Source organism: Macaca mulatta, chromosome 4 (assembly GCF_049350105.2).
Source record: "Macaca mulatta isolate MMU2019108-1 chromosome 4, T2T-MMU8v2.0, whole genome shotgun sequence".
Lineage (NCBI taxonomy): Eukaryota > Metazoa > Chordata > Mammalia > Primates > Cercopithecidae > Macaca > Macaca mulatta.
The window spans coordinates 106,699,105-106,987,462 of NC_133409.1; the positions used below are offsets into that span (position 1 = coordinate 106,699,105).

The 288,358-nt window shown below is 36.0% G+C and overlaps 2 protein-coding genes, 1 long non-coding RNA gene and 1 other non-coding gene across 7 annotated transcripts in view; 3 read left to right on the plus strand and 1 right to left on the minus strand.

The window, feature by feature from the left end:
- Positions 1-6,891: 6,891 nt before the first annotated feature.
- PHIP (pleckstrin homology domain interacting protein) lies at positions 6,892-143,039 on the plus strand. 4 transcript variants are annotated; one of them, XM_077999713.1, is made up of 41 exons: positions 6,892-7,075; positions 7,191-7,249; positions 7,375-7,404; positions 7,598-7,657; positions 24,269-24,419; positions 24,511-24,609; positions 42,117-42,277; positions 58,959-59,180; positions 59,490-59,590; positions 65,838-65,908; positions 67,413-67,513; positions 67,606-67,646; positions 68,353-68,451; positions 69,213-69,366; positions 69,789-69,923; positions 81,196-81,324; positions 82,936-83,161; positions 86,630-86,767; positions 87,424-87,607; positions 93,756-93,873; positions 96,373-96,513; positions 99,313-99,389; positions 101,603-101,834; positions 106,018-106,137; positions 108,020-108,127; positions 108,704-108,828; positions 108,960-109,042; positions 110,454-110,501; positions 112,488-112,599; positions 112,780-112,841; positions 115,282-115,437; positions 116,725-116,845; positions 119,923-120,048; positions 122,910-122,979; positions 123,300-123,350; positions 123,616-123,765; positions 131,136-131,288; positions 132,050-132,213; positions 132,665-132,924; positions 133,418-133,615; positions 137,580-143,039. In XM_077999713.1, exons 1-41 carry the CDS (start codon positions 7,036-7,038, stop codon positions 138,215-138,217), a joined length of 5,514 nt encoding a protein of 1,837 aa, XP_077855839.1. In that variant the 5' UTR covers positions 6,892-7,035; the 3' UTR covers positions 138,218-143,039. The 4 variants fall into 4 exon arrangements, with proteins under 4 accessions (XP_077855839.1, XP_077855840.1, XP_014992298.2 ...); XM_077999714.1 differs by having other exon boundaries at positions 93,759-93,873; XM_015136812.3 differs by lacking the exon at positions 110,454-110,501.
- Positions 120,158-120,230, plus strand: TRNAF-GAA (transfer RNA phenylalanine (anticodon GAA)). Its single transcript has one exon. It is a non-coding gene; the product is annotated as a tRNA-Phe (tRNA).
- A 33,366-nt stretch (positions 143,040-176,405) lies between the features above and the next one.
- On the minus strand, positions 176,406-211,478 carry IRAK1BP1 (interleukin 1 receptor associated kinase 1 binding protein 1). The gene is given in 4 exon segments (NM_001194610.2): positions 176,406-177,126; positions 177,231-177,361; positions 189,649-189,714; positions 211,140-211,478. Coding segments are annotated over 4 exon segments (783 nt in total). The 5' UTR covers positions 211,455-211,478; the 3' UTR covers positions 176,406-176,855.
- A 53-nt stretch (positions 211,479-211,531) lies between these two features.
- LOC106998005 (uncharacterized) overlaps positions 211,532-288,358 on the plus strand; it is an 80,251-nt gene continuing 3,424 nt past the window's right edge. Inside the window, exons 1-2 of the long non-coding RNA XR_001444333.3 lie at positions 211,532-211,638; positions 288,256-288,358. The exon at positions 288,256-288,358 is cut by the window's right edge and continues 83 nt beyond it. This is a non-coding gene — a long non-coding RNA (uncharacterized LOC106998005). The remainder of the gene's footprint in view (positions 211,639-288,255) is intronic.

Sequence of the window (288,358 nt, forward strand, 5' to 3'; positions counted from 1 at the left end):
AATTCTTTGTAGTTCAATTTGAATGGTTTTTTTAATATATATATATATAGATTCATATCTCTCACAATCCATTCAATAAATTGAGTTATTGCTGTTAAACAAAGTCAGATTTTAATAACTGATAATTTCTGGAGACGAGCCAGATTATGAAACCTTTGTTTTCCAGATGTTTCGGTTAGAGGGGTCACTGCTGCTTCAGATTATGGGCCTCTAGTAAGCTGGGCATCTCCATGTGTTGAAACAAAGTACATAATGAGGATCAAATTGTAAGTGTTTAAATGATGGTTCTTCAGCTGACTCACAGACAGAAAGGAAAAATGATGCAATAAGGATACTATAGTAGTAGGAATGACATATGAGGGCAAGGGACAGATGTTAGAGGTTGACTTTGGGTTTTTATGTCAACTCAAATAATTTTGCCCAGGAAAAAAGAAACACAGCTTCAGAGCAATGCAGAACACCAGAACTTGTGACAGAAGTTCTTATTTTTTTCATCTTTTCTAACATTAAAAAATTTTCTATTAAAACATTATGAGTAGTAAAAAGGGAAAAGATGATAAAATAATAACAGGAAAAAAGTTGGGTGATTAATAGAGGAAATTACCTTTGTAATTATTATTCTAATAGAAGAACGCTTGTTAATAGGCTTTAGGGAAAAATATCTTCACTATTGTGCCACGGAAATTTGACATCGTGTGTTCAACACAAACTGATTTAAATTTTTTTAAGGTATGATAGGATCTGTACCTAAAAATGAAAATGAAACAAGATATCTAAATATCCCAAAGAAGTGAAGTTAAGCAATATTAACCATAGAGAGGTTTAAGTTTATGTAAGTCCTGAAAACTTTATAAATTAGACTGTGAAAAATGCAAAAACTTTTTTAAAAATTTAGTAATTCCTCTAACTCAGTAAAATCTGACATCTGAATGAAAAGGCCACATTTACCTGGACTTTGGCAAAAATGTTGAAATAAGAAAAGTTTGGCAACACAAAAATGCAAATATATACTGCATAAAGAGCAAATGTTTGCTACTTAGCACTTCATTTCTTTCTTTATGGAAAAACAGAGGAAAGAAAGCAGGAAGCAGGGGGAAGCAGGGAAGCAAAGTAGGAAGAAAGGAAGGAAGGCAGAGAGGCAGGCTACATGTTTTATCCTCCTTTTGACGCCAATTATTTAAATTGTTTTAGTCTTTTGCATAATAACCAGGACAGCTGAAAATAAGAGATGTTGAAGATTTTAATGTGTGACAGTCCCAACTATAAGAGGAAATAATAGATTCATCTTTATATTTTTAGAGTTCTTAGAATATATCCAAACTGAAAATAAAACATGGGAATTATTTCTCCAAATAATTACATATCTTATCTTCCATATTTGATTTACCATTGGAAACTAACATTTCACTGATGGAAAAGAAGGAAACTTTTATAGAGACACGGAAAAAACTGAAAATGCAGGAATATCAGGGAAAGATGGAATTCTTACACATGTACTTACCAAAAAGCCCAAAACACTGAATGACAAAAACGAGTGTAAAGTGTAACATGTACAAACTATAATAAGACAAAAAGACAATATATTTCTTCCTTCTTACATGATGCCACTTACTCAACATTTTTAAGAAAGATTTTCCCTAATGATGTCTTAGAGGCATTACTTCTGATACCTGTTAAGGGGAAATACCACATATATTCTTACGAAAATATTCTATTTAAAGGCTATCGTAGTTTGTCTATAAATCATTATCAGTTGGTAAATTTTGATAAGCATTTAAAAATCCACTCCAGTCATTTCATCTGCACCTGTATTTTTAGGCACTCAAGTGTAAACATGAAAATTGTTAGTTGTTAGTGCAACAAGAATTGTAGGTGTAATCTCAAAATCAAATTATAAGCTTTTCTTAAATTTTAGCACACACATCTTGGTTGAAAGATCTACTTGGTATCAATATTATTTTAAATGTTTAACTATGATAGAACTAATTTTTTTTGTAATAGCTAGTCATTGTTTCAATAAACAAGTACAAGAATATCTGTGAAAGAATAAAGCAACAGAAGCATAAGTCAGGGAGACCTTTGCCAAGTACACACACATCCCCATATATGAAGAAAAACAAAAATAATATACAAATTAGATTGTATAATTAGGTTTCTTATAGGAATTCAGAAAATAGAGTATTTTGGTTACAGTCAGTTAAATCGAAGTTGGCTTTATTCTTAATTTTGAATTAGAACTTATATATGAGTCTCAAGTCAGACTTATGGGTGCTCTGACTGTTCAGTCCTTACTCTTTCAAACACCTGTTCTTCTTCATCATCAGTAGTGTCTACTTTGGTGTCCTTGATATCCATTATTTTTATTCGGTAGAGATTCCTCACTACTTGTCAAATAAAACTTTCCCTTCCTTTTCTATAACTAAAATCCCTTTTCTTTGGGATTCCTGAAGTTTATGGTTTTAGGCACATATAAAGGCAAGTAACCATGTAACTGCTTTTCTCAAATGCCATCTTAACATCGCATAGATAATCGTGTACTACCAGAGCCTCTGCACCCATTCTCTCCTCCCCTCCCCCAACTTTACCTTCTCTTCTTTCACTGTTCTCTGTTCAACCCAGCCCACTCCCAGTCCATCAGACATCTTCCTATGATAGAACATGCCTACAGACTTCTCCTTTATGTTTCCTGCCATCTGGAACAGCTTTTTCTGCTTCATCCACTGTGTTGCTCCAAATCTTAGGGGAATATGTTCTAAAATTGTTTTTCTCCTTTAATCTTTGTAATTGTACTGTTAAACTCATGAAGTGATCATTTAAAAAAAAACTATATAAATAAACCCATGAAGATGCGTGTTTCTCGTGCAAATTAAGACTTATAAAAATATAAACTACTAGAATTATTTAACTTGGAGAAAAAAGATTGAGTGAATTACTAACATTTAAATACATAAGGGATAACATGATTGTCGAGGACTAGCTAATACTTGTTACACATTAAAAGGAAACGTGCTCTAATTTAAGTAAAAAGATTCCTCAGTGAGATGTAAGGGAGAATTGTTAATGTTAAATAACAAAAACATTGTTAAATAATGAAATGACTCACTTAAGTTGGTTATCTCTATTCTTTTTGTAGCAGCCAAATAGTATATCTGTTCATGTGCTTTAAATCTGATAAATATTCATGCTTTATGAAGGAAAAAGGGTGTGTGTGTGTGTGTGTGTGTGTGTGTGTGTGTGTAAGGGAGAGAGAAAGTTAGACAAGCATGGACAGAAACATACAATATTGGGGAGCAAGCTACAAGGAGGAGTGTGGCTTGTTAAATAAGATCCTTGAGAGTTGTATTCTGTTCTTGGGGCTGATGAGTATTTTTTTAAAGTATTTATGAGAGAACAGTGTTTTCTACTTTTACATTTCTATATTTCACAGGATAAAGCTTCTGCTATAGAAGAAACATAACATCGAAACAAAAACAAGATTTAACATGAAATTTAAAAGTTGTATTCGTAGAGATTTTTTGAGTTATGTATTATTCACCATACTACTGGAGAGTAAATTTCATAAATGTATAATTTTTGTACTTATAAATACCATCCCATTTTGTTCCCGAAAGAACTGAAATGATAGCATTTGATTATTTTATTGGAATAATAGCTTACAAGATCAAGACAAAATTTTTGTTAAATGTTTATTTTGTTTCACGTGTTGCCAAGTAAAAAGTGATGAATTTCACATAAACTTTTATATTTCAAGAAAAGTTTCTATTTCTCCTAGAGAGACTATATTATGTAAAAATGTTGGCTCTTGGCTTTTCAAACTTTTACTATTATTTGTTTATCTTGTTATTTAAACTGCATGGAGATCTTTTTAAAGGGATATTTTATTTTTGGAACTCATAAAAATGTTAAAATAAACAAACAGGAAAGGATATAGATGGAATCTGAACTATCCTTATATGCAAAAGAGTTGGCTGAACAAAAAATTGCAAGGGTCATTGCTTTGGGAACTAAAATCTAGAACTTCCAAATAAGACTTTTCTTTCTATTTGCTATGTACAGACTTTGTGCATAAATAAGTAAAATAAACAACTTAATAAATCTTATAGTTAACTGTCAATGCTAGAATTCAGAATTTTTTTTATGTTTAAGGAAATTAAAAGGGCTATTTGGAGTATTTGTTACATTTAAAGGACTTGGTAAAATTCAATTTAATATCCACTGTTAAATACAAATAGTTTATTTGGCTGAAGAGAAGTTTTAATTTTTAGCAGGTAATGTATATTTTCTTATAACAGACAATAGTTCAAAGGGAAGGTTACTACTATCCATATTGGACATTTGAAAAAGAAATATAAACACTGTCAAAAGTCAATCAAAATGACAAGAACATCATGTTTGGAAAACTTGGAGGGGGATTTTCTCAAAATTTTTTAAGGAGTTAAGTACTAGTAGCATACTTAGGTGAAAGCTTTGTGGCTTTTAAATGAAAAGAATATATGAGATAATCATGCAGGTAGTTTTCTGTGTTTACATAACACACACAAGATATATATGGCAAACTTTACCCAGAGTATTATTATATTCCATGTCATAATTTGGTTTATTTTCAATCACAAGGATAAAACATCTATTAGTAAGAATCACACATTTCAAGCCTTCAAAACCAGAAAATCCCACTATAATTTGTAGTTTCTAAAATCTGTTTATTTGAAGAAATTCATGATCATGTAAAATATTACAATTATTTGAAGAACACTTTTTTAAAAGTTAAGCTAAAACAGCATCGGTCTTAAAAGTAAATACAATTGCAAAAAGGCATACAAAATGTCCTATCTTTTCAGTCTATCTTTTCAAGCTTAACCACCTAGAAACAGTCTACTTTACCTATAATAGAAGAGAATTAAGTGTCTTTAAATATGCAAATATTTTCAGTATTTGAGAATAGCCATATTAAAAAAAAAAAAATAAGTTATTTTGATAACCAGGTTGCAATGGGACAAGTCATGGTAACCTTCCATTTTTAAGATTCAGTTACAAAAGGCAATTTTATATCCTATTATTCCAAAGGGTTTGATGCTTTATTTCTTCTTCCTCACATGTATGATGATTTCTGGATGTTTTAGTGTGGGGCATCACACCGGTGCAGCACACTTGGGCTTGCAGTGCAGCCCAAGGCATTTGCAGCAACTATTTCCCACTAGGAATGTAAGGAGCTAGGAGGTTACAAGGCTTGAGGAAACAATCTAGAAAACCACAACACAGCTTGTTGGTCTTTTCCCCGCAAATAACCTTTTTAAACCAGATCCATAAAATGCAGTTTATTATCTAACATTTTTAAGGATAATCTTTTGTTAAATGTTAACAAAAGAACGACTATCCAAATTCCCTTTAAAATGCAATCCTTAAAAAATATTGAACTCTCAAGTCTTTTTGGAAAGTGCTTAAATCATCTGGAGATAAATATCATTTGGTGTCCTTGTTTTCTAACAAATGGCTTTTTCCATTGTTTCCATTAATTTCACCCATATTCGTTTTTTAAAAAACAAGGCCCTTATCCTCATCAGCAAAACACAGATGTATGATTTAGCATATAAAACCAGTAATTACATAGTAATTTATGAAAGATTTTTTTTTTCTCTTTTCGTCAGTTTTCAAGAAGTCTTCCCGTGATTAACTGTAAACAGGAATGGTTTACATCTCAAATTAGAAGCCATTAATTAGCATGACGAAGTCAACTGCAAGATACAGATTATTTAAATTATTTAATCACTATTCACCTTGGCTAAACTGTAGTATACTCTTTCAACATCCTTCGGTAGGTTATCGATCTGTCACTAAATTACCTCCAGATTAGTTAGAGATAAATATTAGCGTCCTCTCCTTTCCCTCAGGTTTACATTCTCCCTTCTCGTAAACACTTAAAAAAGCTTTAAGGTTCTTTAATTCCAAATACCTAATTAGCCATCACTAGCCTTTTTGTAATAAGGAAAAAGAGTATCTGAAGTACAAATCAAGAGTTCGCTTTGCCCGTTTAACAATAAAAAACATTTAAAAAACGTACGCCAAAGGCAATGGCAGTAATAAAAGAAATATGCAGAGGTGGCTTCAGCAAATAACGGGTCTGCAAAACGCAAGTGCTTAACAAAAAGCAGCCCAAACCTCTATTGCAATATACAGCACTCCAATAAATTACACAACACTTGCACAGGCTGCAGAAATAACGCAGGACAAGACTTACACAGATGCCAATCCGCAGCATTTATACACATGCACATGGCAAGAGACAGAAACCAAACACTATCATTCAACTCGGGCAGGGTAGCGCGATCCCGAGCTTGCCCAGCGTGAGTGCTCTCTGCGTGTGTGTCTGTGTACGCGCGTGAGTGAGACCCATCCTTGGGGCATTTCCCCTCTTTGGGCAGTTTTGCTTCATTTGTTTCCTATTTCTGCTACATAGAAACTAACTTCCATCTCAGCTCCAGCCAGCGCCGCTGAATAGAGCCTGTGCTGCGGCTCCGTGTGCGTCAGATCCCTCCGCGGAGCCGTCCCCGGCCCCCTCCCTGCCACTATCGGCCTCCACAGAGAAAGCGCCTTCCAGCCAACCGGCGGCTTGGGCTCCGACATCTTCTCCGGCTGGAAATAAATAAATAAATCGCACGCCCTGCGGGGAGGAGCGGGTGGGGGTCGCGCCGCGCCGGGTGCGGAGCGCTGGGGACGAAGGGTCGGAGGCACTCCTTTTTTAGCGACGGGGGGCGAGTGCGCGGGCCAGGGCCGGGGCCGAGCCCGGGGCCGCGAAGGCGGCGGACTCCTTTCTGCGGCGGAGGGATCCGCGGCGGAGGCGGCCACAGCCGTAGCCGCTGCCTGAGAGTTGTTGTTTCCTCCTCCTCCTCCTCCGCCTCCGCCGCCGTTGCTTGAATGGTGGAGCCGAGGCTCGGCTCGTGAACACACACTGACAGCTATAGGGCAGGCGGCGGCACCGTCCCCGCTTCCCCTCGGCGGCGGGGTGTCCCGTCGGTGGCCCTGAAGTGACCCATAAACATGTCTTGTGAGAGGAAAGGCCTCTCGGAGCTGCGATCGGGTAAGTCGGGGGGCTGCCGGGGCCGCTGGCACCGGGCGATTCCGCCCGCGGTCCCCCGCCCCCCGCCGCCCGGCCGCTCAGCCTGTGTGTCTCCCCGTCCCTCTCTCCCGCGCAGAGCTCTACTTCCTCATCGCCCGGTTCCTGGAAGATGGACCCTGTCAGCAGGCGGCTCAGGTACGGCGGCGCGCGGCGCGGGCCGGGCCGGCGCTCGCTGCTCGCGGGCGTGGGGGAGGGAGGCGGCGGCTGCGGGGCCGCGGCCCGGGGCGCGGGGCTCAGCTCTCCCCGCTTTGTTGTTGCAGGTGCTGATCCGGGAGGTGGCCGAGAAGGAGGTAAGGGCGGCGGCGGCCCGGCGCGTCCCGCCGCCGCGCGGCCGCCCCTGGGCCGCTGCGCCGTCGCTGCCGCCGCCGCCAGGGCGCGGGGCGCGGGGCTCGGGGGTCCCCGCCGGGGCGCGGGGCGGGCGGGGGAGGGGAGCGGGCGGGCAGGGGCCGGGGGCCGAGCTCACGGGGTGTCCTCTCCCCGCAGCTGCTGCCCCGGCGTACAGACTGGACCGGGAAGGAGCATCCCAGGACCTACCAGAATCTGGTGAGACATTCACGTCGCAGAGCAAAGAAACTTTTCCCTGAGTCGAATAAAAATTGAATTTCCCGCAATTTTTTACAGAGACAAAAACTTGGCCCTAGAACGTGAAAGCTCCAAAGGCCACGGGGAGGGTTGGGAGGCCGGCGAGGGGTCTGCGGGGGCCAGTGGCCGGGGGTACTCGTACTCCGGGGCCGCAGGGGCTGCGGACAATTTATTTGTGATATTTTGTTAATGTGCTAGAAATAAAGATACGTCATGAGTGTTGTGCAGTGCAAGGCCGGAGGAGGAGGGGCCGGCGCGCGCGTCCGTGCGGGCGCGGGGGCGCGCGAGAGTCGGCGGCGGCGGGAGCGGCGCGAAGGGAGAGAGCGCGCTCGCTCGTTCGCTTGCTTGCTCTGCACGCGCGGCCGGCTCGGCTTTCTCCTGCCCTACACAATAGCTGGTGACTAACTGCTCCGAAGTGGCATTAGCATTTCACAAGCAGGCTATCGAGCGGCTGCGGTACCGTGGCAAGACATTATTTTTTTTCCTCCTCTATCGTTTATTTTGTTTTCCCTAAATTCAGTCCTAGGTTTTTTGTTGGAAGGGTTCTGATGTGTGATGATAGTTGGTCAGTGATTCGTCTTGCATTTACTAAAACACATCTTTGCAGAAATGTAAAGCCTCTAATTCCCTAAAACCAGAAGTTTAGTAGGCTTTTTCTAATTCTTATGGTATGCCTCTCGTTTAATTAAAAACTATTATTGGAGTACACTGAAGAGTTTTGATTTTTGTCCACATATTTACTGTGGGATGGAACTCGGCCAGTAAAAGTTGTGCTTACATTGGGACATATTTTGTTTAGTAGCTTAAAAAAGACCTTTTTCTTAATTTTGTGGGTTGTCAAAATGAGTATGTTAGGAATCTTTAAAAACTGCTTTTCAGAAGTGGACCTATCACTTCAGTAATGTGATTGGAAGTTACCTTAAAGGAGCTATGTTATCTATAACATTTTCTCCTAAACTGATAGAGATTCGTTGTGTGAATATGTGTGTGTGGGGCAGTTAAAGCAGTCGCACCGGGCACACTAAGCCTTTGAAATTTATGTAGTGCGTTGATTTTTATGAGGCTTTTGTAACTGTTTTGAGATAGTCATAATTACTAATGTTACTTCATCAGAACTTCTCTAATGACTAGGAAGTTTCAGCGAGCTTAGAATGAGTGTCTTTTGTGAGGTGAGGGCAGGACATGATTATAATGGCCTTTTTTTTAATGTAGTATATTTCTTAACTTTTGTGTATAAATCTCTTGTGATTTAATCTAAGTTGTTGATAACCGCTCATGGCTGTTGAAATAAGCAAGGGTACTGAGGTTTAATACATCTAATGGAGATTTAACAGTGTAATTTTCACACTGAACGTGTGTTAGTTTTCAAGGAGTGATTTGGGATACTTTCATTGAATTCTTGGCCAAAGTGAATGGAACTGGAAGTAAACTCCAAGATTTACTAATTTGAAATTAATTTTTAGGTTTACAAATATTTGATAGAAGTCTTCAGTGAATTTACATATCTTCCTTGCTATTTGAAAAAATTATCACAAAGGTTATAATACTCCATTTTTAAGATGGGGCAGGTTTTACAAAACTCATCTTTGCATCTGCTTTTACATCTGTGCATCTCTTAAAAACCCACAAACCTTCAGTCACGGAGGATTGCTGCGTTTTCTTGAAATCTTTTGGTAATGTTATATTTTTTAAATGAAGCAGCTTAATGGTATCTGGCTAAATTATGGTAATGGCTAATCCTCGTAGGAATATCTTTTTTTTTTTTTTCCAGTAAAAATGAGCTATCAATTTTGATTGTGAGTTAATTTAATTTTGGGGGGGAGTGTGGGGGGGAGGAAATATTGGTAAAGTGAATTTCTATCCCTAGTCTGCATCTCAGAGTTAAGATACAATAAGCATTCTTTTTATCTGTGTATTATTCTCAAAATCCACCTATTTTGAATGGAAGTGGTTTTTTTTGCTTGGAGTTTTCTCTTTACTGGAACAGTCATGTTGGCATACTCATCAATCAGTTTAGAAATCTTATTAGAACTTGGTGTTCTTTGACTCTTTTCATTCATTCAGCATATTGCTTACTCTCTACTGGATGCAAGGTACCATTTGAGGTGCTTTCTCATCCATCAAACTGTGTATCTAGGTGTGTGAATTAACTTTATTTCACCTTTTTAGTTGAGATTTAGGTCTAAAAACATTAGGAACACTGGATTTTTTTGTTCAATAGTAGATCTTGCTGTTTTATATCTAAGTCAGCACATGTAAAGTATCTTGTACAGTATTTTCTATTATTTTAATTCTTATGACTTAAAAAGTTTTATGTTGTTGTGTATCGAATTGAATTTAACATTGGTTTGAAAATTACTTGGTGAGTGAAACTGTAGTTTCTTTAGTTTCTACTCTTCCTGGAAATGATTTGTTATATTAAATAATAAACTGAGCAATATTTTAAATGAGAAAACTCATATATCACATCACATTGAAATTTCTAGAAAACCTCAAATTATAGCTGTTTAAAATGGGGTGTAATATTTGTACATGTGAATTTAAAAATAGGCACTGATCATCTGTAGTCAGTCTAGTTATAATCTCAATGGTTGAATTTTACTCAGGAGGAAAGTAGAATTTTAAGAGCAGTTTTAAAAGTTTACGGGTTATAATTGATGCATTCATTTCAAGTGTGATTGAGAAAGGAAATGCTCATATCTTATGGTTGTTTCTGTCTCTGGTTTAAAACATGACTGTAATTATCACCATCTACCTTAAGATTTAAAACATTTTTAACAAAGTAAATGGATAGGAAGCTAAAAATGGTTTTTGGTGCTATGGTATACGTTTAATTAGATTTTACATTTTTAAAAATATGAGATATGTTTTAAAGAACAGGAGCACTTTTTCCAAATATCAGAATTCTTAAACTGTAGAATAAAAAAACTTTTTTTGGACAGAAGGAAAGCTTTGTCATTTGTTTATTTCTTAGTTTGAGTAGTGAATCTAGTTAGTTTATTAAGTCTGCTTTTAGTTGTCACTTAATGATGATTGCATATATATGAGATATAGAGGCAGAGTTTTCAAGCATTTTACCGGATTTGGGACTCTCTTGATTGCATTTTTTCTTAGAAGACTTCTCTTTTTTCCCACCAAGAACTAGTTCATGTTTTGCCAGGCTGTTAAAATGATTTATTTTTTGCCTTGTGAAATAGTGATTTTGCCTTTCTTAAAATTATTCCACTTTATTAGAAATCTTTTTTCTTTTTTTTCATTTTTTAGTGAAAGGATTGGGAGTCAGGAGATATGGATTGTGGTTTTAAGCTCTGCTGACAGTTAACCTGTAGGTAATCTTGGGCAAGTCATGGAATTTCTCTTTGTCCCAGTTATCTCATTTGAAAAATAAGTGGATTGAAATTTTTTCAATCTGAAAATCTGTGATTTTGAACTAGAAATAGCAGTACATTGTATTTAAGAACTAAGTTTATTTCATTTGTAGAGCTTAATTTTCTAAAACACAGAAAAGTAGAAATCACGTAGGTTACAAAATTATATAAATGCTTTTCATAGCGCCATTCTTTGGTGGTAAATTCATTTCTTGTTGCAAAGATGATTTGAGACACTATGTTGTAAAATGCCCCAAAATTACTATGATTTCCATCATAATTTAAGCACTAGTTTTCATTATTGGTGGTCTCAAATTCAGAGATGAATAGGAACCGTGGATAGGATTTAATTATGTATGTATCTTAGGTATACATTTATTTAGTGTATGCTGATTAATGTGAAAGTTAAGGTATAAAACCTAGAGACAACTTTCAGGGGAAAAAAGATACCATATTAAATGCTTTAGAATTAGGGATTCCCATTCTATATTGAAGATAGCATAGTTCTTTCAACACTTATTATAATTTTTTGGGGTTGGGGGAACATGTAATAAAGTAAATGTGTGTAGTAGAGTTACTATTTCCTTTTTTAGTAGAGTGTCAATGAAATAGAAGCTTTGCATGGTAGTCTCTAAAACAGCTTTAATCTCTCAAGGTTGTTATAGTGATGAATAAAATATGTTAGTTGTGAAGGGTTATATGATGAATAAAATGTTCGGTGTGAATATGTTGCTGAGAGGCTGAAGGAGCATTCTTCGTTCTTTCTTACAAATAGAATTATTCTGTTGATACTTATACCGTTTTTTAAAATTTGAGGCATTACAAACATTTTTAATTGCAGTGCTTACTGTATTGTTAATATTCTTCACTGTAAAGCGGTGTGAACATAAAGCGGGAGCTGGAGTGTGCCTTTCACAAATTATAATGGTTTTTATTTGTTGTGAGGCAGAATCGTATTGAGGGAGTCTGTTTTCCATTCGGTAAAATGGGCTAATAATAGCTTCTACTTTGTGTGATCTGTGAGTAATAACTGGCATAAATCAAGTACTATGTAAGGGTTTGGGTTTGCTATTATCAGAACTTTAGTAGTGCTATTATCAGAACTTTAGTAGTGTTCCACTTAGATCTTTATAATATTTTAAAAGAAGAACATTTACATTTTTATTTCAGAAACAAGTATGTATGTACTTTCTAAATATAGAATCTGCAGTATAAAAAGACTGCATTAAAACTTCAGAAGAGTCCGGGTGTGGTGGCTCACACCTGTAATCCCAGTACTTTGGGAGGCCATGAGTTGGAGAACAGCCTGTATAAAATGGAAAACGCCATCTCTACAAAAACTAAAAAAAAATTAGCTAGTAGTAGTGTCACATGCCTGTAATCCCAATTAACCGAAAGGCTGAGGTGAGAGGATCGCCTGAGCCTGGGGAAGTTGAAGCTGCAGTAAGCTCTGTCCCATTCCGCTGCCCTCCAGCCTGGGCGACACAGTGATACCCTGTCTCAAGAAAAGAAAACAAACAAAAAAAACTTTGGAAGATACTATTAATATAATTACTTTATAGACTCAAGGATGAAACAGGCCTAAAAAATAAAGGAAAAATGTTTAGTAAATACCAAAAATAAATCATGGTTAAGGCATTGTGCATAGACCTCTGGAAAAATATTGCTACTGATTTCTACTGTGACTTGTTTTTATGGAACACTGAACATTAAGAAATAATTTGGGTGGTTGACGTAATCCTGAATTGATTAGAGAATATGCAAAGCTTTTTCTCTTTGGGTAATCATCAAATGACATTTAGGAATATATGAAGAGAACTTGGCTATTGCATCTGCCTCCTATACAGTTATTTTCGAGATTTACAACCATCACAACAGTTTATATTCTTTTTGGAAACTGTCGGAGAAGAGATGTCATGACTTCTATTTTGTCAATCTGTTTATATATATTTTAAACAGAATTTAAGAAAAACTTTAGGTTAAATAAATCCTAATCAATTTCAGTTTTTTAGTTGATTTAGAATTTCTTTGTTAGTTTTTGGATTTCTTTTTTTTTTCATAATCTGGAAACGTGGATGAATAATAAGAAAATAATAATAACAGTCTAATGCAGCTTCTACTAAAGTTAAAGCCAATTGACATTCTTCCCTTTCGCAAATTTTGTGGGTATTTACCATGTCACTACAGAATTGTAACAAAATTGTATCTTGTACAACTACTCTGAACAAGTAATACTAAACAGATTAGTTTCATTCTTACTAGTAGTTTCCTTGTGTAAATTTCAGAATTCATAGAAAAATATCTGTAATACTAAGCTTTAGTTGGCAGAGAATACCAAACATACTTATTTAAAATAACTTTCTATTTTAATGCACTTTTACTTAGAAAAAAATTTGTAACAGCTAATTTTAGGATATTTAAGTTGCTTTTGTGGTTATATCTAAAAGTGGCAAAGGCTATTATAGGAATCAAATTTAAAGTTTGCGAAAGGCATTTTAAATGTGAACATTCTCAGTTTCTATTATTTTGTTTTTGAGAAGCTATGTCGATGAAATTATGAGGAAATTGTGAGTGTTAATAAATTACTTTGCAATGAATAATGTTATTGGACCTATGGAATATAGAGGAGTGTAAGTATTTTATAACAAATTGGTGAAAATGATAACATGTTTTTTCTTGGTGGAATTTGATAAAGCAGGGTACTGAAAAATCACAAACTTGTTATCGTATTGAATAGTGATGAATTTAAGTTGAGAAGTTACCACAGAGAAGGCAATCATCAGTTGTGAGACAGGTCCTCCTTTAGTTATTTACCTTACACACTCAAAAACAGCCATATTTGAGCTTAGGCATCACAGGTAAGGAAAGGATGGTTGAATGAGAAGTTTTTGATAAGAAAATTTAGGTGGCAACATAGTCAAATGCAACTTCTGCTTATGTTAAAACTAAATTGTAAGGAGAATGAGATGTGTGGTATAGGTAACTCTTAGGTTATCCATGGCAGTACAGATGGGTATGGCAGGTTTTTTTGCAGCAGAGACACAGGAAGAATTCATGTACAGCAGGCCTGCCTTATCTGCAGGTGTCACATCTGTGAATTCAACTGTAGATCAAAATAGTTTAGAAAACAAAATACAAAAAATTTTAAAAATACAGTGTAACAATTATTTACATAACATTTACATTGTATTAAGTATTGTAAGTAATCTAGAGATGATTTAAAGTGTGCAGGAGGAGTGTATAGGTTATATGAAAACACTGTGCCATTTTATATGAGGAATTTGAGCATCCTGGATTTTGATTTTGGTGTGGGGGTTTCCTGGAACCATTCCCCCATGAATGTTGGAGGATGACTGTGTTCTGGACTGCAGCTGACCTGTGGTCATATGTCATGGTCTATTTGGTCTCTGTCATGAATGGAAAAAGGCATGTAACTTGTCTTGGCAAAGGTTATAGTATAATGCAAGAAATATGTATCTCGTGTTTGACTCTGATTTAGTTTTTGGGTGTAGAGACACTACATTCTAGGCAACTTAGTGAAACATCCGTTGTCTGAAACAACTTTGCTGTCGTTGCATAAGAATTATGTTATTTTGAGTACTGTGCTTGAAACTGAAACATTAAAAATGAAACTGATCTTTGAAGATTATTTACGTTGGCGTTAGTATAAGCAGTTAAAGGATTTTTCATCTTTAAATTAATACACAGTAACTTTTCAGCAGATTCCTAGATTTGAATTTAATATTTTGCTAGTAATGTTTTAAAGGAATTTTAAAAGTATGCAAATTAGCACATATGACGACTTAAAAATCAAAACTTGAAAATTTGTTATTTTAAGCAATTAAATGTTGTCATTTTGTTTTTTAAATTATTTTTTATGAAGCATCCCTGCTTTGGTTTATGGAAACCTCAATTCTGAATAGAGTCTCTTTTTTTTTTTTTTAGGAAGATTTGATTGGTTTATGATGAATAAAATTTGGAAGAGTAGTATTGCATTTTCTTTGTTTTTCTTTTAGTATTGTATTTTCTTTAAATGACAAATTTGTATTGGTAATTGTATTGATAATGTAAACTGAACTATTATCTAAATGAATTCTTAACAGTTGACTAAATTCTGAATATGACACATTCTTTGAAGCTTGTTTATTCACAATTCCTTGAGCAAATAGACCACCAAGATTAATTTTGACACTTAATAAGGTTCTATATTTTATTATAATTACAAAGAAATAATAGGCATCTAAGGGGCCTTCTAAGAATAGTTACCCAGCTTAGAGGACTTAACTTGAACTGACTTATATGGGTTCTGTTAAGTTTTTAGTCAAATCTGTGTGTCAGTGGGGAGAAAACTAAAGTTCTAATAAGGAAGCTGTAACATGATAAAAATAACAGTAAACTTGGAATCAAGAGACCTGGGTTTGATTACTATTTCTCCTGTTCTCCAAATGTGTGCCCTCAGACAAACTGCTGCCTTCGAACTTCAGTTTTCTTTATGTATGAAATAGGGAGAATACTTAAGTTTATGTGCTTATGAAGATAAATAAATTTTTAGAACACTCAGCACAAAGTAAGTACTCTGTTTTTCTGTGGAGAAGCTATTACAGTTAACAAATCAGAAAATGCATTCTTGCTTTAAAGAAGATAATTTAACTCACACTGTTAGTAACAGATTTGTCATTATAAGATTGGATGTTTTTAGAATTTTAGAGGCTGGGATTTTAATAACAGGCCTTACACAGTAATTAATTATCACGTAATGTTTCTATAAATTTATATTTATATATTGTATATTATATATGTTTTATATAATAAATAATATATACAATATATTGTATTTCTATAATTTTGTTTATATGCTACAATAGTATACAAATAACTGTATTCCAATAAACTCGCCTTTTAGAACTCAAAAACATAATAGCAGAAGTGTAACTAGCCTCTTATATCTGACAAAACTGTGAGAGAATAGATGTGAGAAGATCTGAAAAAGTGACTTTTTAGAACCAATTAGATGTTCAGAACCTAAAGATGAAGTGAAAGCCTAGTTAGACAGATGATACTGGTGCCAAACAGCAGGGTCTTATTTTCATAATAATTATATGCTACAGGAGAGAAAGGCACTTCTAGGTCTTCACAGCTAAATCAAATAATTGGAATGAATATATTGATCTAACATCACTTTGAAAAGGTTGTTAAAAAGATGCTCAAGTTTTTTTCCTATTTAGGTTTACAAAGATTTTGTTTAAGATGAAAAGTCATTATGTAGATGTAATATGTAATATAGAATGTAATTAAAGTAACAGCCAACTTTTAGGTACAGTATTAACTGCCTTATATGGTTTAATTTAGTAATTTATGACTACTTTCCAGGGTGGTGACTGTTGTGATACCAGTCATACAGATGAGGACACTGAGGCTTAGAAAGAGTAAATGTTTTTCTCATCCTCAGCCTTAGCAACTTTAAACCCAGGCTGTGTGACTTGAGATTTCTTGGGGATTTTTTTTTGTTGTTGTTGTTGTTTTTTTGAGACAGAGTCTTGCTCTGTCACTCAGACTGGAGTGCAGTGGCGTGATCTCGGCTCACTGCAACCTCTGTCTCCAGGATTCAAACAATTCTCATGCTTCAGCCTCCCAAGTATCTGGGACTAAAGGTGTGTGCCACCATGTCTGGCTAATTTTTGTATTTTTGGTAGAGGGTTTCACCATGCTGGCAGGGCTGCTCTTGAACTCCTGACCTCAAGTGATCCACCTACCTCAGCCTCCCAAAGTGCTGGGATTACAGGCATGAGCTACCATGACCGGTAAGATTTCGCATTTTAAATTCCTGACCGTTTCTTTACAAACTGAGTAGAGTTCTTAGTGACAGTATGTCTGGTAGAATGCAGCGGCTCCTAGATCCGTTATATTTTCTTCCCACTAATGACACTTGCCTTTTAACAATACCTTTCACTGAGATAATGGCAAATTTTTTTTGGCTGGGAAGGATGTCTGTTTATATGAAGGAGCATACTGTCAGAAAATGTTGGTTTAGCCAAAAATGCAGGATAATAAACCTCTCAAATAGCTCAGTTTCTTTTCTTGTTTCTTCAATATTATAATTCACATTCTCAGAAGATGACCCTTTTGTTCAAATTGCAATGGATAATTTAAGAAACATTTTATATATATGATCTGAAAAATGGATGATACAGATTTATAACTTGGGCCAAGATGGACAAGTAATGAACAGAGTTGCTGCTGTTTCACAGAATTCTTTTGTTCTTGCTGATGGAAACGTTTAGAACCATGAATCATTCTTTTAATCAGGGAGTGGTAAACTAATGGCTGCTGTGGGTAAATTGTGCAGGAGATCTGTTTTTGGAAGGCCATCAAGCTAAGCATGGTTATTGCATTTTTAAAGAATTGTTTTTTAAAAAATAAGAACATGCAATGGAGGTACTATGTTATTCTTAAAGCCTCACATATTTACCATATGATGTTTACAAATGTTCGCTGACTTCTACTCTAAATAGTATAACATATTTTACCAAAAGGATACCTTTGGCTAATTCAGATTTTAACCATGAAAAAGGATTAAAATGGACGGACGGTTAACCAAAGATTGTTGTTCCCATAGCAAGCAACTCAATTGAGAATGGAGGTGGAAGGGACATAAGTTTGAAAAAGCTCTGACTAGCCCCCTGGTTTAGACAGTAGAAGTGTGAATCTCAGTGGAATGGCATCAGGATTTACATCCATAAGGCCCATTCTTGCATCTTATTGGAGGAGAGAAAATGTTTTGTTCATCAAAAAGGGATGAGAGCTAGGCATGGTGGCTCATACCTGTAATCCTAGCTACTTGAGAGGCTGAGGCAGGAGGATCACTTGAAGCCGGGAGTTCCAGACCAGTCTGGGCAACATAGAGAGATGCTGTCTCTAAAAAAATAAAACAAAAATTAGAAGTGATGTAATGCACCTGTAGTCTCAGCTGCTCTGGAGACTGAGGTGGGAGGATCGTTTGAACCCAGGTATTTGAGGCTGCAGTGAGCTTTGACTGTGTCACTGTCCCCTAGCCTTGGTGACAGAGCGAGACCCCCCCCCGCCCCCTTAAAAAACAAATGAAAACAAAATGGGGGTGGATGAGTTTAAAAAGTTTTGAGCACTACTGATACATGGGCATTCTTGGGGGAATTTTAAAAATAGTAATAATAAATTTGTTATTAACTCTTTAATCTGTTTTTACTTTCTAATTTTAAATTAAGGGTATAGCAGCATAATCTTATAAATATTTTAGTTTTATCTTCTACTTTTACCCTTAGAATTTTTTAAAGTGTTCCCTTTTACCTATAGAAATTTATGCTTTTATGTTAGTTTCCTTAGTAGTGAAAGTGAACCGTGAAATGTTTCTCTTTTTCTGGTTCCCTTTAATGTCTGTGTTGAAAACTATTCAAAATGTCTGTTGTATGACTTGCTTATATCTTGCACATTGATATATACACATATTTGAGGTAATAGGTCATTTGTGTGATAGTATGAATTGTAGAGTCCAGTGTTAGATTGCGATGGTTTGACTCATCTGCTCACTGTGTGTGAACTTGGGAAGGTTGCAATATCTTTTTAAATAAATTCTATAATTTTTTTATAGAATGGGAATAACGATAGTGTATACCTCTCAGAGTTGTGAGTAGTTCCATGTAAAACTTATACACTTACCATAGGGCCTGGCATTCAGTGTGCAGCCAATATGTGTTAGCTATATTAGTATTATTTATCACATTGACTTTATAATCTGGTCATACTTTTTATGTGTTGAATGTTAAGAATTTGAAAGCACCTAGGGTCACAGAAAGTAACTCGTATATCAGAATTTGGGATTATTGAGGGGTTATTTTTCCCCTGAAATAATATCGTATGATAGATTGCTGAGAAACTACATACAATATAGATCAGAGATTTTATTATTATATTATTTTAAATGTTTCTTTTAATTATTTACTAGTGAAATAAAAGCTAATTTAAATTAAAAGCTTAAGTTTATATTAAAGATATGGGGTTCTTACTAGAAAATTGAAAATCACATATGTGTATCTGTAAATAATGTATTAATATTTATGAGTAGGAATGTGATTAATATGTTTATAAAGAATGTTTAGAAAAAGGTAATAGAAAAGATTGTTTTATTTTAAAAAATATTTTTGTTCTGTGTGTTTGTGTGTGTGTGTGTGTGAGAGAGAGAGAGACAGATAGTTGAGAGCAAAAAAGATTCACGGCCCCTGCTCTTTTGTATTTAATGGTGAAATAGAAAAACATTAAATTATACTTTTAAATGTGTAATCGCAAGCTGATATATGAGTTAATAAAGGAAAGTCACAGGAAGTGTGCAACTAAGAAAACAGACTTAGATTGTGTAGAGGATAGAAAAACAAAGGAAGTTACATTAGAGGGAACATCTGAGACACATAGAAGAGTTGTCTGGGCAAGGAAGTGTGGGGAAATGCAGAGTGTATGCTATATGATAAAGTCTGACAGGAGAGAGAGATTGTGCGTAAATAACCTGGAAGAAGGCCATGTGGTTGAAATGTGAAAACTGAGAGTTGGGGAAAGGGACTGGGAATGTGCCAGGTGAAGCTAGAAAATTAAGAAGTGACCATACATGCATTTCTGGACTGGTAGACCAAGTTAAGGATTTGGATCTTTATCCAAAGAGGGAGGAAAGCCTCAGAAGTGTTTTAAATAGGGGTGACTTGATCCGATAGGTATTTTGGAAAGAACATTCTAATTGCAGTATAGAGAATAGATGGGGTGTGAATGCATTTGGGAAAGGTAGGCGTTTATTGCAAAGATTATTTGAACTTGGACTATTATGGAGATACAGGTAGATGGATTTAAAAATAGGAAGGAAAAATTAAGTTGAACTTGGTGACTGTTTGGATATTGGGAATATGATGGGAAGGAAGAAGGAATAGGCTGTGTAAAAAATGCAGCTTCTTGGTTTCTGTCTTCTAAGATTGGAAAAGATGGGGTTGACATCCACCAAGGTAGGGAACACTTTAGTGGGGAATGTTTTCATGAGGATCCATCAATTCAGTTTTGCATATGTTGAGTGTCAGATGCTTTGGGGCTCTAGAGAGCTGTTTTAAGAAACTTTGATATGCAAGTCCTTGCTATAAATAGAAGTTTGGAAGTTATTGTTACAACAGTTGTCCAAGGAGAGAGTATATAGTGAGAAGAAAAGAGGATCGGCACTGGACTCTGGTACCCAGGATCTTAAGGAACTTCACTATTTAATGGCTATATAGAGGAGGATAAACCTAAAAGAAAAATGAGAAGGAATGGTTGGAGAGGAAGAAAGCAAGCCAAGGAGTGTCACAAAAGTTAAGAGAAGATAGTTTGCAAATGAGGAAGTGTTCAACACTTAGGTGAAATATTATGGGACATTAAATAAGATACAGATTTTAAAATGCTTATTGGAGTTATTGATAATTGAAGGTGATCTTTTGATAAGAGCTATTTTTTGTAAATTCATGAATGTGGGAGCTAGTATGGAGTAGGTTGAGGAGAGGACTGGATATGAAATGAGATGGACTATGGACCATTATTTTAAAAACATGTTTCCGGAGAGGAAGAGAATGGGAAAGGGGTAGCCAGGATATTTGGGCATGGGTAGGTGTTGGATAAGAGCAGTTAGGCAGGGTTTTTGTTTTTTCCTAAAGTGAATGCAAAATGAGCATGTTTACACGTAGGTGTAGATGGGAAGGAGTTGGTTGAGAGGAAGTTAGTGTACATACTAGAATGTGGAGGTCTAATTTATAGTGTAGGATTTCCATGCAGTCAGAGAAGTTAGGATTCAAAGCATAGGTAGAGGGACTGGATCTTAAATATTAAGAGGGACAGTTGTGTTACTAAGAGACAGAATTGGTACAGGTGTAGCTAGGTTTACAGGTTTGATAGGGAAGAAACAGAAAGTTTCAGCTTTAAAGGTTCTCCTGTAAAGTAGGTTAGGTCATCTGCTGAGAAAATGAGGGGTGGGGAAGAGGACTCTTGGGAAAGAGAGGATAATAGCATTGTTTGTTAGTCTGTTTCCACTGTTCTTTCCAGAGACCCTTTCATGGTGGTACCTCAGGGACTGCTAAGAGGAAGCAAGTAGAGAGTCAAGCATTGACATATGTGTTCCCTGATGCCACTTAAGTAAGAATACTTTCTGAGTACCTTTAATCTGTTTTGTCTAAAATTTTGTTTGAAGACATGTTCTATGGCTTTCTTTAAAAAGTGTTTTAAAACTATTAGAATTGCTGTTAGATAATTGCAATTAGATAAGAGCTATTATCTAATAGCTGTGGCCCATGCCTGTAATCCCAGCACTTGGGAGGCCTGGGGGGGCACGAATTACTTGAGGTCAGGAGTTTGAGACCAGCCTGGTCAACGTGGCGAAACCCCGTCTTTACTAAAAATACAAAAATTAGCCAGGTTAGGTGGTGGGCGCCTGTAATTCCAGCTACTTGGGAGGCTGAGGCGGGAAAATCACTTGAACCTGGGAGGCGGAGGTTGCAGTGAGCTGAGATCCCACCATTGCACTCCGTCCTGGGCGACAAAGGGCGACTCTGTCTCAAACAAACAAACAAAAAACAACAGCCCCAAAACTATTAGAATAAAGAATTATACCATGTAAAGAAATTTTACTGCATCTATTTTTATGTGCTGGGATAGGCGCTAACAAAATGTTTTGAGGTTTTTGAGAATGGGGAAGTCAGTAGTTTCTGCATATTCTTAAATCTTCGTTTATCCAACTAGAACTTTATTAAGCACTTAACTGTAAGTACTGCATTAGGTATTGGGTAGACAGAGGTAAACATGGCCTAATCTCTCCTTATGCAGGACACAGACAAGTAAACTGGCAATTTTAGTATAGTGCATGAGTCTTATGAACCCCCCAAACAGGGCAGATAATGGTAGGGCTTATATATTTTTGGGGTGAAGAAGATCATAACTCTCATTAGATTCTTAAAAGTCTAAGTATCAAAATATATTAAAAACAATTAATGTGGTAAGTACCACACAGTGCTAGAGGGATGAAGGGACATTTGAGGAGTATAATGTGCTGTGGACACAAAGTGTCCAAAAAGGGGCACAGGTGGTGTAAATAGGTCATGGAAGGCAGTGAGTGAGACATAGACTGAGACATGAAAGAGAATGAGGTGTAAAGGTGAGCAGGTAAGACAAGATTGCCAGCAGAGGGATCAGCTTGTATAAAGTCTCAAAAGCCAGAGAAAGCACAAGGAATTTAAGAACTGGAAGTATCTCTTCTAACTTTAAAATAAAAGTTGATTTTGAAAAATTCAAACATTCTAAATCACTGAAGAAAGCTTGAGTCAGAGTGGATTCATAATTTATTGAAAGATAGAATATTACAGTAAGGATGTTCAGTTTCACGACCTGAAAATATATTTTGCCAGAGGATACTAAAACAGCATCATCACACATCTGAAGTTAATAAGTAATGAACTTCTATCTTCTTTAAAGTAAAGTTTTTAAAAGGAATTTTGATCAATTAAGTCACATTAAAATAATCATTTGCAATCTTAGAACTGGAAGCAACCTTACAAGTATTCTAGACTTCTAAATTTTATTTTTAAATAAATTATTTTGGGGACGATTAAAGAAAAGTATAAATATGATTTTAAAAACTCATTTTGGTAAGTTTTCTTCTAAATGCTTTTTTATTTAGCTAATCATACTAGTGTTTCCTAAACTATGTTCTGGATGAATATGATAGATATTATTAGGGAAAAAAGGGATTCTGTAGCTAAATGAGTTTGGGAAATTATCTTAGGATTTCTCAGAGACGTCAATGTCAGTGTGCTTTTTGACTGTAAAACAAGGAGGTAGTATGTATAATTCATATGATACATACTCTATTAGAACTCCTTTTTACAAAAATACTCATTTTACTGACTTATCACCTACTGTATGCCAAACTCTGGTGTTTTAAATAATCTTACCAAAGTGTGGCAGTATGGCTCCACGTTATCTTTGTGAAAGGAGGAGTGTATTTTGATAAAGAGCAAGGTAGGTTTCTCCTATTGGCTTCAGTTTAGATGGATGAGTATTAGCTACCTTTAAAAACATATCGTTCATGGATTTCTGCAGTTAGAGTATAGCAGATATTGCAAGATGGAATGAAATGATTTAAATCTCACCTCTCCCCACATCAGTCTTATCTAAAGGAATTCATGTTAAAGTTGCCATTACTTGGTAAACTTGAGGAACAGTTTTCAAATTTCTTGGTCTTAGGACCCCTTTATGCTTACTAAAATGTATTGAAGTTCCTTTATTTGTGTAGGTTATAATCTATTGGTATTTACCACATTAGAAACTTAGCATATAATATGTTAGAGACCTATTAAATAATACTAATAAACTAATTTCATGTTAATATAAGTAACATTTTTATAATAATTATTCCCAAACGAAACAAATCTGTGAGGAGCATGGCATTGTTTTACATTTCTGTGAATCTTTAATATCTGGCTTGATAGAAGAGACATTTTCCTATCTGCTTCTGCATTCAGTCTGTTAAGACATCACATGTTATGTGTCCTGTGGAAACCTCCACCATGCATTCATGAGAAAAAGTGAAAAACAACTAATAGAGTATTATTCATAAGTTTTATCTGAGGGACCTCCAGGGGTGCCCAAAACATACTTTGAGAACAGCTGAACTAGATACTACTGTGGACTTTTTTTTCTAACTTGATAGCTAATTATAAAGTAATACAATAATATTTTTTCCAATATAATTTTATTTAGATTGTGAATATTGTTTATTTACTGAAAGACTAATAAAAATATTAGCACTTCATATCATGGTTTCAAATGCCGGTATAAATTAAGTAGTATTTTGAAGTTGTTCCAAAAGCGCTCACACTTTTTATAGTGGGTAGCTTTATTTTATGGTTGAAAGGTATTTAAAGCAGCAGTTGGAATTTTGTCTTTCTCTCTGTAAGATTTTTAGTAAATTATGAAATTCAGCATGGGTGTTAAGTGTTCTTAAATTTTTTAATAACCAACTATCAGTTGTTTTTAATTCTTAATTATTCTGGAGATTTGCTTTACATCAAATATGCAAAACATTTTATACTTGGATGAATTTTTTTATTGTTGCTCAAAGATTTTGAAAATTAAAATGATAAACTGAAACATACTATATTTGTCTTTTACATAATAGGTGAAGTATTACAGACACTTAGCACCTGATCACTTGCTGCAAATATGTCATCGACTAGGACCTCTTCTTGAACAAGAAATTCCTCAAAGTGTTCCTGGAGTACAAACTTTATTAGGAGCTGGAAGACAGTCTTTACTACGCACAAATAAAAGTATGAAAATTTTCTCATAGGATTCAGACATTCTTTATCTCACTTTTGTTTTTGTGTTCTTTGTATGCATAAAAATACATGTGTTTAATAGGCTGCAAGCATGTTGTATGGAAAGGATCTGCTCTGGCTGCGTTGCACTGTGGAAGACCACCTGAGTCACCAGTTAATTATGGTAGCCCACCCAGCATTGGTGAGTTGTTTGAGTTCACTGCTAGTAAATAGCATCTTGGTAAAGAGCTTTTGAAAATAAAAAAGTTTTTGGGTTACTGTGGTATTAGAGAACTTCATATTATGTACATCTGCATTCAAAAAGGAAAAAAATAGATTATTTTTCTTATTAGTAGTTTTAATAGTGAAAAAGTCATGTGTAATTAGGGATTGTGCACATTGCACCTTATGTAGGCCAGTTAGCTCATTGGTATTTTATTTTTACAAAAGTTCCATATTAAGGTATATATTATTAGGTCGAGTTAGTAGAATCAATATATAATTCAGATTAGTTATAATGGTAGGAGACAAAAATAGTTATCTTTTTAAAAGCACAGTACTTTTTTTTTGGCTAAAGTTTCAAAGAGGGAGTACTGATGTAAATATGTCTTCTTGAGATGCCTCCTAGGTTCATCCCTTTCCCATCTGCTACTACCAGGCCCTTGCCTTACCTGGATTAATACAGCATCATCCAAACTAATCTTGCCTGGGGTGTCATCTCTCTCTCTCTCCCTTCCAGTATAGTGTGTAACACTGTAATAGTAACCTTATTCAGGTCTGCCTTTGTTGTGTCACTCTTCTGCTCAAGATAGTATAAAGAGGTCAAGATATTTTAATAGTGTTGTACTTTCTCTAAGTGTACTCCTAATTTTCAGAGACCTTCAAAGTTCAATCATAGCTTCTTTTCCACTCTCATGTTCCTACCTAGCGAGGAATGTTATTCTTTTTTCTTCCACCTGCTCAAATCTTACTTCATTCTTTCTTTTCTGGATACTTCTTATACAGATAGTAAGTTTTATATGACTTTGATTTTTCATTTATATATATATGTGTATCTCTTTTTCTATCATTTTACTTGCAACTTTCTGTTTCCTTTTATTTCTTTTAAAAATATAAAAGGGGCTTTTAAAAATACAATATGACAATCTTTGTGTTTTATCTAGAACATTTAGTTATTTACATATAATCATGGATGTACTTGGGTTTAAATCTACTATCTAACTTGCTGCTTTGAAGGCAATTCCTTTTTCTCTAATTGCTTCTAAGATTTTTTCTCTTTCTGATTTTCTGCAGTTTGAGTATGATATGTCTTGACGTTAACTTTTTAAAAATTTGACTTGTTTAGGTTCTGGAAATGTCTTTTATTGACATTGAAAAAATATCAATCATTATCTTTTACAATAACCTCTCTGTTCCATTCTCTCTCCTTTCCTATGAGACTTAAACACTTTATCTGCTTTGTTATCCTTTCTTCTATGTTTTACATGTTTTTGACTCTCTGATGTATTCTGGATTGCTTCCTCTAACTTACTTTTTGGAGATAACCTATGTGATATCTGCATGGTGGGTAATCATGTATTTTTTTTAAAAAACAAAAGATTGTCTTGTTTAAATAATTTTAATATGTAATCTTGCTGTAATGAACAAACATTAACAAAAGATTTTGAGAGACGAGGGTATATTTGTACTTAGAAAATTATTCTAAGGTGGTATAATAGGTTTCCTGAAAGAAGGGAAAAATAAAATATTATAGGAGTTTTCCCATTTAGGAAAAGTTTATTCTGTCTTTGAAAAACTATAGATCCATATAATAAGGAGAACATGTTATGCTTGTTCTTTCAATACATTATCAGATCTGTGGTAGGTAATGAAAGTGTAAGAATGATTGATGGTAAATAACATTTGCTCTGTGTGTAATTCCTATATGCCAGACACTGTTCTAAGAGTTTTCTATTTATTTACTCTTTTAAAACCTTAAATGTTCTATAGGTAGGAACTATTATGCTTATTTTACAGAGGAGACTGAAGCATGGAAAGATTTTGGTAACTTGACCAAGTTCACACATGCAGTGAGAAGTGAAGCCAGGATTCAACCCAGACTGTTTGACTCCATTATGCTATGCTTTATTCCCAGTAAACTAAATTTATTAATAATAATGCTTAACTACTCAAGAAAATTGGTGTTAGTCATTTTTTGGAAAAGGGTATCAAATATTTATAAAAGTCAAATAAAATATTTTAGGTCACATTATTGATGGTCAGATTAGTAAATACTGCTGACAGGGAGAGAGGAACATTTGTCTTCCCTTATTCACAGGAGATACATTCTGAGATGCGTAGTGGATGCCGGAAACAACAGATGGTACAGAACCCTATATATACGTATGGCAAAAATACCTTGGGTTTTGCATCCAAGCATAGAAATGTAATTGATTCATTTAGGTAACAGAATTAATTGCCAAGCAGGTAATTGATGTACCTTTCTGAAAGACTATTTTATTTTTAGGGTTTAAGATAAATTTTTTTCTCTCCTGTTGTGATTTTCAGGAAGATCTTTGCTTTATGTTAAGAAACACCTGTAATGAATTGCCCATTTTGCCTACTTTAAAAAAGTGTATTTACATATATGTTTTGAAAGCACTACAGAGAAGCTAGACTGATCAAAATGGTTCAACTTGCTTAGTCATAGTTTAGTGTCTGTGTTTTGCTAGAGTTCACCATGGTATATATTTTGTTTTATTGTCGCTATAAAGTTATGAACAGGATGGTGATGGGAAGAAATAATTCATCAGTCTTCTTGCCAGAATAGTTGCCTGCATAGTGGTACAATATATTATTTCAAGCTGTTACAGTATGGTTCAGAAGATTTAAAAAAATACATACGAATGTTTGTAGTACTGACTTATTTCTTCTTTTGTTGAGTCTTTGCCATTTTCTGTCTGGCTACCTTTAAAAGTTTTCTTTGCTCTTTCCTTGGTCGGTGTGGTATTACCAAGTATCAGTGGAGGTAAGAAAAAATTCTTGACATTTTAGCTTTTCTTAAGATACGTATATAGATTTAAACGTTTAATATAGATCCCAAATATTGAAATTTTGACACATTTGGGGTAGTAGTTGTTTTTCTTTAAATAAACTTTTAATTTTGGAGTAAGAAATTATTTACTGAGAAGTTACACAGATGGTTTAAAGAGCTCCTGTATACCCGTCATGCAGTATCCCCAAATGTTACACTTTTGCATTACCTGGTCTGTTCCTCAGAACTACTAAACCAACGGTGCCCTCCTGTTAACTATACAGCAGACCTTATTCATATCTCACTAAGTTTTCATACTAATTACATTTTCTTATTCCAGGATCTAGTCCAGGATACCATACTGGACATAGGGTTTGTTAATTTTTTATTGGACTTCTTACTGTAGTTCAGAGGATAATTTTAGGTTAAGCTGGTGGCAAAATTGTATTTTCTTAGATATTTCAAACTGTGTGGAAACTATTGGACCTCTTGAATATCTCACATTCATCTCAAACTTAAAAATACCTAAAATGTAATTTTTGACGCTCTCTGAACCTTGTTATTCCAAGCCAGAAGCTTGGAGATAATTTTATTTTAGATTTACTGTTCATTTCTTACGTCTATTTAATAAATAATACCTGTTTATTCTACTTTCTTGAACCTGTTCTCCATTATCATTGCCACAGCCACATTTCAGGCCTTGGTACTTCTTGCCTGGAGTCCTACATTATTCATTCACTCGCTAAGTAAATATTGTATATCCCTAATTATAGCTGGCACTGGGCTAGGGTCTGGAGTTGCAGATAAGCAAGAACAAGGCCTCTGCTATCTCAGAACTTAAGCGCTGCTTAAGCCCTTGCCCCTAGTCTATTCCTGTATCCCAGGAGTCAGGTTCTAACGAGAGTTTCTTAACCTTGGCACTGTTGAGACATTTTGGGCCGGATAATTCCTGGGTGTAGGCAGCTTCCCTATGCATTGTTGGATGTTTATTAGCATTCCTGGCTTCTGCTAGCTAATTGCCAGTAGCATCCCCACTACCCCCTTGTCACGATTTAACAAGTCTCCGGACATTGCCAGATACCTCCTGGGCAAAATTATCACTGCTCTAAACTTTTTGAAATGCACATATCATCATGTCATGCCTTCTCCTTTCCCCCATTGAGAGTGACTGAATGATAGTGTCAACCATTTTAATGTGACATTATCACACAAGGCTGACCTTTTCACACTTTTCCTGCCGTGTCCTCACCTGCACTTTGTGCTCTAGCTTAGTACAACTCTTTGGCAGTTCTTAGAATCAGCTATGTTGGTTTTCATTCTTTTGTCTCCTCACATGTTTTATTTCTCTCTGGAATGCCCCTCTGTTTTCTGTACATTCTGCAAGTATCTGTTTATTCTTTAAAACTCAGATGTTAAACTGGGCAGAATTAAGTGATTTTACTTATTTCTACTATTGATTTTATCACATGATTATGGCTATTTACCTTTGTTTCCTCTAATATACTTTAGGTCCTGGAGGACAGGCATTATGTTTTATCGCTCTTTAGAGACCCAACTCTTCAGCATTAGTAAATATTAAATGAAAAGTAGTAGGTAGTTGATGAAATTGATACACTGGGATGTGACAAGTAAAGTTCAAAGGTGGGTAAGGCATTACAAAAATGGAATGAAGGTTGGTAGAAAGAAGAAGAGAAACTTGATCCAAGAATGGTAAGAGAAGATAAAATCACCAAACCAGAAACTGATTTTTAAGAATTAAGGTTTATGAGTAGACTGGGTTATCAGTTCATTACACTTGGAATGTAAAATACATACCTGTACAATTTGAGAACCCACTTGAACCTGCCTCAGTGTTTTCTTATCCTGTTTTATTTTATTACGTGCTTATAATTCCCAACTACTTTGAACCTTTTAGTCTTTGATGTAAGTTGTGAAAATTGAACTAGAACTCAGTCTCAGCAAGAGACCCAAAGTGGTCCGCTGCCTTCCAGTGCTCTAGAACCTCCTTTAATACTGTTTTCAAAAGCAAAGACCAAAGATCCCACTGATCTGTTATTATTACTAGCTTGTGATTCTTTTATTGTGGTAGAGAGATGTGAGTGTGTACTTGGCATAGCAGCATTTACTTCCAAAGGTATTAGTGAATCTTTGGTATTGTCCTTTCTCTTACCTCCATACCCACATTATGCCTGTTTTCAGATATAGTTTATTCTATATTTGCTTATACTTCAGTAATAAATGTGCATGGGTAAGGGGAGATAGGAAAGAAGAGACCTAAATACATTAAAGGGATTTTTAAGGTTAAATTTAGAAATTGTTTTAATACATGTTTATCTTGTGAAAAAGATTGTAATACATTAAATTAAAGCAGTTTTTGCTGATTACTTTGTTTGCATTTTTCTTACATTTGACATGTTAGCAAAGTAAACTTCCTACCTCTAGGTCTTTCATTTGTCATCTTTTTTTGGTGTTTTGCCTAGGTATTTCCATTATTTTATTTTACTTGTTTGTGGAGGGTTGCTATTAAGTTCTGCAGTTTTGGGTGAGGATAAGGAGTTTTGAGAATCCTGATTCTTAGACATATTTGAGTGTAAGGAAAAAACTTTGACTTGAAAAATAGCTTTACTACCCAGACATCCAATTAATGCTAAGAAGCCTTGCATTAAAAAAAAAAAAAGTCTTAAATCTTGTCTACATTTACAATTTGTGATTCTCTGAGAAAACTAGTTTGAAAACAGTCACTTAAAGCTAGATGCAAATCTTTGTAGAGAAGACTCTTCTTTCTCACCTTGTGCTGTATTTTGCCATATTTCCAATATTGTGTTTGAATTACTCTGTAGCTGGTAATTTCTTAAATTTATTCAATCAAGGTTTTTTTTTTTCTTAGACTCTTAGGTTTATATTTTTCCTCCTATTTCTTACATAATTATTACAATGATTTTTATATTACAAATATGTGAGATTGCATAATTTTAATATATGTTAACAGTTACATATAATTCAGCAAATTATAGGATATAATATGTGGGGTTTTTTTCCTGTTCATTTATCTTTTTCTAATATGTTGTATTCAGTTATTCAGTGTTTTTTCTTTCCATTTTCTTACTCAATCCATACTTTATTCCTAGTTAGGTATCTACTCATCACTTATTTAAATATGTTTATTTTAACCTATTGTTTCTCAGTAACCATTTTTACTTTTAGAGCTCATTTTCTTATGTTTTTCTAGTCATAATTTTAGTCTTATAAAGGTTTTATACTTTTTTTTTTGTTTAATGATTGTTGACTCAGTTATATTCTTTTTTGTCTTGGTCTTTGTTTTTTAGTGTTTTCCCTGAATGATCTTCATATTTCTATTTGACACAGTTTTTGTTGTTTTATTAACTATTTTCTCCCTAGCCCCCTCCCTTGCTTTTCTATTTCCTCCCTTTTTTTGCCTCTTAAAAACAGGTTAGCTGTGAGAGACTGTCAAGGTGTATTGGCTTTTTTTTTTTTAGGGAAATAATGTTCATTATGCCAAAGTATCAAATGTATAAAATATATATTTATTTTTTTTCTTCTGCTTAAATTTCTTTTCAAATTAATGGTTGACAAAAAAAGGGGGCGGAACTTTGAAGAAATGAAACTCCCTTAGGTGAGTTTAAATTGTTGCTTTTGTAGCTAGCTGTGTTTTAATTTCTTCTGTAACTAATAGGATAACATTTGGTTTTAGGTTATAGATGTGATGAGGGATATCCCCTCCACTTTGTATAAAACATCTGGCAAGCAATTCCAGTAGTAATTAGGAATCACTAGCCATTTTCCCTTTTAGTTTGTATCACCTATTTTTCCAGAGTGATTATTGGGTTTGATTTTGTTAAATATTCATATCTGTGTATGTGAAGCAAATTTTGATATTATTTTCTCATAAGGTCATGACTATTTTGAATTTCTTCAGGGATCCTTTGAAGTTACATATTTCAGTGTTTTCCCAGACATCTTTTGGACCTGGGAAGTCCATGATCAGATTGGGCTGAATAGATATTTTTATAAACAAAGGAATAATTTGTTCAGCTCTATAAAGAAGCCTCAGAGGGAAAATTGGTCTCCAACAAAAGTCTTTTAAAAAGTAAACAAAAACTGTTGAGTTAAATTAACTTTTATGACACATGAAGATTTGATTATTTAGGGACAGTCCATATCGATGTTAGTATAAAATACCTTTGAGTTTGCAAAACATTTTGTCTCATCTGCTTTGTATAGCAACTCTTTAAGATAACCCTACATTTTTAATTTAATTTAATTTAATTTTTTTGGAGATTGAGTCTTGCTCTGTCGCCTAAGCTGAAGTGCAGTGGCGCAATCTCGGCTCACTCCATCCTCCTCCTCCCAGGTTCAAGCCATTCTCCTGCCTCAACCTCTCAAGTAACTGGGACTGCAGGCATGCGCCAGCACACCCGGCTAATTTTTGTATTTTTAATAGAGACGGTGTTTCACCATGTTGGCTAGGCTGGTCTTGAACTCCTGACCTCAAGTAATCCACCTACCTCGGTCTCTCAAAGTACTGGGATTACAGGTGTGAGCCACCATACTCAGCTGATCCTGCTTTATTAATGAGGAAACTGAAGCTTAGGAAAGCAGTAACCAATGACATTATATCTCTGTTTTTGTGTGTGTATGTATGCATGTACCTCAGATCTTATGCTTTTAACTTTATGTCACATTTATATAGCACCTTTTTGCCTTCTCTGAAATTATGTGTTAATGTGTCAGCTCTGTCCATTTGTTGATTTGGGAATAGCAGTTGTTTGAATTTTGCCTCGGTATTTGAACTCTAGACCCAATGAAACGTGGTGTGTTCTTTCAATTTTTATGTAGTGTCAGATAGATACTTATGAGATCAGGTATTTACTTCTTTGAGAAAGTGTTGATAATTTTGGTGTCAAGCTGGTTAATTTTTTTCTAAAATGAAATTTTGTTTTCAGAGCCCTTTGATTTCTTTTGCAAAGTTAGCTTTTGCTTTTAGTTATATCCTTTCCAATTCATTCTCATTGCGGTTAAGAGAAAACTGCAGTGAATTATCCCAAAATAAATCTTACTATGTATGTTACTGCACTCTTTTCTCCCTTAAAACTTCAACTCATAATTGCTGGAATTTAGTCCAAAATACCTAACATAGCTTAGAAAGCGTTCTATATAGTCCGCCCCCCTACCTTCTCGTCTCTTCTCTTGACACTTGCCCTTTCTGTGCTCTGTGTGCAAGTCAATCCTGACTTCTTTATGTTGCTTGAATGCTATGCTTTTTCCAGCCTCAGACTATTGCACATGCTGTTTCCTCAACCTGGAATATGCTCCGCTCCCATCAGCATTCTGTGGCTGTTCATTTTTCAGGTCTTAATTTAAATGTCAGTTTTTCAGAGAAGTTTTCCCAGACTCCCAGATATCCACTCCCCACCCCCAATGTGATTAGAACCCTTTGCTATAGATTTCAAGATTCCCCTATACCTTCTATTTGATAACACTTAACATTGTTGTAAGTCCTTGTTTCATGTCTTTCTTCCTTGCTAGACTGCAATCTCCATGAGGGTAAGTACCATGTCTTCTCTTTTTCCCTCTTATATCCTCTAGCTCATATTTGGCTCATATAGGTGCTCTATAAATGTTTGTTGACTCAAAATTGAGTGATTAAAATGTTTGACATTAGGACCCACCTAACTTAAAAAATGTTTATTTAAAAGAAAAATTGTTATTAAAATAACTATAAACATTTAAAAATATTTAAAACTGAAAACATTAGGTCATTGTGTGTTTTCTACTTGAAGTAGCATCAGACTGGTTTCCAGGAAATAAAATAGGAGGAAGATTAAATACTATTCCTAATAATTATCATATCTACCTTTTTATTAGTGCTCTTTATGTCCTTGGTTCATGAAATTTTTTGTTTAACTCTTGGAATCATCTTTTCATTTTCTGTATTTTATTTTAGTTTAGTATTTGGGTTTTCCTTTTCAGACATTATTCATCTTTATGGTGTCTGCTAAATATTAAAAACATAATATGTTTCAAACAGGAGGTGCAGCTAAACACCAAAATTGAATATCTAGAGATCTGGAAAGTAGCTGCTGTGCATACTGATTATTTTAGTTATAGTATTAAAGCAAAGAGAGAAGCTCTCGTGGGTGCTATGTTGCTCAGGTGACTATTTCCCCTTACTCTTCTATTCCCAGTTACCTGTCCTCCTTTTTTTGTAGACAAAAAGGTGACTACAGAATTACCTTTTTATGTTGTAACCTGGTTCTTTGTACTTTAACTGAAATTGGGACTGTCATTCATTATAGTTACCATTATGATGATTTATTTGTCCTGTTTTGATGTTGGTTGGTTGCTACTTGCTGGTACAGTGTGATGTAGAGACCAGATGGTACTGTAGAAGTAAACCAACGTGTATTGAATAATTTCCCAGAATTATCTCTGGCCCTCGATTTATGAGTATTTGGTTGTCATTACTTCCTTGATACCTGTGTTAGTAACGGGTCTTTACGTTGTGGCTCTATAGTGAATTAAACATTCTTCCTTATACGATTCCCTCCTAAATAAAATGGAACCTAAACTATCTTTGACATGTTTCTCTTTTAGTTTAAAAATTCAATGGAAAAGATTACACAAACAAAACTTACAAACAAAATTGATGGCCTGCTTTGTAATATTATCTTACAACTTGCAAATCAAAACTGATGTGAATTCTTCCTTTATAGCATACCGTTTTTTCAGTCCATTTTCAAATACGCAATTGTCATTCTCTGTAGCATAATATGCATTCATATACTGTAATATGCTTAGGCATTAGTGTTTCTTTTTTATGATTAAATAAATTTAAATTCCTTGCATCTTTATCTCTAGGTTTATTTTTGTCAGTCTTTGAATTTAAGCTAATCTCTTTAGATATTTTAGAGTTTTCATATTGCTTTTTTGAATTCCTTGAGGTAGATTGAGTTATAAAAAATTAGAATGAACGTATGCTCAATGGAGAAAGTTTAGAAAACAGAACAGCTCAAAAATTAATCAGTCTCACTCCTTATCTGCTATACATACTTTGGCATGTTTTCTTTCAGTCTTTCTTTTCTAATATTGCTCTACATAGGCAGCATGTAATAGGTAAGGGTATAGTCTTTGGTACCAGACTGCCTGAGTTTAAACCTGGGCTCCACCTCTAGTAAATTACATTTTATCCTTTGGTTTCCTTATTGGTAAGGAATATCTGCTTATTGGGGATAATGGAAGTACCCACTTCAAAGGATTGGTGAGGATTAAATGAGAATATATGTAAAATACTTTGAATAGTGCCTGGTATGTAGTAAAACACTCAGTAAATACTAGCTGTTATTCTCTAAACTTGCTACATAAGAGTGTTCTGTAGCGTTTTTCCTCTCCTTGTTGTGTACTGTATTGTGACATTTATACCCACATTATTAATTGCAGCAGATAAGACTTTTTTTTATCATCAGATTCTTGAAGTCCTAGTAAAAACCTCTCATAACTCTAAACCTTCGTTGCTTTCCTCTTCCTTTGTAGCCATTTTCTCAAGTGTTTCATGCCTGGCTTTAGCATAACTTCTGTTAGAAAGTTATGATTAGCAATTTTTTTTTGTGACCCTCACTCATATTTCCTTTTCATTAGAACATTTTCGTGGATCTCTAAAATGAATAACATTTCAAGTAATTTTATGCCTTATTACTTTATGCCACACGATACATTTATCTGATAGAAATTCTGAAATCACCAACACCATATATAAACAACTATTTGGACTTTTAATGGACTGATGAACTTGGAAGGTCACTTTTATAGACATTGCTCTCTGATGTCTAGTCATGAATATAGCATTATTTTCTTGGAAAATCTAATTATCATCTAAAATTGGAGATGGCATGTATGAGGGGTAAATCAGCTTGGAATTTGTTTTCATGTACTCTTAAGTTTTTATCAACATTTTTATAGTTCACTCAAGTTTAGTGTCAGAGTTCCAAACTCTTGTTTTACGGTGATAGTTATTAATTGTATATGTAGAAAGCCAAAGCCTTTATTAATACAGGTTGTGGAGATTAAAATGAAACCTGGTACTGATTATTTAGAATTTACTCCCTTTTATTAATTTAGGAATCATTTCTGTAGATGTTAATTAGAAATTTTAATTACTTTTGCATTTTATTTACAGAAAACCTGGGAGCTTTCCTTCCAAGTGTCTTCTTTAATTAGAATCACAGTATAAAACTAGTCAAGACCAGCCATGGTGGCTTATGCCTGTAATGCCAACACTTTGGGAAGTTAAGGTGGGCAGATCACTTGAGGCTGGGAGGTCGAGATCAGCCTGACCAACACGGCAAAACCCTGTCTCTACTAAAAATAGAAAAAATACTAGGCATAGTGGTGCACACCTGTGCACCCAGCTACTCAGGAGGCTGAGGCATGAGAATTGCTTGAACCAAGGAGGTAGAGGCTGCAGAGATTGCGCTGGTGTACTCCAGCCTATGTGACAGAGTCAGACTCTGTCTCAAAAAAAAAAAAAGTAAAACTAGTCAACGGAGGATAACAAAATGAATTAAGTAAAATTAATGAAAACCTTCTCTTAAAATACTGATGCTTCTTGTCTGAGTACCCCCCGATTCTGCTTCAGAAAAGGCCCAAATTTTACTAAGATACCTTCCAAGTTACATATTCTTGTGCTTCCTCACTTAATTCTTCTACTGTACAAAAATTGGTTCTCCAGGTTTTAGAATCTACAGCTACATGCTTTTCCTTGCATTTCATTAGGCTGCCAGCAGGGCTCTGCTTTCATGAGTTGGCAGAAGTTGTAAGCACTGTTTTTGTGGTCCTCCATTTCTGATTAGGAGGGAACAGCTTTCCTGCACTGGAGTAGGTATTATATAGCATGTTATATTGTTATTAACGGTTAGAAAACAATAACAACAAAAAACACTAACCTTTGTATTTTGTTAATTCATAGTCATTTTCATTTTTTTCCAAGTCATCTTTTTTAACCATGGCTAATTTTGATCTTGGGTAATTTATTGCAGCTTTATCATGTGTACGTGTTCATTTTACAAAGATCTTTGCAAAAGGAGAAAAAAGCCTAAACGTTTTGTAGGGAGCTAATGGTATTTTTGCTATAGTACTTATTTGCAGGGATTTTTTTTTTTTTTATCGTGTATTTTTCTAGTGCCCTCAAAAATGTAGTTATTAAGGTTATTGCAGATACTCTTTTATGGCAGCTACCTTTTTCTTTCTTTGTGAACTTGGTTCAAATGATACAGTGAGAGAAAATGAGGTAACTTCATTATGTTTATCTTTTTAAAAAATCATCTGCATTGAAAACTTGGGCCCAACAACAGGAAGAAAGCACCACGTTTTAGATAGAAAGGTATCAGTTTGGTAGTAAAGTTAAATTTACATTTCCAACAAAAATTTTTTAACTTTCTGTTTAATTTCAAAATTAACAAATAATCAATATACAACATTTTTAAGTGGACTTATGAGAGGAATACACAAATATTAAAACATAATTGAATGTAATATTAAAATTTTGGTATTGGCATATAAATAGACTGTCAGTTATGTCAGTGGCCCAGCACAGAAAAAAAGATATATATATATATATAACATATATATGTATATATATACACATATATATACACACATATATATACATATATATACACACACATATATACATATATATATACACACACATATATATACATATATATATATAACATATAACCGTATATATGATAATGTAATCAGAATTTAATAGAAAAGAATTATTTAGTAAATGGAAAGACTGGAACAAATGGTCAATTAATTGAGGAAGAAAAACATAATCTTATGGACCTCATAATGAGTATTATAATTGTAGATGGATTAAAGAGTTAAGTGAGAAATCTAAACCACAAAAAAGTAGAAGAAAAGTAAGTAGATGTTTATTGTTCTGTTGGGCTGAGTAGGAGGACTTCATATTAAAGCAGTAGAAGATATTAATAGAATTGACTATGTAAAATTTGTGAAATTGTGGGATGTCAAAGAACAGCATAATATGAAAGCCAGGTATATTGTGGTATATGGAAATGTTTCTCTAATAATGTAACTGGAGAAATTAAAATTTAGAAAGAGTAACTTGCTTAAAGTCTCCATAGTGACAAATTTGAACACAGGTCTGTCAGACTTAAAACCTCTTATTTCATTAAGGAATACAACATAGCTGTTAAAATGCTGTTTATGAGATAAACCTTTGCAAAATTTTAAAATTGATTGCTATAGGCAATAGAATTATGGGTTTTTCTTCTCTCATTTATGTTCTTAAATTGAATATGCATTAGTATTATGATTGGATAAGTAAATCAATTCTTGAAAAATAGGTGTGAAGTAAGAAATGACTCGTGGGGGAATTTGACTTGTTATCCTAGCACATAAAGAAGTAATGGATGAGAACCCAAGGGCTGAATATGCACATAGTTACAGCTGATGTTCAAGAAGTTGTGGGCCTTTTGTTGATCTCTACTAATTAGTTTTGTAGACTTGAGCACCTATACTTTATTTCAAAGACTGTTCTGAATGATTTGCTGTAAATGACACTTTTCAGTATTTGCTCCTTTTTAACTTCAGACTTTATTCAAATGGATAACAGTGATTTCTGGAATTTTTATTTCATTTATGCTCTATATTCAGAAAGTTAAGTGAATACATTCCCCCCTTATTTCCCAATTAAATTCATTTAGCAGGCAGTTAAAATGAAGCACTATTTAGAGATATTTCAAATCCTTTAAATCTGTGAGCTAAATCTTCCTTTTTTTTTTTTTTAATTCTTAAACCTAATTTGTTGTTGTTATTTTTGTTGTTTTGAGACAGAGTCTTGCTCTGTTGCCCAGGCTGGAGTGCAGTGGCATGATCTCACCTCACAGTAACCTCTGTCTCCTGGGTTCAAGCTATTCTGCTGCCTCAGCCTCCCATGTAGCTGGGATTACAGGCGCCTACCACCTTGGCAGCTAATTTTTGTATTTTTAGTAGAGATGAGGTTTCACCATGTTAGCCAGGCTGGTCTGGAACTCCTGACCTCCAGTAATCTGCCCACCTCAGCCTCCCAAAGTGCTGGGATTACAGGTGTGGGTCACTGTACCCACCAAACTAATTATTTTTATTAATATGTAATTTATTTGTTAATTCACCAACCTGTGTCAGTCATCTACTAATTGCTAGCCATCATTGTCAGCTCTTAGGCTAATCAGATAACAAAATAAAATCCTGCCCATGTGAAGTTTATTATGTTGTAGTAGGAGGAAGCAGGAAATAAGCAATGAATATAGTAAATAATTAAATATGTCTGGTAATAAGTGATAGATGAAGAGCAAATATAAAGCTGAATAAAAGGGGATCAGGAGTTATGGGTGATGGCAGGGGCTGTATTGCTATTTTCAGTGGTCTGGTTAGGTTAGGCTTTATTCAGAAGGTAGCAGACATCTGAGAAAAGACTTGAAAAGGGATAAGGGAATTAGCCATATGTGGAGAAAGACTGCATGAAGAGGGAACAGCCAGTGCAAACCTAAGTTTGGAGCATGTCTGGTGTGTTGGAAGAACAGGAGATTGGGGTGGCTGAAGCAGGTCAAGGCGAGAAGTAGCAGGTAAGGTCAGAGATAATAGGAGACAAGTTTCTGCAGGGCTGTCTTAGGCTGTTGTATCAGGAAGTTGGTGTTTATTCTGAATGAAATGAAGAACATTGCAGTTTTGAACAGAGGAGCAATGTTGTAGGGCAACCAGTTAGGATGCTTTTGAAATCTTCCTAGAAGAAGAGGTTGCATTTGAACTGATCCTAGAGGATAAAAAAGAATTTGCCAAGTGAAAAAAGAGTAGAGATTTGCTTCGGTAAGCTTTATTTAAGAGTAATTTCTATCACTATACTTACAAAAATAAATGTGCTTTAAAATGAAAGTCATATATGCTTCTTGATTTTAGGTTAAATTATAATGTCCTATAAAGAATTTATCCCTTTGTGTCCCCTTATCTGTTTAACCATGCTCATTTTAAAAATTTGATGTTCTAGTTTAATAAAATTTAAGGACTTCCAATAATCGAAGAGTCATTTCCTTTTTACTCAGAAATTTAGTTGGTCTCTTACTAATTTCTTTAGAAAGTGAATAATTGCCATTTGCTATTCTGCCATAAAACTATAAATTAAATTGAACCATCTTGTATATCTTATTATTAAGGAAGATTTATTTACATACTTTTTAAATTTAAAAGGCTCTATACTCAGGTTTGAGAAACATAAGAGAGTTTTTGTCTTTAAGGTACTTAAGATCTGATAGGAGAGATAGACATTTTCCAAATGGTATTATAAAAGAAAATGTGAGTTCATCGAATGTGAGTCCTAGCTCATCCTTCTCTCTTTATAAAAATTATCTACCGATTTGATATGGTCACGCCTTCCTCAAATTCAACCTCTTCAGTTGTGCAACTACTGAACTATACTTATATTTTCTCCTCTAAATCCTATGGTTAGAAACTTTGAACCACCACCTTATTACCTGGGAATCTACATATGTTCTTTCTGTATGTCACATCTTTTAGTGCTGTTACACAAGTTTGTAAATGTTTGAGAGCCAGGACTCTGTTAAGTACCTTTTCCTTCAGAATATAGTCATAGTATAGATAGCCAATAGTTAATTGGTAGCTAAGCATTACAAATGATACTGTGGAATATAGTGTTAGCTATAAATATATTTCACCTAATTCTGGAAAATGTTGCTTGAAAATTTGACTGTAAAGTAACTTTGAAAAGGTTATTCTTATTTTTTTTTTCAATTGGCTTCCAAAATGAAAATGGATTTAATCCCAGTCTAGGTCAAGGATTCAGTAAAACCTGTGTTTAAGAAGCAGTAACATTTTCTTTTAAGAGAAGTAGTTTTTGCTTATAAATACTTCATCATCTCTGATTTTTAGATGGTCTTTATAACAAATTTATCTTAAAAATTCTGACCTATATACTAATGCTCAATCATCATTAAGAAACGTGTCTTGATATATTATTTCCAACAGTCATATTTTCACACCTGAACACTGTTAGTTTCCTAAAATTCGACATTTTGATTTGGTTAGAGTTAAAGTACATCTTGGTAATACTGTCAATGTTTATGTGTTATGTCATCACTTATTTTCTTACAACGGACAGGTGAATCTGAGATGTGAGTGATCCTTGGTGTTTGGATAAGATGATTTTAGTTCTTATTTGGCAGGAAAATTGATGTCTGTTGTTTTTGTGTGATTCTTGCATTAAATACATTTGGAGCCAAAGCATTGGAGGATGTCTTTTACCAGGCCATTCATGGGCATGAAGAAAATGTATCAGGGGGCGAGGCTATGATTGAAACTTACTGAGTGTCTGTTAAATTGTTATATAACCAACTTAAGCCTAAATATGCTAATTCACGACTGTCCTACCTTGTCTTAGAAATTCCCAAGTGTTGTGGTAGATTGTTGCATAGAACTTACATGCTAACAGCAAGAGAAATACTGTATCAGAATATAAAATTATTGCTGTGATAAAAGAACATACAAGCATAGTGTAATTATTCTTTGAAATATTATTGCTTAGGAACCTGTAAAGGCTATATATCTCCTACCAGGCCCAGAGATTCTTTGGGGGTTTGGGGTGGGGAAGTGGGGTGCACAGTGGCTGGAAATATAGTATGAGCCAAACATTTATTGGATGTGAATAATATAAGCAATACTGAGATTCTTTATAATACAACCAATATATTTATGTTTTACCAACTTTAGGGCATAATTACTGGGCTCTGAACCTTGGTTAAGTAGTAGTTTGTATATATATTTAGTTTTCTTTAAGGCTAAATTCAAGTGAGAAACCTAGTGCTAATTACCCAATGTAGATGGCAGTCACTGTTAGAAAAAAAAAAAAGCCTGTATTAGAAGATCATCTGTAGGTTAATAATGTGCCTGCAGATCAGTCAACATCTATTTATTGAGCACCTTCTTTGTCCATAAGTTACCAGTATAGAAAATAAGTATAGTAGTAATTTAGATGGAAGAGGACATTTTCGGCTGGAGTCAATGTATCAAGCTTTGGGACAGAAGATAAACTTCAGTCAAATCTTGAATGATGATTAGAACGAATGAGTTGAAAGGGAAAGCTAATGGATTCTAAATAAGGAATCATTATACAGGTGTTTGGCAAGATTCCAGGTTTAATTATTATTTTTTAATAATGCAAATGATGTATTCCTTTGTCTTCACTTCTTACAAAGATATTTTTAAATATCATTCTGCCTGTCAGATTCAGAGTGTTCAAGTGTTATTGGTTAACGAAAAGTACACTGGGTTCCAGTTTTAAGTGCCTTTGAAGAGCGCTAGCCAGAGAGTAAAGAAATCTGAGCTTTAATCCTAGCTTCATGCCTTACTTTGTGATTTTTGGACAGGTCATTTAACTCCATTTGCCTACTTACAAAGTGAGAATGATAGTGCCTGACTTATTTTAGGTGAAACAATGTTTTTATTCAGTACTTTAAAGACTTTTAACTAGAAGCCATGTATATCAGAAAGCATCTTTATTTTTACCAGCACATGACAAATTGGAATATATGAATTCTTAAAAGGTGATAATTTAAGAAAATTAATTTCCAGATTACATTTATTTTCCTTTTTCTTGGTAGCGGATACTCTGTTTTCAAGGAAGCTGAATGGGAAATACAGACTTGAGCGACTTGTTCCAACTGCAGTATATCAGCACATGAAAATGCATAAACGAATTCTTGGACACTTGTCATCTGTGTACTGTGTAACTTTTGATCGAACTGGCAGACGGATATTTACTGTAAGTAATTTTTAAAGTATTATTTATATTCATATATGTAATTGAGGAAATTTTGCTTATAGGTGAACTTGAAGTAAAATCTTGGTTTTTTCTTTTAATAGGAAACTGGAAATTCAGGTGGTTTCACTTACTCTAACAGAAGAGTTTAGTTAAATTTGGACTTTATCCAAATTCAGAAAGTTTCTAAATGACATGTTGCAGCACAGTCAAAGTTATAATATGCTTGTGCATCGTGAATAAGTATAGTTCTCAACATATATCAAATACGCAGTTTGACATTTTGCAAAATGTCATAAAATAATTTTAATTTTAAACCAAGGACATTTCCTAAGTATGTTGAGAGATTATTAAATGTGCCTTTTTATAATTGTATGAGATTATTAAATATACCTTTTTATATTATCTGTAAAAAACCACTTGCTTGTCTAAGAAATTTCCCTTAAAATAGTGATTTAAAAAAAGCTAAAAAATTCTGAGCATATCTAATACTCTTATTACCTGTTATTCTTAACACTTCATTCTTCAAAATATCTGATGTTGTGTTTAAAGAACCTCTTTAGGTTTATTTATTTGTTATCGTTTGTTGTAACCTGTAGAATGGAGAAAAGCAAAGCTTTCGAGCTTTATTGTAAGTGAGAAAATTACTTTTGGAAATATTTTATTTTCAGGTGCCTTAACATCTACATTCATTAAGCATAATACTACACTATTGTGATGATATTTATTATTAAACACTACCCTGTGGGCTGAAGGTATGCATTTGTTCAGAAGGTTTTTAATTTCTTTTGAAATAAGAAAATTTGAAATGGAAGTTAAATGGAAATTTTCCTATCTGTCTTTGAAGAGAACAGCTGTGAATTTTACGTAGTTATGACAATTATAGATTCCTCTTTTTAGTGAATTTGCTTGTAAACTGAGACCTATTTATACCTACTACTTCTCCTCTATCCATACACCCAGTCATCTGTAAAACAGCTAAATAGCAGGATGTAGCAATGCATTTTTATACTTTTCTTTTCCCTTGACTCTAATCTACCTCAGGCGTTTGCAGATCACTTCTTACATCAGTATTTTCCCCCTTTACCTTCTCTTGTATCAAGTATTATTTTCAGAGTGGAAAATAGGCATCTCTATATTTGCTGAAGTGCCTACCAACAGTAGTAATTTGCTCTCAAATAGTAATTGAAAATTAATTTAGCCATTCAAGTTTAATATGGTTATATTCAAATTCACCTCTAAAAACCTAAAGTAAATTTGGTTTTTCTTATGTTTGAAAGAATTCTTTCAAAAACAATAATAAATTAAAATAATGAAAAAGGAGCATTACATTGTGTTTTTGTATTACATTTTGGTCAATATAAAGTTATGCCATTGTAAAGAACCTTGCAGGAAGTCTTTCTTTAAAAATGATAGGGATTGTAAGCATTTGTTTGTCATATTTTATGAAGCATTTTACATGTTTTGATATTAATTAGACATATAATCTCCTGAAATTTCTTTAGGGAGAATACAGTGAAATAGTGTGCTTTTTGCTCTCTGATGAGTCTGGTAGGTACGGACTGGAAGAGCTTTTTGAACCAGGGTTCAGCATGCTACTGCCTGTGTGTCAAACCCAGTTTATTTGTTCTTATAAATGCAATTTTATTGAAACACAGGCATATTCAGTTGTTTATATATTGTCTATGGTTGCCTGTGCACTACAACGGCAGAGTTGAGTAGTTTTGACTGAGAACATATGGCCTGCAAAGCCTAAAATATTTATTCGGCTCTGTACAGAAAAAAAAATGCTATCGTTTTCTAGACATTTGATTATTTCTTTTAAGGGCATGTGATTTAGAGAACAGGAATAATATGTGAAGAGGAAGCTGTTTTTTGGTTATTTCTTTAGTTGAAAGCACATCAATTAAGGGAAGAAAAGTAGTGCTGTGCTATTTTATATGGTCTTACCAAAAGTCTAAAGATGTTTATTTTTTAAGAATGTGATAGAATTTGTTAATTGTGCCAAATTCAGTCTCATTTGTAATTTTTTACTGGTGATTTGTAGTTGCAGATTTCAGAATGTTACCTTATAATAAGAGATACAAAGATATGAGGGCACTGTGTTTTAAAAAAATTCTTGTATTTTTATTATTTTCACTTCAAGTGGTGGTAGGTTACACATATGTCCACTATTCATATTATTCTTTAATAAAATGGGCACTGAGTGTTTTTTTCATTTCACTAGGCACACACTAGACACTAGTCCTTTGGAAATCAGTCTTGGAAATACATAGAATCAGCCTTTAAGATAGTAGATCATGATTGACCAGTGAAACACTCCTGTGAGAGAACATACTGTTACTATTTTTGGAGATAACAATTTGGTAATGGACCAATCAATATTTCCTTTTTATATAATTGGTATTTTAAGACCTTGCAGATTTATTTCTAAGATATTTGTATATATATATTTGAAAACTTTTTCCAAGGGATTAATTCTCTTGAGTCCTTTCTGAACAGGACAGCTGGAGGCATAGAGTACTGTGGTTAAAAGCATCAACTTTGACATCAGAGCTTTTAGTCACAGCTTTACGACTTCTGCTAGTGAAACTGACAGATTACGTCACCTCTTTAATCTCCAGTTTTCTCATCTCCTAAAGAGAGAGGGGAGTAGATAATAATAGAACCAACCACATAGGATTTTTGTGGGATTACGTGAATTAATGCATATAATTAGTACTGAACAAAATACACAGTAAGCAGTCATTAGATTTTCCCTGCTGCTACTTACAGATTTTAGTAAATTTTATCTTTGATTTTTTATCCAAATAAAATCTTATTTATAAATAGTATACAAGAATTAAAAAGGAAATCATTGTAATTGATAATTGATATTCTGTATTAGGAAAATGTATCATTATTTTGTACTATAGTATTTTAAGAATGGGTGCTTTCCCAATTATATTAATGAGAAAAACCCAAGGAGGGAAATAGCATAATTGCCAAGTCAGATTTTGTTCCCTAATTCTCTCTTAGCCTTTTAATGTTTTTTTACTTGGTTTTAAAATCATTTCCTTAAGTAACATTTACCAGAGAAAAGCAGAGTTAATGAATTTTCACAACTAAGGCACTCAAAAGTACATGGAACACGTTATAAAAAGCAGAGTTTTCCCCCCTTTTCAGAAACATAAAATGTCTCTCTGATTCTAATTAATATTGTATAATAAAGAAAATGAGTTTATGCATTCCTTTAATGAACTTCAGAGTTTTATGAACCAGCTACTGTTCTAAGCCGTTGGGATATAGAATTGAAAGTAGTATTTGTTCTTCGAGAGTTCAAGGATGGTAAACAAACAATATTGATATAATGTGATAAAACCTTGACAGGAGGTATACGAGGTGCTGAGATAGCATAGGAGATAGGTATCTAATCCAACCTTGTAGTAGGAGATGGTAAGGGAAATTGACTAGAGTAGTAACAGCTTGGTAAATTTAGGAGTTGAATTGGATATTGCACACTTAGGGAAAGGCATTTACAGACTTGGGGAGAATGTAACATGCAATTGTGTATTAATGGATATGGCATAGAATAAATATGGCTCATCATAAAGAGCTAGAGATATTGGTGTGGTACAAAATCAAGATACTTTTGTGACCTGCTAAATAGTGGATTTCTTTTCTGAAGGCAGTGGAGAGCTAATGATTGATTTGGTTAGAAGAGTGAGTAGAATTTCTCTTTTCATTGAACCCTTTGGCATTATTGTAGAAGATGGATTCAAACTAACTCTATATACAGAGAAATTGGCAAAAAGATTCTGGCAGTGATCTATAAAAGAAGTCAGGGATTAAACAGTCACAGTGGGATGGAATTGACAGATTAAAAATAGGATTTGTAAGACTCGAGAGATTGATTTGTATGTTGGGAGAGAGATGGAAGAGTATAGGATGACATATTTTTAACTTCTGTGATTTAGAAAGTCCTGTAATTTACTGTGGTAGGAATTTAAGGGGAGAAGTTTGTGAAGGTGAAACATGTTGACTTGGAGATATCTATGTGGAAAGCCAAATAGAAATGCCCAGTAGGCAGTGGGAACTCAGAGATTTAGGTTAGAAGATTTAGCTTAGGAATCATTCAGCTTGGAAAATGGAATACATTATCTCGTATGTATCTAACATGAGAAGGCTGAAACTTCAGCTTTTAAAGCAGATAAAAGAAGAGTCAATAATTGAGACCGCGAAGCTGCCTGAGAGGCTAGGGAAAAAAAAAAAAAAGTGTGATATCTTAGAAGCCAGGAGATGATAATTTCATGAAAGGCAGAAACCTAAAGTGAGATTAGTACTCTAAAACATCCTTTGGGTTTGTCAAGGTAATTGATGACTGCTATGGTCTGAATGTTTCTGTCGCCTCAAAATTATTGTGTTGAAACCTAATCCCCAATGTGGTAGTATTAAGAGGTGAGGGCTTTAGGAGATGAGGTCTCAAAAATGGAGCCCTAGGGTGGGTGGGGCGGTGGCTCAAGCCTGTAATCCCAGCACTTTGGGAGGCTGAGATGGGTGGATTACAAGATCAGGAGATCGAGACCATCCTGGCTAACCCGGTGAAACCCCGTCTCTACTAAAAAATACAAAAAACTAGCCGGGCGAGGTGGCAGACACCTGTAGTCCCAGCTACTCGGGATGCTGAGGTGGGAGAATGGTGTGAACCCAGGGAGGCGGAGCCTGCAGTAAGCTGAGATCCGGCCACTGCACTCCAGTCTGGGCGACAGAGCGAGACTCCGTCTCAAAAAAAAAAAAAAAAAAAAAAAAGATATGATAGTCTGTCTTCTGAATGTGGAGTACTGCCACTTAACTTTGTGCTTCTATTACATTGTATTTTCCTATTACATTCCAATGACAGATTTCTGTTTTCCTATTAAGTTGTGAGCTTTGTCATTGTCTTTGTTATTGTTATTTTTTAGATCTGTTGTGCCTTGCAGAGTATCTGATGTATACAGGAGGCATACGACAAATGTTGAATGAATCAAGCAATTTGAGATATAAAAATGACTAATGTCCATTCTTGCAAAACATTTACCATATGATAGGGGAAATACATACAAATATCTGTAAGATAAGTTCCTCTCTGCTACTGTACTTCAGGTACACTGATCCCTTGTACTTTAGACTTGCGAAGCCCATTTGTGACTTAAAGTCTTACATTGGGACGTTGCCTGGGATTCCCTTCTCCAAAGTATTCATTCATGTGGCTGACTTTTTTTTTTTTTTTAAATTAGCGGGTAGAGACTAGTAGAAGATCTTAGTTTGAAGATCTTGCAATATGTCCCCAAAAGATGCTAATCAGTTAAAGAGCAAACATTGCAAATTTACAGGAGAAAAACCTTGGAAATACTAATGTAACCATGTTAACTTCACTAGCGCTGGGATGCGTTGACATTGCGTGTTCTCTGAAGTGGTGCACTGAGAAAAACACAGCTTCTTGTTTGTGGAATTACTGCAAAAGATAATATGACCTGGATCTGGTCATGAAGAAACATTGACAGACCTAGGTTTTGGGTCATCCTGCAGATTGTAAGGCCTGTATTCTTTATAACCTGCTGAGGACATGAAAGAGAAAGCTTGAGAAAGTATTCCAAATTGAAGGAGCCTGATGAGACATGCCAATTAAATATAATGTATATGGATTTGTGGACCAAAAAGGAAAAGAGAGCATTGTTGACAAAATTTGAATGGGGCCTGTAGGTTTGGTTGTTACCAGTATTGTTATTGGTAGTGTTATTAGTATTGATTTCCCAACTTACGTAGGGAAATATGTTTTAGAAAAATACACACTGTGATATTTAGAGGTAATAGGGTATCAAGTCAGCAGCCTTGCTTTTAAATGGTTCAGAATAAAGATTAATGGTGATAGAGTTATGTGTGTATGTTATATGGAGAGAGGGAGGGAAGAAAAGTGGTGATGGAGATATGGGAAACATTTGTACTGTTCTTGAAACTTTTGTACGTTTGAAATTCACAGTTATTTTAAGTGCATAGGAGGTGGTATAGAAGCAATAGTGAGCATTTAGCGTGTTTAATAATGGAAAAGAGGCAGAGTATGGTAATTTAGAGGACAACAAAGTGTAGGAAAACTGAGTTGAGAGGAAGAAACTCCTAAGATAGCAAATTTGAAGATACGAGAGGAGATTATTGATATGTAATGATTTTTAAGGAGGTGGGTTGTATAAAATTGCAGTGTGGACTTTTTAGAAAGGTAGTTATTAGGTCCGCAATTAACAGGTTCTACTTTTCAATATGAAATATTCTATCTGATGAGAGTCTTGATTATGAAATGGAACTGGATTCTAGAAATTAGTGATAAAGCTTGGCAATAGAAGAGTATTGAAAAGAGACAGAAAAAATGATTGCTGATTATGCTTAGCCTACCAAGTAAATAGGAGATTCATGAATTTGTAGTGTTGTGGAATTAGTATGCTTATATTCCTTACCGTAATGCTCCTTGGCATCCTGATAGCAGTATCAGAGCAAGTGATGGTTAGATTGGTGCCAGATTGGTCATTGGTGGTATAGATGAATAAGGGTCAAGAATGAAATAAGGCATGTGTTGAAATGTTTGACCCTGAGGTCTAGGCTGATTTGTAAGAGAAATGAAACACAGGTCTGATACATTGGTAAGAAAGAAAATAAATGACCTAGAAAAGAATTGAACTAAATTTAAATTGTACGCAATTTTTAGTTTTACTAGAAAAGCAGGTTACTTTTTAGCTTGAATAGGTAAATGAAATTGTAGTAAATATGACAATATAGACATTTTTGGCATTCATTTCTGCTGCTTATTCTAATGGCAATAAGAGATGAGATCTCTGACTCATAAAGCTGTAAAGTAGCCTCAAGAGAAATTAAAATTCTCCTTGTTGACTCTGCCAGATAATAGTAGATTTTCAAGGAATGCCAAATTCTCTAAGATATTTTTAGTTAAAAAATCACATAATTTCTTTTATTTTCATGTCAAAGTAGTCATCTTTGTATGATTGATGCCTCTCTTTTAGGTACACAGGTAAATATTTTAATTTTAAGATTTCTCAGGTTATCTGAACCAGAAGTAAACTGTTTCCCAATGTATACGGTTTTCTGCTTGTGTTACTGAGCAAAGGGGGCTTGCTGCCCAGTGTGCTAGAAGCCAATACTATGACGCTGGGTTTTTGAGAAAAGAAAAGCTTTATATTGAAAGTCAACTCCCAAGAAGACTCAGGGGTCAAGCTCAAATCTGTCTCCTCATGCTGGTTTCAAGGCAGTATTTTTATTAGAGGTTCAGTAGGGGTGAATTCTGAGATTAGTAGGTGTTTGTGGAAGGAAAGGGGAGGTCTGGAATGTCCTTGGATATGCACAGTTATCTCATCATGCTACCTCATGGGTCACATGAGCAAATTCTAGGGTAGTTAGTATGAAAAGTGGTAGATAGTCAGGCTCTGATGTCAGCAAGCTGGTTCTGTGTAGATTCCATTGGCCATCTTGGTTCCAGCTGATTTCAGCCAGTTCTTCTATCTCTTAAGTAGAGGGAGTTTCAGTGTTTGGACAAGTTGTTTCTTAGTTGCCATCCTGCACACTCAAGAATGTTAGTCATTCAGTTAATCAATGTTAGTCATTGATTTCTTTAACTCTTTGGGGCATGATTTCACTTAGAGAAAATTCAACCATTCCTTGTCATTTATGCTGCTTCCTGCAAATGACTTTATTACTGAACAGAATTGTCCTAATTGTCTGCCTCATAGTTTTGCAACATCTGGGCCTAAATTGACTTCTTGGCCTTGCATAGAAAGGCCTGTAGTTCATTTATATAGTCAGAGTATCTGTAAATAAGCCATATCAAAAAGAGCTCTATGAAGTTGTTCTGAAACTTAGCTTTTCTTTAAATAAATAAGTAGTTCAATTAGGCCTTTTGAAGCTTAACCTCTGGAAACTCATTAAATTATTAAAATTTGGGGGCATGGACTTTAGGTGCTGTTTGGTTTCTGCATCGAATTGAAATGATTCATGGCCCTCTGTCTGAAGTTGTTTGAAGTTTTCATGGCAGTACGTAGGCCATTTTTTTCTGGATTTTGAGGAGAATTTTGATACCAAAGTGCATAACAGTAGAAAACCACGTCACAAAGACCTGTGGAACTTTTCTTCATGAGAACATTAAAGTCAAATGTGTTACTAGACATTGCCTAGGCTTTATGAAAAATGCCAATACAGACATACCCTGTTTCATTGTCCCTTTCTTTATTGCATTTTGCAAATACTTTATTTTTTACAAATTGTATGTTTGTGATAACCCTGAGTAAAGCAAGTCTGTCAGCACTGTTTTTCTAACAACATATGCTCAAGTCTTGTCTCTTTCACATTTCGGTACTTCTCACAATATTTCAAGCCTTTTCATTATTATTATAACTGTTATGGTGATCTGTGATCTCTGATGTTCCTATTGTAAGTCTTTTAGGGTGCCATGAACTGTGCCCTTATAAGATGGTGAACTTAAAATCAATGAATGTTGCATGTGTTCTGATTGCTCCAGCAACTGGCCCTTCCCCATTTTTCTCTCCTTGGGCCTACCTGTTGAAATTAATCCAATTAATAACCCTACAATGGCCTCTTAGTGTTCAAGCGAGAGGAAGAGTCTCAGGTCTCTCACTTTAATTCAAAAGCTAGAAAAGCTAGAAAAGATTAAGGCAAGTGAGGAATGCATGTTCAAAGAGTTAGCCCAAGTTGTGGAATGTAAAAGAAAAGTTCTTGAAGGAAATTAAATGTGCTACTCCAGCGAGCACACAAATCATGAGGAAGTTAAAAAGAGCTCATTGTTGATAGAGAGAAAGTTTAAGTGGTCTGTATAGGAGATCAAAACTAGCCACAATACTCTTTTAAGCCAAAGGCTAATACAGAGCAAGACCCTAACTAATTCTGTGAAGGCTGAGAGATGAGGAAGCTACAGAAGAAAAGTTGGAGCTAGTAGAGGTTGGCTCATGAGGTTTAAGGAAAGAAGCTGTCTCCGTAACATAAAAGTGCAAGGTGAAGCAGCAAGTGCTGATGAAGTAGTTGCCACAAATTATCCAAAAGATCTAGATAAGATCATTGAAGGAAGTTGCTCCACTAAACAATAGATTCTCAATTACAGGTGAAACAGCTGTATATTGGAAAAATATGTCATCTGGACTTTCATAATTAGAGAGAAGTCAATGTCTGGCTTCAAAGCTTCAAAAAGCAGGCTGACTCTTTTGTTCCAGGCTAATGCAGCTAGTGACTTGAAGTTAAAACCAGTGTCCATTTAGTATTTTGTAAATTCTAGGGCCATAAGAATTATTCTAAATCTGCTTTGCTTGTGCTCTGTAAAGGGAACAACAAAGCCTGGATGACAGCATATCTTTTTATATGGTTTACTGAATATTTTAAGCCCACTGTTGATACCTACTGCTCAGAAAAAAAAAAAAAGATTCCTTTCTAGATGTTACTGATCATTAACAAGATGCCTGATCACCCAAGAACTCTGATGGAAATGTACAAGGTGATTAGAGTTGTTTTTATGCTTACTGACAATACATTTATTTTGCAGCCTGTGGATCAAGGAGTAATTCTGATTTTCAAGTCTTATTTAAGAAATACATTTCATGTGGCTGTAGCTGTCATGGATAGTAATTCATTTGATGGATCTGGGCAAAGTACATCAAAAACCTCCTGTTTACCTGTAATTGAGAATCAATTATTATCGCCATTCTAGATGCCATTAAGAACATTCGTGATTCTTGGGAGGAGGTCAAAATGTCAGCATTAACAGGAGTTTGGAAGAAGTTGATTGCATCCCCCGTGGATGACTTTGAGAGGTTCAAGACTTGAGTAGAGGAAGTAACTGCAATAGCTAGAGAACTAAAATTAGTATTGGAGCCTAAAGGTCTGACTGAATTGCTGCAATCTCGTGATTAAACTTAAATGGGGGAGGAGTTACTGCTTATGGATGAGCAAAGAAAGTAATTTCTTAGGATGGAATTTACTCCTGGTCAAGATGCTGTGAACACTGTTGAAATGAAAACAAAGGATGTGGAATATTACATGAACTCAGTTGGTAAACCAGTGGCTTGATTTGAGAGGGCTGAGTCCAATTTTGAAATAAGTTCTACTGTGGGTAAAATGCTGTCAGATAGCATTCCATGCTGCAGAGAAATCTCTTGTGAAAGGAAGAGTCCAATGGATGCAGCAGACTTCATTGTTGTCTTATTTTAAGAAGTTGTCACAGCTTCCCCAACCTTCAGCAACTCCACCTTGATCAGCCAACAGCTGTCAACATCAAGGCAAAGCCCTCCACCAGCAAAAATATTACTACTCGCTGAAGTTTCAGTTAATTAGCATTTTTTAAGCAATAAAGTATTTTTAAATTAATGTGTGCCCCTTTTTTAAGACATAATGACATTGCACACTTAATACACTGCAGCATAATGTAAATGTAACTCTTACAACTCTTGGAAACCAAAAAATTTGTGTGATTTGCTTTGTTGGAATACTTGCTTAATTGCGGTGGTCTGGAACTGAGCCTGCAGTATCTAGGAGGTACGACTATATTTGTTTTTATTTGAGTCTTGCCTCTCAAACTTTTTATTTTGAAGAATGTTGAAGTTTTTAAAGGTATTTACAAAATCAGAACTGGTTTTGGATATACAGAAAAAAATACTAATTGCTTATAGTAAGAAATGCAGCTGCATGCTGAAGGGAAAAGTGATAGGTACCATTACCTCCATACTGTAAAAGTACTGGAAGAAATAACAGTGGTTACAGAGTAAATGTCTGATGCTGTTTTCTTCCTTCGTCCTAAAGTGCAGAAGCATGTTGACTGTTTTTTAGGCACATTTCTTTATCATAATATGTGTGGTTTTTTCAGGTGTGGCAGTAGGCTAAGCTAATTTTTAGAGTACTTGAAGCCAAATTCTTAGGATTGGAAAAATGTAAATTTTGTTTTAATTCCCACCCTTTCTCAACACACGTTCGCATAAATAATATCTATGCTGTTGTGTTTTCTTTTTTTTTTTTTTACTTGATGAATATTTATTGGGTTTCAAACACATAAAATTAAAAAAACACAGTATTTATTGAGTACTTATTATAAAGCAGAACTCTGCTAAGCTTTCATGCATTATCTCATTTAATCTCACATCATTTTTTTTTTAATTATTATTATACTTTAAGTTCTAGGGTGCATGTGCATAATGTGCAGGTTTGTTACATATGTATACTTGTGCCATGTTGCTGTGCTGCACCCATCAACTCGTCAGCACCCATCAACTGGTCATTTACATCAGGTATAACTCCCAAGGCAATCCCTCCCCCCTCCCGCCTCCCCATGATAGGCCCCAGTGTGTGATGTTCCCCTTCCCGAGTCCAAGTGATCTCATTGTTCAGTTCCCACCTATGAGTGAGAACATGCGGTGTTTGGTTTTCTGTTCTTGTGATAGTTTGCTAAGAATGATGGTTTCCAGCTGCATCCATGTCCCTACAAAGGACACAAACTCATCCTTTTTTTCAAGTATAGAGATGTATTCTTTTAGCTTCCTTGGCTTCATCCTTTGATGACAAGATTGTCTTGACTTAAAAAAAAAAAACCTGTAAATTTGGTGTCTCATTGTTTTGGGATTTAAATAAGCTAAAGGCTATACAGATTTTCTTGAGATTTTTCCAGCTTATGCTAAGTTTGATATAAACAAATGATAATATTAATGAGCACTCTTTCACAGTAATTATGACCATTTTACATTATTGAAAAATGAGGCTGGGTGTGGTGGCTTATGACTATAATTCCAGCAATTTGGGAGGCTGAGACAGACAGATCACTTGAGGTCAGAAGTTTGAGACCAGCCTGACCAACATGGCAAAACCCTGTCTCTACTAAAAATATAAAAATTAGCTGGTTGTGGTGGCGGGCACCTGTAATTCCAGCTATTCGGGAGGCTGAAGCAGGAGAATCTCTTGAACCTGGGATACAGAGGTTGCAGTGAGGCGAGATTGCACTACAGTATTCCAGCCTGGGCGACAGAGCAAGACTTCGTCTCAAAAAAAAAAAAAAAAACAAGAAAAATGAAACAAGTGATTTACTACTCTCTTATCTTTGTGATTAAACACTAGCTTAATAATTTGATTTTAAAATGAATTATAAAAAAGAATTTTAAATTTTGTGCCCACCCCATGGATTTCTTAAAACCTGTTCATAGTTTTTCAGATAAAAATCTACACTAAGTGGTCTCTCTTGACAATTTCGTCTGCTATCATTGTTTTGACTACTGTGGTATAAACTGATAACACCCAGATCTCTTATCGCTAATCTAAACCTCTTCTTGTAGCTTCAGATCTATTACTTACATAGACACTAGCAGGATCTGGCTAAAATACTATAGTGACCATGTCTTGCCTGCTAACAAATTGCCTAGTGACTACCTGAGCAGGTTAAATACAAACTCTTAAACAGGCATTTAAAACTCAATTGCCATTCTTAGGTAAAACATTTCCAGCTTAATCACTTATTTTCACTTATACTTTGGACTTTTAAGTTTTCTTAATTTGCCAATTCCCAGCCCGAGCAGCAATCCCCAGCAGCATTGAGATGTTACTGAAAAGAAATGACTACTTTGTTTTCCCCTGGGTGTTGGAGCTTTGCTGAAAAAAAACTATGTCAGTTGAGGTATTTCTAACATCATACTGTTTCAATTTAGCAGATCTTTAATTGTTGCTTGCAGAATTTTTCCAGCTTTCTTACTGCTTTTATTTCACTGCATTTCCAAACTTTCTTCACTTTTTTAGTTCATTCTATTGTTCTCTCCCGCTCACTTTTAATCGTCTGATTTTTTTTGTTTTGTTTTTGCTGAGGTTACATGATCTCTCGCTACTTCTTTTTCCTTCATACACCTTAGAAGAGGTGTATCTTATGTCATGGCCCCTTTTCACCGTTTACATACTGTTGTTTTTAATATCCGTAACTTGGCTTTAACATTTTATTTTTCTTTGGCTGAAAGACTATAATATCTTACTTTTTGGCTTGTTGATCTTAGTGACATTTGTGGAACTAGAGGTAGGCTTATGGAAGAGAGAGTGTATCGTTCAAATTATGTTAGACGTTTTGGTCTTTTTAAAAATAATGATATTTATCAATTTTTAATTCATTCTTCCTCATTTACTTAAAACACATTTATAGCCTGTAATCCCAGCCCTTTGGGAGGCCAAGGTGGGTGGATTACTTGAGGCCAGGAGTTCGAGACCAGCTTGGTCACCAGGGCGAAACCCCATCTCTAGTAAAGATATAGAAATTAACTGGGTATAGTGGTGCACATCTGTAATCCCAGCTACTCAGAAGGCTGAGGCATGAGAACCACTTGAACCTGGGAGGTGGAGGTTACAGTGAGCCATGATCATGCCACTGTACTCCAGCCAGGGTAACAGAGTAAGACTGTCTCAAACTAAACAAAGAAGTGTATAAATAATAAAATAAAACACATTTATAGTACTTTAAACATTTTTTCCCAATACATTTAATTTTTCCTCTGCAGTTCTTTTAGTCAATTATTTTTGAGTACTTGTATATTGTATAGTCATCTTAAGAGAGCTTTATTGAATTTGTGCTCAGATTATCTTTTGTTTCAAATTTCCATAAAGGTGAATTAGTAATCACAAGTGATGATACATAAGATAGAAATTGCTTAAGAATGCTGAGAATTCTGTTTGAAAATCTTCCAGCAGTCCTGGGGGGTGGAATTAGGGGTAGGGGCAGCAAACTTCTGTGGGTCATGGAAGAGGATAATGGAGAGAGATTTTTGTGAAAGGATGATCAAAAATTTCTCTCTGGCAATTTGATGGAAGAAAAGAAAGGTTAATTGAGATAATACACACTCAGAGGGAAGAATATGCATTTTTATTTGTTTCAGCACTTGTCTAAAAAGAGTAAATTTAATCAAGCAATACTAAATTGGTAAGATAACTAAATGATAAACCCAGTAGGAATATAGTGGGACTTCTTGTTACATTTTAATTGATGAAAGTCACTGGAGGTTAATTTTAGGTCACAGATTGCCATTGTTCCTTTTATTAAAACTGACATTTTGGTCAAAAGACTGGTGTTTTTATTTGTTAACACGAAAAATACGTGAAGCACCTTTATAGTGGAATGTAAAACACATTCAAAGATTCATAAGAATGATATGAATTGTATCGGTATTTGAAGATAACATGATGTCATGATTTTACTTTTGTTATATAGTCTACCTACTGTAGTGTACTTAAAATTCTTTCTGTACTGAATGCAGTTGAGAACCAAATATTGCTTCAGTTTTGGGAAGATAATCAAACGTAGTGAACACATTGATTCAGTTTGTGAAATTTAGAGAATTTAATTTGAATGAGTGCCCTAAAGCATTTTTTTACTCAGCACATCCCTAATGTGTTTCCCATGTGCCAGGTGGTGGTATAGACCAGCTTTCTGGGAGTCATAGTCTGCTGCAGCTCTTCCTTCACTTCCAACAGATAATCAGTGATATGCTCCTTATCCCTTTTATTCCCCAAACAGCTGTTATAATCATGTCTTTGATTATTCTTTTTTGCTATAATAATTTGTGTTGCCACTCATTCTCTCCTGACCATGCTCTTTTAACAACTTTCAACTGGTCTCCTACTTTCTAGCCTAATTCACACTGATGCCAGGATGATTTTTAGAAAACACAAATATGACGGATACTCACCTGTTTGATATCTTCAGTGACCCTCATTACACACAACTTTTCTTAGTAAGCCGTAAAAGGCCTTTCACAAATTTTTCTTACTTTTTCATCCGTATGCCTTCACCTCACACTGTAAATAACCTTGCAGGCTGCTTGCAATTCTATGAACTACTCACATTGTTTCACATTTTCATGCTTTTGACCATAGTTTATAGTCGCATTATGGAATGCTCTTTTTAAAGTAATAAGAATATGAATACTGTCAGCAGCAAAGGTAGTGTTAGAAGATAAAGCTGTAACCATGTGTCAGACACTGTCTTATCTCTTCACTCTCATTTAGTTTTGTGACAATCCTATGAGGTAGGCATAGATGAGAAATCTGAGGCACAAGAAGTATATGTAACATGTCCAAAGTCATACATTTGACCCTGGAGGCTGTCCTCTAAGCCGCTACATTACATTGCCTCTTCTTGCGTGAGACTATTCAAGCATCACCGCTTCTGGGTTCCTTTCCACACCGTACCTCTCCATCTTCTCAGGAAAAGTAGACTGTTTCCTTGTTTGAATCTTTGCTGATTAACAGTGGTTAAACACTTAGGACATGTAAGTGTTTATATGTCCTATATAATATATAGTACGTTATTACATTTACATTCTTCTGTCTTGCTTCACAAGGACAAGAATACTGTGTCTTTATATCTCATTCTTATATCTTTAGTGATTGTCACATAATCACAAGGCAAAGGGATAAATGAATGCATGAATCACTTAATTTTAGCGGTATAGGGAACTTTAAAGACAATTCAATTTAGCCTCCTTATTTAGTAGATGAAGAACTCAGTCAGAAGAACTGGTTTTATAGTTAATTGGGGGGTGTTTTAGGTAGCATTGGCTGATTTAAGTCTGATTTAAGATACAGCATTTAACATATTCTGTTGATACAGTGTTTGGAAACATTTATATGTTATATTTATTGTCAGTATGATGCAGAAAGTTGTCTGAATTATATGCCTCTGTAGGTCCTTTTGAGTTCTTTCTAATGTCAGATATGAAGGTGTTTCTTTAAGAATTAGATTGGAAGGTCGTTAAGCATTCTAACATGAACCCTTAGTAAAACTATATCCTGTAAAATATTCAGTAATTTTGCAAGAGTGTGTGTTTTCTCTTTTAACCTTGTGTTAAAGACTAGAAAATGTGGCAAAAAATTAAGTTTTGAATCTGGGAAGTAGATATATGGTGATTAATGACGCTATTCTTTCTACTTTCTTATATATTTAAAATTTTTATAATAAAAAATAAAGTCTCAATGTTCTATCTCTATTTTGGCTATATAAAATCGGAAATGTTCATTTGTCAATATAGGTATTCATAGGAAACTCCATATCCTTTACAATTTCTTTCTGGACTTACACTACTATGGCAGAATAAATAAGTAATTTATGTATTTTTATTGACTTCATACAGATAAGGTTAATTTTTTTTCTGATAGATGATGTCATGTTTTCAGCTGAAGATCAGTGATAGGAAACTCCTAGCTTCCTGAGAGAAAAAGCCCCAAACAAGCTTACTTTTAGTTTTGTATTACAAAACAAAATAGATAATATTAGTCACCATTGTATCTTGCATTTGTTTTGCAACTATAATTTTTTTTTTTTTTTTTACTTCAGAATTTCAAATTCTTTTACAGAAATCCACATTGAGGGTACTTTGACAGTAGATAGGGAACCAAAGGTAAATATTAATTATCATCAGTATTCTACTTCTCTTATTTGCTGGTGAGTACACAAGTGCTCTTTTTCAGTGATTTAATTTAATAAAGAGCTTTGTGTAGAGGAAGATTCCTAACACAAATATTTAACACTTTTTGGTATTTAAAAATATACTTGTTCAGAAGTGGATATAACAGATACGATTTATTAGTGTTAAGATTTTGAATTAAAATATATAGGGTTAATTCTATTAATATCCGTTCTTACTTTAAGGGTTCTGATGACTGTCTTGTGAAAATATGGGCAACAGATGATGGGAGGTTATTAGCTACCTTAAGAGGACATGCTGCTGAAATATCAGACATGGCTGTAAACTATGAGAATACCATGATAGCAGCTGGAAGTTGTGATAAAATGATCCGAGTCTGGTGTCTTCGAACCTGTGCACCTTTGGCTGTTCTTCAGGGCCATAGTGCATCTATTACATCACTACAGGTAATTGTCTTAATCCCTATACATTTTTTTTGTTGTTGTTATAATGTAGAGTAAATTTAATGAAGTCGCTTTTGGTTATTAAATTTTAAGAAGTTACTTTTATAATCACTTTTATAATCCAGTATATAAGGCCAACTAAAATGAAGACTGCTTTCTTTATAAATATATGTACTTTAAATAACATAACCTTGGTAAATTCTTGCCATTTTCTAACTGTTACTGTTAGTTGCTATTTGAATGGCAAAAAGTAGATTTTATTTGGACTATGTCACTCTTGTAAAGATATTTTTTCTGTGATTGTCTTTTCAGTTCTCACCATTGTGCAGTGGCTCAAAGAGATATCTATCTTCTACTGGGGCAGATGGCACTATTTGTTTTTGGCTCTGGGATGCTGGAACCCTTAAAATAAAGTCAGTTTCTATTTTATTTCATAGAATAAATATGTTTAATTTAATGAGTGGAATTGCGAAAGTATGAAGTAGTCGACAATGGGAATGCATTTACTTTTTCTCCTTGAGTAAATAATAGAAATCCTCTTTTGGCTGTTTACTAACCTGTTTTGTTTTTATACCTCCCTCTTTTTCTATGTTTCAAATAAAGTTTTCTCATGTTCACATTTTTTTTTCTCTTTATCCTAATCATAGCTCTTTCCTTCAGAATTTACCTATTTTATTACCACTCCTTTCTATGTGCTGCATATTTTAATAGCTGCTTTTGATGCTGAGAACATAATCTTAAGAATTGCTAATGCTGTTCTTTAAAATAATTTTAATAATTGATGCTACTGAATCTATAAACTTGAGATTTTATTTTAGATCTAGGAAAACAAAGGGAGACAGAATCATTGAGGTTTCACTAAACTGCATCAAGGTAGATAGCTGTATTCCCCTCCCTCCCCATAATAGCATTTTGTGTTTGTGCAGTCTCCCATGTTAATACTTTGGTTTATCAAAACAAGTTGGTTGGATAGTATTATCTTTTGATTAAGGGCACTGAAAAGGTTGAAAGACTTTCCCATAGTTAAAACAATGCTTAAAAACTGGCAAGGCCAGGCCTAGAGCACTTTTCTGCCCTTTGATACTTTCTATACCATATCTTTTGTTTATTTGTTTGTTTATTTATTTATTTTTGAGGTGGAGTCTCACTCTGTGTCTCAGCCCACTGCAAGCTCCGCCTCCCGGGTTCACACCATTCTCCTGCCTTAGCCTCCCAAGTAGGTGGGACTACAGGCGCCCGCCACCACGCCCGGCTAAGTTTTTTGTATTTTTAGTAGAGATGGGCTTTCGTGAGCCACCGTGCCTGGCCTCTATACCATATCTTTTAAGTGGATGTAGTGGGGAGAGCAAATAGTGTATTTGCTCCATGGGTAGTCTTTGAACAAGGAAGTAGTGTATTCAGTTGATTTCACAGTGTTGAAATGGCCATTTCTGACACTCGAGGTAGAAAGTCATTCAGATTAGAAAGTATATCTCAATAATTATCTCTGACTTCTGTGTATAAATTGCCAACCCAAGTTATTTAATAAAATATGCATGCCTTTATTATTTTAAAAACAGTAGCGTTTAGATGATTGTAATGCAATGCCTGCTTCTTTAATTTCATGTGTATGAACATTCTTGTAGAGTGGTTTTTATGGCAGCTTGGGGGCCATGGTAGCTCAAGTAACATAATAAAACTACTTCGTTTGAAAAAAGATTGTGATTTAAAACATGGTTCTTTGGACAAAGCAAGTTGACTTCACTTCAGTTGCATCCCTCGTATTTAAAGTCTTTATCGATAGATAAAAGATGAAATATTTTACTGATGTATATGGACAATAGCAATAGTTAATTGTTAATTGTTGTTTTCTTGCATATATTTTTAACCTCCTTGTGGACCTGATTGGGATACCTTTCTCTCTTTCTATCTTATTTTAGAGAAGAAAAAGTGATTAGCAATGTTCAAATTGGGATAGGAACAGAAAATGTTTTACAGAATTAAGCTCACACCTTATTTATGCTTCTTGAGGATTATATTGCTAAGTACAATAACATTTCATGTTTCTGGATGCTTGAGAAGTGAGCTTTTCCATATAAGTGATTTTTTTCAGAACCTTTATGTAGAATCACATATAAACCACTACCCTAATACAGTATTTTTTCTCCATGAATGTTTTTATATAGATACAATTAGGAAAATATATATAATTTTGTTTTTTTCTTAATATTTTACCATAGATATTTACATTTATTTTAATAGCTTGCATTGTGTTCCATAGAGCTGTTGTATACAGCTTAACAATTTTTTTTATTTTTGGACTTTGAAGTTTTTTCTGGTTATTTATAAGTAATATTCTTTCCTACTTGGTATTAAAATTGTCCCTTAAAATTTTTAAATTCAGAGTTCAGGCGTAAGAATGAGTAATGTGGCTGGGCACGGTGGCTCATACCTGTAATTCCAGGACTTTGGAAGGTCAAGGAAGGAGGATCACTTGAGTTCAGAACTTTGAGACCAGCCTAAGTAACAGAGCAAGATCTTGTCTCTACAAAAATTCAAACAAACAAACAAACAACAGCAACAACAAACACCAGACATGGTGGTGCACACTTACAGTCCCAGCTACTCAGGGGACTGAGGTGAGAGGCTTGCTTGAGCCCAGGAGTTGGAGGCTGAAATGAGCTGTGATCACACCACTATACTGTAGCCTTGGCGACAGGGCCAAGATCCTGTCTCATTAAAAATATAAAAATAAGAACAATCCATTGCTCTTTAGATATAAGCCTTGAAACACCTATTCTCTTTATGTATTTACACATAGTTGAAAACTGCCAAAAATTTGACAGGATATAGATTTCTACTGTGTTTATGTCACATAGGATTTAATTAATAAAGGCAAAAACTGTATTTAGCTATAATGCTTTTGTATAATCTGCTGGGGGAAATGACTTTAGAAACCCAGCATCTGCATTAGTTGAATGAATCAGTTCAACTTTGGGAACTCAAATATCTTCATACATTCACTTGTATGTGTATATTACCAACTCTCCAGTAAAGATGCTGTTTCTTAAATGGGTAGTTGAAGTGGCTAATTGAACCATAAGCTAGCCCCAGAGGTCTCTGGGTAGGAGGAAGCTGTCCAAGTATATTTAGACTTAGGTGTAAAGAGACTAGGAATCCTAAAATAGGCGTATAATATGATAATTACGAATTTTTATTGGTGATTATTAGGCACTTAGTTTGCCAAGCTAGTACTAAGCATTTCATATTTGTTATCTCAATCCCTATAAATAACCCTTTGAGAAAGGTACAGTTATTATCTCTGGGGCAGATAAGGGAAAAAACTGGGGCACAGCAGGTTACATTGTTAGCAGGTGGTACTGGAGCCAGGATTTAAATACTACTAGAGGTATAATATGAGAAACCCCTTTTAACCACTGTGCCAAACTAAATGGCAGTTAGTCATTGAAGGATTGGCTAGAACTTGTTGAACCTAATAAAAATACTAATATTTATTGAGCATATTGGACACTGTACTAAGCACTTTACATGAATCACACTTATTTAATTCTCCCAGCAACTCTGAGATAGGTTCTGTTAATTACCCCTGTTTTACAGATGAGGAGACTGAGGTACAGAAATGATAACTTGGCCTAAGGTCACACACTTGATAAGTGATAGACCTAGAAACTGAACTCGGCCCAAGGCCCTTTTAAAAAATGTTTCCTCAAATAATGCATCTAAAAACAAATTATGGGTACCCACTTGTTTTTTCTCTTTAAAAATATAAAATCTTTATTTTTCAATTTTAGTTTTTGTGGGTACATAGGTGTATATATTTATGGGGTACATGAGATCTTTTGATACAGACATGCAATGCATAATAATCACATGGTGTTAAAGAGGGTATCCATCCCTTCAAGCATTTATCCTTTGTTTTACAGACTATCCAATTATACTCCTTTAGTCATTTAAAAATGTATAACTATTGTTGATTATAGTCACCTGCTGTGCTATCAAATACTAGGCCTTATTCATTCATTCTATTAGTTTTGTACTCATTAACCATCCCCACCTCCCTCCCCTTCTTCCCACTACCTTTCCCAGCCTATAATAGCCATCCTCTACTATCTCATGAATTCAACTGTTTTGATTTGTAGATCCCAAAAATAAGTGAGAACATGTGATGTTTGTCTTTCTGTGCCTGCCTTATTTCACTTAGCATAATAACCTTCAGTTCCATCTGTGTTGTTACAAATGATAGGATTTCATTCTTTTTTATGGCTGAATAGTACCCCATTGTGTGTAAGTACCACATTTTCTTTATCCATTCATCTGTTGTTGGACCCTGTGGTTGCTCCAAATCTTCACTCTTGTGGCTGGGAGTGTTGGCTTATGCCTGTAATCCCAGCACTTTGGGAGGCCAAGGCGGGCAGATGACCTGAGGTCAGGAGTTTGAGACCAGCCTGGCCAACATGGTAAAACTCCTGTCTCTACTGAAAATATAAGAATTAGCCAGGCATGGTGGTGCATACCTGTAATCCTAGCTACTTGAGAGGCTGAGGCATGAGAATCACTTGAACCTGGGAGGCAGAGGTTGTAGTGAGTTGAGATAGTGTCTCTGCACTTCGTCCTGGGTGACAGAATGAGACTCTGTCTCCAATAACAAAGTAACTTGTAGTGCTTTATTAAATTTATTGGTTAATCAAAATAATTCACCAGTGTGTAAAGAGAAGTGTCTAAAAAAAGTATCTAAAAATAAGTAACATTAACAATGACAAAGACTCAAATGGTGGTCCATCGGGTTCCAAAGCGTCTATGTGTGCATATTTTCCATTAAACTAACATTACTGATTAGCTTTAAACCTAAACAAGTAAACAAATTAAACACATAATTACTTACATTGTCACACTAATTTAATATTTTAAAATATAATTTCATTGCTGTTGTCATTTGGCTGTAATTTAACTTAAAAAATTTTAAGTTGAGGCAGGAGAATCGTTTGAACCCGGGAGGCAGAGGTTGCAATGAGCTGAGATTGCGCCACTGCACTCCAGCCTGAGCCACAGACTGAGACTCTACCTAACAAAACAAAAAAAACACAAATCTTCTCTATTGTGAACAGTGTTACAGCAAACATGGGAGTGCAGATATCTCTTCGATATACTGATTTCCTTTCTAAAATAAAAATCTTTTAAAAAAATGGTAATCTCTAAGACTATTTGCATATTTTTGTAATGAGTTTCAGGTAAATGGTTGCTTGGAGCTTATGTGAGCAGATGTACCAAAAATTAGCAAAAATCTAGAGCTACAATCCTTAAGATAGTAATGAAAGCAATGTATTTAGTTGCCTTCATAATTCAGATTAATTTACTTAAATTACAATTAATTTTGCTCTGAATAAACGTTTAGTTTTAAGAATGTTCTAATATCTGTCTCTCTAAATGATATTTGTTTTGCTCAGCTGTTAGAGCCTGTGAATATTAATAGAATTTGTTGTAAATACTAATGTAAAACTATTTACAAACTTACTTTTTAAATTCTTAACATTTTGTTGCATTCTGTGTCAGTAAAAAAAGGTAATTCTCATTGCTCAGAATATATATTAGATTGGTACAAAAATAATTGCAGTTTTTGCCATTATTTTCATGGTAAAAAACTTTTTTAAACATGACAAAAATTGCAGTTATTTTTGCACCAACCTATAGCTCAGAAATGTTTCATGTATATACTTTTTTCCAGTAAATGATCACAAAACTAAAACTGCTAAATTTGTTGTAGATTCTGAAAGTTATATAGGCTTAAGGCTCTAATTATTTTTGCATTTCCTCAAATAGTGTAGAAGAACTATGCCAAAATGAACAGTAAGTAGGGCTTCAAATATAATCAGTATATTGGAACATTACATACACATTGTTAAATGTATTAGAGCTGGTAGTATGATAAAAATCTTCATTTTCTCTAGTTGGTTGGCTGTAACATTAAACATTTAATATCAGTAGTACTGATATAAAATGTAATCTGTAGTACAGTTATGTAATTTATATACATACAGTTGAGTGTAACTTATTTTCTGTAGACTGCTATTTTGAATGAGTATTCATTATAGTTGATGTAAGAGTCACATTATCTTCAGATTTTCACTAGGATAAATGTAATATTCCTACTTTTTGGGGTCCTAAAGGACATGTTTTATCACATTAGTAGGTCAAAGAAGGGAGAAATTTAATTAAAAATGTAAAATACTTAAAAAGTTTAGTTATTGATGATATACATAAGGCACAGACAGCACCTATTTTGCTACGGTATTCATGTTTGCGAATAGCTTTATTCCTTACATGTTTGTACGTTGCTATTCTGTATGAAAAACTGAGAACATGTTAAATTTGATTAGAAGTAAGTGTAACTAGTAACTGCATGTCTGGTATGACAGTGACTTTGGGATTGTTCCATGTACGTATTGTTGTATAATCAGGAGGTCCTACAAAATCTGTAACTCGAATTTCTACAAGATCTGCTGATTTATGACACATAATGATTTCTAAGTTGTTTTTAGGAAGGGAACCATCTGTTGCTTCTTACTTAATTTTGCCCTTCTGGGATTATTTTTTGAAACAGATTATTTCTGGTGCTACTGGTTCCTTTAGGACTTTTTTAATTGTTTATTTTTTGTATTACAGCCCAAGACCTGCAAAATTTACAGAGCGCCCTCGGCCTGGAGTTCAAATGATCTGCTCTTCTTTTAGTGCTGGTAAGTTTCCCCCATTCTAATTTTCCACTTAAAGTTGTTCATTTAGAAACCTTCTAGTGGAGCGCATAATATTTAGGAAAATATTTACTGTTGTATTATAAATCATGTTCTTATACATATGCCAGAGCTAGTGAGTAACCAAGAATCATATAAACTAGCTTAGAAGTATTTCAGTTATGTAAGAGTTTAGTTTATAGAATCACATGACTAATGTTTTTCTTTAAGAAGACTATAATGTTCTAGTAGGAGAGAATAAATAGTTTCAAAATCGACCCTGTTAAAGAATGAATGTTTAAATACTTGTTTCATTGTAAGAACAGTATTTTAAATCAGGTTTATGTTTTCATGGATTTTGAAGGTATTCTATAGTTAGGTAAAATACATTTGATTCATATTTACATCTTTATCAGTTCATTCGCTGCATATTGTTCTTATTTGCACTTTAAAAAATGATTGTATAGCAGTGCTAAGATTCCAATTCAGATTTGTGTTTATGCAGCAGCATTTTGAATGGATGTTAGGGTGTTTTTAAACAAGTTATTTAAAAAAAACCTGGTTATTTGTAGTAAATTGACAAGAAAATTAAATGAAACATGATTAGATCCAAATTGTGTCTAATACCTGTTCCTCCTACCTTTATTTTCAGTTTTACTTTTTCTGCTTATTTTATAATTGTAGATAGGAGTATTACCTGAGATAAGGGATAGCAAACTGGTGAAGTGAGTCTGTTTTTGCCATACTAATATCCCAAACATGTTCATTTTCTAATTTCTAGATGTCCAGTGCCACTGCCATGGATTCAGTGTTCCGTGTAGTAATCACACAAATATAGGCATCATACATGCATCCAGAATACTCTGAATTTTTACTCCTTTTTCAAAGACAATTTGATGTTTTTAAGGAGTTAGTGGGTAGATCATTTAGCAAAAGTACTTAAATATTTTATTATATACAAGTATTATTTTCAATACTGTGGAAGAGTATTACTCTTGAGTACAGTGCACATACAAGTAACTGTAATGCAAGATAGAATGAATATGCTACAAAACAAAGTCCTAGGGGAGTTCTAAAGAGACCAGCCTCCTTTGATTGCAAACTTTGTAAAGAAAAGTTACTGAGGGAGTTGACCTTGAAAGTTTGGTAAGATTTTGACACATGGGAAATAAGACAAGAGAAAAATTTCAGCGGAATTGCAAGAGAAATATTTTCTAGTGAAGATGACAGATAATTTTAACATGGTATGGTTATATAATCACTTAGTGAAATTATTTTTTGAGCAAAGCTTCTGGAAATATTGAAAAATTCATTCTAGTCAAAGATATATTCATAAACTTCTTTCTTAAATTCCAGTTAGATGTGTTATATATTTAGGATAAATGTGAATGGTTTTGGAGTAAAATATTAATTCAGTATATATTGTAATTTTGCTTACATTTTATTTTCTAATTTTCAGAGATTTTGAAGTTATGTTTTACTTCTAAATAATTGCTGTTATTCTTCATAGGTGGAATGTTTCTGGCGACGGGAAGCACAGATCATATTATTCGGGTTTATTTTTTTGGATCAGGTCAGCCAGAGAAAATATCAGAATTGGAGTTTCATACTGTAAGTATTGGTGAAAAGAATTAGATGAGTATAATTTATGTGAGTCTAAGAGTTTATATTCAGCACCCACTTTTTTATTTGTTTATATATAGGACAAAGTTGACAGTATCCAGTTTTCCAACACTAGTAACAGGTAAAATATTTGTCTAATTTAATTCTAATTTTAAAATTATGAAATAAAGACAATTTTAGTCATCAGATTTTATTTGAAGTTATATAGGAAATGATCACCTACCTAAAATAAAGATCTTGACCAGTTATACTTAAAAGTGAATAAAGCCTTCATGTGCATAGGCACAAGTCTTTATCTTATTTGTAATAATGTTAGTATCCTTGGACACTTTTAGTAATAACTGCTTTTTAAATTACCCTGTATATTCCATATATGTTTCAAAATGTAGAGAAGCTTTTGGTATAGATTGAAAATATGTCACAGTATAATATTTGAGGCAGACCTGTTTATTGATGATATATAAATTTTCCCATGTTCTTGTTATAAAAGGAAATAAAGCTACTTCTAATACCTTGAGTAGAATAAGTCAGATTCTTTAATATTGAGAAGAAAATCGTTGTTTTTTCCTTGGAAAATGTCGATTTTATTTCTAGGGTAGTACATAGTGACCTTGAATCACTTTGGAAAATGTTATTTTTGTGACCTAGCCATGAAAATTGGAACGTTTGCATATAAAATTCTAAAAAGCCCATAAAGTTTCAGAAGTTACTAGAATGCTGCATAAGTAAAGATGAATGCTATCTTTTTAAATGAGATCTCAGGAAAAAGTGCATTTTGGTAAAGCATGTATGATTTCTCTTTGGGGGATTGATTCCTTTTAATATAGGTTTGTAAGTGGGAGCCGTGATGGGACAGCACGTATTTGGCAATTTAAACGAAGAGAATGGAAGAGCATTTTGTTGGATATGGCTACTCGTCCAGCAGGGTAAGAGGTCAAATTTGAAATATTCTGTAGATATTGATTATTTAAAGTATATTATAGTGCAGGTTGGTGACTCTCAGCCTATAAAATTATATGTCATGTTAAAATTACTACTTTTCTGCAATAACTAGAGGTACAATTGGAGATGAGCAGTGTAGATTTTTATGAAATGATTCATTGGCATATTTGAGGACATTTACTGAATTAATTTTTTTAAGGGGATGATAAAAGTACTGTAATAATAGTTTTAACTCTAAATATTTTTTTCAGAAACTAGAACATATTATGTTTCATTTGTCACAGAGGGACAATATTTTATGTCCAATGGTTTCTTCAGCCAAGATAAATTATACTGCGTGTTGTAACTGTTATTTTGCTTTTAATGTTTTTCTCCACTTGTATTTGTGTGTAGTCATCTCGGATGGGAAAGCAGAACAGTCAGCAGGGGATGACAGCAACAGTAAAAGGTGGAGAGTGAGCAGCATGGCACAGAATTCCTGGATCTAGATAGTGTTATAGCAGTGATATTTATGCAAGATCATCTGTTACTAATGGCTTCGAAGTGCTAGAATTCTGGAAATCATGGATTTCCTGACTTGGTGCAGAGATTTTTACCCTCATTCCATGTTGATTCAGACTTCTCAGTTACTGTTAAGTGACAGTTATTATGTTAGTGAATATAAATACAAATTATAGATTATATGTTTTGGTTTTTGTTGTGTCAGTATTTTAATAGTCAGTGTAAAATACTTCCTCGCTTTCAGCCAAAACCTTCAAGGAATAGAAGATAAAATCACAAAAATGAAGGTTACTATGGTAGCTTGGGATCGACATGACAATACAGTTATAACTGCAGTTAATAACATGACTCTGAAAGTTTGGAATTCTTACACTGGTCAACTAATTCATGTCCTGATGGTGAGAAAAAATTCTAATCTTTATTTGATATAACTGAAGCTGACTATAGAATGAAACATTCTCATTGAGGAATAAAGTCTTTTATGTTAACTAAAATCTCTTGCTTGCTGGGGTAACTGCTTTGTGAGTGACTGTGAATAATTTTAATAATGCAGTTAAACAGGTTTGGCTTGGAAATATATAGTAGATATTTGCTGTTTTTTTTTTTTTTTTAATATGAAAAGATCCATCCACCAAGCCCTGGACAATGATATTAGCTCAGTTTCATTATTATTTATATATGACAAATTTGAATAGTTTTGCCAATTTAATACTTCTTAAAACTCCATTTCTAGAAATAGTGCCATATTGGTATTTCATTATGTTTGTTTTTCTTTCTTTTTTAATATCTATGATTCCTTGACACTTCAAAAATATTCCAGGGTCATGAAGATGAGGTATTTGTTCTTGAACCACACCCGTTCGATCCTAGAGTTCTCTTTTCTGCTGGTCATGATGGGAATGTGATAGTGTGGGATCTGGCAAGAGGAGTCAAAATACGATCTTATTTCAATATGGTAATTATCATTCTCTTCATTTTATACCTGCTAAAGATTTGGAAACTTTTTGACAAAGGTACTCTGCATATCACAAAGGAAATCCATTTAAAAATTGGTTCATTATTTTGACTAAATTCCCATCAATAAAGAATGATTTATTTCACACCTTTATTGACATGCTGAATTTAAAAGAAAATTAATTGTGCATATTACAGTGCCTGTATATTGTGATAACTGATACAGTTTTAGCAGTGAAACTTTGGAAATTCACAAGTATGAAGATACAATGTAGAGAAAAAAAAAATTTGGAAAACCATATGAAGAAATTATAAATAAATACATTGTATTATTGTACTTCTTTAATAGTGTTCTAGCACAATAGAATTTGACTCAAGTACACTGATTTTAAAATTAAAGCCAAAGAATCAGGCATTTCTTGCTTTTAATCAAGTGGTAGTATATTAAATATTTGAGTTTATACCCCTTTTCTCTCCACATTTTGTTTCTTAGATTTTAACATAATTTGCTGAGTATTTGAATTACAGTGTTTTAATATGTCGCATACAACTTACTGAGCAGTATTTCCACTTACTGTATGAAGTATAAAGGTCTCCTCAACTACGGTAGTTTGTGTAGTCATATTTTTTTTATGTCTACTTTCTGTATATTAGAGATACCTTTCAACAAAGAACAGAAGAAAAAAAACTCTTTCCACTATTTCAGCATGTTTAAATTTTTTAAAAAAAACAATTATAGAAACCTTTAGTAATGAACCATAAAACAATACAATTAGTACATGTGGTCAGAATTATTTTGCGAAATAAATTATTTTACAAAACAGTTATTTGTGAAATATGGTTTGTGAAAAAACTGGATGTGATGCTATGCTTGATTGAGAATCAGAGTAAAGTTATTTCTATGTCGTGAGTAAGCAGATATAATAGCAGATTTTTTAGTGAGGGAAATAACTTTAGCTATTTTTAAGGCTGTGCCTTAGTGTACGTTGGTAAGAAATAAGGTTTGTGAAACCCTCTATTTCTGGGAAACAGTGTTAATTATTTGGTGTGCACTTGTTAGTGATTGATGGATTTCCTTTGTGATTGTATTGAGATTTTTTTTAAAAACCACCGGTAAATATGCTACTAAAAAATATTTTCTTCTTTTCTATCCTTGTGTTTCTAATTTGCTCCTTTTTGGAATATCTGTTGAATAAGGAAATTAGTCATTTCTCAATTTGTCTTTATAGCTTAAAAAAAATAATATGTGGGCTATGCATATACTAGTGGCTTCATTTTAGTAGTTTTGCATTTCCAAAGGGCATTATTGTATTGGTAGACTGTTTGGAGGGAAACTTTTCTCTCATAATTGAATACTGCTTTAACTTTTCAGTTATAAAGGTGAATTTTCCCTTATCAGGTAAGTTGGTCACACTAATATTCTACCTTTTCAGTAGATATAAAAACTGCAGTACCTTGAGAGTTAAGTGATTTGCCCTTAGACCATTAAAAATTAGTAATGTAACCAGGAGTAGAAGTCAACCGTAATATATTGATATTTTTGAAAATTAGCTGAGGGATTGGTTACATTACTGCCTTAGAAATTGTTTATTGTTAAATAAGAGTATTAGATGAGGATAATTTTCCTGTTCTTTTTATGGATAAGAGATAGGAAAACCTCTAAAGAGGGCAGAAGAAACAAATATATGTAATAAGTTGAATTGGATAGTATTCATAGAATTGCAGAGAGTGAGCAAAACATAAACCAAAAGTTTAAAAAATATATCCTGCATTTGAAAAAACAGAAAGTGAGCCACCGTTAATCTCATTAAAATAAAGATACTACCTTTAATTTTTTGTATGATGTTTAATGGTTTCCAAAATGCTCCCACATATTTTACCTCCTTTGGGTCCCATGAAAACCTTGTAAGATGGTCAAGATAGATTTTATTACTCTTGGTCTTAGGAATGGAGAAACTGTACATTATAGAGATGAAGTGCTTTGCCCAAATTTACTGAGTTCACACAGCTATTATGCGGACCGTTGGAGCATAAACCCATGATTCTGGCTGTACTCAAATCTAGTCATGTTTGGCTTTTTGAGCTTTTGTCATTGTTATTGCATAGCTAACTTTTAACTATACTCAGCTAGTAATATGTCCATGAAGAAATGTTTTCATAATGGTAATAAATCTGAGTGGATCTTTTGACATCTTACTCTTTAACTTGATTTTTTTCCTGTCTGTCTTTTATGAGTTATCTAATTGCCCTAATTCTTTTTGCTCTTCACTCTTTTGTTCTTTTCATTGCTTGTTTTATTTATGGACAAATGGAAGATAAAGCATCCAGCATTGCTATTAAGAAAATAAAAAACAATTCGAGGGAGGGCCTGTGTTCTCACTGCTTGCTATTATGAATGTTGAGTTTTGGCTATAATTATAGCTGTTTGGCTCTATGTAGCTAATCAATAAGTTTTTCAGTTACTAAAATACCACGATACTTGATTGCATACAAATTTAATCCCTGATGTTAAGTTGTAGTAGTAATCACAAGTTCAGTTTAGTAAATGTTTTTTGAGCACCATGTGAAGGGTCTAGTCATATATAGTGCTTTCTTTGGTCTATTAGAGGATGAATAATTCTGGTGGAATACTCCTTTTTTTGACTAGAAATGGTGAAAGTTATGTGAAGTATTGTTAAGATCAATTAATATTTCATGTGACCGTTAAAACTGAAGTTTATAAAACAGATAAGTAAACTCACCTTTCCACCTATAGCTGGAAAATAAGGAATGTAGACTATACCTTTAGAATAATAGTTTTATGCATACATTTCTTAAATACTGGTTTTTATCAAGTACATTTTAAGAATAATATTTCTCCTGCTTTTTGAATAATAATTGAATTTTCCATTGGAAATTTATAGTATCTTTGCAAAAGATAATGGAAATCATGTAACATATAATTTAGTATTTTGTATTCATCAGCATTTTACCGCATTTTTTGTGCAATTATGAAAATGTAAATTCTTTTTTTTTGAAATTTCAGAAATAGCCAAAAATCCTGTAATGTTAAAAAACCTTTCAAGTGAAAAGGTGAACTTTCAAATGCCTGATACATAGTAATTAAATTTAATAATTTTTAAATATTATAAGATTATAAAACATTAACATTTAATATTGCACTGATTGTCATCATTCTAATAAATATTCTGTTTTTTTCTGTTTCAAGCCATGCCTTATACTTTTAAAAATTTCTTGTGCTTTCTTTTGGGACCATCTAAATTTTTCAGCAAATTAAAGAGTTTGAGATTGGGAATTTAGATAAAGATATTTAGTTCTTTTATGTTTAAATAATTTACTTCATTCTGAAATCTTGAAATGGATTCTCAACTTTCAAAGTGGTATTCTCCAGAAAAACTGATGAGTTTATTTTTCTTATTTTTACTGCTAACTTTCCTCCTAATAGAGGATCTCAGTGATAAAAGCAGTTGGGGAGTGGGTGCTGGGTTTGTTTTTGCTGCTTATAAGTAGTATATGACACGTGAGATAATGTTTTAAAAGAGGCTAACATAGGGCATGAAATGGAATACACACAGTACATGTAGCTTGTACTCCCCCTACCGTTTCTGTTGTCTCATCTTTAACTAAAAACTTTTAAAAACCCTTATTGGAAAAGCCTTTGTAGTTCTTTTTGTTGCTGTTGTTTTTCTTTTTTAAATGAACAGGAGAAGAAGCCAAAGAGAATTTTGTAGAGAAAATTATGAGACAACTTTATTCTTTAAAAACAAACAAACTAAATTCTAGGCCTTCAGTACTTTTATCAGTTATTTCTTTACGAATCAACTGAACAGTCCTTACATAACTTGAGTATTCAGAGGAAATGTAGTATATATTTGGATATTTTCCTGAAGCAAGTAGTGTATATTAAGAATATTCCAAACTATAATACTTGGGTATAACTTAGCCCACATTTGTTTGGCATTGGCAGGAGGTAAACATCAGAATAGTTTTGATGAGAGTTGTTCTAGACTCTAAAGTCTCTATACTCCCATAAATGCTAAAAGGCAGATAAATAATTCCCAGAAATAGCTTGAAAATGTGTGTAACTTTCAGGACTGAAGCTGAGGGCCTTGTATGAAAGAGGTCGCCAGGTTTAGAAGTTAATTATAACCTTAAATGTTCCTAAATATAAATTGTTTTATGGTCTTTTTTTCCCCATTAAATTATCACAGGACAGCTAAGTTTTAACTATGAGTTTAAATGAATATTAAATTAATTTGAAAAGATAAAGAGACTTTTCACATTTCTTAGTACGAGGCCATTTGAATATTAAATAGTAAATAAAAGATGCTTGGAGTTGAATTTGTAGACCCCATGTTTTTAGTAGCTTTCCTCATGTTTCTCGCGGTTTTGCTTTATTTCTCTTACTCTTTCTTTTCTCTATAGCCCTAGCTGTGTCTCTCTCTTTCCATATCTTTCTATTTCTGTCATGTTACTCAAAGCTATAGTTTGTTGCCTCCTGTCTGGTTTTGATTTTAATCAAAGAGTACAGTATGTCTCTTGATAGAAAGCAGTTTTACTGAATTTGATTTTTGCTTTACTTTTGTTGTTTCATGGGTAAATTCCAAAAACGTTTTTATTTGATTAAAGTTTTCCTTATTTTTATAATTGTTCTCTTAACCTTTCTTTTACTTAAGAGATTTTTTTAAAAAAAAGTTCCAGTGTCCACTAATCCAGAACAATATATTTCTCCTTGCAACGTTCCAAACGAGCAGAGGCTGCCAATCTACCACCCAGAATTTTTGTACATGCATACTTCTTCTGATGTTAACATGTTCTCAGTGTGACCTGTACTTTATAGTTTTAGATAATTGTAGCTGTATATATCTAGGAAAGGGAGAAAGAGAAGCTCAAAATAGATACATCTCGTATTGTGTTATCTCTTATGAATCAGGAGAAGAGTCTCTCTCTTTCTCTTTCTTTTCTTTTCTCCCTCTCCCGTCCCTCCCTCCCTCCCTCCCTCCCTTCCTCCCTCCCTTCTTTCCTTCCTTCTTTCTTCCTATCATCATCTAACAAGATATAATGTCCTATATTTATACTCTCTGTGTTAAAAGGACTCTCTGATGCTTCCAGTCTATGTTTCAGCTTCTTTGGGTAAGGAAGTACCTTCGGTCTTCTTATACACTAGTTATTATCACTTTCTTTCAGGTTTTAGGATTCTTTTGATTATATCTCTTAGATATATATATATATATATATCTTGGTACCAAAGGCATGTTAATCTGTTACCATGAATGTGACTTTGTCTCTCCAGCTTCTTGTACTGCATTATATTTGGTGAATTACTTTTATGTAGTAATTCTTTGACATAGTCCATGACTTGCTATCACAAGGATATTTGAGATTTGATAGTTATAAGAGAAAGTATATGAAATTATATAGAATATAAACATGCAGATGAAAACATTTTAACAAATATTTGAGTATTTTATTATTTGAGTGTTTTATTTTGTGTTAAGCACAAAATATGAGGACCACAAGGGAGAAATAAGACATGGTCTTTATTTTTAGTCAGACTACAGTTAAGTTGGGGAGATAAAATATACAAAATATACCTTAAGAGATAAATATTGATAAATAATTTCAAATGGTAGCATGACAAATGAGAGAAGACAATTGCTGTATCTTAAGATGTAGGGATCACGTCAGGGTGGACGATTGGAGACATTTTGTTGAGGAGGAGGAATTGAAACTATGCCTTGAAAGATAAATAGGAATCGAGTCAGTAAGAAAGAGAATGAATTTTATAAACAGGAGAAATATTATAAAAAGCTGAATGTGAAGACATGTTCATAGTTATTTAGAAAGCTTTACTGCAATAGATTTTGGAAATAATGACAAAAAACAAATTGAGAAGAACTGTCAGTGACTTCAAATGATCTCATAGGCATAAATACCTATGAACCTTGTGGGGACTTTGGTAAATTATTTTATAGGATGGTCAAGAAGCTAAGAGAAAAATAATTTGGTTGCCAGTAGTACTATTTCAGGTATGAAATTGAATAAGTGTGAGGAAAACTACTTTAATTAGTCATGAAAAATTATAGGGTAGGTGGTAGGAAATTTGTAAAGAAAAAAATGCATAAATGACTTGGTGTTTTGTGACTATATGGGGATTTGGGCTATAGGGTGACAGGGAGGAAAGATTTAATAAATGGGTTTATAGAGTGTTAAGCCCGGGTGACCTTGAGAACAATGGTTTTATTAATGGAAATAGGAAAGACATAAGGGAGAACTGACTTCTTTTTTCAGTTCATTTGTAATAATGTTTATTATGTTGAACTACCTATGTGGAAATGGCCAGCTGGCACTTGGAGATAGACTACTTAGAGGGACTAGGAGTAAAAAGAAGAAAATATTGAAGTATTTCCTATAGAATATAGTTTACTTCCTCATGGAGACAGGACAAGGAAGTGCAGAAGGCTTAGAAGTAAACTTTGGGAAATACTCATATATTTAGCAGAATGGAAAAGGGGTCACAATCCCTAGAGAGTGTGTCAAGGAAGACACACCATGCTAATATGCCAAAAAGACCAAAAGAAAATAAACCACAAGGAAGGCTTTATCAATAGTACTGATCTCCCCAGACAAATCAGAATATTGGTACAAAATGCAGTTAAATTTGAAGATATTTATTTTGGTAATATTTTTCTTTTGATGAAAATCTAGAGCTGATTTTTCAGAATCACTTTTATATAATATATATTTTTTTCATTTTATATAATAATCTGATCTGATTTTATCAAGTCGGGTCCAGCAGTTTTCTTTTTTATGTTGGCGTAAGTTAAAGAACTTTCAATATTAAAATAGCCATGCAGTAACAATATTTTAAAGTAATTTGATAACACTTGAACTGTTGGAATTTGGATAGTTTCTTTTAAGGTCGTCTTTGTTTATATAATGACTGTAGTAATGATGAGAAGATAGCCAATGCTTTATTTATTTATTTATTTTTTGAGACGGAGTCTCGTTCTGTCACCAGGCTGGAGTGCAGTGGCACAATCTCGACTCGCTGCTACCTCCGCCTCCCGGGTTCAGGCGATTCACCTGCCTGCCTCAGCCTCCCAAGTAGCTGGATCTACAGGCGAGCACCACCACACCCAGCTAATTTTTGTATTTGTAGTAGAGACAGGGTTTCACCATGTTGGCCAGGATCCAACACTTACTTCAGATATACATCTGAGTCTCTTCTGTATCTAGTGTACATATTTTCCCCTATGTTAGCAAGCTCTAATCTAAAAGTTTTTTTAATACATAAGGAAGGACTTCTTAAGGGTTATTCTTAGCATAAATTCCATTTATCAGCTCTTTTCATTCTTGGTATATGAGTCCATTTCATAAAATTAGGGTATTTTAAAAGATGCATAATTTTAAATTTTGGAGTATTTCCTAGGTAAGATGCTTTTAATCAGTGATATGTTTAAAAAAAAAAAAACAAGACAAACTGACCCTGCTAATAGAATTGAAATAACTCTAGAAGAGGATGGTTCTGCCTAAGATAACCCATAGTTTTTAACCTTCCTCCTTTGTGTTAAGGTTTTTTTTCTAGAAGCGTATACTTCTCATATTCACTCTCTATATATTCTTCACGATTGATATAATTTAGACCCTGAATTTTAGTATGCATTCTGCTTTTAATATACTTCATCTCCGGATTTGTCCAGTTTTTTCCAACATACCTTTCCGAACCTCAGATGGTAGGATTTTAGAACTGGACTCTAGGGATCATTTATCTCCATCATTCCACAGAGAGTAGGTGATTTACCTATTACTGATGGAGAGATGTCTTGGGTCTTCAATCTCATTCCTCTGTCTAATCATTCATCTCTCTGCTTCACGAAAATTACGTTACTTGTATATAGTACCCTCCCTCTGAAAAGGTATTAGTATTCTTTCCTTAATGAGTCTGTCCTCATCAGAGCCCTTAGCTCATAAATTTTTGTATCATTTAATTTCTTTAAAGTTCAGTATAAATCTCTAAATGCCTAACAAGTTTATACTACTCATGTATTGGTAGGATTTACAGAATTCTTTAGTCAGTATGAGAATTTTCTAATAAGAGAGTCACTATTTTAACACATCCGATTCGCCCATCTCCTTTTAAAAATAAAACAAAATACAATAATTGCTGAATATACATTTATTTCTTTTCTTTTTAGTCCTCTTATTCTTTTTGAAGCTTTCACAGTTATTGGTAAATACTGTCTCATAGATTATCTCGACTAAACCTTATTGATATTTAGTGTGTATGAGCTTTATGTGGTCTTTATATATGTCCAAAAAATGCATAACAAGCATACTTGATTTTATGAGAGGAATACTTCATCCAAAATGCACTTATTTTGGTAATTTGTCATTACTTATTAATTTCACTCTTTTGTAATTATTTTACTACAACTGCAGTAAGTGCTAGCTAGCATAAGCTATATGTAGTATTAAATTTCATGTTGACACATTTTCTTGCTATGCAGGGCATTTAATTTTATGATAGTCTCATATACCTTTCATTTGGTTAGAGAGGGTATTTTCTTTACATTTTTGAAGATAAGCCTCATTGCTTTCTAGTAGATGTGAATATTCAAATAGTGCTTTCATTTAAAATTTTGTCTTTGAGAATTCTTACTCATAAATACTTTGGCCCTTGTTTAAAAAGATAAAATTCTTTTCTTTTGATTGGCTTAGTTAATCATACCATACATTTTAAAACCAGCTAGGATATTTTTAGTTAATATAGAGAAAGTAAAATATTTTCCTGTTTTATATCATCAACTGTTTGGAAGCCTGGTCTTGGAAAACCTAGTCTGCAGTTTATAGGTATGGGTGTTTATTGTCTGAGCATCCATTAATAGAGAATTGCCTTTTAATTGATGAGGTTAGAGGCACCTTTCTAACCGGTTCATGAGTAAAGCGGATTCTTTTAATGCCTCCTTTCGTAAACAAATGGTTAATACAAATAATATCGTTTTCTTTTTTTTGATATGATTGAAATGTACTTTCATTTTCTCCATATAAAAGTCACTTTGGAGTTAAACAGATGCCTTATACCAAGAAAATTAATATTGTCTTGCCATATTCACAATGGAATGTGTTATATAGGACACACAGGCATCCTAAATATGATTGCTATTTTTTCTTTGGTTTTCAGAGCTTTATAAGCTTCAACTGTCCCCAAAGATTATTTTAGAGATCTACTAACTGTAAATGTGACAACATTGATAAATAATAGGGTCAAGGGTTGATCAGTCCTATTTGCCCCCCAACCCTCACCCCCAGAAAGAAAAAATGTTTGTTTAAACAACACATGAAGGATACCATGCTTAGGAACCTTTGTCAGATTTCCTTTGAAATTGCTAAATTGGACTACTACTTTCGAGTCTCCGCTCTACTGTCTACTTAAAATTGTAATCTTAGACTTGTAATTACACTTCTGGAAACATTTATTAGAGTAGATTTACAAAGTAGTTGCTTTTTGTTCTCTCTCTTGCCTTCTGTGAAATTTTCAGTGAATGGAGTTAAAAAAAAATCATTTAACAACACATGGCTAAGGCAGTTTCAATCCCCTGATTTTTAGTTTTTGATATAAAAGTCTATTTAGAGGTATACTTTGTTCATGTGCTTGCTTATTTATAACAGTTCATGTAACTTTTTTTTATTTGCCTAGGAAAACACAGAAAAATAAAGACTTGAATCCTGAATTTCTACTTATAGTCTTTCATTTTTGGCAAATGCCTAGCTGTATGGCTACTGGTGCCCTTGTGGTAATCTGGAGAAATAGTTATATTCTTTCTAGTTTTTGAATTGTTTTAAAGTAGACTTGAAATCAGTTACCTTCCTCTCCTATCTTACCATCCTCCAACTTTCTTCACACTCGAGATATAATCCTGTTTCACTTATGATTCATTTTCTTTCTTTTACAAGTTTTTGTATGTATTAAACATTAGATAATTTTACTAGGTTTATCTAATATGGTTACATTTTTAAAAAAGTTATTCTTTCTTTTCTATTATTGTAACCATCCAAAAGAGCATTAATAAGCACTGTTGCACACATTTCTTCTTTTTAGCAAGCCAAAGGAAAAAGCTAGTTTTCTTTTTGAGGCAGTCCCATTTGTGGTATTGTATTAACTTCTTAGGTAAAGTCCTTTCTTTTATAGAAATGAGTTTTCTCTTTTTACCAAAATGCAAACCTTCCTTGAGAAATCCGTTATTCTTCTTCTGAATTTTAACTTCTGCATTTGGTGAACTGTACATCCATCCTTATGCCGCATTTTTAATACTAAAGAAAGAAACCACTTTTCTCTTTTCCAAGCATTTCCTGGGATATTACTAATAAAACTCAATTTGTTCTAGATCAGTGGATACCGGAACAGAAAGGAGGTATTTCTTACCTGATAATGTGTGTGTGTTCCGATTCTGCTAATCCAGAAATCCAACAGCATTTGTTGAAAATCATCCTTAGTTGTTATTTGTTAGGGAGTCAACTCCCTATTTTAGTTGTTTCTGAAATTCAGTCCCTAGATGTGCTTTAGATAGGGTAGAATTTTTACCTCTTTCAGAACACTGCTAAAGAAGTTTTCAACTGGAACATAGTCTGAAGAAGCACTGAGAGCAAAAAATTCAGAGTGGTGATTGGCCACCTCTGTTTGATTGACAGGTTGCAGGGAGGAAACCCATTCGTTCTGGATTAATGGAACTGGAAAACAGAAAACAATTATCAGGTAAAAAAAACCTTTTCTTTAACCTTTGAAATTCACCATTTAAAAGACGAGTCAGACTACCAGGGAATTTATTACCAAAAATAATAAAATCTAGTGTCATTTGAGCAGTGATCTCTGGCTACTACTTCCAAGAGTTACCAAAAAATCGGTACAGTTGCTACATGTCAGCTTTTGCAGAAAGGGCATGATTGAACAGAGATAGATGGAGTTTAAGACGTAATTATGTGTTAAATCTGAGTTTAAAACATGAAGCAGAATTCTATGGGTGGGGGAGATTGGTGTTCTTTTATTTCCTGAATTGTGTTTGGTCTGTGGATAAATACTTTATTTTTGAAGGCTATTAATCTGGCACTTTTCATGAATATTCATAAATTTTATTACCATACTATGCTTGTTTTGCTTAATCTTCACTTCATTAGGATGTATACTTCTTTTATCATAAAATTATTTTAATAATAGTGACCAATTCTTTACATTTTAATGGTAGTTTTCTTACTGTTGGTTAAATATATTTCAGATTGAAGGCCAAGGACATGGCGCAGTATTTGACTGCAAATGCTCTCCTGATGGTCAGCATTTTGCTTGCACCGACTCTCATGGACATCTTTTAATTTTTGGCTTTGGGTCCAGTAGCAAATATGACAAGGTAGAGTATGATGACTATTTATCATGTCCTTATTTTTTTTTTAATGCATGTTTAGGGGTTGTATGTTTTTGGAGTGGGTGAGAATCAGCATCTTTACATTCAGGATAAAATTTGAAGAATCTTATGTTAAGTAGTCTGTAGACTTAGTTTTGGAAAGGAAGGTGAAGACAGCAGTTAAATCTCACTTTATTAGGGCTTTATTATTTAAAAATCTACATATTTCAGAAAAAAAATAACTCTTAGCCTGCTGGAGCAATCTAGATTGGAATTCTTAACATGGGGTATATAAACTGGAGATGGAAGATGTTATCCATAGTGGGACTCTGAAATTATGTAAAATGTTTTATTTATGTAGATAATATGTACTTATCTAGGGTACAAATCTGTGGCTTTCATAAGGTTCTTAAAAGTGTATTATATTACCTGATTGTAATATTTTTTATTAAAGATCCTGTCCAGTTTTGGGGAGCTTTTTTTTACAGGGTGGGTGTGAAATGTCTCATTGTGTTGCCTAGACTGGCTTTGAATTCTTGGGCTCAAACAATCCTCTTATTTCAGCCTACTAAATAATTAGCTGGCACTACAGGCATATGCCCTGCCTCTGTGCTCAGCATTTAAAGACCTCAACTTTAAGATCAGTGACTAAAAGAAGTAAATTGATTACTTGTGGTGGAATGGTATAAAAGATTATGATAGTAAATATTGAGTAGTTTATAATTTAGTTTAAAAAACTGCAAATTAACCAGTGAAATTTTATATAATAAAATTTATGTCCTGGTTGAATTTATATTAATAATTTGATATCATCTCAAAACATTTAGAGAAAATGCTTATTATCCCTTAGAAAATCTTATGTTGATTTTATAGTAATATTACACAAATCATACTTACTGTATACCTAAGGATTTAAGATAAAACACGGTAGCTGTGTGGAAGTAAAAAGACTGTTGAATGATTTATGACTAGATTTGATGTTACCATTTTAATTTAAAATTGAATATTGAATAGCTTATTTTTAGTAGTAGCTTTTCTACACAGTAACCTCCCCTTATCCACAAGGAATATGTTCTAAGACTGCAAATGGATGCCTAAAACCTTGGAGAGTACCAAACCCTATGCACACTGTGTTTTTCCGATACAGTAATGGGTGGGTAGCATATCTAGGCAATGTGGATATGCTGGACAAAGGGATGATTTGTGTCCCAAGTGAGATGGCATGTGATTTCATTATGCTTTTTGGAAAAGTGCACAGTTTAAAACTTATAAGTTGGTTATTTCTGGAGTTTTCTGTTTAGCATTTTTGGAGTCAGGTTGACCATAGGTAACTGAAACCATAGAAAGCAAAATTGCAAATAAGAGGGGACTCCTGTGTGTAATCTCTTCCTTGTTTCAGAGAAAATTTAAAGCAGCTACTTTTCTGATCATAATACTTAAGGTAGAAAATTAAAAGACCTATTTACAATTAATTCAGGAAAATAATATTTTGAAAATTGTTGCTTAATACCATTATTTGTATTCAGATGTTTGCTTTCTATTAGAAATGTCGTAGACTTTTTTCTATAATGATACATTTTTATTTTTCCAGTCTTTTATGAACTTTTCTTTTTACAGATAGCAGATCAGATGTTCTTTCATAGTGATTATCGGCCACTTATTCGTGATGCCAACAATTTTGTGTTAGATGAACAGACTCAGCAAGCACCTCATCTTATGCCTCCCCCTTTTTTGGTTGACGTTGATGGTAACCCTCATCCATCAAGATATCAAAGATTAGTTCCTGGCCGTGAAAATTGCAGGGAGGAGCAACTCATCCCTCAGATGGGAGTAACTTCCTCAGGTAGGTGCTCTTTTTCTTAGACAGTCAAATTTTCTTCTTCCCACTGAACTGTTAAAATTGCTAATTGAGTAAAACTTTGTTTTCATTTGTTAAGTGGATAAGAAGTAAAAGTATTGTTTTATACTTTTATACAGGTCTTTGATCATGCTTAAGGATTACAAGTTAATTATGGAACACTGTCGATTTACAGCAATAATTTTGATTTACTATCCGTTTGTAACACCTAGGGATCAATAAAGTAGTTGCTGTATTTGGTGTGAAACAAGTCAATTCATTTACTTACTCAGCAACATATATTGATAATCTCTTCTGTCTCTGACACCTGCTAAGCCATGGCTATTCAGTAGTGAATTAAACAAACATGATCCTTGCTTTCACGGAATGGGTTAGTAGATTAATAAACACAGTTTATTAGAATAAACAAATACATAGTTCAAATTGTGATGAATATTACTAAAGGGAATAATAGCATGATGTGAGAGAGATTGGAGATGGCCTGTTCACATTGAAGATGTTTTAAGAAGTTGTCAACTTTTAAAGGTTTATAAGAGGATTGACATGGAAAGTGTTGAGAACTGTTCTAGTGAAGTAATGGAGTGTTGGAGAATTAAGTGAGAGTTAAAATGGAGTCAAAGTCTACAAACTGCTTTCCCTCTTTTGACAAGAAATGTAGCACTAGTGTATTAAGTAAAAATAATGGAAATGTTCTGTAAAGAAGGTTAAACCAGTTTTGTCATTATGAATAGTTCTATATTTTTAGACTAGAAGATATTTATGAAAATATTTTAAGTTCTAGACTTTAATTGACAAAAGCTTCTAAGTAGCTTTTGCGTGGAGTGACTTTTAAATAATGAAAAAAATCAACTTCAAACCTGCATCTTATTTTTCTCAAAGGATTTAGCATGAAGTTGCAGTAAAGATGGACATACTGGATAGAAAGGGCTGCTCTTGGAATTAGACATGTCTACTTAGAATGGAGGGTGAGAAGAAGCATTAGAGGAATCATTCCTGCTGCTACTGATAGAGTAGTGCAGTCCAGCGGACTTGAATATCTGGAGTTTGTGAGATTCATGTGTCTCATTACATGGACACAGCATGAACTTAGAGAATAAGTAGTATTTGAGAAGTATGGGCAGATATTCAGGTTAGGTAAGTTTCAGTATTAGAGAAGTTTTGGTCATAGAACTGAAATTAAGAGAAATGTCTTTAGTCTCTTGGAGAGGAATTGGCAAAATCAGATTGTGCCCAAGCCTCAAAATTGATAGCTACTTTAGGGTTTCAGACATAAGGAAATAAGGAAAAGACTCATTTATTAAAGTATCAGTGCTACCTAATTACTTTTTAAGTCCATTGACCAATTTATTAAGGGCTCTCATAAACAATATTTAATCCTGTATCTATGATATTCCAGTCCTGAAAGTTGAGAGAATTCAAAATTTAGTGGTATTGTGTCATAGAATCACGGGGACTGTAACTACAGCTCTGATTCTCAGTCCATTGTTCTTTCTTCCATGTAAAGTAGGCATAATCTTAAAAATGAAATACTTACCAGTTATTGGTATCCATAAGAATCGATAGCAATAATATTGGCTTTGTAATGAGTCACAAAATTTTTCAGTGTTCTAATTCTCAGAATTCAGGGTAAAAATCTTTTTTTTGTCATGTTTTAGAGTTACTGAGTCTAAAAATGGTTAATACAAAAATAGAACAAAAGCAAAATGCTTTTCAAAAAAACCTTAGTGTTTTATGTGCAAATCCAGATAATAAAATTTATTGTGGGAAATCTCTCAGAGTTAGGGAAAAACAGATTTGAGTTATTATAACAATAAATTATCTTGTTATATTGACACCATACAATATACTTTAAATGTGTTTTTTTTCAGTTGTAAACTTGAGCTATATCAGATTATTCATCAGTATTCCAACATGTTTTTCCAACAGCAAACCGGGAAAGAAGTATAAGACATTAGAACTTTTACTTCTGTCTACTTTGCCACTTCTATCTTGGTGACCTTAAACAAGTTATTTTATCCTATTGAATTTTAGTTTAATGTTATGCATTTAATACATGTAATTTCTTTTTCCTTTTACCCTTCTTACTACTACTTCATTTCAGAATATCCTCTCTATCTTTTCTTACCATTTAAGCCCACCTTAAAATTCTGAGCTGATCAGATCTTCTCATATACTTGTACGGCTGATACTAATTGCTCCCTTCTTTGTACTCATGGCAATATTTTTCATATATTTTATAATACACCTTTTAAAAATTTATTCAGCAAGAGAATATTTTTTAATGCCTAGCATTGTACTAGATTTAGATAATATTAAGATAAATGAGACAGTTCATGCTTTTAAGGAACGAACTGGTTTGGGCTTCATATATGTTTTATATTGGTCTGAATACTTAGATATGTATGGATTGTTTAAGGAAGTGAAAGAGGGTAGCAGCTAATTCTTTCAGAAGTAATTGGAAAGATTTCACAGAGGAAATATCATGGAGGTGCCATTTTAGTTGGTGCTGGAATGGTAAGTTAGAGATTATCATGTTTATCTTTATAGTGGGAATACTGTGTTCAAAAGTTTCAGTGCATGAAGGTGTTTTCTTGTTAGAAGGGCAGAAGTCAAGTGGTCCTGTATGAGTGGTACAAGTAAGAATTAATGCTGGAAAAGTTGGATTGGTTAAAATACAAGTTTCTCCCTGCTTCACAGCCTTTGTACCTCTTGCCTTCTACCTGAAGTGTTCCTTATCTAGCTCTTTATGTGGCTAAGTAATTTAAATCTCAGCTCAAATGCTGCCTTGTCCGAGAGGGCTTCTCTGAGTTTTCTGACCCACCATCACCTTCTTTATTTCAACACCTTTCTTTCATACTGTGCATTAACTCCTAGGTTATTGTTTACTTTCCCCATCAGTATGTTAGCTCCTTAAAGGACAAGGATCTTCATGTCCCTTATTTACCACTAGATCTCAGTACCTGGCATAGTTCCTAATGTATAGTAGAAAGTCAATAATTTATTGAATAAACAAGGCAGTAAACTTTTTTTTTAAGAAAGTGAGTAATCAGATGTGTCATTTTAAAAGAAACTATGATCTAAGTGGAAAACCTTACTATTGCCACTTATTAGATGTGTGACTTCGAACGGTTATTTTGGTTTTCTCATCTATAAAGTGGAGTTGTTTATATATACCTAATGGAGTTACCATAAGGATTATGAATATCTAAATCATGATAAACACTTAGTAAAAGTTAGCAACCATACTCGTCATTATTTTTGATAAACTAAGATGGACAGATGTTTTCTTTTTTTTTTTTTTTTTTTCCAACTCTCATCATTTACAGTTGATCATTTAAGTCTTTTACCCAAGCAACATTTATGTTAGATTCTGAACTCATAAGTGAGGTTGGTGAGTAAAGTGGTTTAAATAGTAACTGAAGTATTCATAATATTTTGTGTGGTATTGCATAGGACTGAATCAAGTTTTAAGTCAGCAAGCAAACCAGGAGATCAGCCCACTAGACAGCATGATTCAAAGACTACAACAGGAGCAAGACCTGAGACGTTCTGGTGAAGCAGCTATCAGTAATACCAACCGTTTAAGTAGAGGTAAGCAGGTATTCCATTTTAAGTGCAATATTTAAAAATTTGAAACAGCCTAAACCTCCCACAGTGTTAAGTGACTTAAAAAATTATGGTACATCCATAAAATGAAATACTAGGCTGCCAAAATGATCAGGGTTTTGAAGAATATTTAATGACCTAAGAAAATGGTTCATAACGAGATTTCAAGTTAGAGATAATGAGTTTTTAAATGTGTATATTCTTCCACATTTTCTATAGGAAACATGTAGAGTAGTCCAAGCCACATTCTTGAACATCTCATCGCCCTTATTGTTGTATATTATTAAACTTGAAGAGTCAAAACAAATTTATGAACCATAAATACTCTTGGGTTTGTCTATTTTGCGTCTTACGAAGTTTTCCCAAAAATATTCAGCATTTTTTTAAGGTAATGATTTTATATCCTTGGGGCTTAATAGTCTATAGTTATGATTCATTGATTTATCTAATCAACTGAATAACGATGTTTTGTTTTCATTAAACCACTTTTGCCTGTGGTTTAGTTCCTGATAGGGTAATTTAATTATTTTGCCACAGTAAGAAGTTTCATGTGGAAGACAGTGTTTTGTCTCTTTTTTCTGTTATAAACTAATGGAGAAATATTTCTAAGTAGAACTTAATATACTAACTTTTTCACTTAGGCTCTGTAAGTTCTACCTCAGAGGTTCATTCACCACCAAACGTAGGACTGAGACGTAGTGGACAAATTGAAGGTGTACGGCAAATGCACAGCAATGCACCAAGAAGTGAAATAGCCACAGAGCGGGATCTTGTGGCTTGGAGTCGGAGGGTGGTAGTACCCGAGCTATCAGCTGGTATAGCCAGGTAAGGGAAGTTGTGAATTTTTATGTACCATAGTTCCTTGTGTTCATTTTGAATTAACAGCATTCACAGCATAATACCTTTTCAGCTCTGTAATTCCTCTGAAATTTATCTGAAAGGATAGTATAAACTATTCATGACTGTAGAAAAATTAAGTTTCTAAAATATGTTTATTTCTAGAATGATTTATGTAAATGATAAGAATGATACGTGTTAAGGTCAACAGGAAAATCATAAATTTGGATTGACCAAATGGAAGGTTTTATTGAGTAGCATATTTCAGTCTTGGTTTGTCCTGTTTAACTATATCTTAAAATACATTTTATAAAGTTTGTTATAATTATTTAATTTTTTTAATGGCTATATCCAGTCATTCACATGATATTCAGATGCAAAAAAAAAAATTAATTGGAAAATACAAAAAGATTTTATATTTATTAAAATATTTATATTTAAAAGTATACATTTATGACTTTAAAAGTGTTGATTTAATAAAATTCTATTCTATTAGACCATGCCGTGAGGGAACTTTATATCCAGTTCCTTTTGATCTTCACTGATGAAATACTCTTGAATGAGGCCTATATGAACCTAATTAATGCTGATTGCTGTGTATGAAATATGTTCTAAGTATGAAGGTCAAAATGTGAATTTGAATTTAAGATTGTCTAGTTCTTCAACTCAGAAGATAGTAGTAATTATATAATTAAAATTTTGGTCTTAATGTTCATATAGATTATGCTTTTTGATTGGACATACTTTGAATTTACTTTAGGATTTAGAATTAAATACACACCAAAGGTATACATTTATACTTTCTTATGACATATGTGCCCAGTTATCCATCATAAATTAATTAACTCACATGGTATATTTTTAGTTAGATCCTTGTTTACTTTTTAATTCTAATGTTAAGGTTTGAAAGGGGTCAAGTAAATAATGCCCATTTTTTCAACACCAATTCTGAAATAATTGAAAAATAACGTGGAAAATAAGACACATAGTAAATCAGACTATCACTGTTTGTTACTATCACTTTTTATTTCATGAAATAAAAACCATATCAGTAACAAAAAGTTACATTCCACAAAAAACATAACAGTAACAAAAAGTGATATTCCCCAGACACAGATAGCAGTGGGCCACAGTTATTCTCCCCTTCTGGGACATGTGGTTTGCTTCTTTAAGATGCAGGACAAAATGTGTAATTGCACACAATGGCATAAGGCTGGGCTGTGCTAAGCTGGGTTTTTCTTCCAGATGTGTCAGTTGACTAATTTACTCCTCCTCTGGAGAGGAATGAGTCAGGAGATGTGGTCGCTAGTTGTTGCTTGAGGCTCCTGCACATGGAAGGGAACCTGAGGAGTGAGGAAGATTAGCGTCTCTTCAAATATTCTTCATCCTTTTATTCCTTTATCATTGGGCTTAACTATTCATTGGCCTATGGTCAAGCAAGACTGTGGCCATAACTTGAACACATATTCTTTCTTTGGGCTTCCTAGAGCTTTGACTCAAACTTTGTACTCATCCTATGGAAATCTTCCTGAGAATCTCTACAATGGGTAGTCTAAAGTTTCCTTTTAAAAGGCTCTCTGAAATGGGTCAGCCTCGTCCATTAATTAAAATGGAATCCAATGACATACCCAACATGGGGCTAAGTGACTTAGAAATAATTCTCATAACTCAATAGTAAACATAATCCATCCAGAGAATGGGCAAAAGACATGAACAGACATTTACCAAAAAGGATCTATAGATGACAAATAAGCACATGAAAAGATAATCAATGTCATTAACCATTAGGGAAATACAAGTTGAAACCACAATGAAGTATCACTGCATTCTTCTCAGAATGGTTAAAATGAAAAATAAGTGACAGCACCAAATGCTAGAGAGGATGGAGAGAAAACTGAATTACTCATGCATTGCTAGTGGGAATGTAAAACGATAGAACCATTTTGGGAAACAGTTTTGCACTTCCCTAAAATCCTAAACATGCAACTGCCTGTCATATGACCCAGCAGTTGCACTATTGGGAATTTATCCTAAAGAAATGAAAACTCATGTTGACACAAAAACCTGAACATAAATGTATAGCAGCTTTATTTGTAATACCCAAAAGCCAGAAAGATACCCAGATGTTATTTCAGTGGGTAGATGGTTAAACAATGGTATATTCACACCATGGACTACTACTGTGCAGTAAAAAGGAACAACATACTGATACAATGGGTATGAATCTTGAGGGAATTATGCTGAGTGGAGAAAAATAATTTCAATGTATATTCTATATGATTCTATTTATGAAATATTCTTGAAATGACAAGGGTATAGGAATGGAGAACAGATTTAGGTTGCTAAGATACAGGCATACTTTGGAGATATTGCAGGTTTGGTTCCAGACCAGTGCAATAAAGTAGCTCACATGATTTTTTTTTTTTTGTTACCCAGTGCATATAAAAGTTATGATTATACTATTCTATAATCTGTTAATTGTACAATATGATTATGTCTGAAAAAAACTACATACCTAATTTGAAAATTCTTTACTGCTGAAAAATGCTAACAATCATCTGAACCTTCGATGATTATACTCTTCTTGCTGGTGAATGGTCTTGCCTCGATGTTGATGGCTGCTGGCTGATCAGAGTGGAGGTTGCTGAAGGTTGAAATGGCTGTGGCAGTTTCTTAAAATAAGACAGTAATAAAGTTTGCCACATTGATTTGACTACACATGAAGTATTTCTGTGTAGAACTTATTTCAAAACTGGGGTCAGTCCCCTCAAACCCTACCATTGCTTTATTAAGTTCATGTAATTTTCTTTTCCTTTTTTTTTTTTTTTTTGAGACGGAGTCTCACTCTGTCGCCCACACTGGAGTGCAGTAGCATGATCTCTGCTCACCACAACCTCCACTTCCCAGGTTCAAGCAATTCCCCTGCCTCAGCCTCACCAGTAGCTGGGACTACAAGCGCATGCCACCACGTCTGGATAATTTTTTGTAGTTTTAGTAGAGACAGGGTTTCACCATGTTAGCCAGAATGGTCTTGATCTCCTGACCTTGTGATCTACCCGCTTCGGCCTCCCAAAGTGCCAGGATTACAGGCATGAGCCACTGCGCCTAGCCAAGTTTGTATAATTTTCTACATCCTTTGTTAACATTTCAGCAATGTTCAAAGCATATTCACTAGAGTAGCCTCCCTCAAGAAACTTCTTTGTTCATCCATGAGCCGCTCCTCATTCGTTTAAAGTTTTATTATGCAACTTCAGCAATTCAGTCACATCTTTAGTTGCCACATCTAATTCTAGTTCTCCTGTTTCCATTACATCTACAGTAACTTCTTCCACTGATGTCTTCAGCCTTCAGAATCATCTGTGAGGGTGGGAATCAACTTCTTTCAAACTCCTATTAATGGTGATACTTTTCCTCTTCCCGTGAATCATAAATGTTCTTAATGGCATCTAGAATGGTGAATCCTTTCCAGAAGGTTTTCAATGTACTTTGCCCAGATCTGTTAGCAGAGTAACTATCTAGTACAGCTATAGCCTTATGAAATGTAATTTCTTAAATAAAAAGACTTGAAAATCAAAATTACTCCTTGACCCATAGGCTGCAGAATGGATGTTTGGTTAACAGGCATGAAAATAACACTAATCACCTTGTATATTTTCATCATAGCTCTTGGGTGAGTAGGTGCATTGTCAGTGAACAGTAATGTTATGAAAGCAATCATGTTTTCCGAGTAGTACGTCTTAACAGTGGGCTGAAAATATTCAGTAAACCATACTATAAACAGATGTGCTGCCATCTAGACTTTGTTGTTTCATTTATGGAGCACAAGATGAGTGTATTTATCATAATTCTTAAGTGCCCTAGGATTTTTGGAATGATAAATGAGCATTAGCTTCAAGTTGAAGTCACTAGCTTCATTAGCCCCTAACAAGAGATTTAGACTCTCCTTTGAAGATTTGAAGCCAAGCCTTTACTTCTCTCTAGCTGTGAAAGTCCAGATGATATCTTCTTCCATTTAGATGGCTGTTTGATCTGTTACTACATTGAAAATCTGTTGTTTAGTGTAGCTGTTTTCTTCAGTGAACTTAGCTAGATATTCTGGATAAATTGCTGCAGCTACTTCATCAGCACTTGCTGCTTCACCCTGCACTTTTATGTTACACAGGTAGTTCTTCCTTAAGCCTCATGAACCAACCTCTGCTAGCTTCCAACTTTTCTTCTGCAGCTTTTTCCCCCTCTTCCAACCTTCATAGAAGAGAAGAGAGTAGTTAGGGCCTTGCTCTGGATTAGGCTTTGGCTTAAGAGGATGTTGTAACTGATTTGATCTTCCCTCCAGACCACAAAAAACGATTTCTGTATCAGCAACAAGTCTGCTTCACTTTCATATCATTCCTATGTTCGCTGGAGTAGCATATTTAACTTCCTTCAAGAACTTTTCCTTTTCATTCAAAACATGGTTGTTTGACACAAGAGCCATAGCTTTCAGCTTGTCTCAGCTTTTGACACGCTTTCGTCACAGAGTTTAATCATTTCTACCTTTGATTTAAAGTGAGAGATGATTTCACTGAATCAGTTAGGGTTTTTAATTGGCCTAACTTTAATATTGTTCTGTCTCAGGGAATAGTGAGGCCTGAGGAGAGGGAGAAGGTGGGGCAATGGCTAGTTGGCGGAGCAGTCAGAACACATGGAACATTTGTCAGTTAAGTTCATTGTCCTATATAGGTGAGGTTCATGGCGCTTCAAAACAACTACAATAGAAGCATAAAAAATTACTGACAACAGATCTCCATAATAGATATGGTAGTGAAAATGCTTGAAATATTTTAAGAATTACCAAAATGTGACACAGAGACACGAAGTTAGCACATGTGGTTGAAAAATGGCGCTTGCTCACTGCAGGGTTGTCACAGACTTTCAACTTGTAAAAAAAAAAATACACTATCTGCAAAGCACAGTAAAACAATGTATGCCTGTGTACACACACACAAGCTAATAGAAACTAATAGAAGTAAAACTGGGGAAGTCTGAGTAAGATCAATGGGTTGTATAAATGTCAGCATCCTCCTTGTGGTGTTGTACCATGTTTTGCAAAATGGTACCATTTAGGGGAACTGGACAAAGGGTACAAAGTTTTGTAAAATGTTGCTGTTTGGGGAAACTGGATAAAGGATACAAATAATCGCTCTGTTATTTCTTGCAACTATATGTTAGTATATAATTATTGCAGTAAAAACTTTAATTTTTTTTTATAAAAAACTGAGAACAAAAAATTAAATCCAAACCTCTTCTTTTCACAAGATTTAAATTTGCTCATTTTATTTTCCGTTCAGAATTATGGCCAGCCACAATGGAGATTGTGCAGTTCAGTAACATGATAACATTAATATCATCTAGTAAAGAAATATCAACAGTATATAGTTGCACTGTGTTTTAGTATTAACTCCCTTCTTCTTATGAAATCTTAAGGGAGAATTAAAGTTCAGATACCCTTGCATTTCAAAACCTTTAAAGTTGTAAGATATTGAAGTAAAAAATAAAATTATCTTCACATGAGTTCATTTTTTTTTTTAATTAAAGCTTAAAATTAGTGTTCCTCAACTTGTGTTGTTCAGTTTCACCTTGATGTTTGAGTTTTTTCAGTAGATGAAACCTGACCTCCCTGTCTCTGGAAAGAGTGTAGTTCTTTCAGGACTTTCAGTGTAACCTCAGGCTCTGTTATATTGAATTTTTAAAGAGATTCCAGCTATCTATATGGAACAGATGATTATCAAAGCATAGGCCCTATCCTAAAAAAAAAAATAAATAAAATAAAATAAAATCCAAAATCTCACTCTTGGAAAAGTTACCGTAGGAATCATCATGTTCCCAGAATCTAATACTTGGTTTGCCAAAGACCATAGCAGGAACCAGTAGTATCAACTTGAAGTAGACAGAGTTTGTCTTTCCATTATTTCAGTCATTTAATGCCGCATGTCCTGAGCCCACAACCTATGAAATTAAACTCAGAAATCTTTATCATGTGCTTCCATCTTAAAATAAAACATCAGGAGTAGCATTCCTTTCCTGATACCTAACATTCCTTTTGGAGGAAAGTTATGTGTAAAATTCTAGATGAATGCATATGGCTTTTGTCTTTCAGTAGGCAAGAAGAATGGAGAACTGCAAAGGGAGAAGAAGAAATAAAGACTTACAGGTCAGAAGAGAAAAGAAAACACTTAACTGTTCCAAAAGAGAATAAAATACCCACTGTCTCAAAGGTACATATTAATTATTTTGATGTTTAATATTTGCTTCTTAAGTATTGTGACCATTTGTTAATATTATAAACAGGTTAATTAATGATTAAAAATTAACATAGTAATTCTTGGTTATCTCTGGATTGTCTATTGTTTCGTATTTAAAATTTTTAATTCCATTTCTGCTTTCTAGCATACCCTTTCCCAAAGTGCCAATTCTTATATACTCATGAAATTCTAATAAATTACAGTAAAGCCTCATCAAGAGCTTTCTTTAGCTCTTCATAATCTTGTGTGCCATCTTTGTACAGTCTAAAAATAGCGTTTTGTTATGTTTTTCTGTGTTCTTGTGGTGTCTTGGCATCTCTTCATTATTCTAGATAATGAAGTCAGCTAATGCTGCTATAGATAATATTTCTCATTTTCTCCATTAAGAGAGGTAGATTGTCCCTAATAGTTTTGCCTTATTGGCTTTTCTGTCATCCTACTCTGGAAAAATGTTTGCACCCAGTAGATTTCGGTTGGTCATGGCCTAATTGGAGAGAGATATGTACTTCGCTGAGTGTGAAGGAATCACAAGTATCCCTTTTTCCTTTCTTTCTTTTTTTTTTTTTTATTTTGGAGAAAAACATCTTAGCTTGAAAATTTCAGAGCCTTAGAGTCTGAAATTGAGGAAGCCTATGTGAAACTTCTTTTTACGTCCAAGTCACTATCTAAAGCAATTATTGAAACAAAGGGAAAATAAATAACCGGCCTTCTTCACCAGCTTCGTGTTCCTTCGTTTTTTCATTTGAGTTTTTTAAACCTCCTAAAGCAGTCTTCTTTTCTAAAATTCACTTTTCTGTTTTGTTACTCATCTTTTCAAAATACTCAAGTAGTCCTTTTTTCTTTACTAAGTGTATCGTACCCTGGGATCAGTAGGACCTCAGAGTGCTAGAATTCCTATTGGTGTAATAAAGGAAAATTTCTTTCTGAAATAATCTTGTTTTTTGGTTGGTTGAGTGGTTGGCTTTTTCATGGTAAGTAGAAAGCATACCTTTTTTGCATCCTTTGCTGAGATAAACTTAAATAATGATGATGAGCGTTTGTATTGCTTGCTACTGCTTTTATGGATGGAATATGTTAATATCGATTAAAATCAAAAGATGTGCTTATCTCTTAATTCAATAGTACTTCGAAGACTTTTTAAGAAATCAAAGGAATGATATGTATGTGTATACGTATATGTATGTGTGTGCATGCACACTCGCATATTTTTAGTGTCTCTCGTCACAAAAACTGAAATAACTTCAGTTATTATTTATGTGGTCAGCTGGCTATCATTTTTCCCAAATTTAAATGGTTATATCCAATTTCAAGGATGTCTCATTGATTCTTTGTTTTTTTTCTAAGACAAGACCCTGCATTTATTTCATGGATGTGATTCTCTTTTTTGTTTGGTTGGTGGGGAGATAGAGTCTCATTGTGTTACCCGGGCCGGAGCGCAATGGGACAGTCCTAACTGACTGCAGCCTTGGACTGCCTCAAGTGATCCTCTTGCCTCATCATCCCAAATAGCTGGGACTATAGGTTTGTACCACTGTGCCTGGCTAACTTTAAATTTTATTTTTTAACTTTGTAGAGACAGGGTCTTGCCATTGCCCTGGCTAGTCTTGAACTCCTGACCCCAAAGCACGATTCTCCCACATTGGCCTCCCAAAGTGCTGGGATTACAGGCATGAGCTACCATGGCTGGCCTTTGTATTCACTTTTGAGATAGCTTTATTAAGTTTTTTTGGTGTGTTTTAGGTATAAATTTTAATGTTTATTGAGTTTGTCTTCATCACTGTGTTGGACTTTGTCAGTTTTTTAGTGCTTATTGGTTGTATTCTTATCTGCAGAAGACTTCTCACATTTATTCCAGTAGAAGAAAAACAGCCCAGCCACATGGCGTCTTGTCTTCATTGTGGCACGGTAGCTTTATGATCCCCATTTTGGTTTCCAATTTGCCTCTGCCTATTACATATGCCTCACAGCCCATTATCCTTTTTCTTACATCATTTCTGTAGGTTTGCTGTAGATACAGAAGAGTTCAGTGTTTGGTTTAGTCTTTTGTCATTAATCTTTGTCTGTCATTAATTAGAAAAAAAAAACAGCGTTTTTATAACTAATCAATCAGCAAGTAAATTTCAACATAACCTTGATAAGCCTTTGATTTAACTTGATGAATGTTAAAATATTTGAGTTGGTACTATAACCTCGTCCAATTAAGTGATATCTTAAATATGAACAAATGTTTTTATTGTTGTATGTTAGGATAAATTGTCTCACTTTGTCACCCAGGCTGTAGTGCAGTGGTGCAATCATCCCTTACTACAGCCTTGAACTCCTAGACTCAAGCAATCTTCCTGAGTAGCTGCGACTACAGGCATTGGCCACCATGCCCAGCTTGAATTTTTTTGATTAAAAAAATTTAACTTTTAAACTAAAAATCCTGCTCTTCAAACATACTGTGAATAAATTTAATTTACTTTTTTCTAGAATCATGCTCATGAGCATTTCCTGGATCTTGGAGAATCCAAAAAGCAACAGACAAATCAACACAATTATCGTACGAGATCTGCATTGGAGGAGACTCCTAGACCCTCAGAAGAGATAGAAAATGGCACTAGTTCTTCAGATGTAAGATATCAGCACATTCATAAATTAGATGTCATTTTTACTTATTTTTTTAAATATGAGTTTCATTCTTTGCATTTATTGATATGTTTGTGGATGTAGTTTAAATATGGCATTTTGGGGTATTATGATACAGCTTTTATTTTCTAAAAATCTATTTCTAGGCATGGCACACATGCACATAATTTCAAATTCACAAAATAAACTCATGTGAATTAATTATTCTTATTTTATAGATAAGGATGCTGAGGCTCCAAGATATTTAGATTATACAATCACCTATTAAGAGGTAGAGCAGGGATTAAATGCAAGTTTGTTTTACCTTAAAGCCAAGCTTTTTAAGTGGTACCGTGAAGCTGTAGTATGTATAGTGTAAGTATAACAGCAAATCAGTAAGTATTTGGCAGTCTTTGATAGTTTTTAATCTCTGTACCAGTTTATAGCTTTCTCAGTGTAATTTTTAAATACTCTTCATGCGTCATTATTTCAGTAAATATTACTGTCCTTACTAAATTATGTATTGTTTCAGTGAAGGCAATCAGTTTGCAGTCATAAACCAATCTTACTAAGCAGTTAAACCATGTCCGTTCCTCTTTTCTTCTCAGCCCTCCCCATCACCTTCCTTCTTTACAGGTTAGAGATGTAATCATTTTAGATATTGACTACTATACACTTTTGAAGCCATGTTGTGCTTTGAAATGCTAGGCATTTATGGGAATTATCTAAATAAATTCTCTTTGGCCAGGGCAACATTAACTCAAACTGAGAGTATTCTAACCACAATTTAAGTTAGTCTCCAATGGCTTTGGGTCCTTATATGGCCAGGTCAAAATGATACATTCATTCTGGCAAAAAAAGAGAAATATACTGATTATATAAACTTGACTCATGGTAATTTGGATAGACATACAAAACATAAAATACATGTGGGCTAATTATCTTACAAAATGTCTCTTTATTTTTGAAAGAGTTTCCTCTAAATATTGTTTCTATATAATATTTGAAATATTCTGTTTATTAGAAACTTAAGAACTGTATTTCCAGAAACACATCTGTTATAATAAGTCCTTCAAGTGTCTTCAAAACTAATTTATTTATGCTTTAACATCCTTTTAGAAATTTAGAATATATTTCTAGAGGAGCCCATTGAGAACAAAGTATCACTTTGGGCACAGTATACTAATTAATTGGAAGGAACTCTGGTTTTTTCGTTGAAATGTTTTGTACTGTAGTATTTCATACTTGTAATGTAGGAATAATTCTGTTTATTTTTTCCCCCCTTTAAGGAAGTAACACATGAAATGTGGGAAAAGTCGTATCACTTGCTTAGATTTATTTGTTATATCGAGCAGTGATTAAATTTGTTAATAAAATATGCTTTTTGTTAATAAAATATGCAAATGTGATTTTCATTTTTGCTTAGTTTTCATAACTGTGGAATAGACATATAATTCACATTCTTTATTAAAACATCAAAATAGGAAAACTTCTGTCCCAAATATATTATTTTATTTAAATATTAAAATAATCCACCCCATTGTCCTCTTTAAAAGTTACCTGAATATGCCCAGCAAGTAAGTAACACCATTCTTGTGGAATGTTGTCCAGGGTTTGGACTAAAGTGACCTGGGCTTAAATCAAGTTTTGTTGCTTATTAGTTGTGCCGCCTTGGGCAAAGTTCTCAACTTTTTAAAGCTTTAGTTTGTTTTATTTAAATAACTCTCTCTATCACCAATAGTGCGTTGTCAAGCCCAAATGGGGTGATACATACAAAGTGCTTAGAATAGTTTGTAACATACAGTAAAAGCTTAATAAATATGAGGTGTTATTGTTATTGGAGCATGAAGTTTATTTAAGCGAGGAAGACATGCAATATTTTTGCCATCAAAAAATCCAACTTTATGAAGAAAATGCTCTCACAGATAATATTCTTTGTTGACTCATGAATATTTACTAAAGAGAAACAGAGTGTTTGAGTAATTTTTAGTCCTTTACCATTTGGATAAAATAAGACCAGAAGTGGAACATCCTTTTGTATATGGGAAAGCTGTTTTAATAAGTAAAACATAGATGTGCCTATAATAAATAAACACAAATGTGCCTTCTCAAAGCACCCATAGAAAAGAAAGCTTTGTATTTTGAAAAGGCTAAGAAGTAATAATTTCAAATGTAAATATGGAATTTGATATAATTTTATCTAGAAGATACGTTGTGAGGCTTTTAAAATGGTAATCTGTAGGATTGCTCTGAATCCGATGTTAGTAAGTATTATGTCTTTATATACATTTAAGTATTCTCATTTATTTGTTAAAAAAAAAAAAAGGTAAAAGCTGTTTTTTGCAACTAATTTTTTAAAGAGAAGCAGCTAACTCTTAACTATTTTATTATTATTGGTTATTTTTGAGACAGTCTCTTTCTGGAGTGTAGCAGTGCAATCTCAGCTCACGGCAACCTCTGCCTCCTGGGTTCAAGCGATTCCGTGCCTCAGTCTCCCAAGTAGCTGGGATTACAGGCATCCGCCACCATTCCCAGCTAATTTTTTTTTGTATTTTAGTAGAGACAGGGTGTCGCCACGTTGGCCAGGCTGGTCTCGAACCCCTGACCTTAAGTGATCCGCCCACCTCAACCTCTCAAAGTGTTGGAATTACAGGCATGAGCCACGACACCCTTTGCAACTAATTTAAATCAAATTTTAAATATCCCAATATGACTGATACTATAAGATATCACTTATATTTTCTGTAATCATAAAATGTTATTTTATAAAATTATGCAATAAGACATGTATTCAACATATCTTAGGAAGGTGAAGTAGTTGCTGTCAGTGGTGGAACATCTGAAGAAGAAGAGAGAGCATGGCACAGTGATGGCAGTTCTAGGTAAATGAATGATTTTTATTTCTCCAAATGTTATATAAAATCTTTAGAAAGGTGATTTTTTTTTAAAACCAGCAACACGTTTCAGGTTCTTCAGAGAGTTTTTGAAGTTATATGAAATGTAGATTTTCTGATATATGTTCTCTATAGAAAATAATTTTTTGGTGATTACAACTGGATCTGCAAAATGATGCTTTTAAGTTTATCTTCTTATTTAGTATTTTTTCTTATGAATACTGTTATAATGTTGAATTGCAAACCAGTTTCATTACTGGTTTTGAAAAGTGTGAAGTTAAGGAAGTAATGCAAGCCTCCTGAGTTAACTATCTTAAATGTAGTGGAATTTATGGAATACTAATGATAAGAGGAATAAGCTCTCCTTTTTCTTGTTATCCCTACCTTATTTGACCAGGCCAGTGAGGATTCCAACTCCTTATACTGGCGATTCACATTGTTGCAGGGCTTATGACCTTGGCTAACTTTTCAAGGTCTTAGTAGCAAGAAGAGAGTATAGCCTTTGGGGATGGCAGTTATGATTAGCTGCTAAACTTATCCCCCACCTTAGTGGCTCTTAAAATAGAAGAGACAAAGTATGAAGTAGAGGCTGTAAGAGTTCCTCAGTTCTACAATCAAGGGCTCTCCTATTCTCACAGTAATGATTTCTGGTAATGATGTGCAAATGTGTGTGGTTTTATCTAGTAGTTTTCTGAATTCAGAACAGGTCAGTAGGAAACATTGAAGTTCTTTTGGCTCAACAATGGAATCAGAGTATTTCAAACCCTGAGATGACATAGGGGTTCCTGTATTAAAAGAATAGTGGTGGTTTTAGCAGTTGAGGACAGTTGTAAAGAATGCTGGGCTCTAGAGTTTGTAATTATGTTTATGCTGACAGCGGAAGATCTTCTGTAAGAGCCAAGTACTCTAGAGAGTGATAACTGTGTGATTTGGCAGGTACCATTTACAGTGGCCTTGGCTGGAGCTAGTATAAATAAAATGCTCATAAGTTGAAGACAACCTGTTTTAGAATAGCATATCTGAAAATAGTTTAAGTTCTTAAAAATCATTTTAAATTTCATAGTGAAATGACTAAATCATGTTAGAAAACATCTGAATTATTTGATTCTTATCTGGGATGATTAGAATAATCAGAGATTTAGGTACGTGCTTATAAAGAACATTTGGACAGTGGAGGGGGTAGTGGGGAGGGTTAGTGACAATGGAATAAAGCTCCAGTAAAATCTGCTTTTTCCGCATTAATGTTAACAGCAGTATTTTTAGAGGCATGAGGTTATACATCATTAAATCTAGGCAAGCTAATTATTGCTTTTAACATAACTTAGATTCCTTTAAGACATTTATGTTCATAAAATTGTCAAAATAAGTAAATATGCTCACATACTAAAATTACTATAGAAGATAATACAACTAGATTCTTTATTTTACAACATGATTGGTTCAGTAAATCGTTTGTCAATGAAGGTAAACTAAAAAGAAATGACAAACATGATTGGAAGCAGTATACAAAATATAGTAAGGCCTGTATTTTTCTGAATCATGGCATGCTTTGAAGCATAAGATACACCTAAGGTGTAGGTAGGTAGAATAATTTTATCTAAATGAAATTTCATTACTTTACATGCAGAGTAAAGTTTGCAAACACAGTCTTTCCCCTGGGCAGGAACACTTCTGACTCTGCCAGTTCAATATCCAGCTACCTTGAGAGCACTAGTGCTGGACCATAAGAGTTCCCTCTGTCTGGAACTCCCACTTCCCCTTAAAAAAGGAATCCCCATATCTCCTCAATGTTCACACCTTCTGTGCTTTCCAGGGTTATCTTTATGCTGTCACTAGAACTGAGAAAAGTGACCCCCTCTTCCTTATTTTTATATACCCACAGAATTTGTAACATATGCAACACTCAGAAGTCAATATTTTTCTTAAAATCTTGAAAGGTACTTAAATTTGTTTCTCCACTTAAAGTTGTGTCTTTATGTATCTTCAGGTTTTGGGGGAGGTTTTTTTTCTTTTGCAATATTTAAGTAAAGCCTGTAGAATTTTAAGAAACTTTTGAAGATGAGTTGAAAATTAGGGAAGTATTTTTTTGTTAGTATTTGTTTTGTCATTTCTCTTTATTATAATCTTTCTTTTCATTTTTATAAAACAAGTCTTAAAATTTTATCTTGTGTGTTACCTAAAAATCCCTTCTGTCCTTCTAGTGACTACTCCAGTGATTACTCTGACTGGACAGCAGATGCAGGAATTAATCTGCAGCCACCAAAGAAAGTTCCTAAGAATAAAACCAAGAAAGCAGAAAGCAGTTCAGATGAAGAAGAAGAATCTGAAAAACAGAAGCAAAAACAGATTAAAAAGGAAAAGAAAAAAGTAAATGAAGAAAAAGATGGACCAATATCACCAAAGAAAAAGAAGCCCAAAGAAAGAAAACAAAAGGTTTGGTTTTTAAAATTACAAATTTGGTGTTTTCTAGGGAAACAGTTTAAAGCACACATGTTGAAGTACACTTGATCACAAACATTGTTGAAGTGTATCAGCAAATAATAATAGAAAAAAATCAGAAGTACACAGTAGTAAAAAAGTATACCTAAATATATTTAGTTTATTCGAGTTTTTAGATATTTAGCATGTAAAAGTATTTACTTAAAAAACTGCCATATTCTAAATATTGAAATTTAATCTTAAAAAGATCAGATTTTTCTTGACAGTCTGGTGGAATTTATTTATGTGAAATGCATAATGATACAAAACATATAGTATATTAGTCTATGAATTGCCTTTATGTTTAACTATCCTTATTAATTGTTATTGCTGAAAATAAACAAAGTCTTTGAGGAGCATCACACAGAGTAGAAATGACACAGCTTGTCACAATTGATCCTAAGGCAAATATGAAGCTAAAGTGGGGTAAGATGGGCTTGTAACATTCCTTCATTAATCTAAAGTGTGTGAGCCATAAGTTTTCAGTCCTTTGGTCAGTAGCAGTATTGATTTGATTACCACAGTTAAGTCTGGACAATTTGAGAAAAAACAGAGAACGTAAGAAATATTATAGGAAGAATATCTGTCAGCTTGTATGGAGTTGAAATTCTTTAACATAGGAATGAAAGTGAGAGCTGTTTAATTTTTGTTCTAAAGTAAATACAACACGAGGGGCATGTTTTCTGCTTCCCTAAAGACTGTAAATGGGAAGCAGTATTTGATTTAAAGGAAGATTTGTTTGTAACCTCTGCCATTTAAGTATAAGTTGTCATTTGTAGAATTAAATAGTGGGAGACCATAGGGTCTTTATTCCCACAGAGCTTTCAAAATGCATAAGAATATAATATATCTGTTTTGTTTTAAGTGTTTATTTTATCTACATTTGTTGAGTTATTGTTTCAGCTTTATAATTATGAGTTACTTTAATTTAGATTCCACAGCTGCTATTTTTCTTGTTGCCTCTTTTGCTTTTGTTTGGGGAAGCTTTACCAAAGAGAATGCCACACAGTTACCACAGTTTTTCTTTTCTACCTTGTCAGTGATGATAAATGTAGTCTGATTTGTTATTTTATATATGTAGTAGACAGATTGGTTAAAGAAAACTGATTTAGCCATGTGTCTGGCTAATAAGGTAAATATTCTTTTTCATCTCAGGACAATTTTGGTGAACTTTTGAGGTTTGCAGTGATAAGTCACTGTGAGAACAGTTCTTTCATCCCAAGAGTACAGTTTGCTTCATCTGGTCCCCTTAATTTGATAATTTTCCTCAAACTAATACCATGGGCTTCTTCATGCACTGGCACATGTAGATCTGTTGTTAACATTTGGCATATTTTAATTTCACTGTGTTGTTGTGACAAAGTATTGTGATGGGATGACTCTGCCAATAGAATTATGTGGGTCACTTTAAATATGGTAAGGTTAGGATACTGGAGGGTATTCCCTTTAGTTTAAATTTTGTTTACATGCCTAGCAGTGATACAACAGTAGATGGACTTGTTCTTATTCCCTAGTTCTCTAGTTATCTTGAATAAACATACAAGTATTTCCCTTCTTAAACAGGGTCTTCTTATGTTGGAATTTCAGATGAGATTTCCTAGAGGAAATAAGATTTGAGCTGTGCCTAGAAGCATTCCCATGGTTGGAAAGGAAAGAAATTATTTATGCTTTCCATATTTAAAAAAAACTCAAATCATGGAGCTGGAAATCTTAAAGAATACTCAATGCATTCTTAACCCCTTAATGGTTGTAATTAATAAGTGACAGAAATCTTCCTCAACCAAACATTCTAAGTTCCTCAGGAATTATTGGGCTATAAGATTTGTCCTCATAATGATTTTTGGTGATGCCAAAGTCTTTCAGTCATACATACGATTATTCTTATTTAATATACAACTTACCTGTCTTGGTGTAAAAGTTGTTAGCTTCCCCATTGAACATAGATAATTCCTTATAGGGAGAAATACTTGCCTAGCAATTAATAGTCCATATTGAGGCTAGAATTATGATTTTCAAACTTTTCTGTCTTTTCCTTTTTATTAGTGAAAGGAAACCCTTTTCAAACAAACTTAGCTCCTCAGTATACAAAACTGATAAAATCAGAACTGCTCTGAATAAAACACAGTGGAAGTTCCTGGGTTGTGGGATCTCTCTGATATACTCAGTGCATAACATAATTGGTACTTTATTTGATAACTGTGCATATATCAAATTACTGTTTGGATATCAATTTACTCCTCACATCTAACACCTACAAAACTTACTTACCAAGCTTTTTTCTCAAACCCGCTGTACCCCACCCCTCTTTATCTCAGTAATGTGATGACTCTCTTAGTTGTTTATACCAGAAACCCTGGAGATATCTTTGATTCCTCTTTTTCTCTCATAGTCCGCATCTAGTCCATCAGGGAATTAATTATCTAATGAATTGTAAATATATTCAGCACTTTACTGTTTTTCACCACTCCACTGCTATCACACTGGTGTGAATCACCCTGAACTCTCATTTATATTACGGTGGTAGCATCCTATGTGTCTTCCTGTTTCTCCCTTTTTCTCCCTAGGGTCTATTCTTTAAAGCATAGGTTGACAGATTTTTTTCTACAGAAGGCCAGCTACTCTGCCATAATAGCATTTATAGATAATACACAAATGGGTATGGCTGTGTTCCAATAAAAATATATGAAAATTGTGGCAGGCTGGACTTGCCCTTGAGGGTCATGATTTGCCAATCCTTGTTCTGATGCATCCAGAGTGATCCTTTTAAAATATAAGTGAGATCGTACTATGCTTCTACCTAAAATTCTGTAATGAACCCATCTCATGTAGAGTAAATATCAAAGACCTTTACCCTAAGTCTTCAGGGTAGTGCTCTTGATGTGTTTGACTGAGAAACAGTATGGTGTGGCTAATAGGAAAAAGAGGAAAATGATAACTACTACAGTTGGGAAGCAGTAGTAGTACCTATTGCAAATAGTGTTCTCTGATACTATGTTATGACATTACTTCTTTTAGTAAACAAGTATTATTTTATAGTGATAATTACAGTACCTTGTTTTTTAAAAAACATGAGTAAAATGTAGCAGTCTTAGTGTACAGTCATCTTTAATGTTCTACATGTGATTCACAAAAGACTTTAATCAGTTGCATAACATTTTTTTACTTATAAAAATACTAGGTTTCAAATAGTCTTAGAAAGTTCATTTTTTTCTGAGTCTAAGGTAACAACATCAAGACCATTGTGGCCACTTGCGGGTGACCAGCAAAGTTAAGGAACTTTCTCAGAGGCATAGTTTCTCATGCTGTGTAGAAGTATAATGTCCAGCTTATGGAAATAATTAGCCTTCTATATCTTGCACTACTCAGCTCCTATGAGAATATCTTATTTAGTTCTAACTTACTAGAACTAGGATAAAAAAAAAAAACTCTAGGGTATCTTGGTTTGTTATATGGAATGTTTATAAAATTGATAGCATTTTGAAAGGAAAGGAGAATACACAGAGCTTGTACTTTGGGGTTTGTGGGGATATCTTGTTACCTTGTTGTGAGTGTTGGCTGTGGAATTTTGGGTTTTGCTTCTAGTTAGTTCTCTTTGTAGACAGTGATTTGGAGAGATTGAATAACTCTGTAGCCACTGCTGCCATTTTTTTCCAGGGTAAGTGTTTTGTTGCTTAAAGGATCATCATCTCTCAGTAGTCATGGAAGATTGGTCCCAGGGCCCTGTAGATAACAAAATCCAGGGATGTTCAAGTCTCTTATAAAAAATGGCATAGTATTTGCATGTGACCTACACACAGTCTCCTATATATACTTTAAATCATCTCTAGATTATTTATAATACCTAATACAGTGCCTACACATCATTTTATTTGTGTGGATTCAGCATAGTATTCAGAATGTAGCAAATTCAAGTTCTGCCTATTGGAACTTTGTGGACTTTTTTTCCCAAATATTTTCAGTCAAGGTTGGTTGAATGCATGGATGCGGAACCCATGGATACACAGGGCCAACTGTATATAATATTGTACAGTGGTGCCCTTCCCCTTTTATTCAATTATCTTTATAGTTATTTTAAAGAGTAGATTGGTGGATTAATGCTTTTCTGATGATTATTTAACAATGTTCTAAATTTTGTCAGAGATTGGCTGTGGGAGAACTAACTGAAAACGGTTTGACATTAGAAGAATGGTTGCCGTCAACATGGATTACAGATACTATTCCCCGGAGATGTCCATTTGTGCCACAGATGGGCGATGAGGTACTTTAAAAGTTTTAAATTATCTTTTTTTCCTCACATAGTTTTAAACATTTTTAATAGCTCTTAAAATAGACTTCTAGAAAATTGAATCAGTTTCATAAAGTATCTCATTCTAGATGTTTGTATCTATGTATGGAGAAAGTACAATTAGGAGGGAAAATCTAATGATAATCCTCTTTGAAGCTGCTGTAAATCTAAATATCATAAGAATGAAAATTTTGTTAGTGTTTTAAAAAAAGGAATGTATGTTTTAATAAGAGGAGTTTTATTGTCAGCTTTCTTTATCTTTTTAAATTAAAATATATTCATTTATCTTAAGGCTTAATGTATAACATATTAAAGGAAAAATGAAATTTAGCACCTTATTTTCATTTAATTTTATTTCAAAAAGTGTTGTGTTTTGTTTACCCACAATGTTCATAGTTTATTAGATCTTTAAAAAATCTTTAATCTTAGAATAAGAAATACTATTTAATTTTTAAGAAACTGAGGATGAGACCGTTGTTTTAGAATATGTACTTGTGAATTTAGAATGAAAATGTAAGAACTGGTCTCAACATTTCTTACTCAAGGTTAATGTCTCCTTATTTTGTACACAAATTTTAATAGGAGTGTTATCTGGTGTCCAACAGATTGACCATAAATAAATTGGGACTTAAAATAGAAGCTTCTTTAGCAAAGCATACGAATTAACAGTATAAGTGGTAATTGACACTTTAAGAAAACAAAGAAAACAAAAACTTTTAAATGCTAGAGTGATTCTAAAGAACAGTCCGAATGAATTTATTTAGAAATCCTACTTGCCTCATAAGACTTGAAGAGCACAGAGCATTACCACGTTGTTGTAGTATAGTACAGTGATAGATCTTAACATCCTGTAGCATTAAGATGTGAAATTATATTTTAATACATTATTTCAGCGTGGCCAGAAAAGTTTGTAATTCCTTGTTGAATGATTTCCTTTCAAAGTGGTTAGGTTGTCTTTTTAACTGCTGGTGCTTGAAGGTGCTTGAAGGTCTTCATTATTCAGCACTATTCCATCATTTAAAGTTCCAGCCAACTGGAACAATAATGGTATTAATGAATAGAATGAAAGTATGGGATAGTGGCTATCCCAAAATGTTACCAAAAACTTAGCGTTTTTAAACACGCTCTTCTACTAGTGGGTGTCAGACTGCTGTCTCAAGTACTAGTTCTCCAAGACAGTAGTCAGGAGTCACTTAAATTTGATCTTCATGAAATGGGGGTAAATGTATGCCCTGCTGTCTTACCAGGATTTGTGTAAGGATTAAAATACATGTGAAAGTACATTTTTCATTTTAATGTTTTCTGCGTATGTACAAACCACTTGCTAAAAATGTTAAGGACAGGGTTTCACCGTGTAAACATAAAAATTAGCCAGGCGTGGTGGTGGGCACCTGTAGTCCCAGCTATTCGGGAGGCCAAGGTAGGAGAATGGCGTGAACCCGGGAGGCGGAGCTTGCAGTGAGCCGAGATCGTGCCACTGCACTCCAGCCTGGGGGACAGAGTGAGACTCCGTCTCAAAAAAAAAAAAATAAGGAAAAAAGTGGACAATAAACTTATTAGTTACTCAACGTTATTATGCAATATAGACTAACTTATTTTGAATTTAAGAATAAAATGGTGAAACCAGAAAATAACTTTTCATCTTGACTTGTGTGTATTCAAAGTAATGTTATTTGGAACACTTTGGTTATGATTTAGTGATGTTAAGACAACTTGAGATAAAGGAGGAGGGAGAAAATGTTATAATTTCTGTTGGCTCAAAAGGCATTAGATTTTCTCTTTGCAATTTCAGCAGATACCTGTATATTGGATTAAAGGAAACACATCCAGGTTTTAATATAACTTTATTTTTTAGGTTTATTATTTCCGACAAGGACATGAAGCCTATGTTGAAATGGCCCGGAAAAATAAAATATATAGTATCAATCCCAAAAAACAACCGTGGCATAAAATGGAACTACGGGTATGACATTGATTTATTATTTAATGGCCCCAAAAATACAATTATGGATTTTCGAGAAAATTGTACTATGAGAAACTGCATCATGAAGATACCTTGTTTAATTGAAGCAGTCCTAGAGAGTAGCAGGTGTTTGATTTTCATCCAGAGAAACACACGATTTGAGTGAATTTATATACTCCAGTGCAGTTTATGGGTTGGGTACAAAATTTAGTTATAGTGAAAATTAGGGAATAAGTCTTAGGTAAGCTTTGTATTCATAAATTTGATGCATATTTCTAGATTTGTCAGCAGTAGTTCAAAGTTACCATAAGTCTTTGGAATGGTAATAGAAAACTTACTTTAGTAAAGTTCTCCATATTTTTCTTCCCTTTCTTACTTATTAAAAATTTCATTGTAACTTGCATACTATAAAGTGCACAAATCTTAAGTATAGAGCTAAGTAAATTTTTACATGTACTCAGTCATCACCATCCAAATCAAGATTTAAACCAAGAAATTTTTTCTCAACCATGTTTAGCAGTCTGTTTTGTGGTTTGTTTTGTAAAGATAGTTTCTTATATTCTCTGTCTCTCTCAGGAACAAGAACTTATGAAAATAGTTGGCATAAAGTATGAAGTGGGATTACCTACCCTTTGCTGCCTTAAACTTGCTTTTCTAGATCCTGATACTGGTAAACTGACTGGCGGATCATTTACCATGAAGTAAGGACTGTTGAAAGAGGCAATGGTTTTCTTAGTATTGTAGATTGTTTTTCAAGATTCAGATACATTTGAACATCTTTTAGGTATTTTTAGGTATGTGACCTAATCAGTTTGTTTCTGTTTGTAATTAGATACCATGATATGCCTGACGTTATAGATTTCCTAGTCTTGAGACAACAATTTGATGATGCAAAATATAGGCGATGGAATATAGGTGGGTAATTTATTTAGAAGCTATAGATGTTTGATGTGGTTTTTTTCTTAGTGATTTACTATTTTTCATACTTGAGAAAAAGATTATCAGAGAAATCTTTTTGCTGTTTGTAGGAATGTTAATAGCAAAGTAAGGTACTGTGTCAGAGGTATTGTTCAGTTTTGTTTAGAAGTGAAAATACTTTAGTTGATGCTTAAATTTCAAACATGTTTTTCTGTTACATTTGACTTTTTCTTTCCATGTTGTACATGTTAAGTTAAATTTTTATATAAAAATATTAACAATAGAATTTGTATTTGAAAGAAGCTTAACAAGATGTGTAAGTTTGTACTAAAGCTGAACTGACATTTTTCTTTTATTGGTTAATCCTGTTATAATCTTTAAAATTAGTATCATAAACAAGTCTCAAAGAAGCTAAAATCCTTAAAAGTTTTCAGGCACTTAAGGTGCATTAATTTACATATAGATGATGTGCCACTTATGAGTGTAGTTCTCTTAAAAATTTCATATAGGACCAATGTGTGTCATGGTGTGATGTGTATATGGTATGTATGGTTTGAAAAAGGACATCAATTGACATACCAGTCTATCCTTCAGTGCCATTGGAATGCATTGGCATGGTGGTTTGTCCTTTTTTGAAAACTTGTATGTGCTCTGTAAAGAGAAATTAGGAAAATGCAAGTTATCAAAATTATGGACATGGAAGTTAGAAAGAAAATTTACATCTCATGTACCATTTCCCTAGAAGTTTTGAAAGATGTGTTTCATCAAATAAGGGAGTAAACCAAGAAAGGGAAAAGTATGGAATCCCCTCAAGAAACAGGAAATCCAGAACAGGAAAAGTTAAAAGGAATCCCAAGTATTCAGTAGAAGCCTCAGGATAGCAGCTACCTAACAAGTCCAAATCTCCCTCAAGAGGAAAATCTTCAGGGGGAAAAATTGGAACACATAACTTATCTAGGAAGTTTGTCTTCGTGCAAAATGACATTGAAGAATGTTTTTTACAGCTTGAGCTGTTAGAGATTGTGGATACATTTAATTGTAAATTCACTGAAAACCAAGCGTTAAAAAAATAATTATTAATTTTAAGGAAAACAAAATTATATAAGAAAGGCATTATATGCTGTTTTGCTTAGGAGCAAGCAGTATTTACATAGTCATTATTAAAAATTGAATATGGATTAAATATACACATACTTTTTATGTACAGTTGTATTAAGGTTATAGTTGTCCCTTAGTATCCACAGGGAATTACTTCCAGGACCCCCATGAACACCAAAATCTTTGCATACATAGGTCCCAGAGTTGATCCTATGGAACCCCCCAGTGTGAAAAGTTGACCCTTCCGTATTCATGGATTTCACATCCCACTAATACTGTATTTTCAATCTGCATTTGGTTGCTGATGTAGAATCTGCCAATACAGAGGGACAAATCTGTTTATTGGAAAAATCTGTGTGTAAGTAGACCTGGTCAGTTAAAACCCATGTCTTCAAGAATCAACTCTGATATTTACTGTCAAAAATTGATGAGTGAAGAAATCTGTAAGTCAAGAAGTAGTAGTTAAAATAGATGTAAACATTTTTCTTGGTTTTGGCTATCAGCCTTTGGTACATCTGATTTTTAAAATTTTTCACATACATTACTTGATATGATAAATTTTATTTTTTAAGGCCTTGAATTTGCCAACAAATTGCAGAACAAATAATAGAGATCAAAGTTCAGGAATATTCCAGAAGTGAGCTCATAACTTCGGCAAAGTAATATGGCTGACATTGGACAAATCAGAGAGAGTTAAAATGGATGAACGTCATAATTTTCTCATTTGAATATTATTTTATTCTAATTTATGGGTTAATATTTTTCTAAAGTTAGTATCTAATTAGTCTTTTATATCTGAGAATATATGCATTCACCTATCGACTGCCATTTAAAATAACATTAGTAATTTTTACTTCAGCCCCTCCTCAGAAATGTTTTAAGGCTTACTCTCAATGGTGGACTTCAGTAGTAGTCCAGGTTCTTTGCTTAACTTTCTTGTTACTCTGCAGATACTGTTCATTATGGTTAGGCACACATTATTCAGTTCTTCCTCTTTAGCATGATGATCAGTCTGTATAGGGTCATAAGATACAGCTTTTTGAAACTCTTCATGTTTACTGTGAAGTTGTGGTGGTGTCAAGAATGCTTCTTATTAAACTATATAGTAGCTTCTTAAGTGTCACTAGTATGCATCTGAGGAACAACTGTCAACAACATGCAGTTGTGTCCTATGAACTTTTCTCCTGGCTCCAATTTTCTTTTTTATCATATTCTTTTACCTTGTTTTTCAAATTTTTAACTAATTTCATGCTGTATGTTTTTATAAACTTTTAAATCCTTTTTGGTAAGAAAAGGAGAACATAGATACTTTTGTCTTTATGAGTTTAAAAATAAAACTGATTCAGATTAATTGCTAACTTAATTCATTTTAACTTACCCGTGTGTCAAAAATGTAGAGTACTTTAATAGAATGCATTATTCAAAAATTACCGGGAGGTAGACATCACCATTTCTATTTTATAGACAAGGAAAATGAAGGTCAAAAATAATTAATATATTCAAAGTTACACAGATACATTATTTGAACCCAAGTCTTTCAGACTCTAGCCTATGCTAGCCACGAGAAAACTCAAGTACTGTGATAGCTGAGGAACAGGAAAGCATTGCATAAAGGAAGTAAGTGACTTACAGTTTTCTTATGACACGGAAGGAACATGAGAAGATTTAGATAAGAAAAAGCCATAGCATTTATAGCTTGTTCAGGTCTTTGGGAAAAAGCAGGTTAAGTAATACGATGACAGCAGTCGGATAAGGAAATAGACACAAGGAGCGTCCTCTGTTTTAAAAAGACTAGTTGTTTTATTTTTGTTTCTTTTTTTGTTTCCTTTTACAGGAAAGGGAGAGTGAGTGAGTATTAAGAGTGATTGAGATGAAGGAAGACAGGTTGGATTTTATGTTGTTTTGTTTAGGACGGAGTCTTGATTGTTTGTTGGTTGGGAAAACTTGCTTACAGAAAATAAGAAATTAAAAATAGATTAAGTAATTGTTGAGTAGAATTTACCTAAATTATAATCTTTGAGTGAAAAGTTTGGGTATAGTGTTAATGATGAATTTAAAATGCTAGATTGGTAAAAATGCCTAAAGCAAGTGAATTTCTATATACCTTAATGAAATATAAAAAGTAGAATTGAAAATTGCTAAGTCACACTTCAAGTATGCTTACTAAATACCTTTTTTCTCTTGGTATTGCTGATTGTACTTACTTATTTTTGGAGTGTGTGGTTCACTTTTTGTCTTCTGAAGTCATACAGGCAGTTTAGGTACTTAAAGGTTTACGTTAGGAAAAAGCAGTGACAGCAGCCATGCATTTCAGAATAATGAGATAGTTTTTGTTCTTGGCCAGGTGACCGCTTCAGGTCTGTCATAGATGATGCCTGGTGGTTTGGAACAATTGAAAGCCAGGAACCTCTTCAACTTGAGTACCCTGATAGTCTGTTTCAATGCTACAATGTTTGGTAAGGAAACATTTGTTGTATTTTAGTTCACCTAGGCTTGCTGTGAATTTTTTTTTCCATCTATTAAGAGATAAAGAGACTTCTTTTAAACACAGAAGCAATTATTTTGATAATTGATTTTATTAAAATTGTGAAACAATAATTTAGATTTTTTAATATAATGATTTTTCTTTCTTTAAGCTGGGACAATGGAGATACAGAAAAGATGAGTCCTTGGGATATGGAGCTTATACCTAATAATGGTAAGTGTGTGTTGGGCTTTTTGTGTCTGCATTATGGAGTTAATTTCTTAAAAAATTATTTAAGATTTGCTAACATGCTATCACAGTTGTTGTGAGTATCAAATAGAAAACATTCATTCAGCAAATATTTATTGTACACCTTGAAGTAGGGGAGATTCAGCAGCAAAGAATATAGATATAACTCTTGCCTACTTGGAATTTATAGTCTCACCGGGAAGATTGAAATTAATTTATTACAACAAAATATGAAATTGTTTTATTAATTATTATTCAAGAAAGTGTGCATTTGGGAGGCAGAGACATTTTTGTAACTTTAGCAGACTGCTTACAGTGTAACATGATAGTTAAGAGGTTATGCTTTTGAGAGAGACGGACATCAGTTCATATCCTGACTTGTCATTTTTTATGTGATCTTGGCAAGTTCCATAAAGCCTCACTCCCCAACTTTTTAGGACTCGGCCTTTGAAACCGTCTAAGCTAATACCTTCCTTATAGGGCTGCTTTAAGGATTAAATAGCATCATGTGTGTAAAGTGCTTATTGTAGAGTCTGACACACACAAGAGCTCAACAAAGATATAATTAATAATGACAATATAACTGTCATTGTGCATATGGCCTGACACATTCAGGATTTAATAATTAGCCTTAGGCAGTGAGTACGACGTCTTCCTTGTACTGAGAAAAGGTCATTGGGACCAAAGCCTGGAGTTTATATATTCTTTCCACTTCATTGCCCATTTTTGTTTGCTTGTAAAAAATACAACACACATACACAATTGCATAAGCCAAAAAGGGATTAAAAGGATATAGTCCAGATTTTAATAATGATTATTTATAGAGTAGGATTATAAAGACTTCATAAATTATTTTCTGTTATTCTATATTGTTTGATTTTTTTAACAATAATATATTACAGGGCGGGCACGGTGGCTCACACCTGTAATCCCAGCACTTTGGGAGGCTGAGGCAGGTGGATCACGAGGTCAGGTGTTCGAGAGCAGCCTGACCAACATGGTGAAACCCCATCTCAACTAAAAATACAAAAATCAGCCTGGTGTGGTGGCATGTGCCTGTAATCCCAGCTACTCAGGAGGCTGAGGCAGGAAAATCACTTGAACCTGGGAGGCAGAGGTTGCATTGAGCCGAGATTGCACCACTGCACTCCAGCCTGGGCAACAGAGTGAGACTCCATCTCAAAAACAACAACAACAATAATAATAACATCTGTTAGCAGATAAAAATAAGATCTTTAAAATACAAAGAGGAAAACATCTAATTTCTAACATAGTAGAAATCATCTTTTATTAATTGAGTTACTCAGTAGTTATTGTATTCCAAAGCAGAGAAAAAATAACTGTTGGAGAAAATAACCCAATCTCATAGACCTCAGAAATGAGAAGATGGTCATGCTGGTAAGCTAAGATTAGTTCTTTGCAGGAATTATCACTTTGAAAATTTAATGCCAATATTATGTGTTTTTATCTCACTGCTAAATTAGAGCTGTTAAAATTATAAAATATCTTAATTTGTAACCATGTTACATGGCTTATCTTTTTGTTTCTCTCGTTTATTAAAAAAAAGTTTAAATTTGAACTCACATTGAACTGTTGTGAATATGATAGCAGTGAAGCCAGTTGGTGTTAGAATGCCTTGGATATTTTTTAAATGAATAAGTGATACTGATTCACTATTTCGTTTCCTACCTAAGTATATTGAAGGGTGGTTACTGTTGTTGTTCTATTTGGATATACATTCATACGAACCTATAGAGTTTAATTGTAGTTTGTGATGAGAATTTTGATTGTACACAAACAGTGGCATATTTTCAGTGTGTATCTGCCAAAACCTAGTCTAAAGGAAAAATTACCTAACACGTTTCTAGATTTTGAGTTACCGTAACCCTCTAGTGATTCTGTCAGCTAAAACTGTTAAAGATTCAAGCATGCAGAAAGCATACCTTCATAATTTATGAGTAATAAGCATAAACATCATTTGTCAATTTTCATAATTCTCTGTTCCTACATTCAAAAATTGAAGCTTCGATTGAAGTATTTCTAGAAAATGTCACTTTAGTTCAGTTTTACCTTGTGTATAGTTTATCAAAAGTGAACATGGCAATTATGAAGTGATTCAGAAAACTTTGAGATTTGCATATTTTATAGAAATGATTTCTGCACGTGTAGCTTGATTACAGAGCAGATTTTCAGGTATAATTTTGGAGAAGTAATTATTTAGAGAATCATTTACAGTATCATTTAAAAATTAATTTAAATTTTCGTGACCCTTGAAACGTACTTTCCTGTGTTAAAATAAAGAGTATATTTACCAAATCTATACAAAATATACTTTAATTTTGTGACTATTATTTTTACATTCTAAAGCTAACCTAAATACTAATAAGTTACCACATATTTGCAATGATCTGCTTTTCTATTTCAGCTGTATTTCCTGAAGAACTAGGTACCAGTGTTCCTTTAACTGATGGTGAATGCAGATCACTAATCTATAAACCTCTTGATGGAGAATGGGGTACCAATCCCAGGGATGAAGAATGTGAAAGAATTGTGGCAGGAATAAACCAGTTGATGACACTAGGTAAGTAAAGCAACACATGAGTATAGAAAAAACTGGCAGAATGCAAAGTAATAGAAAAATACTGTTATTCTCCAACAAAAAATTTTTTTCACAATATCCTAAGTCAATGGTTTCAAACATTTTAAGTGGAATCTGTTTTTGAATGTGATCTTAACACGGGACTTAACTATTTAAAACAGTTATAAATTAGGTTATGTTAGCTGAATTTTAGAATAAGGGCCTCCTAGAAGTGCCAGAGGCATCTCTGAAAAATCTTTGTCCTCCACAACCCAATTTAAAACACTTGACATATTCAGACTGACATGATATGAATTCATGGAGGAGGGTTGAAAGCTCAATTATAATTATACGGATAGCTTGTACTGGTCTCCCCCAACTTTATATACACACACAAAAGAGCATCTTTTTAAGGGGAAAGGAGAGGGTATATTAATTGCTTTGCCTTGTTAAAAGGAAAGAAAACAATGACCACAAAACTTGATTATCTGAATTCTGGGCTTCTGAAGTAACTCTAGACTATGTGGTGGTTTGTAGCAACCCTCTCTCTCAGTAAGGAATCAGCTGCAGAGTCCAGAGAGAAATTAACATGAGTAAGAAGAGCTGGATGGACACACACAGTGAGGAATATTCAAATCTGAAGTATTTTATAAAATGCCAACACTTTATAGGAATAGCCTTATAAATACTACCTGAAATAATTTTAGCAATATTTTAGGATATTAAGTATTATATGTGAATTAGCAAAAAAGTGGGAGTAATCCTAACTAGTTATAGTTTTTGCTGTACAACTTTACAGTGTGTATTGGATCAGTAGTATCACTGAATCAAAACTTCTGGGTCTGTTTCCTTTTCTCTACTTGTCTGATATTTCTCAGAATAATGTAAAGTTGAGATAAGGGAATAAGTTTTGAGAAAGTCAGAGGTTAGATTTGAATGCAGTATGTTACAGTGTTAAAAATAGAATGGTTTTGTCAAATATAGATTCAGGAATGGCCAACTGTCAATTATGGCAATGTGTGTGTACTTAGTAGGTCTGATATATGTATATATAATTTGTTTCTTTCTCCCAGTAAACCTATGAATACCCCTAGAATTTGGCAATATATATGTAGACATAAGAAAAAGTGAGATTCTTCATGTCAGCTAAACTATATTGTTTGTGAAAAGACAGTGGCAGACTAATGATTATGTAGATAAGGACTTTTTAAGTCTTAATTCAAGTAGAATTCTTCTTGAATTATTTTAAGCATACAAAAATAAATTTACAAACTTATCTATTTATTTTAGATATTGCCTCAGCATTTGTGGCCCCTGTGGATCTGCAAGCCTATCCCATGTATTGCACAGTAGTGGCATATCCAACGGATCTAAGTACAATTAAACAAAGACTGGAAAACAGGTTTTACAGGTTAGAACCATTTGATGTAGCTACTATCAAAGGAAAGCTGGTGATCTCTCCATCCATTTACTGATCTTTAGCAGTGTTTCTCAACTTTTTGTATATATGAATGCACATAAGAATCACCTGGGAATTATGTTAAAATGTAGAATCTTATTCAGTAGATTTGGAGTGGGACTGGAGATTCTGCATTTCTAACAAGTACCAGTAATGCCAATGCTGCTGGTCTTTAGACACTTAAAATACAATTCCTAGGTACAGTTATTCCTAGAGGCTGGAATGATTTTATGCTCACTATCTTTATATTGTATTCTATAAAGCAAGGCAAGTTATTTCATTTTCTCCTAGATAACATTAAAGTATTTATTTGTTCGTTGATTTTTAATAGAATATATAATAAAAATTATGTATTTGTATTATGTATTTTGTTCTTATTTTGCCTATATTCAGCTTATCATTACTTATAACACTGAAATTTGAAAATACTCAGTTTTTCATAGTTGTAGTTTAGCATGAAAAAGAATTAGAATTAAATGGCCCAGGCATAATTTCAATTAATTTTCATTATCTAGGTAATTTTGTTGAATGTCTTTAATCTTCAGTAGGCTTTATAGGTTTATTACCTAAAATGTTTTGTCAAAAAATATGTTTATAGCTTTTAAATAATAGAATCCTGTTTTTAGTTTTAATGTTTCTCATATAACCTTTGCTTAGCAGTCCAACAATTTAATTTGTGTAACATTGCATTAAAACTTTTTGTGACCAGTTATTTATTACTGAAGTCCTTTCCATTATTACTCTTTTTTAACTTACAGAAGTTTTATTCATATTTTGTACTAATATTTTTCTGTATAAAATGTGCCTTTGGTTCTTTTTATGACTTAAATTTTATTTCCGTATCTCACTGTGAGGGGCTATTCTGTGCCTCTACCCACTAGATGCCAGTAGCAGCCCACTAGTTGTGAAAACCAAAAACGTAATCAGACATTGTCACATGTCTTCTGGGGAGCATAATTATCCTTGATTGAGAACCACTGGAATAAAGAAAACAAACATATTAAACTTGAGTTTCTAAAGATTTTTCTGATCTTCTTAGGTGTGTTTGCTATTGCTTCCTTGATATTTGTCAAAAAGCGTAGAGATAGGGAGAAAATCCTCTATGCTATGTGGTTCCCAACCATCCCACCCTCAAAGCATTCTTCAAGTCTTTTTCAGTATCAGTTGTTGGAAGTTTAAGAGAAAAAAAAAAAATGAAGGAATTCCTAACTATATTCCTACCTTGACCCCTAAATTGCTAAAGATTGGAAGTTAAACCTAGTGCTTCAGAGATGAAACAAGACATGGGTGGGTGAGAAGGAAAGAACTGTTTGTATACATACACTAATTGTTGTACTACAACTAGAAAGATAAGCTGCTGATATCTTCCATTATTGTTGTAAATATCTCACACATTACTCAACATGATAATTGCTAACATGTACTATACATAAGGTTTGACTTCCAGTGGTTTGACTTAGATTTTTCAGCTTTACAGTGATATGAAAGGGATATGCATTCAGTAGAAACCATACTTCAAATTTTGAATTCTGATCTTTTTCTGGGCTTGTGATGTACTCTTTCATGATGCTGAGCAATGGCAGTGAGCTACAGCTCCCAGTAGCTCCCAGTCACCCATGTGATCATGAAGTTAAACCGATACTGTACAGTGTATTATGTTGCCATATGATTTTGCCCAATTATAGGCTAATGTAAGTGTTCTGAGCACATTTGAGGTAGGCTTGGCTGAGGTAAAATGTTTGCTAGGTTAACTATATCACATGCATTTTTGACTTAATGGTATTTTGAATTTACAGTGGGTTTATCAGGGTGTAACCCCATCATTAGTTGAGGAACATCTGTATTTCAAGATACATTATATTTTAAATAGGCTTTTGGCATTACCCTAGTTTTGTAGCCAATTTAGGAAAAAAACTTTTGGAACACAATACTTACATGAATTAGAAATTGCCTGTTTTCCAACCTGATAATAAACTCAGTTATAAACCTGAGTTATGTTCTTATTCAATACAATGATGACTTCCAGTACTATTTCACTGTTTAAAAGTTTTTGCTTCTTCCTTCACTCATTGGTGTTAGACTTCTTATAGTTTGTTTCTCTTTCGTGATACTTCTAGTTCAGTCTCTTGTTAAACTATTACTGTCAGTTTGCCCTGCTGGTATTAATCTAATACTTATGTTACACACAGTTTTCTATATGATACACTGAAGATATCTGATTCTGTTATTAGATAGAGCCTTGTGAATCTTTTTGAAATGCAGTTTTTCTTTGTTTCTATGTCCACAGTTACATACAGTGTTTATTCCATGTAATTGTATTTCTGTTCACAATCAGTAAGATTTTCTAAGTGTTTTCTTCTTTATTATTTTAAGTCAGGCCACATACTAGATAATATTCTCAAAAGTTGTCCTTGGATTTTTATTTACTTTCAGAAATAAAATTATAAAACTCCAGATTTTATTTTAGCATTATCAGTTAAGTGTTCAGAAAATAATTCTCATTTAGTTAGGTTTCTTGGTAAACGAACATGCAATATTTTTATAGTTTTGTATCTCATAAGGTGGCTGTCAGTTAACTTTTCATTTGTATATGTCATTTGATTACCAATAATATAATTAGATTAAAATTACTTGTTTCCTTTTTTGTTCAGAAGTCAGGGGTCTTTATTACCAAAAAATGATAGCATACATGACAAAAATATATAAAGCCAAAACTTAAAAACTCTCCCCTTTCTACTCTCCTGCCACTCCCCATATAGATGTTGTCCCTCCCAAAAAGAGGGCATTGTTAATAGTCTGGTGTGTTCCATTCCAGACATCTTGTATGCAAATACATAGTTATGGTTGCCCCTCTTTTTTTCCCCTAACACAAATGCAGTTATGCTTCTTTGAAAATGACTTTATAAGACCACTGGTTTTTACGATTGGTTTAGACTGAAATTGAAAAGTTGGAATGTCTTGGTTTTAAATGATGTACACATATTTCTAAATATAAGGAAGTTAAAACTTCTATATTTTGTTTTTTTAAGGCGGGTTTCTTCCCTAATGTGGGAAGTTCGATATATAGAGCATAATACACGAACATTTAATGAGCCTGGAAGCCCTATTGTGAAATCTGCTAAATTCGTGACTGATCTTCTTCTACATTTTATAAAGTAAGTTATTTTTTCATACGTAATTATGATAGTTTTAATAATTAATGGCACTATAGTTCCTCTTAAAATAGAAAACATACTGTTTGTAAAGAGGAAACGTTTACGAGTAGCCAAAATAGCTCAGTTGGGAGAGCATTAGACTGAAGATCTAAAGGTCCCTGGTTTGATCCTGGGTTTTGGAAGAAACAGGTCATTGGCTAATAATAAGAATGAAATCATAAAAGCTGCATTACCATTGTGTTTTAAGGTTAAAATTTTTTTAAAAGATTCTTTTCGCAATCTAACTGTTAGACAATAATAACAGTAAAGATTTATTTAACATGTAATGTTTTACCTACTTTAACTTTTCTAACCCAAGTAACAATCTTACAGGTGGAAGAGATTTATTATCTGGAATTTTGAATTGAGGAAACTATGGCCTATAGTGGTTAACATGTATAAGGTTGCACAGTAAATGAGTGTCTGCCATCTGATTTGAGAATTTTTCATCCTAGCAGTATATTGCCCCTGTCAAGTATATTAACAAGTATTTAAGTAGTCCAGCAGGAGACTAAATTTAGCTTTCATGATTCTAGTTCAAAGTCAAGGTTAGTTCCTCATTGATCCCATAACAAGAGTGATAACCACTATTTATTAAGGCAGAAGTACTTTCCCTTCCTTATCTTAAGGATTTTATGCAGTCATACAATGAATTGAGCCTCCTAAATTGGAGGCAGAGAAATGAATTCTATACTTTGTACAAAGACTGCTGTGATTCCATGTTGTTATTTTGAATTTTTTTTTCCTGGTTGAGAAGTAGTAACAGCATTTTAAAAGCTTACTTAGCTGTTATCAGCTTTCATTTTTACATAATGAAAACTTCAGGATTATTCAGGTTTTTTTTTTTTTTTTTAATAAACATCCCTGCTTCATTCTCGTTAATGGACATAATCTTTGAGTTCCTTTTTGATTAATGTTTTTTAACTGAGAAATGCAGGTCATTTCAGTATAAGAAAACACCAAACATAATTAGTAAGGTCAATTTTGTGCCCTTTCTCTACCTTATTCTCTAAGATATCTATTGCTTTCCAATGGTTTGGGGGCCATTATTGCTATGCTTTTGTTTTCCTTATTGAAATTAGTAATTAAGCATTATCCTCCGAAGACTCTTATGTCTGTAATTTTTTGTGTTATAACTATGTGTAGGTATATCTGTTTTTTCAAAGAGAATCAGTAGAACTACATGAGATACCATATTCATATTTCAGTGAAATAATTTAGATGAAAATTGTTAATACATTTGAAATAGTCTATGAAATGTATTTCTTTCAAACAGCTACTTTGAAAGGTCTTTGAAATCAGATTCATGAAACACTTAAAGCATTTGTATTGTATATTCCTAAAAATAAATCCGTGGCATTTTTTTTAGATGTGTATAGTTTGTTTAGAAATACTTTTTTTAGCAGATAGTTTTCAGGATATTAAGTATTCCTTGAAATTTTAATTATACTTTTTAATTGAGTTATTTGGCAAAATTTCAAGCAATTGATACATACAAAGTGATATAAAGGGTGCTTGGAGGTAGTATTTTTATCCTCTTAATACAGTTTCATAGGATAGATAAATCTGTAAGAAACTATAATATAAGGAAAACTGTGACAAGTAATAAGAGAATTGTATAGAAGTTTAGATAAGTGTAGGATCACTTTTAGTTGTGATGATGGGGATTCAGATACAGGGGAGGAGAAGTATGTTAAGAAGACATTGTATTCAAGGTAGATATTGATAGATTAAGGAAACGTTAGATGAAAAGAAAGCCATTCCAGGGATAAGGAGCAGCATGAGGTAGGGAGGTTTAATTAAGGGTAATATAAATTGGGTGAGATAGACAGTAATGAGTAGAAGTCACAGTAGAGATACAGTGCTATAAATTTGAGTTGGGGCCACATCATGGGTGGCCTTGAATGCCAATCTAAGGTTTTAGACTTTTAAAATATGAGCTCTGAGAGCAAGGGGATGTTGAAAGTATTTTGACATGAGAATAAAATGTTTTACACTATGCCTTAAAAATGTTAATTTGACTGCAGTGTCTAATTTAATTGATATAGAAGAGACAAGAAGCATAAATAGCAGATTGACTGCTATATTTGACCAACTAAGAGTTGATGAGGGCTTAATTTATGGAAGTGAGAAAGGGACAGATGCCCAGACATACTTGGGGATAGAGTTCACAGCACTTGACCACTAATTGGATTTATAAGGAGGAGGAAAGGGAAAGAATAATGAAAAACCAATATTCCCATTACTGTAAGAATGGTATGTTGTTTAAGAAAAAATAGAGAAAGGAACAAGGATATCTGGGGAGCCACTATTAAGTTTAAACATGTGGAATTTTAGGTTATGGTAGAACGCTCAGGAGAAGGGTTAGGACAGATTGCAGGAATTTTGGAATTCATTTACACAGATAAACCACCAGTATGTAAAGTTATCAAAGCAAAAGGTACAGTGTCAAGAGAAGATGCGTAAGAACAGAGTTTTGGGAAATACATTTAAGAATAAAAGAAAGAAAGTTGGAAGACAAGAAATACATTAGCTGTTTGAAGACTGAGGAATGGAAGAAGCACAGCAGATACCTAAGCAAAGACTGGGAGATGAGACTTGGGTTTGGTGTAATGATATAGTCAGGCCACACTGAAAACTCTACATAGAGTGGAGGGGTCAGGGTTAAATGTGTGTGCACACATTATTGGAGTAAGCCAATGCGGGAGAAAGCAAGCCTTCAGCTTCTACTTTTATCTTAAAATATGGTTTTAGGAACAAATTTTTAAGGAAAAAATTATCATGGCTGTAGTCTTACATTTTAACATTTCCTTGTTATGTAGGGATCAGACTTGTTATAACATAATTCCACTTTATAATTCAATGAAGAAGAAAGTGTTGTCTGATTCTGAGGTATGTAATATTTCATTATGATTACTATATTGATATTCTCTGTATAAAAATAAATTTACATATTATAGTTTTCAGGTAAAAGCTGTTGTGAAGATTATTTCTTGTCTAGTGTAGTTTAAAACAAAAACTGGCAGTAGAATATTCTTCTTAGAGTTGCAAAAAAAATTTTTAATGGGAAACTTTTTAATGAGTCAGTAAAGTGCCCCAGCATATACATTACAGTGTTCCAGTGTGTAAAGGAAATAATTGCTAATTAATCAACTATAAAGTATAATGACATTTAAAATGTTTTATGAATCTGATAAATTCTTGCCTCAAAGGAAGAAGAGAAAGATGCTGATGTGCCAGGAACTTCTACTCGAAAAAGGAAGGTAATATAGTTTTAGTTTTAGCAGGAGTACTTTATATGAATTAAAATGTATTAAGAGCTTTCTTTTTTTACTCTTAGCATTTTAAAAGACATTAAGTATGTTCAAATTAGTTTCAATTACAAAATGTATGTTTTTTAGAACTTCGTGAATATTTTCTTTTGTTTGAATTCTTGTGTATTACCCAATTATCTAAGACTGCATTAAAAGTACAAATTTTATTGTATAAGTGCTCTTTTATTAATATATTTGAACACTTTTATCACAGGACCATCAGCCTAGACGAAGATTACGTAATAGAGCCCAGTCTTACGATATTCAAGCATGGAAGAAACAGTGTGAAGAATTGTTAAATCTCATATTTCAATGTGAAGATTCAGAGCCTTTCCGTCAGCCAGTAGATCTCCTTGAATATCCAGTAAGTGTTTTTGAAAATATTTTCTTTACCTGTCAGTTTGCTACATATCTTTTACATGACAGTTGGCTATTTTAGTTACTTTTTATGATTATTGTTCATTTCTTTATTATTTTATACATGTTCTCATTATCCATTTGACTACATAGAGAATCTAAATTTTGAATAGTGTGGTAAAATGGAAGGAGCCCTGAACCAAGACACTGTAAGAAATGGGTTATTCTGTTCCTACCAGTTGTGCAGCTTTGAGCTAGTCCCTTAGTTTTCTCATCTGAATTTTTTTTTCTTTTTGTCTTCCCTACACTGATTCTATGAATTTATTATGGCAGTTATCTAGGAAAAAAAAAATAATGCCTACATCCTTACAGGATTATGGAGATGTAAAGAGAATATATAAAAATAATTTTTAGGCCGGGCGCAGTGGCTCATGCCTGTAATCCTAGCACTTTGGGAGGCCGAGGCAGGCAGATCACAAGGTCAGGAGATCGAGACCATCCTGGCTAACATGGTGAAACCCCGTCTCTACTGAAAATACAAAAAAAAAAAAAATTAGCCGGGTGTGGTGTCGGGCCCCTGTAGTCTCAGCTACTCGGGAGGCTGAGGCAGGAGAATGGCGTGAACCCGGGAGGCGGAGCTTGCAGTGAGCCGAGATCCCGCTGCCTGGGCAACAGAGCGAGAGACTCGGTCTCAAAAACAAAAGCAAACAAAAAAATAGTTTTTAAATGTGAAGCACTGTATACAAATGTAAGGTGATATTATTGTATATATTTAGGTATGCCAATGTATAATCTTTATGGAATACATGGTAAAAAGAGCTAAGTAAACATGATCCAAGTATTTATTTTGGCATGCAATCATAGCAATCTAAATTTAGCGTAGAGTGATTTCTCATCCCTTTAAAAAATAATTAAATGCTATATAGTTCAGGGGCCAGGTGCAGTATCTCACACCTGTAATCCCTGCACTTTGGGTGGCCGAGGTGGGTGGATAACTTGAGGCCAGGAGTTTGAGACCAGCCTGACCAATATGGTGAAATCCCATCTCTACTAAAAATGCAAAAATTACCCGGGTGTGGTGGTGGGCACCCGTAATCCGAACTATTCGGGAGGCTGAGGCAGGACAATCGCTTGAACGTGGGAGGCGGAGGTTGCAGTGAGCCGAGATGGCACCATTGCACTCCAGCTTGGGTGACAGAGTGAGACTCTTGTCTCATAAAGAAAAAAGTTATGCAGTTCAGATAGCATTCATGGTTTGAAATGAAAATAAAAAATGTTTTATAAGACATCATGACCTAGATGTGGTATCATTGGACATCATTATCTTATCCCTTTAAAAAGTAATTAAATGTTATATAGTTCAAGGGCTGGGCGCAGTGGCTCACACCTGTAATCCCAGCACTTTGGGAGGGTGACGTGGGCAGATCACCTGAGGTCAGGAGTTCAAGACCAGCCGGACCAACATGGTAAAATCCTGTCTCTACTAAAAATACAAAAATTAGCCAGGCTTATTTTTGTTCTAACTTACAATGATGAAAATAGAGAAACTTCATCAACAGATAAATATCAGAAAATGACTTTTTTTGTGTCATTTAAAATACCAGAAACATAGAATGTTAAATGTGGAAGAGAAATCTTTAATTCCAGTGACGTGATAAATTGAGCTAATTAGAACCTCACCTTTGGGAAAACCTAGGACTGAGCTGATGCATGAATGTTCTGGCTTTCATTTCTCTCTGTTTTCACAACTTACGGATTTCACTTTGGTTCTTGCAAGCTCAGCTATGTATTCTTTTGAAAAATAAATTGCTGTTTATTCATTGTTTTAGGCATTTGTATTCTGGGCTTTACACAGAAAAGAAGGGATAGAAATAAGACAATGTTTTTATTCTAGAGGCACAAGTATTAACACTATACAGAGATAATTGAGTCCTTGGGCAGTGGTGAAAAAGGAATTTGGAGCTGAAACCCAACCCTAAACCAGAAGTATTGAAGAACTGCACCCTGAATGAAAATAAGAATTGAATAATTCCTTTCACAACAAAGAATGTTTTCCCCAGTGGTTCTAATGTCAGAGAGGAGAAATTTTCCTAAACGTATGCTATACATGGACTTAGAATCCAAATTTGCACTACCCTTGTGTAGAAATCCATTATGGAAAAAAAGTTAATCCTTAACTGAATGAACTAATGATTAAAAAAAAACACACACACCTATATAAGGGACTGATCTACCATTATAAGATGACAGAAACAACCAATGGAAATATTAGTAACCTCTCCCTGAAAATTTGAGTAATAGATTATTCTGAATTACTATACTTCATTAAAAAAAAGAGAGATGACATTCATTGTAAGATTATTGTTGTTATATGTACCACCAAGAAAAAAGAAATGCTGTGAGTTAAACTTTGATAGATAATTTTGGTTAAAGGAATAAATGAAAGAATAAGAAACATGGGGTAAAGTATGTTATTTGAGAGGAAAAGAAGGAAGACATATTAAAACCAATTAAATAGAATCCTGGAAATGAAATGTATAATTACTGAAATTAAACTTACCGGACAGTTTTAAAAACAGATTAAAGAGATAGTAAATGTAAAGATCTAAGCAAATTCTATAGAATCCCACACAGAATGATAAAGAGATTGAGTGTGAAGGAGAGAGTAAGAGGTAATGGTAGATAGAAAGAGAAGGTCCAAAGTATGTCTAACAAAAATTTCAGTGGAAGAGAATAGACAGAATGTGAGAGGAGAAATATTTGAGGAGCTAATGGCCAAGAACTTTTTTTTTTTTTTGAGACAGAGTCTCACTCTGTCACTAGGCTGGAGTGCAGTGGCTCAATCTCGGATCACTACAAACTCTGCCTCGTGGGTTCAAGAGATTCTCCTGGCTCAGCCTCCCGAGTAGCTGGGATTACAGGCGCATACTACCACGCCAAGCTAATTTTTATTTTTTTAGTAGAGATGGGGTTTCACCATGTTGGCCAGGATGGTCTCGATCTCTTGACCTCGTGATCTGCCTGCCTTAGCCTCCCAAAGGGCTGGGATTACAGGCGTAAGCCACCATGCCCCATGGCCAGGAATTTTCTAGAATTGGTAAACATTTGACAAACTATGATTCCTGATCGGGATATACAAGAAAAAAATCTTTACCTAGAATAAGAGTGAAAAAAACTCAACAATTGAAAGTCAAAAAGAAAATATTAAAACAGTCAGACAGAAAAAATGGAGGCGACCTGAGACTGCTCCAAGCCACTCACTTTACTGATGTTGAACTGAGACTCACCTTGCTAAGATTTATAGACAAAGCTGTTTCTTGCTATTTATTTGTGGCTATTTATAGACAAAGCCACAATGGGAACCCATATCCTTTATATCCAGCGCACCAGTTATATGTGATATTCTGACAATAGGCAAATGAATTTTTGTAAAGTTCACTTTTTAAACTTAAGAGGGAAATATATAAGAATGCAGTCATCTTTTACATATTCAAAATAATGAGAACAATATTTAGCAAATATTTAGAACCTGTCCCACCAGCTAAACGTGTTAGCCGATGAAAAGTAGTAGAAATAAGAAAAATGTAATCTCTCTTGCCTAGGTGTGTTTTGTTAATTACTGTCACAGAAGAGAAAAAGAAAACTTTGGATACCAATCTACTTTTTATAATTCAGAATTAACTGTATCATCCTTACTTTAGTGGAATATTTAAGGCAGATCACGCACTTCATATTTCACCTTTTATATGAAAATATTAGTTCACATTTTGAGTGTAATCAAATATTCAAAGTAAGATGTTAAAAATTAAATTTTTGATGGAAATAAATGGGCTTAATAATCTACAGCTTTCATGTATTCAATAGAATTGTATTGAGCAGTTATCATGTACTATACTGCATGGTGGAAGGCCAAGATGTGAGCCAAGAAAAATTAAGTATTCTACATGAATTTTACCCAAAATATTGCAAAACATTTTAAAAAATCATTTTTATATTTTGCCCAAATCTATAAAGTTTGTAACGCCAGTAATGTAAAATCTCTAAGAACTTGTTAACTAAAGAGCCCACCTCTAAATAATCTATGGATTAAACAAATCTCATGGGGATTAAAAAAATGTATTGAACTCAATTAAAATAAATTCAGTGTATCAAAATTTGTAGGACGCAGTTAAAGCAATGCAGGAAAATTTCTAATACCAAAGTGTACTAAAGAGTACAGCAGAAAAGGAGAAGTTTCAAATCAGTAATCGAAGATCACTCCTCAAGAACCTAGAGAAAGAAGAGTAAAATCAACCAAAAGTAAGCCAACAAAAGGAAATAATAAAGAGCTGAAATCAGTGAAACTCAAAAAAGAAAAACAATAGAGAAAATCTATAAAATTGGAAGCTGGTTATTTGAGAAGATCAACAAGATTGACAAGCCTCTGTTAAGATTTACAAAGCTATAGAGATGACAGATTGTTAATATCAGGGATGATATAGAGCATATCACTATAGACCCTGCAAATACCAGAAGGATGATAAAAATAAATAATACTACAAAGAATTATACATACATAAATTTGGTAACTTACATGAAATAGACCGATACTCAAAGTATAAACTACCACAACTCACCCAGTATGAAACAGGTAACTCAGTAACCCTATTAGGGAAATTTAATTTGTGATTATAAGTTTTCAAAAAAGAAATGTCTAGTCCCGGATGGCTTCACTGGAGAATTCAACCAAACATTTAAAGAATTAACACAAATTCTACACAGTCTCTTCCAGAAGATAGAAAAACTCAAATTCCCAGCTCATTCTATGAAGGCCAGTGTTCCCCTGATCTCAAAACCAGACAATAACAGTAGAAAAGAAGAAAAAAAACTAACCAAATAACAGCAAATAGAATTCAGGAATATATTAAAAAGTGATTTTATACCATGACCAAGTGCTGTTTATTCCAGAGATACAAGGATGGTTGATTATTCAAAAACCAGTCAATGTAATCCATCATATTAATAGGCTAGTGAAGAAAAATCTCATGATTATATCAAGTAATATAGAAAGAGCATTTGACAAAATTTCACACCCATTTGTTCTATGAATGTGCATTTTGGTTATGGTAAAGTCAGTGTGGTCACAGGAGGAAATGAAAACAAGGCTTGGAAGGAAAAAGTTTATTATACTGAAGATTCCCAGGCCGGGCATCGTGGCCCACACCTGTAATCCCAGCACTTTGGGAGGCCAGGGTAGGTGGATCACTTGAGCTCAAGAGTTTGAGACTAGCCTGAGCAATATGGCAAAACCCTGTCTTTACAGAAAATACAAAAATTAGCCAGGTTCTGTGGTGTGCACCTGTAGTCCAAGCTACTCATGAGGATTGCTTGAGCCTGGGAGATGGACATTGCAGTGAGCCAAGGTCACACCACTGCACTCTAGCCTGGCAATAGAGTGAGACCCTATCTCATTAAAAAAAAAAAAAAAGTAAAAAAGAGTCCCAGAAAAGTAGGGGGTTACCACATGCCACACAGGGCCACAGGGGAAGTGCTAGGTTTTGGTTGGGTAGGAGAGACCAAAACTAGGGAAAAGCTTAGAAATCATTTATTGGGGTTTCTGCAGGAAATGCAAGGCAGGTCACAGTTAACAGCTTATTTTTGGCTAGTTTGAATAATTCCAGTGGGCTCTGAGGCACACGTATCTAGTTGTCTGGTCCTAGCCCTGGGATGATTTAAAATGGAAATACTGGCTTAGTGTGTGAGAGTGAGAAAAGGAGCTGACTGTGGCTTTATACTTGGGATTCATTGGTATGTATATGAAAGACATGTTCTCAGTGGAGCCCGTCACTAAGAATTGACTGCCCCAGGAAGGGGCAGTCTTTCCTCAGGTCTGTAAGGCCCCCCAGGTACCAGATCATCCTTGGCCCTGTGAATAGATGGCAAATAGACAAATGCAGAATCTGAAGAAACAAGACGTTAATTCATTATAAAACCCCTAAGAAAACTGGGAATAAAGGAAAACTTCCACAACTTGATAAAGTACATCTATAAAAAACCTACAGCTAACATCATGTTTACCGGTGACAGACTGAGTGCTTTCCCCCTAAGAATTAGGAATGATTGAAAAATGTTCACTCTCACCACTGCTATTCAACATAGTACTGGAAATTCTAGCCAATGCAATAAGGCAAGAAAAGGAAATAAAAGGCATACCTATTGGAAAGGAAGAAATAAAAATTTGTAAAGGCAGTAATCCTGCCTTATATGGCACCTTCTTCAGGGTCAGACATATTTGATCATAATTTAAACTTGATGGTGCAAAGTTGTTATACTTCAAAAAATATAATCGCATACTGAGGGACTATTGAAAAACTGCAGGCCAGATGTGGTGGCTAATGCCTGTAATCCCAGCACTTTGGGAGGCCAAGGCAGGCAGATTATTTAAGTCAGGGAGTTTGAGACCAGTCTCAGCAACATGGCGAGACCCCGTCTCTACAAAAATTATACAAATTAGCTGGGCGTGGTAGCGCCTGCCTGTAGTCCCCGCCACTTGAGAGGCTGAGGTGGGAAGATTGCTTGAGTCTGGGAGGCTTAGGATGCAGTGAGCTGTGATGGCATCAACTGCACTCTAACCTGGGCAACAAGCAAGACTGTCTCTCCCAAAAAAGGGGGAGTACAATACTCTTTGTCCCTGCTTAAAAAAAAAAAAAAAAGCATATTCTGATAATTTTAGAATTATATACCATATTATGATGATTTTCTGTTGCTCTTTCACTTGTGTGTTTTTATTGGTTCCAATCTGTTACCTAATTTTATACTCAATTGACTAGGTAGACACCTCAGGTGACATGCATAGACTTTGTGACAACTATTCACATTCGTTAATTCTTTATTACTGCAAAGCAAAACTCCCAATTGTAGTACTGAAGTTGAGATTACTAGAACTTAGGTGTCTGCATAAATGGGATGCTGGCATACTTCCATCATTTTTATTTCCTTAAAGTTACAGTTGTATTTCAGTGCGTCAGACCTTTAGAATTTATAAGTAGTATAAAGTTTTGAGAGTTTCTTTCAAACTTTTGGTTGTAGAGCTGGGCTTTTTCCTTACTCTTTTACTTTCCCCTTTCCAGTACAACTCCATCTCCCAAGTCTCCAGTGAAAAATTAATAACTTCTGTGTTCTTGAATAAGAAAATTATTGTTGATTGCAATATAAGGGGGAGAGTATGAAATAAATTAGAATTATTAGAAAAAAGGAACTCTTGATAAGGGGAACAGGAGTGATTATTAAGAGTTCTAGGACTTATAGTCATCATAAAAATCCTGTGCAAATCCCTGTGCTGAGAAGTGATGCTTTGTGTAATAATAATGGTAACACCACCTATTTTCCCTCTCCTAGGACTACAGAGACATCATTGACACTCCAATGGATTTTGCTACCGTTAGAGAAACTTTAGAGGCTGGGAATTATGAGTCACCAATGGAGTTATGTAAAGATGTCAGACTTATTTTCAGTAATTCCAAAGCATATACACCAAGCAAAAGATCAAGGGTATATAATTAAATTTTGTTTATGACTAGATTGAGTTAGAGGAGTATGTTAAATGACTAAACGTTGCTTTACTTAAAATTTAGGTCCAAGTTACCTTTGTTATATTCTGAATATTGTCCCACTGGAAAAAGAATTTATACCTTTCTACTCAGCTCCTTGTATGACATAACATTTGTGTTATCTTTGATGTCTGGTAATGGTGACTTTTCTTGAAGTACTGTGATTGAATAGATAGGTGCAAATTGTCCTGGTATGCACCAGAGCCATCTGGCCTTGACTTTTCTAGCTATTATCTGCCTTATGGAGCATTTTTGTGAATGATTTTTACAAATAAGTAAAAATATAAATATAATTTAAAACTCTTTGACCAGACATAACATCACAAAGCAGTGCTATATAGCAGTGAAATGAGAAAGAAGAGATGCTAGTCCTAGGTAGAAAACAGGTTGAAACCTTTGGGATAGTTTCAGTGTAATAGAGTTGACAATAAGGAGTTTTGTCTGTATGAGCCATTTGAATTTAGAGTCAGACTTTTCTTTAAGAATCTCAAAACTTGAAAGATTTCTGTTCTAAACACAAAAATATTTAATTGTTAAAATGCTTCAGTTTACCTTTTCATCAAAAGATTAGGAAAAAGGATGTCAAAAACAGTATTTAAATTCTAAATAGTTTTTACTGGAAAAATATTTACATTACAATATTTACTGAACAAAGGTATTTTCCTCCGAGGAATGTTTGAACACTTTTTTTTTCCCTCACAGATTTACAGCATGAGTTTGCGCCTGTCTGCTTTCTTTGAAGAACACATTAGTTCAGTTTTATCAGATTATAAATCTGCTCTTCGTTTTCATAAAAGAAATACCATAACCAAAAGGAGGAAGAAAAGAAACAGAAGCAGCTCTGTTTCCAGTAGTGCTGCGTCAAGGTATTTAATTTCTTTTAAATACCACTAACTGATCTATAACTTTCATCTAAATGATAGAACTTGGTGTTTTTTAATACTTCCTTTACTATTCCCTATATTACAGAATGATATATTTGACATGCAAGTTCCTATGATGTGGACGATTTTTAATCTTTTAACTAAAGCTATACTAGTGTAAGTGCTTAAATTCAAACTGCTAAATCTATACAGTAAAACAGCATTTTTAGGATAGTGATGGCATCATGCTTTCCGTCATATAACTTTAGCATTTACAGCGATCCTTCACTAAATATTCACTTTCAGAGGCTCACAATCATATGAAATCCACTACAAATCTCATATTTTAACATATTTCATAATAGTACAAATATTGAATCCAACAATATTATAAACTGTTTTATTCATTCATATAGAACTATAAGAGTGACTGACAATACTATTTTATTTACAGCCCTGAAAGGAAAAAAAGGATCTTAAAACCCCAGCTAAAGTCAGAAATCTCTACCTCTGCATTCTCTACACCTACACGATCAATACCGCCAAGACACAATGCTGCTCAGATAAACGGTAAAACAGAATCTAGTTCTGTGGTTCGAACCAGAAGCAACCGAGTGATTGTAGATCCACTTATCACTGAGCAACCATCGACTTCTTCAGCTGCAAAGACTTTTATTACAAAAGCAAATGCATCTGCAATACCAGGGAAAACAAGTAAGACTGAATTTCTAAATTGTAATGTGTCTGATGATTTTCTTAATTTAAGTTTTTACTTTGCCAAATGCAGTATATTGAGTTTTAGTAATTTCTAGCAGACACTGTTGTTTTTGCCTTCTTTATTAATTTCCTATTAAAAAAAGTTTTTAATAAGAAATTGAGATTTACGTCATTATAGACTAATGCTTAGAAATGACAACTCTGATCTAAACTACTGAATTTAAATCATAGTACCCACACTAGCTAGCAATTTGCCAAGACTTGCCTCCGTAATTTTGAAATGATGGGACAGCTTCTAAAAGGGCTGAAACTATTAAGAGTTTCTAGCTGGATATGCCTTTTTCCTATTAGAAAGTAGATTTCCTAAGAAAGCTTTAAGCATCCTTCAGGTTTTGTTGTCTTAGCTAATTCAAATAATTCAGGTTAACCTTTTTTCTTATCTTTAGGTTCAGTAACTCTTAATTTTTAACTTTTTGTTTATTTGTTTTAGTACTAGAGAATTCCGTGAAACATTCCAAAGCTTTGAATACTCTTTCCAGTCCTGGTCAATCCAATTTTAGTCATGGCACTAGGAATAATTCTGCAAAAGAAACCATGGAAAAGGAAAAGCCAGTCAAACGTAAAATGAAGTCGTCTATACTCCCAAAGGTGTCCATTCTTTCAAAGTCATCAGCTGTCATTGAGCAAGGTAAGGTATTATTTCTATCTTTCAAGATACAGTAGATCCTTATTATAAATGATGCTTTTGTTGGAATCAGCATTTATATCCACTTTTCAGGTTACCCACTTAAAAGTCACACATCTGTATTAGTTGATAAATTTACTGCAGTGAGCTATTATTGTGCCACTACACTCCATCCTGGTAAACAGAATGAGACCCTGTCTCAAAAGAAAAAAAGAAATTTATCTTCGAAGTTTAAATTAAATAGGATATAGTTAACCCAATGTAGCATTCTTCACTTTTGTAGAAAAATGTTTTAAGTAAATATTGGATCACAAAACTACTTATTTTTCTAGACAGATTTTTATTAAATAATAATTCATTGGGGTTGTCTACAACTGTAGAGTACAACTTTTGACATGTTACACTTCAAGTTCTTTCAGCTTCGGGTTTTTATTGTAAAGTCTTCGTGTTTGAAAGATGAAGAAAGTAAATACTAAAATATGCCATTGTGACATGTTAAAATAATATGGCTTCTTGGCAGCAGACAGCCTAATAATAAGCATTTTGCATCATGACTTTCAAAGTGTTTCTTAAGACATTTCTTCATTGTTGTCTTTAAAAACCTCTGTCAAAATTTAATTTCTCTACTGAAATCTTATTTTGGTTAATGGCATTGGGATCTACCCATGTAAACTTAAAATCAGGGAGTCATCCTAGCCTTCTCTTCAGCAACTGAATCTCTTCAACAGCTTTTTGTTTTTGTTGTTTCTCCTTCCATAACATCTCTTAAATCTATTCTCTCCTCTCCATTCTCACCGCCGTGACATTATTTCAAGGCTTACATAATTTCTTGCCTGGACTATTTTCCTAGTTTCCTAACTAGTCTTCCTGCCTCAGTTCTCAAACTCTTTCTTAACCAGTCCATCTCCCATATTGCAGCCAAAGTGATCTTTTCATTTCTCTCTAGCACATGTGGATGTGTGTACATACATGCAGAGAAAACCCTTCCTTGCCCTCAAATCATATATGGAAACATTTTTAATTTTTTGCCTGTTACACAAGACTCTCTGTTACTTGGCTCTTGCCTAACATTCCAGGTTCTTTTGCCTTCTTTCTCTCTTTTGTATCCCAGTCATCCTAAACACTTAGAAGTTCCTGAGTCTTTGTTCTTTTCTTCTTTGGGGGGGATGTCTTTTTTCCCTCCTAGTTTAATGGTCTGTTGCCTTTCACGTCTCACTTAAAATATCGTCTTTAGGAAGTCTTCTCCTGGCTTCTTTAGATAGAATCAAGCACTTCCATCCTTTTTTTTTTTTTTTTTTTTCCAAAGACAGGATCTTGTTCTGTCACTCAGACTGGAATGCAATGGCCAGATTTCCATTCACTGCAACCTCCGCCTTTCAGGTTCAATCAATTCTTCTGCCTCAGCCTCCCATGTAGCTGGAATTATAGGTGTATGCCATAACACCCGGCTAATTTTGTATTTTTGATAAAGACAGGATTTCTCCATGTTGACCAGGCTGGTCTGAAACTTCTGGCCTCTAGTGATCCACCCCACTCAGCCTCCCAAAGTATTGTGATTTCAGATGTGAGCCGCCACGCCCAGCCAAGCACTTCCATCTTTATGTCTCAGAAAACCCTGTTCATTACCTTTGGTGGTACTTATAATACTGATCAGGTTATTCATTTTCACATGTCTGTATCTCCAGAAGAATCTGAGGTTAATGTGTTTACTCATTTTTAATGCCCATTATATAGAAGATAATTGTTTGAATAAATAACCAAAATACTTTGCATATGAATGTTTCACATTTTTAATATCTGCCCCCTTTCTGAACTGAATTTAGAGTTTGAATAGTATATTGGCCTTCCTTGCTGCTTTTTATTCTTGAATCCTAGAGAAATCAAATATATATGATGAATTGGTTCTAGCATTATGATAGCGGAGGTCTGGTCTCATAGTCCATTTGATTTATAATGTTTGAGTATTAGAAATACTCGAGTACTGGTACTGTATAGAAATATCATTATCTATTAGTTAACAGTAACAGAGATTTATTATAAATAATGACACCTAAATTAACTGTCTAGAATGAAGCAGTGTTGTCTAGTGGAATATAATACAAGCCATATATGTAATTTTAAATTTTGCAGTCACTATGTTTAGTAAAAATAGGTAAAGTTAATTTTAATAATATTTTATTCCATTGCATCCAAAATGTTATTTCAGTATTTAATCAGTATTTTAAAATATATACTGCTTTAGTATTTAAATTGAAATTTAATTAAAAATTTAGTTCCTAAACTGCGTAACTTTTCATGTGCCCAGGACAACACAGTTCAAGATCAGTGGTTTTTAAACTTTTTAAAAAAACTTCTGAATTCCTTTTTAAGAAAGCTGCATTCATAATCTTTTTACATTATATATTGCTTTATAAAGTTGATAAGTCCTATAGTCCCTGTCTAAGAAAAATGTACATAAACATATTCATACAAAATTTTGGACCATTTCAAGGGATTCATGTAGTTCTTAAAGCCTATCTTCTGTAGTAGGTACATGTGCTGGATATTTAGAACCCGTGTAGTCATAATGTAAAACAAGAGGGATTGGCAGAATCCCTAGGCAGTTTACATGTCAGTTGCTCCATAGGAAATACTTAACTACTTTATGTCCACACCCACATTTTTTCCCAACCACTAATCTAAAGAGAGTCATTTCACTATGGGGATCGGGAATTAAAATCTTTGCATTTTCTGTCTGTACTTGACTCTGACCTTTGGTGAGTCTCTTAACCATGTTTTTTTGTTTTGTTTTGTTTTGTTTGAGACGGAGTCTCGCTCTTGTCGCCCAGGCTGTCTTGTCGCCCAGGCTGGAGTGCAGTAGCGCGATCTCAGCTCACTGCAGCCTCCACCTCCCAGGTTCAAATGATTCTCCTGCCTCAGCCCCCTGAGTAGCTGGGATTACAGGTACCCACCACCACACCCAGCTAATTTTTGTACTTTTAGTAGATACGAGGTTTCGCCATGTTGGCCAGGCTGGTCTTGAACTCCTGACCTCAGGTGATCCGCCTGCTGTGGCCTCCCAGAGTGCTGGCATTGTAATTGTGAGCCGCTGCACCCAACCAACCATGATTTTCTTATTTACAAAGTACAGTTCCAACCTGTGACCAAAAATGCTTTTATGAAGATGTATTCTTTTTAAAAGCAGTTTCCATCTATGAATTTCCCCAAAAATAGAGCATTGCAAATCACCTACTTTATCAAATAAAAACATGTCAGAAATTTGGAGGGAAAGAGAGTTCGTTACTGATAGTTCCTGTGGCATATTTTTCCTTTATCTAAGTTATAGCATTTTTTGCTACAACAGAAAGGTGATTCATCATCTCCAGATCCTTCAGGTTTAGAATTTGATTGCCAGCATTTTCTCTCTTGTTTTATGAAGCATAATGGCCTTTTGTCATGGAGTTTGTTACAGTGGGATCTTAATCATGATTATGGTGGCACACATAGTGATTTTGATTGATATAAGCAGTATTTCCTAGGATTATAGTCATTTGCCATTTATTACACAAGGTGAGGACTTTTCAAAGCCTGTGAAGAAAAACTGCCATTTAGTTGTTTTTAAATCCTCTTTAAACAGTTCTGAGAGGAAAGTTTTTGAGCAAGAGTAACTTACTTCTAAGTTAGGAATAAGAAAACTTTGGTCATCCTAGCTTTATAATCAATCACAATGTTTAACTTAGATGAGTTACTTATTTTCTATGAGCTTTACCTCCCTCATGAGATCATTAAGAATCTGTCTCTTTTAATTAGAAAATAAATAAGATAATTGAACTATTAACATTCTCTAGGTTCTTTTTTCTCATTTTAATAAAATAATTTAGATTATGTCATTATATATAAGTATACCAATGGGGCCTTATTGACAAGTTTGAGGGTCAAACCAAAAAAGAAACTCCGTGTATTAAGGTGTCCTGTTGTTCCCTTTTAGGAGATTGTAAGAACAACGCTCTTGTACCAGGAACCATTCAAGTAAATGGCCATGGAGGACAGCCATCAAAACTTGTGAAGAGGGGACCTGGAAGGAAACCTAAAGTAGAAGTTAACACCAATAGTGGTGAAATTATACACAAGAAAAGGGGTAGAAAGCCCAAAAAGCTACAGTATGCAAAGCCAGAAAATTTAGAGCAAAATAATGTGCATCCCATCAGAGATGAAGTACTTCCTTCTTCAACATGCAATTTTCTTTCTGAAACTAATAATGTAAAGGAAGATTTGTTACAGAAAAAGAGTCGTGGAGGTAGAAAACCCAAAAGGAAGATGAAGACACAAAAACTAGATTCAGATCTCCTAGTCCCTGCAAGTGTCAAAGTGTTAAGGAGAAGTAACCGAAAAAAGATAGATGATCCTATAGATGAGGAAGAAGAGTTTGAAGAACTCAAAGGCTCTGAACCCCACATGAGAACTAGAAATCAAGGTCGAAGGACAGCTTTCTATAATGAGGATGACTCTGAAGAGGAGCAAAGGCAGCTGTTGTTCGAAGACACCTCTTTAACTTTTGGAACTTCTAGTAGAGGACGAGTCCGAAAGTTGACTGAAAAAGCAAAAGCTAATTTAATTGGTTGGTAACTTGTACCAAAATATTTTACTTCAAAATCTATAAAGCAGGTACAGTTAAGGAATAAGTAGAACTAAGGCTTCTGCTTCCTTGCTGCTATGGTGGAGTAGGGAATATGATTTGATTTGCAAAAAAAAAAACAAAAAACAAAAAAAAAAAACAAACTTACAAGACACTTCACTTCTTTAAATGAATATATATATATATAAATATATACATATATATTTTAAATGTTTGCTATTTATTGCCCTTAGATAGGTTATGCATTTTCACATTCATTTCATTCACTGAAACAAAAGAAATTGATCTGTAATGAATTCCTGATTTATTTATAGAAAAGACAGTTCTGCTACACTCTTTAGGAGCATAATATTCCTAGTGATAGAGCATTTCATGTTAAAATGAATTATTTTTGACCAAGCAAGGTACATTTCTATTGATACAAGTCATGCCCCTAAAAGACAGATCTTATACAGAGTAGCAGTGAATTAAGAAATGTTTCCTCTAAAAGATAAATACAAAATTTCCACCATTTGATACCCTAAAAAGTTTAATTTTAATTATAGAATGTTCGTCTACAAAGTATCTAGAGGAGGCTTTTGCTTTATTCCATTTCTGCCAAACTTAAGAGAAAATGTACTGATGAAGGGAAACATATCCACATTGGAAAACATTTGACTGTCTAATTTTTCAGACCTTGATTCTTATATCACTCAATCTCTGTTTATTGTGCCAAAGACTGAGAATCAGTGCAGTGGAAAGCCTGTTTTTGACTGTCAGGACAGCATACACTTTTCAATATTGGAAAGGCTATATATTCTAAAGAGCAAGTTATTAAAGAGTTATGCTGAGATATATCTTTTTTTTGGTACTAATAGAAAATAATGCACTGGTGGGTCCTTTGACAGAGATATTCTAGAGGAAATGTTTAAGTGGTTAAAGGATTCAAGGAAAATACAGGAAAAAAGGTATGGGATTTGATGTTTACTTGTTGATCTGGATTAATGTCATTTCTAAACTTTAGACATATCTAATAGCCTAAAATGACTTACAAAGAAACGTGTCTGTGTGTGTATGTGTATATATTGATAAATGGGTATAATTAAATATATATACAAACACATACTTATATACTATTACCCAGGTATAAATTCTTTTTTCAGGATTTTTTAGATAGCAGTAGAATAAAAATAATTTTAAAATGTCATACTTTATAGTTTAATTTTAAGGGGGAAATTGGTTATTTTCAATTATTAAAGGTTAAAATAGGCCAAATCACTTTTTATGCAATCATGTTTTATACAGTGGTCTCATTGCACATTGTGTTTTTTCTGCACTTTTTACGGTATCCTTATCATGCTGGTATGTCAATATACACCCTAAAGAAAAACTCCATTTAATGATTGTGCCTTGTATTCTATTATTTTTTGCATCATTAGTAAAATTAAGTTGTCTATTGTAAATGATAACTATATGACTTAGGAGAATGTATTGCTATATGTACTGCTATGGAAAAGGAGAGCAGTTATTTATTTGTTTATGGTACAGTTAGTTATTTTATACCTTAAAAACCAACATACTTACCATTTCTATTGTTTAAAAATTACTGTCCATTTTTTTAAAAATTTAAAGAATGTAGTATTTTCTGAGGACTGGTATGGTACAAAAATGTAACCAAAATTTTCAGATACTACATTTTTAAAAAGTGAAGATGGGGAAAATATGTATCAGCATGACCCTGATGTAGAAAAATAAAGTCTGCAATCGAACCTTGGCAAAACACATTACATAATTATGTCTGATAAGGATGAATATTAGCTGTCATTTAACTGTCTTGAAGAATGAAAAAGTGATACATTTGGGCTTTTAAGATCATTTGTAACTAAATTTGTACAGAAATTTTCCTGTGAAATTAAGTAAACCATTTTCCAGATTTTGACTGCATTGCTGAGATTTTGCAGTTGAAAAATAATTTCAAATTTTTCAGGTTTTTTGTATATTTATTTTTTTCTAACAAATATATTTAACTATAAAATTAAAATTCAGTAGTTAAACTCTTCATAATGCAGAAATGGATGGCTTGATTGTATAGAAAAATGAGTCACTTACACCATTCTTGAAAATAATAGTGTATGTTTGAAATTTAAGTCATTAATTAGTTGCCTTTGAAGGCAATCTATTTGAAATATATAATTTCCTGATGTTATCTGCATTGTGTTAAGAAAAAAAGAATAGGCTATAAAATCAATTTTTGTAAAAAAAAAATGTACAGTTTTAAGTTGTGTACAGAAAAAGGAAGAGCGTACACAGTCTTAGAGTGGAATATACCTCTAGTACAGTGTATGTGTTAATTCCAACTCTTGAGCAAAGAAATGAGTATTTACCATCTTTCCTATAACACATAAATGTATTATTCCTGTTCTAAAGACACTGTATATTTATGACCTTATTTGGACATTATTAGACACTGGTTTCTTAGTAAAGCACAGTAACTTGGATCAGATTCTTTGTAACCGAAACACTTAAACATGTATTAGTAATACCAATATATTTAGATTTTATATTTTTATAATTTAGCTTCTATACATTGCAAAAGTTGAATTAAGAAATTTAAGTCATCACCATATTTTTGTTTTCTTTACCACTTGGGAAAATAATCCTCTTTGAAGCGGTAACACTATGTATGTACTGTTGATAGGCCAGAAAGAAATGTTGGCAGTTGTCTTAGGTAAGCAATAAAAACATCTCAAATTTACTGAAAATTCAGAAATATAACTTAACATGCATGGAAAGTGTAAACCAATTTAGGTATTTCTAAGTACCAAACCCTAATATTCCCTCCCTCAACTCCAACATTCTCAAGTCCCAGATGAAAAGTTTAAGTGGAGCATTAGTTTAAATATTCAGTCTAATCAGAGACTCACAGCCCTGGGCGATAGGCAATACATACATAACTTTAAAATTTTATCCTTTGTGACCTGCTATAGTGGCATTGGACTATTTTCTGCATGTATTATAAACTGAAGATTTTTTTGGCCTTATTTCAATTGTTTTTATTGCACAGCTTCACTACAAATTTAAAGACTGCTGGCATTATTATAAAACTATCTTCCTCCTTCAGTGTAAGTAAATGTGGAATATTTGTGAGCTGGATTAGGTAACATCTGAGACTTGGGATTGACTAAATTTAGTTATCACCTGGAAATGAATTACATAAGATACAGTAATCAGAGAAAATACCTTTGTGCAGCATGTATGTTAACATCTAGAACTGTCCCTCATCTGCAGTGCAGTAGATGAATCAGACATTTTAAGAAATGTATTCAAATATCATTTTTATCTTATATGTTAGCAGCATTTACATGTTTTCAAATATGATTTGTAATATAATTTCTCCAGTTAACAATGTTTACTTCAATTCTGACATTCCATTTTATACATATATACCTACTGTATATCTCTATCAAATGTCAGCTGGAAGTGGCTTTTTCAGTTTTCTACTTAATGAAAACAGATTTATTCTGAATGTTTTTGTGACCTGAAATTTATTTTTGAATAGGTTGAAAGGACCAAGATACTTGAGTGATTAAAGGGCTGTAAGTGTTTTGCTTATATGCAGGAGTTACATGATTTTAAAAGTCATAGGGGAAGTAGTTTTATCATCTGATTACTCCTATAAACCTAAAAAGTATTTCTAATATATGGTTGAGCAGTGGTTTTGTTACACTTAGGCAAGAATTTATTTTCCCATTAAAATTTGAAAAATACACTTTTCTTTGCTTCTACCCTTGCAGTTTCCCTTAGTTCCCTGATTTCCAAGTGATCTGAACTAAAATTAATACTACATTTACTAAGAAACTATTTTTGTTAATTATACTGAGCAAAGCGCTCCAAATGAAAAGTCATCATGAACTATGTATAGTACCCAAGAAGAGGTCAAATTGAGTCAGAAGACTGTAAGTACCACTTTTGGCGCTCCAGAGATAAACCTTGTACACACTGCAGTAAAACAGTGAGTAGAAAATATGAGCTATAAATAGATACTATTTTTAGTTTTGATAGCTCTGTGTTGAAACACTTTTTTAATGCAGATAAAAATTATCAGGAAATTAACCTTATGGCACAGACCAAATACTTAGTGCACGGCTGAGTTTCTACAATTCAAGGAGCCAAGAAAAATAGGTTCAAGATGGAATATACTACATGCATATAAGGCAGATGCACACACGCTGGTTACTTTAAGATTGTGTGTGTTGATTAGTCACAATGATAGACTATAAAATGAGACAATACAATGTTACATTTTTGGACCATATTAAAACTGCAAGAAGACAGGGGTCTTATTGAAGATCTTTTAGAAAACTTAAATCCTGTCACAGGACATTTAGACATGTGTAGAATGTAGCTCAATTTTTAAAAAGTAACTGACCTAGAGGGTGAAAGTTGAAACTGACACATTTTCAAATTAAGATTATGCTTATTTTGTACAGAAAACAATGTTTAAACACAAGCAGATCTGTTGTATGTAATAAGTAACACAGAGTTTTAAAACAAATTAATTATTTAGCTTTATTGAAGTTTGTTTTTTTCTTTCCGAACCTGGAGTATCATATTATAAACAGCAGTCTCACACCAGAATAGCAGTGCCCTTTCTTTTTGTACATATTGATTGGACCTTTCTTTACTGTTACGTGGACACTTTCTATGTTAGTTTTGATGCATAATTCTTTGAATCCTTTTATACAAACTAGAATGTACGTGTAAGAATTCCTGTCCCTGCAATGTAGTAACTACAAACTTATTTTTAAATAAATAGAAAACTTGTTTTTCTAAGCTATTTTGTAGAGCCTCATGATTTATTATTTGGTTTTTTAAGTTTTTTTGGCAACACATAAAGCACTTAGACGTAATTTCCACAAGCTGCTTACCAAAGTGGTCATATGGCAGTTACCATTATGTAAATGCTGGTTCATTAGAGTTTCCAGTGCCCTGTGTGTTTTGCAAAGTATGAAAACTGTCAGTTAAAAGATTTTTGGGTGCCGAAATGTAATTTAATTCCAAAACAACTGAAGGTCAAAAACTTACATGCTTTTTTATGTGTACATTTAATAAAACAATTTCATTGGTTTCTTACCATAAGTTAACTGCGATGAGTGATAAATACTTCAATATTCAGATACTTTCGTAAGAGATACATTTCAGTGGAACACTTTGCATAAATATTTTCTCAAAAATATGCAATTTCTGGGAAAAAAGGAATGATGAAAGAATTTCACTTACTTGTATTTAAGTTCATAGAGTTATTGCAGTTTTCCTAGAAATTGTGTCAGATTGTCATGCTTTTTTGTTGACTTACTAAGAATCCCAATTTTAGCATGAAGACTATTAGATATGAATACATAAGACTATAACAATTCAAATTAAGCACATGGAGTGATTTGTAATTTTGTGTTAATTTCTCCCTAAGATGTTTTGTTAAAATGATTTTGTATAAAATAAATTTCTAAGTTGAGGAAGGCAGGTAAAAAAAATTCCAGATAACCTTTTCTTTCTGAAGTCTGCTAATAACAATACCTAGTATATACTTAGAAGAACCAGCCAAGAAAAATTAACTTTCAGCAACCACTCTTTACTCGTTTCTCTTTTGTAATACCAATTTTATGACCCAAGATTCCCCAGTATTTAATGGAAGTAAGAATAAAGACCAAAGCGCAAAACCTCTGTTACTTGCAATATAGTACTTTGTGTTTGTAATCAATGTGTGGTAAATTTAACACATTTACCACTTACTGATTAGTCTTTGGGAAAAGAATGGTGGAAGTCATTCAATGAAATACCTTTCTACCATATTGGTTAGACATACTGGCAGCACAGTGTAATGAAAAGAACTGGCTTGGAGTTGGGAAATGGGAATTTGACTTTCATTCCTGACAGGAAGTAGAGGAACCCCAGCAAAGTCATATCTCAGAGCTTCATTTTCCTCATCTGTAAAGTTTTAAAAGTTGATTAAATTATCTGTGAGATCTAATTCTGTTCAAATAGCGAGTGGTGATAATCACATTTGTATATTGTCCTCTGTATTCATGGCTCAACCTTGGCTTTTATATTTAGTCCCTGAATAGAATACATCATTTAATGTGTAGTTTCCAGACAAGCTGTGTCTTGCGGCCATGACCTTATTGTTGTGTGAGGTTTTCTGAACCCTTAGAAGAAGGACTTTTAATGTTTTCACAACACACTATTGTATTGCTATAAATTGTGAATTGCTTTAAAAATACATGTTTACTAATAAAAAGAAGTACAGGCACACTTTATTTTATTGTGCTTTGCATTATTGCACTTTGCAGATAACTGGTAACCCTTCATCCAGCAAGACTGTCAGTACCATTTTTTCCAACAGCAGGTGATAACTTCATGTGTCACATTTTGGTAATTGCAATATTTCCAACTTTTAAAATATCATTCCATCTGTTCATGGTGATCTGTGATCAGTAATCATTTATGTTACCACTGTAATTGTTTTGAGATGCCAAAAACCACACCCATATAAGATAGTTAATACATGTTCTGTGTGTTTTGACTGTTCCAATAAATGGCCATTCCCTCATCTCTCTCCCTCTTTTTGGGCCTTCTATTCCCTGAGATACACCAATATTGAAATTAAACCAGTCAGTCACCCTACCGTGGCTTCTAAGTGTTCAAGTGAATAGAAGAGTCTGAAGTCTCACACTTTCATCAAAAACTAGCTATGATTAAGCTTAGTTAAAAAGGCATGTCAAAAGCCAAGAGAGGCTGAAAGCTGGAACTATTGTGCCAAACAGCCAAGTTGTGTAAGCAAAGGAAAAGTTATTGAAGGAAGTTAAATATGCTACTTCAGTGAACATATGAATGATAAGAAAGCAAAGCAACCTTATGGCTGATAAGAAGAAAGGTGCAGTGGTCTGGATAGAAGATCAAATCAGCCACAATATCCCCTGAAGCCAAAACCTAATCCAGAGAAGGCCATTAAAGCTCTTCAATTCTGTAAAGGTGAGAGGTAAGAAAGCTGCCCCCCCCCAAAAAAAATTGGAAGCTAGCAGAGGTTAGTTCATGATGGGTTTTTTGTTGTTGTTGTTTTTTGTTTGTTTTGCTTTTTGTTTTGTTTTTTGAGACAGAGTTTTGCTCTTGTTGCTCAGGCTGCAGTGCAATGCTGCGATCTCAGCTCACTGAAACCTCCGCCTCCCAGGTTCAAGCGATTCTCCTGCCTCAGCCTCCTGCGTAGCTGGGATTACAGGCCCCTGCCACTATGCCCAGCTAATTTTTGTATTTTAACAAGAGATGGGGTTCACCATGGTGGCCAGGCTGGTCTCAAACTCCTGACCTTGTGATCTGCCCACCTCAGCCTCCCAAAGTGTTAGGATTACAGGTGTGAGCCATCGCATCTGGCCTGGTTCATGATGTTTAAGGAAAGAAGCCATCTCTGTAATAAAAGTGCAAGGGGGTGCTGATGAAAAAGCAAGTTATCCAGATGTTTTAGCTAATATTATTGATGAAAATCTACACAAACTTTCAATGCAGATGAAACAACCTTATATTGGTAGAAGGACCAATGCAGGACTTTCATAGCTAGAGAGAAGTCAATGCCTAACTTCAAAGGACAGGCTCTCATTGGGGGCTAATGCAGCTGGTGTTAAGATGAAGCCAGTGCTTCTTTACCATTCCAAAAATTCTAGGGCCCTTAAGAATTATATTAAATCTACCCGACTGTGCTCTATCAATGGAACAACAAATCCTGCATGACAGCCCATCTGTTTACAGCACGGTTTACTGAATATTTTAAGTCCATTGTTAAGACCTACTTTCCAGGGAAAAAAAAAAAAGGGGGTTCCTTTGAAAATACTACTGCTTGTTGACAACCTGGTCACCCAAGAACTCTGATGGCAGTGTGCAAGGTGATTAGTGTTGCTTTCATGCCTGCTAACACAACATCTGTTCTGCACCTCACAGATCAAGGAGTAATTTTGATTTTCAAGTCTTGTTATTTAAGAAATACATGTTGTAGGCCGGGCACAGTGGCTCATACCTGTAATCCCAGCACTTTGGGAGTCCAAGGTGGGTGGATCACCTGAGGTCAGGCGTTTGAGACCAGCCTGGCCAACGTGGTGAAACCCCATCTCTACTAAAAATACAAAAATTAGTCAGGCTTAGTGGCGCATGCCTGTAATCCCAGCTACTCAGGAGGCTGAGGCAGGAGAATTGCTTGAACCCGGGAGGCGGAGGTTGCAGTGAGCCGAGAGTGCGCCATTGCACTCCAGCCTGGGCAACAACAGTGAAACTGCATCTCAAAAAAAAAGAAAAGAAATACATGTTGTAAGGCTATAGCTTCCAGAGATTCCTCTGAGGAATCTGGTCAAAGCACATTGAAAACCTGGAAAGAATTCACCATTCTAGATGCCATTAAGAACGTTCATGATTCATTGGCAATCAAAATATCAACTTTAACAGGAATTTGGAAGAAGTTAATTCCAACCCTCATGGATGATTCCGAGGGTTCAAGAATTCAGTGGCAGAAGTCACTGCAGACGTCGTGGCAATACCTCGAGAACTAGAATTGGAAAGTGGAGCCTAAAGATGTGACTGAATTGCTGCAATCTCATGATAAAATTTGAATGGCTACGGTGTTGCTTCTTATGGATGAGCAAAGTTTCTTGAGATTAAATCTACTCTTAGTGAAGATGCTGTGAACATTGTTGAAATGACAACAAAGAATGTAAATACTACATAAACTTAATAAAGCAGCAGCTGTTTGAGAGGATTGAGTCCAATTTTAAAAGTTCTGTGGGTAAAATGCAATCAAACAGCATTGCATGCTACAAAGAAATCTTTTGTGAAAGTAAGAGTCCAATGGATGCAGCATACTTCAGTGTTATCTTAAGAAATTGACACAGCCACCCCAACCTTCAGCAACCACCACCCTGATCAGACAGCAGGCATCAATATTGGGGCGAGACCCTCCACCAGAAAAAGATTCTGACTTTCTGAAAGCTCAGATGATCATTAGCATTTTCTAGCAATAAAGTATTTTTAAACTAAAGTATGTACATTGTTTTTAAGACATAATTCTGTTGCACATGTAACAGAATAACTGTGGTATAAACATACTTTTACATGCACCAGGAAACAAAAAGTTTGTGTGATTTGCTTTATTGCAATATTTGTTTTATTTTGGTGGTCTGGAATCAAACCCACAATATCTCCAAGGTATACCTGTACTAAAGTTCATGATTTTCCAGGGACCTATGGGAAATCTCCAAGATAGTTTTAGTGTAAAATACCCTAATTCTTTTTCTTGTTTTTTGAGACAGGGTCTCTCTCTCTTACCCAGACTGGAGTGCAGTGGCACAAATCATAGCTCACTGCAACCTTGAACTCCTGGGCTCAAGCAATCCTCCTGCCTCAGCCTCATGAGTAGCTGGGACTACAGGTAGACACTACCTCACCAGGCATTTATTGATTGATGAATTGATTGAATGTAGAGACAGGAATTTCACTGTGTTGCCCAGGCTGGTCTCAAACTCCTGGACTAAAGCAATCCTTTTACTTTGACCTTCCACAGTGCTAGGATTACTTGCATGAACCACTAAGTCCAGCCTCATCCTGAAATTTTTCTCTCATTTTTTCTAAATTTAAGATCCACTTAAGTGGTAAAACAGAATCAGTGGCTTTCAGAGAAAAATTAATCATTTGATTAAGATAGGATATTGCGTACCTGAGAATACTAGTTGGTTTTCTATTTAATTATTTTTTATTGTTATTTTTATTTTTATTTTTGAGACAGAGTCTCCCTCTGTTGCCCAGGCTGGAGTGCAGTGGTGCGATCTCAGCTCACTGCCATCTCCATCTCCCCAGTTCAAGTGATTCTCCTGCCTCAGCCTCCCAAGAACTGGGACTACAAACACTCAATACCTCAACCAGTTAATTTTTGTATTTTTAGTAGAGACAAGGTTTCACCGTGTTGGCCAGGTCTCAAACTCCTGACCTCAGGTGATCCGCCCGCCTCGGCCTCCCAAAGTGCTGGGGTTATAGGTGTGAGCCACCGTGCCCAGCCACACAGTTGTATTTCTCTGTCACTATTGTTCTTAGTTTAGTGTCAGCTACCTATATGAATCACAAATTTTAATGAAAATAAGTTTCACAGAGAAAACTGAAAGGATGGTAATTTAAAACTATCATATGCAAGTATTTTTGTAGAACAGCAAATCTCAATATACATAGCACAATTTTTTTAAACCTCGAATTTGCAAAAATGAACATTTTTACTAAAAATATGACTTGAAGACAGCAACTCCATAGTGTACAAATATAAGAAACAAGTGTGTATACACTTAAAATTATTCACAGTGAGCAGTATTTCAGTGTTGCTTATAACTGAAATGTACTCAATTTTAAGTTACCTGAGGATCTTTGAAATTATGTTCAAACTGACATGCTATAGAACAATTACATTTATAAAAAACTTTGGCAAGGCTGGGCATGATGGTGCACACCTGTAATCCCGGCACTCTGGGAGGCCAAGAACTCTGAGCCTAAGAGTTCAAGACCAACCTGGGCATTATGGTGAAACCCTGTGTCTACAAAAAATTAGCTGGGCATGGTGGTACATGCCTCTAATCCCAACTACTCAGAAAGTTCACGTAGGAGGGATGCTTGAGCCCGGGAGGTTGAGGCTGCTGTGAGCTGAGATAGTTCCACTGCACTCCAGCCTGAGTGACAGAGGGAGAGCCTGTCTCAAAAAACAAAAACAAAAAAACTGTGTCAGAATTATGACTCAATTTATTTGAACACGTGTTTTATGTTTTTAGCTACTCCAAATATTATGTAAAAGTAATGTTGGCTTATATGTTCAGTGGACCAATAGAAGAAGTTTAGGTACCCCAGACTAACTTGTCTCTTCTTAAGAAAGCAAACCCAATCTTAATTTAACAAATTAAATGTATGCTTATATTATATTCCACACTTACACAGGAAAAAAAAGCCATTTTAAAAATATAATTTCAATTTTTATTTTAGATTCAGAGGGTACATGAGCAAGTTTGTTAACCAGGTATACTGCTGAGGTTTGGGGTACAATTGATCCTATAATCCAGGTACCAAGCATAGTACCCATAGTTTTTCCATGCTTGTCACTCTCCTTCCTTCCCCCATCTACTAGTCCTTAGTGTCTACTGTTTCCATTGTTATATCCATGAGTAACCAGTTTAGCTCCTACTTATAAGTGAGAACCTGTGGTATTTGGCTTTCCTGTTTCTGCATTAATTCACTTAGGACAGTGGCCTTGAGGTGCATCTATGTTGCTGCAAATGACATGACTTCATTTCTCATGGCTGCTTAGTATCCCATGTTATGTATGTACCACATTTTATTTATCCAACCCACCTTTGATGGGCACCTAGGTTTATTCCATGTCTTTGCTATGGTTAATAGTGCTGTGAAGTAAAACCTGCCAAGATTGATCATTAAGAAATCCAAAACTTCAACAGACCAATAACAAGTAATGAGATTAAAGCCATAATAAAAAGTCTGCCGGTAAAAAAAAAAAAAAAAAAAAAAAAAAAAAAAAAAAGCAAGCCTGGGACCTGATGGCTTCACTGATGAATTCTACCAAACATTTAAAGAAGAACTAACACCAATCATACTGAAACTATTCCAAAAAATACAGGGGGAGGGAATACTTCTAAACTCATACTATGAGGCCAGTATTCCCCTAATACCAAAACAAGACAAAAACACGTCAAAAAAAAAAAAAAAAAGAAAACTGCAGGCCAACATCTCTGATGAATATTGGTGCAAAAATCCTCAACAAATACTTGCAAACTGAATTCAACAATAAGTGAAAAAGACCATTCGTTACAACCAAGCGGAATTTTTTCCTGGGATGGAAGGATAGGTCAACATGTACAAATCAATCAGTATAATACAAGACAGAATGACAAAAACCATATGATCGTTTCAATTGATGCCAAAAAAGCATTTGATAAAATTTAACATCCCTTCATGATAAAAATACTCAAGAAACTGGATATAGAAAGAACATATCTCAACATAATAAAAGCCGTATATGACAGACCCACAGCTAGTATCATACTGAGTGGGGAAAAACTGAAAGCCTTTCCTTAAAGATCTGGAACACAACAAGGACACTGTCACCATTGCTATTCAACATAGTACTGAAAGTCCTAGCTAGAGCAATCAGACAAGGAAAGGAAATAAAGGGCATCCAAATTGGAAAGAAATAAGTCAAATTATTCTTGTTTGCAGATGACATCATCTTATATTTGCAAAACCTGAAGACTACACACACACACACACAAAAACTATTAGAACTGAAAAGCAAATTCAGTAAAGTTGCAGGATACAAAATCAACCTACAAAAATCAGTAGCATGTCTGTATGCCACCAGTGAACAATCTGAAAAAGAAATAAAACAATCCCATTTATAATAACCACAAATAAAATTAAATACCCAGGATTAACCAAAGAAGTGGAAGATCTCTATAATGAACACTAAAACACTAGTGAAAGATACTGAACAGAACACAAAAATGGAAAGATTCCATGTTCATAGAAGAATTAATATTGTTAAAATGTCCATACTACCCAAAGAATCTACAGATTCAAAACAAGCCCTATCAAAATACCAATGACATTCTTCACAGAAATAGCAAAAACAATCCTAACATTTATATAACATCACAAAAGACCCAGAATAGCCAAAACTATTATAAGTAAAAGGAACAAAACTGGAGGAATCACATTATCTGACTCCAAATTATACTACAGAGCTATAGTAAGCAAAGCAGCATGGTACTGGCATAAAAACAGACACACAGAGACCAATGGCACAGAATATAGAACCCAGAAAAAAATCCACACATGTACAGTGAACTCATTTTTAATAAAAGTGCAAGGAACATACAGTTGGGAAAAGACAGTCTTTTCAATAAATGGTGCCTGGAAAACTGGATATTCATATGCAGAAGAATGAAACTAGACCCTTATCTCTCACTGTATACCAAAATCAAATCAAAATGCATTAAAGGCTTAAATCTAAGATCTCAAACTATGAAACCACTACAAGAAAACATTAAGGAAACTTTCCAGGACATTGTTCTGGACAAAAATTTCTTGAGTAACACATAACCACAGATAACCAAAGCACAAATGGACAAATGGGATCACATCAAGCTAAAAGCTACTGCACAGCAAAGGAAATAATCAGCAAAGTGAAGAGACAACCCACAGAATGGGAGAACATATTTGTAAACTACCCATCTGACAAGGGATTAATAACCAGGAGCTCAAACACCGTTATAGGAAAAAGATCCAATAATCTGATTTTAAAATGGACCAAAGATTTGAATAGACATTTCTCAGAAGACATACAAATGGCAAACAGGCATATGAAAAGGTGCTCAATATCACTGATCAACAGAGAAATGCAAATCAAAACTACAATGGGATATCATCTCACCCAGTTAAAATGGCTTTTATCCGAAAGACAGGCAATAACAAATGTTGGCGAGGATGTGGAGAAAAGGGAATTGCATACACTGTTGGTGGGAATGTGAATAGTACAACCACCATGGAGAAAAGATTGGAGGTTCCTCAAAAAACTAAGAACTGAGCTACCATATGATCCAGCAATCCCACTGCTGGGTATACACCCAAAAAGAAAGGAAATCAGTATATCCAAGAGATACCTGCACGCCCATGTTTGTTGTAGCACTGTTCACAGTAGCCAAGATTTGGAAGGAACCTAAGTGTCCATCAACAGATGAATGGATAACAAAATGTGGTACATATACACAATGGAGTACTATTTGGTCATAAAAAAGAATAAGATCCTGTCATTTGCAACAACATAGATGGAACTGAGGTCATTATGTTAAGAGAAATAAACCAGGCACAGAAAGACATCACATGTTCTTACTCATTTGTCAGATGTAAAAATAAAAACAGTTGAATTCATGGAGACAGGGAGTAGAGAATGGTTGTCAGAGGCTGAGAAATGTAGTGGGAGGGTGTTGGGGAGGTGGGGATGGTTAAGGGGTACAAAAAATTGAAACAATTAATAAGACCTAGTATTTGATAGCACAACAGGGTGACTATAGTCAATAATAATTTAATTGTACATTTTAAAATTTCTTAAATTTTATATACATACTTGGATAATTTGTGACACAAAGGATAAATACTTAAGGAGATGGATACCCCATTTTACATGATGTGATTATTACACATTTCATGTCTGTATCAAAACATCTCATGTATCCCATAAATATATACATCTACCATGTACCCAGAAAAATTAAAATAAAAAATCTAAAACAAATAGTGCCGTGACGAACATACGAGTGCATGTGTCTTTTAGTAGAATGATTTTCTTCCGGATATGTACCCAGTAATGGGATTGCTGGATCAAATGGTAGTTCTGTTTTAAGTTCTTTGGAAAATCTCCAAACTGCTTTCCACAGTGGGTGAACTAATTCACATTCCTGCAAACAGTGTATAAGCATTCCCTTTTCTTTGCAGCTTCACCAGAATCTGTTGTTTTTTGACTTTTTAGTAATAGCCATTCTGACTGGTGTGAGATGTTATCTCATTGTGGTTGTGATTTGCATTTCACTGATGGTTACTAACGTTAAGCAGTTTTTGATTTTCACACTCTTCCCACCCTCCACCCTTAAGTAGGTCCAAGTGTCTATTATTCCTTCTTTGTGCCCATGTTTAATGAGTGTTTATTTTCCACTTATAAGAAAGAACATACAGTATTTGGTTTTCTGTTCCTGTGTTAATTTGCTTAGGATAATGGTCTTGAGGTACATCCATGTTGCTACAAAGGACATAATTTTGTTCTTTATTATGGCTGCATAGTATTCCATGGTGTATATGTATCACATTTTCTTTATCCAGTCCGCCAGTGATCGGCATCTAGGTGGAATCCATCTTTTTGATATTATGAATACTGCTGTGATGAACATATATGTGCATATGTCTTTATGACAGAATGATTTATATTCCATTGGGAATATACCTAGTGATGGGATTGGTAAGTGGAATAGTAGTTCTCTTTTTAAATTCTTTGTGAAATCTCCAAATTGCTTTCCATAGGGGTTGAACTAATTTAAATTCCTACCAGCAGCAGTGTGTAAGCGTTTCCTTTTCTCTGCAGCCTTGCCAGAATCTGTTGTGTTTTGACTTTTTAATAGTAACTATTCTACTGGTGTGAGATGGTATCTCATTGTGATTTTGATTTGCATTCCTCTAATGATTGGTAATGTTGAGCATTTTTTCACATGCTTGTTGGCCACGTGTATGTCTTTGAGAAGTATACATTCATGTCTTCTGTCATTTTTTGAATGAGATTGTTGGTTTTTTGCCTGTGGATTTGTTTACGTTTCTTACAGATTCTAGATATTAGAATTTTGTCAGATGCATAGTTTGCAAATAGTTTCTCCCATTTTGTAGGTTGTTTACTCTGTTGAGATATATATATATATACATATCTCCACACTTTTTTTTTTGCTATGCACAAGCTCTTTAGTTTAAGTCCCACTTGTCAATTTTTGTTTTCGTTTCAATTGCTTTTGGAGTCTTTGTCATGAAATCTTTAACATCTCAAGAATGGTACTTGAGATGTCGGCTCACCTCAAGAATGGTATTTTCTAGGTTTCCTTCTAGCGTTTTTATATTTTAGGTTTTACATTTATGTCTTCAATCCATCTTGAGTTGATTTTTGTATGTGGTGAAAAGAATGAGCCTGGTTTCAGACTTCTGCGTGTGGATAGCCTGTTATCATAGCACCATTTATTAAATAAGGAATCCTTTCACTGTTGCTTGTTATTTTCATCTTTGTCAAAGACCAGCTACAGATGGCTGTAGGTGTATGGCATTATTTCTGGGTTCTCTATTCTGTTGCATTGGTCCATGTGTCTGTTTTTGTACCAGTACCATCCTATTTTGGTTACTGTAGCCTTGTTTGAAGTCAGGTAATATGATTCCTTTGGATTTGTTCTTTTTGCTTAGGATTGCTTTGGTTATTTGGCTCTTTTTTGGTTCCATATGAGTTTAGAATAGTTTTTTTCAAATTTTTGAAATTTTAAAATTTGAGATGGAGTCTTGCTCTGTTGTCAGGCTGGAGTGCAGTGGCACGATCTCGGCTGACTGCAATCTTTGCCTCCCAGGTTCAAGTCATTCTCCTGCCTCAGCCTCCTGAGTAACTAGGATTACAGGCATGCACCACCACACCCAGCTAATTTTTGTATTTTTAGTAGAGACAAGATTTCACCATGTTGGCCAGGATGGTCGCAATCTCCTGACCTCATGATCCACCCACCTTGGCCGCTGAAAGTGTTGGGATTACAGCCATAAGCCACCACGCTCCACCCAAATTAACTTTTTGATGTGCTGCTGGGTGCAGTTGGCTAGTATTATGTTGAAGACTTTTGTGTCTAAGTTCATCAGGGATGTTGGCCCATAGTTTTCTTTTTTCATTATGTGTTTTCCAGCTTTTGTCATCCTGTCTACATAGAATGAGTCAGGGAGGAGTCCCTCCTACTTGATTTTTTTGGAATAGTTTCAGTAGAATTGGTACTTTGCACATCAGGTAGAATTTGCTGTGAATTCATCTGGTCTGGGGAGTTCGTTGGTTGGTAAGTTTCTTACTGCTGATTCAATTTTGGAACTTGATATTGATCCATTCAGGGTTTCAGTTTCTTCTTGATTCACTCTTGGGAGGTTGTGTTTCCAGGAATTTATCCATTTTCTCTAGAGTTTCTAGTTTGTGTGTATACAGATGTTCATAATAGTCTCTGATAATCTTTTGTATTTCTGTAGGGTCAGTTGTAATGTTAACTTTGTAATTCCTAATTGTGCTTTTTTGGATTTTCTCTCTTTTTTTTTCTTTGTTAAACTAGCTAGTGGTCTATCCATCTTGTTTATCCTTTCAAAGAGCCAGCTTTTGGTCTTGTTGATTCTTTATGGATTTTTGGGTCTCAATTTCATTCAGTTCTGCTTTGATTTTAGTAATTTCTTTTCTTTTGATCACTTTTGGGCTAGTTTGTTCTTGTTTTTCTAGTTCCTCTTGGTGTGAGTCAGATCACTTACTTGAGATCTTTCTAACTCATTGAGGTCTTTAGTGCTATAACCTTTATCTTAACCCTGCCTTTGCTGCATCTCAGAGATTTTGGTATGTTGTATCTCTGTTTTCCTTTATTTTAAAGAACTTTAAATTTCTGCTTTAATTTTGTTGTTTACTTGAAAGTCATTTAAGAACAAGTTGTTTAATTTCCCTATAATTGTGTGGCTTTGAGAGATCTTCTTGGTATTAATTTCTATTTTTATTCCACTGTGGTCATAGAGTATGGTTGGTATGATTTGATTTTTTGGAATTTATTGATACTTGCTTTACGGGCAAGTATGTGGTCAATCTTGGAGTATGTTTCATTTGCAGATGAGAAGAACTATATTCTGTGGTTGATGACTGGAGTATTCTGTAGTGCTTATTACATCCAATTGTCAAGTATCTAATTTAAGTCCATAATTTCTTTTAGTTTTCTGCCTTAATGATCTGTTTAGTGTTGTCAGGAGGGTGTTGAAGTCCCCCACTATTATTGTGTGGCTGTCTAAGTCTTGTTATAGGTCTAGACGTTTTTTTTTTATGAATCTGAGTTCTCCAATGTTGGGTGTATATATATTTAGGATAGTTGTCTTCTTGTTGAATTGATCTCCCTATCATTATGTAACACCTTTCTTTGCACCCCCACCCCCGTTTTTTTGTTTGTTTGTTTGTTTTTTACTGTTTTTGGTTTAAAATCTGTTTTATCTGATATAATTATCATGACCTCTGCTTTTTTTTTCTGTTTGAGTAATAAATCTTTCTCCAGCTCTTTACTTTGAGCCTATGAGAGTCATTACATGTACAAAGGGTCTCTTGAAGACAGCAGATAGGTCTTGTTTTTTTATTCAACTTGTCTCTGTCTTTTAAGTGGGGCACTTAGACTATTTGCATTCAGGGTTAATATTGATATGTGTATACTGGGTTAATATCGATATTTTAAAAATGTATTTTTTTTGAGCAGGGTCTTACTCTGTCACTCAGGATGGAGTGCAGTGGCATGATCATGGCTCACTGCAGCCTCAAACTTCCAGGCTCATGCAATCCTTCCACCTCGGCCTCCCCAGTGGCTGGGACCACTGGTGTGTGCCACCATACCCAGCTAATTTTGTATTTTGTTTACAGATGGGGTCCCTCTATGTTGCCTAGACTGGTAACAAATACCTGGGCTCAAGCAAGATATGTGAGGTTTTGATCCTATCATGAAGTTATTAGGTAGTTGCTTTGTAATTTCTACTGTGTGGCCTATGTACTTAGGTGTGATTGTGGGCTATGTACTTAAGTGTGTTTTGTGGTAGCAGTTATCATTCTTTCATTTCCATGTTTAGAACTCCTGTGAGGATCTCTTGTAAGGCTGACCTAGTGATAATGAATTCCCCTAGCACCTGCTTGTCTAGAAAAGATTTTATTTCTCCTTCACTTATGAAGCTTAGTTTGGCAGGATATGAAATTCTTGGTTAGAATTTCTTTTCTTTAAGAATGCTGAAAATAGGCACCCAATGTCTCCTGCTGTGTTAGCTTTCTGCTGAGAAGTCTACTGTTAGTCTGATGGAATTCTCTTTGTATATATCTGACCTTTTTCACTAGCTGCCTTTAAGATTTTTTTTTTTTTTTAGTGTTCAGTTTGTCAGTCTGGTGACTATATGACTTAGCAATGTTCATTTTGTGTAGTATCTCACAGGTGTTCTCTGAATTTCTTGTATCTGGATGTCTACCTCTATCAAGATTAGAAACATTTTCTTGAATTATTCCTTGAAATATGTTTTCCACATTGTTTACATTTTCTCTTTCTCTCTCAGGAATCCCAACAATTTGTAGGTTTGGTTGCTTTACACTCTTCCACACTTCTCAAAGACTTTGTTCAGTTTAAAAAAATCATTTTTTCTTTACTTTTGTCTGGCTAATTTGAAAGACCTGTCTTCAAAATCTGATTTTTTCTCTTCTGCTTGGTCTAGTCTATTGATAAAGCTTTCCATTGTATTTTAAAAATTTTTAAGTGAGGTTTTCAATTCCAGAAGCTCTAGTTGACTTATTTTTAAAATGTTTATCTCCTCCTTCATTTCCTGAATTGCTTTAGAAGATTTTTTGTGTTTATTTTCAACCTTGTCTTGGATCTCATTGAGCTTCCTTTCAATTCCATGTTTTGAATTCTTGATCTGTTATTTCTGAGTTTCCATTTTGTTTAGGAACCACTGCTGGAGAGCTGGTGTGATCCTTTGGCGGTATCACTACATTCAGATTTTTCACAGTGCCAGAATTCTTGCACTAGTTTCTTCTCATCTGAAGACACTGGAACTTCTAATTTTTTTTTTTTTTTTAAATGAGATGGAGTCTCACTCTATTGCCCAGGCTAGAGTGCAGTGACACATTCCTGGCTCACTGCAACCTCCACTTCCTGAGTTCAAGCAATTCTCCTGCCTCAGTCTCCCAAGCAGCTGGGACTACAGGTGTGTGCCACCATGCCCAGCTATTTTTTTTTTTTTTTTTGTATTTTTGTAGAGTGCTCTGATGTCTGGAGATCTGCCTGGGCTTTTCTCTAACCACTCTGTTTCTTTTCTAGCTCTTTGTTCACCTAGATATAGATTTTTCTATACTAGCTGTCTTGGCAAACTACATATGTTCAAGTGCCAAACTCATTGATAGTAACAATAATGACTAACACAACTAATTAAACACTAGGTGTTAGGCACTGTTCTGCATTCTTTACATGGAGTAGTCCATTTAGTCTTCACAAGTTTATGAGTCAGATACTATTATTCTCATATTATATTAGAGAAAGTAAAACACAGATAGATTAAGTAACTTCCCTCCCCCCATCACACTGCCAAATTAGTTGACAGGATTGACGAGTGACTTCTACGTGTGGATAATAATACTCCAAATGCAACTCTAAGGTTGAGTCTTATTATAAAAGGCCAGTGTACAGACCACCAAGAGGATGTTCTTGCACTACACATAATCATTTTCTGATATCTAGGATTTAACAAAACTGAGGCAAGAAATAGGGTGTAGGAGCAGACAACCTAAAGACTTTCTAGAACCAAATTAAACAAACAAACAAACAAAAAACCCAACCTTCTAAGCCCAAGTAAATGACTTTATAACTTCACTTTAGCCTCTTCATCTATATAGGAGGTACATCAAGTAACCAATGGAAACCTCTAGAGGGTATTTAACCCCAGAAAATTCTGTAACTGGGCCCTTGAGCCACTTGCTCTGGCTGCTCACACCCTGTGGAGTGTGCTTTTGCTTTCAATAAATCTCTGCTTTTGTTGCTTCATTCTTCCCTTGCTTTGTTTGTGAGTTTTGTCCAATTCTTTGTTCATGGACACCCTCCACTGGTAACAAAACATCATCAATCTGCCATGGACCATATTACTTTTAATTGAATTGCTAACACTATTATCTGGCCATATGGGTTTGTCCATGTCCTTCGAAAAGCAGATGCCAAGATGGAATAAAATGCACAAGGATTATAATAAAGGAAATGCCTACAAAATAAAATGGGAAGGGAGCTAGGAAAGGCTGGGAGGTCTTCCAGCCTGTCATGCCACAGTGAGCCCCAAGTGAAGGAGAAAAGGAAGTAAGGTTGGATGAAGTGTCCTTGACTTCTATGTAGTCTAAGGAAGGTTTGGCAAGGCTGTTGGGAAGTCCTTGGGCCAAATTTGATCATCACAGTAGTCCCCTGTCTCCCAGGTAAGGACCAACTTAGGTATACCTGTGTACTCATTATTGGCTAGGATAGTCTGAGGGAAGTGTGAATCCACAGCACACACACAGCAGCGAAATTCTGAGTGCAGCTGCTCAGGCTTTGGTCTAATAAACTTCCTGCAGGTGAAACTCTGAGGCACATTTTCTTGGCCACTATAACATGCTTTAGCATCCTAAAAGTTTTGAGCTTTATTTTAGTCATGAGGTCTATGCAACATTTTTGCTTACATTATTGCCATATTTTCCAACTTCCTGATGAATTATATTGTTAGAAATTCTGACTCACAGTCTTTGAATCACTGTATCAATTTGCTCATAATTTAATGCATCATATGCATTGTAGCATACAGTGATCCATATCATGTGGCCAGAAGTTCACATGTGAGGCATGATGACATTTCTGCCTATAATACCTAGGTTATAAAAACCTGTAACTTAGGCCAGGTGCTGTGGCTCACACCTGTAATCCCAGCACTTTGGGAAGCCGAGGTGGGTGGATCACCTGAGGTCAGGAGTTTGAGACCAGCCTGACCAACGTGGCAAAACCCCATCTCTACTAAAAATATAAAATTAGCCAGGCATGGTGGCACATGCCTGTAATCCCAGCTACTTGGGAGGTTGAGGCAGAAGAATCACTTGAACCTGGGAGATGGAGGTTGCAGTGAGCCAAGATCACACAACTGCACTCCAGCCTGGGCGACAGAGCAAGACTCTGTCTCAAAAAACAAAAACAAGAACAAAAACAAAAACAAAAAACAAAAACAAAAAACAAAACAAAACCAAAAACCTGTAACTTGTCAGTATTAATTGGTACTGATAAAATTTATTCATCATATTAAGCCAAATGTCATAATTACTTCATAAGTGGGTTGTTCCATCATTACATGTAGGCAGTGACAATTCATTGGAAATCTTTCTAGCAATTATAAATATGCCATATTTCACAGAAGCAGTGAAATTGTTTAGGAGCATTGCCTTAAATTAGTTTTTTATAAGAAAGAGATAATCAACCAAGAAAACAGAAGACATGGAATTTAGACAAAACAGCTCCACTGAACATAACGCAGAAATGTCATATTACAACTGTGTAAATAATGCTTTGCATCTTGGGAAACACTTAATTTTTTTTTCCCTCATATAGTTTGAATGCCTGTCTACCAATAACCCTGGTATGCAAAAGTAAGACATTTTTTTTTAGAAACATGAAGGTACTATACAAATCATTTTAATGTGCTGAATATTGTGATACCAAAACTCAGATAATGGCTTATCTTCAAAATTAAGATTCATTTTCAGGCAAGAGGTTTTAGAAAGTTAATCTTTGGGGTAACCTTTTCATAATTCTTGTCAGTTGAAAGGCAAGTTAAGAAACACTTTTTCTCCAGTTTTAAGATTTTTTTTCAATGTTCCTTTGCAAGTTTAAGATTACCTAGGAGTGAGTTAATTAATTCATTAATGTGCTAATCATCAATTAAAGCAAGCTTCTTTTAATTTAGTGGAATGGTTAAAATGATCGATATTACAAGTGAAGTTTGTAACATTTTGGAACATTTCATATGACTTCATATTTTGGAACACTTCAAATGACTTACGCATTTTAGCTTAGTATAATGTGATGATTACAAACATAGATTCTATATTCTGTCATATGTGGTTACTAAGAAGCAGCTAGCAAATGTCAAAAGCATAAGAATATTTCATCTGTTCACTTCCTATTTGCTGCTCACTATTTTATTTTACTCAATATCAGTATTTTTCCAAGAATTCTAACAAATGCCCATTTTCTACTCCTTTGATATAAATAGTTGAAATATTCCTGGAGTGAAAAAAGTAGAGGTTTCACTTTAAATAGCCATTAATTAGTTCACACTCATCACTTTTTAGTCTAAACTGTATTTTAAAGATGCAGTCATCTTCTCAGCAATGACTTTTTTTTTTTTTTGAGACAGAGTCTTGCTCTATCACCTAGGCTGGAGTACAGTGGTGTAATCTTGGCTCACTGCAACCTCTGCCTCCTGGGTTCAGGCGATTCTTGTGCCTCAGCCACCCAAGTAGCTGGGATTACAGGTGTGCACCACTACGCCCAGGTAGTTTTTATATTTTTAGTACAGATGGGGTTTCACCGCATTGGCCAGTCTGGTTTTGAACTCCTGACCTCAAATAATCCACTTGCTTCGGCCTCCCAAAGTGCTGGGATTACAGGCCTGAGCCACTGCCCGTGGCCTCAGTAATGACTTGTACTTTTTTTTTTTTAGAGAGAGAGTCATGCTCTGTCGCCCAGCTGGAGTGCAGTGGTGCAATCTCATCTCACCGCAACTTTGGCCTCCAGGGTTCAAGCGATTCTCCTGCCTCAGCCTCCCAAGTAGCTGAGACTACAGGTGCATGCCACCATGCCTGGCTAATTTTTTTTTTTTATTTTTAGTAGAGATAGGGTTTCATCATGTTAGCCAGGATGGTTTCCATCTCCTGACCTCATGATCTGCCTGCCTTGGCCTCCCAAAGTACTGGGATTACAGGCATGAGCCACCATGCCCGGCCTTGACTTGTACTTTTGTGGAATCAATCATGATTTTGCAGTCCATTTTAGACCATGACACAGACACACATACATACCCACATATATATGCTTATAGATCCCTTATGAATTATAAACATTCAAATATTTATGTAATAAATTTAATAAATTGCAGATATTGTATATAAGTGTAAACATGGATAGTACATTTCTCTTCAACAAATCAAGAGCCTGGGTGCTAATATATTTTCTTCCACATTTCTGGTGGCATATTCTTTGTCTTTTCATACGACAATAATTTTGTAATATTTCCAAGATTCATTCACGTTTTTACATAAGGTAAAATTGATTCGTTTTTATTGCTATGTAATATTTATTGTGTGAAAACATCACAATCTAACCATTCTGTTGCCAGAAGACATGGTTGTTGTTTCCACCTTTTGCTATTAGGAACAAACCTGTTATTGACAACATTTCCTGTAGTTCCTTTGTATCACTGCAACTCACTCCCTGCACTGTTGCTGGTGGTGGTGGTGTGTATGTGTGTATACACATTTATGTGTTTATACAGCAAATCCAATTCTGATCATGTTACTTAAAACTCTTCAGCTGGTGGCTTGGTACCACGGGGAATAATATTCCAGATGGCCTGGAATGACTTCAGGATACATTATTGTACTTATATAGTAATTGCTACAGAAACTCAAGCAATTTTTTTGATGCTATACATCAAAATAATGATGTTGTGAAGTGGGTTTGCTACCCCTTCCACTTTCTTTTGTCAGCAGAACCTACTCTTGTGCCTCTTTGCTCTCTATTCTGGCACTATAGAGGGTCTAAATCTGATCAGATGTAAAAATGAATCTCTTATCACCAAACTTTTCCAGGAAAATATAAAAAGGAAATCCTCTTCTGGGAAGTTGTCCCAGAAAAAACTACAATAGTGAAAAAAGCATGAGAGGAGTCACATGTCCCTGGTCTTCAATCATGGCATTGCCATTTATGAATTGCCAAGTCAATTTTCTGGATCTCTTTGCATATCTAAAAAAGGCAAGTATGATTCCTGTATGACATGCCCTCTAGAGTGGTGGAGAGGATCAAAAAACCAAACAAGACAAAACTCCCATGTATTTCACACTTAGTGAACACCTGCTATGTCCCAGTCACTGTACTAGATACAGAGACAAAATACATGGCCCTTTGTCACGAAGGAGCTCATAGGCTGGAGCAGTGGTTCTCAATCCTGGATGCACATCAGAATCACCTGGAGGTTTATTAAAAACCAACAACAACAAGGATGCCTGTCTGAGTTCTCTGCATCCTGGCCATGTAGATTGATAGATTAAACTCTCTTAACCTCTACATGCCCACTTGCAAATGATGAGGGTAACAGAAGCTACTTCACATGGTAGTTGTAAGTACAGTATTCATAACTTCTACTTAACCCAGTGCCTGGTACAGAGTACTCAGATAATAAATTACTGGGAATGAAGTGAGATAAATAGGCAACTAAATAGCTAGAGTAGTGATCTTGACTACATTGGAGAGAAACATGCAACTGCTGTAAGATACAAAAGGGTCATCTAATTGAACCGAGGTGGCAGTCCTGCAGGATATGCTGTTATGAGTTTTCAACTTACAGGCAAGTAAATTATCCAGAGAAACTGGATAATTTTATTTTATTGTGTGAAAACATCAAACAGAGAAACTGGTGAGGCAATGGGGATGAGTAATATCCCAGAGGTGGGAGTGTGTTTCGTTCCCCTGGAGCAGGAGAGAAGGGTCAAGACTGGGGAAAATAAAGGGATCGGATCTTGAGGTGCCTTGAAAGGGGCAGAGGAGGTTGACCTCGGTCCCTTTGACCATCAGGAGCCACCAAAAGTTCTAAACTAGGAAGAACGCAATCAGAGTCGCATTTAAGTTAGGTCACTGCGTTCTGGCATGGATTTGCCCTGACCTGATTTTGACACTGGTGTAGGTAATTTGCAGGGGAGGTGGCCCGGTCTCAAGCAGTCGCGATAGGAATGGAGTAGGAGCCTGAGAGGAAGTTAGGGGAAAGAGGTAAAATCTACAGCTGTTGGCAGCAGAAGGAAGGCGAAGTCTGCAGAGGACACGAAGGCCATCCCGACCCTTGGCAATAACGGGCATAGGAGTGAAGTGTCAAGACCTAGGCATGGGTGCCACGGCACAAGATGAAGCTCAGGTGGACCGCGATAGATTTCGTCCAGGACCCGGTGCTAGCAGGCCAAGGACCGGTTCAAACCCCTGCAGCAGCGTCTTGGGGTGCTAACGCCCTCCGCTGGAGGTGCGCTGCTGTCCCAGGGCGGAGCGCGCACCTAGCAACCACGACAGCGCAGAACGCCCCGGAACTGCGACAGGGCGGAGGTCGGGCGGGTGTGCTTGTCCGGGGCCGTCCCCGCCGGCAAGAAGCGCTATTCAAGCATCCACGGTCCTTGCGGCCGCCGCCTGCGCCCCACGCCGAGATGAGGGGCAGGAGCCCGGGTCATCCGCCGCCACTCGAGAAAAGGCTCCGCCCTCCGCGCCGAGAATGCTCCCTTCTCCCGAGGCTTGAGAGCACTTTTTCTTGTTACGACCTAGTCCATTTCCTTAGGCATTTTGTAGCTATCGCACGACCTAGGTCTACATTGTATAATTCGTCAAACAGTAACTATTGATTCTATAGGAAATCAGTTTTTCAAATGTTATTATCAGTCTACTGCTTTCCATGAATAGTTTCTCTTGGGGGATTATGTTCTGATGCTGATTCCTGAGATAATTCTTGGATTTGTATTTCCCCTGAATATTCCACAATACCCTGGACTGTGGTGGACACACAGACTTTCAATAAATTCGTGAGAATTCATCGCGTTTTTTATGCAGGGAAAAACCACTATCCTCTTTCTCCTTCTTTTAAGTGATAGGCTCTCCCAGCCACCCTGCCCTGCCCCACGTCCACTTCCCTTTTCCCCTCCGCAGGCAGGCATTCCCTCATCCCCTCTCATGGACCTTGCACCGTCATCCTAACTAGCAACTAAGTCCAGTTTCTCTCCATTACAGTCTGGCAACCCTCCTCTCCCGTGAAACTCCGAAGGGTCATCGTTAGTATTACTCAGACAAATGTCAAGGCCTGCCTTTCAGACTCCTTGTGTCCATCTTTGTGACCCACCTGAACTTTTTCATTGTTTCCCTTCCACCCTTTTCCTATATTTTTGTGGAAAACAGAATATTGTAATGAAAAGATGCCATTTAAAAATTATGAAAAATATCCAACATATAGAAATAACATCATTGATTCTGCTGAGAGTGAGCAAAAAAAAAAAAAAAAAAAAAAAAGAAAAAAGAAAAAGAAAAGAAATAACATCAAACATCTGGTCAGTATTCAAATTTCCAAATGTCTCCTGCTATAAATATTTGTTGATTTAGCATGTCTGAATCAAGATCCAAATAAACTCCACACATTGTAAGTGGTTCCCATGTGTCTTAAAGTAATCCATGGGTTCCCCCTGCATCTGGACTTCATCTTAGCCTATGTACCACTTTTTATTGTTGCTGGAGCAAATTACGATTTTTTAAAGGCCCTTCTCCTAGTGAAATGTGGGGACCTGGCAATGCTGTTCAGATTTAGAGTTGTGCAATTCTGCATTTGTCATGCCCTTAAATAGTCCAGCTTTTCGGCTTGGAATCAGGAAGTGAAAAGAGCATAGAAATACATGTCTCTTTACTTATGTTTTCATTCAGGGCAATGTTGAAGTACTTTATGAAAGTTGTTGAGAGAAGCTAGTTTAAAATCTTTACAGTTCAGGTAAAGAGAAGGAGGCTGTGCTAAGCTTCAGGCCAATCTGTTACAACTGCTCCTTGATTTACCATGAGATTATGTCTGGATAAACTCAATGTAAATTGAAAATATTGCTAAGTCAGAAGTGTGTTTTTGACTTAGGATATTTTTAACTTATAATGGGCTTGTCTGGACATATTCTTGCCATAAGTGGAGGTATATACTGAATGTGTATGGCTTTTGCACCACCATAAAGTTGAAAAATCATAAATTGAACTATCGTAAGTCAGAATCATCTGTATTTGCTTGCTTTGCCATCTTAAATCAATAGTTTTCCTTCTCAATATACACTTTTCCCTCTTACCACTTCATATTTTCTCTGTAGTCCCAAGACTGGTCTTATGCTATTACTCCTCACAGTTTCTGATCAACGTTCTAATGCAAAGGCTGGCTGACAAATCATCAAGGATGCTGTAGAAGAGGTTTGGGATTAGACAGAAGGTGGGCCCAGAGTTGATCCTATCTAATAGCCTCCTTTAGCTCTAGGACTGCACATACATCAAGAAATAAACCTGCTGTTGGGAAAGAACTTGAAAGGCAGATGATGACTCACCATCTTCTACCAATTAGACTACTGTTGGTGAAGTCAGCTGAGGGTGGCTTAAAAAAATATTGCACATTGATTTGCCACCCCATTATGTGTCTAAACCCAGAAGTTCTTCTGGTAGATGTGCACATGCTAGCAATATGTAGGCACGTACTGAACAATGACCAATGAGTGTCATTTTGGCTGGGTCTGGTGGCTTACACCTGTAATCCTAGCACTTTGGGAGGCCACGGTGGGTGGATAAGCTGAGGCCAGGAGTTTGAGACCAGCCTGGGCAACATAGTGTCTCTACTAAAAATAGGAAAATTAGCCAGGTGTGTTGGTGTACACCTGTAGTCTTAGCTACTCAGGAGGCTGAGATAGGAAGATCACTTGAGTCCGGTGTTCAAGGTTACAGTGAGCTATGATGGCACTACTGCATTTCAGCCTGGGCAACAGAGTGTGACCCTGCTCTAAAAAGATAAAAAATAATGGCCGGGTGTGGTGGCTCACGCCTGTAATCCCAGCACTTTGGGATGCTGAGGTGGGTAGATCACGAGGTTAGGAGTTCAAGACCACCCTGACCATGGTGAAACCCCGTCTCCACTAAAAATACAAAAAAATTATCCAGGCATGGTGGCGGGTGCCTATAGTCCCAGCTACTCGGGAGGCTGAGGCAGGAGAATTGCTTGAACCCAGGAGGCAGAGGTTGTGGTGAGCCAAGATTACACCAAAGCACTCCAGCCTGAGCGACAGAGTGAGACTCTGTCTTAAAAAATAAATAAATAAAATAAAAAATAAAAGGCTGGGTGCGGTGCCTCATGCCTATAATTCCAGCACTTTGGGAGGCCGAGGTGGGCGGATCAAGAGGCCAGGAGTTTGAGACCAGCCTGGCCAGGATGGTGAAACCCTGTCTCTACTAAAAACACAAAAATTAGCTGGGCCTGGTGGCATGCGCCTGTAGTCCCAGCTACTGGGGAGGCTGAGGCAGAAAAATCACTTGAACCCAGGAGGCGGAGGTTGCAGTGAGCAGAGATCACGCTACCTCCTGGGTGACAGAGTGAGACTCTGTCTCAAATAAATAAATAAATAAATAAATAAATAAATAAATAGAATAAAAAAATAAAAATAAAAATAAAACAAGTGTTACCTCAGTTACCAACTAAGCAAAACATCCAATATAATTAGGCTACCTCAATATTTCATTTTGTGTGTGTATTCAACACACAGACAAAATAAATATTCTCAGTAACAGCTTCTAAAGTTTTAGTTTTAACACAGAAACTATGGATTAATGGGTCTCTGTAATTTCACTTCCCCTCCTCGGGAAAGGATCTTCTGTTCCTAGTGAAGAAAACTTTTCTTGCAGTCGAAGCTTCCTCTTTATTTTCATCACAAATATCAGGTGAGCTTTTATCTGGACACACAAATATAAGACACCTGTTATATGACCTCAAGTTTTATGGAAAATATGTTGCTTGAATCAGGGGAAATAAATTATGGCTATTTATCATTTATTTTAATAGAAATAGGTATAACTGGGAAGAAAGCTAATGATATGGTAATGTTTCTAATTAGTTTTCAATCCAATACCAAAAAATAAAAATTAGTGACGGATTCACACAGTAATTAGAAAAACACCTAGCATTTTAAGTGTAAATATTTCTAAAATAATTTGCACAGCAAAGTTAGTAAACTTGATTTTCATCTTTTTTCCTCATATACTGCTTAGAGATGCATCTTGGAAGACATCACTGTGGAGTTGTGTACAAATAGTGTAGTGACAGTTTGCAACTTTGTGTTCTCCTAGCAACTGTATCAAGATAGCATTTCATCTCTCAGGGGTATGACAATGATTCTGCTCAGAGTCTTCAAAGAATAAAAAGGTTGCACTATACTCTAATTGTCTTACTTTCTTTCTTTCATCCTGGAAAAAATAGCTACCATCTTTCAGAGGAGATCTTTTTACCCATCATTTAAGACAGTATTTTGGGATTTCAGGGCAGAAAATAATGTGATTAATTAATATTTTTTTGGCAAATAAAACATATAAAATGACATGTGCACATTTTACCATTTATGTTGAAAGGTGAAGTCCTGGAATAAAAATCTCCTAAAACCCTGGTATAATCATCCTTTTGTAAATATTTGGGGGAAAAAAAAAAAACAAAAAACCTAATCCAAGATCAGTATGCATTTTCCTTTTGCAGTGGAAGTTTGTAACTGAATCATCCTCCCTAATCATTTTCTTGGGGTGGGGAGTAGAGGAATGTGAGTCAATAAACTGTAACTCTCCATGTACTTATTTGAGATTAGTACAGTACTTTTCAAAAATATTTTGGTGATTTGAATACTTACACATTATACTTAGCTTTAAGACAAACACAAACTCTTACTAAAATATTTTCAAAAACTAGCTCTGATCACTGATGGGCAAAAGAGGGCAAACAATTTTGAAGAAAAATGAGGTCACTTAGTAACCTTAGGTGACAGCATGTAATTTCTGAAAAATACATACTTTTTAGCTTTATCTCATGAAAACTGAAGCAAGAAGATGAGGACAATGAAAAAGTGACCTCAATCTGTTCTTTGTCCACTTTGTTTCATCTGCCATTTCCCAATAAATCTGCAAAATAAACTAGGTTACTCAGAAAAAAAAAGAGTATTCAATCTCCTATATACTTGAGGATAATTTATTCCAGCATATATAAAATCTTACTTCTAGCTAGACTTACTTCTAGAAGACTTAACAAATTTCTCATGTATTTTATTAATTTCAATCATTTTAGTGAATTTTAAATTTCATCCCTTCTTCATAAGTGATGTTTCTTGGAAGTGTAGCATCAGAACTATACTACATCCGATACTGCCGATCATTTTAAAATATTCTTTAGATTTTTACTTTTTTTTCCAGTCTTGACATTCACTTAGGTACAGATGCATTGCATTTATCTGTGGGTGTACAAAATGTATGGATAATATTTCTAGGTTCACGCCTGTAATCCCAGCACTTTGGGAGGTCGAGGTGGGTGGATCACGAGGTCAGGAGATCGAGACCATCCTCATAAACACGGTGAAACCCTGTTTCTACTAAAAATACAAAACATTAGCCAGGCGTGGTAGCATGTGCCTGCAGTCCCAGCTACTTAGGAGGCTGAGGCAGGAGAATCACTTGAACACTGGAGGCGGATGTTGCAGTGAGCCAAGATCATACCACTGCACTCCAGCCTGGGCAACAGTGCGAGATTCAACCTCAATTAAAAAAAAAAAAAATTCTAACAAGTAGCAGACTGAAAAGTTACCATTCAAAGTATTACCTCCATATATTCTGGAAGTAATATTATAGGCCCTATCATGCCACACTATTTTTCAAGGAATTTGTTGTTTCTTCAACTGCATGTCTCTGTCCCTTTCTGAATATTCTAGTTCACATACAGAGAAGCAGTAGTTGCATGGCTCTTTGGACACTGCTGATGTTTCAACTTTTCCTGTCATCAGGGTTACTGTGATCGACTGAGGGCTGAAATCTATCCAAAACTCGGAGCTTCACGCATTCTCATAGTTATTTAGGTGGCTGTTGCAGTGTTATGTTTCCAGAGTTATCACCAAACAATATGAAATATCATTAATTAATATTGGTCAATGAAGTGTCTAATCTTTTAGAGAAAACAATTCTAAAGCGTTGGATTTAATATTAGAGAGATCAATTCTCTATTTCTTCTTTTTCAAGTATTTAATAATTGAATATTTTGAAAACGAATGTAATGCTTCAGAGGAGTAATATTTTGGGATACTGTAAATTCTCAACATTCCTACAAAATGAAAGCCATATAGTCATTCTTCAAATGTATGCTGACTTTTGTGGTTTGCAAGTAAATTCTCTTTAAAAGTTTTAGCTGCATATTCCTATTGATTTCTTTGTGGATGACATGAATCTGTATCACTAAATCTTTTATCTTTTTAGGAATAGGTATATTGAAAATGAAGATGAAATCTATGCTTACTTTGTACGTATTGAGCTAGTGAAATATTTGATATATTAAAAATAATTCTGTATTTTATTTGGTTGACATTAAACTTTGAATTAATTATACTTCACCTCCTATTCCCTATAGAATGTAATACCTTGAAGTTTTCATGATTAATTTAGTGCAAACTAAAAACAATTTCTTTTGATGCTATTTAGTTACTTGGGCTGGAGTTGATTTATCTGAATTGTTATACTAATTCTTTTTTTTTTTTTTTTTTTTTTTGAGGCAGAGTCTCGCTCTGTCGCCCAGGCTGGAGTGCAGTGGCGCGATCTCGGCTCACTGCAAGCTCCGCCTCCCGGGTTCCCGCCATTCTCCTGCCTCAGCCTCCCGAGTAGCTGGGACTACAGGCGCCGCCACCACGCCCGGCTAATTTTTTTTGTATTTTTAGTGGAGACGGGGTTTCATTGTGTTAGCCAGGATGGTCTCGATCTCCTGACCTCGTGATCCGCCTGTCTCGGCCATTCTTTTAAAGTGAAATTATAATATATATGACTGATTCAATGGAAGAACAAAGCATTACCTTTTTGTATGAGCTATACATTTACTATTGCTATCAAGTACAAATATGATTTTCTAAAATATGCTTTGGAAGTAAATGCCCATGGGAATGAATTCAATTTAAGCATCTGTTTATTAAAAGTTATAAGTTTACTGAATTTATTAGATGTAATTTTATAGTGGCTGCTGTCAGAATTTCAAAAGCAACTTTCTCTGGACAGTAAGTTATGGCCTTCTGGTGAGGAATGTGTGGCTTAAGTGGTAATCACCCTCAGTGGCAATAGGAGGTAGAGGGCATAGCTGATCCAATTAGCTTGAAATGAACATAGGTTCTGAAATGATTTAAGAGGCTTCTTTACACAACAGAATGTATGTTGTCGCATAGCCACAAACTACTTTTTGAGAAAGCTAAGCTCTGGAGAAATAAAAGCATGCTTATTGGACTGTAAAACGTGCAAACACAGTTTGAATATATGTCCTGCATTTCCCATCCCTGCTTCCATGTGTACCAATGTTCAGGTACTTTGCCATAAACAGTATCTGTCTTATTTGAGAATAAAGCAGGATACCTTACAGCCAGCTTTTTTCCTCCTTATTACCCAAACGTTGGGAAAATAACTGTTTCAGGCATAGCTCTACTCTTGAGGAGTTCATAGTCTTGTGAAGGGGAAGATAAAAAATAATTAGGGCATAATTAATGTGATCAGCGCAAAACTGATGTCCATATGAAGCACTGAAACTATGTGTCTGTTTTTTACTCTTTGCCCATAATTGTTCCTTGAAAAAAAGGACAGGTGACAGAATCTTTATTTTTGAAAGACACTGAAAAAGTATCTTATTCTGAAAAATGGACATACACTCCCACACATACTGTCACTGCCTGACCCCTGCCTATCACGTGGTAAGCAACATGGCATTTGGGAGTTTTTTTTTTTTTTTTTTTTTTTTTAATTCAGGGATCAGTAACTTATTTCAGGATCATTTTAGATTAGAACTTTCACCTCCCACCTGGGCTTTTCGTTTCTTAGTGTGTAAATTATTCTTAGTTTTTGGTTCACTAATATTGTCTTGTTAATTATACTGAGCATACACAACCCTAATAAATCTTTTTCTTCTTTTCTTTTCTTTTTTTTTGCCACAGTCTTGTACTGTCGCCCAAGCTGGAGTGCAGTGGCATGATCTTGGCTCACTGTAACCTCTGTCTCCTGGGTTCAAGTGATTCTCATGTCTCAACCTCCCAAGTAGCTGGGATTACAGGCATGTGCCACCACACCCAGCTAATTTTTTTTTTTTTTTCAGTAGAGATGGGGTTTTGCCATGTTGTCCAGGCTGGTCTCAAACTCTTGGCCTCAAGTGATCCACTTGCCTCGGCCTCCCAAAGTGTTGGCATTACACGTGTAAGCCACCATGGCTGGCCTTCTAATAAAGCTTAAATCCTATGTAGCAAATAACATAGTATGTTTTTTCTTAGTCTTTTTTTTTTCACTCTTATAATTAACCAACTTACATTCAGAGTCCAGAGCCAGCATTTGTTCATTTGACATGGGATTCATGATAATTCACAGGTGATATGGCTATCTGGGAGTAATTGTTGGTTGGGATGTTGAAGAAGGGTTCCAGGTATTGCTGAAACAGAAATATCCTCCTGATGAACAGGTTTATAAGAGTTTTATTCGTTTAATAGTACAAACAACCCTTCCTGAAAGATTTCTATTAATATTACCTCTCTTGAAGAGCAGTGTCTGATTTGAATTACCCACTGTGAACTAGTCTTGTAAGATACTGGGCATTTTATGTATGTATGTATGTATGTATGTATGTATGTATGTATGTATGTGTGTATGTATGTATGTAGATGGAGTCTTGCTCTCTCACCTAGGCTGAAGTGCAGTGGCATGATCTTGGCTCACTGTAAGCTCCACCTCCCAGGCTGAAGCATTTCTCCTGCTTCAGCCTCCCGAGTAGCTGAGATTACAGGCACATGCCACCACGCCCAAGTAATTTTTGTATTTTTAGTAGAGACGGGGTTTTACTATGTTGGCCAGGTTGGTCTTGAACTCCTGACCTCAAGTGATCTGCCTATCTCGGCCTCCCAAAGTGCTGGGATTACAGGCATGAGTCAACGTGCCTGGCCTACCCGGGCATTTTAAATAAATTTAGGCCACACTAGGCTATGAGTAGAAGCTATTTGGGGCTGGGTGCAGTGGCTCATGCCTGTAGTCCAGCACTTTGGGAAGCTGAGGCAGGATTGTTTGAAGCCAGGAGTTTGAGACCAGCCTGGGCAACATAGCAAGACCTTATGGCTAATAAAAAATTAGCCAGGCCTGGTGGTGTGCATCTGATGTTTCAGCTACTTAAAAAGCTGAGGTGAGAGGATTTCTTGAGCCCAGGAGATTTGAGGCTGCAGTAAGCTATGATTGAGCTACTTGCACTCCATCCTGGGTGACAGAGCAGCAGTCGCAAACAACAACAACGACAACAACAAACTCAGTGATTTGGTTGCAAATACCATACGTGTTAATAGTAAATGTCTAAATGTTAGCTCAAACTAATTTATATAGGTCTTTTTTTGTTGGAATAAATAAAGAATTTGCTTTCATTTTGGAATGCAGATAATCATATATTAACTCCCACATTTGATCTCATAATTCATGCATTTATTTTAGTAAGCTATAAGAACTCCTCACTATTACATTCTTATCAACAAATCTGACAGAATTGAGATATCCCTAGCCCACATTCCTGAGAAGGAAAATTACAAAACAATAATTATAGGATATGAGGTACAGCATCTTGAGTTACAAATTATTTTTCTAAGTCCTATTTGTTTACATTGAACTCAAACTGACTGTCAAATAAGAATACTGCTAAAAGTACATTGTTACTATAAAAAAAGGAATTTTTAGTATGCAACTGAATGGAATCCTAAAATTCATTATGAATTATCAGTAATATATGAAATCTTATTTTAATAGCATTTCCTTTTAAAAAGGAGTTTAGAATATAGTGGGTCTGTTTCAAATACCCTATTTAGAATTTTATTTTGTCTTTTGGAAAACAGAAATTATAACTTTCCACTTTCTGGAAAGATTTTTTTTTTTTTTTAAGGGAGTTCAAAAGAAGGAAATTCTAACAAGATTAAGTTTAGGATAGGTTTATTCTAGTAGGCTTTGTGGCACAGGTCTCCCTAAGTAATTCATCATAAGAATCCAGTGTATGCCACATATCAAGAAATTAAATTGCTATCAACTGACAACTAAATTTGATACCCTTTAGTATACAGAATACTACACATAAGTCTTTCCAACCTTTGAAGGATTTCTTCCCTAAGATCTTCTATGGAAAGATGTAGGATTGTATACTTTACAGGATTTTTTTTTTTTTTTTCAGAAGCAACATCTTTAAAAGTTCCTGGATATTCTAAAAAGTGCCTGCTAACTTAAAAAAAATTGTCTTTAGGTATTTCATGCTAAGTTGAAAGCTTCTTTATCAAATATGATGAAACCAAATATAGCATGAACCCATAGCTAAAAGAAAAACTACCCATGTGATTAAATTTTTATTGAGAATGAACAATTTTTTTCTTGATGCACAGTCTCATTCTACTTTTCTGTACAACTGGATAGTAACTTTTGGTAATAAAAATTCAACATATGTTACATTGGTTTTCTGATAACTTTATTTTTAATATGGCTATTTAAAAATTCTTCCAAATGGAGGATTTGGAAAAGCCAACTTTTAACTGAGCCGACAATAATCAAACAATGCGGTTGATATATTTTGGCTACTACTTTCAGAGTGACTGCTATGTGCTAGCCATTGTTCTCATGATCATGTATTTATCAACTTTAATTCTTATAATGACGCTGCAAGGTAAGTACTATTAGTCTCTTTCATTTGTAAGGAAAAAGGAAGATTAAAGAGATTAAAGTAACTTGTCTTTTATCCAGCTAGTAAATTTTCCCAGCAAATATTTGAGAGCATACTTGGTATTGGCCTTGAGACTACCTCTGGGGCTGGGAACACAACTGTGAACAAGACAGACAAGATCCCCATTTTTAAGGAGCTTACAACTCCAGTTTGAATATAATGGTGTTGGACTCAAACTCTTCTTAGCTTCTACTCTTCCCCTACAGCAACACTCCAATAAGATGAATAAAATTGTTTCAGGACCACTTTAAAAAGTAGGTGAAGATGGACACTGTATACTGGAATATGTTGTAAGAAAGTAATGTTGGTATATAAACATCCAGATTTATCAATAGAAAAACGCTATGACCTAGATGTATAGAGAATGGAAAGCCTATGCTGCACAACAGATATGGCTTATGATTGCCTGTAGATAATATGTAATTCAACAGCAGTAACACATACTTGCTGTCAACTTTCAAATGGCCTTAAGAATCATTATTATCTCAGTGTTGGACCTTGCTCTGTCCAGCAAGGTAGTCACAAGCCATTTGCGGCTTTCAAGTACTTGAAATATGGCTAGTGTGACTGAGGAACTAAATTTTAAATTTTATTTAATTTTAACTAATTTAAAAACTGATACTTGATCCAGTTACAAGATTTTTTAGGCATGCTAGAACAACCTGGGTATGTGAATCTCTTTTTCTCAATTGTATATTTTAGGAAATTTAAATATGGATCAAATATTTCTGATGAAAATTTAGCATCTGAATTGAGATGTGCTATAATGTAAAAAAATACACTGCATTTTGAAGGCAAGATAAAACATAAATATCTCACTAATTAAAAAAATACTGATTACATGCTGAAATAATATTTTTGCTATATTTGGTTAAATAAAATCTTATTAAAATTAGTTTCAACCCTTTCTTTTTTAAAAAAGTTTTATTTTTAAAAATGTGTGTACAGGGCCAGGTGCGGTGGCTCATGCCTGTAATCCCAGCACTTTGGGAGGCTGAGGCGGGGGGTCACAAGGTCAAGAGTTCAAGACCAGCCTGGTCAACATGGTGAAACCCCATCTCACAAAAATTAGCCAGGCATGGTGGCATGTGCCTGTAATCCCAGCTACTCAGGAGGCTGAGGCAGGAGAATCCCTTGAACTAGGATGGTGGCGGTTGCAGTGAGCCGAGATCGTACCACTGCACTCCAGCTTGGGTGACAGAGCAAGACTCCATCTCAAAAAAGAAAAATAAAAAACGTGTGTATTAGGAAATTTTAAATTACACGTATCATTTGCTTTGTATTTGTATCATTTTAAGGAGTCCTGTTGGAGTCTGATTCAAATATTAACTCTTTTATTTTTGGCATCAAAACATTTTCCCATTATACCTCATTATTCTTTTGTAAAAAGCTATGAATTATCTATCACTATTTCTATTCATGTTGTGAAGTTGTTAAGGTTGGGGTTATTGTCTGCATCAAATGGTTTCTGGTCCTAGTAAAGAAACTGTTAGATGTGAGATAGCCCTCAATAGACTTCACCTTCCTACACATATTGCTAGGTGTGGCTACCATGCAAGACCTTGACTGTACTATACCTGGGCCATTTCTCAGTATTGAGTTTTGAGTGAGCATCTGTAAGGGATAAGGCAAAGAGCAGGTTTGCATCTGTTCATGGATAAAAAGCAGTGAACCCTCCAAGCTCAGTATTCTTTACCTACAACTAAAGCCCACTGTATATGTAGCCATATTGTGTATGGCCATATCATTTTGCCCCCACGGGACTTGGGACAAGGGAAGCAATGAGAATGTGCTGATGCTTATACTCCTTGTTGTGCCATGAGTAACAGTCCTTTGTTTCTGTCCAGGAATCTCATGTCTTCTGTTAGCATCCATGAAAAAGTAACAGAGTAACTACTTAGCTTCTAAGTAAAGTAAAACCAAATATCACACCTGACAGGATACACTTAAAATTATGTATTTATACTCATTTTTAGTTGTGGAAAATTATTAGGTTTGATGGGATATAAGAATTCTTTTACATAAAAAAGTTTGTCTTACAATTTAAAAAGTTTAACTTATTGAAGCCTAGTTTTTACATAAAATTTGGTTTTATATAAAAATGTGGCTGAGAAAATGTTAGCTTAAATATCTTTAAAAATTATCAAATGCAAGGGTCAATATTTGTCCTTATAATAGAAATATTACACATGTGCTTGTATGAACTGTCAGTATATAAGTATATACATAATACATTTATTTCCCAAGAGTGTTTTTCAGAGTAGTCTTTTAAAAATAGAAAGTGAATGTAAGTATTCTGTGGGACTATATTCAAAGATTTATAGATTTTGGAAAGAAATAGCTTATCTCCTATACAATATATATATATATTCAGGACAAAAGCAAACATTATAAAAAGTATAAAAATAGGTAAAAAGATACAAGTACAATAATAATTTGGTTGGAATTTCAAAGGTGCTTTTTTCTCTTCTCTTTCCCCTTTATCTCAAAAGTTATAAATACTTTTGAAGCAGCATGTATTGTTGCACTTTTGATTTTTTGTTGTACAGTTAATGAACTTGAGAGTCTGGATGACTGGTGATCATCTATTTGGCCTTCCCATTCTTTTGTTTCTTCTTCTTTGATTAGTAAAGGTTTTCCTAAGGTTTGGCCAACAAGGTTACAGACTTCTTGAGCTTTGCGCCACGCATTCTCAACAGCAACAAGACAGGCTTGCCGTCTTAGGAATTAAATGGAGAGATTATTAATATGACACTCAATGAAATGTAGCACTGGATAGTTTTGTTTAAAGAATATCTTAGTTAAAGATGTGCTTAAACTTACCGAAGATTCTCAACAGAACCTGGAGTATGATAGAACTGGGGTGGGCTGATGACAACAGAGCTATCTAGCTTTTCAACAAGAAAGTTACAAATATTTTGCATTTTTCCAAATTCAGTAAATGTAATGCAGACCTGTAAATGAAATGACACGATATTATTTTCATGTCTGATGTACTGTTTCAAGATTTTCTCTGCATCTAAGTAAAAAAGTATAGCCAGATGATGAGGTCATTATATAGTATGTAACAGATTTTTAAAAGTCTATTTGATACTTGTAACTGAATTATTTTGTTCTTTTTTTGCTTTTGAATTTTCAAATTTAATTAATATTGTCTTGAACATTAAAAAATTTATATTTTAAACCGGGGATTTTTAAATGAAATTGGAGGAGTTTCCCTTAAATCTTACTACTTGGCTAAATTTTAATCCTGATAACTCGACATGATTCCTTTGTCTGGTCAATGCCCTTAGCTTCCTGATTAGTAGTAATTATGTCATACGTCACTGCTGTCATTGAGAAATGTTTCTTCTTCCAATAGTTCTGTTCAGATCCATATGTGGAAGCTAATGTATTTCACTCTGTCTTCTGCCTTTAAATATGTGGAAGCAGTCCTTATATTTGGCAATACTTTAAAACTGGTCTGTAAACTCTTCAATGAAGAGAACTAAACCTTGTCTTTTTTTTTTTTTTTTTTTTTTTTTAAGAGAGACAAGATCTTGCTACGCTGCCCAGGCTGGAGTGCACTGGCACAATCATAGCTCACTGCAGCCTCAAACTCCTGGGTTCAAGCGATCCTCCTACCTCAGACTTCCAAGTAGGAAGGGCTACAGGCATGCACCACCATGCCCAGCTAATTAAAAACAATTTTTTTGTAGAGGTGGAGTCTCACTATGTTCCCCAAGCTGGTCTCAAACTCCTGGCCTCAAGCAATCCTCCCACCTCAGTGGTTGTAGGCATAAGCCACCACACCCAGCCTAAACCTTTTGTTCTAAAGAACCCTTACACAATCTCAATATGCAAAACAAAAAGTACAGATATTAGAGAATAAGCTGGAGTAGCAAAGACAGATATAAGATAACCTCACCTTATACAATGCAGAACATCTGTCTTTAATCATATATATATACATATATATATATATATATATTTTTTTTTTTTTTTTAAGACAGGGTCTCTTTCTGTTTTCCTGGCTGGAGTGCAGTGGTGTGATCATGCGCTCACTGCAACCTCAACCCTCGGGTTCAGATGATCCTCCTGCCTCAGCCCCCTGAGTAGCTGGACTACAGGAAAGTGCCACCATACCTAGTGAATTCTATTACTTTTGAAAAAGGGATAGGACTTTGTAACCACCATAACAAAAATTTAGACCTGTTCCAACACCCCTAAAAATTATCTCGAGTAACTCCTTTATCAGTTCCTTCCCCAGTTCCTAAACCCTGGCAACTAACTGATACATTCTCCATTGTTAAAGATTTGCCTTTTTTAGAATGTCATATACATGGAAGCATACAGTCTGTAATCTTTGAGACTACTACTTTCATTTAGCATAATATATTTGCAATTCATCCACATCGTTGCATAATAGTTTTTGTTCCTTTTATGCTGAATAGTATTCGTTATATGATCTAATCACAGGTTTTTTTTTTTTTTTTTTTCCATTTAGGTTGCTTCCAGTTTGGGGCTATTATAAATAAAGATGCTGCTTTTTCAAAGTAGTTCTAGATCCTTTGTATTTCCAAATATATTTTGTAATCAGTTTTTGTCAATTTCTATTTTTTGAAAAGCTGGCTGAGATTTTCATTAGGATTGTATAGATTAATTTAGGGAGGACTGATATCTGGAATAGTGAATCTTCCAAACCATGAACAAGAAATGTTTCTCCACTAATTTAGGTCCTCTTTAATTTCTCTCAGCAATGCTTTGCAGTGTTTAGCATACAGGTCTTTCACATCTTTATAACAGATTTATACCTATGTATTTTAAATTTTTTGATGCTTACTAGTTCTAATAGCTTTTTTGTAGATTCTGTCAGATTTTCTACAAAAATGGTCATGTTGTCCATGAATTAAGATAGTTTTACTTCTTCATTTCCACTCTGGATGTCTTTCATTCTTTTTCAAGCACAATGGTGAAAGAAGACATGAACGAAGACATCTTTGTCTTGTACCTGATTGTAGGCACAAAGCATTCAGTGTTTCACCATTAAGTATGACAGCTGTAGGTTTTCATGGATTCCTCTTATCAGTTTGAGGAAAATCTCTACTGTTCTTATTTTACTGATAATTTTTACTAGGAATAAATAAATAATAGATTTTGTTAAGTGCTTCTTCTGTATCTATTGAGAAGATCAGGTGATTTTTTTCAGTTTGTTAATACAGTGAATTAGATTGACCAATTTCTCAATGTTAACCAACTTGAGATACACAACACTTGGTCATTAAGTATTAATATTATTCTTTATACCTACATGTAAAGGATACATGTGTGTGTGCAGTGTGTATGCGTGTATGTGTATAAATCATTAAATTTGGCTAAAATTTAGTTTATGATTTTTGCATATGTTTATGATGGATATTGGTCTGTAATTTTCTTTGCTTGTAGTGGTATTTTTCTGGTTATCTTCTGACCTCAAAGAATGAGCTAGGAAATATTTCTTCCTTTTCAGTTTTTCTGGAAGAATTTGTATAGAATTGGCATGATTTCTTCCTTACACACTTTCTAGTTTCCTTTTCAACTTCTTTTTTGACACATGGGTTACTGAAAAGTATGTTTTTAAAATTCAGCGTATTTGGGGGATTTTCCTGAGACCCTTCTATTAGTGGTTTTTAATTTAATTACACTGTGGTCAGTGAACTTTGTACGATTCAAATCCTTTTTTTTTTTTTTGAGATGCAGTCTCGCTCAGTCGCCCCAGGCTGGAGTGCAATGCCATGGCATGATCTCGGCTCACTGCAACCTCTACCTCCCGGGTTCAAGTGATTCTCCCGTCTTAGCTTCCCAAGTAGCTGGGATTACAGGTGTGCATCACCATGCCCAGCTAATTTTTGTATTTCTGTACAGATGGGTTTTCACCATGTTAGCCAGGCTGGTCTTGACCTCAGGTGATCTGCCCACCTCGGCCTCCCAAACTGCTGGGATTACAGGTGTGAGCCATTGTGCCTGGCCAAATACTTGTATATGACACAGAATATGGTCTATGTCGGCAAATGTTCAATGTACACTTGAAAGGAATGTGTAGGCTGCTGTTTTTGGAGTGTTCTATATATGTCAAGCAGGTCAAATTGGTTGACAGTGTGATTCAAATCTGATATATTCTTACTGATTTTCTGTCTATGGTTTTATCAACTTGAAAAGGGGGGGTATTGAAATCTACAAAAACTGTAGACTTATTTCTTTGTAGTTCTATCATTTTTGCCTTAAGTATTTTGTAGCTTTATTATATGTATAAATATTTAGTGCTGTATGTCCTCTTGATTGACTTTTATCGTTATGAAATGACCGTCTTTATCTTTGAAAGTCTTTGCTCTGAAATCTACTTTGATTACTATAGCCACCCTAGCTTTCTTTTCATTTATGTTAGCATGACATATCTTTCTCCATCCCATTAATTTTAAACGATACATGTCTTCATATTTAAAGTACACTTCTCTCAGGCAGCATGTAAGTGGAGTTAACTTTTTAAATACAACTGAAAATATCTGTATTTTAATGAAGGTATGTGGACCATTTACATTTAATGTGATTATTGATATGGTTAAATATAAACCTGTGGTCTTGTTATTTCACTTTTACTCATTTTCTGTTTTCTTTTTGATATTTTTATTATATTATTTCATAGCTTTCATTGACTTATTAGCTGTAACTCCATTATTTTAGTGTTTGCTTTGGATTTACAGAATACATTTTTAAGTTATTACAATCTACTGTCAAGAGCTAGAATACCATTTCACATACACCTTTATAACATTGTACTTCTGTTCTTCCCTTCCTGACCTTTGTGCTATTGTTGTTATATATTTTATTTTTACATATGTTATAATCCCCATAGTTTATCATTATCATTTATTTAGTCATTTTTTTTTTTTTTTTTGAGACAGAGTCTTGCCATGTTGCCCAGGCTGGAGTGCAGTGATGTGATCTCGGCTCACTGCAACCTCCGCCTCCTGGGTTTGAGCAATTCTCCTTCCTCAGCCTCCCAAGTACCTGGGCCTACAGGTGTGAGCCACCATGCCTGGCTAATTTTTGCACTTTTAGTAGAGACGGGGTTACGCCATGTTGGCCAGGCTGGTTTTGAACTCCTGACGTCAGGTGATCCACCTGCCTCGGCCTCCCAAAGTGCTGGGATTATAGACGTGAGCCACTGCACCCAGTCTAGTCAGTTATCTTTTATATAAATATAGAGATTTCTAAAGAGATTTATATTAAGAAAAACCCACATAGTGTAAATTCCTATTTCTTTCTGGTATCATTCTTTCCTGCTTAAATGATGTCATTTAAATTTCTCAAAGAGTAGGTCTACAGGTAATGAATTCTTTCAGTTTACTGGAAAAGTCTTTGATTGGTCTTTGTTTTTGAGCACTACTTTTGCTGGATACATTAATAGAAACTCTTGGTTGAGATATATATATATATATATATATACACCTTTTAGTCGTTTAAAGATGTGGCACAACTGTCTCCTTGCTTGCACTGTTTTCAACAAGAAATCTGTTGTCTTATCTTTGTTCCTTTGTAGATAATATGTCTTTTTTCCCCTCCTCTGGCTGTTTTAAGATTTATCACTGGTTTTGAGCAATGTGATTATAATGTGTACTGGTGCATTTTTTTTTTTTTAATTTATTGTGCTTACAGTTAGTTGAACTTTTTGACTCTGTAGGTTTATAATTCTCATCAAGTTTGGAGATTTTTGGGTCATAATTTTTCCAAGTATTTTTCTTGTCCCCCAATTTCCTCTGCATTGGGACTTCAATTATATGTATAACAGGCTATCTGACGTTGTCCTATGTTTTATTAACTCATTTTTATGTCTTTCTTTTCTGTGTTTCATTATGGATAGTTTTTATTGCTACATTTTCAGGTTCACTAAGCATGTCTTGTATAAGGTCTAATTTGCTGTTAATCCTATTGAGTGTATTCATTATCTCATACACTGTAGTTTTCATCTCTGGAAATTCAGTTTTTTTTTTTTTTTAATATCTTGCACATCCCTCCTTAATTCCTGAGCATGTGAATTACAGTCAAAATAACTTTTAATGACTATGTCTTTTAATTCTAACATCTGTGTCACTCCTGAGTTGGTCTGATTTTTCTCCTTATTATGAGCTTTACTTCTCTGCTATTTTACAGACTGGAAATATAGGTAAACCAAATTAAGATAAAATTTCATAGAAATAAATGTAAAATCCCGTAGTTCACACTAAAATAGCAGTAACACAGTATAAGATGAAAGAAATATGATTTAAAGGTAGCACATGATAAAGACACTTTTATTGGTTATAATTATTATGACTATAAGCTGAATTGAGGGAACAATGTGAAGCAAATGCCAAAAAGTTAATTCAGTCTTACATGTGTTATTAGAAATAAATATTCTAGAATAAGGGAGATAATCAACTTTCTCTAGTTTGGACTGGCTAAATCATAAGCAGAACAATGTAGTTGTAGATGGTTTAGAATGAAACTGGCTAACTAAAGAAAGAGTTTGTTACATAAGAAATGGCCAAACAGGATTCTTACCCTGGAAAAGAAAAAAGTAGCATCAATATTAAAATGAACTTCAAGTATATATTTTAAGGAAGAAGTATTTACCTTGTTTTGTTTCTTCTTACAGAAGTACACTAACCTATGGCTACTAGTGAGACAATTTTGGCTTAATGTTCAAAGATTCTGTATTGATCAGATGTCTGAAATGGAATGAGTCTTATATATTCCTGCCTATATATGTATAAAATATTTCACAATAAAAATAAATATTTAAAAAAGATTGGATGGAATAATATATGGAAAATGCTTAACACATAGCAGGCACGCAAGGAAAAGGAGGGGGAAAGAAGAGGGAGAAAACTATATGAGAAGTTACACTACTACCTTTTCTACCTGATACACAGTATTGAATACCTATTATTTCCCAGGATTAAAAAATTCCTCTAGGCTGGGCATGGTGGCTCACGCCTGTAATCCCAACACTTTGGGAGGCAGAGGCAGGTGGATTGCCTGAGGCCAGGAGTTCGAGACAAGCCTGGCCAACATGGTGAAAACCTGTGTCTACTAAAAATACAAAAATTAGTCAGGTGTGGTGGCAGAGCCTGTAATCCGAGTTACTCTGGAGGCTGAGGCAGGATAATCACTTGAACCTGGGACACGGAGGCTGCAGTGAGACAAGATCACGCCATTGCACTCCAGCCTGGGTGACAAGAGCGAGACTTCATCTCAAAAAAAAAAAAAAAAAAAAAAAAAATCCTCTAAACACTAAGGTTATAACATGAAAATAATGTAAAAACTGGAAAGAGTACTGGTATAGGAATCACAGAGTTAGGATTTTAATCCAACCCTCCTTCCCACCTCCAGTCATTCACCTACCATTAAAGTCATCACTTAGAAACTTTCTTTTAAAATTAAATCAACAGTCAGTGTTTGTATTATTATAATTGTTTACAGCTGAACAATATAGTGTACTATGATCGCATTTCTTTTCTTCTAGTCTTCATTGAACTCCTGGGAGTTAATAATCACTTCATTTTTATTTGTTTGCTTTCTTAGCTGTACATGTCCTTCAAACCCTCTGACAAGAGCTATAAAATTCAAATAAATAGGTCAAATTAATTGGGTAATCTATGAGTTCCTTTATTTTTTTCTTGGAGGCATTTTACTGAAGCCTTAGTCCTCCTGTCCCCTGAATCTGGGGATATTCCTTTGCCATTACCTGGGAACTCCTGTTTTTCTATTTCTTGGTTTACTTCCTCATGTATGGTAGGGAAATGTTTTGAGACCTTGTATGCAGGAGTGATGTTTCACATTTTTAACATCTTTAAGAGGGCATTAATCCATCAGATCCTGGTCAAATAAAGAACAGTGTGACAGTTCTGGTCAGCCCTGTCTGCTTGTCCTTGTATTACCTTCTCCTTTACTGTTTTTTGGATGGGTAAGGATTTCTAGATTAGACATTGTTTTCTCTCAGAATTGGAAGATGTTGCTGTCTTGCCTTTTAGTTACTAGCTTCCAGTGTTGACACTGAGAGGTCCAACTGCTGTTCAGATTTCTGACCCTTGGTTTGGAACTATTTTTCTTTCTCTAGAACTTTTGGGGTCCTTTTATTCCTGGGGTTCTAACATTTCCAGTACGCTTTGATGAGTTTGTTGTTGTTGTTGTTCATTGTGTTGGGCACCCACTGGGTCCACTGAATATGGAAATTCAAATCTTGCATTTTAGTACATTTTGGAGAAATTTTTTTGATTATTCTCTTTCACTCTGTGCTCTCTTTTTGGACTTTTTTTTTTTTTTAATTATACTTTAAGTTCTGGGATACATGTGCAGAACATGCACGTTTGTTACATACACATACCATGGTGGTTTGCTGCAACCATCAACCTGTCATCTACATTAGGTATTTCTCCTAATCCTATCCCTCCTCTAGCCTCCCACCCCCCTGACAGACCCTGGTGTGTGATGTTCCCCTCCCTATGTCCATGTGTTCTCATTGTTCAACTCCTACTTATGAGTGAGAACATGCAGTGTTTGATTTCCTGTTCCTGTGTTAGTTTGCTGAGAATGATGGTTTCCAGCTTCAACCATGTCCCTGCAAAGAACGTGAATGCATCCCTTTTTATGGCTGCATAGTATTCCATGGTGTATATGTGCCACATTTTCTTTAACCAGTTTATCACTGATGGGCATTTGGGTTGGTTTCCAGTCTTTGCTATTGTAAATAGTGCCACAACAAACATACATGTGCATGTGTCTTTATAGTAGAATGATTTATAATCCTTCCGGTATATATCCAGTAATGAGATTGCTGGGTCAAATGGTATTTCAGGTTTTAGATCCTTGAGGAATTGCCAGACTGTCTTCCAAAATGGTTGAACTAATTTACCCACCTATCAACAGTGTAAAAGCGTTCCTATTTCTCCATAATCGCCATTCTAACTGGCATGAGATGGTATCTCACTGTGGTTTTGATTTGCATTTCTCTAATGACCAGTGATGATGAGCCTTTTTTAATGTTTGCTGGCCACATAAATGTCTTCTTTTGAGAAGTATCTGTTCATATCCTCCACCCACTTTTTGATGTTTTTTTTTTTTTTTTTTTTTTTTGTAAATTTGTTTAAGTTCCTTATAGATTCTGTATATTATCCCTTTGTCAGATGGATAGAATGCAAAATTTTTCTTCCATTCTGTAGGGTGCCTGTTCACTCTGATGATGGTTTCTTTTGCTGTGCAGAAGCTCTTCAGTTTAATTAGATCCCATATGTCAACTGTGGCTTTTGTTGCAATTGCTTTTGTTGTTTTAGTCATGAAGTCTGCCCCTGCCTATGTCCTGAATGGTATTGCCTAGGTTTTCTTCTAGGGTTTATATAGTTTTAGGTTTTACACTTAAGTGTTTAATCCATCTTGAGTTTAACATTTTTATCTTTGAAACAAAGATAAGCGGCATGGTAGGTGGAAGGTAGATAAAGAATTTCATGCCTTTTGGAATGAAATTTTCGGATATTATGTCAAAAGTAATGTTCTACTGTCTAATATTTCTTTGTTTTTTTATTTTTTATTTTTATTTTTTTGAGACAGAGTCTCACTCTGTTGCCCAGGCTGCAGTGCAGTGGCATGATCTTGACTCATTGGAACCTCTGCCTCCTGGGCTCAAGCTATCCTCCCACCCCAGCTTCCAGAGTAGATAGGTCTATAGGTGCCTACCGTCACATCTATCTAATTATTGTATTTTTTTGTAGAGACAGGGTTTTACCATGTCGCCCAGGTTGGTCTGGAGCTCCTGGGCTCAAGCAATCCGCCCACCTCAGCCTCTCAAAGTGCTGGGATTACAGCCTTGAGCCACTGTGTCTGGCCTCATCTATTCTTTAAAAAAAAATTATTTAGGGCAGGCTGGGTGGCTCACGTCTGTAGTCCCAGCACTTTGGGAGGTCGAGGCAGGTAGGTCACTTGAAGTCAGGAATTTGAGACCAGCCTGGCCAACATGATGAAACCCCGTCTCTACGATAAATACAAAAATTAGCCAGGTACCTGTAATCCCAGCAACTCCAGAGGCTGAGGCAGGAGAATCACTTGAACCTGGGAGGCAGAGGTTGCAGTGAGCTGAGATCATGCCACAGCACTCCAGCCTGGGCGACAGAGTGAGACTCAGTCTCAAAAAAAAAAAAAAAAAAAATTGGAGCTGTACTGAGGTGTAATTTATACATAAAAACTGCACATATTTAGAATATACAATTTGATGAGTTTGGACATACACATATACCTGTGATATCACTATAATCAAGACAATAAACGTATCTATCACCTCTAAAATTTTCCTTGTGTTCTTTGCTTTGTGCATGTGTATGATAAAAGCATAACATGAGATCTACCCTCTTAACAAATTTTTAAGTGCACAACACTGTGTTAACTGTAGGCACTATGCTGTATAGCCCATATCTAGAATTTATTCACCTGCATAACTGTAACTTTATACCCATTGAGTAAGAAATCCCATTTCCCCTTCCCTCCATTCTTTGGCAACCAGCTTCTATTTTTTGCTTCTATGATTTGATTATTTTAGACTCCTCATGTAAGTGGAATAATCCAGTATTTATCATTCTGTTACTGACGTTTCTCTTAACATACTGTCTTGCAGGCACAGCAATGTTGCAAATGGTAGGAGCTCCCTTTTTTTTTTTGAGGCCAAATAATATTTCATTGTATGTATATAACACATTTTCTTTATCCATTTATCTGTCTATGGACATTTGGGTTACTTCCATATCTTGGCTGTTGTGAATAATGCTACAATGAACATGCAAGTACAGTTATTTCTTCCAGATCCTGATGTCACTTCTTTTGGATAGACATCCAGGAGTGGGATTGCTGAATCATATGGTAGTTCTATTTTTAATTTTTTGAGGAACCTGTATACTGTTTTCCATAATGGTTACACCATCATACATTCCCACCTGCAGTGCACAAGCATTCTAATTTTTCCACTTTCTCATCAACACTGTCTTCTGTTTTTTTTTTTTTTTTTTTTTTGAGACGGAGTCTTGCTCTGTCGCCCAGGCTGGAGTGCAGTGGCGCTATCTTGGCTCACTGCAACCTCCACCTCCCGGGTTCTAGTGATTTTTCTGCCTCAGCCTCCCGAGTAGCTGGGATTACAGGTGCCCACCACCACACCCGGCTAATTTTTTTGTATTTTTAGTAGAGATGGGGTTTCCTGACCTCGTGATCCGCCCACCTCGATCTCCCAAAGTGCTGAGATTATAGGCATGAACCACCGTGACCAGCCAATCTTCTGCTTTTTTGATAATAGCCATTCTAATAGGTGTGAGGTTATAGCTCAATATAGTTTTGATTTGTATGTCTCAAGTAATTAGTGATGCTGAACACCTTTTTTTATACCTTTTGTCCATCTGTATGTCTTCTTTCGATAAATGTCTATTCAAGTCCTTGGTTCATTTTTAAAATCAAGTTATTTGCTTTTCTTCACTTGAGTTGTAGGAGTCTACCAACCATCTAATCTTCCATATATCTAACAGTACTTAAGAATACTGGTATGTGTTATACATTAGGTTTTAGTGTTTGCTAAATCCATAGCCATAAAGCCACACATTGTTATTAATGCTTAGGTTAGTACATTTTGTATTTTGTGATCCCAGTACTCTGGTTTCCAAGGACTGCTGGTGCTGACCTAAGGGCAATCATGTATTGGACTGTGTGATATGATATAAATTCTGGCTACCTGGAATCCCTATACAAAATATAATCAGATTATCTCTTAAGAAATCTGAATATAAAACATTAAAAAGGTAAGTAAAGTAGAAGGAAGAGGAGCAGAGTTTAGCCAACCTCCCATTTAGTCATGTTTTAAAACAAGCAGCTCTAATGCTCTCTTTCTGCATCTGAAAGGTCAGTTCCTAGAACAACTCAGTGGTTTCAAACACGTTCGAGTTTTCCATGAAGCCTGGCTGTGTAGTTTCTGGGACTGTTTCCTTTTTCCCATTATTCCCTTGGTTCCTTCTTAATAAACCTACTTAACTAAGATAACTTGCTCCTATTTATATTCATTACAATCTGAAGTGCTAACAGGTGATAATTACTGGAGGAGTACTATAACATACTACCAGCTTTTAACCTCTGTAATTTGGATCAGACTGCTCTTCATACTGTTTTGAAAGGCATTTTTCAGTTCCTACTACTACAAAATAAGTTTTGCCAAGTGGATCCCTAAAATCATAACGAGTCATTTAAAAATTCCTTGACACAGTAAAATTTTAAGTGGAGAAATCACAAAATGATTACAGGAAGCATTGGGGCAACAAACAGAATACTGTGGAAGTTGCTTCTGAAGAGATAAGAACCCAGGGTTCTAATTTCTAATCTAATTCTTGTTATATGACCTTTGAGAAATCTGGGCCTAAGTGATTTGAACCTAAGGTCACCTCCTTAAAGTCAGAAAACCAATGTATTGTCTGCCTGAAGACAGAAACAGGTGATGGGGATATTTTCTATTTCAAAAGACAAAGATTCTCTCATTTGATATACAAGATTTCAATATAACCCCACCCTTTGTTTCCTGTTACAAGGAAGTGACATGGACTAGGCACATACTCCAAAATGTTTGGAATCAGAAACAGCAGTCCTGTAACCTAACCACCACTAGAACACACTCTGATTTCACAAAATCCTGGCCATCAAATCTTTAAATATAAGTAAAAAGTATAGGCAGCTGTAGGAACTACATGTTGTCATTAATTGAGTATACTGAAAATAGTTTTATTCTTTTTAATTTGTATAAAGGTTAAAGGGTTTTCATTTTTAAACAATATTTATCACAATACAGTAAAACTGCACTGCAAAACAAAAGACTGCTGAAAAGTATTTCAAATCCTTTAGGTTATCACTTTGTTTATTTGCTTTTTATCTAAAAAGAGATTTCTGTAGTGTTACCTGCACATTAGATGATAGTACTAAAATTTTATTTAGTGGCAATTAACTACTATTTCCCACTTGCTGTTTTTATTCCATTTTAAACTATTTCTCTTAAATCTCACTAAATTTATTTAAAAGCTGAAATAGATACATAACACCAACATGATTTTGAGAAAAATAATCTTCTATCAATATCATGAGAAGCATTTTTCACCATTCCAGTTCAAGAATAAAAATAAATGTCTCCACAAAATCATGCTGCTTCCAATTATTTGTTAAGATAAGTACATACCTCTGCTTCCATGTGATAAGCATTTTCCACTCTCCTAAAATCCTTTGTCACAGTGGTATTTTCTGCCTGAAACAGAAAAAGTCCAAGAGTATGATTACTAAACATTTGACGCAATTACACTAAAACATAAATTAGAAACCTACACTAATTAAAATCAGAAAAACATAAAGCATGCAAAAAGAACTCTGCCTGATGTTTTAAAACTTTCCTAAAAGTGACATAAAATGAATTCAGAAATCTATAAATGTTTGCTTAAAATTTCATGTCACTCCTTTTATAATTTATATTAGCTTGTAATGAAAGTATGAAGTTAGGGTGATATATATATGAGCAATTGTTTGCACATAAAGCATACTTAATGTTGAGTGTCAGCATTTTAAAAAATATTTAATTTACAAATATTTTAATACAAAATTACCAAATATGTATCATGTGCAACTCTGGGCAAGTTACTCAATATTCAATTTTTTGAGCCTTAGTTTCCACATTTATAAAATCAGGTTAGTACCATGTACATCACATAGCATCGTTTTGCAGACTTAATGAGAAGTTATATATCAAGTAGTTGGCATAGAGAAAGCACTCACCAAAAGTTGAGACTATACCACTATGATATAAATATTTATTGAAACATCTAACCTGAGCCAGTCTGGTTTTAAAAAAGTAGTATTAATACTTACATATTCTCAGGGTAAATACAAGGCATATAATTCTGACAAAAAAGTTGAATTTCTTATTTGCTTTCCAAAAGGGTTTTTAAATTCAGTGACTAAAATCTTCAGCTACTATCATTCTTTGGGGACAAGCAAAACTTGTATTTTATGTAATTTTTTTGTACCTTTCAAAATATATGTTAAATCAATATATGATTATGCCAAGCAATTTAATTATGTTATTTGAAGAAGACATGGTTGCATCTAAATTTTAAGATATAAACTATTTACAAGCAGTTTATGTTATCCAGAAAAATTCTTAAAAGTTTTAACCTAAGTTAAAAGCTTTTGACTCAAGTTCCAAATATCACTCTGATGTTGGTCAGTCCCATGAAAATATTAGTGCAACATTTTTATTATGAAAGTAATACCTACTCATTGTGGAAAATTTAGAATACAGGTTAAGTACAAAACAGTACAGTAGTTCTCCCTTGTCTACAGGGGATAACTTCCAAGAGATACCTGGAACTTGATACCATTTTCCAGTAATTTAGGACACTCTCTGCCCCCATCATCTTAAGCAGTTATGTCACTCATTTGTAAGAACTGGGTTCATTTGTCAAGAGAATACATTTTATCCTGGGATTGATCCTGTGATAGGTTCTTTGATGACTTTTTCCCCCAGTTTACATACATCAAGCTTCACTATTTGTGATTTACAGCTCTGTGAGGTTTGACAAATGCATAAAGTCATGTACGTACCACTCCAGTACCATAAAGAATAGTTCTTTCACCTTAAAAATCCAGCAGATACCTGAAACCACAGATAGTATCCAACCTTATGTATAATATTTTTTTTCTGCTCTGATAACCTAGACAGCTACAAGTGACTAATGGGTAGGTAGCATATACAGCATGGATACACTGAACAAGGTATGATTCACATCCCCAGGTGGGACAGAGCAGGACACAGAGATTTCATCACTCTACTCAGAATGGTGTACAGTTTTAAACTTATGGATTATTTCTGGAATTTTACATTTAATATTTTCGGACCAAGACTGACTGCAAGAATTAGGGGTCTGTACTATACATATTGCTTGCAATCATTTTTTCACTTGATTAACATGAAACTTTTTGTCATTTAATATTTTATGACATGTAAACATACGTCATAAAACATGTCTCATTTTTCACTTTTCTGCAACTTCACTTGATGAACTTCTGATTGAAAAATTATGAGAAATAATTTTATGAAAGGTAACCGGAAAGCAAAGTATCTTTTATTGCTATCTTTGTTTTTAATAGTGTTTTTTAAATAAAAATACATGCTAATCAAAGAAAATCTAATACTAGCGAGAATAACCAAAAAGTAGTAGCATTCTCAAATCCCATTACTGTTAATATTTTAGTAAACATTTTAATAAACCATCAATGCATATAAATGTATCTAGATCTATATACAGACTTTTTCATAAATAAAATTATATTGTACATTTTGTTTTTAACTATTGATTGACAGGGTCTTGCTTTGCTGCCCAGGCTGCAGAGTAGTGGTACAAGCATGCCTCACTGTAATCTTGAATCCCTGAGCTCAAGTGATCTTTCTGCCTCAGCCTCCTGAGTAGCTAGGAGGACGCCCGAATTTTCTAAAAATTTTTTTGTAGAGCTAGGATCTTGCTATGTTGATAGGGTGGTCTCAAATTCCTGGCCTCAAATGATCCTCCCACCTTAGCCTCTCAAAGTGCTGGGATTACAGGCATGAGCCACCACACTTGGCCTGAACTTTTTAAAATAAACTTTAAATTTTGGAATAACTTAAAATTTATGGAGAAGTTACCAAGATAGTACAGAGTTCCCATCTACCTCAGTTTCAGACTTCTCTGATGTTAATACTATAGTATATCTGTCTAAACTAAAAGCCAACATTAGCAGATTACCATTAACTAAACTCCAAACTTTATTTGGATTTCACCAGTTTTTCTATTAAATGTGCTTTTTACTACTACAGGATCGAATCCATGATACTGTATTGCATTAACTCATCAAGTCTCCTTAGTCGCCTCTGGTCTCTTGACAGTTTCTCAGTCTTCCCTTGCTTTTCATGACTTTGAAAGTTTTTGTCATGTATTTTGCAGAATGTCCCTCATTTTGATGTTTTCTCATGATTAGACTAGCATTATAAATTTTAGGAAAGAATACTGTAGAGGTGAAATGCCTTTTTAATCACAACACATGAGGCAGTACATGGTATCCACATGACACTACTCAAGATACCAATACAGGTCACTTGCGTAAAGTAGTGTTTGCCAGTTTCTTCCACTGTAAAGTTACTATTTTCCCCTTTCCATACTTTATTAATTGGAAGCATGTCACTAAGTGTAGCCGACACTCACTCAATAAATACTACTTTATTTTGTTGTTCAATTGTTCTAGCTTTGGCCATTGGCATTTCTTTCAGCTTGGCTCCTTTATCTGTTTGAAATACCCCTTTCCTTTACTTGTTGAGCACTTTCTTACTTTCTGTTACAATATATTACAGGCTTATGTAGTTTCCCTGTCCCAGTCCTAGAATAAGCCATTTCTCCAAGAAGCATAGTACCTTTTCTTTGAGATTTGTATGTAGAACCAAGATCTGAATGCTGAGACTGCTCACTGCTATTGGGGTGTCATTCCTTCCAGGCTATCTCAGTGGACAGAGCTAGGGTATATATATACACACATAGACACACACACACACATACATACACATATATATATATATATATATGCACACACATAAAATTTTGTTTTTCCATCTGTACAATATACAAAGCTAAACATGCGTTCACACTGATGTTTTCAATTCTAATCCTGAATCACAGAATTCATTTTAACCTTCCATTTTTATCTGTAACTTCCCTCTCTTAGAGTGAGAAACCTGGCTCCCACCATCCGCTATCCACTTATTTGTTTAATCTCAGTACACATGTAAAGCAGTTTCAGACATGTTAACAAATACTCCTTTGGAAAACATATTTACCAACTAGAACATACAGTTTTTGTATCTTTATTCTTCATCCTTATAATTTCCAGTCAAAACACCATTTTCCAGTAACTTAGGACACTCCCTGCCCCCATCACCTTAAGCAGTTATGTCACTCATTTGTTAAGAACTGGGTTCATTTGTCAAGAGAATACATTTTATCGTGGGATTGATCCTGTGATAGGCTCTTTGATGCCTTTTTCCCCCAGTTTACATACATCAAGCTTCACTATTTGTGATTTACAGCTCTGTGAGGTTTGACAAATGCATAAAGTCATGTATGTACCACTCCAGTACCATGAAGAATAGTTCTTTCGCCTTAAAAATTTCTCCGCGCATCTCTTTTAGTCAACCACTTCGCCCTCCAACAGATTGTTAACCACGAATCTGTTTTCGGTCCCCATAGTATTGCTCTTCTCCAGGAGATCATGTGGATAGAATCATAAAATTCAAAGCTTTTGGATCTGGCTTCTTTCACTGACTAACATGCAGCTAAGATTCACTCACATGGTTTTGTGAATCAATTCTCATTCCTTTTTATTGCTGAATAATATTCTTTTGCTTGGATGTACCAGAGTTTTAAAAATCCATTCCACTGCTGAAAGACATCTTGGCTGCTTCCAGTTTTAGAAGTTATGAATAAAGCTGCCATAAACATTTGTGTACAGATTCTTCTATGTACTTAAGTTTTCAATTCACTTTGGCAAATTATCCTAGAATGCTGACTTCTATGGTAAGTCTAATTTAACTTTATAAGAAACTGTAAGACTACCTTCCAAAGTGGCCATATAATTTTGCAATCTCACCAGCAATGAATGAGAATTCCTGTTGCTCTGCATCCTTCCCAGCATTTGGCATCAGTGTTACCATTCTAATAGGTACACAGTAGTATTTCATTGTGGTTTATTTTCCATTTCCCTAATGACAAGTAATGTTGAGTATCTTTTCATGTGGCTACTTGCCATCTGCATAAGTTCCTTGGTGAAGTGTCTGTTAAGATCTTTTGTGCATTTTTATTGAGCTGTTTGTTACTGCTGAATTGCGTTGTACATATGTTCTTGATAGAAGTCTTTTATCAGCTATGTAATTTACAAATGTCTTCTCCCAGTCTATAGACTGATTTTTCATTTTCTTAACAGATACAAGTCCTTTATCAGCTATGTAATTTACAAATATTTTCTCCCAGTCTGTAGATTGACTTTTCATTTTCTTAACAATGTTTTTCACAAAGTGAGTTTTTAATTGTGATAAAATACAATTTATCTTTCTTCTTTGCTTCATGGACTGTGCTTTTTGGTAATACAGGATGAGCATCCTAAATGTGAAAATCCAAAATTCAAAAATCTCCAAAATTCACAACTTTTTTTTAGCACCAACATGATGCTCAAAGAAAATGCTCCTTGGAGCATTTCGAATTTTAGATTTTTGGATTTGGGATATTCAGCCATTAAGTATATAATGCAAATATTCCAAAATAAAAATCTGAAATCTGAAACATTTCTGGTCCCAACATTTCAGATAAGGGATACTCAACCTCCGTATCTAAAAACTCACCTTCAATCCCAAGGTCACATAGATTTTCTCCTTTTCTTTTTTCTAGAAGTTTTGTGTTTTACTGTTGGGAAAGGCAATCTCATGCTATAGTCTTTTGATCTACACTCAACTGCCCAGGAATGGACCGTGGCCCTGGAACACTTGGTTACTAAGAGATAAAGTATCTTTCAGAGCTTGTGCTGGGCTTGTTTCCTGGTATGGGAATATCTTCCCCATTTCAGACTCAATATGTACTTTTTTGTTCTACTTTTTAAAGGTTGTATGTTGTATGACACCTGGCCAACCTCACACTACTGTATCTGTACCCTTTAGGGAGGGGACTGACTCCTTCTGTTGCAGCACAAGAGATGTGCATCCTGGTCAACTGCTCCTGCGTTAGCTTCTGGGAAGGAGTTGCTGGTCATGGGGGACTGACACCTACTAGTGACTCTGATCTCACTCTTGTCTTTTCTCTACATAAGTAAGGTTTGTTCCATCCAGTGCTTGACTGCATTGTTTTCTTGGTGACTCTCATACTAAGATGCAGTGGGCAGAAGTGCTTGGACTTCTATCCTGATAACAGGCAACAGATGCTACATGCGCAATACTGACCAATTTTGAACAAAGTTTTGTATAAGGTGTGAGGTGACTGTGGAGGTCCATTTTTTTTTTTGCATATAGACATTTGACTGTTACAGCAACATTTGTTAAAAAGACTCCTTACTTTACTGAATTGCTTCCACACTCGTATTGTTTTTCTCTCTGAAAAACAATCTTAGAACCAGTAAAATACTTACTCATTTTAGTCCAGTGACTTTTATTTTCTATTTTTTAAAAAAATTTTTATTATTATACTTTAAGTTCTAGGGTACATGTGCACAATGTGCAGGTTACATATGTATACATGTGACATGTTGGTATGCTACACTCATTTACTCGTCATTTACATTAGGTATATCTCCTAATGCTATCCCTCCCCACTTCCCTCATCCAATGACAGGCCCTGGTGTGTGACGTTCCCCATCCTGTGTACAAGTGTTCTCATTGTTCAACTCCCACATATGAGAGGGAACATGTGGTGGCTGGTTTTCTGTCCTTGTGATAGTTTGCTCAGAATGATGGTTTCCAGTTTCATCCATGTCCCTACAAAGGACAGGAACTCATCCTTTTCTATGGCTGCATAGTATTCCAGGGTGTGTATGTGCCACATTTTCTTAATCCAGTCTATCTTTGCTATTATGAACAGTGCTGCAAAAAACATATGTGTGCAAGTGTCTTTATAGCAGCATGATTTATAATCCTTAGGGTATATACCCAGTAATGGGATGGCTGGGTCAAATGGTATTTCTAGTTCTAGATCCTTGAGGAATCGTCACACTGTTTTCCACAATGGTTGAACTAGTTTACAGTCCCACGAACAGTGTAAAAGTGTCCCTGTTTCTCCATATCCTCTCCAGCACCTCTTGTTTCCTGACTTTTTAATGATTGCCATTCTAACTGGTGTGAGATAGTATCTCATTGTGGTTTTGATTTGCATTTCTCTAATGACTGGCGATGATGAGCATTCTTTCATGTGTCTGTTGGCTGCATAAATGTCTTCTTTTGAAAAGTGTCTGTTCATATCCTTTGCCCACTTTTTGATGGGGTTGTTTGATTTTTTTCTTGTAAATTTGTTTAACTTCTTTGTAGATTCTGGATATTAGCCCTTTGTCAGATGGGTAGCTTGCTAAAATTTTCTCCCATTCTGTAGGTTGCCTATTCACTCTGATGGTAGTTTCTATTGCTCTGCAGAAGCTTTTTAGTTTAACTAGATCCCATTTGTCAATTTTGGCTTTTGTTGCCATTGCTTTTGGTGTTTCAATCATGAAACTATTGCCTAGGTTTTCTTCTAGGGTTTTTATGGTTTTAGGTCTAAGATTCAAGTCTTTAATCCATCTTGAATTAATTTTGAATTAATTAGTCGTATAGTTTGAAGTCAGGTAGTGTGATGCCTCCAGCTTTGTTCTTTTTGCTTAGGATTATCTTGGCAAAGCGGGCTCTTTTTTGGTTCCATATGAATGTTAAAGTAGTTTTTTCCAATTCTGTGAAGAAAGTCATTGGTAGCCTGATGGAGATTGGTAGCATTGAATCTATAAATGTCCTTGGGCAGTATGGCCATTTTCACGATATTGATTCTTCCTATCCATGAGCATGGAATGTTCTTCCATTTGTTTGTGTCCTCTTTTATTTCATTGAGCAGTGGTGTGTAGTTCTGCTTGAAGAGGTCCTTCATATCCCTTCTAAGCTAGATTCCTAGGTATTTTATTCTCTTTGAAGCCATTGTGAATGGGAGCTCACTCATGATTTGGCTGTTTGTCTGTTATTGGTGTATAAGAATGCTTTCAATTTTTGCACATTGATTTTGCACCCTGAGACTTTGCTGAAGATGCTTATTGGCTTAAGGAGATTTTGAGCTGAGATGATGGGGTTTTCTAAATATACAATCATGTCATCTGCAAACAGGGACAATTTGACTTCCTCTTTTCCTAATTGAATACCCTTTATTTCTTTCTCCTGCCTCATTGCCCTGGCCAGAACTTCCAACACTATGTTGAATAGGAGTGGTGAGAGAGGGCATCCTTGTCTTGTGCCAGTTTTCAAAGGGAATTTTTCTAGTTTTTGCCCATTCAGTATGATATTGGCTGTGAGTTTGTCATAAATAGCTCTTGTTATTTTGAGATATGTCCCATCAATACCTAGTTTATTAAGAGTTTTTAGTATGAAGGGCTGTTGAATTTTGTCAGAGGCCTTTTCTGCATCTATTGAGATAATTATGTGGTTTTTGTTTTGGGTTCTGTTTATATGATGGATTATGTTTATTGATTTGCATATGCTGAACCAGCCTTGCATCCCAGGGATGAAGCCAACTTGATCGTGGTGGATCAGCTTTTTGATGTGCTGCTGGATTTGGTTTGCCAGTACTTTATTGAGGGTTTTTGCATCAATGTTCATCAGGGATATTGGTCTAAAATTCTCTTATTTTGTTGTGTCTCTGCCAGCCTTTGGTATCAGGATGATGTTGGCCTCATAAGATGAATTAGGGAGGATTCCCTTTTTCTACTGATTGGGAGAGTTTCAGAAGGAAAGGTACCAGCTCCTCTTTGTACCTCTGGTAGAATTAGCCTGTGAATCAGTCTGGTCCTGGACTTTTTTTAGTTGGTAGGCTATTAATTATTGTCTCAATTTCAGAGCCTGTTATTGGTCTATTCAGGGATTCAATTTCTTCTTGGGAGGGTGTACGTGTCCAGGAATTTATCCATTTCTTCTAGATTTTCCAGTTTATTTGCGTAGAGTTGTTTATCGTATTCTCTGATGGTAGTTTGTATCTCTGTGGGATCAGTTTGTGATATCCCTTTTATCACATTTTATTGTGTCTATTTGTTCTTCTCTCTTCTTTATTAGTCTTGCTAGAGGTCTACCAATTTTGTTGATCTTTTCAAAAAACCAGCTCCTGGATTCATTGATTTTTTGAAGGGTTTTTTATGTCTATAGCTCCTTCAGTTCTACTCTGATCTTACTTATTTCTTGCCTTTCGGTAGCTTTTGAATGTGTTTGCTCTTGCTTCTCTAGTTCTTTTAATTGTGATGTTAGCGGTCAATTTTAGATCTTTCTTGCTTTCTATTGTGGGCATTTAGTGCTATAAATTTCTTTCTACGCATTGCTTTAAATGTGTCCCAGAGATTCTGGTATGTTGTGTCTTTGTTCTCGTTGGTTTCAAAGAACATTTTTATTTCTGCTTTCATTTCGTTATGTACCCAGTAGTTATTCAGGAGCAGGTGTTCAGTTTTCATGTAGTTGAGCAGTTTTTACTGCGTTTCTTAATCCTGAGTTCTAGTTTGATTGCACTGTGGTCTGAGAGACAGTTTGTTATAATTTCTGTTTTTACATTTGCTGAGTGCTTTACTTCCAACTATGTGGTCAATTTTGGAATAAGTGTGATGTGGTACTGAGAAGAATGTATGTTCTGTTGATTTGGGGTGGAGAGTTCTGTAGATGTCTATTAGGTCTGCTTGGTGCAGAGCTGAGTTCAATTCCTGGATATCCTCATTAGCTTTCTATCTCGTTGATCTGCCTAATGTTGACAGTGGGGTGTTAAAGTCTCCCACTATTATTGTATGGGAGTCAAAGTCTCTTTGTAGGTCTCTAAGGACTTGCTTTATGAATCTGGGTGCTCCTGTAATGGGTGCATATATATTCAGGATAGTTAGCTCTTCTTGTTGAACTGATTCCTTTATCATTATGTAATGGTCTTCTTTGTCTCTTTTGATCTTTGTTGGTTTAAATATCTTTATCACAGACTAGGACTGCAACCCCTGCTTTTTTTTGTTTTCCATTTGCTTGGTAGGTCTTCCTCCATCCCTTTATTATGAGCTTATGTGTGTCTTTGCATGTGAGATGGGTCTCCTGAATACAGCACAGTGATAGGTATTGACTGTTTATCCAATTTGCCAGTCTGTGTCTTTTAATTGGAGCATCTAGCCCATTTACATTTATGGTTAATATTGTTATGTGTGAATTTGATCCTGTCATTATGATGTTAGCTGGTTATTTTGCTCATTAGTTGATGCAGTTTCTTCCTAGCATCGATGGTCTTTACCATTTGGCATGTTTTTGCAGTGGCTGGTACTGGTTGTTCCTTTCCATGTTTAGTGCTTCCTTCAGGAGCTCTTGTAAGACAGGCCTGGTGGTGACAAGTCTCTCAGCATTTGCTTGTCTCTGAAGGATTTTATTTCTCCTTCACTTAGGAAGCTTAGTTTGACTGGATATGAAATTCTGGGTTGAAAATTCTTTTCTTTTATAATGTCAAATATTGGCCCCCGCTCTCTTCTGGCTTGCAGAGTTTCTTCCGAGAGATCCGCTGTTAGTCTGATGGGCTTCCCTTTGTGGGTAACCTGACCTTTCTCTTTGGTTGCCCTTAACATTTTTTCCTTCATTTCAACTTTGGTGAATCTGACAATTATGTGTCTTGGAGTTGCTCTTCTCCAGGAGTATCTTTGTGGCATTCTCTGTATTTCCTGAATTTGAATGTTAGCCTGCCTTGCTAGGTTGGGGAAGTTCTCCTGGATAATATCCTGCAGAGTGTTTTCCAACTTGGTTCCATTCTCCCCGTCACCTTCAGGTACACCAATCAGACATAGTCTAATGTTAGCCATTCGTCTAATCTCTTTTCAAGGTCTTTAGCTTCATTGCGATGGGTTCGAACATCCTCCTTTAGCTCAGAGAAATTTGGTATTACCGATTGTCTGAAGACTTCTTGTCTCAACTTGTTAAAGTCATTCTCTGTCTAGCTTTGTTCCGTTGCTGGCGAGGAGCTGCATTCCTTTGGAGGAGAAGAGGTGCTCTGATTTTTAGAATTTTCAGTTTTTCTGCTCTGGTTTCTCCCCATCTTTGTGGTTTTATCTACCTTTGGTCTTTGATGATGGTGATGTACAGATGGGGTTTTGGTGTGGATGTCCTTTCTGTATGTTAATTTTCCTTCTAACAGTCAGGACCCTCAGCTGCAGGTCTGTTGGAGTTTGCTGGAGGTCTACTCTAGACCTGTTTGCCTGGGTATCACCAGCGGAGGCTGCAGAACAGCAAATATTGCAGAACAGCAAATGTTGCTGCCTGATATTTCCTCTTGAAGCTTCGTCTCAGAGGGGCACCTGGCCATATAAGGTGTCAGTCAGCCCCTACTGGGAGATGCCTCCCAGTTATGCTAATCAGGGGTCAGGGACCCACTTGAGGAGGCAGTCTGTCAGTTCTCAGATCTCAAACTCTGTGCTGAGGGAAGTTTCTTCCCTTAGCACTCTCTTCAAAGCTGTCAGACAGGGATGTTTAAGTCTGTAGAAGTTTCTGCTGCCTTTCAGCTATGCCCTGCCCCCAGAGGTGAAGTCTATAGATGCAGGCAGGTCCCCATGAGGTGCAGTGGGCTCCACTCAGTTTGAGCTTCCCAGCTGCTTTGTTTACCTACTCAAATCTCAGCAATGGTGGACGCTCCTCACCCAGCCTTACTGCTGCCTTGCAGTTCGATCTCAGACTGCTGTGCTAGCAGTGAGCAAGGCTCCATGGGCATGGGACCATCTGAGCCAGGTGCAGGATATAATCTCCTGGTGTGCTGTTTGCTAAAACCGTTGGAAAAGCACAGTATTAGGGTGGGAATGACCCGATTTTCCAGATGCTGTCTGTCCTGGCTTCCCTTCACTAGGAAAGGGAATTCCTTGACCCATTGCGCTTCCCGGGTGAGGTGATGCCTCACCCTGCTTCAGGTCATGCTCCCTGGTCTGCACCCACTGTCTGACAAGCTCCAGTGAGATGAACCTGGTACCTCACTTGGAATGCAGACATCACCAGTCTTCTGCGTCGCTCATGCTGGGAGCTGTAGACTCGAGCTGTTCCTATTCGGCCATCTTGGAACCTATCCCAGCCCAGTGATTTTTAAAGGGAAGTATGTGCAGTCTGAAAGCAACCCATATAAGAAGATAGTTATCTTGCTTCTCAATATAGTAAAATATTTGATAAATTTTGAAATTCTAAATAATATTACAGGGAATGGAGAAATAAAAATTGCCTGTTAACAATCAGACTGAGGTGGTCTAAGCATAACATAAACAGCGTTTCCAAGAGGACATAGAATCTAAGGAAAGTTTTTAACAGAGCCAAAGTTTCTAACAGAAACTAACAGACCTGTAACCACAAAAAATAATTAAAATTCTTTTTCTGCTTGATTGCTGTGCCTTTGGTAAAGGCACACCTAGCCTAACTTTAATCCTCTGGGTTTCCTATGAAAAAAATCAATAAAATAGTCAGTTACCAATCTGTCCCTGCCTGCTTCACTGATCCTTCCCTTGTACTGCTCGGCATACGGCCAAAACCTGTAAGAGGCTCCTCCTGAACACCTGTTTCTGAAACACTCCTAAGGTCCTTTCGGATGCATTCTTCTTTGTTGCATCAAGCTAAGTAAACCTAACTTTGTTTCACTATAGATATATTTCTGATAGTCTGGTTGGTGGTTCCCACACAGAGCATGAGATTTTTTGTTTATCGATAAGGCAGTGGTTCTCCACCAGATGACTTTGCCCTAGGGGACATTGCCAATGCCTGGAGACATTTTTTGTTGTCACAGTTGGGGAAGAAGAGTACACTACTAAGTGGATACACAAGATGATCAAGTGTCCCTGTGAAACTCAAACTGAGGAGGTTCCTGAGACATGGGCCTGCCAGTCTAAAAAGTTGAACAGTTTCAGGTAAAGGAGGACATGGTAGTCACTCCATGGGTGGGGGCCAGGAATGCTCCTAAATATCCTATAATGCACAGGACAGCCCCCAACAAGAAAGAATTATCAAATCCATAATGTTAATACTGCCAAGATTGAGAAAGCCTGCTATAAGGGGCACAAAACTGAAAATTATTGAAATATATCAGCCTAGTCTGCTAAGTTATCTTGATTAAGCTACTGTTTATTTCTAAATACAAAAGGCAGAGTTTTAAGACAAAATGGTCAAGACAGGAATAACTACTTAAGTAATATGGGTGTATTAGTCCATTTTCACACTGTTATAAAGATAATACCTAAGATTGGGTAATTTATAAACAAATGAGGTTTGACTCACAGTTCCACATGGCTGGGGAGGCCTCAGGAAACTTACAATCATGGCAGAAGGCAAAGGGGAAGCAAGGCACGTCTTACATGTTGGCAGGAGAGAGAGAGAGAGAGTGATAAAGTGTCACACTTTAAATCATCAGCTCTCATGAGAAGTCCCTCACTCTTACAAGGACAGCATGGAGGAAACTGCCCCCATAGTTCAATTACCTCCCATCAGATTCCTCCCTCAACACATAGGGATTACAATTCTAGATGAAATTTGGGTGGGGACACAGAGCCAAACTATATCAATAGGGAAGCACAAATCATGATGATAACAATCTCAATAGCCATAAAAATTATTTTCATAGGAATCAAAAAGAGTAAACAAGAAGAAAACCCTAAAACTTCAAAAAGTCTTTTAAAATCTTTTGGTAAAACATCCCATCTATTCAATATATATATTTTTAATTTTATTTATTTATTTTAGATTCAGGAGGTACATGTGCATGTTTGTTACACGTGTACATTGAGTGATGCTGAGGTGTGGGGTACAACTGATCCCATTGCCCAAGTAGGGAACATAGTACCTGGTTACTTTTTTAACCACTTCTGTGCTCCTTCCCCACTTTTGGAGTTCCCAGTGTTTATTGTTCTTATCTTTGTGTCCATGGGTACCCAATGTTTACTTCTCACTTTTAAGTGAGAACATGTGGTTTTCTATTTCTGCACTAGGGTAGGATAATGGCTTCAAGCCTTATCCATATTGCTGCAAAGTACATGAGTTTTTTCCTTTTTATGGCTACATAGTATTCCACTGTGTATAAGTATCACATTTTCTTTAATCCATTGTTGATGGGCACCTGGGTTGATTCCATGTATTTGCTATTGTGAATAGTGCTGCAATAAACATACAAGTGAATGTGTCTTTTTTGGTAGAACAATTTATTTACCTTTGGGTATATGCCCAGCAAAGAGACTGCCTGGTTGAATGGTAATTTTATTTCTAGTTCTTTGAGAAATCTCCAAACTGCCTTTCACAGTGGCAGAACTAATTTACATTTCCACCAAGAGTGTAAGCACTCCTCTTTCTCTACAATCTTGCCAGTATCTGTTATTTTTTGACTTTTTGATAAAAGCCATTCTTACTAGTGTGAGATGGTATTTCACTGTGGTTTGGATTTGCATCTCTCCAATGATTAGTGATGTTGAGCCTTTTTTCATATGTTTGTTAGCTGCTTGTACGGCTTCTTTTGAGAAGTGTCTACTCATTTCCTTCGCCTACTTTTTCATGAGATTGTTTTTTGTTCCTGCTGATTTATTCCTTATAGGCTTCTGGACATTAGACCTTTGTCAGATGCATAGTTTGCAAATATTTTCTCCCATTCGATAGTGTTTCTGTTTACTCTGTTGATAGTTTCATTTCCTGTGCAGAAGCTCTTTAGTTTAATTAAGTCCCATTTGTCTATTTTTTATTTTGTTGCATTTGCTTTCGGGGTCTTCAGGATAAATTCTTTGCCTAGGTCAATGTCTAGAAGAGTATTTCCTAGAAAACCAAAAAACTTTACAGAAAAACACAGCATTTAAATAAATGGACTGGGACACAACACTGTAAAATCAGCCATTATCCTGAAATTAATTCATAAACTTAATGCAAAATATAAATAGAAATTTTATTTGTTGTATAGAAATTTTCTACCCTCTGGAATTTCTGACTATAATTCCATGCTGTCACTTAAAATGTCCCTCTGTTCCTTGCAGACAGGGAATTTTTTCAGAAGAGTAATGAGGGGAGAACTTGCCCTACAAATGTTTTATGAAGATAATAATTTAAACAGAGTCGTACTGACACAGGACCATAACAAGGATCAAATGAACTAATTAATTCTGTAACTAATACAAGAACATTTGAAGATTACAAATAGCAATAACCAGTAACATTTCAAAGCAGTAGGTAAAACAAGGAATACGGAATCCTCATATCATACATACTTCCCCTACTCCCTCTGAGCAGTAACTATGTGATTCAGGTAAGCCATAACAGGTCTAAACTATTTAGGATGATCACATCTGATTTACTACAGGATTAGGTTAAAAAATGGACAGAAATCCGAATCTAAACTAATTGGTCTGGCATTTCTCTGGCCACAAAAATAAGCTTAGGTTGTCTATTTAGAGTAAACTGTAGTATTTTTAAAAATAAATGTGGTTGCAGGAAACAAAGACTATTATTTTTCTTTTTAAGCTACAGTATAAGATGCAAGGCTTGGGAATGTTGCAGCCATTTTAGTATCACGCAGGAAGATGAAGGTAAAGCCAAGAGAACTACATCAAAGTATGCAGAGCCTTGACAATGAAAGCCCATATTACAACTTGACTTTTCAATTATGTAAAGCCAGGTTCTTGCATGTGTAGTAAGGGAAAGACAGACTTCAGTAAATGGTGTCAGTACAGTTACTTACCTATGTCAAGAGAAAATAAAACCCTTATCCTTATGCCAAAGTAAATTCCAAGCACAGCACACATATCTAATGTACTACAAAGGTTCCTTAAGAGACCAGGAAATATTAGTTAATAGTTCTATAAGGCTAGGTGTGGTGGCTCATGCCTGGCATTCCAGTGCTTCAGGAGGGCAAGGTGGGAGGATTGATTGAGGCCAGGAGTTTGAGACCAGCCTGGACAACACAGTAAGACCCTGTCTCTACAAAAAATTAAAAAAAAATAGCTGGGCATGGAGGTGTGTGCCTGTAGTCCGAGCTATTTGGGAGGCTGAGGTGGGAGGACAGCTTGAGTCCTGCAGTTTTAGGCTGCAGTGAACAATGATACTATCACCCTACTCCATACTGGGCAACAGAGTGAGACTTTGTGTTTAAAAAAAAAAAAAAAAAGTTATATAGCTTTATGCTTGAGAAGAACCCAACACACCCAATAAACATTATATACAAAGGTAGAAAAAATACAGAAAAAAATTAATGACTTTGGCTAAACAAAACTTTAAGATTTTGAATGTTCAATACTATAAACTAAGTTATACAGCAAATAAAAAACTGAGAAAAATTTTTGCAATATATGACAGGTTATTTACAATCTTTTTTTTTTTTTTTTTTTTGAGACAGAGTTTCACTCTGTTGCCCAGGCTGGAGTGCAGTGGCGTGATCTCAGCTCACTGCCACCTCTGCCTCCTGGGCTCAAGTGATTCTCCTGCCTCAGCCTCCTGAGTAGCTGAGATACAGGTGCCCACCACCATGACTGGCTAATTTTTATATTTTTAGTAGAAACAGGGATTCTTGTTAGCCAGGCTGGCCTTGAACTCCTGACCTCACGTAATCTGCCTGCCTCAGTCTCCCGAAGTGCTGGGATTACAGGTCTGAGCCATCGTGCCTGGCCAGGTTATTTATAATCTTAATTTTAAGGTTCTTATAAATGTAGTAAGGTAAGGACAATATAAAAATGGGCAAAATATTGTGAACTAGAAATTTGTATTTTAAAAGTTTAAGTTCAAATGATAAAGAAAAAAGAAATGACAGTATCAATTTTTGGACTACTAAGTTTGCAAAATTACAGAAGAAAATAATGCCTACTATGCCAAGTGAAGGTATAAATGTATATTTTTAGAGTACAATTTTTCATAAGCCTTCAAATATACATAATCCAGGAATTAATGTCCAAAGAATATTACTAGTTGAGGATCCCTAATCCGAAAAACCAAAATGTTCCAAAATCTTAAACTTTTTGAGTGCCAACATGACACTCAAAGGAAACTGGAGCATTTTGAATTTTGGATTTCCAGATTACAAATATTCCACTGGTACATATAAAATACAAATATTCCCAGATCCACAACTTCCGAAATCCAAAACATTTCCGGTAAAGCATTTTGGATGGGATGTTCAACCTGTAATTACGGACATGTGTAAATATGTAGCTTACAAGGACATTCATGTTGTGACCATTTTTAAAAATGAAAAACTTTATCCAATGTCTATGTTCAATTTGTTGCCACTACTTCTTAATTTGGATGCCCCTAGAAACAGATCCTAAGACAAAAATTTGCATACAGTTAATTTTGAAGGTGATCCCAAAAAACACCATTAACAGAGTGGGATGCAAGACAGATAAGGAAAGAAAGGCACTAAAGGATGTGTTGTCAAGCAAATTACCACTGTGGTCAACTCAAATTTAATCCTGCAGAGAAACTCTAGGAACCAGGGTGGAACATATACCTCAGAATTATCCTACCCCAAGGGGTGAAGATGCTGAGGTCTCTTTCCATTCATTTCCCTCAGTCATTCTAGTTCCACATTAGCCTTCAGATGAAGGCTGGTGGGGCTTGGGGAGAGGACTTTAATTCCCTGGCATTACACTCTGGCCCCCTTTGCAGACAGAGTGGATTCTGGCACCCAGGGAAAGCTTTCAGGCAAAGAATTTACAAATGTTGTTGGAAGCTGGGCCTGCATGCACACAAATGTGAAATGCCAAAGGATGTAAGCAGTGGTATCAATAGCATCAGCAACATCTTCCCTACCTAACACCTCAATTACCCACTGTCAAGAGAATAAAGAAGCAACACCCTGTAGTGGTTAAGAGCATGGACCCTAAGGTTAAAATTCTGCCACTTCTTGGCTATGACCATGGGCAAGCAACCTGCCAATAATCACCCTGGTCCTCGGAGTTCTCATCTATAAACAGCCTTATCCTCATGTCCCAATCACCTCCTAGAAGCCTCCTCCAAATGCCATCATACTTGGGATTAGGTTTCAACATACAAACATTTAGTCCATTGCAAGAACTATATGACTTGATATGTCATGATACAAGGTAAGTTCTCTTCTGCTGCTCCTGTGGAATACCTCCTACTGGGTGTCAGGGTGGCTGAGGCGGTCTGTTGTGAAGCAAAAAGGAGAAAAGGGGTCTCTTTTTTGGCTGCACTCTGTTAGAGGAATCTTACAGTAGTTTTGCTCATACTGCAATGGGTTAAAGGGGTTAAACACTCCCTTCAGCATTTACTCCTAGTCCTCTCTTGCACTAGAACTTACATATGCATCCTGAATGACAGAAACACTTTTGTGAAGGGAGGACCAGACATTGTGAGGTCATTTTATGCCTATAGTAGGAGAAAGGAGAAAATAAAAGGGAAGCAGAGATATCAGGGTAATTCTTGGAAGCATTCACTATATACCAAATCTACTAGCTCCTTGATCTTGGATGCCCAGCTTCCAGGACTGTAAGATATAAATTTCTGTTGTTTACAAGCTACCCAGTCTATGGTTTTTCATTACAGCAGACCAAACAAACTAAGACAATATTAAGTGTTGTTTAAAAATGAACAATGGGCCAGGTGCAGTGGCTCATGCCTGTAATCCCAGCACTTTGGGAGGCCGAGGCAGGGGATCAGTTGAGGTCAGGAGTTCGAGACCAGTCTGGCCAACTTGGTGAAACCCCATCTCTACTAAAAATACAAAAATTAACCAGGTGTGGTGGAAGGCACTTGTAATCCTAGCTACTCGGGAGGCTGAGGCAGAAGAATCGCTTGAATCTGGGAGGTGGAGGTTGCAGTGAGCCTAGACCGCCTCCATTGTACTCCAGTATGGGCGACAAGAGTGAAAGTCCATCTCAAAAAAAAAAAAAAAAACAAAGACAAAAACAAAAATGAACAATGAAAAGAAAGGCTTAATGTTTGTTGGTTGAATGAGTAAATACTGCTTAAAACTTTAAAGGCCGGGCGCGGTGGCTCACGCCTGTAATCCCAGCACTTTGGGAGGCCGAGGCAGGCGGATCACAAGGTCAGGAGATCGAGACCACGGTGAAACCCCGTCTCCACTAAAAATACAAAAAATTAGCCGGGCGCGGTTGTGGGCGCCTGTAGTCCCAGCTACTCGGGAGGCTGAGGCAGGAGAATGGCGTGAACCCGGGAGGCGGAGCTTGCAGTGAGCCGAGATCGCGCCACTGCACTCCAGCCTGGGCGACAGAGTGAGAGTCCGTCTCAAAAAAAAAAAAAACAAAAAAAACAAAAACTTTAAAACACTTTTCAATGAAAACCACATAGCTGAATAATTTGTTCATTTATTGTTTCATTGTTTCTTTTATTCATTCAGAAGGTATCTTCTGAGTAAACATTATGTGAAGTGTATGGACCGTAACTCATACAGGCAAAAAAAGAACAAATGGTCTTGGCTCTGGAGAAGTTTAGAATATGGAGGAGAGACAAGTAAATTAAGAATTATGATACGGGATAAGTTTTTATTACAAGTATAGGGAGTGAAGTGTTGTATGGCAGGGATTAGTGTTATATTAGGAAAGGAATGCCAAGAAGGTGAATTTGGGCTGATTTTTTTTTTTTTTTTTTTTTTTTTTGAGACAGGGTCTTATTCCATAGCTCAGGCTGGAGCTAATTCTTAAAGAAAAATACAATAGAGGGGAGGAAGATATGATAGGAAATGAGGATAGACAGTCAGGCTGTTTTGGCTTTTTTTTTTTTTGAGATGGAGTTTCACTCTTATTGCCCAGGCTGGAGTGCAATGGTGCGATCTCAGCTCACTGCAACCTCCGCCTCGCAGGTTCCAGCAATTCTGCCTCAGTCTCACAAGTAACTGGGATTACAGGCATGCACCACCATGCCCGGCTAATTCTGGTATTTTTAGTAGAGACGGGGTTTTGCCACGTTGGTCAGGCTGGTCTTGAACTCCTGACCTCAGGTGATGTACCCTTCTTGGCCTCCCAAAGTGCTGGGATTACAGGCATGAGCCACCTTCAGCTCTATCTTTTAAGCAAAGGAGTTTGGATTATGAGGAGCCCTTTAAGCAGGGAAGTGATGTTTATAAAACTTACAGCTCAGAATTCTAAAGTTTAAAATGAATAAGGACTTTGTGAAGACCCATAATTCATCCTAATAATATAAACGATATTTTGTATTCTCTCCTGAACAAATTATCTACATGACTTCTTTCATCAATTAGCAGAGATAACTGCGAGGTTACTGTCCTTCTCATGTATTGAATTGAACACTGAATCTTAATATAATTACTCTAAGTTGGACTTAGTAATTTATTTACTTACTTATTTATTTGAGAGAGTCTCTTTCTGTCGCCCAAACTGGAGTGCAGTGGTGCCATCTCGGCTCACTGAAACCTTCACCTCACGGGTTCAAGAGATTCTCCTGCCTCAGTCACCCTAGTAGCTGAGATTACAGGAGTGTGCCACCATGCCCAGCTGATTTTTGTATTTTTACTAGAGATGGGGTTTTGCCATGTTGACCAGGCTGGTCTTGAACTCCTGGCCTCAAGTGATCCACCTGACTTGGCCTCCCAAAGTATTGGCATTACAGGCATGAGCCACCATGCCCAGCCTATGTTGTTTTATAGAGTCATGTGAGCTCCATTTTTATTTTATGTAAATAACTTAAAAACTTGTTATCTTATTCAACTATGGCACTGGTAGCAGTTTTTAAAATGATTTTTCTACATATTAAACCCACTTTACTCACATTATTTATAGTTATTTGTATTTTTCTAAATTGTAAAATCGTTTGAAGAAATCTTGTCCAAATGACTTTGTAATAACTCATATGTTTGTATTATAAAGGCAATGCAAATATCTTTTCTTGTTAAAAATAAGTACTTGCTTTTTCGGGGTATGGCATTTCTTGCAATAGACTGGAAGTAACAATGTCTGCACTTTTACCAACTTAATGTTATCCTGGATAAGTCACATCTGTGGCCTTTGGGGTCCTACTCTGTAAAATGAGAAAACTGAAATAGTTCATCTCTATGATTTCTAATTTTCTTTCATTCTAATTATCAGCAGAATTGGAAGCAACTTACATTCTGGTTTCAGGAATACATGAGTTCAAATATTGCCCTACCTAAAGTTCACAGCATTGTTTAACCTCTTTAAATTTGGAAAACGGGGATATTAAAACACGCCTAACAGTGCTATTGTGTGGATTAAATGATGGTTTCAATCTTTTTTTCTTTCCTTAGGAGTAGGCTTAAGGTAAGATTTGCTTAGTGATTTGTCTCATGGACATCTCCGTTAAAAGTATTTCATGTATGTGGTATCCACAATACTGGCTTGACTTTTTCTTTTAAGTTAAACCTAAGAAGGCCGGAGAAATTTTGGGGAAATCATTACAAAATGAAAATCATTATAAAATGAAAATGGACGCAACTTCTTCCCCACTCCCCAACGTTACTGTTTGCGGAACATATTCAAGAACCATTCCATGCAAAGTTTTACATGATCGGAAGGAAGCAGGTCGTGCTCTTCACTTGCCAATTCCATGGTGCAGAATAAAAACAAAACAAAACAAAATATTTAGTGTCCAGCACTCCACTTGGGCAAATATTTACAACTAACATTTCAAGTTTTACCATTTCATCACTTCAAATTTAAAACAAAATTACTGAAGCAAATATCGCCTGATAAAAACCTACCCAATTTGCATTCTTTCATTTTTAATTTGCCTGAGGCCAATAATTACCTTCGTCTAGGAGAAGAATGGTTCAAATATTCACTCTGCCAGGTCCAGGCGTTCCGGAGTACCTTTGCGACAAAGACGTCCTAAACGCTCCAGACCCTCCACATTTCCCTTCCCTCTAGAGCCGGCCGTGGGGCCCGACCATCTGCCAACCCTTTTGTGTCGTCCGGCTCGCATTTCCTCCCCCGCGGAGATCTCACCTGCACGCCCTGCTGCTGGAGGCTCTGCGTGATGTAATCTAGACGGCGACAAACGCTCTTTTTGGCCTCGGCTGCCGCCTCCTTGGTGCTGCTCACTCGCATCACCACTTGCGCCCGGTCCGGGCCCCCAGACACTTCTGAGGTTCCGCTTACGTGCACCTCACGGGTAGCAGTTTGGGCTTGTGTTGAGGAAAGCGGGTGGCGGAGGCCGGGTAGCGTCTCTCCGCCTGAGACCAGGTTGTTCGCCGGGCCCCTGTCAGCCCAGGGAACCAGTTCCACGAACACCCGGGTCGGAGGGGTCTTTTGTAGAGACATAGCAATAGCAGCTCGGTTTCCATAGTAACTACCGGCAGACGGCGGCCGAAGGGGCCAATGCGCGCCAGGGCTTTCCTGTGCACGGCGCAAAGTATGCCGGGATGGCTGTGGAGGCCGCGGAGTTTGTGGCGGGCGCAAGCTACGCCTTGTTGATCTTGCCGCATCTTTACTAGGTGTCGGCTGAGTGAGTAGCTACGGTTTTTAACATATTTACCTTACGGCCTTCAAAAAATGTTAGCGGGCTTTCTCTGTGGCCTCCTCAGTGAGCCCTGGCCTTTCTCGCAACTCCTTGGCGTCCCACCCGCGTCTCTGTACCTCAGAGGAAGAAGAGTAGCGAGGCCGAGCGGGTGGTTTTAGATTTCTCTGTGATTGCACCCAGCCGTGTCTTTTCTGACTTTACCGTCCCCGCTTGGGGTACAGCTTTTGAGACTCCCTCGGCCACATTTTTGTGGTTCGTGAGAAGTTTCAGTTGAGGTGAACTTTTTGCCACTGTGATCTTGGACAGTTTATGATTCTTCGTATCTCAGTTTCATCTTCTCTAAAGCAGCGTTGATAATATTTTTGTATTATTAATATATATTGTATTCGAATATATAATATATTAATAATATTATCAAACCAATGTTGACAATATTTTTCACATTTGCTATGTGCTTATAAGGTGCCCATTGTATGTAGAGTGTGTTGCATATGGAAAGCAGAGTGAACATAATGGATGTCTGTAAAAATAGCTATGGCTTTGGCATCATTTTCATGTCTCCCCATTTTTTTCTAAAATCCTTGGAATGGTTCGGTCCTTGAATTCGGACAGGAGAGATTTAGGTGGTATCAAAGCACATCCAACATGGACATTGCTGGGCGTGTACAACTTGGAGTTTCTCTGTACCCTTTTCTTGAGAGAACCTTTAGAACACAACCCTCAACTTCCCATCTTCTGGATTCTCTTCCTAGCACTAAGCAATGATCTTTGTAAAAATAGCCCCACTGGCTTATACCTCTTTACTGTCTGAATTTTATTAAGAGAATTGAGGGGGAAAAAAGAATTTTGAATAACTGGTTTTAGAAGGATAAGAACTATTGTTTTAAAAGGAGCCTGAAAAAGCTGACAGTCCTCTTGTAGTTTCTAAACCATTGTTTTTTCTGTTCTTTTCGATTAGTATAATGCAACTAAATCAAATGGTACCCCCTCCTTTAATTAGGCTCATCACTGGATTAACATAATTTTGTGTATATTCATCCTGTTCGCTGAACACAATTTTAATTTAAAAACTAACGTTAAGAGCTTTCCCTCATAGTCTTTTATGATTTAAGACACCCAAAATAATGTTTCTTAAACTTGCTGGAAAATTATTTTTCCGTTACGATAAATGTGGAAGAATATAGCCTCCAAAATAAATTACTGAATGAATGAATGTCATAAACAAAAAGCAACAGGAGTTAAAGTGTATTTAGTATACGATAAAAGATTTCATATCAGTGGAAAATGATTACATGGTACAGGGATAATTGTAAGCTCTCTCTCTCTCTCTCTCTCTCTCTCTCTCTCTATATATATATATATATATATTTTTTTTTTTTTTTGAGGGGGAGTCTCGTTCTGTCACCCAGGCTGGAGTGCAGTGGTGCGATCTCGGCTCACTGCAAGCTCCGCCTCCCGGGTTCACGCCATGCTCCTGCCTCAGCATCCCCAGTAGCTGGGACTACAGGCACCAGCCACCACGCCCAGCTAATTTTTTTGTATTTTTAGTAAAGACGGGGTTTCACCGTGTTAACCAGGATGGTCTCAATCTCCTGACCTCGTGATCCGCCCACCTCGGCCTCCCAAAATGCTGGGATTACAGGCATGGGCGACCACGCGCGACCCATTGTAAGCTATATTTTTAAAAAATGTATACCTTACATCATACATTGAAAATGATAAATGAGACCAAAAAGAAAAATAACTGGAAGAACCTATATATAAATATAAATATTCTGGGGGATGAGAAGGCTGGCCTTAATCATAATTTCATGTGCAGCAACCATAAAGGAAAAGTTTGAAAAATTGGACTTTCCAAAAAAAATCAGTTATATAAAGCAAAATGAAAACAAAGGTGGGGGGGCAAATAAATTGGGAAAAATGTTTGTTAATGTTTATTGTGTATAAAGGGCTAGGAGTCTTAATGCCTAGAGAGCTGTTATTAGAAGAAAGAAACGTGTCAAAAGAAAAATAATGAACACTGAGGCAAACTGCATTAGATTGCATTAGATTGCCATTGCCATAACAAAAGTCTTTAAGCTTCAAAGACTTTGGAGCTTACACAGCACAAATTTGTTTTCTTATAGTTCTGGGGCCTAGAAGTCCAAGATTTCGGTGTCAGCAGGTTTGGTATCTCCCAAGGCCTTTCTCTTTGGCTTGCAGATGGCTACTTTCTTGCCGTGTCCTCACATAGCCTTGCGTCTGTGCACATTACCCTGATGTCTCTTTCTAGAGCCTCACCTTTATGACTTCCATTAAACCTTAATTACCTCCTTAAAAACCCTATTCCAAATACAGTCACATTGAAGTTAGCACTCCAACATATGAATTTTGGGGGATACAAGTAAGTCCACAATACAGACCAAGAAAGCAGAAATGTTAATAGTCTGTAGGATGAAAAAAAAAAAGTTTATCTTCCCCAGTAGTTTAAGAAATGCAAATGTAACTGCAGTGTAATGTCTGTTTTTGAACTATCATTTTGGCAAGTAATAAAGTCCATGAGAATAGAGAAGAAATAGATAATACTGGATTTTGAAAGAAGAATGAATTAATTCTTTGTGACAGAACTATAAATCAATAGTATATGAAAGAGAAGGATAAGCCTAAACTGACTTAGGTTTTCAGCTGGGATGATTGGGAGAATGAATGAAGAGGATAGAGCTATTTGTTCAGATCATACTAGCTCAATTCTCTCTCAGAGTCAAGGCTGAGCCCCTAGCAACTGTTTTGAATAAGGTGACTACCAAGTTGATTGGACTAAGAATAGGTACCTAATTCCGGTTGAATCTGTTGGAATTTTTCACACGAGAATCTGTATTTATTTTTTTTTCTTTTTTTTTTTAATTATACTTTAAGTTCTAGGGTACATGGGCAAGACGTGCAGGTTTGTTACATATGTATACATGTGCCATGTTGGTGTGCTGCACCCATTAACTCGTCATTTACATAAGGTATATCTCCTAATGCTATCCCTCCCCCTCCACACCGACAATAGGACCCGGTGTGTGATGATCCCCTTCCTGTGTCCAAGTGATCTCATTGTTCAGTTCCCACCTATGAGTGAGAACATGCGGTGTTTGGTTGTCTTTTCTTGTGATAGTTGGCTGAGAATGATGGTTTCCAGCTGCATCCATGTCCCTACAAAGGACACAAACTCATCCTTTTTTGTGGCTGCATAGTACTCCATGGTGTATATGTGCCACATTTTCTTAATCCAGCCTGTCACTGATGGACATTTGGGTTGATTCTAAGTCTTTGCTATTGTGAATAGTGCCACAATAAACATACGTGTGCATATGTCTTTATAGCAGCATGACTTATAATCCTTTGGGTATATCCCCAGTAATGGGATGGCTGGGTCAAATGGTATTTCTAGTTCTAGATCCTTGAGGAATCGCCACACTGTTTTCCACAATGGTTGAACTAGTTTACAATCTCACCAACAGTGTAAAAGTGTTCCTATTTCTCCACATCCTCTCCAGCACCTGTTTCTTGATTTTTTTAAATGATTGCCATTCTAACTGGTGTGAGATGGTATCTCATTGTGGTTTTGATTTGCATTTCTCTAATGGTGAGTGATGATGAGCATTTTTTCATGTGTCTGCGGGCTGTATGAATGTCTTCTTTTCAGAAGTGTCTCTTCATATCCTTTGCCCACTTTTTGATGGGGTTGTTTGTTTTTTTCTTGTAAATTTGATTGAGTTCTTTATAGGTTCTGGATATTAGCCCTTTGTCAGATGAGTAGATTGCAAAATTTTTCTCCCATTCTGTAGGTTGCCCGTTCACTCTGATGGTAGTTTCTTTTGCTGTGCAGAAGCTCTTTAGTTTAATGAGATCCCATTTGTCAATTTTGGCTTTTGTTGCCGTTGCTTTTGGTGTTTTAGACATGAAGTCTTTGCCCATGCCTATGTCCTGAATGGTATCACCTGGGTTTTCTTCTAGGTTTTTATGGTTTTAGGTCTAACATTTAAGTCTCTAATCCATCTTGAATTAATTTTCATATAAGGAGTAAGGAAAAGATCCAGTTTCAGCTTTCTACTTATGGCTAGCCAGTTTTCCCAGCACCATTTATTAAATAGGGAATCCTTTCTCCATTTCTTGTTTTTGTCAAGTTTGTCAAATATCAGATGGCTGTAGATGTGTGGTATTATTTCTGAGGGCTCTGTTATGTTCCATAGGTCTATATCTCTGTTTTGGTACCAGTACCAGCTATTTTGGTTACTGTAGCCTTGTAGTATAGTTTGAAGTCAGGTAGCATGATACCTCCAGCTTTGTTCTTTTGGCTTAGGATTGTCTTGGAGATGCGGGCTCTTTTTTGGTTCCATATGAACTTTAAAGCAGTTTTTTCCAATTCCGTGAAGAAAGTCATTGGTAGCTTAATGGGGATGGCATTGAATCTATAAATTACCTTGGGCAGTATGGCCATTTTCACAATATTGATTCTTCCTATCCATGAGCATGGTATGTTCTTCCATTTGTTTGTGTCCTCTTTTATTTCACTGAGCAGTGCTTTGTAGTTCTCCTTGAAGAGGTCCTTTACATCCCTTGTAAGTTGGATTCCTAGGTATTTTATTTTCTTTGAAGCTATTGTGAATGGGAATTCGTTCATGTTTTGGCTCTCTGTTTTTCTGTTACTGGTGTATAAGAATGCTTGTGATTTTTGCACATTGATTTTGTATCCTGAGACTTTGTTGAAGTTGCTCATTAGCTTAAGGAGATTTTGGCTGAGACAATGGGGTTTTCTAAATATACAATCATGTCATCTGCAAACAGGGACAATTTGACTTCCTCTTTTCCTAACTGAATACCCTTGATATCTTTCTCTTGCCTGATTGCCCTAGCCAGAACTTCCAACACTATGTTGAATAGGAGTGGTGAGAGAGGGCATACCTGTCTTGTGCCAGTTTTCAAAGGGAATGCTTCCAGTTTTTGCCCATTCAGTATGATATTGGCTGTGGGTTTGTCGTAAATAGCTCTTATTATTTTGAGATACGTTCCATCAATACCGAATTTATTGAGAGTTTTTAGCATGAAGGTCTGTTGAATTTTGTCAAGGCCTTTTCTGCATCTATTGAGATAATCATGTGGTTTTTGTCTTTGGTTCTGTTTATATGCTGGATTATGTTTATTGATTTGCATATGTTGAACCAGCCTTGCATCCCAGGGATAAAGCCCACTTGATCATGGTGGATAAGCTTTTTGATGTGCTGCTGGATTCGGTTTGCCAGTATTTTATTGAAGATTTTTGTATCGATGTTCATCAGGGATATTGGTCTGAAATCCTTTTTTTAGTTGTTGTGTCTCTGTCAGGCTTTGATATCAGGATGATGTTGGCCTCGTAAAATGAATTAGGGAGGATTCCCTTTTTTTCTATTAATTGGAATAGTTTCAGAAGGAATGGTACCAACTCTTCCTTGTACCTCTGGTAGAATATGGCTGTGAATCCATCTGGTCCTGGACTTTTTTTGGTTAGTAGGCTGTTAATTATTGCCTCAATTTCAGAGCCTGCTATTGGTCTATTCAGGGATTCAACTTCTTCCTGCTTTAGTCTTGGGAGAATGTAAGTGTCCAGGAAATTATCCATGTCTTCTAGGTTTTCTAGTTTATTTGCATAGAGGTGTTTATAGTATTCTCTGATGGTAGTTTGTATTTATGTGCAGTCAGTGGTGATATCCCCTTTATCATTTTTTATTGCATCTATTTGATTATTCTCTCTTTTCTTCTTTATTAGTCTTGCTAGCGGTCTATCAATTTTGTTGATCTTTTCAAAAAACCAGTTCCTGGATTCATTGATTTCTTGGAGGGTTTTTGTGTCTCTATCTCCTTCAGTTCTGCTCTGATCTTAGTTATTTCTTGCCTTCTGCTAGCTTTTCAATGTGTTTGCTCTTGCTTCTCTAGTTCTTTTAATTGTGATGTTAGGGTGTCAATTTTAGACCTTTCCTGCTTTCTCTTGTGTGCGTTTAGTGCTATAAATTTCCCTCTACACACTGCTTTAAATGTGTCCCAGAGAATCTGATATGTTGTATCTTTGTTCTCATTGGTTTCAAGGAACATCTTTATTTCTGCCTTCATTTTTTTATGTACCCAGTTGTCATTCAGGAGCAGGTCATTCAGTTTCCATGTAGTTGAGCAGTTTTTACTGCATTTCTTAATCCTAAGTTCTAGTTTGATTGCACTGTGGTCTGAGAGACAGTTTGTTATAATTTCTGCTCTTGTACATTTGCTGAGGAGTGCTTTACTTCCAATTATGTGGTCAATTTTGGAATAAGTGTGATGTGGTGCTGAGAAGAATGTATATTCTGTTGATTTGGGGTGGAGAGTTCTGTAGATGTCTATTAGGTCTGCTTGGTGCAGAGATGAGTTCAATTCCTGGATATCCTTGTTAAATTTCTGTCTTGTTGATCTGTCTAATGTTGACAGTGGGGTATTGGAATCTCCTATTATTATTGCATGGGAGTCTAAGTCTCTTTGTAAGTGTCTAAGGACTTGCTTTATGAATCTGGGTGCTTCTGTATTGGGTGCATATATATTTAGGATAGTTAGCTCTTTCTGATGAATTGATCCTTTTACCATTTTTTAATGCCTTTCTTTGTCTCTTTTGATCTTTGATGGTTTAAAGTCTGTTTTATCAGAGACTAGTATTGCAACCCCTGCTTTTTTGTGTGTTCCATTTGCTTGGTAAATCTTCCTCCATCCCTTTATTTTGAGCCTATATGTGTCTCTGCACATGAGATGGGTCTCCTGAATACAGCAGACTGATGGGTCTTGACTCTCTATCCAGTTTGCCAGTCTGTGTCTTTTAATTGGACCATGTAGTCCATTTACATTTAAGATTAATATTGTTATGTGGGAACTTGTTCCTGTCAGTATGATATTAGCTGGTTATTTTGCTCGCTAGTTGATGCAGTGTCTTCCTAGCATTGATGGACTTTACATTTTGACATGTTTTTGCAATGGCTGGTACCTATTGTTTCTTTCCATGTTTAGTGCTTCCTTCAGGATCTTTTGTAGGGCAGGCCTGCCTGCCACCACCTACCTGGTGGTGACAAAATCTCTAAACATTGCTTGTCTGTAACGGATTTTATTTCTCCTTCACTTATGAAACTTAGTTTGGCTGGATACGAAATTCTGGGTTGACAATTCTTTTCTTTTAGGATGTCGAATATGGGCCCCCACTGTCTTCTGGCTTGGAAAGTTTCTGCCAAGAGATCTGCTGTTAGTCTGATGGGCTTCCCTTTGTGTGTAAGCCGACCTTTCTCTCTGGCTGCCCTTAAGATGTTTTCCTTCATTTCAACTTTGGTGAATATGACAATTTTGTGTCTTGGAGTTGCTCTTCTCGAGTAGTATCTTTGTGGCGTTCACTATATTCCTGAATTTGAATGTTGGCCTGCCTTACAAGGTTGGGGAAGTTCTCCTGGATGATATCCTGAAGAGTGTTTTCCAACTTGGTTCCATTTTCCCCGTCAGTTTCAGGCACACCAATCAGATGTAGATTTGCTCTTTTCAGTTAATCCCATATTTCTTGGAGGCTTTGTTCATTTCTTTTTACTCTTTTTTCTCTACACTTATCTTCTCGCTTCATTTCATTCATTTGATCTTCAGTCGCTGATACTTTCTTCCAGTTGATTGAGTTGGTTACTGAAGCTTGTGCATTTGTCACGTAGTTCTCATGTTATGGTTTTCATCTCCATCAGTTCTTTTAAGGTCTTCTCTGCATTGATTATTCTAGTTATCTATTCATCCATCCTTTTTTTCAAGATTTTTAGTTTCTTTGCGCTGGTTATGTAGTTCCTTCTTTAGCTCTGAGAAGTTTGATCAACTGAAGGCTTCTTCTCTCAACTCGTCAAAGTCATTCTCTGTCCAGCTTTGTTCTGTTGCTGGCGATGAGCTGCGTTCCTTTGGAGGGGGAGATGTGCTCTGATTTTTTGAATTTCCAGCTTTTCTGCACTGCTTTTTCCCCATCTTTGTGGTTTTATCTGCCTTTGGTATTTGATGATGGTGACGTACTGATGGGGTTTTGGTATAGGTGTCCTTTCTGTTCGTTAGTTTTCCTTCTAAAAATCAGGGCCCCCTGCTGTAGGTCTGTTGGAGTTTGCTTGAGGTCCACTCCAGACCCTGTTTGCCTGGGTATCAGCAGCAGAGGCTGCAGAAGATAGAATATTTCTGAACAGCGAGTGTACCTGTCTGATTCTTGCTCTGGAAGCTTTGTCTCAGGGGTGTACCCCGTCATGTGAGGTGTGAGGTGTCTGTCTGTACCTAGTGGGGGATGTCTCCCAGTTAGACTACTCAGGGGTCAGGGACCCACTTGAGCAGGCAGTCTGTCCGTTCTCAGATCTCAACGTCCGTGCTGGGAGATCAGTGGGAGATCAGAGCTCCCTGTAGAGCTCTCTTCAAAGCTGTCAGACAGTGACATTTACCTCTGCCGAGGTTTCTGCTGCTTTTTGTTTAGCTATGCCCTGTCCCCAGAGGAGGAGTGTACAGAGGCAGGCCGGTCTCCTTGAGCTGTGGTGGGCTCCACCCAATTTGAGCTTCCTGGCGGCTTTGTTTACCTACTTAAGCCTCAGCAATGGCAGGTGCTCCTCCCCCAGCCTCGCTGCCGCCTTGCAGTTTGATCTCAGACTGCTGTGCTAGTAATGAGGGAGGCTCCGTGGGCGTGGGACCCTCTGGGCCAGGTGTGGGAAATAATCTCCTGGTGTGCCGTTTGCTAAGACACCTGGTAAAGCGCAGTATTAGGGTGGGAGTTACCCGATTTTCCAGGTGTTGTGTGTCTCAATTTCTTTTGGCTAGGAAAAGTAATTCCCTTCCCCCTTGTGCTTCCCAGGTGAGGCGATGCTTTGCCCTGCTTCAGCTCTTGCTGGTTGGGCTGCATCCGTGGACCAGTGCCAACTGTCCGACACGCCCCAGTGAGATGAACCTGGTACCTCAGTTGAAAACGCAGAAATCACCCGTCTTCTGTGTTGCTCACACTGTGAGCTGGAGGCTGGAGCTGTTCCTATTCAGCCATCTTTGAGAATCTATATTTACACCAAATTTTTAAAATTTGGTGTCTTAAGTGGCAGGGCTGTAACATACACTCATATATATTTATATAAAACCTTGGGAAATATGGATTGGCCATTTTTCCACTAGAGAAATAGAAAAAGTGTAGAGATGTGGTGGGGAGAAAGAGAGAATGATACTTTCCAAAATGATGAGATGGAATAATAGCGCAGATGCAATTCTAGTCTCTTTTTTAAGAATTTTTTCTTTGGCCTGGTTTCATTCCTGCCCTGGAGTTCTGTAAAATATTCCTGTATCCTTATAAAATTCCCACTTCTTTTTTTCTTGCATAAATAACTTGACTAAGTTTTATGTTATCTTAAAACCAAGACTGATAAGAATAAATGAGAAAGAGAATTTAAAGCTGACTTTTATACCTTTCAGCCTTAAGGAATTTATAGAACTTCACACAAAGTGGATCTCTAGGTGCATTGCTCAAAGCTTCACCTTTTGGGGAAATTTTCCTTCTACACTGTTATTCAAAGACTTTACAAGTGATGTTATCACACAGCTGCTTCTCATTTTTTACTGGCATCTGCATACCAAGCCAGCCTATCCATAATCTCGCCATAAAAGCTCAGGTTTTTTCCTCCTCCTTCAACTGGCCATAGAGTAATCCCTATGTAACCGTTGGTGTGAGGTGAGGGAGGTGTTTTGGTGCAAACTTGGTGGGTTGCATGGGCATCTGAGCTGCTTGCTCATGCAGCTTGCTCATACCCTCTGGTGCTTGTGTCTCAGATGTGCCATTATCTTTTTATCTATTTCTGGTGGGGTATCTGACTTTGAGTTGAAGTCTCTGACAGTACCCAGCTTATGGTGGGCGATTTCAAATATCTCAAAAATTAAAATCCCAACTGTCAGAAGAGAATGGAATAATACATTCTAAATGCTGAGGGGGGAAAAAAACTAACCTAGCAGTGTGTATTAAGGTCCTTGGCTTGTTCAAAAAGATGTCAGAGGTACTAAAATCACTTTAGACTTTACTATACTTTATAATTAAATACTTATGGAAAATATATTGGTAAATGAAGAAGCCAAAAGAAAAAGAAAAAAGGCTCAAAGCGGTAAGGGAAAGATTGATAGTACAATGTTGTAGAACCAAAGTTTGTATAATTGTCAAAAAGAGGTGATCTATATGTCATGATACAGGTCAAAAACTTGAAGATGAAGACATGCCTATTGAATGTAATATTTAGCAGATTTTTAGTGACCTTTCAAAGAAATGTTTTATGGTTAACCAGATGGCAAAGGGTTAAGGAAGAGTGATTGGGAAAAGGAGAAAGAGATAAATATTTGTTAATATTGTCTATAGTGAGTTTTATTTAAGTCATTGGATTCAGACCTTCCAGAAATGAAGTGAGATATTATCCTATTTTATCTCACAAATACCCCCAGACACTGGGTATAGCTTTCCTTCTAGCCTTTTATTTTATTTCCAGGTTGGTTTCTTGCTTTCTTAGTAGGTTGCAGATGTTTATCTTCTGGTACCTTAAATGATACAGGTAGAATAGGATGCTGTGTGGACTATAGGGATTTTTGCCAGTCAGCTTTATATATTTGTCTCCACTGCCCTCCTTACACAGGGTTCTATTCTCATGATTACATCTTCACTTTGAAGGTTACAACTTAGTCCAGATAAAGTACTCTCAAGTATATCTCTGATCTCTGAGTGAAAATAAACTTCAATCAGCCAATCCACTGTATCATTTTGTTGTTAGACTGAGCTACCCTATATTTTGCTGTTAGATTTCATACCACCTGATTCCGTGTACATCCTTGACTGACCTCTTGGACACCTCAAATTTCCAAAAAGGTTATGGTTTAAATGTGTTTTCACTTTGCTCATTTTTGCCATAATTCGTTTCACATCACTGTTTTTCTTTTGTATTATCTGGCTTATTATTCTTGGTTTTCACACATTTAGCTGCATAATGTAACTACTTAACATTTTAGTTGGTTATGTGAAGCACCGAATGCTTTGTTTAATTAGGGAAGAAGTAATATTTTGTAAATGAAGCTATGGTAGTAATAGTAACAATTATTAGTTGTAATTATATCTTAACTAATTTACACTGTATCCAAGAGAGTAAGAAATGTTTGACAGTTCTTTTCAGATTTAAGCTGTGAAACTCTCACTTTGGTAAAGACTGCTTCTTCTTGATGTCTCTCCTTGAAAGCGGTGGATTAGAGGTAGCTTTGCCTACAGATATTTTAATCTTCAAAAAGTATTTCATTCCAAATTTTAATAGTGTCAAAGCTAACAGGATATTGCAGATACATAAATTAATTAGTTAGGAAATCTTAATTTCTTGATATTTTATGTAGAATAAATAGTCAAGTTTATAGCATCCTGGCAAAATTGTAACAAATAAGAGAAGACTGCTTACATAAATTCTGTGTTCATGAATACTATATTAGATGTTTGTAAAGAGTTATCGTAACTGTAATTCTCTAAGCATGCAGAGGGAAATGAAATCTTGGTTAGATGGTTAGTCATTGAAGATCTAACAGGGCACAGAGATATAGATGATAAATAAATTAGCAAAATTTTCAAAGAAAAAAGTTGTACAAAAAATTGACAAAGGGAAGATCCTGTAATAAAGAAAACATTGAATTTAGAAACTAGAGACGCATAGTCTTATTTTACAGATGAACACACTAGAACCTAGAAAAAATTTTCAAGTCATGTGCCCCAGGTTACCAGCAGAGGCAGTCTAATACTCTTTCCACTCTGTCCTGCTGCCTCCCAGTGATCACTGATTATTTGCACTACATACAGAGCCTATTGCTGCTGGCAAAGCTCTTTCTCAAAACAAATAAAAAAATCTACTTCACCTCTAGCCTTTTTTGATTCTTACAACACTGCTCTTCTTGTTCTACTTCCTTCTCTCTGGTCACATCTTTCCTCTATGTTTCACTGGCGTCTCTTCTTCTCCCTCTAAATTTTTTTTTTTTTTTTTTTTTTTTTTTGAGATGGAATCTCGCTTTGTTGCCCAGGCTGGAGTGCAGTGGCACAATCTCGGCTCACTGCAACCTCTGCCTCATGAGTTCAAACGATTCTCTTGCTTCAGCCTCCCAAGTAGCTGGGACTATGCCTGACTGATTTTTGTATTTTTAGTAGAGACCAGATTTCATTATGTTGGCCAGGCTGGTTTCGAACTCCTGACCTCATAATCTGCCTGCCTCGCCCTCCCAAAGTGCTGGGATTACAGGTGTGAGCTACCGTGCCTGGCCTCTCCCTCTGAATTTATAGCTACTTTCATGGATTCAGTTTTCACCTCTACTGGCTCAATTTTCTTATTTGTAATATGAGAGAATTTAAGTTGCTTCTTTTTAATTCTAAAAGCTGAGTAAAGTTTAATACAAAATGATGAATGTTATAAAAGTCTTATTTTAAAAACCAGTTGTCTGACTAGAACACCTTACCAAAGAAGTTATACATATGGCAAGTAAACATATAAAAATATATTCAATATCCTATGTCATTAGAGAATTGTAAATTAAAATAACAAGATAACAATACACACCTGTTAAAATGATCAAACTCCAAAACGCTAACAACTCCAAATACTGGTGAGTATGTGGAGCAAAAAGACCACTCATTTATTGCTGGTAGGAATGCAACATAGTACAGCCACTTTGGAAGACAGTTTGGCAGTGTCTTACAAAATTAAACTTGTTTTTACATGAGATCCAGCAGTTGTACCCTTAGGTACAATGCAGAAACTGTGGGCCAGGCATGGTGGCTCAAGCTTGTAATCCCAGCACTTTGAGGCTGAGGTGGGCAGATCACCTGAGGTCAGGAATTCGAGACCAGCCTGGCCAACATGGCAAAACCCTGTCTCTACTAAAAATACAAAAATAGCTGTGCATGGTGATGGGTGCCTGTAATCCCAGCTACTCAGGAAGCTTAGGCAGGAGAATTGCTTGAACCCAGGAGGCGGAGGTTGCAGTGAGCCAAGATCACGTCACTACACTCCAGCTGGGTGACAGAGACTCTGTCTCAAACAAACAAAAAAAAAACCCCATAAAAAACACCTGTGGACTTCAGGTGATAATAATGTGTTAATATAGGTTCATTGATTGTAGCAAATATACACTTGTGGTGCAGCATATTGATAAGGGGGGTTATATCTGTGTGTGGAGGTAGGGAAGGCAGATATGGAAACTCTCTGTACTTTGTGCTTGCTTTTGCTGTGAACCTAAAATTGATCTAAAAAGTAAAGTTTAGACTGGGTGTGGTGGCTGACATCTGTAATCCCAGCACTTTGGGAGGCCTAGGCGGGTGGATCACATGAGGTCAGGGGTTTGAGACTAGCCTGGGCAACATGGTGAAACTCCATCTCTACTAAAAATATAAAAATTAGCTAGGCGTGGCGGTGCATCGTTTGGGTGATCAGACCCAACGATGGGGGCGTGGGGGCGATGAAGTCTGGTGGTCAAAAGATTGAGAAAAAGACAGTTTGAGAAGTAAAGTGGGACCAGGGGGCCATCACAATTGTGGAGGCTGCAAAGGCCCTGAGCTCTGGGAGCCCACACTATTTATTGGTAATCCAACCAAGAAACAGGTGATGAGAATGTGGGGGTCAAAAGGGCAGGCACATAATCTACAGCTGTGACAGTTTAGCATTTATATGGAACATTTTCTGCTACTTGAGATAATGGGAATACAATCGATCTAGGAGCCTGAGAGGGCTAGAAGCAAGGAGCCAGCAAGTCTAGACACATTCCAGAGGACATTATATCAGACATGCAAGCCCTGCCTCAGTTTTTTCCCCAACACTCAGCTTTTCCCCAATATGCCCCCCTTCTCTTTTTTGTAAAAGAGAAGTTATCATTATTACTGTCATTACTAACTATCATTATTACTAGCATAAAAAGTGACCTCTTTTAATTGAGCAAGGCAATTGCAGGCTGTGCAGCCCTTAATTGTGGGCTGGTGATCCAGCTTGTTTTTCTTAGCCCTTATTCAAACTGGAGCTGCTCTGGTTTGAATGCTTCACACATATCTCTCCTTTCCCTTTTACAAGAGGACTCTTAATCCTAGGGGTTGCAGAAGGATGAAGGTCCATGTTCTGTAATTTCTTCATGCTGAATAGGGGTGATGATATTTCTGCCTAACTACTAAGGTCTCTTGTATTCAGGGTAGAGAGGAGCTGAGTCAGAAAGCATTGGTCCATTAAACATTGTGACTCTGGTCGGTCTTCGTTCTATCTTCGCATTCAGATTCACCTGGCTCATGGCTCATACTGGGGGAGCCCAGTCCAAGGTTGGGATCCATGGGTCCCTCCAGTCTCCCGTTCCATGGTCGTACACATCTTGAGGGCATCCACATGGTTCATTCATCTCCTGCAAAAACACAAGCATACCCTTACCCCCACCTTAGTAAATCTACTGAAACAGAAGCAAAAATTTTTGTGGCTGTAGCCAGGAGGCCACTGATAATGAGAAACAGGCCCCTTTTAACACAAGGCACAGGGAAAGCAAATTGAGGCTTTTCAAACCTTCAATTCATACTGTACAGGTGGGTGCACTAGATGCTGTGGCTCATGGTAGATCTTCAGATGTTTGGTGGGCACCCACACTGGCACCTGATTGTCACCTGGTGAGACACAAGGAAATCCTCTTCCCCATATAATTATCTTTCCTTTTTCACAGCTCCCTGCATATGCATCCCTCTATCACATATCCTGTCCATCCCCTTTACCTTCCTTCTGTCTTGTCAGGCATCGTTCCGCTGCAGCCATGGGTTGAATTACAGCATTAACAGCCCTTAAATCTGTTAACATTCTCCATTTCCCTGATTTTTTCATGTTGACAAATACAGGAGAATTCCAAGGGGAGAAAGTAGGTTCTATATGACCCTTTTGCAAATGTTCCTGCACCAGCTCATTTAAAGCCTCAGTTTTTCCTGTTTCAGCAGCCATTGGTCCACCCAAACTGGTTTGGCAGTTAGCCAAACAAGAGGAATGGAAGCTGGAGGCTCAACAATGGTTGCTCCTAAAAATGACACCCCAATCTGGTCCAATCTGTTTGTCCTTTCAATTCTAAAGGTTCTGATTGGGCATATTTATTTTTTTCCTAGTCCTTTTCCCAGGCAATATCCCATATTTCTCATTACTACTATATTGATCCATAGGAATAGATATTTCAGCATCACATTGTTGCAATAAGTCTCTGCCCCATAAATTGACAGGAATAGGTGTAGTGATAGGCTCAATTGTCCCTTCCTGATCATCCGGCCCTTGACATGGTAAAATCAAGGAACTTTGAAAAACTTCCGAGGCAACTCCTACTCCAATAATACGAATGGATGCCTTTTGCTTAGGCCAATATCAGGGCCATTGATTTATAGTAATAATAGAGACATCAGCTCCAGTATCTACTAGCCCTTCAGAATCTTTTCCCTGAATAGTTACTGTGCAAATAGCTCTTTTGTCAGACATTTGATTAAACCAATATACAGCCTTTCCTGTTGGATTAGTACTACCAAAGCCTCCTATTCTCTTCACTGTGCTGCTTCCTAGTTTTATGTAAGGTAACAGCAACAACTGAACAATTCTTTCTCCTGGGGAAGCAGACCACGGAGTTGAGGAACTAATAACTAATTGAATTTCTCCAGTATAATCAGAATCAATTATTCCCGTATGCACAGTGACACCTTTCAAATTTAGACTAGACTTTCCAAGTAATAGACCAACTGTTCCTGCAGGTAAGGGTCCCCTAACTCCCATAGGAGTCCCCCATAGGGACCTTTTTTGGTGTGGCTCCCCAGGAAGTAAGGATACGGGAATTGTGCTGCAGAGGTCTATGACAGCATTGCCTGCTGTGGCGTGGACAATTGTACATTTGTAAGGGCACTCGCTGTGCCAGTTATGCCTCGGTTTGTTGAGGGGCTCGAGGTGGGCCCCTCTTCCAGTTTCCTGAGAGAGGTTGTCCATCTTTGCTAATTTTAGAATGACACTGACTTGACCAGTGATGGCTTTTTTCACCACGGGGTCATACACTGGGACTTTTCTGTTGTTTGATGGTAGCTCTTGCCTTTTGATTTCCTTTTCTACATTCCCTTTTTTCTGTGTCCAAATTGCCCACAATTAAAGCAAGAGCCTGAGAAACGGGGCATATTCTTTCTGACTGTTAATCCAGCCATAGCCTGAACTAAAAGAGTAGCCTTATGTAAGTTACCTCCAATGCCATCACAAGCCTTAATATATTCAGCTAAATGAGACTTCCGTCTCAGGGGTCTAATAGCAGTTTGACACTGCATTAGCATTATCGTATGCAACAAGGTGCATTACAAATCTTGAGCTGTTTTATCAGTTACGGCTTTATACACAGCCTCTTGGAGCCGAGCAATAAAATCAATATGATTCTTCAGGTTTTTGTCGGACAGAACTGAAAGAAGGATATTTTCCCCCTTTAACATTTATCCTTTCCCTTGCCTATAAGCACACAGAGTATAGCCGAACAATGGCAACATCCTCCATTATGGCTTAATTTTCTAATTGACCCCAATCAGGTCTGATTCCCATTAACTGTTCAAAGGAAACAGGCACACATGGTTGTGCTTGTGTATTTTCCCTTGCCTGAGTTTGAGCTTCATCAGCCCACCAGGTTTTAAACTGCAAGTACTGAGATGGAGTGAGAACAGATTTTGTTGAAGTATCCCAATCATACGGTATTAATCTATTATTGAGAGAAATGTTTTTTAATAAAGTTTGCACAAAAGGGGAGTTTGGCTCATATTGACTAATGGCTTGCTTGAATTCCTTTAACAGCTTAAAAGGAAAGGTGGTCCAATTAGCTATATTCTGTCCTCCCTGCTGGATTATAGTTACAGGAAATTGCCATGCTTCAAGATCTCCCTCGGCTCTAGCCTTTTGAATAGAATTTTGTATAGCACCACCAATTGCTCCAGATTTTAATGTTGCAACTACAGGAGCAGTTAGTTTTGTAGCTAATTCATCTTCTCGCGCATTAAGGGGAGAGAGAGGAGGTGGCCTTTCACTTAATTCAGCAGGTGGACTAGTAAAACATACTTTTTTCAATTTTCCTTTCTTTTTTTTTAAATTTATTTATTATTATTATACTTAAGTTGTAGGGTACATGTGCATAACGTGCAGGTTTGTTACATATGTATACTTGTGCCATGTTGGTGTGCTGCACCCATCAACTCGTCATTTACATCAGGTATAACTCCCAATGCAATCCCTCCCCCCTCCCCCCTCCCCATGATAGGCCCCGGTGTGTGATGTTCCCCTTCCTGAGTCCAAGTGATCTCATTGTTCAGTTCCCACCTATGAGTGAGAACATGCGGTGTTTGGTTTTCTGTTCTTGTGATAGTTTGCTAGAATGATGGTTTCCAGCTGCATCCATGTCCCTACAAAGGACACAAACTCATCCTTTTTGATGGCTGCATAGTATTCCATGGTGTATATGTGCCACATTTTCTTAATCCAATCTGTCACTGATGGACATTTGGGTTGATTCCAAGTCTTTGCTATTGTGAATAGTGCTGCAATAAACATACGTGTGCATGTGTCTTTATAGCAGCATAATTTATAATCCTTTGGGTATATACCCAGTAATGGGATGGCTGGGTCATATGGTACATCTAGTTCCAGATCCTTGAGGAATCGCCATACTGTTTTCCATAATGGTTGAACTAGTTTACAATCCCACCAACAGTGTAAAAGTGTTCCTATTTCTCCACATCCTCTCCAGCACCTGTTGTTTCCTGACTTTTTAATGATCGCCATTCTAACTGGTGTGAGATGGTATCTCATTGTGGTTTTGATTTGCATTTCTCTGATGGCCAGTGATGATGAGCATTTTTTCATGTGTCTGTTGGCTGTATGAATGTCTTCTTTTGAGAAATATCTGTTCATATCCTTTGCCCACTTTTTGATGGGGTTGTTTGTTTTTTTCTTGTAAATTTGTTTGAGTTCTCTGTAGGTTCTGGATATTAGCCCTTTGTCAGATGAGTAGATTGCAAAAATTTTCTCCCATTCTGTAGGTTGCCTGTTCACTCTGATGGTAGTTTCTTTTGCTGTGCAGAAGCTCTTTAGTTTAATGAGATCCCATTTGTCAATTTTGGCTTTTGCTGCCGTTGCTTTTGGTGTTTTAGACATGAAGTCTTTGCCCATGCCTATGTCCTGAATGGTACTACCTAGGTTTTCCTCTAGGATTTTTATGGTATTAGGTCTAACATTTAAGTCTCTAATCCATCTTGAATTAATTTTCGTATAAGGAGTAAGGAAAGGATCCAGTTTCAGCTTTCTACTTATGGCTAGCCAATTTTCCCAGCACCATTTATTAAATAGGGAATCCTTTCCCCATTTCTTGTTTCTCTCAGGTTTGTCAAAGATCAGATGGCTGTAGATGTGTGGTATTCTTTCTGAGGACTCTGTTCTGTTCCATTGGTCTATATCTGTTTTGGTACCAGTACCATGCTGTTTTGGTTACTGTAGCCTTGTAGTATAGTTTGAAGTCAGGTAGCATGATGCCTCCAGCTTTGTTCTTTTGACTTAGGATTGTCTTGGAGATGCGGGCTCTTTTTTGGTTCCATATGAACTTTAAAGCAGTTTTTTCCAATTCTGTGAAGAAACTCATTGGTAGCTTGATGGGGATGGCATTGAATCTATAAATTACCTTGGGCAGTATGGCCATTTTCACGATATTGATTCTTCCTATCCATGAGCATGGTATGTTCTTCCATTTGTTTGTGTCCTCTTTTATTTCACTGAGCAGTGCTTTGTAGTTCTCCTTGAAGAGGTCCTTTACATCCCTTGTAAGTTGGATTCCTAGGTATTTGATTCTCTTTGAAGCAATTGTGAATGGAAGTTCATTCCTGATTTGGCTCTCTGTTTGTCTGTTACTGGTGTATAAGAATGCTTGTGATTTTTGCACATTAATTTTGTATCCTGAGACTTTGCTGAAGTTGCTTATCAGCTTAAGGAGAATTTGGGCTGAGACAATGGGGTTTTCTAAATATACAATCATGTCATCTGCAAACAGGGACAATTTGACTTTTTCTTTTCCTAACTGAATACCCTTGATTTCTTTCTCTTGCCTGATTGCCCTAGCCAGAACTTCCAACACTGTGTTTAATAGGAGTGGTGAGAGAGGGCATCCCTGTCTTGTGCCAGTTTTCAAAGGGAATTTTTCCAGTTTTTGCCCATTCAGTATGATATTGGCTGTGGGTTTGTCATAAATAGCTCTTATTATTTTGAGGTACGTTCCATCAATACCGAATTTATTGAGCGTTTTTAGCATGAAGGGCTGTTGAATTTTGTCAAAAGCCTTTTCTGCATCAATTGAGATAATCATGTGGTTCTTGTCTTTGGTTCTGTTTATATGCTGGATTATGTTTATTGATTTGCGAATGTTGAACCAGCCTTGCATCCCCGGGATGAAGCCCGCTTGATCATGGTGGATAAGCTTTTTGATGTGTTGCTGAATCCGGTTTGCCAGTATTTTATTGAGGATTTTTGCATCGATGTTCATCAGGGATATTGGTCTAAAATTCTCTTTTTTTGTTGTGTCTCTGCCAGGCTTTGGTATCAGGATGATGTTGGCCTCATAAAATGAGTTAGGGAGGATTCCCTCTTTTTCTATTGATTGGAATAGTTTCAGAAGGAATGGTACCAACTCCTCCTTGTACCTCTGGTAGAATTCAGCTGTGAATCCATCTGGTCCTGGACTTTTTTTGGTTGGTAGGCTATTAATTATTGCCTCAATTTCAGAGCCTGCTATTGGTCTATTCAGGGATTCAACTTCTTCCTGGTTTAGTCTTGGAAGAGTGTAAGTGTCCAGGAAATTATCCATTTCTTCTAGATTTTCCAGTTGATTTGTGTAGAGGTGTTTATAGTATTCTCTGATGGTAGTTTGTATTTCTGTGGGGTCGGTGGTGATATCCCCTTTATCATTTTTAATTGCATCGATTTGATTTTTCTCTCTTTTCTTCTTTATTAGTCTGGCTAGTGGTCTGTCAATTTTGTTGATCTTTTCAAAAAACCAACTCCTGGATTCATTGATTTTTTGGAGGGTTTTTTGTGTCTCTATCTCCTTCAGTTCTGCTCTGATCTTAGTTATTTCTTGCCTTCTGCTAGCTTTCGAATGTGTTTGCTCTTGCTTCTCTAGTTCTTTTAATTGCGATGTTAGAGTGTCAATTTTAGATCTTTCCTGCTTTCTCTTGTGGGCATTTAGTGCTATAAGTTTCCCTCTACACACTGCTTTAAATGTGTCCCAGAGATTCTGGTATGTTGTATCTTTGTTCTCATTGGTTTCAAAGAACATCTATATTTCTGCCTTCATTTCGTTATGTACCCAGTAGTCATTCAGGAGCAGGTTGTTCAGTTTCCATGTAGTTGAGCGGTTTTGATTGAGTTTCTTAGTCCTGAGTTCTAGTTTGATTGCACTGTGGTCTGAGAAACAGTTTGTTATAATTTCTGTTCTTGTACATTTGCTGAGGAGTGCTTTACTTCCAATTATGTGGTCGATTTTGGAGTAAGTACGATGTGGTGCTGAGAAGAATGTATATTCTGTTGATTTGGGGTGGAGAGTTCTATAGATGTCTATTAGGTCTGCTTGCTGCAGAGATGAGTTCAATTCCTGGATATCCTTGTTAACTTTCTGTCTCGTTGATCTGTCTAATGTTGACAGTGGAGTGTTGAAATCTCCCATTATTATTGTATGGGAGTCTAAGTCTCTTTGTAAGTCTCTAAGGACTTGCTTTTTGAATCTGGGTGCTCCTGTATTGGGTGCATATATATTTAGGATAGTTAGCTCTTCCTGTTGAATTGATCCCTTTACCATTATGTAATGGCCTTCTTTGTCTCTTTTGATCTTTGATGGTTTAAAGTCTGTTTTATCAGAGACTAGTATTGCAACCCCCGCTTTTTTTTGTTCTCCATTTGCTTGGTAAATCTTCCTCCATCCTTTTATTTTGAGCCTATGTATGTCTCTGCGTGTGAGACGGGTCTCCTGAATACAGCACACTGATGGGTCTTGACTCTTTATCCAGTTTGCCAGTCTGTGTCTTTTAATTGGAGCATTTAGTCCATTTACATTTAAGGTTAAGATTGTTATGTGTGAACTTGATCCTGTCATTATGATATTAACTGGTTATTTTGCTCGTTAGTTGATGCAGTTTCTTCCTAGCCTTGATGGTCTTTACATTTTGGCATGTTTTTGCAATGGCTGGTACCGGTTGTTCCTTTCCATGTTTAGTGCTTCCTTCAGGGTCTCTTGTAAGGCAGGCCTAGTGGTGACAAAATCTCTAAGCATTTGCTTATCTGTAAAGGATTTTATTTCTCCTTCACTTATGAAACTTAGTTTGGCTGGATATGAAATTCTGGGTTTAAAATTCTTTTCTTTAAGAATGTTGAATATAGGCCCCCACTCTCTTCTGGCTTGGAGAGTTTCTGCTGAGAGATCTGCTGTTAGTCTGATGGGCTTCCCTTTGTGGGTAACCTGACCTTTCTCTCTGGCTGCCCTTAAGATTTTTTCCTTCATTTCAACTTTGGTGAATCTGGCAATGATGTGTCTTGGAGTTGCTCTTCTCGAGGAGTATCTTTGTGGCGTTCTCTGTATTTCCTGGATTTGAATGTTGGCCTACCCTACTAGGTTGGGGAAGTTCTGGATGATATCCTGAAGAGTGTTTTCCAACTTGGTTCCATTTTCCCCCTCACTTTCAGGCACCCCAGTCAGACGTAGATTTGGTCTTTTTACATAATCCCACACTTCTTGCAGGCTTTGTGCATTTCTTTTTCTTCTTTTTTCTTTTGGTTTCTCTTCTCGCTTCATTTCATTCATTTGATCCTCAATCGCAGATACTCTTTCTTCCAGTTGATCGAGTCAGTTACTGAAGCTTGTGCATTTGTCACGTATTTCTTGTGTCATGGTTTTCATCTCTTTCATTTCATTTATGACCTTCTCTGCATTAATTACTCTAGCCATCAATTCTTCCACTTTTTTTTCAAGATTTTTAGTTTCTTTGCGCTGGGTACGTAATTCCTCCTTTAGCTCTGAGAAATTTGATGGACTGAAGCCTTCTTCTCTCATCTCATCAAAGTCATTCTCCGTCCAGCTTTGATCCGTTGCTGGCGATGAGCTGCGCTCCTTTGCCGGGGGAGATGCGCTCTTATTTTTGGAATTTCCAGCTTTTCTGCCCTGCTTTTTCCCCATCTTTGTGGTTTTATCTGCCTTTGGTCTTTGATGATGGTGATGTACTGATGGGGTTTTGGTGTAGGTGTCCTTCCTGTTTGATAGTTTTCCTTCTAACAGTCAGGACCCTCAGCTGTAGGTCTGTTGGAGATTGCTTGAGGTCCACTCCAGACCCTGTTTGCCTGGGTATCAGCAGCAGAGGCTGCAGAAGATAGAATATTTCTGAACAGCAAGTGTACCTGTCTGATTCTTGCTTTGGAAGCTTCCTCTCAGGGGTGTACTCCACCCTGTGAGGTGTGGGTTGTCAGACTGCCCGTAGTGGGGGATGTCTCCCGGTTAGGCTACTCAGGGGTCAGGGACCCACTTGAGCAGGGAGTCTGTCCCTTCTCAGGTCTCAACCTCCGTGTTGGGAGATCCACTGCTCTCTTCAAAGCTGTCAGACAGAGTCGTTTGTGTCTGCAGAGGTTTCGGCTGCGTTTGTTATTGCCCTGTCCCCAGAGGTGGAGTCTACAGAGACAGGCAGGTTTCCTTGAGCTGCTGTGAGTTCCACCCAGTTCGAGCTTCCCAGCAGCTTTGTTTACCTACTTAAGCCTCAGCAATGGCGGGCGCCCCTCCCCCAGCCTCGCTGCTGCCTTGCCGGTAGATCACAGACTGCTGCGCTAGCAATGAGGGAGGCTCCGTGTGTGTGGGACCCTCCCGGCCAGGTGTGGGATATGATCTCCTGGTGTGCCTGTTTGCTTAAAGCGCAGTATTGGGGTGGGAGTTACCTGATTTTCCAGGTGTTGTGTGTCTCAGTTCCCCTGGCTAGGAAAAGGGATTCCCTTCCCCCTTGCGCTTCCCAGGTGAGGCGATGCCTCGCCCTGCTTCAGCTCTCGCTGGTCGGGCTGCAGCAGCTGACCAGCACCGATTGTCTGGCACTCCCCAGTGAGATGAACCCAGTACCTCAGTTGAAAATGCAGAAATCACCGGTCTTCTGTGTCGCTCACGCTGGGAGTTGGAGACTGGAGCTGTTCCTATTCGGCCATCTTGCTCCGCCTCTTCCCTTTCTTTTATTTAATTTCCTCCATTTCCTGTTCCTCACATTCAGAATCTGAAGTTAGTTTTTTACACTTGTCCTCCTCTTCCTCATCTGAATCTGCCTCATCATCTGTTTGAAATGGCTCAAGAGCTGCTTTTATTAGCGCCCACATTGACCAAACTGAGACTGGAATTTTTGCTCTATCTTTATACGCTTTTTAAAAATCTCTGCCAATTCTCTCCCATTCATCCAACTCCATAGTCCCTTGTTCCGGGAACCATGGGTAAAACTGCTTTACTGCACTAAAGAGTGATAACAGATTCTGAGTACTGACTTCCACTCCACCTCTTCATAGTAAATGCCTTAAGAAATTTAAATAAGCAAAATGTTTGCTTTCACTTTGTCCAGCTGTTACTCTGGTTCTTCTGAGCACTCAGCCTTCCTACCGAGCTTCTTTTAGATGTCCTTGGGTGTCCTTTGACAATGCGTCCTCCGCTTTCACACGCTCTAGTGTTTCTTCACCAGGGTCTTTGTCGCCCCACATTGGGCAGCTAGGAATGTTGGGGTGATCAGACCCAACACCATGTCATGGGGGCAATACAGTCTGGTGGAGTCAAAGGATTGAGAAAAAGACAGTTTGAGAAGTACAGTGGGACAAGGGGGCCATCGCGATTATGGAGGCTGCAAAGGCCGTGAGCTCTGGGAGCCCACGCTATTGGTAATCCAACAAAGAAACAGGTGGTGAGAATGTGGGGGTCAAAAGGGCAGGCACATGATCTACAGCTGTAAGGGTTCAGCATTTATATGGAACATTTCTTGCTACTTGATATAATGGGAATACAGTGGATCTAGGAGCCTAGGAGGGCTAGAAGCAAGGAGCCAGCAAGTCTAGATGCATTTCAGAGGACATTATGTCAGACATGCAAGCCCCAACTCAATTTTTTGTTTTCTCCAACACTCAGCTTTTTCCCAACAGCGCATGTCTATAATCCCAGCTACTTGAGTGGCTGAGGTAGGAGAATTGCTTGAACCTAGGAGGTGAAGGTTGCAGTGAACCAAGATCATGCCACTGCACTGTAGCCTGGGCGACAGAGTGAGACCTGGTCTTTAAAAAATTAATAAAAATAAAAAACACAGTCCAATTTAAAAAAAAGTAAAGTTTATGAATTAAAACATGCTTTTAAACCAGCTTTGTGTTTTTAAAAGGCAAAGGCATTTAGAGTAGAATGGCCTGCATTTTTAAGATAGGTGAGCTATGTAATTCATCTCTTGTGAGGCCCAGTTGCTTAATTAATTTTTTTTTTTTTGAGGCAGAGTCTCGCTGTATCGCCAGGCTAGAGTGCAGTAGTGCGATCTCGGCTCACTGCACTCTAGCCTGGCGACACAGCGAGACTCTGCCTCAAAAAACCCGCCTCCTGGGTTCAAGTGATTCCTGCCTCAGCTTCCCGAGTAGCTGGGACTACAGGCATGCACCACCACACCCAGCTATTTTTTTTTTTTTTTTTTTTTGTATTTTTAGTAGGAACAGGGTTTCACCATGTTGACCAGGGTGGTCTTGATCTCTTGACCTCGTGTTCCACCTGCCTCAGCCTCCCAAAGTGCTGGGATTACAGGTGTGAGCCACTGTACCTGGCCTGCTTTATTGTTTAAATTGTGTGTATATAAATACATGTATAAAAATAAAAATATATATACATATGTATTTATATATATATTTAGTGGGCCAAAAATATTATGAACCAGTGGTACTAGAGTTCCACTTAGGGAACTGGGCACTGTCTTCATTTAGAAAAAATGCCTTGATAAGCTTTTCTGAGTGTGGAAGGTGAGGCCTTGAGCATAAGATCCAGAAGGTGACTGCAATACAAAGAAGTAACTAAACAGTTATGTACAAAGAAATGAAGATATGTGGGAGCAGAAATGCCAGAAAGGCAAGGGGGTGGAATTAGAGAAAAGGGCATGCAAGGTAGATAGGAGGCTGAATCCTGTGGAGAAGGAGACAAATGCCTTGATAGCAATAGTGGCCAAGAACTTTAAATACCACAGAAGTCTAATTTACAATGTTTAGTTGTTGGCATCTTGGCAATGTAACAATGTGACTGTATTGCACAGTGGTTTGGGAGAAATCTAGGAAAGAAGCTATGTATATAACAAAGATAAGGAGCATCTGCAAAGGGCAAGACATGTGAGATCAAGAGTTCAGCAAAAGTAGAAGACACAGTCAATTATGAGAAAGCAAGTCCATAGGATTAAGAGACAATGGAATTTCCCACAGGAGCCTGTCTCAGAGGATGAGATTCCAGTTGACAGATCAGATAACTGGATTGACAGAATGGTTGTGCAGATATTTAAAGGTTTGCAGCACAATGCTTGACATGTGGCAGTAAAAACTTAACAATGCACTGAACTGCAATGGTCTTGTATAGTCTGGCATCATCACTTTTGGAGCTGAGACAGCCTTAGCTTTAAGGATTATTTCTGAGCAAATTAGTACAGAAGTTTTGATGGAACGAAACTCTTCTGTGATTTCTAACAAAGCATGGAGGAAAACTGCTTATCTGCAAATGGCATTCACCCAGTTAAGAGACAGTACCTGTGAGACGAAAAGGTTTAACTGAAGTTGTGTGCCCATGAGGATGAAGTTATGACATGTCATCTTTTTCCCCCAGACTTTTATCCTTCTCATACAAAGCATAAATTATACTTCTCATACAAAGCTAGAGACTATAATATACTGTGAGAACCATAGAAGATTGCCCGAAGGAGACTTACGTTAGATAAATAACATTCAGGGAATGACAATAGAACTGAAAAAGAAACTATATTCTCTTGGAAGCATGTTCATAAAATTCAGTACATTCAAGAATACTGATTAATAAGATATAGAGATGGATGAAGTGCTCCTGAGATGCAATGAATATAAAAATAGAGAAAACACATAGCAAATGACTAGTAGTATCCTTGGAATCTGCTCCTTTTCACAACCATAATCATTATTCTGTCATAGTCATAGTTTTCCTGTCTCTTTGCTTCCAGACTTTCCTTCCTGAACCAGTTGTCTAATTCAGTGGCCACTAAAAGAAATTTGATCATTGGTATCAGCAATTTTGAATCTAAAGTGATCTTTCATATCAAATTTAAATTTCAAATCTGTGAACTTCAGGGTTTCCTATGAATGGTTCCAGCACTTTTTATCTTACTAATCTTTTGGTGTACCTTGATTTCCATCTCATTTATAGCCAGATTAGTCTAATGGTTTTCATATACATGTAACTATTTTATCTGCACTTCATAGCCAACTCACTAGTTATCTGTCCAGAAGAAAATGTTCTAATTTCCTATTAGTCATTCCATGTTCTGTCCTTCCCCTTATTACAATTAATTTTTGTTCACTCAGAAATATCAGGGATTAAATGATTCTGAATTTTTGGGCAATGTGGCTGATTTAATGTAAGTAGTCTATACAAATTATCAACATTAAATGAATTATTTTATAATAGAATCCTTAATGATAATGTTAAAACATAATAAAATTTCTATTTTATAATAGAATCCTTAATGATGATGTTAAAACATAATAAAATAAAACATAATAATTCAAAAGAAACTTCAGAATGTTATAGTGACTTAGGCTCATCAATACAAGCAATAATTGTAATTCAATAGTATTGCAAAATAAACCTGATTGTTAAGATGTTCTAGGTGATTCTGGCTTCAGGATAAATAAGAGATAAATAAATATTTTGAGAGGTAACAGACACTAATCCTGCTAGACTGTAATTATTTATTAAACATCCTGGGGACTTATGTATTTGACTGCTCAGCATTTTGGCAACGAATAACCCACCCCATTTGTTCTGTACTTTTTGCTTATTTGTTGAAAGTTGATTTCAAGTCTCATAGATATATTATTTAATGATGCAAAGGGAACTTTTGGTTGTCTAAACTGATTTTCCCAACACTGCTCTTTTGTAATGGTGGGAGAGGACAGAAGATTCAATTCCTGTCATCTCTTGCTCATTTGCCTAATCCTTCTTCTGAGGTAGGTGTACATACTGAGATAGTGACCATTTTTGTGAGTTCTGCAACGTTGCCTGGAAAAAGCCTGGGCTTTGGTGTCCTACAGAACTGTGAATGCCATTTTCTAGGTCTGTGACACTGTAAAATTTAAGTGTTTCTGAGAGCCAGTTTTTCAACTATAAAATAGAGATAAAATTTACCAGTTGCAGAGACTGTTAATGCTCACCAATATCCATGTGTTTTCATTTTCTTCCTGGGCACAGTTAAACTATATTTTCAGCTTCCCTTGTAGGTTGGTGTCTTCATTGCTGACTTCTGGCACTGGAATGTGGGTGGAAATAAAGTGCACCACTTCCTGACTTAGCTCATGAAAATCTTCCATGTGCCCTCTTCTTTAGCTGGCTGACTGGAGAGGACTCCAGAGTCCTATGAGAATGAATAGCTAAGACAGAAGAGGCCTGAGTCAAAGTTTGCTGCCAGTCCCTTGCCACCCCCATCATTTGCAAACAAGAATTAGTATTTATTTTATTAAGGCACTGAAACTTGGGGGATGTTTGTTTCAGCAGTTAGCCAACCCTGATTAATACACTTCATTGGATTATTATGAAGATTACATGAGGAAGTTTTGTAAAGTGCCTGATATAAATTAGGTGTTTGGTAAATGATAGTTATCATCACCCTCATCCTTTACACATATAAACAGGTAAGCATTCAGGCATTGCAGGTGCTAAGAATTACCCACATGACCAGATTCTAAAGGATCTGAACTGGCAGAACTGAAATTTTGCTGCCACTATTATAATTAGACCCATTGTTACAACTTCCCCTATTTTTTAGTTGTATAGGTGGATAATTCATTTAGTGATAGATTTTGAGGTTATATGTTTCATTCCTTTATTGGCTTATTAATTTTATCTAGTATAATCTTAACATATAAGACCCCTAACTTAATTTGTATATCTTATACCTGTAATTGTGTTTATTCAAGAGCTAGGAGAGAGAGACGAGATCAATGATGTTCAACAGAAATCTAATCCAAGCCACATATTTGATTTAAAATTTGCTAGTAGTCACATTAAAAAAGGTAAAGAAAAAACCAGGTAAAATGAATTTTAATAGTATATTATTTAACCTAAGATTTCTAAAATATTTCAACATGTAATAAATATTATTTGTATTCTTTTTTGGTGCTGATTCTGAAATCAGTATGTGTTTTAAACTGACAGCACATCTCAATTGGACTAGCCTAATTTCAAGTGCTCAATAGTAACATTTATATAGTAGCTACCATATTAGACAGTTCAACAATAGATAATTCAGAAAAGACCTATTACTACAGCTGAAATAAATGGGAAACATCAAAGTCACATGCCACTGATACTGGATTTGCCACATTTTCTTTGTACATGAAGGATAGCTTATTTTTATTGTTCTGGGAAAACAGATGAGGATCACATCACCAGGATGCTCATCCAGGAGATGAGCATTTTACATATGAGATGTTATTTATTGGGAGACACAAGTCCTGAAACTTCACTGTAGCTCCACTTTCTGTGGTACTTTGCATATAGAAGTCTCTTGCTGAGAGTCATTCATGGAGGTGATCAATGTTCACATAATTATGTGCTCAATATTAATATATTTATAATAAAATATGTATATCTCTTACAAGAAGCCTAACATTCTGAGCTCATATCCTATGGGAACCCATGAACCTGAAATACAATAACCCTAAAATTTAAAAGCAATAAAAGTTTTATTTTTCTTAGGAATAACTGTTGGTTATTACTGTTGGTCTCAATTTTTAAAGGAAATTTATTTTTATAAATAAAATATGGACTTTAGAAATCTGTGTTTGAAATACACATCTATCTTTGTTTCAATCATAGTGCAGAAACTAGTCATTTTCCAGTATACAAAAGGTAAAACAGAGTTTAGTTCAAAGACATTGGATTTACCATTGTAAACAATGTTTGAATACAGTAGTATGGTTAAAGATGACAGGTAGTCACTTCTGGGAGGGAATAATATGTTGCAAGTTTGAAAGAGTATGGTTATTCAAGATGTCATATCATGAGAAGGAAATAGTGTCTGATATTGAAAGCACTGAAAGAGAATTGAACATATTGTGCTAGAGAAACAAGAGATACATCTAATGCTTAGGAAAGATAGGGTTTTAGGACCCCTTCCTTATACCTTATACAAAAAATCAACTGAAGATGGATTAAAGACTTAAATATAAAACCCCAAATTACAAAAACCCTGGAATGCAACCTAGGTAATACCATCCTGGACATAGGAATGGGCAAAGATTTCATGACAAAGACCAAAATAAAGTGCAGCAAGAGAAAAAATTGACAAGTGGGACCTAATTAAACTTAAGAGCATCTGCACAGCAAAAGAAACAATCAATAGAATAAACAGACAGCCTACATTCTGGGAGAAAGTATTTGCAAACTATGCATCTGACAAAGGTCTAATAGCCAGCATCTATAAGGAACTGAAACCAATTTACAAGAGAAAAACAACCCCATTGAAAAGTGGGCAAAGGATGTGAACAGACACTTTTCAAAAGAAGACATACATGTGGCCAACAGACATATGAGAAAAAGCTCAATATAACTGATCAAGGCCATCCTGGCCAACATGGTGAACCCTGTCTCTACTAAAAATACAAAAAATTAGCTGGGCATGGTGGTGCATGCCTGTAATCCCAGCTTCTCGGGAGGCTGAGGCAGGAGAATTGCTGTAACCAGGTAGTCGGAGGTTGCAGTGAGCCAAGATTGCACCACTGCACCCCAGCCTAGCAACAGAGAGTGAGACTCTATCTTAAAAAAAAAATACGGATTCACTTTTGCAGTTTTTCAGATACTACTTGATGTGACACCTCCCCTGGGCTTGCTGTGGGCCTCTTGGAAGATAGAGCTAGATTAACTCCTTGACTTAAAGGGCAACAGACTATATAAAGTCTCTTTACAGACGGAGTAGGGAGAGTAATGAACAACTTTTTGATTTCTAGTGAGAAGACAGAAGATATAGCAATGGAACTGTTCTTAGCTTTGTTTGCCACAACTCTTCAAAGTTTAATTTTAGATTCAGTGCATTTATTCATAGAGCATGAAACATATAATCATGCGTTTTACTAATTGCAGATACTTAAAATTATATGTTTTTTACCTACTGTGTTATGGTCAATTTGAAAAAGAATGATTTCATTATATATTATTGTCTGCAGATTCCCTGTACTATTCTAGGATGATATGACATATTATCATTACTAAATATAGCACTAATTATTGATGCTCCCTATGGTATTTAAGACTAATTTAATTATAATGTTCCCCTAAATTCATATGTTAATAAAGCAGAATAAACTGATTACATTTAAATGTACAAGCTTATGCTACTAGAAACAATTGTTTTCTAAATTCCTTAATTTATTAAAAAAATAATGATGGCTCTCTTAAGGAGCCATTTGTGCACTGAGTATAGAAAGGTGTATAACTGTGTTAAAATTTAAGGTATTGAATATTTTTATAGCTTCCTTATCCCCTAAACACTTCTGTATTGACTGGTTTACATACAGAAAATGACACCTTTTCCTGCTGACCAGAAACTTCTTCAGATTGTCTAGTGACTTAGGAGACCTTAAACAGACATTCTTAAGCAGTAGTTCCCAACATAGTTACTTTGTAAGTTATGTTCTTTAAATGTCATGGTTCTTCACATGATTGTAGATGTGTATTAAAGAACTTGCTTCCCCAGGGTCCATGTGCCAGCTTGTTATTATTTTCCCCAGTTATTCAGAGTTCCCCATAGGAGGTTTGTACTTTCCAGCCCCAGGGTTGGCCATGTGCTTTTCTTTAACTAATGGGAACATGAATGACTTATATGTTGTCTGACCATAAACTTTACTTGCCATCAGTCATTTCACCATTGCTCTTTTCCCTGTGGCACAAGAATGGTGTGTCATAGAGAATGTTCCTTCAGCCTGCATCCTGGAATGAAGAAAATGTGGAACAGAGTCACAGCCCACCTGCAGTCAATATGGAACATAGGCTGGAAATAAACGTTCTCTTTTGTAAAACAACAGGATTTGAGGGTTGATTTTTACCACAGCAGAAACTTGCAAAATCTTACTGCTCAGACTATAATTGCAGCTCTTGTTGAAACAAAAAAAGGAAACTTAGGTGGTCATCTAACTCACTTCTATTCTACCAACCTGCACTTCAGCCTGCAGTTGCTTGGGTCCAATCCACTCCTATTTTTTGCTCTTGAGGATTTGAACTGAGAGGCACAGAATGTTGTGTTCAATTATGATGACCTCAAGCTGAAAGGTTTTGTAGGGCAAGGGTTACAGTTGGCTCCACAAGCTGAAGTCATGAGTAAGCAGAAGGTATAAGTGAGCAGAGGAAGCTGATGTGCAGATCATAATAACAGTCAGCATTTATTGAGAAGTTACTTTAGGCCAAACATTTCTCCAAGCACACCCCATGTATAATCTCCTTTAATTTTCATATCCATGCTATGGACAGGGCCAAATTGAGACTTACAGCTGCAATAAGCACTGAAAAGATTATGGTGTTTTGTTGCCACTCCTGCAATGTAAGCACAAACCCAAGATAATTTCATATAATACCTATTATATTACAAAATCACCACTTTAATGACCATATGGATGCTTTTTCATATAAATTTTTTTCAAAATATTTTCTCACTTCATCTTGATTCCCCTGCTTTGCTGGTGCATGGAGCACATTCTTATTCTGCCTATTGGGTAATATATGACTGCTTATGAGGTAGGTGCTGATTATTATTCCACTTTACAAGTAAAGAAATGGAATCTTCAAGAGGTTGCATAGATGTCTATGGTCATATACATACTAGGCGCTGGAATTGAAATTCAAACTTGGATCTATTATCATAGATACAAAAATCAGTGCACTTAGCCACAGTGGAAGAAAAGATGAAGCTTAGGAAGCCCCTGGGAGACACCGAGAAGAACCTCTGCTCCTCATTTTCCAGTTTCTAACTCTTACGTGGCCTGCCTATGGTTAATATACTGCTCTTATATGTGCACTGGAGGTGAGGAGAGAAGAGAGAAGTCAAAGAAAATGCCCTCATTTGTCTACCTTTAGGGTTACTCTTCGTTTGAGGTATCCTAAAACAATACTGCTTGTTTCTTAATAAGTATTTAGTGGAAACGCATTTAGGGTTTGTCCAAGCCCTCTTTCTTATTACGCCACAGATGGAAGTCTAGGCAGCTAGGCCAAGGTGGGCTGAATGATAGCTATGCAGATTGTACAAATACTTGGCAACTAAGACTTTGTCACCTAGTCAAGCTTATTGTGCCTGACTGGCTCTTCTCTCCCTTAAAATAAGAAGTCCTGTCTTGCGTCGTTTCTCAGTCCCTCAAGCAAAATTTCTCTAAGGTTTAGTGACTCAGTTTCCCAGATATTTGCATATTTCTGAGCCCAAGTGGTAGTGTTAAGAATATTTATTTTTGAATTAGACTGCTGTCAACATCATTTGCTAGCCAGAGGACCTTGAGTAAATTACTCTTTTAAGGAACTACCACATAGGGTTATTGGGAAGCTTGGGTGAGGCTTTCTGGTATAGGCTGAGCATAGGCTAAACATGGGCTGCTTTGTTATTTATTATCGACGTGTGCTTTATGTGTCTACAAACTGATAATCTCTTGAAATAACTGAGGTCCACGCTTTCCAACCCAATAGTTTAGAAAACCTAGAGTCTCAGTTTATCTAAATGGATTAAACCTTTAAAGTAATTTTGATTTATCTCTTAAAAGGGAGTTGGAATATTGTTAAGGACCTTCTAAGTCAAGTCTCCCTTGAAGGCCCCTTTGTTACAACTGATATTAGTGAACAGTGTCCAGCTTCATGGTGGTGGCATCGTGGGAAGGAACATGAGGTCCTTACTCTGATTGCAACTGTGTTCATTCTGGCTAGGAATTTCTCATAGGGAATAAAATTCAGGGCCTTCAGCTGTCTAGTATCTTGAGGCTATACAACATGAAGTTTTGCCAAATCCCTCCCCTTCACCCTTCATGGGTTTTTGGCAGTTGGTTATAGAGCAAGGAACTTCACCTGTAATCACATGGCAGGGACCAAGAATTCTAGGTTCTTTATCATCTGCAGGTGCAGCCCCTCAGGTATTACGCAGCTGCAGTGAGGGGTGTTTAAAGCAGGAAACATATCTACTAGAGTTTAGGCAAGTGATTATCAGACTTTTGTGTGTGTCAGAATCAACTGGAGGGTTTGTAAACATAGATTGCTGATCTCTGACCCCTGAGTTTCTGATCCATTAGCTGTGGGTTGGGCCTGAAATTTTGCATTTCCAGCAAGTTCCCAGGATATGATGTTGCTGATCCAGACACCTAGAAATATTTCTCTATTAATATTTGTATTATGTCCTCTCTTCATAGGATTTTACCACTCAAATATCTTTTTATAAACCAATGTGATATCAGATATGCATATAGTTGACTGGCAGACATGGTTGCATAAAATCTATTGATGGGGACTTGTTTTACTGAATTTTCTATCAAATCATGTAACAGTGACATTTATCTATATGCTCACTGTTTTACATTTATTTATAAACATTAAATGGAAGTATATTTGGGTGAAGTACAAAGATAGATAAAATTAGGTTAACAATATGAAACATATTTTCAAGAAGTGTAATTCAGTTTTACTCTTGGGGAACGTATTTTTATAGAAATAAAAGTAAATCATGTCCTAATCTGAGAGGCCTGAAATAACGCTGCTGAAATTTATATACTTTGTTGTACATGAATGAGACTATTAGAAATGTTTACTCCCAAGAAGTCTAGGTCCAAGATATATATATATGAAAAAAAGCAGCAGAAACCTCTGCAGACACAAACGACTCTGTCTGACAGCTTTGAAGAGAGCAGTGGATCTCCCAAAATGGAGGTTGAGATCTGAGAATGGACAGACTGCCTGCTCAAGTGGGTCCCTGACCCCTGAGTAGCCTAACTGGGAGACATCCCCCACTAGGGGCAGACCGACACCCCACACCTCACATGGTGGAGTACACCCCTGAGAGGAAGCTTCCAAAGCAAGAATCAGACAGGTACACTCGCTGTTCAGAAATATTCTATCTTCTGCAGCCTCTGCTGCTGATACCCAGGCAAACAGGGTCTGGAGTGGACCTCAAGCAATCTCCAGCAGACCTACAGCTGAGGGTCCTGACTGTTAGAAGGAAAACTAACAAACAGGAAGGATACCCACACCAAAACCCCATCAGTACGTCACCATCATCAAAGACCAGAGGCAGATAAAACCACAAAGATGGGGAAAAAGCAGTGCAGAAAAGCTGGAAATTCAAAAAATAAGAGCGCATCTCCCCCTGCAAAGGAACGCAGCTCATTTCCAGCAACGGATCAAGGCTGGACGGAGAATGACTTTGACGAGACGGGAGAAGAAGGCTTCGGTTCATCAAACTTCTCAGAGCTAAAGGAGAAATTACGTACCCAGCACAAAGAAACTAAAAATCTTGAAAAAAGAGTGGAAGAATTGATAACTAGATTAATTAATGCAGAGAAGGCCATAAACAAACTGACAGAGATGAAAACCATGACACGAGAAATACGTGACAAATGCACAAGCTTCAGTAACTGACTCGATCAACTGGAAGAAAGAGTATCAGCGATTGAGGATCAAATGAATGAAATGAAGTGAGAAGAGAAATCTAAAGAAAAAAGAAGAAAAAGAAATGAACAGGGGGGCGGAGCAAGATGGCCGAATAGGAGCAGCTCCAGTCTCCAACTCCCAGCGCGAGCGACACAGAAGACCGGTGATCTCTGCATTTTCAACTGAGGTACTGGGTTCATCTCACTAGGGAGTGCCGGATGATCGGTGCTGGTCAGCTGCTGCAGCCCGACCAGCGAGAGCTGAAGCAGGGCGAGGCATCGCCTCACCTGGGAAGCGCAAGGGGGAAGGGAGTCCCTTTTCCTAGCCAGGGGAACTGAGACACACAACACCTGGAAAAGCAGGTAACTCCCACCCCAATACTGTGCTTTAAGCAAACAGGCACACCAGGAGATCATATCCCACACCTAGCCGGGAGGGTCCCACACCCACGGAGCCTCCCTCATTGCTAGCGCAGCAGTCTGTGATCTACCGGCAAGGCAGCAGGGAGGCTGGGGGAGGGGCGCCCGCCATTGCTGAGGCTTAAGTAGGTAAACAAAGCTGCTGGGGAGCTCGAACTGGGTGGAGCTCACAGCAGCTCAAGGACACCTGCCTGTCTCTGTAGACTCCACCTCTGGGGACAGGGCACAGTAAACTAAACAAACGCAGCAGACGCAAACGACTCTGTCTGACACCTTTGAAGAGAGCAGTGGATCTCCCAACACGGAGGTTGAGATCTGAGAAGGGACAGACTCCCTGCTCAAGTGAGTTCCTGACCCCTGAGTAGCCTAACTAGGAGACATCCCCCACTACGGGCAGTCTGACACCCCACACCTCACAGGGAGGAGTACACCCCTGAGAGGAAGCTTCCAAAGCAAGAATCGGACAGGTACACTCGCTGTTCAGAAATATTCTATCTTCTGCAGCCTCTGCTGCTGATACCCAGGCAAACAGGGTCTGGAGTGGACCTCAAGCAATCTCCAACAGACCTACAGCTGAGGGTCCTGACTGTTAGAAGGAAAACTATCAAACAGGAAGGACACCTACACCAAAACCCCATCAGTACATCACCATCATCAAAGACCAGAGGCAGATAAAACCACAAAGATGGGGAAAAAGCAGGGCAGAAAAGCTGGAAATTCCAAAAATAAGAGCGCATCTCCCCCGGCAAAGGAGCGCAGCTCATCGCCAGCAACGGATCAAAGCTGGACGGAGAATGACTTTGATGAGATGAGAGAAGAAGGCTTTAGTCCATCAAATTTCTCAGAGCTAAAGGAGGAATTACGTACCCAGCGCAAAGAAACTAAAAATCTTGAAAAAAAAGTGGAAGAATTGATGGCTAGAGTAATTAATGCAGAGAAGGTCCTAAACGAAATGAAAGAGATGAAAACCATGACACGAGAAATACGTGACAAATACACAAGCTTCAGTAACCGACTCGATCAACTGGAAGAAAGAGTATCAGCGATTGAGGATCAAATAAATGAAATGAAGCGAGAAGAGAAACCAAAAGAAAAAAGAAGAAAAAGAAATGAACAAAGCCTGCAAGAAGTATGGGATTATGTAAAAAGACCAAATCTACGTCTGATTGGGGTGCCTGAAAGTGAGGGGGAAAATGGAACCAAGTTGGAAAACACTCTTCAGGATATCATCCAGGAGAACTTCCCCAACCTAGTAGGGCAGGCCAACATTCAAATCCAGGAAGTACAGAGAACGCCACAAAGATACTCCTCGAGAAGAGCAACTCCAAGACATATAATTGCCAGATTCACCAAAGTTGAAATGAAGGAAAAAATCTTAAGGGCAGCCAGAGAGAAAGGTCAGGTTACCCACAAAGGGAAGCCCATCAGACTAACAGCAGATCTCTCAGCAGAAACTCTCCAAGCCAGAAGAGAGTGGGGGCCTATATTCAACATTCTTAAAGAAAAGAATTTTAAACCCAGAATTTCATATCCAGCCAAACTAAGTTTCATAAGTGAAGGAGAAATAAAATCCTTTACAGATAAGCAAATGCTTAGAGATTTTGTCACCACCAGGCCTGCCTTACAAGAGACCCTGAAGGAAGCACTAAACATGGAAAGGAACAACCGGTACCAGCCATTGCAAAAACATGCCAAAATGTAAAGACCATCGAGGCTAGGAAGAAACTGCATCAACTAACGAGCAAAATAACCAGTTAATATCATAATGACAGGATCAAGTTCACACATAACAATCTTAACCTTAAATGTAAATGGACTAAATACTCCAATTAAAAGACACAGACTGGCAAACTGGATAAAGAGTCAAGACCCATCAGTGTGCTGTATTCAGGAGACCCATCTCACACGCAGAGACATACATAGGCTCAAAATAAAGGGATGGAGGAAGATTTACCAAGCCAATGGAGAACAAAAAAAGCAGGGTTTGCAATACTAGTCTCTGATAAAACAGACTTTAAACCATCAAAGATCAAAAGAGACAAAGAAGGCCATTACATAATGGTAAAGGGATCAATTCAACAGGAAGAGCTAACTATCCTAAATATATATGCACCCAATACAGGAGCACCCAGATTCAAAAAGCAAGTCCTTAGAGACTTACAAAGAGACTTAGACTCCCATACAATAATAATGGGAGACTTCAACACTCCACTGTCAACATTAGACAGATCAACGAGACAGAAAGTTAACAAGGATATCCAGGAATTGAACTCATCTCTGCAGCAAGCAGACCTAATAGACATCTATAGAACTCTCCACCCCAAATCAACAGAATATACATTCTTCTCAGCACCACATCGTACTTACTCCAAAATCGACCACATAATTGGAAGTAAAGCACTCCTCAGCAAATGTACAAGAACAGAAATTATAACAAACTGTCTCTCAGACCACAGTGCAATCAAACTAGAACTCAGGACTAAAAAACTCAATCAAAACCGCTCAACTACATGGAAACTGAACAACCTGCTCCTGAATGACTACTGGGTACATAACGAAATGAAGACAGAAATAAAGATGTTCTTTGAAACCAATGAAAACAAAGGTACAACATACCAGAATCTCTGGGACACATTTAAAGCAGTGTGTAGAGGGAAATTTATAGCACTAAATGCCCACAAGAGAAAGCAGGAAAGATCTAAAATTGACACTCTAACATCACAATTAAAAGAACTAGAGAAGCAAGAGCAAACACATTCGAAAGCTAGCAGAAGGCAAGAAATAACTAAGATCGGAGCAGAACTGAAGGAGATAGAGACACAAAAAACCCTCCAAAAAATCAATGAATCCAGGAGTTGTTTTTTGGAAAAGATCAACAAAATTGACAGACCACTAGCCAGACTAATAAAGAAGAAAAGAGAGAAGAATCAAATTGATGCAATTAAAACTGATAAAGGGGATATCACCACCGACCCCACAGAAATACAAACTACCATCAGAGAATACTATAAACACCTCTACGCAAATCAACTGGAAAATCTAGAAGAAATGGATAATTTCCTGGACACTTACACTCTTCCAAGACTAAACCAGGAAGAAGTTGAATCCCTGAATAGACCAATAGCAGGCTCTGAAATTGAGGCAATAATTAATAGCCTACCAACCAAAAAAAGTCCAGGACCAGATGGATTCACAGGTGAATTCTACCAGACGTACAAGGAGGAGTTGGTACCATTCCTTCTGAAACTATTCCAATCAATAGAAAAAGAGGGAATCCTCCCTAACTCATTTTATGAGGCCAACATCATCCTGATACCAAAGCCTGGCAGAGACGCAACAAAAAAAAGAGAATTTTAGACCAATATCCCTGATGAACATCGATGCAAAAATCCTCCATAAAATACTGGCAAACCGGATTCAGCAACACATCAAAAAGCTTATCCACCATGATCAAGTGGGCTTCATCCCGGGGATGCAAGGCTGGTTCAACATTCGCAAATCAATAAACATAATCCAGCATATAAACAGAACCAAAGACAAGAACCACATGATTATCTCAATTGATGCAGAAAAGGCTTTTGACAAAATTCAACAGCCCTTCATGCTAAAAACGCCCAATAAATTCGGTATTGATGGAACGTACCTCAAAATTATAAGGGCTATTTATGACAAACCCACAGCCAATATCATACTGAATGGGCAAAAACTGGAAAAATTCCCTTTGAAAACTGGCACAAGACAGGTATGCCCTCTCTCACCACTCCTATTCAACATAGTGTTGGAAGTTCTGGCTAGGGCAATCAGGCAAGAGAAAGAAATCAAGGGTATTCAGTTAGGAAAAGAAGAAGTCAAATTGTCCCTGTTTGCAGATGACATGATTGTATATTTAGAAAACCCCATTGTCTCAGCCCAAAATCTCCTTAAGCTGATAAGCAACTTCAGCAAAGTCTCAGGATACAAAATTAATGTGCAAAAATCACAAGCATTCTTATACACCAGTAACAGACAAACAGAGAGCCAAATCAGGAATGAACTTCCATTCACAATTGCTTCAAAGAGAATCAAATACCTAGGAATCCAACTTACAAGGGATGTAAAGGACCTCTTCAAGGAGAACTACAAAGCACTGCTCAGTGAAATAAAAGAGGACACAAACAAATGGAAGAACATACCATGCTCATGGATAGGAAGAATCAATATCGTGAAAATGGCCATACTGCCCAAGGTAATTTATAGATTCAATGCCATCCCCATCAAGCTACCAATGAGTTTCTTCACAGAATTGGAAAAAACTGCTTTAAAGTTCATATGGAACCAAAAAAGAGCCCGCATCTCCAAGACAATCCTAAGTCAAAAGAACAAAGCTGGAGGCATCACGCTACCTGACTTCAAACTATACTACAAGGCTACAGTAACCAAAACAGCATGGTACTGGTACCAAAACAGAGATATAGACCAATGGAACAGAACAGCGTCCTCAGAAATAATACCACACATCTACAGCCATCTGATCTTTGACAAACCTGAGAGAAACAAGAAATGGGGAAAGGATTCCCTATTTAATAAATGGTGCTGGGAAAATTGGCTAGCCATAAGTAGAAAGCTGAAACTGGATCCTTTCCTTACTCCTTATACGAAAATTAATTCAAGATGGATTAGAGACTTAAATGTTAGACCTAATACCATAAAAATCCTAGAGGAAAACCTAGGTAGTACCATTCAGGACATAGGCATGGGCAAGGACTTCATGTCTAAAACACCAAAAGCAACGGCAGCAAAAGCCAAAATTGACAAATGGGATCTCATTAAACTAAAGAGCTTCTGCACAGCAAAAGACACTACCATCAGAGTGAACAGGCAACCTACAGAATGGGAGAAAATTTTTGCAATCTACTCATCTGACAAAGGGCTAATATCCAGAACCTACAAAGAACTCAAACAAATTTACAAGAAAAAAACAACCCCATCAAAAAGTGGGCAAAGGATATGAACAGACATTTCTCAAAAGAAGACATTCATACAGCCAACAGACACATGAAAAAATGCTCATCATCACTGGCCATCAGAGAAATGCAAATCAAAACCACAATGAGATACCATCTCACACCAGTTAGAATGGCGATCATTCAAAAGTCAGGAAACAACAGGTGCTGGAGAGGATGTGGAGAAATAGGAACACTTTTACACTGTTGGTGGGATTGTAAACTAGTTCAACCATTATGGAAAACAGTATGGCGATTTCTCAAGGATCTAGAACTAGATGTACCATATGACCCAGCCATCCCATTACTGGGTATATACCCAAAGGATTATAAATTATGCTGCTATAAAGACACATGCACACGTATGTTTATTGCAGCACTATTCACAATAGCAAAGACTTGGAATCAACCCAAATGTCCATCAGTGACAGACTGGATTAAGAAAATGTGGCACATATACACCATGGAATACTATGCAGCCATCAAAAAGGATGAGTTTGAGTCCTTTGTAGGGACTTGGATGCAGCTGGAATCCATCATTCTTAGCAAACTATCACAAGAACAGAAAACCAAACACCGCATGTTCTTACTCATAGGTGGGAACTGAACAATGAGATCACTCGGACACAGGAAGGGGAACATCACACACCGGGGCCTATCATGGGGAGGGGGGAGGGTGGAGGGATTGCATTGGGAGTTATACCTGATGTAAATGACGAGTTGATGGGTGCAGCACAGCAACATGGCACAAGTATACATATGTAACAAACCTGCACGTTATGCACATGTACCCTACAACTTAAAGTATAATAATAATAAATAAATAAATAAAAAGAAATGAACAAAGCCTGCAAGATGTATGGGATTATGTAAAAAGACCAAATCTATGTCTGATTGGGGTGCCTGAAAGTGAGGGGGAAAATGGAACCAAGTTGGAAAACACTCTTCAGGATATCATCCAGGAGAACTTCCCCAACCTAGTAGGGCATGCCAACATTCAAATTCAGGAAATACAGAGAATGCCACAAAGATACTCCTCAAGAAGAGCAACTCCAAGACACATAATAGTCAGATTCACCAAAGTTGAAATGAAGGAAAACATCTTAAGGGCAGCCAGAGAGAAAGGTCAGGTTACCCACAAAGGGAAGCCCATCAGACTAACAGCAGATCTCTCGGCAGAAACTCTACAAGCCAGAAGAGAGTGGGGGCCAATATTCAACATTCTTAAAGAATTTTAAACCCAGCATTTCATATCCAGTCAACTAAGTTTCGTAAGTGAAGGAGAAATAAAATCCTTTACAGATAAGCAAATGCTTAGAGATTTTGTCACCACCAGGCCTGCCTTACAAGAGACCCTGAAGGAAGCACTAAACATGGAAAGGAACAATCGGTACCAGCCATTGAAAAACATGCCAAAATGTAAAGATCATTGATGCTAGGAAGAAACTGCATCAACTAAAGATAGCGAAATAACCAGTTAATGTCATTATGGCAGGATCAAGTTCACACATAACAATATTAACCTTAAATGTAAATGGACTAAATACTCCAATTAAAAGACACAGACTGGTAAACTGGATAAAGAGTCAAGACCCATCAGTTTGCTGTATTCTGGAAACCCATCTCACATGCAGAGACATACATAGGCTCAAAATAAAGGGATGGAGGAAGATCTACCAAGCAAATGGAGAACCAAAAAAAAAAAAAAAAGCAGGGGTTGCAATCCTAGTCTCTGATGAGACAGACTTTAAACCATCAAAGATCAAAAGAGACAAAGAAGGCCATTACATAATGGTAAAGGAATCAATTCAAAAGAAAGAGCTAACTATCCTAAATATATATGCACCCAATACAGGAGCACCCAGATTCAAAAAGCAAGTCCTTAGAGACTTACAAAGAGACTTAGACTCCCATACAATAATAATAAGAGTCTTCAACACCCCACTGTCAACATTAGACAGATCAACGAGACAGAAAGTTAACAAGGATATCTAGGAATTGAACTCATCTCTGCAGCAAGCAGACCTAATAGACATCTATAGAACTCTCCACCCCAAATCAACAGAATATACATTCTTCTCAACACCACATCGCACTTATTCCAAAATCGACCACATAATTGGAAGTAAAGCACTCCTCAGCAAATGTACAAGAACAGAAATTATAACAAACTGTCTCTCAGACCACAGTGCAATCAAACTAGAACTCAGGACAAAGAAACTCAATCAAAACCGCTCGACTACATGGAAAATGAACTACCTGCTCCTGAATGACTACTGGGTACATAACGAAATGAAGGCAGAAATAAAGATGTTCTTTGAAACCAATGAGAACAAAGATACAACATACCAGAATCTCTGGGACACATTTAAAGCAGTGTGTAGAGGGAAATTTATAGCACTAAATGCCCACAAGAGAAAGCTGGAAAGATCTAAAATTGACACCCTAACATCACAATTAAAAGAACTAGAGAAGCAAGAGCAAACACATTGAAAAGCTAGCAGAAGGCAAGAAATAACTAAGATCGGAGCAGAACTGAAGGAGACAGAGAGACAAAAAACCCTCCAAAAAATCAATGAATCCAGGAATTGGTTTTTTGATAAGATCAACAAAATTGATAGACCACTAGCAAGACTAATAAAGAAGAAAAGAGAGAAGAATCAAATAGACGCAATAAAAAATGATAAAGGGATTATCACCACTGACACCACAGAAATACAAATTACCATCAGAGAATACTATAAACACCTCTACGCAAATAAACTAGAAAATCTAGAAGAAATGGATAATTTCCTGGACACTTACATTCTCCCAAGACTAAACCAGGAAGAAGGTGAATCCCTGAATAGACCAATAGCAGGCTCTGAAATTGAGGCAATAATTAATAGCCTACCAACCAAAAAAAGTCCAGGACCAGATGGATTCACAGCCGAATTCTACCAGAGGTACAAGGAGTAGCTGGTACCATTCCTTCTGAAACTATTCCAATCAATAGAAAAAGAGGGAATCCTCCCTAACTCATTTTATGAGGCCAACATCATCCGGATACCAAAGCCTGGTAAAGACACAACAAAAAAAGAGAATTTTAGACCAATATCCCTGATGAACATCGATGCAAAAATCCTCAATAAAATACTGGCAAACCGGATCCAGCAGTACATCAAAAAGCTCATCCACCATGGTAAAGTTGGCTTCATCCCGGGGATGCAAGGCTGGTTCAACATACGCAAATCAATAAACATAATCCAGCATATAAACAGAATCAAAGACAAAAACCACATGATTATCTCAATAGATGCAGAAAAGGCCTTTGACAAAATTCAACAGCCCTTCATGCTAAAAACGCCCAATAAATTCGGTATTGATGGAATGTATCTCAAAATAATAAGAGCTATTTATGACAAACCCACAGCCAATATCATGCTGAATGGGCATAAACTGGAAAAATTCCCTTTGAAAACTGGCACAAGACAGGGATGCCCTCTCTCACCACTCCTATTCAACATAGTGTTGGAAGTTCTGGCTAGGGCAATCAGGCAAGAGAAAGAAATCAAGGGTATTCAGTTAGGAAAAGAAGAAGTCAAATTGTCCCTGTTTGCAGATGACATGATTGTATATTTAGAAAACCCCATTGTCTCAGCCCAAAATCTCCTTAAGCTGATAATAAACTTCAGCAAAGTCTCAGGATACAAAATTAATATACAAAAATCACAAGCATTCTTATACACCAGTAACAGAAAAACAGAGAGCCAAATCATGAATGAACTTCCATTCACAATTGCTTCAAAGAGAATCAAATACCTAGGAATCCAACTTACAAGGGATGTAAAGGACCTCTTCAAGGAGAACTACAAACCACTGCTCAGTGAAATCAAAGAGGACACAAACAAATGGAAGAACATACCATGCTCATGGATAGGAAGAATCAATATCGTGAAAATGGCCATACTGCCCAAGGTAATTTATAGATTCAATGCCATCCCCATCAAACTACCAATGAGTTTCTTCACAGAATTGGAAAAAACTGCTTTAAAGTTCATATGGAACCAAAAAAGAGCCCGCATTGCCAAGACAATCCTAAGTCAAAAGAACAAAGCTGGAGGCATCATGCTACCTGACTTCAAACTATACTACAAGGCTACAGTAACCAAAACAGCATGGTACTGGTACCAAAACAGAGATATAGACCAATGGAACAGAACAGCGTCCTCAGAAATAATACCACACATCTATAGCCATCTGATCTTTGACAAACCTGAGAGAAACAAGAAATGGGGAAAGGATTCCCTATTTAATAAATGGTGCTGGGAAAATTGGCTAGCCATAAGTAGAAAGCTGAAACTGGATCCTTTCCTTACTCCTTATACGAAAATTAATTCAAGATGGATTAGAGACATAAAAACCCTAGAAGAAAGCCTAGGTAATACCATTCAGGACATAGGCATGGGCAAGGACTTCATGTCTAAAACACCAAAAGCAATGGCAACAAAAGCCAAAATTGACAAATGGGATCTCATTAAACTAAAGAGCTTCTGCACAGCAAAAGAAACTACCATCAGAGTGAACAGGCAACCTACAGAATGGGAGAAAATTTTTGCAATCTACTCATCTGACAAAGGGCTAATATCCAGAACCTACAAAGAACTCAAAGACATTTACAAGAAAAAAACAAACAACCCCATCAAAAAGTGGGCAAAGGATATGAACAGACATTTCTCAAAAGAAGACATTCATAAAGACAACAGACACATGAAAAAATGCTCATCATCACTGGCCATCAGAGAAATGCAAATCAAAACCACAATGAGATACCATCTCAAACCAGTTAGAATGGCAATCATTAAAAAGTCAGGAAACAACAGGTGCTGGAGAGGCTGTGGAGAAATAGGAACACTTTTACACTGTTGGTGGGATTGTAAACTAGTTCAACCATTATGGAAAACAGTGGCGATTCCTCAAGGATCTAGAACTAGAAGTACCATATGACCCAGCCATCCCATTACTGGGTATATACCCAAAGGTTTATAAATCATGCTGCTATAAAGACACATGCACATGTATGTTTATTGCGGCACTATTCACAATAGCAAAGACTTGGAATCAACCCAAATGTCCATCAGTGACAGATTGGATTAAGAAAATGTGGCACATATACACCATGGAATACTATGCAGCCGTAAAAAAGGATGAGTTTGTGTCCTTTGTAGGGACATGGATGCAGCTGGAAACCATCATTTTTAGCAAACTATCGCAAGAACAGAAAACCAAACACTGCATGTTCTCACTCATAGGTGGGAACTGAACAATGAGATCACTTGGACTCGGGAAGGGGAACATCACACAGTGGGGCCTATCAGGGGGAGGTGGGAGGGGGGAGTGCATTCGGGGTTATACCTGATGTAAATGACGAGTTGATGGGTGCTGACGAGTTGATGGGTGCAGTACACCAACATGGTACAAGTATACATATGTAACAAACCTGCACGTCATGCACATGTACCCTAGAACTTAAAGTATAATAGTAAAAATAAATAAATAAATTTCAGGGGACCACAATTCAATTCATAACAATAAAAAAAGATTTATATAAAATGATATTGATAATTCACATGTATTAATTGTCTATTATTTGCCAAGCATTGTGCTAGATGCTTTCCTCATACGACCACATGAGATAGGCACAGTATTTGCATCCTTGTTTTAAACATGAGAAAACTGAAGCTTAGGAATATTAAATGACATGCCATACTCATACCTTGGCAGGATTTGAGTGAAAGTCTGACTCTCAAATTTAAGATTTTAATTAGTATCCTATACAGATTTTAGTGTAGGACAAATTTGTTAAGTCAGAGATACAAGCCTTCTATGTTGTCACCTTTTAACAATCTTTCTTCCTTCAGAGAATTCTCTTACCCTTCAAGTACACAGCTACTTCCTGATTTCTAGGGATCTTTCTTTATTGAGAAATGTCATGCTTTATTTGCATGTTAATCTTTTCATCTCTTTTCAATTAAAGGCTCTGTTTCCTGATGAAGAAGTTTTAGGTAATATCAAGTAGGATTTTTTTTGAACAAAGAAAAATTCTTGTCTCTGAAATCATACTATTTCTGAGGTTAAGTTTAAAAGCTGACCTGCTTGTGTCATATTAGGATTCTTTCGATCTTAGGAGAGAGAGAACAATGGAATTCTCGAACTTTTCCCCTTCTTTCTTCTGGCTCTACTCTTGATGAGCTCTATGGACTTGACCAAGTCACCTACCCAATTTACATCTCTGTTCTCATCCACCTTTTGTTTTATGCATGCTTAGTTTTCATATTTTGACATATCCGTGGCATGATCTCTTTGAGCGCAATATTTAAAAATCAAAGAGGCCAATGCTTTCAATCATTAGACTTGTTTTAAAAGGCAAATAAACTATTGAAAACTGGAATTGCATTTCATGCATTTTATGCATGCCTCTAACTTACATTAGAGGCTAACTTATTATGTTTATTTCTTGTTCTATGAAGGTAGATTTTATAAGAACTCTTCTGTTCTGGTTTTTACTTTTTATTCTTACTAAGAGTCTATGAGCACTACTCTTGAAATGCTTGATCTGACCCAAGTTGACAAGTGCTTATTTTCCTTCCTGAAGCAAAAGCCCATTAACACTTCAAAAGGTTTCAAACCATAAGATTACCATTACTCCAAATATTGTCTCCAATTCAAATTGACAGAGTTCCCACTCCATCAAACTCTTGGTAAAAGAGCATGTTTATCTTTAACTTCAGAAGAGTATAACACAGAAAGTATAAAGTGTTATATAAAAATTTTATTCCCAGAGTATCAAAAGAAAAAAAGCAAGGAAAATTACATTATATGTTCTTTCAGCAATCAATTTTTTCACAAATTTAGCATTTATTGAGGGCCCACTATGTGTTGTTGAGGGCCCACTATGTGTGAGACAGTGATGCCGCTAGACTCAGACCATCTTTAATAACATTTGAATGTGTAAGATTTTTACCTTGGCTTTCTTCATAGATATTTCCATCAGTATAAAAATAAAATATTCTTTAAAATAGTTTGATAGAATGTTCCACAGCCAGTTCTATATTTCTATGTGTACAAAATCAGGAAGAACCTCTTTCCCTAGAGCAGATCTTGGGGATGTTGCATACCAGTTCACATTTCTTGAGCGCTTTTAGGTGCTACACCAAGTGTTGAATGGATACTATCTCATTTAATCCTCTCAAGCGTCCTCAGACACAACCATTATTATCACATTTCTATGGTTGTGGAAACAGGTATGGAGCGTGAACTCACTTGTGCAAAGTCACACGGCATCAGTCAGGATTCAGATTGTTTTCTGTTGACTCTGAAGTTCATGCCATTAACTGCTACACTCCAAAAGGTGCTTGCCTAAAGATGGTCCTATACTTTTGACTTTATAGTCTCTAAAGCTTAAGTACCTCTGGATTTTGCAGCAGCTATGGACATAGAAGCATGTATGGTAATAATAATGATAAAGCTATCAATTGTAATAATTATAATGGCTAATATAAATGATAGCAATTATAACAATATAATTAGATAATATAGTAATATTTTTACAATGTGTTATATGTTAATAATATTATAAAATAGCTACCTTCAATAACCCTTACAATATGTTAGACAATGTTCTCTGAATTAAACGATGCATTCACTCATATGGCTTAAAAGCAAAATGTAAGAGAAGCCAGATGGAGGGATCTTGAGAGGCATACTGAGAAGTTGGAAGGCATGTCTTATACCTGTTAAAGTGCTGATGATGTCAAACGTCCAGATACTTGTAAATTTTGGGAAAAGGATAAAATTTTTAATTTTTATTTTCATATTTAAGTTCTTTAGGTTTAGCTTTGGTATCAACTCAATGCTACCCCAAATGACAGTGAAGAGTTATCACATTTAACTCCTTTTTGTTTGTAAAATATAAGAAAAAATAGTGAGGGAAGATATATGGTACATTCCAGTAAATTGTATTCACCTTTCATATTATATTTGTTCTCATGGCTTTTGAAGAGTAAGAGCACGAGGGAGAGTACTTGCTTTAGTTTCTTTCAGTATCTCAGCAATCAGCTCCTCAGATTATGTCTTGGTGCCTTGGCTACTATAAATTGTCATCTTTGTATTCTGGGACTACCAACATTGCCATATTTGTGTTCTAATGCTCTTTGGAGCTCTCTGTTGGTCGGGAACACAATTCTGTGTTTTGGATGTTTTCAACCTGAATAATATTGTTTGCTTGATATCATCTATTGCTATGCTTTTTAATTCGTCCTCTGTATTAGAGCATCATCTGGTAAATAAAAAAAATAAAAAGCATGAGCTCAATTTCTAAAGGTTCTGATTTAATTAATCTGGTATTTTTAAAAAAGACTCCCCTGGAGATTCCAATTTGCAGCCACTGATTTCCCAGATGCCCAGCATTTTATTAGTTTCCATTTCTGAATTACAATGTCTTTTCTTAGCGCCATGAACAGGATGGCATCGAAGTAGAATTTCTTCAGCCTGGTCTTCTGAAATAAGTTTAAGAAGCTCAGGCCAAATATGCAAAACATAGAATTAGAGGAATGACTCAGGTTCTTTATGTTAGCACTAGGAAATCAGGGGAACCTTGTGTGGCTTTAGACCTAATTTGGTTTAAATTGACTTGTTAATAGGTTGATTTAACAGCGATTTGTATAGGTACTTTTAGGAAACTAGGCTGATAAATGATCTGTTACATATATGTGTTCCTGTTTGTGTCTTTGTCTTAATAAGAAGTATTCTATATTGTTATGATTGGATTTAGTCCAGTTTTTATGTGGCCTTAGGCTTTTAGTGGAAGAATTATTTTAGTGTGTTCTTTTGTAACTTTGTTGATCAGTTTTTGTAGTTCTATCATATAATGAAGCAGAACATGGTTATTGTTCATTATGATACTTACATACTTTATATAAAGAAAATTATTTAAAGACCTGGGTGGTGAATAGGTTGGACAATTATTATTTTCCATTTCATCTTTTTTTCTTAAATGATCAGTATGATATAGCTTATTAATTAGGTTTTTTTGTATACTTTTATTTTAAAGGGGGAAACTACTACTACCACCCTTCCTCTAGCATCCATAATTATTGCTAAAGAAGTTAAATAACCATGAAGTAATTGAACAGTTGAGAGAACTACATTAGTTATTACTTAGATGTTGAAGAACTTATTGAGTATATCTATATTCTTAAATTTTGTATTAATATTTCATTAGAAATTTTTGAACTGGAAAATAATTTGTGGAAGAGCTTTTTCCTTATAGAATAAAAGGCCTAGGAGACTTCTGCATCTTCCCCACTCTCGTCTTTCAGGCAGCTGATGTTCTCAACCATGTTAGCTTTTCAATTTTTATTTTTTCCATTTTGTTTTAACATAAAAAACAACACACATTTAGACATTCTAGCAAGGTACAAAGGAAAAAGTGAAAATCACTCATAATCCCATAATGATTGATTGTTTCTTTATTATTATTTTACTTTTAAGTTCTGGGATATATGTGCTGAACGTGCAGGTTTGTTATGTAGGTATACATGTGCCATGGTGGTTTGCTGCACCTATCAACCCGTCATCTAGGTTTTAAGCCCTACATGCATTAGGTATTTGTCCTAATGCTCCCCCTCCCCTTGTTCCCAACCCCCCTGACAAGCCCCAGTGTATGATGTTCCCCTCCCTGTGTCCATGTGTTCTCATTGTTCAACTCCTACTTATGAGTGAGATCATGCTGTATTTGATTTTCTGTTTCTGTGTTAGTTTGCTGAGGATGATGGTTTCCAGCTTCATCCATGTCCCTGCAAAGGACATGAACTCATTCTTTTTTATGGCTGCATAGTATTCCATGATGTATATGGCCAAATTTTCTTTATCCAGTCTATCATTGATGGGCATTTGGGTTGGTTCCAAGTCTTTGCTATTGTAAATAGTGTTGTGATAAACATATGTGTTACATGTGTTTTTATGTTAGAATGATTTATAATCCAGTCTATCATTGATGGGCATTTGGGTTGGTTCCAAGTCTTTGCTATTGTAAATAGTGTTGTGATAAACATATGTGTTACATGTGTTTTTATGTTAGAATGATTTATAATCCTTTGGGTATATACCCAGTAATGGAATTGCTAGGTCAAATGGTATTTCTGGCTCTAGATCCTAGAGGAATTGCCACACTGTCTTCCACAGTGGTTGAACTAATTTACATTCCCACCAGCAGTGTAAAAGCATTCCTATTTCTCCATGTCCTTGCCAGCATTTGTTGTTTCCTGACTTTTTAATGATTGTCATTCTAACTGGCCTGAGATGGTATCTCATTGTGGTTTTGATTTGCATTTCTCTAATGACCAATGATCATGACCTTTTTTTCATGTTTGCTGGCCACATAAATGTCTTCTTTTGAGAGGTGTCTGTTCATATCCTTTGCCTACTTTTTGATAGAGTTGTCTTTTTTTTCTTATAAATTTGTTTAAGTTCCTTGTAGACTCTGGATATTAGCCCTTTGTCAAATGGATAGATTGCAAAAATTTTCTCCCATTCTGTAGGTTGCCTGTTCACTCTGATGATAGTTTCTTTTGCTGAGCAGAAGCTCCTTAATTTAATTAGATTCCACTTGTCAATTTGGCTTTTGTTGTAGTTGTTTTTGGTGTTTTAGTCATGAAGTCTTTGTCCGTGCTTATGCCCTGAATGGTATTGCCTAAGTTTTCTTCTGTGGTTTTTATGGTTTTAGGTTTTACGTTTAAGTCTTTAATCCATCTTGAGTTAATTTTTGTATAAGGTGTAAGGAAAGGGTCTAGTTTCTCTTTTCTGCATATGGCTAGCCAGTTTTCCCAGCACCATTTATTAAATAGGGAATCCTTTCCCCATTGCTTGTTTGTGTCAGGTTTATCAAAGATAAGATGGTTGTAGAAGTATGGTGTTATTTCTGAGGCCACTGTTCTGTTTCATTGTGCCTAGAAATGGAAGTTAGTTCCTGATCTGATAGCCTATTTCAGTGTTTATGATCTTGAAAGTCATAGAGTCTGTCTTTTGTGTACCAATTCTGTTCCAATTTGAGTCTTTTTTCCCCACTGGGAACAGTAACTTAATTTCCTTCCGAAATATTTTAATACTTTCAAAGAAGAGCTTGAACATAGCACACATGTGTTTTTTATGTGAAATGAAGTGAATCCATTTTATTTTTGTTCATAATGCTGACATTCCATCTACTGGACAAACTTTAACATCCCTTAGATCTTTCCAGTTTCTCTAAAACTCATTTAAATTTGTGTGATTAGGACTAGACACAAGCCTAGGAATGTAGAAAGGTGAGTCAGCAGTACTCTGATAGTTATTTGTGTATCTCCCACAGTCCTACAGATCTTTCAAAATTCAGCTGAAAATTCATCTCTTTAGGAGGCTTTTCTTGGATGGAGGCCCTCATCTGGTCTACTACATTTATCCTTGTGGCCATGTTTTGGAGACCTTCAGGGTCAGGGAGTATATCTTGCAATTTTTGATTATATAACCTCTGTCCTATATCCCTTAGCTCCTTAAAATACAGTTGGTTTTATATTGATTTTTTCTTGTAAATGACTCTGTGTCCTTTAGCTCTTTCATTTGTTTTCTATGAATGACATGTAAGCTTATTTTAGGGTCATGGGAGAAAAGGGATAAATCAAGTCCTGTTTTTCTTTAATACTTTTTCTTGTTCTCCTTCCGTAACTCCCCAGAACTTTGTATGGATTATATTTATGGCTTTTATTTTTTAAAGGTGAAAGAGTCTGACAAAGACTATATTTGAAAAGACCAATAACTAATTCTTTTTAAAATATATGTATTCCTATAAAATGCATCAAATATTAATCTTTGGAAAATTCTTCAAATGATATCCTAAAAACCTGCTAACCACTCTACAATGATGAAGTTCAGATTCTTAAAGAATTATTTGTATTCTGAGATATTTCTCATTTGTAAAACATATTTGGTTTACTTTAAAATCTACCTGTTCTTTTTCATAATGACCCAATCTTGCCTTAATAGTTACAATTTCTTTAAATATTTTAAACACCTTATTATAGAGTTACTTTGAGATTGCTCTATTATCTGTGGATCCCTGGGGATGATTTCTTCCATTTGATGTGCCACTCATGGCATTTTCTTTTCCAGCAACTTAATCTTTTATAGCAATTATCTTCTATGTGCCCATGGTTATGAAGGTGTCCCTTTGAGGAGGTTTTATGCTTCTCAGTTACAATGTCTTACATAACCTGTTGTAGACCATTTCCATTGGTTTTACTTTTTGAGGTTTCCATTCTGTGTGAGTTGTGTAAGGATTCAGACTCCACATCCGCATACAACACAGGCCAGGAACTTATTTCTTACGAAAGATTGTAGTTTGGCCCAGGCCTGAGGTATACTGTTCATATCTGTGCCATGTCTTTGCATTGGTAGGAGATGTCCTCCCAGTTAGACCTTCTATTCCCAGCTTCCAGGTCAGTGCCCGCTCTTGCCTGTGCATGGCATCAGGCATCTTCCTTTCTGCTTCTTGGGTGCATTCATTCCAGTTACCTCTGTAAAGTTTGGACTTCAGCTTCTAAGCATTATTATTGGTTCTCTTTGTCTATGGCACTTGAAGATTTCCTTGCTTGCTTTAAGCTTGGCTATGTATTTTTCCTAATATTTTACCTATCATTATTATATGTTTGGAAAGGGAGGGAGGCTTCCTGCTACTGCTTAGCCCACTCTCTGGACCCAAAATCTTAATTATAGACCAATATTAATCTCATTCTTTTGGCAGACATTGTTTCTTTCCACTGTCCGTTCTTCTCTGTATCTTGTTAATTTTGTCACAGTGACTATGCTGAACTAAATACTCATTTTTTCAGCTTCCTTTGTAGCTAGAAATGGCCGGATGAAATAGTTCTGGCCAGTGAAACTAATAAGGATAATAAAGGGATGGGTACATCTGGTACTCTCCTTTTCCCCTTTGTTCCAATTTTGATACTGGACTTAATGTTTAGAACTATAGTAACTCTTTTGTGACTATGAGATGACAAGCATGAGGACAAAGGTCATTGTACAAAGGATAGTAGAATGGGAAGCTGGAAAGAACCTTGAGAATTGATGACATTGTTGAGAAATAGAATCAAAGGCAACATACTGCTGCTTGTGGAGACAAACTCTTATTTGTAGAAGCCATGGTCAGTTGCTGTTTTTGTTATTTGTGGATGAGCACATTCCTAGTTGATATATATCTCTAATAGCTGCAGGGTTGCTATTATGTAGCAAAATAAGAGTGGAGACACTCTCCTAGTGACAGCCTTCCAAATTATACTGGGCTATATGGACTTTTGAATAGTGATCAGTTTGTGACATGTATTAAACAAGAATTGTTAGAATTTATAGACAAATCAATATATATTCAGCCTACTTGCTCTGTGATTTTTAAATTAAAATACTGGCATATATTTACAGTTGACATTGTCGGCATCAGGACAAACGTCTTGAAGAAAGTCTGTTGACTTCTGTTGCTTTAAAAAAGGGAATAGTACTTTGATTCTACTTTATTATAAATTTTAAACTCTAGCTTTTGAATTACTCATGCATCTGAATAATATATAGTGCTATATAGCATTTTAAATTATAATAAACTATATAAAAGATAAACATGACGAATAGAAAGTTTACAAAATTAATAGGGAAGAAATTAGAAATAATTTCTTATAAATAAATAGTATAATTCGAGTGAGAAATGGAACAATATATATTTAATTTTTTATGTGATGGGTTTGAAATACAACCTCCAGAAAGTGCTTTTGGTTTTCCTTCATGCATATTCCGTATTGTGTAGTGACAAGACATTACATAAGATGGCAGTAGGAGATTACAAATGTTCCCTCTCAGAGTGACATGTTCCAATGAATAAACACAATTATATAATAGCTGTTTTGGATTGCTAGATTTTTATATATATATGTAATCGTCATTGACTACCCATCCCTTTCGTAATGGAATGAAGAAAGCTTCTTTTTATTTCACATACTTTTTAAAAACAGGATTCATATACAATGTTATATTTCAGTTCAGTTTTTTCTGTCCAACTCTCTAAAAACTAAAATTTTGCTTTTTTTTCTAGACTATAACTTAATAGAGTAAGGCAAGATTTCTTATAATATTTTAGCATTTTATTAAAAAATAAAAAGATATTATTGCTGCTGTAAACTCATAAAAGGATATGTTTGCAGAGATTAACTATTTCATTATTGTTTTTTCTTACACATTATTGGATTTGATATTTTAAAGATTATGTTATTATTTTTAATCTTAGAAAATTAATCTGAGATGAACTAGGTTTTCCAGGATGTAGATATAAGAGATTGATAGTAAGCTTTATGCCCTTTGCTGCTTCCAAAAAGATGAATATATTGCTTTGTGCCTCTAACCATTAGAAACCCAGAAATTAAGATAAGCTATAAATGATGACTGTATATTGATAACAAAAGCAAAAATTGGGTGCAAAATTTCTAATATTTGTACTGTTTATTATTTTTCTGAAAGAACTTATGCATTCTTTAATGTCAGTCCATAAACACCAGAGGACCATCTGAATGTAGACAACTCTGCAAATCTGCTAAATCAGAGAGGAAAACATCGAATCTATCTATATAGAATCTATGTAGAATCTTGATATAGATTTGTTGTTAAACCTAGAGAATTGAAGTCCATAAACCAATGAATAAATTACCACAGGAGAAACACTTCATTGATAACAAATATGATCTTGTTTAATTATTACTCTTCTTATGTAAAGGAAATTGCATCTTAATTCTTCCATTATTGACTTTCCAGAATATGAAAAGTTGTGACATTCTTATATATACCTAAACATTGAGGATTTGATATTTTTTTTTGCTGCTCTGTTGGGATAAATTCTGTATACTTGGGATAAAATAAGGGGCATAGCTTTTGTTTTACAACAACATGCATATTAAACCTAATGTAATTTGTTTATCCAAAATGCAATTAAACAAATATGAAATTATAAACATAATATAAACCTGTTACATAATTGAATTTGATACCTGAAAACTGGTAGATTTAAAAATATGTCAATCAGCAAGTGTTACAAGTCATAATTTAAGAGGAAATTGCAGGATATTATTACTATTATTATTTTAGATATGAAATATGAAATTTTAGGTTTATTGCTTTCTGATAATTTAAATCATATAAGTACAAATCTTAATTATAATGCAGTTTATTTTACTCTCATCCAGTACATGTTGTTTATTTCATGTGTATATTTTAAATATTTTATTATCTTTTATCATCCTAGTCACTTAATTTTTCTTTAAACATTTCATAATGTTATAACAAAAATTAATAATTTAATAGTGTTATATTAACTCATCATCAGATTTTGCTAGAGAGTGTAGAATATTCTTGGAGGCAAGATTTTTAAAGTTTTACTTTTTAAAGAAGTTATGTTGTCTCTATTTGTAGCCCTAATGTCACAGTTTTTATATTCAGATTTCTGTTTTTCCTTTTCATCTAAATTCAGCATACCCACTATACCTGAATACCAATTCTTACCCATGCAGTCTGAGTGAGCAATACTCATAGTGCCCCAACAAGCTTCCACAATTAGTATCCTTCAATATCTACAGCTCTTAGCTGGACATCTTTTCATAGTGGGGGAATCTATTCTCTGCTGCCCTTTATTTTTGGGTCTTAACTGTTTCCACAAATGCTGAACTAATTCTCTGTCATATAGACAGCTGTCTGTAGGACTCAGCATCTCAGTTACACTAGATCCTAAATATTGTGCAAGCTCTAGAGTTTCTATTTAGCTCTGACCAGCAACTAGTGGCCTTTTAGCAAGGAGCACAGTTAATGCAATAAAGTGCCATACTGAGGCAGCAGTGGGATGGGGTTCTCTGTGTGTGCCTTCCCATGAAATTGTCCCATGTGCTTATTGTTCAATTGATAAAATTCTCAAAGAGTGACACAAAAACTCTACTTTGAAATGCCTTCTGCCCAGGGCTGCAGAGGAAAAAATATGCAAATATTCCTATAGACTACCATTTTTTAAAAGATTTTTATTTTAGAAAGGAAATCAGTATACCGAAGAGATATCTGCACTCCCATGTTTGCTGCAGCACTGTTCACAATAGCGAAGTTTTTTTTTTTTTGAGATGGAGTCTCACTCTGTGGCCCAGGCTAGAGTACAGTGGCACAGTCTTGGCTCACTGCAACCTCTGCCTCCCAGGTTCAAGTGATTCTCCTGCCTCAGCCTCCCAAGTAGCTGGGATTACAGGTGCAAGCCACCATGCCCAGCAAACTTGTATTTTTAGTAAAGACAGGGTTTTGCCATGTTGGCCAGACTGGTCTTGAACTCCTGACCCTGGGTGATCCACCTGCCTCAGCCTCCCAAAGTTCTGGGATTACAGGCATGAGCCTTCGTGCCTGACCAAAAACTATGCTTCTTAAACAGATTTTTTACAGGGAGGAATTTGCTACCTGAGAAGACATGGTTCCATCCAGTGGTAACTAATCCAACTCTAATCATATGCTCCAGAATGATCCTATAGTTAAGACATCCAAACTCAAAGTTAATAATAGCTCTTTCCAACTAATTCCAGATAAAAACAGTCACTTTTAGTATGAATTAGCTTCAATGCTCTCTATTAAAAAAACCAAAAACTAGTGGTTCTGACACTCACCAGCTCCATGATCTTGGGCAAATGACTTAACCGTTCTAAACCTCAGCTCTCTGGTCTAATAATGGCATAAAGATTGGATGAGTTAATGAAAGTAAAAACACTTAGTGCATTGCTTACCACTAAGTAAGAAATGTTAGCTCCAATTATTATATTATTCAAAGATGTAGCCCAAAAGAAGTAGTTTCAGAGAATAGACGGGAGGCATATTCCACAGGAGCAAACTTGAAAAATAGCTCTTAGGGAGGATCTTGAACTTCCAACAATGACAGGAACACCAAAATGAGAATGAAAATTTCTAGTTTGAAATGTATGAGCATAGATCCAGCAGCTGATGTGAAAGTACTTGGTCCTTTTTGCTCTCTTCAATAGATAATTACACTTAAAAATGGCAGCACTTTGATGAAGAGACCAGTGTCCCACCAGATCAAATGACCATGTGGTGAACTTGGTAATTATAAGTATTAGCAGCAAGCTGGCCCATGGCCAGTCAGCATTCCATTCCACAGGTGCTCTTCAACAGCAAAGCCTGGTTACATTCCCATTAGTTGTTTGTACAGAATGCTCAGACTCATGTGGTTTCTGCCTTGTCAGTCATAAAGTGCTCAAGGAATGGCAAGAATTCAGTGCTGAACTCAGTGTAATAAGTCACAGGTATTAGACAGTTTCAGCAAACTAATTATACTTTCATATTTCTAGTCTATTAAAAAAGGATAATTTCTATACAACTGAGAAACATCTAAAAGCCAGTTTGTTGAGGTCTGAAACTCAAACTCAGCAATGATATCAACCTTGAAAGTATGTGAAATGATTAATGTGGTGTTTCCACAGTAACTTACTTCCTAGTTACTCACTAGGAAGTAAGTAACACTAGAATGCCCCATCGGAAAAGGGTAATGATAAATTGGTGGTTTGGGGGAAATGGCACAGTGGGTGCCAAATGTCAAATCCCTGATGTGTATCCTGAGGTATGGAAAATTCCTCAGGCTTTTGCTACTGTGAGAATTTGGGAATGTTTCTGCTTCCTGAATCTCCTTCTGAGGAAATTTCAGTTTCCCTATAAGAGGGACTCAGCATTCATTTAGGGACCATTTGTACTGAGATCACAAGAGTCCTTTCTGGGGACATCAGTCCTTAGAAGAGGGTTTTCTATTTAACTCCTAATCACTTTGCTACACTATAATCCCTATTTCAGTAGGATCACTAAGTTTTGCCAAAGGAAAAAATCAATGTAATCAATAGGTTATAATTAAATTTAAATGCCGTATTTGGGAACTTTGCCTTGAAGGAGGATGAGGGGCTGTTTTCAGGCACAGAAAGCAAGAACAGTTTGGAGATTTGAAAGAACATTCTGTGATTGAACAATGTCAGATAGTCTAGTTTATTGCTAACACTGGGGCTGGAACCTTGGAGGGAGGCCAGTAAAAGAAGAAAGATAAGCTTCTAGATCCCTGGAACAAAAGTGTCAAGCAAAAACTACCTCCCACTCAAAGCTCTTCTCAACTGTGTGTGCTTTTGCTGTGATTTGCCTTCACAATGCATTCTTCTTGTCAGTTCTATGCAGCTGTTAACTGAATTATTGTGGTAACTCTGGCCATAAGTGATGGTCTTGGCTAACAGTTGCTCATAATAAGAAGAGATTGGCCAGGTGCGTTGGCTCATGCCTGTAATCCTAGCACTTTAGAAGGCCGAGGTAGGTGGATCAACTGAGGTTAGGAGTTTGAGATCAGCCTGGCCAACATGTTGAAACCCCATCTCTACTAAAAATACAAAAAATAGCTGGGTGTGGTAGTGCACGCCTGTAGTCCCAGCTACTCCGGAGGCTGAGATAGGAGAATCACTTGAACCCAGGAGGCGGAGGTTGCAGTGAGCCGAGATTATGCCACTGCACTTCAGCCTGGGCAACAGAGCAAGACTCCATGTCACACACACAAAAATAAGAGATAACAAAAACATAAATGGTTATTATTTCATAATAATATTATTTTTACCTAATGGACTGTGCTCTCACTTACCCGGTACTGGAGGTCGGCTTTTACCCTTCTCTGCCTGGCATCTCCCTTACTCACCTATCAGGCAAGGCTGTAGCCCTGTAAACCACACCCATGTGTGCCTTCTGTTTCTATATCTTTCTTTTCCTCTTTTGCTCAAGACACTCCACTCAATCCCACCTTTGCTCCTTGGACACTTTTATTTCTTCTGGCTTGGCTCCTAATACTGTTCTCTTTGTTCGCTAATTTCTGCTCGTTTATATTTTATGGAGTCTCTCTCCTTTGCTTTTTGCCCTATGTGAACCAGATTGTGTCCTCTCCCACCCCACCTGTACCTCCCCTAGAATTTCAGCCATATTCTCTCAGGCAGAATTAATTCCTCCCATAACCTCCCATATTGACACTTCCTGCATCCTGCCTTGCCATATAATTCATTCATTTTCTCTCCCTCTCTGTCTCTCTCTCTCTGTCTCTCCTCCGCTCCCCCCTCCCTCTCCTTCTCCCTCTCTCTCTCCTTCTTTTCCTCCTTTCTTTCCCAGCTAAAATATAAGTTTCTCAGGGCCTAATTTATCTTCAAACCATAAAACACTTAGTAAATATTTGAGTTCTATTGAATAATCGACTTTTTTATTTCTTGTTCTGTCTAGTAACTCAATTTATTGCATTTCTTTTTCTTTTTTTACTCTCCATTAAAATATTTTAATTTGAAAGTTAATAAATGACATTGTTTCATTACTTTTTTTTATTATTATACTTTAAGTTCTAGGGTACATGTGCATAACGTGCAGGTTTGTTACTTTTATACTTCATGCCTGGGTGGCAAATCCATGGAAATTATTTTCTGTGATCACTTTTACAGGCCTCTGAGGGTGTTGTGGGGATTAAATGGGAATAATGCATAGAAGTGCAGCATCTGGCATAGAATTGAGCTCACTAGCATTCGTGTTTTTAATAATTAGAAGGATTGCAAATGTTGAAGTTCTGTGCTTAAACACGTGAACTTAAGGTAAAAATAACATCAGAAAGGAATAGTCAGTTCTCCCAAGTACTTATGTAATACTGTTCAACTTTTTTTCTTGACAGAGATCAGCAGCATTATGACAAAAGTAAAACTTGAGATCTGTAATAGTCTGTGGCATAATCATATTTAGATGGTTACAAATGAAAAGACTATAAATCTCCAACTTGAATGAGATGCAAAGAGGTCTTTCGTAGTACCATAAATAAATGATTCTAGCTAAACAACTGTCTATCATCTTTTCCCAGAAATCTTGTGTATTTCTTATATTTTAGTGTGTGCTAACGTGCATGGGTTGGCCCAACGTACCAGAGTAATGCCTCTAAATCATGCTGATAGTCATGTAAACTGGCACCCAGACTTTCTCTCTCTCTCTGTCACACACACACACACACACACACACACACACACACACACGCACACACACAATTATAACAGCCCACCACCAGGAGGGTAGAGAATCCATGAGTGAGTTTTCTGATTGTGGGGATGAAATTGCTCTGGCTCATTTATTCTCTCTCCCAGGCTTCCGAGTGACAGTGACATATTTTTCTTTTCTGATTTAAAGATGTATTATTGACTTTGTAAAAGAGTGTCCACCTGGCCCCCGGAGGTTCTCATTTGTGGTTTCAGTTTCACTGCTGTCCCTTAAACACCCCAAGAAGAATTCTGCTTCATGTGATAGCACTTTTATTTCCTCTGCCAGGACAACTCTTGTTCTAGATAGCCACATGGCTTACCTCTTTGCTTCACCAGGACCTCTGTCACCTTGTTAGAGAGTCATATTTGCTTATCTTAGGTAAAATAGAACACCCCTAGCACTCTATTCTTTATAACTCCATTACTACCTGACATTGCTATTTCATTATTGTCTCTCTGTCCCTTGTAGAATGTAAGCACTGTGGCATAGGGGTTTTTTTCTGCATTGTTCATTAGTCTGTCTCCAGCATTTTAAACTTTATTTAGTAAAGAATAAGCATCAAAAAATATTTGTTGAAATAATATGTAAAACTAGCTGAGATAGAGACAACTGTCATCTATCGAAAATTACAAGTCCTGATTTATAAAGTATGCCATTGGGTACAAATATTACATGATAGCTTAGGCGTGGACTTGTGTCTGACGACTGAGGTAGCTTCTGGACTGATTTCCCTGCCTCTAGTCTCTTCATCTTTGTCTTCATTGTTCTGAGTTTTCCTCCCACAAAAATCTGATCATGCCACTTTCCAGACCAACTTCACTTCATAGTTCTCTAGGTCTTTTAGTACCAAATCGAGGCTTCTCAGGGTGACTACAAGATCCCTTAAAGATCTACCCTAGTTTGCTTTTCTAGTCTCATCTTTTCCCACTCACTTCCCTGCTTACACAGAGTAGCTACATATACATCCCTGCACAGTCCACATTGTTTCATGTCTTTTTGACTTTGCCCACATTCCCTGCTTAGTGTTTTTATTTATCACTACCAACCCGATAAGAGTTCCCTGTAAACTCTTTACTCAGGTTCTGTTTAAACATCATAGCCTCTGAAAAACCTCTACTCTTCCTTCTAGTCCCAGCCAATCATGGTCAAATGTCGTTTGTAGGCTCCCTTATGCATATGTGTCTTACTAAGGTGCAGCAATTTGCATTCACAACCATTATTATTGGCTCTTGAGGTATGAGTCACGTACATCCTGTCCATCTTTGGCCGTCAGTAACCATCAGTTGTCTGAACTGTCACATGTGCTGAATTTTGATTATCTGGGAAGGGTGATGGCTCCTTTGTGTCCCCCAGGATTAATTTCTGGTGCTCAGTTAATATGAGCCAATTTAAATATTAACATAAAGAACACTTGATAAGGTGACTCAATTAGGAATCCTAAGCACAGTATTTTCTTAGCCATATGTAAATGATATCTTGTTATTTATTTTAAGCATCTTATTTTAGCTGTTCTCTTATAATTTTGAAAAGCAAATGATTAATTGATGTGTAAAATTATGAAGATATATTTTTTTCACCTTAAGTAGATGGAGTAGGAATTTTCTATTGATAAACTATGACTATGTTTAAGTTTTCAACTAACATAAATGTGACACAGGATTTTCTAGAACAGCAGCTTCCAGACTTGATATTTCTTACTCACGTCAGAAAAACATGCGAGCATATATTCCATTTGTGTTTGTTATTTTTTAAAATAGTAATGTTTTAATTTAAATTAATGATACTTGTATGGAGCTGGCTATATTTAAGGCACTGTTTAAAGAACTTTACAAATATATGAAGTAGATAGTTATTCTTCTTTGCATGAAAAGAAACTGAGTCATAGATTAAATAAGTTGCCCATGTTAGACAGTTGTAAGTCGCAGAGCTGAGCAGTCTGTCTGCATGCTCTTGCTGTCAATCCACTAAGCTGCCTTTAAAATAAATAAAAATTTACTCTAAACAACAAATTCTAATATATTCTGTATGTTACAAAATATACATAAAATAAAAATTTTAAAAAAAGGCAAAAGGGAACAAAATAATGGTGTTTTAAAATATCAGGCTAATTGTAATTACATAAGGGCTTCACATAATCAATGACTAACCATCACAGGAAAGAATGTATGCATTAGGATGGTTTATAATGTATGATTATAGATATAAATCTGTCCTTCAAACTGCAGTCTTGATAACTTTGAATCTTTTGGCCAACAACTTTTTGTCAAACCTAATTTGATCATCTTCATTTTTAATCTTATAATATGGTGGCTGAATAGCTTATACCAGGAGTAGAATTTTCCATGTTACCATTTTCTTGTTCACTTATGCACCTCCATCACTGATATTATCCTCAGCATGTGATGCCTTTGAATTAATATTTTAGACCTATATGTCCTTGTAAAGTTTAGTATAGATAAAACTTGACAATATACTCTACAAATTCTCCTAACTGGTCTCTTATAAACTGCCATAGGGTGTAACCTACTGAAATCAGAGAATGGCTACATGAGGGCACCACTGTCTACCCCTCTGTGCCTGGAACATGCATGCTTCTTTCAGGATATTTTGCTCACTGTATGAGATATAGATCCTCTGATATAATTACTGAACAAGGATGCCTGTGAAAATCCATATATCAAATATAGACTCATATTATATTTAGATAAAATCGAAATAGAAATTGTAGTATTTTTCTTTACTCACCCCAAAGGATTGTCGTGTGCTGCTCCCATCCTTTTTTTGGGTTCGAGAACCCTTGAAATGCAATGAAAGAAGTCACCTGGATGTAAAGCCTCAAATATGAAGATAAAACTGTGGCTCAAAGAGGCAAAAGAGGCTTATAAAGGTGAAACTCAGCAGAGCTGCAACAGACACTTGGCTTACAAATAAAAATAGATATTGTTAACACATTTAAAATGTGAGAACAATTTAAGTTGCAGTAGTTCTTTCTGTTAAAAGTCTTTTTCCCTCCTTTTTTGTTGTCAGCCAATTACTTCATGGTTATTATGTTCAATCCTTAATTCAAACCTTTTGGCTGAGGCCAAGGGCATATTGTGGTATTAACAAAATGGGAACCAACTATTGCTTCTCCCTTTCCACTACTGGATCAGAATCTGTTGCTTGGTTGCATGCACTAATGACCCGTGAAATATTATTGTTCTGTTAATTTAACTCAGGGAGACCATTGGGGATTTGTTTGAAAAGTTGAGAGATGGTTGGAGTACTTGGCTTACAGATAAACTCACTAAAATACATGAGATTTTTCATTGCACACACCCAGTAAAACAACCCAGCCAACTAATCAAATGGAAAAAAAAAAAAACAAAAACAGTCAAGAAAGTTGTATGCCAAACAACTATTGCACAGATTAAACATATATTTTTCAGGTAAGTATTAAATTATTTAGTCACAATTTAGACACTTAAAGGAGAGATCATGTTTCATAAAGTTATAAAGTACTGATTTCTGTGATACTTGCATGGTCTTTATAGTGCTTCCCTTTCTGTAGTGTTTCCTGTTCTTGTTTTTCATTTGCCTGACATAAGACTGTATTTTACCTTTTTGTAGTTCAGGAAATTTAGCTCAGAGTAATTAATAGATCTATTATTATCCATGTATAAACATATTTGTATGTATGTTTGGATAAATCAACAATGAAAATATCACAGGAGAGATTATACCTCCCTTTTGTTTGCTTACCTTTAACTATAAGTAGATAAATAATTTTAAGAAACACTACTTTAAATTTGAAGTGTTATCAATCCTTTATAATCCAAAGATATGTTTTGATAGAAGTTGATCAATACAGAATGAGTAGCATAATTGAATAGATTAAATTCACAAATTATAATGCATTTGTAGAATGTATTCATCCTCAATTTTTACTAAATGAAAATTTTCGATTTTTCAAGCAGAGTAAATGGCACAAATACTTCTTGAACATACAGAGTTTGACTGTTTCATTTATTCTCACTTGTATCTCAAAGTATTTCATAAATGTGAAAAATAAAATAGCATAATAATGAAAAACTGCTGTCCTTTGTCTTGCCCCTCCAAATCTCCAGTCCTCCCAGAGGCAATCATTTGTATTTATTTCAGCCATTTCTTCTAGTATTTTCACCCACATTATCCATTGATTTCCCATTAAATAAGATAAGATAAGATAAGGCTTGTTTGCTTGCTTTTTCTTTCTTTCTTCCTTTCCTCCTTTCTTTCTTTCAAGACAGAGTCTTGCTCTGTCACCCAGGCTGGAGTACAGTAGCCTGATCTCGGCTAACTGCAGCCTTCGCTTCCCAAATTCAAGTGATTCTCCTGCCTCTTCCTCCTGAGTAGCTGGGATTACAGGCACACACCACCATACCTGGCTAATTTTTGTATTTTTAGTAGAGACAGGGTTTCACAACATTGGCTGGGCTGATCTTGAACTCCTGATCTCAAGTGATCCACCTGCCTTAGCCTCCCAAAGTACTGGGATTACAGGTGTTAGCCACCATGCCCAGCCAAGATAAGGCTTTCTGAAATGAAATCTTATATTCTTTTCCCACACTTTAGTTTCCTGCCCAACTACTCTTTTGATGTAATCATATAATAATTTTTAGAATAAATCAGTATTCAGTTTTTATGTTGTTATTGTGAAAATATTTTTTACTACAAAACCAAGTGGTAGTCTATGACTGTTTTTTAATAAGATGCTTTCTTTGTAGTTAATAATTCCCCCCTTTACCACATACATTAGTTTTCAGTGTATCTATCATTAATTATTTTTTATCCATTCAGCCACTCTGTATCTTTTAATAGAATGATTAAATCTATTTATTTTTTAATTGTTTTCTAGTTGTTTTGTAGATTTTTTTTCTTCCTCTCTTAGTGTCTTCCTTTTTGGTTAAGTGATGTTTTTCCATTAGCATATTTTGATTTCTTGCTTTTTAATGTATCTGTAATAGATTTTTTGCTTTGTGGTTACCATGAGGGTTTCAAGAAACATAGTTATAAAAGTTATTTTAAACTGATAACGACTTAACTTCAATTACAACAAAGGAAGAAAAAAGAAAACCTCTATCCCTTAACTATGTTTTCTACCCACACTTTGCATTTTTGATGTCACAATTTATGTCCTTTTATATTGCATAGTCATTAACAAATTATTATAGTTATTTTTTATTACTTTTTCCCTTTTATATTAAAGATATGTGATTTACACACTTCCATTACATTATTAGAGTATTCCAAATTTGACTGTGTACTTTTATTACTGAATTACGTACTTTCAGATGTTTACCTGTTACTTATTAGCACCTTTCATTTTCTTCTTGAAGAACTCTCTTTAGCATTTCTTGTAAGACAGGTCTGGTGGTGATAAATTCCCTCAGCTTTGTTTGTCTGAAAAAGTCTTTACCTCTCCTTTATTTCTAAAGGCAGCTTTGATGGGTAGAGTATTCTTGATTGGCAGTTTTTTTTTTCCTGCAGCACTTTGGATATATTATTCTACTTTCTCCTGAGTTTTAATGTTGCTGCTGAGAGTCTGCTGTTAGAGATACTGGGATTCCCTTGTATGTTATTTTCTTTTCTCTTGCTGCTTTCAGGATCCTCTCTTTGTTTTGGATTGTAGAAATTTTGATTAAAATATGTTGTGGGGTAGTCTTACCTGGATTGAATCTGATTGGAGACCATTGACCTTCCTGTACCTGGGAATTTATATCTTTTTCCAGATTTGGAAGATAGTCTGTTATTATTTCTTTAAATAAGCTTTCTACTCCTTTCTCTACTCCCTGTTGAACACTAATGACCTATAATTTGCTGTTCTGATGTTATCCCATACATTTCATAAGCTTTCTTCATTCTCTTTTATTCTTCTTTCTACTCTGACTCTATTTATAAGTAACCTGTCTTCAAGTTTATAGATTCTTTCCTCTGCTTCATTAGTTCTGCTGTTGATGTTCTACATTGCATTTCTCATTTGTTTTCATTGTATTTTTCAGCTCCAGGATTTCTGTTTGTGATATGATTTGGCTCTGCGTCCCCACCAAAATCTCATCTTGAATTGTAGCTCCAATAATTTCCATGTGTTATGGGAGGAGCGTGGTAGGTGATAATTGAATCATAGGGGTGGTTTCCTCCACTGCATACTGTTCTTGTGGTAGTGAAAAAGTCTCATGCAATCTGATGGTTTTATGAGGGGTTTCCCTTTTCACTTGGCTCTCATTCTCTCTTCTGCTGCCATGTAAGATGTTCCTTTCACCTTCTGCCATGATTGTGAGACCTCCCCAGCCATATGGAACTGTGAGTCCATTAAACCTCTTTTTCTTTATAAATTACCCCATCTCAGATATGTCTTTATCAGCAGTGTGAAAATGAACCAATACAGTTTGATATTTGAAAAAATTATTTCAATTTTTAAAATTTCTCTCATCAACTTCTGACTTGTTTTTCTGTATTTTATTGATGTTTACTGAGCTTCCTTAAAGATAGCCATTTTGAATTCTTTGTCAGGCAGTTCCTCCATCTTCATCTCTTTAGGGTCAGTCACTGACACTTATTTTGTCCATTTGGTGACATCATATTTCTCTAATTTATCTTAATCCTTTTGGCCATGCATTAATGTCTGTACATTGACATAGGTACCTAATTCAGCCTTTGCAGTCTGGCTTTGTTTATGAGCTTCCTTTGGCATTTTTAAAGCTTTCTTTGTAAGCTTTTTCAGAGATTCATAAAAAGTTACCTGATAGGTCCCTAAGTCTGTTACCACTCTATCTATTGCAGGGCTAGGGAGTACTCTAAGACCAGGACTGCCATGGCTGAAATCCTTTGGTTGTCGAGGCTGAGAGTGCTGGTTGCACCTGAAGTCCATGGCTGCCAAGACCAGCACAGCACTGAGGCATGCCCAAGTCTTGCAGCTTGTATGACCTGTGCACAACTGAGGCTTTTCAGGGCTCAAGGTCGATGCAGTTGGTCATCTGCCATTATTTATTAAGGGTTCTATCTTATGCTTATCAATATTAATTTCCAAGTGCACAAACATTTCAGATAATCTATCAATTTCATGAATTCTTAGACTCCTCTTCCAGGTCCCTGTATCCTACTTTTCCCATCTAGACTGGGTTCTCCCTTGGCCTGATGAATTCTTGTAATCCTAGGACCTTCTTTTGTAGCTCTAGCTTATGTTGGCTCTACTCTTTCCTAGATTCTGTGTCTTCGTCTTAAAAATAGTATATATCCTCTTTTTCTGAGGCATATCCTACTATGGCTACTGGGAAAAGGTGCAGTGGCAAACAACTTAAAAAATTCATTGCACATCCAAAATTTCATTTACTTTTCACTCACACTTTATTGATATCCCCTCACACTTTATTGATTTCATGATATTGATTCTTTCTATCCATGAGCATGGAATATTCTTCCATTTGTTTGTGTCCTCTTTTATTTCTTTGAGCAGTGGTTTGTAGTTCTGCTTGAAGAGGTCCTTCACATCCCTTGTAAGTTGGATTCCTAGGTATTTTATTCTCTTTGAAGCAATTGTGAATGGGAGTTCACTCATGATTTGGCTCTGTTTGTCTGTTATTAGTGTATAAGAATGCTTGTGATTTTTGCACATTGATTTTGTATCCTGAGACTTTGCTGAAGTTGCTTATCAGCTTAAGGAGATTTTGGGCTGGGACAATGGGGTTTTCTAAATATACAATCTTGTCATCTGCAAACAGGGACACTTTGACTTCCTCTTTTCTTAATTGAATACCCTTCATTTCTTTCTCCTGCCTGATTGCCCTAGCCAGAACTTCCAACACTATGTTGAATAGGAGTGGTGAGAGAGGGCATCCCTGTCTTGTGCCAGTTTTCAAAGGGAATGCTTCAAGTTTTTTCCCATTCAGTATGATATTGGCTGTGGGTTTGTCGTAAAGAGCTCTTATTATTTTGAGATACGTCCCATCAATACCTAGTTTATTGAGAGTTTTTAGCATGAAGGGCTGTTGAATTTTGTCAAAGGCCTTTTCTGCATGTATGGAGATAATCATGTGTTTTTTGTCTTTGGTTCTGTTTATATGCTGCATTAGGTTTATTGATTTGCGTATGCTGAAGGGATGAAGCCAATTTGGATCGTGGTGGACAAGGTTTTGGTGTGCTGCTGGATTTGTTTTGCCAGTATTTTATTGAGGGTTTTTGCATCGATGTTCATCAGGGATATTGGTCTATTCTCTTTTTTGTGTGTGTCTTTGCCAGGCTTTCGTATCACAATGATATTGGCCTCATAAGATGAATTAGGGAGGATTCCCTCTTTTTCTACTGATTGGGATAGTTTCAGAAGGAATGGTACCAGCCCCTCTTTGTACCTCTGGCAGAATTTGGCTGTGAATCCATCTGGTCCTGGACTTTTTTTGGTTGGTAGGCTATTAATTATTGCCTCAATTTCAGAGCCTGCTATTGGTCTATTCAGGGATTCAACTTCTTCCTGGTTTAGTCTTGGGAGGGTGTATATGTCCAGGAATTTATGCATTTCTTCTAGATGTTCTAGTTTATTTGTGTAGAGGTGTTCATAGTATTCTCTGATGGTAGTTTGTGTCTCTGTGGGATCAGTGGTGATATCCCCTTTGTCATATTTCATTGTGTCTATCTGATTCTTCTGTCTTTTCTTCTTTATTAGTCTTGCTAGCGGTCTATCAATTTTGTTGATCTTTTCAAAAAACCAGTTCCTGGATTCATTGATTTTTTGAAGGGTTTTTTATGTCTCTATCTCCTTCAGTTCTGCTCTGATCTTACTTATTTCTTGCCTTTTGGTAGCTTTTGAATGTGTTTGCCCTTGCTTCTCTAGTTCTTTTAATTGTGATGTTAGTGGTCAATTTTGGATCTTCCTTGCTTTCTCTTGTGGGCATTTTGTGCTGTAAATTTCTCTCTACACACTGCTTCAAATGTGTCCTATAGATTCTGGTATGTTGTGTCTTTGTTCTGATTGATTTTAAAGAACATCTTTATTTCTGCCTTCATTTCATTATGTACCCAGTAGTCATTTAGGAGCAGGTGTTCAGTGGTTTTGAGTGAGTTTCTTAATCCTGAGTTCTAGTTTGATTGCACTGTAGTCTGAGACACAATTTGTTATAATTTTTGTTCTTTTACATTGCTGAGGAATGCTTTACTTCCAACTATGTGGTCAATTTTGGAATAAATGTGATGTGGTACTGAGAAGAATGTATATTCTTTTGATTTTGGGTGGAGAGTTCTGTAGATGTCTATTAGTTCTGCTTGGTGCACAGCTGAGTTCAATTCCTGGATATCCTTGTTAGTTTTCTGTCTTGTTGTTCTGTCTAATGTTGACAGTGGGGTGTTAAAGTCTCCCATTATTGCATGGGAGTCTAAGTCTCTTTGTAAGTCTCTAAGGACTTGCTTTATGAATCTGGGTGCTCCTGTATTGGGTGCATATATATTCAGGATAGTTACCTCTTCTTGTTGAATTGATCCCTTTAATATTATGTAATGGCCTTCTTTGTCTCTTTTGTTCTTTGTTGGTTTAAAGTCTGTTTTGTCAGAGACTAGGATTGCAACCCCTGCTTTTTTTGTTTTGTTTTGTTTTCCATTTGCTTGGTAGATCTTCCTCCATCCCTTTATTTTGAGCCTATGTGTGTCTCTGCACAGGAGATGGGTCTCCTGAATATAGCACACTGATAGGTCTTGACTGTTTATCCAATTTGCCAGTCTGTGTCTTTTAATTGGAGCATCTAGCCCATTTACATTTACGATTAATATTGTTTTGTGTGAATTTGATCCTGTCATTATGATGTTAGCTGGTTATTTTGCTCGTTAGTTGATGCAGTTTCTTCCTAGATCGATGGTCTTTACCATTTGGCATGTTTTTGCAGTGGCTGGTACTGGTTGTTCCTTTCCATGTTTAGTGCTTCCTTCAGGAGCTCTTGTAAGGCAGGCCTGGTGGTGACAAAATCTCTCAGCATTTGCTTATCTGTGAAGGATTTTATTTCTCCTTCACTTACGAAGCTTACTTTGGCTGAATATCAAATTCTGAGTTGAAAATTATTTTCTTTAAGAGTGTTGATTATTGCCCCCCACTCTCTTCTGGCTTCTAGAGATTCTGCCAAGATCTGCTGTTAGTCTGATGGGCTTCCCTTTGTGGGTAACCTGGCCTTTCTCTCTGGCTGCCCTTAACATTTTTTCCTTCATTTCAACTTTGGTGAATCTGACAATTATGTGTCTTGGAGTTGCTCTTCTTGAGGAGTATCTTTGTGGCGTTCTCTATATTTCCTGAATTTGAATATTGGCCTGCCTTGCTAGGTTGGGGAAGTTCTCCTGGATAATATCCTGCAGAGTATTTTCCCACTTGTTTCCATTCTCCTCATAATTTTCAGGTACACCAATCAGTTGTAGATTTGGTCTTTTCCCATAGTCCCATATTTCTTGGAGGCTTTGTTCGTTTTTTCTTTTTACTCTTTTTTCTCTGAACCTCTCTTCTCACTTCATTTCAATCATTTGATCTTCAGTCACTGATACCTTTTCTTCCAGTTGATCGAATTGGCTACTGATGCTTCTGCATGCATCACGTAGTTCTCGTGCCATGGTTTCCAGCTCCATCAGGTCATTCAAGGATTTCTCTACACTGTTTATTCTAGTTAGCCATTTGTGTAGTCTTTTTTCAAGGTTTTTAGCTTCTTTGCGATGGGTTCGAACATTCTCCTTCAGCTTGGAGATGTTTGTTATTACCAATTGTCTGAAGCCTTCTTGTCTCAACTCATCAAAGTCATTCTCTGTCCAGCTTTGTTCCGTTGCTGGCGAGGAGCCGCATTCCTTTGGAGGAGAAGAGGCACTCTGATTTTTAGAATTTTCAGTTTTTCTGCTCTGGTTTCTCCCCATCTTTGTGGTTTTATCTACCTTTGGTCTTTGATGATGGTGATGTAAATGTGGGGTTTTGGTGTAGATGTCCTGTTCATTAGTTTTCCTTCTAACAGTCAGGACCCTCAGCTGCAGGTCTGTTGGGGTTTGCTGGAGGTCCACTCCAGACCCTGTTTGCCTGGGTATCAGCAGTGGAGGCTGCAGCACAGCAAATATTGCAGAATGGTAAATGTTGCTGCCTGATCCTTCCTCTGGAAGCTTCATGTCAGAGGGGCACCCAGCTGTCTGAGGTGTCAGTCCACCCCTACTGGGAGGTATCTCCCAGTTAGGCTACTCGGTGGTCAAGGACCCACTTGAGGCAGTCTGTCCATTCTCAGATCTCAAACTCCGTGCTGGGAGAACCACTACTCTTCAAAGCTGTCAGACAGGGACGTTTAAGTCTGCAGAAGTTTCTGCTGCCTTTTGTTCAACTATGTGCTGCCCCCAGAGGTGGAGTGTACATAGGCAGGCTGGCCTCCTTGAGCTGCGGTGGGCTCCAGTCAGTTCAAACTTCCTGGCCGCTTTGTTTACCTACTTAAGCCTCAGCAATGGCGGCCGCTCCTCCCCCAGACTCGCTGCTGTCTTACAGTTCAATCTCAGACTGCTGTGCTTTGCAGTGAGGGAGGCTCCAGGGGTGTGGGATCCTCTGAGCCAGACACAGGATATAATCTCCTGGTGTCCCATTTCCTAAGACCGTTGGTAAAGTGCAGTATTGGGGTGGAGGTGTCCCGAATTTCCAGGTACCATCTGTCACAGCTTCCTTTTGCTAGGAAAGGGAATTCCCCAACCCCTTGTGCTTCCTGGGTGTGGCCATGCGCTGCCCTACTTTGGCTCATTCTTCCTGGGCTACACCCACTGTCGGACAAGCCCCAGTGAGATGAACCTGGTACCTCAGTTGGAAATGCAGAAATCACCCATATTCTGTGTCGCTCATGCTGGGAGCTGTAGACTAGAGCTGTTCCTATTCGGCTATCTTGGAACCTCCCCCTCTGTAACACATTTTCTTTATCCTGTCTACTGTTGATGGACATTTAGGTTGATTCCGTGTCTGCTGCAGTAAAAGTACTTGTGAATGTCTTTATAATAGAATGAGTTACCATCCTTTGGGTATATACCCAGTTATGGGATTGCTAGGTTGAATGGTAATTCTGCTTTGAGTTCTTTGAGAAACCTCCAAACTGCTTTCCATAGTGGCTGGACTAATATACACTTCCATCAGCAGTGTATAAGCATTCCCTTTTCTTTGCAACTTCATCAGCATCTATTATATTTTGACTTTTTATTAATAGCCATTCTGACTAGTGTGAGACAGTATCTCATTGTGGCTTTGATTTGCATTTCTCTAAAGATTAGTGATGTTGGGCATTTTTTCATATGCTTGTTGGCCACTTCTTTTAAGAGTGTCTGCGTATGTCCTTTGCCAATGTTTTTTTTTTTTTTTTGTTAGGTGGAGTCTTGCTGTGTTGCCTGAGCTGGAGTGCAGTGGTGCAATCTTGACTCACTGCAGCCACCGCTCCCCAGGCTCAAGTGATTCTCCTGCCTCAGTAACTGAGTAACTGAGTAACTGAGACTACAGGCACACATGACCACACTGTCCTAATTTTTTTTTTTTTGTATTTTTAGTAGAGATGAGGTTTCACATCATCTCTGTTGGTCAGGCTGGTCTCAAACTCCTGATCTTAGGCGATCCGCTTGCCTAGGTCTCCCAAGGTGGGATTACAGTCATCAGCCACTGTGCTCAGCCTTTGCCAACTTTTTAAGGAGGTTATTTGTTTTTTGCTTATAAATTTGTTTTAAGTGCTTATAAATGTTGGGTATTAGATTTTGTCAGATGCATAGTTTGCTGAATTTTTCTCCTGTTGTGTAGGGTGTCTGTTTACTCTGTTGATAGTTTCTTTTGCTGTGCCAGAGCTCTTTAGTGTAATTAGGTCCCATTTATCAATTTTCGTCGTGAACTCTTCACCAGTTTGTATGTCCAGAATGGTATTGCCTAGGTTTTTTTGTTTGTTTGTTTTTTGTTTTGTTTTGTTTTTTTTTTTTTGAGATTTTTGTATATGGTGTAAGAAAGGGGTCCAGTTTCAATCTTCTGCATATGGCTAGCCAATTATTCTGCCACCATTTAGTGAATAGAAAGTTTTTTCCCCATTGCTTGATTTTTGCAACTTTGCCTAATAGCTGATAGTTGTTGGTGTATGACATCATTTCTGGGCTCTCTATTCTGTTCCATTGATCTATGTGTCTATTTTTGAAACAGGACCATACTGTTTTGGTTACTGTAGCCTTGTAGCATAGTTAGAAGTCAGATAATGTGATGCCTCCAGCTTTGTTCATTTTGCTTAGGATTGCCTTTGCTTTCTGGGATCTTTTTTTGGTTCCCTATGAATTTTAGAATAGTTTTTTTTGGGAAAAAAAATCTGTGAAGAATGTCAATGGTAGTTTAATAGGAATGTCATTGAATCTATAAATTGCTTTGGGCATTATGACCATTTAAAAAATATTGATTCTTCCTACCCATGATCGTAGAATGTTTTTCCATTTATTTGTGCCATCTCTGATTCCTTTGAGCAGTGTTTTGTAGTTCTCATTGTAAAGATCTTTCACCTTCTTAGTTAACTGTATTCCTTGGTATTTTATTCTTTTTGTGGCATTTGTGAATGAAATTGTGTTCTTCATTTGGTTCTTGACTTGGATGTTGGTGTATAGGATTGCTACTGATTTTTATACATTGATTTCGTATCCTGAGACTGTGTAATTGTTTATCAGATTAAGGAGATTTTGGGAAGAGACTATGGGGTTTTCTACGTATATAATCATATCATCTGCAAATAGGAATAGTTTGACTTCTTCTCTTCCTATTTGGATGCCTTTGATTTCTTTCTCTTGCCTGATAGCTCTGGCTAGAACTTCCAGTACTAAGTTGAATAGGAGTGATGAGAGAATACATCCTTGTCTTGTGCCGGTTTTCAAAAGGAATGCTTCTGACTTTTGCTCATTCAGTGTGATCTTGGCTGTGGGTTTTTTATAGATGGCCCTTATTATTTTGAAGTAGGTATGTTCTTTCAATGTCTTGTTTGTTGAGGGTGTTTTCACATGAAGCAGTGTTGAATTTTATTGAATACCTTTTCTGCATCTATTGAGATGATCATATGATTTTTGGTTCTGGTTCTGTTTATGTGATGAATCACATTTATTGATTTGTGTATGTTGAACCAACCTTGCATCCCAGGGATAAAGCCTGCTTGATCATGGTAGATTAGCCCTTTGATGTGCTGCTGGATCAGTTTGCTAGTATTTTGCTGAGGATCTTCGGATTCTGTCCTTGATGGACCCTGACTGGTACATTTACTAAAATACAGCTTGGTGTTGACCATCCTGTTATCTTTCCAGGAACATAATGTGCTTGTACAGTTTATAGATTCAAATCTTATGTTGTTTCTATGACTTTTTCATGATTGACATTTTAAATATTTATCATTCCCTTAATTTCCATTCTCTCAGTATCTCCAATTTTGTGTATGTTGAATTTCCTTTCCCTTCCATACCTATCATTTTCTCTTTGATTGTTAACCGTTTCACTTTAATTAAAAAATACTTTAAGTCATGTTTTCTGTGTATCTGCATTTTTTCATGACTTCTTGTGGGCTTAATTGCCAGAATGTCTTTATTTTTCTTTCTCTTTTTTTGTGTGCTTACAAACTTATTTTTAACTAATTTTGTTGTGTCACCATGTCTTTCTTGATCTTGAATAATTCTCTTTTGAAGTTTTACTTTATCTGGGAATTTGTTTTAAAAAATGTTTTATATTTATAATTTATATTTGATTACACTTTTATTGGTTCCATGGCAATATTAATATAAATATTCTTCATCTTATTCTGGCTCTTTTTTAATTGTTACACATCCTCAGGTGAGTTAAATTTCCCCTCAAACCAAGATGCTCTACTTAATTTCCTTATAAAACAGTATTGAGTGTATGTGTCTTCTATTAACTTTTATTTCATTTTACTCAACAGGACAAAGCAAATTCATGTATACTTATGAGACAGGGTATATTTCAGTAGTCCTGATAGAATGAATAGTTGCACTTTCTAGGTATGCCAATAACTTTTTGAACTACTGATATTTTCCAGTTTTGTCTGGGCTTGCAGGCACAAAATTTTCTTAAAAGCTTACCACACTCCAAATTTACCTTTTGCTGAACTTGTCATTTCTTTCTCATATTGTGATTAGGGATGCAGTTTACATTTTTGTTTTCTATTCTCTTTTGGAATGACTTCCCATGATAAACAGGTCTGTATTTATACTGTGTTTAATACTAAAGATTTGTTGGAATTTATAAACTGTGAGCTTTATGAAGACGAAGGTTTGTGTAGTGACTACACTCAGACTCTGGAATGAGTGCTAAACATTATTTTAAGCTCAATTTGATATGCATTATTATTATTATTATTTTAGATGGAATTTCGCTGTTGTTGCCCAGGCTACAGTGCAATGGCATGATCACGGCTCACCGCAACCTCTGCCTCCCAGATTCAAGTGATTCTCCTGCCTCAGCCTTTGGAGTAGCCGGGATTACAAGCATTCGCCACCACGCCTGGCTAATTTTGTAATTTTAGTAGAGACGGGGTTTCTCCATGTTGGTCAGGCTGGTCTGGAACTCCTAACCTCAGCTAATCCACCCACCTCAGCCTCCCAAACTGCTGGGTGAGCCAGTGTGCCTGGCCAATTTAAAAAAAAAAAAAAACAAATAAAAACTCTATAAAACTTTATCCCAGATAGGCGTGATCCAAGGAACAATCTCTGTTCTGATCTATTGTTTATATCTCCTTGTGTTGTCTCAGTTATTCTTTTATTTTCATAATATTTTGCTCTGTGATACTTGCACGAATTGTTGTTTTCTCATTATAGAGTCCTTTATTTGTATTCAGCTCTCAGACTGTGATCCTGTTAATGATCAAAGGTCATGCTAAAAAAAGACTTTGCTCCTTTTTTATATAGTCTGAGGAGTTCGGGCAGCTAAATTCCCTGTAAAAGAAATAGGTTTTATGGATTCCTTGGCCATTGTGTTTTCTCAGTATCCCAAGTTCTGTTTGTCTTGATTCTTTTTTCTCTCACTACTGGTTGCATTTTGTGTTCTTTACCATGATTTTCTTTGTTTGCTACAGTTAGGACCTGCACGGGCTACATCAGTAGGAAGATTGATTAAGTTCTTCCTGGTGGAAAGGATTCCTTCCTGCTTGGTGTATAAATTGAGTATGTGATCCCTCA

Coding starts and splice junctions, on each gene's coding strand:
- PHIP (XM_077999713.1), top strand. CDS start 7,036: ATGTCTTGTGAGAGGAAAGGCCTCTCGGAGCTGCGATCGG. Junction 7,658..24,268: donor CCAGGACCTACCAGAATCTG/GTGAGACATTCA, acceptor TTTACATAATAG/GTGAAGTATTACAGACACTT. Junction 131,289..132,049: donor CACCAAGCAAAAGATCAAGG/GTATATAATTAA, acceptor TTTCCCTCACAG/ATTTACAGCATGAGTTTGCG.